The sequence below is a fragment of the Schistocerca nitens genome, chromosome 10 (assembly GCF_023898315.1).
Source record: "Schistocerca nitens isolate TAMUIC-IGC-003100 chromosome 10, iqSchNite1.1, whole genome shotgun sequence".
Taxonomy (NCBI): Eukaryota; Metazoa; Arthropoda; class Insecta; order Orthoptera; family Acrididae; genus Schistocerca; species Schistocerca nitens.
The window spans coordinates 109304533-109568430 of record NC_064623.1 but is presented as its reverse complement, the minus strand read 5'-3'; the positions used below and the strand labels follow the sequence as shown (position 1 = coordinate 109568430).

The 263898-nt window shown below is 43.8% G+C and overlaps 1 protein-coding gene and 1 long non-coding RNA gene across 5 annotated transcripts; one reads left to right on the top strand and one right to left on the bottom strand.

The window, feature by feature from the left end:
• Nucleotides 1-21845: 21845 nt before the first annotated feature.
• LOC126210284 (uncharacterized) lies at nucleotides 21846-237574 on the top strand. 3 transcript variants are annotated; one of them, XR_007540638.1, is made up of 4 exons: nucleotides 21846-22016; nucleotides 104916-105116; nucleotides 153226-153283; nucleotides 236808-237574. It is a non-coding gene; the product is annotated as an uncharacterized LOC126210284 (long non-coding RNA). The 3 variants fall into 3 exon arrangements; XR_007540637.1 differs by lacking the exon at nucleotides 153226-153283; XR_007540639.1 differs by lacking the exons at nucleotides 153226-153283; nucleotides 236808-237574 and adding an exon at nucleotides 121448-121581.
• LOC126210283 (uncharacterized) lies at nucleotides 27149-38198 on the bottom strand. Of its 2 annotated transcripts, XM_049939479.1 has the most exons (7): nucleotides 38070-38198; nucleotides 35565-35658; nucleotides 33244-33395; nucleotides 32994-33140; nucleotides 30141-32873; nucleotides 29969-30035; nucleotides 27149-29872 (listed from the first exon to the last, which is right to left on the bottom strand). In XM_049939479.1, the coding sequence occupies exons 1-5, from the start codon at nucleotides 38166-38168 to the stop codon at nucleotides 32244-32246; spliced, it is 1122 nt and encodes a 373-aa protein (XP_049795436.1). In that variant the 5' UTR covers nucleotides 38169-38198; the 3' UTR covers nucleotides 27149-29872; nucleotides 29969-30035; nucleotides 30141-32243. The 2 variants fall into 2 exon arrangements, with proteins under 2 accessions (XP_049795436.1, XP_049795437.1); XM_049939480.1 differs by lacking the exon at nucleotides 35565-35658.
• Nucleotides 237575-263898: the final 26324 nt, after the last annotated feature.

The following is a 263898-nucleotide window of genomic DNA, read 5'->3' as shown; positions in this document are numbered from 1 at the left end:
AACCTAAGATCGGCTGCATGTCATTTGTATTTCCAAGGTGGATTCTTCAAATCACATTGTCTTGGGAACAGTGAAGTGACATGAAAGTTTTCCAGTTTTTTTGGAACTTTACCAGGAAGAAATGCATTTATGGATATATTTGCCTAAGCTTTCATACTGTACTTAAAAACTAATTTCGAAGTACCTGGAGTGCTATACTCCACCAACTTCTTCCACAAATGCACTGACTGCGATCCATGATCATACATGTTTACTTCATCTCTCTATGAATTCAACTGAAAATTGGCTGAAATGTGTATTTGTATTTATTTGTATTTGTATTTATTTATTTATCCTGTGGATCACATATTGTACAAAGTACACATGATATAGAACAAGTCATTTTTCTTAGCAAATATGTAGTTTGGAGAAAAAAAAGGCAATGGACTGCCATTTAAAAAAATGTACACAAAATTGTTCATTGATGAATATAGTAACTTCACATACAGAGAATACAAACAATTTACATGGGGAACTAAGAAACATGTAGGCAATGTAGTGCTACTTTAAATTTACACAAATAATCACTGAGATTACAGAATAGTGAAAATGTCAACTGGAAACACAACAGAAGGACAATGTCATTTAAAAACTACATTAAACATGAAATTAACATTGAGATTTCACAGACAATTAAGTTTTAATACTAATAGAATGTGTACTTGTACATTCAAAAGCGAGTTAAAAAATTTTGGTAAGTGAAACTGAAACATAGTTGTGTATAGTAGAAATTAGGTTATTATTTTGCCTACAGAATGTTTTACTCTAATCACAGTATTTTACAAAGGAACTTTATAATTTTTCATTTCCAGGAATTCTTGTACTGAATAGAAACAGTGCTTTGTCAGAAATGCCTTTAGTTTATTTTTAAATATTGGATCTGGAGCAGTTTTTATTTGTTCTGGAATTTTATTGTGTAATACGACACCCAGGTGAGTTATATATTTTTGGTATGATGATGTCCTTGAAAAAATTTGATGGATATTAGATTGCCCTCTGGTATAATGAGCATGTATATCATTGTTTTGAATTAATTTGCCTGTTCTTGAGAGGTATTCCCTGGTGAATAGGATTGTTTCTTGAATGAATAGGGATGGGATGCTTAGAACATTAAGTTTTATAAATTGACATTTACAGGATTCCAGCTTTTTGAGGCCACAGATTATCCTCAGTGCTCTTTTTTGTAGTTTAAATATATTTGTGCTGTGAGTTGAATTTCCCCAAAAGATGATTCCATAGCGGAGCAATGAGTGGAACTGCGCATGGTATGCTTGCATTAGTGTGGATTTACTTGTAGTAAATTTTAGTATTCTTAGTCCATAGCACAATGATGAGAGTTTCTTTGATAAGTTGTTTATATGTGTGTCCCATTTTAAATTTTGTTGGACCCATAGACCCAAAAATTTTGTTTCATTTACATTTTCAATTTTATCATTATTTAACTTTACTTGGATAGTATTTTGATTGGATGTGGGAATTAGATGGAAGTTGATACATACAGTTTTCCCACTATTAACAATTAGGCCATTTTTGTTAAACTACTCAAAGTTTTTTCATAGAGTTATCAGATATTGTCTGAAGGGATTCAGGGCTAGATCCAGTCAACACTATGCTTGTATCATCAGCAAACAGGATAGTCTTTTGTGGGCTCATACGTTCAACAAGATCATCTATGTAAATGAGGAAAAGTAATGGCCCTAGAACAGAACCCTGGGGAACACCATATCTTATTGTTCTTTCCTCCGAGAGGAAAACTGTGTTATTTATTTTATTCTGTACATTAATATCGTATTGAAGTGAGACCGTCTGTCTGCGGTTTTGTAGGTAAGAGCATAGCCAGTTGTGAGCCACACCTCTTATTCCTCTTCTTTCCAATTTAGCAAGCAGTATTTTATGATCTAGTTCGTCAAAGGCTTTAGAGAGATCTAAGAAGATACCTGCAGCTATATTATGTTGGTCGATTGATTTCAGTATGTGGTCCAACAGTTCAAAAATTGCTGTCTGGGTGGATAAAGATTTACTAAAACCATGTTGTTGAATGCTGATTTGGTGCGTGGTTTTTTATCAAATTTATAAGCCTGTCATAAAAAAAATTTTCCAGGATTTGTGAAAATATGCTTAATATGGATAATGGTCTATAATTGGATACTAAATCAGGGGAGCCTTTCTTTAGTAATGGTGAGACTTTAGCTATTTTGAGAGCATCTGGAAAAATGCTGGTTTTTAATGATTGGTTGTAGATGGTTGATAATGGCTTTACTATATGGGGAGCACACACCTTTAATATGAGGTCAGGTACTTCATCATAGCCACTAGAGATTTTATTGGGTAACAATTTTATTATGTTCCTAATTTCATCAGGGTTTGTTTCATAAACAAACATTGTAGCATTAGTGCTGTTTGACGCATTGGTGGAATTGAAGAACGATACCTTGCAGTTTGCCTGAATGAGATCTGCTAGTGAGGTGAAATATTCATTGAACTTGTTTACAACTGTGTATGGATCTGTGACCTTAGAGTCATTAAGTGTTAGAGAAATGTTTTCCTTTTTAGGTGTTGAACTACAAGTTTCTTTTTTAATAACTTTCCACATAGCTTTCATTTTGTTTGAAGAGTTTCTTATGAAATTGTCATTCCATAAAAGTTTTGCCTGTCTAAGCACTCTAAGATAAGTTTTTTTGTAGGCTTTACAATAGTCAGAAAATTCTTCAGTGACTATGTATTTATTGGAGAAATCTGTTTCTCTCACTAGAAATTTTGATTCCTTTTGTTACCCATGACTTTCTATTTTGATTGCTTGAAGTTTTTGTTTCAAAAGGAAATGCTGTATTAAAGTAATAAAGGAAGGTGTTACGGAAGCTTAAGAACATATTATCAACAGTTGTTTGCATGTAAACACTGTCCCAATTTTCCTTAGCTAATAGGAAGTTAAAAATCTTAATATTGTCATCTGAAAAGTTTCTTCTTTGAAATATTTTTTTGGGGCTGATTTTACTATTTTCCATGTCAACGTTCAGTAGCTGAGCATCATGGTCACTGTATCCCATCCTCAGTACTTCGCCAGTGAATTTGTAACCAGTATCAGTTATGAAGATTTGATCAATTATTGAATCAGTATGCTCTGTTGATCTTGTTGGAGAGTGTATTGTGGGGATCATATTAAAGGATTTGGTCATGTTTAACAAATCAAGTTTAGCATTACTGTTTTTTGATAAATCAATGTTAAAATCGCCACAAAGTATTATTCTCATATTTAATGAGCTGACACTATTCAGCAGAACTTCTAATTTGGTCATAAAATTTGGAATATTACTACTTGGTGCTCTGTATACATTTATAATTATATAGTTTAGTTCAGGCAGCTTAACCATAGAAAGCTCAAATTCCTTATCTTCAGATAATGCAATCTGTTCATTTAGGCCTACCTCACTGAATTTTATCTGGTCCTTTACAAATATAGCAGTACCGCCATGTGTGGAGAAATTCCTACAATAAAAGCTTGTTAATGAGTACCTTGGAATAGAGGTTGACTGAATTTCTTCTTTAGACAGCCAGTGTTCGGTAATACATATTACATCCGGATTTATTTGAGACTGAAGTAACACTTCCAGCATTTGAATCTTATTTCTGAATGACTGGACATTATGGTGTAATACAAGAAATGATGGACTTTGTGACTTTTCAGTTAAGGGTTTAATTAATTTCTTTTCTAAAGGTATTTCTGACACAGCACTTACCCTAAAAAATTGGCTGAGATTTTATTTTTGTGTGTGGTTTCTTGCACGCAATTTTCAGTAGCAGAGATGGTTTTGAGTGGTTGACACAGTTCTGCTTCCATCAAAGCTTCTGTTTTTGGCCTAAACCATTTTGTAATTTGTGGTTGTTTGGAGATCTTGGTACTTGGGGCTGATTTCTTCAGGATATGATTTCGGAGTTTTTTTTACTATTTGGTCTTTTCCTAACATATTTAAATGTAGTCCATGAGCTGTATGAAATCTTCTTCCTAAATTGTATGTATCAATTATCTCTACGTTATGAAATATAGAACATATTTCTGATATCAGTTTGTTTGCAATGTAAATTTCTTGGTTGACACAGGACCAGGAAGGCAAATCATAACGATGAGGAATGTTAACAATGAGTACATTTGTATGTAATAGGTTGTTTAAGCATTCCTTCATTTCTTTTGCAAACCCTTTTGTTTCATTCCTATATATATCGTTTGAACCACCTAGAAGCACAACAAAATCACAATTACTTAAGTGAGATACATCAGTAGAGTTTGTTAGTTTATTTACCTCACAAAACTGCGCTCCTGGCTTCACAAAATCTGTTACCATTAAATTACATTTATCTTTCAATAGTGCTGAAATTCCATGTCCATGACTGTCACCAAGCACACAAATTTTTTTGTTTATCACAGTTTTGGGGCTAGAAGGTTTTGAAACGTGTTTTTGCTGTGTAGATATATTCTGTTTTTGCACATTCGGTAACCTTTTTTGATAACTATGAACCTGTGTTAACTTTGCGGTCTTGGGAGCAAATTTATTGTATGCAGCAGAAGTTTGTTTTTCACAATGACCACCGTTTTGTAGTAGGATATCGAATTTGTTTTTTTGAGCTATTACTGAAGAAGAAAATGGTTCAAATGGCTCTGAGCACTATGGGACTCAACTGCTGAGGTCATTAGTCCCCTAGAACTTAGAACTACACTCCTGGAAATGGAAAAAAGAACACATTGACACCGGTGTGTCAGACCCACCATACTTGCTCCGGACACTGCGAGAGGGCTGTACAAGCAATGATCACACGCACGGCACAGCGGACACACCAGGAACCGCGGTGTTGGCCGTCGAATGGCGCTAGCTGCGCAGCATTTGTGCACCGCCTCCGTCAGTGTCAGCCAGTTTGCCGTGGCATACGGAGCTCCATCGCAGTCTTTAACACTGGTAGCATGCCGCGACAGCGTGGACGTGAACCGTATGTGCAGTTGACGGACTTTGAGCGAGGGCGTACAGTGGGCATGCGGGAGGCCGGGTGGACGTACCGCCGAATTGCTCAACACGTGGGGCGTGAGGTCTCCACAGTACATCGAAGTTGTCGCCAGTGGTCGGCGGAAGGTGCACGTGCCCGTCGACCTGGGACCGGACCGCAGCGACGCACGGATGCACGCCAAGACCGTAGGATCCTACGCAGTGCCGTAGGGGACCGCACCGCCACTTCCCAGCAAATTAGGGACACTGTTGCTCCTGGGGTATCGGCGAGGACCATTCGCAACCGTCTCCATGAAGCTGGGCTACGGTCCCGCACACCGTTAGGCCGTCTTCCGCTCACGCCCCAACATCGTGCAGCCCGCCTCCAGTGGTGTCGCGACAGGCGTGAATGGAGGGACGAATGGAGACGTGTCGTCTTCAGCGATGAGAGTCGCTTCTGCCTTGGTGCCAATGATGGTCGTATGCGTGTTTGGCGCCGTGCAGGTGAGCGCCACAATCAGGACTGCATACGACCGAGGCACACAGGGCCAACACCCGGCATCATGATGTGGGGAGCGATCTCCTACACTGGCCGTACACCACTGGTGATCGTCGAGGGGACACTGAATAGTGCACGGTACATCCAAACCGTCATCGAACCCATCGTTCTACCATTCCTAGACCGGCAAGGGAACTTGCTGTTCCAACAGGACAATGCACGTCCGCATGTATCCCGTGCCACCCAACGTGCTCTAGAAGGTGTAAGTCAACTACCCTGGCCAGCAAGATCTCCGGATCTGTCCCCCATTGAGCATGTTTGGGACTGGATGAAGCGTCGTCTCACGCGGTCTGCACGTCCAGCACGAACGCTGGTCCAACTGAGGCGCCAGGTGGAAATGGCATGGCAAGCCGTTCCACAGGACTACATCCAGCATCTCTACGATCGTCTCCATGGGAGAATAGCAGCCTGCATTGCTGCGAAAGGTGGATATACACTGTACTAGTGCCGACATTGTGCATGCTCTGTTGCCTGTGTCTATGTGCCTGTGGTTCTGTCAGTGTGATCATGTGATGTATCTGACCCCAGGAATGTGTCAATAAAGTTTCCCCTTCCTGGGACAATGAATTCACGGTGTTCTTATTTCAATTTCCAGGAGTGTAGTTAAACCTAACTAACCTAAGGACATCACAAACATCCATGCCCGAGGCAGGATTCGAACCTGCGACCGTAGCGGTCCTGCGGCTCCAGACTGCAGCGCCTTGAACCGCACGGCCACTTCGGCCGGCACTGAAGAAGAAACACTATTTACGATATCTGCACACTTTATTTTACACGGACTCTGTTGTGTAGGTTCCACATTTTGCTTAATAACAGGCTTTTCTTTCAGATGGTGCACGATTTGATCTTTTGTAGATAGGCCTACAGTTTTTTGGAGCACGGCAGGAGAATTTATTACTAAAGACGACAAAATGATTGCGCTATGGTTTGCGTTACCGGTACACCCAGAATGTGTTGGAAAACTTGAAATGGCGACGGAATCATCGGTTACTGTGTACACTTTATTTCTGTCGAATTCACTTACGCCCTGCTCGGCGGTTTTTAGTTTTCCATGATCATTTTCAAGACATTTGAGTCTATCAGCTAACACTCTGTTTTCTGCCAAGGATCTGCGCACAATTTCTTGCAACGAATTAATAGTTTCAACTAGTTTTGCTTTGTCAGGATGGACTTCACATGTGTAGGTGTTATACCATAAATATTGACCAATGTTGACATCAATATGTGGATGAAGGGTAATGGAGACTTCAATTGCAACACGGTTTGTAGTTGTTACAAGTGTAGTGTTAAATAATGATTTTATTAAGGTTAATATGTGCCAGTGATTAAATTTTATTTTCACATTTGGATTGGTTAAATAATGGTTTTCTTCAGATTGATATGTGCCAGTGACTAAATTTTATTTTCACAATTAGAATTTTACAAGAAAAGTAAGGTAAAAATATCATTTTGAGTATAACATTACTATATGTTTACAAGGTGTTTTCACAGCCAACTTTAGCAAATATGTGTTTTCAACATCAGACCTGAAGCCAACATAAAAATGCATTACGCATCTCAAAATTGATGAACCATGGTATTGTATAATCTCATTCAATCTGATCTTATTTATTTTACATACTTTTTTTATTTATTTTACATACTTTTTTCCCAACCTTTAGTTCATTATCCCCCAGTGTATTCTCCGCTTGTAATTAAAAATTTATGTTTTTGAGAAACTTTGTTTAAATCATTTGTATTAAAAGATCATTATTGTTCTGCCTTAATGAAAGGGTGGTAGATAGGGTTCAAGGTCATGAGGAGTTGTGAAGCCATGTACACACTGAGCTTAAAACATGTTTTCAAAATATATTTCCAGTTGCTACTTGTGGACACCATTTCGAAACATGTTTTGATTTACAGAACCAAGTATCTAGCAGTGTCTGTACAGATTGTTTCATACTTTCTTTCCATTTGTAGTATTGAGTGGAGCAGACAATGCAGCAGGCTGTCGAGTTGTTATCACTGCGTCAGGTTGAAGTTCCGTATGGATCAAGCAGTACAAGAACAGCACAAAGAAAAGATGCTCTGCAGAGAATTGCTGCTATGTTTGGTACTAGTAGCAACTGCATTGAAAATAAATAAATAAAGTTGCATGTCATCTAGTATCGATGGGAAAAGAGGAAGGTGATGAACAGTGGTGCAGACACTGTTCGACAACATAGTATGGTACAGCTATGCATTCACGCAGTTTCGTGATGATATTCATGAACCAAAGAAAACTAAATGCTGTGGCTAAACAGGTGTTCATTCCCCGTCACATTCATAAGCAACTCGGAAACTAACAACATTGTTGAGGCGATAATTTTTGATGATTTGTGCGGAATCATAACAACTGAATAAAAATTTGGTAATATGTGTATCTAATGACGTTTTTGATTAATTACGCAAGCCTTCAGGACTTCCACCAGTGCTCCACAAACTTCAGGTACAACTTGAGATTTGCTTTGAAATGTGAAAATAGTGTGGTATGCAAGGCTCTGAATTAGCAAAAAATAATGCTACCACATTTCCAGGTATTCAAAATTGGTGGATGACATCCAAGTAAAATTATGAAAACCAGAACTATATTTAGCTGCTGTACCAAGTTATTACTGCCATTTCTTCTCTAGTATGTTTTCATCCACCAGTCATGGCAAGGCCTTTCACTTTGATTGCAGGAACCTGCTTTGAGTACTAATAGTGCAGTAGCATGTGTCATTACTGTTCCCTCATCACTGGAGGTAACGTAGCAGATGATACAGAAACTATATGACAAACAGGCTTACAGATGATGTGAATACACTACGAGAAATGTTTGCCACCAGTGTGGACAGAACAACAATAATTGGGGGGGGGGGGGAGGGGGGGTTGTAAAGTGGTGTAAATATTTTGTTGTTCTTTTAAAGATCAGTAGTGCTATGTCTAATTTAAAGAAATTTTATTAAGATATTCTGAAGAGTCACCCAAATTTAAAGGACTGGCTTGAACCTGTGCCTGGTGAACCTTCTGTAGCCTTTTGCAGTTACTTCTGTAGCCAAATATCTTTAAGTAGTATGAGATGTCCGGTGCTTTTTAGCCACATGAAGGGGAAAAAGCATTCTCAACACACTAAGTAAGAGCACGTAATTTCAACTCGAAGTGTTTTTTCAGCCAGAGAGGTCAGCTGCTACCGTGTCATCTACTACTTCTGAGCCACTTACTTCTTTGTATCATCATCTTCAGAATCTAAAGTATCTGCATTACCTTCAACAACAAATTGTCCACGTGGAGAATTTATGTTAAAAGAGGCTGTAACAATAGCAGAAATGCTCTGGTGTGTTAAAACAATTACGACACACAAGCTATTTCAGGTATCAAAAATGATGTTGCTGTAATCTTGAGAATGTGTAACAATAGTTTTGTAGCTAACAAGATGCAACTTAAGATAGATAAGGTAGGATATATTCTTATGTTTGATATAGCACCTAACTTTAATCAACTGTTATGTGGGTTGCTGATGAAAGCCAGTTATATTGTTTTCAGTTTTCATGTATCACTGAATAAAGCTGTGTGGGGCACCCAAATAGATGTAAATACAAGATTTTGGGGTGAAGATGAAAAACGAGATAACAACAAGATACATTACTTCCTCTTTTCTTGGTTGCTCCAGAGTTTCTGACCTTGTATCTTCTTTCACTTATGTGACAAAAGAGATACCAAAGGGAAAGATTCTCCAGATTTCGATGGACAGGCCAAATGTGAGTTAGCCATTTCTGAAAAAAATATAAAACACGTTTAGCAAGAGTCGAAACTGCTTGATATTGGTAGCTATGGGCTTCATTACATGCATAATACCTCCATAGAGGCAATCAATGCAACACATTGGGGCATTCATTACTGTTGAGAACCTTGCATAATTTGTTCACAAATGTCCCTGCCAGGAAAGCATTATATATTCAGTGTTCAGGCTCCACCATTTCCAAGAAAAATTTGTTGTGTCAGATGATTAGAGAATTCCTCAGTTGCTCAAAGAGCAATTAATATAACGCCAAACATGAAGAAATTTCTCTAGCCTGTGAAGAAAGATAAGAATGAAAGTTGGTGAGTAAGTTTATTAATGATCCATTGCTGTGTCCCAAACATGCTTTTTTTCAAGTTGATAGCCTGAAATATTGAACTTTTCCGAACACAGTTCAGGATAGACATTCCGTTAACTCCATGTCTCCACACAGCTTTGGTATCTATAGTACAGACAGCACTAAAACATTTTATGAAGCCAGAAATGTTAGAGAAAAGCATGTCAATCAAGTTAGACCGAGCAGGGTAGTGCATTGGTTTAGCACACTGGACTCCCCATTTTGGAGGACTACTGTTCAAATCTGCATCCAATCAGCTTGATTTAGGTTTTCCGTGATTTCCCGAAATCACTTAAGGCAAAGGCTAGGGTGGTTCCTTTGAAAGAGCGTGGCCGCTATTCTTCTCCATCCTTCCCTAATCTGAGCTTGTGATCAGTCTCTAATGATCTCGTTGTTGACAGGACGTTAAGCACTAATCTCTTCCTCTCTCCTCAATCAAGTTAGCTGATGTCATGGAAGAAAAGACCTGTTACCTCCAAAAAATGTAGTTGTAGGTTTTGATACCCGCAAAGAATTAAAGAATACCAATTTGGACGCAAGAACAGTCAATATGTTCGTTCGAGTTTCGACAAGAATGTAGGGCAAGTCCTCATACATTTGTCATCAAACTTAATAACAGGTCACCCTCAAACTACCCACTGACAATAATCATAGCATTTCTTGATCTAGGGTTGATTGTGTCGAACATCAGTTTGGCGAAATCGCACCTCAATAAGCTGCTTTATATTTTCCCAGAAAGTAATAATGTAAGTTGAACTGCAGCAGATAATGTAATATTTGAATTGAAGGACCTGACTTTCTACCACATGTTATTAATTATTTTAAAGAATACAGTCATTCTGAAGAAAAGAGTTGATGATTTCTGGTGGGATATCCTTAGTGATGAAACACGAAAATTTGATGGTTTTCATGAAATTAATTAGCAGTCTTTCCCATGGATATGCTAACATTGAAAGGGACATTTCTGTTAAAGGTGAACGCCTCTTTGAAAATATGAGGGAGTAATCAGTTGTTACACACAGGCAAATATATGATCCTGTCTGTGATATAAGAGACACTGACAACTTTGGATATTCCAAAATCCATTATTCACAGTACAAGGAATGCACACTCACATTACGCAGAGTATCGTAATCAATTCAGAGAACAATAACATACAGAAGAACAGAGCATTTTAGAAAAACGGTAAAAATACGTGGAAGTGAAAGAGTTGGAAACAAATTGTTTGAAAATTTTAGAAAGTGCTAAAAAAGAAACACTGGCAATTGAAGAACAAATAAAGGCTTTAAAAAATTAGATAACAGCACTGTGACAGTGCATTTCTTTCATAAATAGTGAAATTATCTCAAAATTTCACTCCTCTACCAAATTTCTAAATAGCAATATAACAGAGATCCATACTGGATTTTCCATTGTTTGAAATTTCTAAATAGACATTTTGTGTGTTTAGAGTTGGTTCTTGAATGTTTCAAGAAATTGTCGTAGTATTTTTCGGAAGAAAACTGTGTTATCTCGTCTAAGCCTGCTTACTTTTAAACAGATTTCTATCAATTTAATAATTTTGTTTTTGTTCGAGTGGCCTTTTATCAGCTATTTTTACGGCTTTGTTATAAACGTCCTATAATAGTAGGTCTACCGTTTTTCCCTAAGCTGTAGGTAAAACTATAGACATATGTAATACTTTATACTTTTTTCTATGCACTAAAGCTCCATTCTCTTGCAGGCAAGGACCATTATTTATTAATGAATACAGTCACCTGGAGATTTGTAATACTTACCTGGAATTCTCAGGCAAAATATATTTTCTCTCTCTCCCAAGTTTGAGTATCCACCTCGATTTATCGCTTTGGATGTCTGAAGAAGTTCATCAGCAGTGGAGCTAAACAACACATTGTCCTCATTTACAAGAATATTTCCTAAGTTACTCGGAAGCCATCATGTTTATACTGGACATTAATACAGTCAGTGTCCTGCACCACAGCAGACTCTTCACAGAATTTCTTAAGTCTGCAATCAGTAAGTGACTAGAATAGTATTACTTCCTTCCTCATGGAGGGGAAAGGGATACATCAGGGAAGGTTAAAAAGAAAGGGCAGTTATCTCCATACCCAGGATTAAAGGGTCCCACACATTATTGACTCATTTTCCTCCTAATTCATAATTGCACTATTCATTTCATTTCTCCTTCTTTTAATCCATTGTTACTTTTCACCCTGTCCTGATCATCTGAATTTAGACCTCCTCCATCTTTCTATCCCCAAGTCCTCACAGCAGGTGGGTAAATTGTGTGCTTTAGGCCGGAGTGACCTGCCCTTCATTTTTATCCTTGCCTAAATGACTCAATCTTCTCTCTCTCTCTCTCTCTCTCTCTCTCTCTCCCTCCCCCCCCCCCCCACTCTCCCCTCTTCCGTATCCACCCTTTCCTCTTTCCTCCAGGACTCCAGGAAGGAACTATTAGTTCCAAAAGCTGGTAGTCTACTTGTACTCTCTTATGTGCATATCAGCAGTGCAAAACCTTTCACCTCCTGAACATAAGTCCTGTCTCATAATTTAATAAAACATAAAATAAATGTGTGGTAAGTATAAAATAACAGCTTTTGAATAGTGTGCTATGTGAGAAATTCTTGTGGAAAAATAAACAAAAATAAAAAATTCATGAATAAGAAACACACTGTGCAGCAACTTATGCCCGTGAAGTCATCTCGGCAATAATTTACATGTATAAAAGTTTTTTTTCAAACAGTGGTTAATGCCCAGAATGAATCTCGGGTATGTTTACCCCATTACCACAACCATGCACCAGTACACATTGCTAGTTGTGTAAAGACATTGCACTCATATGTAATGAAAGTGATATTTTCTAAATTGTCTGACAATAATAACAATGGTTTGTTGGTGCAAAAGGAAGTTATTGGGAAGCAGAAAGGAGGTATGTGGATTGCACCCTTTGAATGCAGGAAATCCACATTGTAGACAGACACTTTCACCTGTCCTAACAAAAGCTCAGAAATTATTCAGAGCACTTTTTGAGACAGATACAAATGTTTTAACAAATTTTCTAGTTGATTTTAAAAGAAGTAGGTAAACACATTAAGCTTCTCCTAACACACTTTCAGTTTTTATGGAAGAGCAGTTCTTAGGCCTACTAATTATGTGGTAGTATTTAGTCAGTTGGGGTGCTCCCAGCTGTATTTGACAGATGCTCACAAGGGAACATCCCCATCGCACCCCCCTCAGATTTAGTTATAAGTTGGCACAGTGGATAGGCCTTGAAAAACTGAACACAGATCAATCGAGAAAACAGGAAGAAGTTGTGTGGCACTATGAAAAAATAAGCAAAATATACAAACTGGGTCATCCATGCGTAAGTTAGGCAATATCAAGGGCAATCTGAGGTGAGGAGTGCCGTGGTCCCATGGTTAGCGTGAACAGCTGCGGAACGAGAGATCTTTAGCTCAAATCTGCCCTCGACTGAAAATTTTGCTTTCTTTATTTTCGCAAAATTATGATCTGTCCGTTCGTTCATTGACGTCTCTGTTCACTGTAATAAGTTTAGTGTCTGTGTTTTGCGACCGCACCGCAAAACCATGCGATTAGTTGACGAAAGGACGTGCCTCTCCAATGGGAACCGAAAACATTTGATCGCAAGGTCATAGGTCAACCGATTCCTCCACAGGAAAACACGTCTGATATATTCTATACGACACTGGTGACAGCATGTGCGTCACATGACAGGAATATGTTGTTGACCCACCTAACTAGTACACCTGACGACTGGGTAAAAAGATTCTTCTACCTTGCCCGATTTAGGTTTTCTTGTGGATGTAATAATCACTCCAAAAAAAGTGATGAAAACATAAGAGTTTGACACATAAACTGAAAATAAAAGTTAAAATTTTCGGTCGAATGAAGATTTGAACCAAAGACCTCTCGTTCCGCAGCTGTTCACGCTAACCACGGGACCACGACGCTCCTCATCTCACACTGCCCTTATTATTGCTTATATTACATATGGACGACCCAGTTTGTATATTTTGCTTATTTTTTCATAGTTCCACACAACTTCTTCCTGTTTTCTCGATCGATCTGTGTTCAGTTTTTCAAGGCCTATCCACTGTGCCAACTTATAACTAAATCTGAGGGGGGTGCGATGGGGAGGTTCCCTTGTCAGAGGGGGATTTTGTGTAGTAATTCTAATGTCAATGTGTTCTGATCTGAAATTATGGACTTGTTTATCTGAAGTATATCTCTCCTCTCAATATATTCTTTCTTCCTTTTGTGGACTTCGTCTCCTGTGCAGTTTGGCGGTGCTGGAAATGAAATTGTGCTTATCTATTTCAAATAAGCTGCTAAATAACTGAAGTTGCTCTTTGAAGACTTACATATATTCTTACATCTTGTACAATCTCAGAACCTTTTGTACAGTAACTGTCTGCCATTTTGATATGATAATCATACCAAGTAATATAAACTGATACACCATTCAGAGCCAACACACTATCAGACTTCAGACCAGACTGATCCTCTTCTCCTTCTTTCATTACATTGTGCATTCTCGTGGTCTGCACTATTTCATGGACGCAACATGTTTCTGAGGCAGGGGCACAATTGCATGGAGTAATTGCCAAAATGTCATGTGTCACAAAGTGTGACTGAACTGTAAGTAGAAAGTGCTGCTTCCATCCACACTTGGTTACTTTCACAGATAATGCAAAATTTCCACCTAACATGTGTGTCCAGACTTACTAAATCAACTAATAAAAATTAATTGCACTTTTGGAGATCATTATTTGTTGGTACTATAAACACTGTGCAACATATCACTTTGTTGAAATGGTATGTTGCACCTCATAGTTTTAATCCTTATCTGTCACATGTATGAGGGTGGTTTGAAACGTTCTCAGAACGGAATAGAACAAAAGTACTTACATCACTGAAACTTTTTTTATTTTTCAATGTAGTCACCTAGTAGATTAATGAACTTGGTCCAACGATGTTCAAGTGCCTTGATCGCATCTTGAAAATGAGTTTTTCCAGGTCAGCAAAATAGTTGTCAACCCCGGCTATCAATTCTTTATCTGAAGTGAATCTTCGTCCACCAAGAAAAATTTTCAGTTTTGTGAAGAGATGGAAGTCTGACAGAGCCATATCAGGTGAATAAGGTGGGTGTAGCAACAGTTCATACCTTAGTTCGTGTAATTTTGCCATGGCGACAGCACACGTGCGCGGGTGTGCGTCAAGAGTCGCGGCTCACATCTTGCAGATAATTTTTTTCATTTCTAATTCTTGAGTTAAAATGTGATATACCCTTTCAGATGACATCTGGCAAGCGTGAGCAATTTCACGCACTTTCAATCTGCGATCCACCATGACCGTTTTGTGCACTTTTGCAATGATTTCTGGAGTAGTGATACATCTTGGCCGACCACTGCGCAGATCATCATCTAAGCTCTCCCAACCAAATTTAAATTCATTTGTCCACTTGGCAACAGTTGAATATGAAGGAGCAGAGTCCCCCAGTGTATTCTGGAACTCTACTTTTTCCATCTTCGCAAATCACTATGTGGGAACAACAGCAGAGTCACATCACCGCCACAGCTCTATTCCAATAGCAGTGACGTGGCACATGTTTACAGGTAACAGTCCAATGAATATCACGTGAACAACTTGAGGTGATTCCGAGAACTCTTCAAAGCACCCTAATATATCGCTCGTACATGTCAATAGGAATACATCTTACTTCTGTGCATATGTGGCACAAAAATAATATACCATTGTACATGGTTACATCTGTTCAGTTGGCATAACCATGTGCAATAGTGCAATATATTGTTTTTGTGCCACATATGCACAGAAGTAAGACGTATTTCTGTCGACTTGTACTAGTGATATATTATAATGTAAAATTGTCAATACTGTGTGTTTTCTATGTCATTTTGCAAAGTTTGTTCTTTTCTGTGCCAAAAGGAATACTGGCATATAAATATTGACACAGAACATCATCCTAAATTTCAAGAAATCAGGACTGCAGCAATAAGAACTTAAACATAATCCCCAGAGTAAATTTTCATTTTCCTGTCAGATGAAAACTGTCTGCCAGACTGGGACTCAGTCCCTGAGCTTTTGCCTTTTGTGGCCGTGTGCTCTACCGACTGAGTTACTCAGGCCTAAATTGTGACCCGGAAGGCATACAGAAGAACGTGTGCAAAGTTTGGAAGGTAAGAAACAGACACTGGCACAAGTAAAACTGTGAAGATATGCATGAATAGCTCAGTCAGTGTAGCAGTTGACTATGAAAGGCAAAGGTTCTGGTTTTGAATCCTTGTATGGCACACAGTTTTAATCTGCCAAGAGGTTTCAAATCTGCATATAACCCACTACAGAGTGAAAATTCATTCCAGGAGCAATCACCTAAGTTGTAGCTAAGCCATTTTTCTGTAATATTCTGTCAGCCATGAGTACTAGTCCTGCAAGGTATGCAGGAGAACTTCTGTGAGGTTTGGAAGGTAGGAGATGAGACACTAGTGGAAATGAAGCTGTGAGGATGGGTCACGAGTCATGTTCAGATAGCAATCAGTACAGCATTTACACATAAAAGGGCATTTACCAGGGAATTAAAAAACAAAAAAAAAATCAGAACACTTGTGAGGAGGTATGTAAAAAGTAATACATACTTCATCAAAAGATGACATTGCATTCAAAATTAGGTAAAAAGTCAAATACTTTTTTGACACCATTGGTGTCTGCATATTTTTTACAGTACCATAGCAAAAAGCAGTAAGTCCTCTGCAGAATTTATTTCAAAACTGTCTCGAGCAAATACAGCTCTTGCCTCAGCAGTTAAGTCACATGATTGGTGGCTTAACTGCACTGTAGCCATTCATTTCAGATGGGCAGCAAACCTGCATCTTTCCACTCTGCAGTGAAGAGTATAACAATATGGAACTCCCAGGCTGGTCAGAAATGCGTACCACATTGTGGAGTTTGGAACATAGGAGAGGTGCAATTGAGCCTGGTGCAATTCAGCCTGCAGGACAAGTCACAATTGAGCCTGCAGGACAAGTCATGCTTGTGCCCGGATAGTGCAGTCAGTAAAGACTGTTGCCTGAGAATGGTGAAGATTGGCATTGGAGTCCCAGATCAACACACAGTCCTCACCTACCTAGAAGTTTCAGTTATAATATGAGATAATTATCTTGCTGTAGTTGGCACCTCCTATTGCCACTCTTTCTTTCTCTCCCTGTTTACAAATTAAATTACAAATACATCAAGTAAGTTTTCCCCAGCAGATGCGCCAGAAAACCTCACATCAAATTATCAGAATTAGTGCCACACTGAACAAAATCAAAGTGGTGAACAAGTCAGTGGCAACAGTAACGCCACAACTCTCAATGAGTACAAGTTAAGTTTCTCCCCGGTCCCATTTTTGTGAGTGATACTTGTTGAGAGTTTAAGTCTGAAAGCTATGAAAAGGATTGAATGTAATTATAACCAACAAAGATGTGCAATGTGACAGATAATGTCTAAATAAAGGTACAGACCATATAACACCATTTGAGCATGGATCTGGGGCACAATTATTTCTCCTTCCAATATTTTGGCTGATAACAATGAAAGCACCTTCAAGGTACGTTGGTGACTGAATTAAAACCCACTCGACACAAATTTAATGCAAAGTAAATGCACCAGTGTTTATGAATAAAGTGGTTCATTATTAAAATGGAGGGTGTTTGTGTTGGGACCACAGACAGTGAAGACTCAGAACGTTAATTCCGCTGAGAGCACAGACATGAAATGAGTGGTTTCCAGTTTAGTAATTAATCACACTTATTTATAAGCACAATGGGTTAGCTGACTCAGCCCATGTAATGTTTTATTTTTAGAGATAGGCATAAAGTGTTTTCTACGAGTGAAGCTCATGTGCCAACTGTCTTATGTCAGGCAAATGCGCATTTACTCCACAGTATATTTGCATCAAGAGACAACACGCACCATGAATGTAAATATTTTGGAGAAGTTCAAAGTAAGGACTGGAGTGCAGCAGGGAGACTGCCTCTCCCACTTCTGTTAATCTGGCACTATAATGAGCATTGAGAGAAGTAACAAGCCCAGAGACAGCAGCTCAGATGGGTAGAATATCGGTACCCTACCCTATACCCTTTAACACAGGATGGGCAAGATCTGGCTCAGACGGTAAGTGTTTTAATGGAAGAGTCAATGAGAGTAGGTCTTAAGATGACTATGGGTAAGACCAAATACCTCATACTGAACAGGCAGAACGATGACAGGCCTTTAGATGTGGATGCTGAAATCTTTGAAAGGATAAAAAGAGTTCAGATATCTAGAAGCAGTACTCAGTGAAAGGAGATAGACCAGACAGTAATGGCAAGGAGTCAAGAAGGGAACATGTCAAGATTTGCACTCGTAAAGCTGCTTGAGTCCCAGCTACTACTGAGATTCGTGAGGATCTACGGAACTGTAATATGACCCGTGATCCTGTACAGAGCTAGTTTAATCCCTTTAAACTTGTTATCATAAACCAATAAGGAGCAGAAACCTGCACTCTGTGCAAAAAGAAACAAGGAAAACTATTGACATTAAAAATGCTGTTTCAATACAGATTTTTGTACCAATGAAGGGTAAGGGCAACTGGAGAAATAGGAAAAACTTCCAACTACTGGAATTGTACAAATCACCAGACATTGTAGCAGTGATTAAAGAGAGTAGACTGAAGTGGTACAGGCATGTGACATGTCAAGAAGGCCAGATCATTAGGCGGGTGGTGGAAGATGGTGATAGAGGTAACACATTGATGGGAAGAATATGGCTGTGATGGAATGAAGGGATCATAGAGAATACGAGTGTAATGGGACTAGTGGAGAAGGATACACAGATTGAAGAACACTGAGGAAACTGAATATTTTGTGTGGACAACCTAGCAAGAAAGTGAGCATATTTCTGTTGAGTGATTAACTGAGTCACTAACTCCATTGAAGAACACTGAGGAAACTGACTAGTTTGTATGGGCAGCCTAGTAAGCAAGCGAGCACATTTGTGTTGAAGGATTAATTCAGTCACCAACTCATCCTGAAGATATCTGTACAGTTATCATCTGAAATATAGGAAAAAGAAATAATTTTGTCCCAAATGCATACCAGAAAGTTGGAATATTGTATCTGCTGGAAAGACTTCAAGAAACACATACATCACTACTACTCTCAGAAAAAGTTTTAAAAAATACGAACACTTTAAACAAATACTTCCAACTAAATTGCAAATGATGTGCTGTCAAGCCTTAAGAAGGTATGAAAACAAACCAACCTGTACAAATTAACTTTCACAATTAATCTAGTTTCAGGTGAGCTACCAAAACAAAATACAAAATTCACATATTTTATTTATTAGCCTTGAAGTTGAGAAACAACTATAAACTTCATAAAATATTTTTACAAAAATATATTGAGACTCAGAGACAATGACACATAGGTGCTGAAACATGGAAAAAAGAAATATATTGTGTTTTGCAGAAGGCAGGGTTTAAAAAACCCTAATTTATTAGAATGAGGGTTGTCTAAGGAATACATCTCTAAAATGAAACTGTCCGCATCTCGTGGTCGTGCGGTAGCGTTCTCGCTTCCCACGCCCGGGTTCCCGGGTTCGATTCCCGGCGGGGTCAGGGATTTTCTCTGCCTCGTGATGACTGGGTGTTGTGTGCTGTCCTTAGGTTAGTTAGGTTTAAGTAGTTCTAAGTTCTAGGGGACTGATGACCATAGATGTTAAGTCCCATAGTGCTCAGAGCCATCTAAAATGAAACTATTGGTTGTCTCGTTATATTTATTGGGATAGATATAGTACTTGTTGAGCTACTGTTCACCAGAAGGGAGACATAAGTTATTCCTATGTCATAAAAGTCTGCTTCTCTGTGACTGAAACCACTTTCAAAGTGGTCTCCATCTCTACAACACTATCAAAGTGACGACCATACAGAATTTCTTAGGTGTGTAAGAAAATGATAAGACTAGCCAATAGTTCTTTTTTTTTCAGAAAGTTTCAACAGTTTTAGGGTAATTTATGGTTGCTAGTGTCGAGCAGATCATCCATTTTGTCAGACTGGCTGTAGATTTTGAGCTATAGTAGGGTCTCTATAATCCAAAAGTGCATGGTCCAATCCAGCAGCAGTGCATTTTTTTCCAAACTAGGAACAATTTCTTGGTCCAAGAATGTTAAGCATTGTAACAACTACTGCATGGTAGAGCTTCATGTGTAAAATTTTCTTTTATGTGGCTCATCACGTTGTAGGCCCTTACTGCAGTCTGCCATACGTCTGTCCTGCTTACCTTGGTACCTTTCCTCCATAGATTTCCACCCTGGTGAGACCTCTCATGCTCAAAAGAGTACTTTAATGCTCACATTACAACCCAAATTTTTAAAGTGTAATAACATGTTTTGGACCAATTCGTCATAACTGCTTCTTTAACCAATTACCCAAGAAGTTTCTAACAACTGCAACAAAAGCACACCAGGCAGAAACTTCGACATCTGTCATAGATTGTGTGAAATTTGAATTTGATGAGTTTCTGAATTCTAGGACCATCAGAGATACTAGTCTTTAGTTTTGCCTGGACCAGGGAATGATTAACAAATGTATCTATAGCAACTGCCATCTTTAGTCCAAGGTTTAACAAATCACTTCGTCAGTCCTAGCTTGACATATATCTTCTGTCAACCAATGGCTCATTGATTATATTCCCTGCACTCAGTTATGTTTTCCTTTGGGAACCATGTCACCTTTTCCTAGTAATCTCAACTCACCTTGGTATCACACACTGATTATATTCCCTGCACGCACTGTTATGTTTTCCTTTGGGAACCATGTCACCTTTTCCTAGTAATCTCTACTCACCTTGGTATCACACATGCAGATGAAACAAAGCTATCTTCCGAGTCCACCTTACTGGCCAAGCAAGAGGTGAGATCAACGCACACAAACGGCTGGTACTCTTCATAACAGAGCTTTTCGAACACCTGTTTGATGTTCTCACATTTTCTGTTAATTTGCGATGAGTGTGCATTTGGCATAGGTGCGTAATGGCTACCGTTGTTCAGTAAAATGAATTTTAAGTTTTTGGTGGATCCAAATGTGAAAAGATGCCTCTGTTATGGTTGATATTCCTCTAATACCGATTAGTGGACAAGTCCCAAAATGTTATTGCAGTATCAATTTCATCCTTGTTGAAGTGTTGCAGAAGTTGCTCTTCTCTTGTCCGATAAGCTGTTCTTTTAACATTTGGTCTTAGACGGTTCTTCTCTTTTCGTCTCAAAGCTAGAACTTTGGTAGCTTGCTTTGACAGACTGAGGTCTCGCACCAGACTGTTCAGTTCCTGCTGGCAGAACTTCTGAAGTGCATTTGTGATATTCACTTGCACTGCCCCCACTAGTATATTACAATTTGTCACTGTCTGATGAGGGTTCATCAGGCAGTGCAGTTAACTTCAGTGTGAGGACATGTTCACTGTGTGGCACAGGTAGTGCTGTTTGTGGGTTCTCTCCATACCGTAGGCATAGTAAAATGTAAACTTACTTTTGCTTCATATTTCAAGTGTTGCAAAGACTCCGCATACATTTTGCATACCTTATGGAGAGCCCACAGGTTAACTCGGTCTCTGAGCTGTACAACAAGCACGCATGGTTGTAAGTGATCTTACTGCATTCCATTCGTTTTTCAGCAAATCATCAATACGAACTGTATTGCAAATTAAGAAAGGATTTAAACTGTCACATGCAAGAAATACTCGCTGGAACTTTCGTTCCAGGTTAGTTTGAACAATATCTAGTCATTTATCAGAGCTGTATAGTGTTTTTAATTATATAATTGATGATACAAACTCTCAGAGGGACCCAGAATCTTTGAGCTGTGCTGTGGGAATGAAACGACGGATGATCCTACCACTGTCTACTTGCTTTGCTTCTACCGAGCGTGCTTTGTTTATGTTGATCATCTCTTTAATGTTCTTCAGTCAAAAGCTGTCCGTATAACTGCTTGCCATTATGAAATAAGTACTGTTTTGAGAAACATACGACAATCAAGAAGGGTAACATTTGTTGATGAATGCATTAAATGCAGATTGTGTCTGAAGGGAAGCCTAACAGACACATCATTGTGGTCCAAAACCACTCGGAAGTGACGTCAAAATGACGTATAAGCAAACGCGCTGCACACTTGTCGAGTATCGAGATCCGTGGTCGAGTCGAGTTACGTGAAAGTTTTCGGACCACACTGGAGTGTATGTTAAAACGTCGCAACCTTGGGTACGTGTCTGGCTGTGATTGATTTGCTTATTCTGTCGAGGACCAAATAGGTAGCATAAAATGTTATACACCTAAATAATAAATGCAGTATTTCCGTTACACATTCCATAAACCATCATGTATAACCGTTGAGAGAAGCTAAACATTGCCATTGCTTACGAGAAATAGCATTTGTTGTCGAGTACGCAGCTCATACTGGGGGAAAAAACAAACAAGAATAGTGTCGTGATAAGGCTATAAATTTTCGTTTCCTGGGATACGTAAGATTCCAGTGCAGTTATAATGAAATATTGGTTTACCAACAGCTGTTACTTGTGTTAAAAAAATATATATATGTTTTCTAAATTATGCCTCACAGGAAGTTAATGCCTTTTGCCGTCTTCTCAGTTAATTGTGAAAACAACTTTTCAGAAGAAGCAGGCTTTGTTATACATTTAAGGGGTAGTTGTTTGGCTATACATAGGACAGCCAATCTTTTATATTAATAATAGTTTCTATGATCATACAAATGAATTTTGATCATGCAAAAGCGGCCTCAAAGGATCATGAAAGAAACCTCCAAGGGCAACATAAAATTCTTTAAAAAACTACTTCCTGTGTTCATTATACCACAGTTAAATTAGTAAGAATACTTGTGTGTTGTGCCATGCAGTGTCACACAAAAACTATATATGATTTAAGGAGAATGGGTAAATAACTTGACTGCATAAGAAACAAGGCAGTTTGCTATGGGGTGCATAGCTCACTCAGCAAGAAAGAAGAGTGAATGACAGGCTGTGTTACAAAGAGTGTTGTCTTAAACCTTTCACATTATTTCCACTTTCCTGGCAATTTAACTATGCACAATTCATAGCTGAATGAAATATTTCATTTTGTATATGAATCCAGGTCATGTGGACTTTCTTCTCATGTGGCTGTGACTTCAGTTTTGGAAAATTTTACTAAAAATTTACAAACAACAGAACGCTATGAAGCTTTCCATAAAGCATTCTTGTAACCATTCTTACTGTGAGAGCATATAAAAATTAGTTCTGCACCCCTCCAGTATCACAGTAACAGTGCAATTGAACATCTGAGACCACTCCCTACAAATAACTTCAGTAAAATGGAAATGACACTCACTTCTCCCTAAGTAGCAGCATCCATCATAAAATCCTTAAAGTATTCTAGTGAAGTTTTTCAAAGTGTATTCATGTGAGTTGAGTTGTACCTCAAATTATTTGTGTAATCAATCTCTTATCAGTGGAACATTTCCAGGCTGGCTAAAATATGCCTAAGTTAAGCCTCTGTACAAGAAGAGCGTTAAAGAGATACTATCAAATTATTGATCATTTTCACTTTTGCTGCCGTCTTCAAAAATATTTGAAAAGGTTGTGTCTAAGCATCTTCTTAAGCATCCGACTGCAAACAATATATCATCCAAGTCACAGTTTGGGTTCCTTATGCTTACTGGTATAGAGAAGGGTATTTGCACATACAGTGGGAATAATTCATAAGAAAACAAGTCAGAGGCTACTGGCATTCTCTGTGACCTGTCAAAAGCCCTTGACTATGAATCACAGCTTTCTCTCAAGAGAATTAGAATATTGTGATGTCACTGGCAGTGCTGCAAAATGGTTAGAGTCTGACCTAACTAAAAGGAAACAAGGGTGTCACTGCAAATACATGCAGAGTAAGCAAATAGTCTTAGTCTGATTGGGAAGTAATTACATGTGGTGCTCCTCAAGGTTCCATCTTGAATCTGTTGTTTATTCCTGTCTACAGTAATGACCTCATCTGTTAAATTGCCAGATGCTAAGTTTGTTTTGTTGGCACATGACACAAACATTGTAACAAATAGCAAGTCAAGTACAGATTTAGAAATTGCTACTTATCAAATTTTCACTTACAATAAATGGTTTAGAAGTAATTTACTGTCATTAAACTTTTGGAAAGACCCACTATATGCAGATAAGAACCTGTAAGAAATTTGTTTCCAGGATGTGTATAATGTACGAAGACATGCAGATAGAAGCAGTTGACAGTGTTAAATTTCTCGGGTTACAACTCAGTAATAAATTCAGTTGGGAAGGGTGTGTACCACAAAATTGCTGAAGCACCTAAACAAGTTTGTATTTGCAATGGGAATGATGTCAGATGTAGGAGATAGAAAAAAAAACTTGCTTACTTCATTTGCTTTCATATTTTGAGGTACCTCGTCAAACCGAGCAAAAGTTTTTAGACTGCAGAAGCATGTAATAAGACTCAATTGTGTTGTAAATTCCATATAATCATGTACAAATCTGAGCAAGGAAGTGGGTATTCTAACCAATGCTTCAGTATATTTATCCCTTAAAGAAATTGGTTGCAAATAACGTTTATTTCCAGACAATAGCTCAGCACATAGTAAAATACTAGGAACAATAAGACCTAAAATTGCTTACCTTGGTCCAAAGAGGAGTCCAATTTACGGGAACACACATTTTCAATAAATTGCCAGCTACCATTAAAAAGTTTGTTTCAGAAACAGCACAGTTTAAACAGAGTTTGAAAGATTTTTAGGCAGGCAGCTCCTCTATAAATGAATATCTTAACAGGGACTGTTAGACCAGCTTAAGTAAAAATGTCTTGGATTTGGTTTTACAACAGTTAAGATTAGGTGTTGTGTGTATGATAAATTTGTTAAAAGTTCATAACTGTTTCATTCTGAGTGTATTAATTCTGTAAACGTTGGCAGTCCCAGTTTATCTGTTATGTATTCACATATCTTTAAAGTATCCTGACATGTGATCAGGGAAGTGTTATATTCAGATGGTCTTTGTTTTTTATGTTGTACTTTGACATATTCCATAGCCAAGAAACCCATCTCATTTTTGGGTCTATAGAATGAGAACTGAATGTAATGTAGTAAAATACATCTGAGGATGTTAAGACATGGCTTCAGTTATCAGCATAGATGTGTAGCCGTTTCAGTTGCTAAGATGAGTACTTAAAGATACCAGTGATATTTATTATGGGTTTATTATGTTGATCATACCTGTGTACACCCAATTCAATTGATAATCAACTCTTATGGCTATAATTTATATGTAAAATATTGTCAGGATAGAACAATTGTCATATCCAATCGCTCAATGAACACTACTTTTATGTCAGGTCTTTCGTTCCACTGTTGAATCTTCGAATTGTGTGTAATGAACTGGCAAGAGCTACAGACAGTGCCATGATATACAGCCAAGCATTTTAAATGCATGTTGAATCAGAGCTTGAAGATGATACTCATTAGTTAAAAACCTTTGCTGAATTTGTATACCGTTACTTTAATATTTCCATTCCCCTCAAAACATTGGTAATACAAATCACAGTAAGGATTGTACACTAAATTAATTCCTCTGCAACAGGAACAACACCCCTTTAAACATACATCTGCAAGTCGTGGTTTCACCTTCTACAATACTTCACTCCCGGTCTCACTCCCTTCCCAAGGACTGCACACTTTTCATGTCTTTACACATACTGTTACATCAGTGTCCAAATTTTAGTCTTTGTATTTTATCCTTGCTACCTTCAGAATTTCCTAGCGTATAGTCCAGCTAACAGTGTCAAAAGCTTTCTCTATATCCTCTTGTAAGATTTTTCGTAGGACCAATACTGCCTCATGTGTTGCTACTTTTTCCCAGATACCAAAGTAATGTTTCCTGAGGTCAGTTGGCACCTACCAGTTTGTCCACTATTCTTTACTTAATTTGTGTCAAACTACAACCATGACTTGCCACACTGATAGTTCTGTAATATTTCCAACTTTCAGTGCCTGGTTTTCTTGGAATAGGAATGATTACTTCCTTCTGAAACGTGAAGGTTTTTCACTTGTCTCTTATCTTGCATACCACATGAAATAGTTCGACTTGGCTGTCTGTCTGAAGGATCTCCACAAATGTGAGGGAATGTCTACTCCAGGTGCCTTGTTTGGGTGTAGGTCTTTCCATCACCATGTGAAATTATTCTCTTAGTCTATCTCCCACCTAGTCTTCATCTGTCTCTTATAATATTGTACTCTAATTTCTCTTGTTATAGTAAACAGTTTAAGTAAGAGCCCGTATTTACTCTTTTGATGAATTTTATACACAATCTAATGTACCTTAGGTTAAAGGTAAGTTAAACAATCCCCATTCTTCCTGCTACAATAAAAATACTCAGAAAGAATATGTACAATCTGAATGCCTTGACACAGTGTATTTTTTGGAAAGTGGTCCATACATGAAGGTAGTTACCAGTCCTTTGTGTATTTAATAAAGTTTTTTCTGCTCTGTTCATATAACACTAAGGTTCTTGGTTAGTCTATCTCTACAATAGGATGCAGCTGGCTGAAATATCCAGAAAGGATATGGAAATAACTTAATCCAACAAAAGTGACTGCTTATGGCAACCTTTATACTTTTGGGGAACCCTGCCTCCTTTTCACGAGTTTATAAATGACTTTTTTCTTAATCTTCCTTAATGTGGCACAAATCAACTCTTCCATCATAACAGTTACCAGCAACAACAGAGTGAAACTGAAATAAGGTTGTGATACATAAGGAATATGTCACACGTTACCTATGTGGATTGCTAGTGTTTGTAACAGAAGCCTCTTTAAGAAATTTAATAAATCTAAAAGGAAAACAGCAGCAGAGTGCAAAATCACATGACATTCAAGGCAAAGGTTTCTTAGTTGCCTGTGAAACATACCTTGAAGAATATACTTTGCTCCTGCTGATCTAAACCACTTAAAGGGTTCAAAGTTGTACTGAAGTATCACCATTATGTAGTACTACTACTGAATGCAGCCTGTTTTGTCGGCTTTGGTGAATAATAGTCAGTAAAAACCTTACTAATTTATATGAAGCTGGTATCTGTACAGATACCATTGGTGATCTTGCAGCTCTCTAAGAATGAAATTATAATGAAATCCAGACCTTTAGCTGCTTACAGGTGTTGATAATTAGGTATATTCTGCACACAATTTCTGATCTGTTATTGCCACATTTCCCATGAAATGATAATATCTTACACACACACACACACACACACACACACACAACTCAGGTCACCAAGCTACAGAATTATTATACAGAAACAAAAAATATAAATAGCAATCTATTTTATTGGGAATTTACATATTATTACACCTTACTACAATCAATGTTAAAAATATTACATGAACATAAATCCATCTGCCACCCAGCAAAAAATAAGCTTAAATGGATAATTCAAAATTTAACTTCACACAGAATAGCCTTAAAAATTGAAATTGTATCAAGTGTCATCAGTGAAGAACTAAACATTTTTAAGTGTTGACACATGAACTGCAATCCACCATAATGGCTTACAAATACTCAGTTTAAGAATATAAAACATTTCTCCAACCACAGTTTTACTTCACTTGGCTCATACTGGAAGGAAATCCTAGGTTTACCACCTGACAGTGGATCAATACTGTGGCTATGGCAATCTCTTCCACAATCACCAACTGAGGAACTGTTTATAGTTTGTACAGAAAATTTGAAAACTGTTTTTCATATCAATCAGGACACTCATTTCTAAAGCACCTCCTTTAACTGTCTCAAAGATAGCTGACACACTATCTCTCTGCTTCTCCAACAAATCAGCGCACACACACATGCTAACAATAGCTTGTAAAGGAAATACAAATTCAGGTGCACGATGGAATGACATCATACAGCCAATAATTTGGCTCTAGATACATTTATTGATAATTTCACTGGGACACACATACCAGGTCTAATGAATACTACATTTTACCCCACTGAAAAAAATTATATTCACACATATTGGACCTTGTAATGTACAAATAAAGCATTGTTTGACGAGACTACATTGCAGAATCATGCTGACGAGTGGCACAAGGAATAAAGCAATCACATGATTTATTACAAACTTGGTATGGGTGCCAATGGAGGAGTGAAACCATCACTTTTTTCTATCAGAGCTGTTAGCAAAGAGATCTTTTGAAGAAGTACAGGAATAGTTGTTATATGCAACATACAAAACAACAACACATGATATGCCTTTATTTTTTTATAGCTGTAAAGAGTAATGTGGGTTATTTGGTTTTCTTTTTCATTCAAGTTGAAAATGCGAGATCCATTCATGAAGCACTAGCCATTTTCAAGGATTGGAATCCCACCTACTGGGTTACTGATTTCTTATAGTCTGAGACAAACGCAACTGATCAAGCATATCCTCAGACAAAAGTTTACTTGTGCCTTTTCAGTCAAACAGGTTTGAGGAAGATGGCTGAATAAATACCAAATGACATGAAGAGATTTCTGGGCATGTGGCAAGAAATTTCAGAATCACCAACAGAGAATTTACAGATCATACAGAAGAGATAGTGAGGCTTCTCAGAGAAACGAATATGCATCACTGTACGTTTAACAGCAGTGGCTATTGATACATGAAAAGTGAGTGGAAGCTTATGAGGACAAGGGCAATTTTGATACCATTGACATTACAAGTGGAGTTGACGCCATGAACAAGATTGTAAACATTTTTTTTCCTAAAATCGAACACAGATGGGACCTTCAATGGGGCTACTAGGGATATAAGAAATCAATTTCTTCCAAGCCTAATTAGAAAGTACTGTCTGCAGAATTCTGCCATCAAATCATAACAGGCATGTTCCACTGTTTTTTCATTTTTTTTTTTTTTTTTTTTTTTTTTTAAAAAGCAAGTTTGTGAAACATGTCATGCAGTGATACGCACCAGGGAAAGTTGAATTAACTGCAAGATTAGTGAATGTGAAGTTGGACAATGTTTTATATGGAGAGTACAATGTTCAAAGACTAATTATGTTGTAAGCTTTGCTCTACCAAACTGCGCATGTGAAGATTTTGAGATATATAAATACCCATGCAAGCATTTCTGTGCAATCTTTATTTTCTATCCAGAGTGGGGTTTTGATAAAATACCAGAAAGATGCAGGAATAGCCCATTAATCTGTCTTCACAAGATGTACAGGTTTGGTTTCAGAAGTGTGTCTGCAGTAATTTCACATGAAGACAGTAGCAATGAGGACACAGTTGAGGAAACACATATAGAGCATCACACTGATACCTTAACCATTTCTTTGCAGCAATTTGAAGTGAAGGTGGTGTTCAAACAGGTTTATCATCTCACATACAACTGTATCAACAGTGAAACATTATGAAAAGTACTTGAATCTCTCAGCAACTGTGTGCCAGATTTGCAGTTAGCAAACCCTGAAATTTGTGGTCTCCCCACAGCTGTGCCATCAAATTCCCAACAATAATATTAAGTAAGATGCCATTACTTTTACAGGGCCTGGCATAAAGACCCCTCTCATTGTAATGTTCATATATTTGTGCCTTAATGGATAATTAACTACTAAGGAATAGATCACATGGAGGTCATAGCATTCCATTTGAAGGATCAAACAATAAGAGCTACCTAAAAAATACAAATAAGGGAGATCTTTATGCCAAGTTCTGTAAGCAAACTTTGTCACACATTTGAATTTTTAAGTAGCAGTAGTGAAAAATATTTCTCTGTGGAAAGTTAATAAGGTAGTTATATTGACCGTGATTTGTATTTCCTTTACCCAAGCAACAATGTCTACTTCTCATTACAAGAAATTCTTGGATTGTTGAGAAACTGTTCGAAAATTACAATCAAATTGCAAACATTTATGTGCCACAACAAATGGCAGTTTGATACACACGTGAAATACTATATGGATTGTTTTCCTTCAGGAATGCTATCAATCTTCCAAGATATCCTTGGAATATAACAGTCTTGATGCAATCTGGTGTGAATTTTCCCATGGACTGAAGGCCAGAAATCCATCATAACTGAACCTAACAAATAAATGAACAACAAGTAATTGAGTTATGCAACATGAAGACAACTGATACACATGTTTTCAAGGCACAATTCCAAAATTTAGTACTCACTTCTTTTGGTAAACATTACTGGTATTCCAGTAACAGTAATTGCTTCTGTGTGGTATCTGCAGTAACTCTGCAAAGTTATTAAGAACATTAGAACCAGGGTGGTAGATATCCAATATGTAGGTAACTGATACACATTAAGCTTCCAAAGCAAATAAAAAAAGTCAATACTTACTTCATTTGGTCCCAATGACATTGCTGACCAGATACCATATCAAGGAAACACCATACTCTTCTGTCAGAGTGATACTGGGCAATCTCATGTTCATTAACAGGGCAGTCTATCTTTTTCTCTGTTTCACGTGAATCACTAGACATGTTTAGAAGCAAGTGAGAGCAAGTGCATTCTTACTTGGAAAAAGAAATGCAAAATCTTTCCTCCATCAGTCATACGACATCTCAATGCCACTAAGATATATCTTATTTATTTTTTCCACCTTTTCAATTCTCAACATTGTCCCATATTTGAATTAACCTAATTTAAAGTTAAAATCTTTTACTTCATATTTTAAAAAGTTTGCAAGTTCTACACTACCATCTAGTTTAATTCCTCAGAAAAATCTTTTCTCTGATGAACAACGAAAAATCCAGGATGGAATGTAACAATATTATGAAAAGGATAGTTGTTGCTGCTCACCAAATGGTGAAGATGCTGAGTCACAGAAAGGCACAACAAAAAGACTGTCGGACTTATCTTTCGGGCAACAAGGGCCTTTTCAAAAGCGCGCGCGCACACTCGCCCACTCACAAACACACACACAAATGTAGCAACTATCCTTTTTATAATATTTTATCTATTGTTACTTCGAAATTCAAATGTGCAACAAAGTTTAAAAGCAGAGACCAACATAAAGACCTCATAGCATTCCATCTCGAGGATCAGAAATGACAGAGCTTATTTGTATTTTACATAGACAAAGAGCTATCTAAAATTCAAATAAACAGTCATTTCTTACCCTTCAAATGGGAAGTTATAATGTATTTAAGACAGATCTTGTAAGGCCTTTGGCATCGTTCTTCGCTATTGTTTGGAAGTTGATGGCACTGCTAATGGGAGACCACCAACTTCAAGATTTGCTAATTGCAAATCTTGCACACAGTTGCTCAGTGATTCAAGTACTTTTTGTAATGTTTCACTCTTGCTGCAGTTGTATGTGAGATTATAAATCTGTTTACACAGCTCCCTTGCTTCAAACTGCTGCAAAGGAATATTCTGGGTTTGAACAACACCATCTGTATTTGCTGCCTCGACAGCCTCCTCAACCTCGACAGCCTCCTCAGCTGCTTCAACTGCCTCCTCAACAGCTTCGTCACTACTACTGCCTTCATATGAAATTACTGAAGAGCCACTTCTAAAGCCCACCCCATACATTTCATCAAGACAGATTAATGGACTAGTCTTATAACTTTCTGGCATTTTATCAAAACCCCACTCTGGGTAAAAAAATAAAGATTGCACAGAAATGCTTGCATGGGTATTTATATCTCCGAAAATCTTCACATGTGCAATCTGGTATATCAAAGTTTACAACATAATTACAGTTTTTGGACTTTGCACTCTCCACACAAAATGAACCATCCAATCTCCTACTCACTGATCTTGCAGTTAACTCAACTTTTGCTGATGCATATCGCTGCATGACATGTTTCACAAACTTGTTTGTTTTTTTATGCAAAAACAGTGGAACATCTTTGTTATAAGCTTTGATGGCAGAATTCTGCAGACAGTACTTTCTAATTAGGCTTGGAAGAAACTGGTTTATTATAACCTTAGTAACCCCAGTTAAAGTCCTGTCTGAATTGTGTTTAAGGAAAAAAATGTTTTACAACCTTGTTCATTGCTTCAACTCCATTTGTAGTGTCAATAGTTGCAAATCTGCCCTTGTCCTCATACGCTTTCACCCATCTTTCACATACCGTTAGCCATTGCTGTTGAAAGTATGGCCATGCACGCTCTTTTCTCCGAGAAACCTCATGCGTTCGCAACTCTTCTACGCGATCTCTAAATTCTCTCTCTGTTGGTGATTCTGAAATTTCTTGCCACATATCCAGAAATGTCTTCATGTCATTTGGTACACGTAGATTATCCTTTTTTTTCAACCATCTTCCCCATGCCTGTTTTCGATGGAAAAGGCACAAGTAAACTTTCGTCTGAGGGAATGCTTGCTCAATTGCATTTATCTCTGACTCCGAGAAATCAGTAACCCAATAGAGGGGATTCCAATCCTTGTTCCAGTCCTTGAAAATGTCTAGTGCTTCATGAATGGATCTTGCATTTTCAATCTGAATGGGGGGGAAAAAAAAACACCCCAACAACCAAATAGTCCACATTACTCTTCACAGCTATAAAAAATAAAGAAATATCATATGATGATGTTTTGTATGCTGCATCTAACAAACAACTGCCCCCATACTTCTTCAAAAGATCTCTCTGCCAACTGCTCTGATAGCAAAAAAGTAATGGTTTCACTTCTCCATTGGCTCCCGTACAATGTCTATAATAAATCATGTGATTGCTCAAGTCTTTGTGCCACTCATCAACCTGATTCTGCAGTCTAGTCTCGTCAAACAATACTTTATTTGTACCATAAAGGGTCCGATAAATGTGACTGTAAATAGTTTTCTCTGTGGGGTAAAAGGTAGTATTCATTTGACCTGGTATGTGTGTCCCAGTGAAATTGATTTCAACAAATCTGTCTAGAGCCAACTTAATGACTTTGAGAGATGTCATGCCACTGACTACCAAGTTTTTGATTTCCTTTACAAGTGAAGGATGTATGTACCCACTTGCTTCAACACTTTCAGTAGCATGTGTGTGTGCACTTGCTGGGGAAGCAGTCAAATAATAACGTAGATAGCTCTTAGGCGGGCATGGCAATGCCAAATCTTTCTGTAGACTTGCAAGAACCTGTAAGACAAAAATGTATCAATTATTTAATTAAGAGCATTAAAAACAACAGATTTTAAAGTATACTGTCAACTGATCATGTAAAATTTTCTCCAAGCAGAACCCAAACTAGATACTTACTTTTGCCTTGGTATCCCTGTGTTCATTTGCTGAGTGCATACTGTAATCAGGATACACCCTTATACACTTCATATTTAAAGTTGCTGGGCAGTTGGATTTTCTAGTATCCATGACCCTCAATCTCTTACGAGGAGTCACATGGTCTTCCTAAAGAGGGTAAAGAACTACTATAAAATTTATTTAATAAACTTTCCCTGTAACGAACTTGTTTTATGGAAAGTAAGTATATCTTAACACAGCATGATATTACCAAGTGCTCAGGTACACTAGACTCTTTACTTTTATAGTATTTTGGCCCCAAAACACAGTGCCTCGACCACACACTCTCCACTGCAAATGCACAACCAAAAAAGGGGATAGGGACATGTCCCTGCATTTGCTTGAAGAAATGCTTTGTTTTACCTGGAACAGTTAATATATTTCTCACAGACAAAAAAACATTGTTATTGTTAAATAATTCACAAATGTTATTGTTAATTAACTAAATACAATGTGAGAAAACATTTCATTCATTTGACAGGTATTGTCAAAGTTCTGAACTGATGGAAGCAGATTGTCTATCTACTTTACATAGTAATGGAGCAAAATTTTACAGGATGTCACACCTATTGTATCTAGCAAAGAAATGGAACTGTCTGCCATGTGCAATGAGGATACCATACTGATTTCGGGCAACTGAAGTGTTTTATTGTGGTTCCAATAAATGTGGAATTAATATTCTTTGTAAACAAAGGAGATGTGAAGAACACTTCTGTAGAAAAATGTAATTACTATAAATGTGGAATTACAAAAAATAAACTTAACTAGGAAGACAATAAAGCTAAACATGCCTGTCAATAGGTTCAATGAGCTGACTACTGCTTTACATATCAACACCACAATTATCGAAAACCATAGAAACCATTCACCATGAACACAGCAGTATAGATTCATTAAAATTATTTGTTAGTTGGCATCTGTCACTTGTTGACAAAGTGTTAGCACACCGGCTGCTGCTGTATTATAGGCAACAAACAGAGCAGGTCACTCAGCAAGTGCTGTTCAATTTAATTTTCATGTTAAAAAAAGTAGGTTTAGCTCAGTAGAGGCAGAGCACAGGTTGGGATTACGAAAGGATGGGAGACGTATACATGTAACTCTGTGCAGTGTTGGAAGTGGCCATTATGAAATAACATGAATATGACATGCTCTGCTGACAACTGGTTTTGGAGTGACCAATGGCATAGCTGTGGCAGATACGACATTTTATAGCCCAGAATTTAAACTCATTTGATAACCTAACCATAACATGATGTGCAATATATCCTAGAAAATGGCTGTCAGCATTCTACAGAAGAACTGTTAATCATACTTTGTTCACAACAATTAATACACTGACTACGGGCAGTCGCAGCAGAGCCTCACACCTAATGCTGTTGCCTGGCCTGGCTTGATGGTGAAATATCGAACACTAAGCATGTGGCAGGAAACTAGCTGAAGCTATTCTCTATAGGCAAACTCAAGACAAAAAAAAAATTGTATTTCAATGCTAAAAGCAAACTAATTTCTTCCTTTCATTAATTATGGCACCTGAAACTGTCCTCACACAAGCTGCATGGACTGCCAAATTACCAACTAATGAGCAGTCCTGGTTTGTATTCAGTTACAGGTTATAGGTGACAAGCTGATTTCAAATGAAATAATGATATGAAGAAGAAATATAAGGAATTAAAAAGTAAATACAATGTCGAAAATGACACAGCAGAGTGTTAGAAATAAAACTGCATCCAAACCTATTAACTAAATAAAAATAATGAAGTAATTTTGGTATAAAAAATATGAAAGAATCTGTCAAGACTCAAATCCACAAGTTTATATGGATCAGGAATGTTTCTTATCCATTGCACTATGCCACCACTCTACATTACACTAATGTAAGATTATTTGGTCCCAACGATCATGTGCTACCTTCAACCAGATCAGCCTTTCACATTATGTTACGATGTGAAAGCTAGCTCTAGCACCATAAAGATATTGTAAGGATACATAGTTATGCCTACTGTCTGAAAATGTTGTTTAAGGCCAATCTTGGTGAAGGCAGCAAATGATTGCATGGTGTTCAAACACATCAAGAAAGGAAGTCAGACAAGAAAATGGAAGTGGATTGATCAGCTGTTGTGGCAGTCAGGAAATGGCGAACAGAGATAGTTTGGACCTGACGCATTCAGCACTCTGGAGGAAACCAGCTCCGACAGGAATTGTCAACCAACTAATAATTTTAATCAGCCTATTATCAAATGCAAGTGTGTAAAAATTACTGAGTGTATGGCTGTGAAAATGGATAAATGACAAACAAGTCAACACAGAGGAAAATAATTAATACAATTCTGCCTTGCATATCACAACAACTATTAACAATAACAAAAACAGTCAATTCCATCAATTGTTAGTGCAGCTTAGAAAGAAATGTCCATTTAAAGTAGCCTATATATACTATCCCTAATTCCAGCAAACTAAGTTCTTCCTTCAAGTATACATATATGAACTAAAATGGTAAACCACAGAAAGTAATTAATGCAGCAGTTCAATTACTTTTCATAACATCTGAAGAAGGCTCTTTAAAACGACTACTTCTCACGCAGTATGAAAACCCCACAGTTTTCAGCTGATTGAGAAGTGTTTCCACCTGAGAATAAAGTGACCAGTAGCATAAACTGAGGGTAACTACACTTAAGGTTAACTGGGAAACATGAATGAAGAGGGAAATTTTAGGCTTTACAAAATTCAGTTATTTAATGTACACAGCCTTTCATCACATCTGATGTTTTTGACAGCTAAAGTAAGTAAGTGTTATGTTATTAATCATGGATGAGTTAACAAAATTGGGAGTTCGTTTGTTTGCTCTTTTGCTTTTATTCCATTGTTATTCACTGACCACAAATTATGTTACTGTTGACTTCAGTTAAAATTGTGATCATAAAATGTTCTTTCAGTTGTGATTATGATGATGAAAAATATTTTCCAAGTGCACATGAAGTTTAATGACCTAGTTTTGGGGTTAACTGATCAGTGCTTCAGTTAACCTCATTTCAAGCACGCCTTGCCTTATGTCAACAAAAGCTTTATTAAGCATACTATGAATTCCAGGTTGTATATACTAAGAATAAGAATCACCAATCAAAACTATCCAGTACAAAAGTTGAAACTGGTTAATACATCCATGAAAAAGTTTTTGTAAAAATTACAAAATGATTTCTCTCCTACAATTGAAAAATATCAGTTTTCGGCTGTCAAACTCTTAACAAAAGTGAAAGAAAGACCTCTGACTACATTACTTCAATACAACATCCATTAAGCTTAATCACAAAATCTGCAAGCATCTTCGCACATTAATTTGCAAAGGGATTGAAATCTGTGACAAAGACCTGGGAAAGAGAGCAAGATACGACGAACTGCTCACAGAATTCATGAAACTTCCATTACGTACATGAGACACTCCCCTCAAGGACCACAACTTATGATTCTGCATAATCATCATATGAAAAAAACAGCATAATTTTGCATACTCTGCCACATCATACAAGCCATAAGCTATGACTTCTTGTCTTGAAGTCTTACTTAAGTTATTGTATGATACAAGAAATTATCTAATGACAAATAGAGCAAAATCAATCACGATCTGGGCTGGTTAGCCAGAATTCCTCCTTATCACCAACAGAAATAATACAGCACTTTTAAGGCTTATTTGACTGATACACTCCAAATTTAAAAATAATTTGCCATCTATTTCTACTATTGGTATTCCTGACAAGGTTATAGATGCAGACCTCAACATTTCTCCTCCTCGAGAAGTCAACACTATCCAGTAGAAGAACTGAGATAATGTATCCAGAAGACATTTTGCCTCATCCCAAGTCCTATGTTGTGAGACGAAAAACTAAGAAAAATAAATAAATGACTTAATAACTCACTCCCATCATCATTATCTCCCGTAAAAACCAGATCAATAGAAGAAATTAAAATAAAATCTAGCAGGGCAATAAGAAGAGTGTAGATGTAAAAGAACACCTGTAAGAGAAGTTTAACTTTGAGGGCTTCAAAGTGTCATAATGTTCTATACCCTATGAGGACCCATAATCACCAAGTATTTCTAAAGACTAAAACAGCTTACATTATCATCAAAATTTCAGTGTGGTGCTGAGAAAATTTTAGATCCTGACAGACTCTATCTACCAATATAATCCAGGAATCCCAATAGAGTTCCAACATTATCCACACATACATACTTAAGCAGCCACCTAAGCAGTGGTAATAATTGAAACATCGTAACATGTATTAATTAAGCGGACAGTTATTACTGAGCAATGGTATCCTGAACAAAAAGCTCTCACTCAGCATCCATCAACAATACACCTTTGCTCAGAATTCAGTAGGGAGGCCAAATGTGGTCATGTTGCAACATTTGCATAAAGTGGCATTCATTACAGTGCTATTGATGAAAAAAGTTGTTTCATAGTTGATGTCACTGACCTTGCTGAAACTTTGGTGAGAAACTAAGGATCTTACAGTCATTTGAATTACAGAGCTCCATATCCCTGCATAGACAGTTTTCTAGCTAATCTCTGAATTCAGTACCTCAATGAAATTCAGCTCAGTGCCAGCACAAAGAAAACAGCAGCATGCACTGGAGCTGATAGTGCAATTATGTGTCTTCTAAATTATGCCATTTACTCGAGACGACGTTTGCGCTTGAGCTGCTGCAATGTTCAGTTTCTCTTACTGTAATACATAGATGACGAACTCACAAACGGCGAATTTTGAAACAAAGTTGCCATTAACTTCCTAAACACCGATCATTAATTACAATATTCCACGTGTATATGTTACAGTAAAGGTAATGTAACAATGCAGCACCTCACAACGAAAACAAAGAAAAAACTGCATAATACATAAAAAAACTCACTTAAAAATTGGAATCAGATCGCGGAAAGCGACATATAAAATTTATTAAAATGAAATCTTATCTGGCAGCAGAAAAAAGTTATTTTCTAAGGCGCATATTTTTGCCAGCCAATTCTAACATAAAATTATTATTACCTCCTCCAACGAATTACAATAGCCTGAAATCAGGCAATCCTCCGAAATTCTGAAATCTTTCACAGCGTCACGAAAGATGTTTTCATACACCTGAGACATTTTGCTCGATAGCGAAAACACAACCACTCAAGATACACCGTCAGATATAGCAACCTTGCACCGTCAGTATGACAATGCAGAACAAAGCAGACGCTTTTCCCGCTAACTCGATTCGACCACAGATCTCGATCAGTCGACAAGTGTGCAGCGTGTTTGCGTATACGTCATTTTGACGTCACTTCCGAGTGGTTTTGGACCACAATGATGTGTCTGTTAGGCTTCCCGTGTCTGAATGGCAACTTATCGTTCTGTGACAGTCAAAAGACATCTCTGAGGGCACTAAGTTACAAGATACTGTATTTGCAAATTGTTCAGATGGAAAGAAGATTTAAAGACTTTCCCCAATTTCAGTTTGCTGAACTTTTGAACGAATAGTGTTTTTCCGAACTATCAAAAAGAATTCCCAAAGTTGAAACTGCTTCAGTTAATAGAACAGTATCCTTTTTTCAAACAAGAACAACTTGAAAAGAACGCTGATGAGAAAAAACACAAATCTCCAAGGATCCTCATTGTCAACAATGATTTAGACACTGTTTATGAAGAAACAACGAAGTTCCTGCATGTTGGTTTTGACCCTCCTAGCAACTACAGCAAGCATAAGTACTCTTAAACGAGTGAAGAAATATTTAAGGAATTCAATGACCAACACCCGACTGTCGTGTTTGAGCATGTTAACAATAGAAAAGACACTACTTGGAGAGCTATCCAGTGATCAGATCTTTGTAGACCGAGTTATAAACTTATTTCGTGGAAAGAAAAGACAGGCGCATTGCACTTGTGTACAAGAAAATATAAAATATAAGGGCTTCTTCTCTCGCTGCTGGAGTTCTCCAAATTGGTCATCGTTTCTTGAGCAAGTTAGTTAGTTAGTTATTATTATTATTATTATTATTACTATTATACTAATTTGGCCGTTAAAGACCGTGAAAACAGTTATTTCTTGCGCTTCTGGGAAGTTTTCTTTCTCTCAGTCCACACTTCTTTCATTCTTGCGCTGAAGGCGGCTTTTCTCTCTTCAGACCATTTAGTTCCACAAGTCTTCTTAATTTTCGCACCGAAACCCGTGAATGAATTCAGTTTTTTAGATTTGCGATGTACGAAAATATTTGTTTTGTAAGCCTATTCGGGTTCATCCTCATGATGTGAGCATAAAAGGAGCATCTTCTTTTTCTAATTGCGTCTGTAATTTTGCTGCACTTCGTATACACTTCTTTGTTGCTTTTTAGTCTGTATACAGGCTTGCCTTGATCATCTGTTATTTTCCTGTGTCCAAGAATTGTCCTCACAATTCTTCTTTCACGATTTTCTATCTGTTCTGCGTATGTAAAATTTGCCAGTGTTTCTGATGCATATAGTATCTGCGGTCTAATGACAGTCTGGTAGTGTCTGAGTTTAATGTTTTTGGATATACATTTTTTTGAATACATTTGTCTGCAGTAGTGAGTTGCTGTCTCTAGTTTTTGTATTCTAGCCCTGCAGGCTGGATGACCTTTTGCCACAGGCTGAATTAGTTCACCAAGATATTTAAAATGTTTAGATACCTGTATTTTCCCGTATTTCGTAGTTATTTTCTTTGGTGGATTTTTGATATTTGTAATGATTTCTGTCTTTTCAAATGAAATTTGCAAGCCTGCTTTTTCAGCAGTTTCTTTAAGTAATTCTATTTGTTTTATTGTGTCTTTTTGTGTGTAAGCTAAACAGGCGAGATCGCCAGCGAAGGCAAAACAGTTGGTTTCAATGGCTTTGTAGCACTTCCCTCCAATTTGGACTTTCTCAACTCCATGTTTTTGCGTGAGTTTTCTCCATTCTGCTATGACTTTATCCAGAACACAGTTGAAGAGTACCGGGGACAGCGCATCTCCTTGTCTGACGCAGGTTTTGACCTCGAAATGCCGTGAAATTTCTCCTTGGAATTTTACTTTTGATGTTGTATTTGTTAATGTTTCTTTGATTATGGTGATTGTTGTTTCATCAATTTCATATTCTCGAAGTGTTTTGATGAGTGTGTACCTATCGATTGAGTCATAAGATTTTTTGAAATCAATGAATGTTATGAAATATTTCTTGCTCCTTGTAGATAAATAGTTCATTGTTGTTTTGAGGTTAAAGGACTTGGAAGAGCAGTTGAACGGAATGGACAGTGTCTTGAAAGGAAGGTATAAGATGAACATCAACAAAAGCAAAACGAGGATAATGGAATGTAGTCGAATTAAGTCGGGTGATGCTGTGGGAATTAGATTAGGAAATGAGACACTTAATGTAGTAAAGGAGTTTTGCTATTTGGGGAGCAAAATAACTGATGATGGTCGAAGTAGAGAGGATATAAAATGTAGACTGGCAATGGCAAGGAAAGCGTTTCTGAAGAAGAAAAATTTGTACCATCGAGTATAGATTTAAATGTCAGGAAGTCGTTTCTGAAAGTATTTGTATGGGGTGTACGGAAGTGAAACGTGGACGATAAATAGTTTAGACAAGAAGAGAATAGAAGCTTTCGAAATGTGGTGCTACAGAAGAATGCTGAAGATTAGATGGGTAGATCACATAACTAATGAGGAGGTATTGACTAGAATTGGGGAGAAGAGGAGTTTATGGCACAACTTGACTAGAAGAAGGGATCGATTGGTAGGACATGTTCTGAGGCATCGAGGGATCACTAATTTAGTATTGGAGGGCAGCGCGGAGGGTAAAAATCGTAGACCAAGAGATGAATACACTAAGCGGATTCAGAAGGATGTAGGCTGCAGTAAGTACTGGGAGATGAAGAAGCTTGCACAGGATAGAGTAGCATGGAGAGCTGCATCAAACCAGTCTCAGGACTGAAGACAACAACAACATGTGCTAAGCTGACTTGTTACAATCCGACCTTGCAGCGCGTCTCTGAATTTGTCCTATCTGCTGTCCCGCCTACTTGATAAAGCCTCCAGACACTGTGAAAGTTTCTAATATATTTTATCTCGGGTTCGTAAGTGCCAAGTTAGTATCTGAGAAATGTGTAAAACTTATGTTTGATGTCGAACTATGTAAATCTGAGTACTGGGCAACAGAACTATGCGAAACATTATTTTTGAACGGAAATACGTGGAGCTCAAGCTACACGGTGTGAAATCCAGCCTAGCCGATACATCAAACAATTAATCTGCGAGAAAGCAATCAGTTTTCAATGAAATTTGGCCGAGCGGTTCTGGCGCTACAGTCTGGAACCGCGCGACCGCTACGGTCGCAGGTTCGAATCCTGCCTCGGGCATGGATGTGTGTGTTGTCCTTAGGTTAGTTAGGTTTAAGTAGTTCTAAGTTCTAGGGGACTTATGACCTCAGCAGTTGAGTCCCATAGTGCTCAGAGCCATTTTTTTAATGAAATTTATCGGACTACAAAACAAAATGACACAGTTTAAAATGTTGACCCTGAATATTGCTCAACTTTATCTTTAATCCCAAGGCGCTGCAGTCATGGACTGTGCGGCTGGTCCCGGCGGAGGTTCGAATCCTCCCTTGGGCATGGATGTGTGTGTTTGTCCTTAGGATAATTTAGGTCAAGTAGTGTGTAAGCTTAGGTACTGATGACCTTAGCAGATAAGTCCCATAATATTTCACACACATTTGAACATTTTTTTTATCTTCAATCGTGCAAACAATTACTGTATCAGAACTGCTACTGTAATTACACAGCAAATGAACATAAAAATTGAAGCGTCTGACTTTCTGATAAAACTGCTTGAAAATTCACAAGATAGCATTTTACTGAAATCTTCCACTGGTATGAAGCCTCTGAACTGCTATGATATTCACCAGCTGCGCCATAGTCGCGAATATGAGCAGTGATCCAATACTGTCAAATGTTTTTTATTTCAGTATTTGATCACAATATCAATTACTTTGACGACCATCTTCAGATCTGTTCTAAACCATGTCCTAACGTGATCAAATACTGGAATAAAAAACATTTGATATGATATTATTTTCATAAAATGCTTCTCAGTACAAGACTTGTGATGTGCAGTGCGAGTGTGCAGACTCATCAAAGTAAATGAAAATGGGAAACTAATCTTAACGACTGCTAAATGAGAAAAAAGGCGTCAAGTTTAACTGTGCTTCATTAAACCATAACAACAATACACCTTTTCATGAGTTCTCACAACTAGACAATTTACCAACATATTTCTTAATAGCTCTCCTATGTACAACTGCCTCCCTTTAACACTTGTTTCAACTATAAGACAAGACCATAGCCGGAGGGCCAGGCAGTATGTAGCGCAGTTTGTTAGTGCGGGTTGGCTACATCAGGGGTTAGTATGTACTAAGGGGCAAACCTATTGTTGTCCTTTGATTGACAGGTACTTAACCTATTGTTCTGCTAAAAGGATCCTTCCTTTTGATTGACAGGCGCTTAACCTATTGTTCCCCAACCTCCTCCCCCCCCCCCCCCATCCCCCTTGCTGCTACAGGTACACTTTTAGGTCTAAGTTAATGGACTATCTCCTCTCAATCTTATCAATTTGATTGACTACTTAATTGAAGTGATCAGTTAATTATCCTAATTAACCTCTCAATTACTGGTAAATCCCCTCACTTCCCCCAGAAAATGGTGGAAAGTTCATCAAAACTATGCAACATATCATGACTGTCTCCACTAACCTAAGAAAATGGCGGGAAAAAGGGGCACTTGGACCACCTCCACCAACCTAAGTCACCTGATCGCCACCTCTTCCTAGGAATTGGCTGGAAAAGGACTCACTGTGTGCTGGATAGTCTTTACTTTCAGTCTTGCTCCTTGTAGATAAATAGTTCATTGTTGTTTTGAGGTTAAAAATTTGTTCGGCGCAGGATCTTCCTGGTCTGAAGCCAGCTTGATATTCTCCAAGTCATCCCTCTATAATTGGTGATACACGATTGAGCAGGGCTTTTGATAGAATTTTGTATGGGACTGGGAGAAGCGATATTCCACGATAGTCGTTAACATCCCTTTTGTCACCTTTTTTAAACAAAGGGTGAATTAGGGCAGTTTTCCAGTGACTTGGGATTTTCTTGGTTTTCCATACTTGTTCAAGTTCTTTGTGTAGTGCTTCTACTGATGTTTCTCCCCCAAGCTTGAGCATTTCTGCTGTAATTGTGTCTTCTCTACATGCTTTCCCGTTTTTGAGATTTTTGATTATGTTTGTGATTTCCTCTCGTGTCGGAGGTGTTGAATGTGTTGGTAATGTTTCTGGTTGCGTAAAACTGAGAGTCTGGATGGGTGTTTGGCAGTTTAGGAGTGTCTCAAAATATTCAGCCAGGATTTCACAGTTTTCAGTATTGTTGGTGGCGAGAGTCTTATTATTTCTCATAAGGTTTAGGCAAGGGGACTGGTATCCTCGGAGTTTCTGGTTGAATGTTTTGTACCAAGCTGCCGTGTTGCATTTCTTGAAATTCTCTTCGATTGAGTCCAGTTGTTGTTTTTCATATTGTCTCTTGGTGTTGCGAATAGTTTTCGAGGCATTCTTTCTGGCTTGCTTAAATTCATCAAAGTTGTTTTCAGTTTTATGCGAGTTCCACTTTTTCCAGGCTTTAAGTCTTTCATGCAGAACTTCATTACAGTTGCTGTCCCACCATGGGTGTCTCGGTTTGCTCTTTTTTGGAAAGGTTGTTCCTGTTGCCTCAATCAAGTTGTTCTGAAATTCTTGGAGGTTTTGTGAAGGGGAGAATGTCTTTAGTTTTTTCTGAAAATCCTTGAGGTTAGAGTTGGACTTAAGGTTGTAATTTCTCAGGGTTGTAAGATCAAAATTTATTTTATTTCTGTTTTTATATTCACCGTTTCTGCTTTTCTGTTTGTTTTGTGGGATCAGTTTAGTTTTTATTTTCGTGAGATGGTGATCAGAATCGAGGTTTAGAGATTTTCGGACACGTGTGTTCAATATTTCTTTTTCACATTTGGAGGAGATGGCAACGTGATCTATTTGAAATTCTCCGATACTCTTTATCGGAGATACCCAGGTTTTTTGTTTTCTGGGAAGATGTTTAAAACGTGTTGACATTAGCTTGAGTTTAAACTGCTTACAGAGCATAATTAACCTTTCTCCATTTTTGTTGGTTCGTTTGTGTGCGGGAAAGTTGCCGACAATATCGTGGAATTTCTTTTCTTTTCCAATCTGAGCGTTAAAATCTCCTAGAAGTATTATTATTATTATTATTATTATTATTATTGTTAGTGGTGGTGGTGGTTTTGGTAGTGGTAGTAGCAGTAGTAGTAGTTGTTGTTGTTTTGTTTGATGCATTTTGTTTCGTTTGTTTAAATTATTGCTTATTGTATTTTTTTGTCTCCCTATAAAACTGTGGAGTCTCCCCAACCTTCACAACCATGCTCCGCCACTGTTCCAAGACATTTCCAGTGTTTCCACAGTTCCCCACAGTCATTTAATGAACAAAGTAAGAGCATATGGACTATCAGACCAATTGTGTGATTGGATTGAAGATTTCCTAGATAACAGAATGCAGCATGTCATTCTCAATGGAGAGAAGTCTGCCGAAGTAAGAGTGATTTCAGGTGTGCCGCAGGGGTGTGTCGTAGGACTATTGCTATTCACAATATACACAAATGACCTTCTGGATAACATCGGAAGTTCACTGAGGCTTTTTGCGGATGATGCTGTAGTATATCGAGAGGTTGTAACAATGGAAAATTGTACTGAAATGCAGGAGGATCTGCAACGAATTGACGCATGGTGCAGGGAATGGCAATTGAATCTGAATGTAGACAAGTGTAATGTGCTGTGAATACATAGAAAGAAAGATCCTTTATCATTTAGCTACAATATAGCAGGTCAGCAACTGGAAGCAGTTAATTCCATAAATTGTCTGGGAGTAGGCATTAGGAGTGATTTAAAATGGAATGACCATATAAAATCAATGGTCGGTAAAGCAGATGCCAGACTGAGATTCATTGGAAGAATCCAAAGGAAATGCAGTCCGAAAACAAAGGAAGTAGGTTGCAGTACACTTGTTCGCCCACTGCTTGAATAGTGCTCACCGGTGTGGGATCTGTATCAGATGGAGTTGATATAAGATATAGAGAAGATCCAGCAGAGAGCAGCATGCATCGTTACAGGATCATTTAGTAATTGTGAAAACATTATGGAGATGATAGATAAACTCCAGTGGAAGACTCTGCAAGAGAGATGCTCACTAGCTCGGTACAGGCTTTTGTTGAAGTTTCGAGAACATACCTTCAGCGTGGAGTCAAGCAGTATATTGCTCCCTCCTATCTCGCGAAGAGACCATGAGGATAAGATCAGAGAGATTAGAGCCCACACAGAGGCATACAGACAATCTTTATTTTCACAAACAATACGAGACTGGAATAGAAGGGAGAACCGATAGAGGTACTCAAGGTACCCTCCACCACACACCGTCAGGTGGCCTGCGGAGTATGGATTTAAATGTAGATGTAGACTACTTAATTAAATTGATCAATCAATAAACCTCTCACGCACTGGTAAATCCCCTCCCCTCCCCCTTCCCCAGAAAATGGTGGGAAGTTCAGGTACTAGCAGGACAATGCAACATACCATGGCTACCTCCACTACCTTGAGTCATCTGACCACCACCCATTCCTAGGAATTGGCTGGAAAAGGACTCATTGTGTGCTGGATAGGATGGCCATAAGTCTTTATTTTCAGTCTTTATTTAAACAATTAGAGGCAGTACAGCCATCAAGCATTCACCCTGAGGTTCAGAGCCCAACTGACCTAGTACACAGTATAGCCGCCAGAGGGCGCTGTCGTACCTTCTATGACGTAATCCAAAATGGCGGTCTGGTGGTGGAGAGGAAGGATCTCATAACAGGAAATTCAAGTGTATATTGTTTATTGAAAAAAAAAATTCAATTTGTGGGGGTTGGATTTCTCTTGCTCATCATTCTCTGCTGTTTGGAAACATGTGGGTCTTGTAAGAAGTAATTACATGGGGCAAACACGTTGCATCACCTAATGTTCGGCACTGTACTCTGGGTGTCTTAACCTAATGTTCGGCCCTTTGTCGGCACTTAACCTTTAGTTCTATTAAGTGATTTTCCATGTCACCCCCATTTCCTTAAACTATTGTATCGCCTTTGATACCAATTAGTTATGTCCTCCCATCATTTTCTGGTACATTTTTCGAATTTCACATGCTTTTGAACATCATTTCCTCCGCATTCGTCTTTTTCACCCACCCCCTTAAACTGTTGTCGACGGAAACGAAGCATGCTCCTGCAACATGATGTAGTACAAAAGACAGTACGGGAACTGAGGGAGGACATGGATTTTGCTACTGCATTGTGGTGCTTCTCCAAACTACAAGCAGGTACTATAGATCCAAATCCCTGTGGGCCCATTCATGTCTATCATCCCAATATTTTATCATTGTTATTCCGTTCCATCCACCATAGAAAAATTACGAACTATAAAAGTTCCACTAAGTTCATCCGATAGAGAACTTGATAAGATTTCTTCCACATCTCTCCCCCCCCCCCCCCCCCCCCATATACCGGAAACATATACCGCATGTGTGCCGGCATTGAGCACATGTAATGATACTATTAAATACACTCCTGGAAATGGAAAAAAGAACACATTGACACCGGTGTGTCAGAGCCACCATACTTGCTCCGGACACTGCGAGAGGGCTGTACAAGCAATGATCACACGAACGGCACAGCGGACACACCAGGAACCGCGGTGTTAGCCGTCGAATGGCGCTAGCTGCGCAGCATTTGTGCACTGCCGCCGTCAGTGTCAGCCAGTTTGCCGTGGCATACGGAGCTCCATTGCAGTCTTTAACACTGGTAGCATGCCGCGACAGCGTGGACGTGAACCGTATGTGCAGTTGACGGACTTTGAGCGAGGGCGTATAGTGGGCATGCGGGAGGCCGGGTGGACGTACCGCCGAATTGCTCAACACGTGGGGCGTGAGGTCTCCACAGTACATCGATGTTGTCGCCAGTGGTCGGCGGAAGGTGCACGTGCCCGTCGACCTGGGACCGGACCGCAGCGACGCACGGATGCACGCCAAGACCGTAGGATCCTACGCAGTGCCGTAGGGGACCGCACCGCCACTTCCCAGCAAATTAGGGACACTGTTGCTCCTGGGGTATCGGCGAGGACCATTCGCAACCGTCTCCATGAAGCTGGGCTACGGTCCCGCACACCGTTAGGCCGTCTTCCGCTCACGCCCCAACATCGTGCAGCCCGCCTCCAGTGGCGTGGCGACAGGCGTGAATGGAGGGACTAATGGAGACGTGTCGTCTTCAGCGATGAGAGTCGCTTCTGCCTTGGTGCCAATGATGGTCGTATGCGTGTTTGGCGCCGTGCAGGTGAGCGCCACAATCAGGACTGCATACGACCGAGGCACACAGGGCCAACACCCGGCATCATGGTGTGGGGAGCGATCTCCTACACTGGCCGTACACCACTGGTGATCGTCGAGGGGACACTGAATAGTGCACGGTACATCCAAACCGTCATCGAACCCATCGTTCTACCATTCCTAGACCGGCAAGGGAACTTGCTGTTCCAACAGGACAATGCACGTCCGCATGTATCCCGTGCCATCCAACGTGCTCTAGAAGGTGTAAGGGAGAGAAGGAAACATAGTAGGTGAATATGGATTGGGGGGAAGAAATGAAAGAGGAAGCCGCCTTGTAGAATTTTGCACAGAGCATAACTTTTAACACTTGGTTCAAGAATCATAAAAGAAGGTTGTATACCTGGAAGAAAAATGGCTAAGCAGGGATGGCTAGAGGAAAAATGTAAGGATGTAGAGGCTTATCTCACTAGGGGTAAGATAGATACTGCCTACAGGAAAATTAAAGAGACCTTTGGAGAAAAGAGAACCACTTGTATGGACACCAAGAGCTCAGATGGAAACCCAGTTCTAAGCAAAGAAGGGAAAGCAAAAAGGTGGAAGGAGTATATAGAGGGTCTTTACAAGGGCGATGTACTTGAGGACAATATTATGGAAATGGAAGAGGATGAAGATGAAGATGAAATGGGAGATAAGATAATGCGTGAAGAGTTTGACAGAGCACTGAAAGATCTGAGTCGAAACAAGGTCCCGGACTAGACAACATTCCATTGGAACTACTGACGGCCTTGGGAGAGCCAGTCCTGACAAAACTCTACCATCTGGTGAGAAAGATGTATGAAACAGGCGAAATACCCTCAGACTTCAAGAAGAATATAATAATTCCAATCCCAAAGAAAGCAGGTGTTGACAGATGTGAAAATTACCGAACAATCAGTTTAATAAGCCACCGCTGCAAAATACTAACACGAATTCTTTACAGACGAATGGAAAAACTAGTAGAAGCCGACCTCGGGGAAGATCAGTTTGGATTCCGTAGAAATACTGGAACACGTGAGGCAATACTGACCTTACGACTTATCTTAGAAGAAAGATTAAGGAAAGGCAAACCTACGTGTCTAGCATTTGTAGACTTAGAGAAAGCTTTTGACAATGTTGACTGGAATACTCCCTTTCAAATTCTAAAGGTGGCAGGGGTAAAATACAGGGAGCGAAAGGCTATTTATAACTTGTACAGAAACCAGATGGCAGCTATAAGAGTCGAGGGACATGAAAGGGAAGCAGTGGTTGGGAAGGGAGTAAGACAGGGTTGTAGCCTCTCCCCGATGTTGTTCAATCTGTATATTGAGCAAGCAGTAAAGGAAACAAAAGAAAAATTCGGAGTAGGTATTAAAATTCATGGAGAAGAAAGAAAAACTTTGAGGTTTGCCGATGACATTGTAATTCTATCTGAGAGAGCAAAGGACCTGGAAGAGCAGTTGAACCTAATGGACAGTGTCTTGAAAGGAGCATATAAGATGAACACCAACAAAAGCAAAATGCCGATAATGAAATGTAGTTGAATTAAATCGGGTGATGCTGAGGGAATTAGATTAGGGAAATGAGACGCTTAAAGTAGTAAATGTGTTTTGCTATTTGGTGAGCAAAATAACAAATGATGGTCAAAGTAGAGAGGATATAAAATGTAGACTGGCAATGGCAAGGAAAGCGTTTCTGAAGAAGAGAAATTTGTTAACATCGAGTATAGATTTAAGTGTCAGGAAGTCATTTCTGAAAGTATTTGTATGGAGTGTAGCCATGTATGGAAGTGAAACATGGACGATAAATAGTTTGGACAAGAAGAGAATAGAAGCTTTCGAAAGGTGGTGCTACAGAAGAATGCTGAAGATTAGATGGGTAGATCACATAACTAATGAGGAAGTACTGAATAGGATTGGGGAGAAGAGAAGTTTGTGGCACAACTTGACCAGAAGACGGGATCGGTTGGTAGGACATGTTCTGAGGCATCAAGGGATCACCAATTTAGTATTGGAGGGCAGCTTGGAGGGTAAAAATCGTAGAGGGAGACCAAGAGATGAATACACTAAGCAGATTCAGAAGGATGTAGGTTGCAGTAGGTACTGGGAGATGAAAAAGCTAGCACAGGATAGAGTAGCATGGAGAGCTGCATCAAACCAGTCTCAGGACTGAAGACCACAACAACAACAAACCCTGTAGGCACGTGACTAGAAGTCTTGTTCCTCCTGCCACCGAACTTCACTAATTCCAACTATATCTAACTTTAACCTATCCATTTCCCTTTTTAAATTTTCTAACCTACCTGCCCGATTAAGTGATCTGACATTCCACGCTCCGATCCATAGAACGCCAGTTTTCTTTCTCCTGATAGCGACATCCTCTTGGTTAGTCCCCGCCCGGAGATCCGAATTGGGGATTATTTTACCTCCGGAATATTTTACCCAAGAGGACGCCATCATCATTTAATCATACAGTAAAGCTGCATGCCCTCGGGAAAAATTACGGCCGTAGTTTCCCCTTGCTTTCAGCCGTTCGCAGTACCCGCACAGCAAGGCCATTTTGGTTATTGTTACAAGGCCTGATCAATCAATCATCCAGACTGTTGCCCTTGCAACTACTGAAAAGGCTGCTGCCCCTCTTCAGGAACCACACGTTTGTCTGGCCTCTCAACAGATACCCCTCCGTTGTGGTTGCATCTACGGTACAGCCATGTGTTTCGCTGAGGCACGCATGCCTCCTCACCAACGGCAAGGTCCATGGTTCATGGGGGGAGGATAATGGTATGTAGTGGAATTAAGTCAAGTGATGCTGAGGGAATTAGATTAGGAAATGAGACACTTAAAGTAGTAAAGGAGTTTTGCTATTTGGGTAGCAAAATAACTGATGATGGTCGAAGTAGAGAGGATATAAAATGTAGACTGGCAATGGCAAGGAAAGCGTTTCTGAAGAAGAGAATTTTTTAACATCGAGTATAGATTTAAGTGTCAGGAAGTCGTTTCTGAAGGTATTTGTATGGGGTGTAGCCATGTATGGAAGTGAAACATGGACGATAAATGGTTTGGTCAAGAAGAGAATAGAAGCTTTCGAAATGTGGTGCTACAAAAGAATGGTGAAGATTATATGGGTAGATCAGATAACTAATGAGGAGGTATTGAATAGAATTTGGGAGAAGAGTAGTTTGTGGCACAACTTGACAAGAAGAAGGGACCGGTTGGTAGGACATGTTCTGAGGCATCGGGGGATCACCAATTTAGCGCTGGAGGGCAGCGTGGAGAGTAAAAATCGTAGAGGGAGACCAAGAGGTGATTACACTAAGCAGATTGAGAAGGATGTAGGTTGCAGTAAGTACTGGGAGATGAAGAAACTTGCACAGGATAGAGTAGCATGGAGAGCTGCATCAAACCAGTCTCAGGACTGAAGACCACAACAACAACAAACATTACATACGACTGGTAGGTCTGAAACTCAAGCTATCTAACATTATAGCCCGTTTTAAGTGCGGAACGTTGTAGCCTTAGGAGTGCGTGTGTTTATGTTCTCTCTTACCAATACCTTCCAGGTACTGATCCTAGACTCTGGAATAATACTTTGAAATTGATAGCTTGGTTGAATTGCGTAAAAATGCTTCGAACTCAATCTATCTGGAGCTCCATCGCGCATAAAAATCACCCGTTTCTTGTCCTTCTTAACCATCTCCTATTACATCACAACACTTTCAAATATGTTACTATACATCGATAAGGAGTGCTAACCTCCTTGACATGAACACATCTCAAGAAATCTTGTGCAGTTGGATGGGCAAGGACTCGGCAAGCTCCATTCATTCACGAGACGTGGAATGTAGCGGTCTACTTCTGGTCGGTTGCAGATTGAATCGGTACCGGTGTTGCAGGGTGGGTTGGTCAATGACAGTGTGAGGGAGGGCGGGGGCGGGGTCTTTTAGTCTCCAATTTTACCCCAAGACTGCGAGAATGCTCTGAGACTCCTGTCAGCATGGAGAGAGATCGTAAATTAAGCACTATGCTCGAGGTGTTAGAAATATGTAGAGCACTGATATACTTTGATGATGTATGTGTCAATGAAGGGACATACTGCACAGTCATCCATCCACATTCGCAATGATACCCGCAAAGTAGAGAAGGGGTGGTTTAGGTATGATACTGAAATTCGGAAACATGCTGTTACATCATTGGTCGACGTTGAAATTACTGTGAAACTGCTAAAATTGTTTACACTACAAACTGTGATGCTTTCGGCCATGTCTTTTCTATCCCATCCGTCCACTGGCACACTGTTGCTTACCACATAATGATTGACTGACAGCGCTTGTTTGAGTTGAAGAAAGAGTTTTGTGGAGGGGCGACACCTTCTAGGGAAGGCTAGCACCGAAACAGTGATCGCTCACACGACTGCAATATGGAGGATAAGTCGAAGCAGACTGCAGAGCCATCAGCTATTCTGTCACTGTGACAGATGAGTTTAAATGTAGAGCTCGTGAATCACCTTGGTACTATGGTTTGTGAACTCCCCACAACGCTGCAAAACTCTTCCGATCTCCTTATGTTGTAACTGACTTTTATTTAAAAGCATCCATTGTGTGTGGTCTGTTATGATAGCAGCAGTAGCAACATGATTTACACCGTGCGACGTCTAGTTTTCTGCGAGAGGCCGTGGATCAGAGTGTGTAAATGTCAGTTTATAACCTGACACAGACCTCGAAGTCGTGGCGGAAAAACAAAATGTTTGGCAGTGTACAAAGTGTGTTACAGCAGAAAAAAAACAACGTTTCAAACAACGGTACAGGATCACAGGGAGCGTCTCTTGCGACTTACAGTATAGTTCGCACGATACGATCATGCTCCTACAGTACAGGTGATGAAACATTAAACTGTTCTGTGTAGTCGATCAATACCTATATATTTAATAGTATCATCACATGTGCTCAATGCCGGCACATATGCGGTATATGTTTCCGGTATATGGGGGGGAGAGAGATGTGGAAGAAATCTTATCAAGTTCTCTATCGGATGAACTTAGTGGAACTTTTATAGTTCGTAATTTTTCTATGGTGGATGGAACGGAATAACAATGATAAAATATTGGGATGATAGACATGAATGGGCCCACAGGGATTTGGATCTATAGTACCTGCTTGTAGTTTGGAGAAGCACCACAATGCAGTAGCAAAATCCATGTCCTCCCTCAGTTCCCGTACTGTCTTTTGTACTACCTCATGTTGCAGGAGCATGCTTCGTTTCCGTCGACAACAGTTTAAGGGGGTGGGTGAAAAAGACGAATGCAGAGGAAATGGCGTTCAAAAGCATGTGAAATTCGAAAAATGTACCAGAAAATGATGGGAGGACATAATTAATTGGTATCAAAGGCGATACAATAGTTTAAGGAAATGGGGGTGACATGGAAAATCACTTAATAGAACTAAAGGTTAAGTGCCGACAAAGGGCCGAACATTAGGTTAAGACACCCAGAGTACAGTGCCGAACATTAGGTGATGCAACGTGTTTGCCCCATGTAATTACTTCTTACAAGACCCACATGTTTCCAAACAGCAGAGAATGATGAGCAAGAGAAATCCAACCCCCACAAATTGAATTTTTTTAAATAAAAAATATACCCTTGAATTTCCTGTTATGAGATCCTTCCTCTCCACCACCAGACCGCCATTTTGGATTACGTCATAGAAGGTACGACAGCGCCCTCTGGCGGCTATACTGTGTACTAGGTCAGTTGGGCTCTGAACCTCGGGGTGAATGCTTGATGGCTGTACTGCCTCTAATTGTTTAAATAAAGACTGAAAATAAAGGCTTATGGCCATCCTATCCAGCACACAATGAGTCCTTTTCCAGCCAATTCCTAGGAATGGGTGGTGGTCAGATGACTCAAGGTAGTGGAGGTAGCCATGGTATGTTGCATTGTCCTGCTAGTACCTGAACTTCCCACCATTTTCTGGGGAAGGGGGAGGGGAGGGGATTTACCAGTGCGTGAGAGGTTTATTGATTGATCAATTTAATTAAGTAGTCTACATCTACATTTAAATCCATACTCCGTAGGCCACCTGACGGTGTGTGGTGGAGGGTACCTTGAGTACCTCTATCGGTTCTCCCTTCTATTCCAGTCTCGTATTGTTTGTGAAAATAAAGATTGTCTGTATGCCTCTGTGTGGGCTCTAATCTCTCTGATCTTATCCTCATGGTCTCTTCGCGAGATAGGAGGGAGCAATATACTGCTTGACTCCACGCTGAAGGTATGTTCTCGAAACTTCAACAAAAGCCTGTACCGAGCTAGTGAGCATCTCTCTTGCAGAGTCTTCCACTGGAGTTTATCTATCATCTCCATAATGTTTTCACAATTACTAAATGATCCTGTAACGATGCATGCTGCTCTCTGCTGGATCTTCTCTATATCTTATATCAACTCCATCTGATACAGATCCCACACCGGTGAGCACTATTCAAGCAGTGGGCGAACAAGTGTACTGCAACCTACTTCCTTTGTTTTCGGACTGCATTTCCTTTGGATTCTTCCAATGAATCTCAGTCTGGCATCTGCTTTACCGACCATTGATTTTATATGGTCATTCCATTTTAAATCACTCCTAATGCCTACTCCCAGACAATTTATGGAATTAACTGCTTCCAGTTGCTGACCTGCTATATTGTAGCTAAATGATAAAGGATCTTTCTTTCTATGTATTCACAGCACATTACACTTGTCTACATTCAGATTCAATTGCCATTCCCTGCACCATGCGTCAATTCGTTGCAGATCCTCCTGCATTTCAGTACAATTTTCCATTGTTACAACCTCTCGATATACTACAGCATCATCCGCAAAAAGCCTCAGTGAACTTCCGATGTTATCCAGAAGGTCATTTGTGTATATTGTGAATAGCAATAGTCCTACGACACTCCCCTGCGGCACACCTGAAATCACTCTTACTTCGGCAGACTTCTCTCCATTGAGAATGACATGCTGCATTCTGTTATCTAGGAAATCTTCAATCCAATCACACAATTGGTCTGATAGTCCATATGCTCTTACTTTGTTCATTAAATGACTGTGGGGAACTGTGGAAACACTGGAAATGTCTTGGAACAGTGGCGGAGCATGGTTGTGAAGGTTGGGGAGACTCCACAGTTTTATAGGGAGACAAAAAAATACAATAAGCAATAATTTAAACAAACGAAACAAAATGCATCAAACAAAACAACAACAACTACTACTACTGCTACTACCACTACCAAAACTACCACCACCACTAACAATAATAATAATAATAATAATAATAATACTTCTAGGAGATTTTAACGCTCAGATTGGAAAAGAAAAGAAATTCCACGATATTGTCGGCAACTTTCCCGCACACAAACGAACCAACAAAAATGGAGAAAGGTTAATTATGCTCTGTAAGCAGTTTAAACTCAAGCTAATGTCAACACGTTTTAAACATCTTCCCAGAAAACAAAAAACCTGGGTATCTCCGATAAAGAGTATCGGAGAATTTCAAATAGATCACGTTGCCATCTCCTCCAAATGCGAAAAAGAAATATTGAACACACGTGTCCGAAAATCTCTAAACCTCGATTCCGATCACCATCTCACGAAAATAAAAACTAAACTGATCCCACAAAACAAACAGAAAAGCAGAAACGGTGAATATAAAAACAGAAATAAAATAAATTTTGATCTTACAACCCTGAGAAATTACAACCTTAAGTCCAACTCTAACCTCAAGGATTTTCAGAAAAAACTAAAGACATTCTCCCCTTCACAAAACCACCAAGAATTTCAGAACAACTTGATTGAGGCAACAGAAACAACCTTTCCAAAAAAGAGCAAACCGAGACACCCATGGTGGGACAGCAACTGTAATGAAGTTCTGCATGAAAGACTTAAAGCCTGGAAAAAGTGGAACTCGCATAAAACTGAAAACAACTTTGATGAATTTAAGCAATCCAGAAAGAATGCCTCGAAAACTATTCGCAACACCAAGAGACAATATGAAAAACAACAACTGGACTCAATCGAAGAGAATTTCAAGAAATGCAACACGGCAGCTTGGTACAAAACATTCAACCAGAAACTCCGAGGATACCAGTCCCCTTGCCTAAACCTTATGAGAAATAATAAGACTCTCGCCACCAACAATACTGAAAACTGTGAAATCCTGGCTGAATATTTTGAGACACTCCTAAACTGCCAAACACCCATCCAGACTCTCAGTTTTACGCAACCAGAAACATTACCAACACATTCAACACCTCCGACACGAGAGGAAATCACAAACATAATCAAAAATCTCAAAAACGGGAAAGCATGTAGAGAAGACACAATTACAGCAGAAATGCTCAAGCTTGGGGGAGAAACATCAGTAGAAGCACTACACAAAGAACTTGAACAAGTATGGAAAACCAAGAAAATCCCAAGTCACTGGAAAACTGCCCTAATTCACCCTTTGTTTAAAAAAGGTGACAAAAGGGATGTTAACGACTATCGTGGAATATCGCTTCTCCCAGTCCCATACAAAATTCTATCAAAAGCCCTGCTCAATCGTGTATCACCAATTATAGAGGGATGACTTGGAGAATATCAAGCTGGCTTCAGACCAGGAAGATCCTGCGCCGAACAAATTTTTAACCTCAAAACAACAATGAACTATTTATCTACAAGGAGCAAGACTGAAAGTAAAGACTATCCAGCACACAGTGAGTCCTTTTCCAGCCAATTCCTAGGAAGAGGTGGCGATCAGGTGACTTAGGTTGGTGGAGGTGGTCCAAGTGCCCCTTTTTCCCGCCATTTTCTTAGGTTAGTGGAGACAGTCATGATATGTTGCATAGTTTTGATGAACTTTCCACCATTTTCTGGGGGAAGTGAGGGGATTTACCAGTAATTGAGAGGTTAATTAGGATAATTAACTGATCACTTCAATTAAGTAGTCAATCAAATTGATAAGATTGAGAGGAGATAGTCCATTAACTTAGACCTAAAAGTGTACCTGTAGCAGCAAGGGGGATGGGGGGGGGGGAGGAGGTTGGGGAACAATAGGTTAAGCGCCTGTCAATCAAAAGGAAGGATCCTTTTAGCAGAACAATAGGTTAAGTACCTGTCAATCAAAGGACAACAATAGGTTTGCCCCTTAGTACATACTAACCCCTGATGTAGCCAACCCGCACTAACAAACTGCGCTACATACTGCCTGGCCCTCCGGCTATGGTCTTGTCTTATAGTTGAAACAAGTGTTAAAGGGAGGCAGTTGTACATAGGAGAGCTATTAAGAAATATGTTGGTAAATTGTCTAGTTGTGAGAACTCATGAAAAGGTGTATTGTTGTTATGGTTTAATGAAGCACAGTTAAACTTGACGCCTTTTTTCTCATTTAGCAGTCGTTAAGATTAGTTTCCAATTTTCATTTACTTTGATGAGTCTGCACACTCGCACTGCACATCACAAGTCTTGTACTGAGAAGCATTTTATGAAAATTGGTAAGATATTGCAAGTACCGCAAGTGTGGCAATGAAATTCCATTTCTAACAGTCAAATCATTATTCCTAATAGTGACAAGCTGCAGAGCAGGCAAGTGTTCCGTGCGCACAGGTAGGACAACAAATTTAATTACTGTCAAAGTCCATGTCCACTGTAACGCACTCTTACAGTGATTGTCAGAGCGTATTTGTGAAAATAATATCATATCAAATGTTTTTTATTCCAGTATTTGATCACGTTAGGACATGGTTTAGAACAGATCTGAAGATGGTCGTCAAAGTAATTGATATTGTGATCAAAGACTGGAATAAAAAACATTTGACAGTATTGGATCACTGCTCATATTCGCGACTATGGCGCAGCTGGTGAATATCATAGCAGTTCAGAGGCTTCATACCAGTGGAAGATTTCAGTAAAATGCTATCTTGTGAATTTTCAAGCAGTTTTATCAGAAAGTCAGACGCTTCAATTTTTATGTTCATTTGCTGTGTAATTACAGTAGCAGTTCTGGTACAGTAATTGTTTGCACGATTGAAGATAAAAAAAATGTTCAAATGTGTGTGAAATATTATGGGACTTATCTGCTAAGGTCATCAGTACCTAAGCTTACACACTACTTGACCTAAATTATCCTAAGGACAAACACACACATCCATGCTCAAGGGAGGATTCGAACCTCCGCCGGGACCAGCTGCACAGTCCATGACTGCAGCGCCTTGGGATTAAAGATAAAGTTGAGCAATATTCAGGGTCAACATTTTAAACTGTGTCATTTTGTTTTGTAGTCCGATAAATTTCATTAAAAAAATGGCTCTGAGCACTATGGGACTCAACTGCTGAGGTCATAAGTCCCCTAGAACTTAGAACTACTTAAACCTAACTAACCTAAGGACAACACACACATCCATGCCCGAGGCAGGATTCGAACCTGCGACCGTAGCGGTCGCGCGGTTCCAGACTGTAGCGCCAGAACCGCTCGGCCAAATTTCATTGAACACTGATTGCTTTCTCGCAGATTAATTGTTTGATGTATCGGCTAGGCTGGATTTCACACCGTGTAGCTTGAGCTCCACGTATTTCCGTTCAAAAAGAATTTTTCGCATAGTTCTGTTGCCCAGTACTCAGATTTACATAGTTCGACATCAAACATAAGTTTTACACATTTCTCAGATACTAACTTGGCACTTACGAACCCGACATAAAATATATTAGAAAGTTTCACAGTGTCTGGAGTCTTTATCAAGTGGGCGGGACAGCAGATAGGACAAATTCAGAGACGCGCTGCAAGGTCGGATTGTAACAAGTCGGCTTAGCACATGTTGTTGTTGTTGTTGTTGTTGTTGTTGTTGTTGTCTTCAGTCCTGAGACTGGTTTGATGCAGCTCTCCATGCTACTCTATCCTGTGCAAGCTTCATCATCTCCCAGTACTTACTGCAGCCTACATCCTTCTGAATCCGCTTAGTGTATTCATCTCTTGGTCTACGATTTTTACCCTCCGCGCTGCCCTCCAATACTAAATTAGTGATCCCTCGATGCCTCAGAACATGTCCTACCAATCGATCCCTTCTTCTAGTCAAGTTGTGCCATAAACTCCTCTTCTCCCCAATTCTAGTCAATACCTCCTCATTAGTTATGTGATCTACCCATCTAATCTTCAGCATTCTTCTGTAGCACCACATTTCGAAAGCTTCTATTCTCTTCTTGTCTAAACTATTTATCGTCCACGTTTCACTTCCGTACACCCCATACAAATACTTTCAGAAACGACATCCTGACATTTAAATCTATACTCGATGGTACAAATTTTTCTTCTTCAGAAACGCTTTCCTTGCCATTGCCAGTCTACATTTTATATCCTCTCTACTTCGACCATCATCAGTTATTTTTCTCCCCAAATAGCAAAACTCCTTTACTACATTAAGTGTCTCATTTCCTGATCTAATTCCCACAGCATCACCCGACTTAATTCGACTACATTCCATTATCCTCGTTTTGCTTTTGTTGATGTTCATCTTATACCTTCCTTTCAAGACACTGTCCATTCCGTTCAACTGCTCTTCCAAGTCCTTTGCCGCCTCTGACAGAAATACAATGTCATCGGCGAACCTCAAAGTTTTTATTTCTTCTCCATGGATTTTAACACCTACTCCGAACTTTTCTTTTGTTTCCTTTATTGCTTGCTCAATACACAGATTGAATAACATCGGGGATAGGCTACAACCCTGTCTCACTCCCTTCCCAACCACTGCTTCCTTTTCATACCCCTCTTAGCGCATACCAAATAATAACAAAAATGCTCGGGCAGCTTAAATGACAGTGTCTAGATGAAAGAGGGTGCAGTTCTCGGGAAACCGTGCTGGGAAAATTTAGAGAAACTGTCTTGAAAGAAGACTGTGCTACCGTTACACGGCCATCGTCGTATATCTAACCTAGGAATTATGAGAATGAGATCAGAGAGATAAGGATGCATACAAAGGAATATAGATAGACATATTCCGCCGCTCAGTACGCAAATGAAATAGCAATGAAAATCGACTAATTGTTATGAAGTACTTACGTCTGGGGAGTAGATCTCTAGATGAAGTAATGTCCTAAACAACTTCCCGTGACAGAGTCTGGCAGGGTGACAAATTTTTAAGAAGGCTGCGCTTACACATTTGCTGGTTAATATTTCTTATTATTTTCTTCAGACATCTTCTGACTTGGCCTGAAGAAGTTCAGCGTTTCTTGGTTAAGCAGTAGTGACTTGAAATCGAACTCAGGAGCGGGAACATTTAGACATCGGAGACAATGTAGTTGTAGATGACTCGGAAGTTTCCTTCGCCTTCTCTCGTTAGCGAGTCAACCGACAACGGGGAGAAATTGTGGGAGAAGTGTTTCGTAAATTATGAACCACTATTCGCGAGCGCTTCGTGGGAGCTTCAGAACGCGTTTCCTTCGACACAATGGAAGCATCTGAGGCTGTAAAACTGAAAGTCGCGCAGTTAGCTGCGTTGTCGGCTGTACGCAGACGCTGCGTCTTCTGCAAGTTCTGTCCGCTTGCGCGGAGCTATAGAACTGATATCGAGATCATGAGCGGTGTGTGCCCGTAAGTGGCTCTGAATCTGTGTTTCTGAAGTAATGGTTCAGCAGAGAAGAAAGGAAGATTCCAGATGGAATAAAAAGGCCGGATACAATAAAGAGGTGGCTACTCGTCGAAACATCGGACGGTTCTACCTATCCGCACGCTCTACTGCCGATGCTCGGTCTATCTAGGCATGACTAACGACTTGCCCTCATGACGTCACTTCTGCCGTGTCGTGTATCTGTGCTTGGTGATGGGTGGGGGGGGGGGAGAAAGAGCGGGAAGCGGAGGTAGGTGAGCCAATCAACCTCGTTTCCCTTCGGTAACGTCTCTGCAATTTTCTGCTGTTTCGATCGATAAAGCAGCTCTGTGGCTGTCTGCAGAAACTTAGCTAGAACCGGGCAAGATTCTAGAGTTAACATCTTTTGTTAAAATGTCTGAGTGCAGCGAAAACAATACTGCCTAGAAATTGCACAATGGGTTTTTGTCCGAATTTTCACACCCAAACGGAGAGTTGGAAATGGTCAGATGGCGTGTCAAACTGGCCAATGTGAGGTTCAGTTTTGCAAAGGAAGATTAACTTGAAAGTAATCAGCATAATTAGTAATTTTAGGGAAAATTTTCATCCGAATTTTCATAGCCAAATGATGAGTGGAAATTGGAGAAATCGGGTGTCAAATTGACCAATACGGAGTCTAGTTTTGCAAGAAAAGACTTAATTGCTTCAAAATAATCAGAATAGTTAAGAAAAACTTTTTTAGTGATATGAGCAAAAATTTTTGTACAAATTTTAGTCAAACGAAGAGTAGGAAATGGATAAATGACGTATAAAATTGACCAGCTTGGGGTCAATTTTTGCAAAAAAAAAAAAAAAAAAAAAAAAAATTAAATGCTACAATATAACCAGGTAATTAAAAAAAACACAGTCAGTGATTTTAGTTCGAGTTCTCATAGTTAAATGAATAGTGAAAAATGAGCAAATGGATTAAACCGACTAGCGTGAGGCCTAGTTCTGCAAAAAAGGAGGTAACTGCTTGAAAGTGATCAGGGTAATTGAAATACTTATTTAGTAATTTCAGGGAAAATTATAAAATGAATATGTGTTCGAATTTTCTTATCCATATGAGTGGAAAATTGACAAATGGGGTATCAAATTAACCAGCATGAGGCCTAGTTCTGAAAAATTTGATTGTTTCAAAGTAATCAGAGTGATTTAAAAACTTAATTAGTGATATGAGAGAAAGTGAAAATCCAGTACATGATCAGAACTATCCGGACACCTGTCTGAAAATGACTTTTTGTGGCGCCCTCCGTCGGTAATGCTGGAATCCAATATGGTGTTGGCTCACCTTTAGCCTTGATGACAGCTTCCACTCTGGCAGCTATACGTTCAATCAGTTGCTAGAAGGTTTCTTGGGCAATGACAGCCCAGTTTTCACGGAGTGCTGCACTGTAGATGTCGGTCGGTGACGCCTGGCTACGAGGTCGGCGTTCCAAAACATCCCAGAGATATTCCATAGGATTCAGGTCAGGACTCTGTGCAGGCCAGTCGATTACAGGGATGTTATTATCGTGTAATCACTCCGCCACAGTGCGTGCATTATGAACAAGTGCTCTATCGTGTTGAAAGAAGCAATCGCCATCCCCGAGTTGCTCTTCAAGAGTGGGAAGCAACAAGGTGCTTAAAACATCATTGTAGACCTGTGCTGTGATAGTGCCACGCAAAACAACAAGGGTTGCAAGCCCCCTCTATGAAAAACACGACCACACCATGAAATGACCCTTTTGTTTTATATTCCTGTTTTGAAAGTTCTGTAATTCCAATGGTATTTAATAAGTGATTTCGGTAATACTTTAAATCTCATAAAATTTATTACTCCATTTGGCTACTAGTAGGTCATGCTTGTCCAATATATGTTTGCAATATTTTGCATTTACAAATGAAACCATAATTAAGAAAATTTATGTTAGCAGTATTTTATATAATATGATGTATATCCTATGTTGTTGTTGTTGTGGTCTTCAGTCCTGAGACTGGTTTGATGCAGCTCTCCATGCTACTCTATCCTGTGCAAGCTTCTTCATCTCCCAGTACCTACTGCAACCTACATCCTTCTGAATCTGCTTAGTGTATTCATCTCTTGGTCTCCCTCTACGATTTTTACCCTCCACGCTGCCCTCCAATACTAAATTGGTGACCCCTTGATGCCTCAGAACATGTCCTACCAACCGATCCCTTCTTCTGGTCAAGTTGTGCCACAAACTTCTCTTCTCCCCAATCCTATTCAATACTTCCTCATTAGTTATGTGGTCTACCCATCTAATCTTAAGCATTCTTCTGTAGTACCACATTTCGAAAGCTTCTATTCTCTTCTTGTCCAAACTATTTATCGTCCATGTTTCACTTCCATACATGGCTACACTCCATACAAATACTTTCAGAAATGACTTCCTGACATTTAAATCTATACTCGATGGTACAAATTTCTCTTCTTCAGAAACGCTTTCCTTGCCATTGCCAGTCTACATTTTATATCCTCTCTACTTCGACCATCATCAGTTATTTTGCTCCCCAAATAGCAAAACTCCTTTACTACTTTAAGTGTCTCATTTCCTAATCTAATTCCCTCAGCATCACCCGACTTAATTCGACTACATTCCATTATCCTCGTTTTGCTTTTGTTGATGTTCATCTTATATCCTCCTTTCAAGACACTGTCCATTCCATTCAACTGCTCTTCCAAGTCCTTTGCTGTCCCTGACAGAATCACAATGTCATCGGCGAACCTCAAAGTTTTTATTTCTTCTCCATGGATTGTAATACCTTCTCCGAATTTTTCTTTTGTTTCCTTTACTGTTTGCTCAATATACAGATTGAATAACATCGGGGAGAGGCTACAACCCTGTCCTATGTAAAAGTCTTTTCTATTGTATACGCCAGTTTCAGCATAAAATAAGCAAGGTTTTGTGGATAGTTACTCATAAAAATGTGAAACTTTTAATTGTTAATTTAATTAATTTACACCGTAGTTTTGTTGACTTGATTGTTAACAAACGTATAAATAGGAGGAGCAGAAGACTTAAGAATGGATAGTTGGAGATAGTTTTGAGACGCAACCACTGTGTCACACATCTGTGCAACAATTTAATTGTTGTAATACAGTATTATGACTATGTAGCCTGTTCTGTGGTGTGGGCTCCCACTAAGAAGAAATGATGCGGCTTGTCATAAAAACGACTTGGTGCCTGGATTATTTAATGGAATTCACGTAACTTGATCCAGTTAGCAGATGAAATGGACCGAGGCAACGACTATTTCAGCCGCAGCAGCAGGAAGCAGATCACTCCGAGTTACACCGAACTAAGATACGTATAAGAAATCAACTGAACTATAAGTGTTACTGCAGAACTAATTACTAAAGTGTAATATTTTGGAAACTGTTCTAGCAATAAACATTTGCATTTATCTCAAAGAAATTCTTTGAGTGGTGGAGGCCAATGTGATCAGTAAGAAACACCCCCATGATCACACGTTTTTTGATGTCTATGGAACACAAGAATAACAACAAATTTTTGAGGTTTTTTGTTTAAATCCAATAATCTCTTTTCGATGTTGAAAATTTTCGCCCCAGCAAAATTTCACTGTCTTCCCCACGTAACGTAACAATAGTTGTTTCGTTACAACCATAACACCACCGCCTCCGAATCTTACTGTTGGCAATACACACGTTTGCACATGGCGATCACCGGGCATTCGCCATACCCATACCATGTCATGGGATCGCCACATTTTGTACCATGTTTCGTCACTCCACGCGACGTTTTTCCACTCTTCAGCCATCCAATGTTTATGCTCCTTACACCAAGCGAGGCGTCGTTTGGCCTTTACCGGCGTGATGTGTGGCTTATGAGCAGCCTCTCGACCATGAAATCCAAGTTTTTTCACATCCCGCCTAACTGTCATAGTACTTGCAGTGGATCCTGATGCAGTTTGGAAGGATGTCTGCCTATTACACATTTCGACCCTCTTCAACTATCGGCGGTATCTGTCAGTCAACAGACGAGGCCGGCCTGTACGCTTTTATGCTGTACGTGTCCCTTCACGTTTCAACTTCATTATCACGTCGGAAACAGTGGACCTAGGGATGTTTAGGAGTGTGGAAATCTCGTGTACAGATGTATGACACAAGTGACACCCAATCACCTGACCACGTTCGAAGTCTGTGTGTTTCGCGGAGCGCCCAATTCTGCTGTCTCACGATATCTAATGACTACTGAGGTCACTGATATGGGGGACTTGGCAGTAGGTGGCAGCACAATGCACTTAGTATGAAAAACGCATGTTTTTGGAGGTGTCCGGGTACTTTTGATCACATAGTGTATCTCTGGAACAGCTATGTAAATAAAGTGTCAAAAAGTCCTATCCACATTGCACATAAAAAGTAACATTGGGGCATAAATTATGAAATTCTTTATTTCATATTGAAAAACTAATATAAATGTGAAGTTATAGCTGAAATTGAAAGTTCTCTGCTTTCCCGTGATCTATAAACGCTTAACAATAATGGAATATCGATCAACATTTAAATATATACTATTTCATGCTTTCTGAAAAAATTTGTAACTATAAAAAATTGAAAAAATGACACTGAATTGTTTTGTGAAATGATATGTCTAAAAGAAAAAAAACCCAGATTAGACAAACGTTTGTTGTAGCTCATTTGCTGTACATGATTTCAAGCACCATTCAAATACGCTTCAATGATTATCTAATCCATATCATTTCTTACTTTTAGATAAATAATGTCACAAAACATTTGACCATTCTTGTTTTTCAGATTTTTTTGTATAACTAATGCTGTGAGTTTGAGAAGGTATCGTACCCAGAACTAAATTTGGGACAAAGAGCACAAAACGTGTTGAATGTCAAACGATTGATTAATACTTTCATCTAATTGTTTTCGAAGGAAGATTATTTTGATATCTAACATGTATCGCATACTTTGGCAAGCAAAGTGTATTTTTTTATGTTGTCGATATGAACACGAATGTCACCTCTTCGGTTCAACGATTTGAAACTACATCTACATGTGATTAAGTACAGCGTATTCACTGAATAGGAATTAGGAAATGAAAGTGGAAAAAGGTACGCAAAAGATATTTTTATTCATATACCGATAATATATCCTCAAAATTAACAATCTGAAATAGAAAAAAAGGCAGAACGATTTAGAAAATTATGTTCATTATTATCAAAATTAAGCAGCAAAAATACTCCTGGTTAATACTTCTCCAAGTGAAGAAACAGGAAATGAAGTTTAAAAGGGCGTAGTGAACTGTGGTGCCACCTACAACACGTTGTCTATTTCAAAACTTTGCCTTTGATCATCTTAATGGATTCGTTACGTTTCTCCGTGCCATCTGTGTTTCTAAAATTTAACTGGCATAATTAAAGTTTAATTTAAATGTGTTTGGAAAGCAATTTTCTTTTTGGTTTTTCGGTAAAGGGCAGCCGGGGCCAGCACCGGACGAGGCGAATGCAGGACGCCTCCCAAAACGATCGCTGACTGTCAGGGAGAGGCAGCTGTCAGCAGCCTAGGACTGATACGAGACAGTCCTTATATCCCCGGTTTGGTGCATTTTTGTGCAGCCACGCCGACTGCGCTGCTCAGTGCGTAATCCAATGACTGCATCACGGAGATTGAGAAGGCCGCAGTTCGTGGAGAGTACACTTTCTCGACTTTGATATTTCGCATATTTTTTTCCGTTCTATCACATACAATAGTTTTTTCTCATTTTAAGAACATTTGCATCAATACTCTTAAATCACTTGACTGTGTGTGACGGAGATTACTTCTGACACCACTAACAGACCCCCGCCCCCTTCTCTGCTCAATTCGCGAATGGCGCGCGGGAAGAAAAACTGTCGGCAAGCCTATATATCAGCTCTAATTTCTCGAATTTTTCTCGTTGTGGTCATTTCACGAAGCGTGTATGGGGGGAAGTACTGCGTTGCCTGAAAACCTCTGTGATGCACAACACCTCTCTTGTAGCGCCTGCCAATGGAGTTTGTTGAGCACCCCCGTAACACCCTCATATCTGCTAGATAATCTCGTCGTGAAATGCAACTCTCCCGCTTGGATATTCTCTATCTTTTGTGTCAGTTCTACCCGGTAACTATCACGTATTGATGAACGATACGCAAGGATCGGTCGAACAAGTATATGTTAAGCCACTTCTGCAGTGGATGAATTACTTTTCCTTAAATTCTCCCTATGAATCTCAGTCTCGTATTTACTTTTCCTACTACTTGTTTTACGTGGTCATTACAATTAAGACCGCTCCGTGTACACACTTCTAGATGTTTTACGGTGATCGCTTTTTTCTAGCTATTTGCCATCAATAGTGTAGTGGTACGGAAGTGGATTTCTTTTAGCATGTATGCGCACTATATTACGTTTATCTACGTTCTGACAATAACTGCGACATTCAACAATCCTCCGTAGGTCCATCTGCAAATCGTTATTGTCTTGTGGCATTGCTACCTTCTTACAAACATTTTTATATATTTCTTTATTTTTCACAATTACAGCATGTTGTCAAAAAAACTAAAATAGGTAATACATATATATATATATATATACACTCCTGGAAATTGAAATAAGAACACCGTGAATTCATTGTCCCAGGAAGGGGAAACTTTATTGACACATTCCTGGGGTCAGATACATCACATGATCACACTGACAGAACCACAGGCACATAGACACAGGCAACAGAGCATGCACAATGTCGGCACTAGTACAGTGTATATCCACCTTTCGCAGCAATGCAGGCTGCTATTCTCCCATGGAGACGATCGTACAGATGCTGGATGTAGTCCTGTGGAACGGCTTGCCATGCCATTTCCACCTGGCGCCTCAGTTGGACCAGCGTTCGTGCTGGACGTGCAGACCGCGTGAGACGACGCTTCATCCAGTCCCAAACATGCTCAATGGGGGACAGATCCGGAGATCTTGCTGGCCAGGGTAGTTGACTTACACCTTCTAGAGCACGTTGGGTGGCACGGGATACATGCGGACGTGCATTGTCCTGTTGGAACAGCAAGTTCCCTTGCCGGTCTAGGAATGGTAGAACGATGGGTTCGATGACGGTTTGGATGTACCGTGCACTATTCAGTGTCCCCTCGACGATCACCAGTGGTGTACGGCCAGTGTAGGAGATCGCTCCCCACACCATGATGCCGGGTGTTGGCCCTGTGTGCCTCGGTCGTATGCAGTCCTGATTGTGGCGCTCACCTGCACGGCGCCAAACACGCATACGACCATCATTGGCACCAAGGCAGAAGCGACTCTCATCGCTGAAGACGACACGTCTCCATTCGTCCCTCCATTCACGCCTGTCGCGACACCACTGGAGGCGGGCTGCACGATGTTGGGGCGTGAGCGGAAGACGGCCTAACGGTGTGCGGGACCGTAGCCCAGCTTCATGGAGACGGTTGCGAATGGTCCTCGCCGATACCCCAGGAGCAACAGTGTCCCTAATTTGCTGGGAAGTGGCGGTGCGGTCCCCTACGGCACTGCGTAGGATCCTACGGTCTTGGCGTGCATCCGTGCGTCGCTGCGGTCCGGTCCCAGGTCGACGGGCACGTGCTCCTTCCGCCGACCACTGGCGACAACATCGATGTACTGTGGAGACCTCACGCCCCACGTGTTGAGCAATTCGGCGGTACGTCCACCCGGCCTCCCGCATGCCCACTATACGCCCTCGCTCAAAGTCCGTCAACTGCACATACGGTTCACGTCCACGCTGTCGCGGCATGCTACCAGTGTTAAAGACTGCGATGGAGCTCCGTATGCCATGGCAAACTGGCTGACACTGACGGCGGCGGTGCACAAATGCTGCACAGCTAGCGCCATTCGACGGCCAACACCGCGGTTCATGGTGTGTCCGCTGTGCCGTGCGTGTGATCATTGCTTGTACAGCCCTCTCGCAGTGTCCGGAGCAAGTATGGTGGGTCTGACACACCGGTGTCAAAGTGTTCTTTTTTCCATTTCCAGGAGTGTATGTATATATATATATATATATAGGGTGAGTCACCTAACGTTACCGCTGGATATATTTCGTAAACCACATCAAATACTGACGAACCGATTCCACAGACCGAACGTGAGGAGAGGGGCTAGTGTAATTGTTTAATACAAACCATACAAAAATGCACGGAAGTATGTTTTTTAACACAAACCTACGTTTTTTTAAATGGAACCACGTTAGTTTTGTTAGCACATCTGAACATATAAACAAATACGTAATCAGTGCCGTTTGTTGCATTGTAAAATTTTAATTACATCCGGAGATATTGTAACCTAAAGTTGACGCTTGAGTACCACTCCTCCGCTGTTCGATCGTGTGTATCGGAGAGCACCGAATTACATAGGGATCCAAACGGAACGGTGATGGACCTTAGGTACAAAAGAGACTGGAACAGCACATTACGTCCACATGCTAACACCTTTTTATTGGGTGGGGCCGGCCGTGGTGGTCTAGCGGTTCTAGGCGCTCAGTCCGGAGCCGCGCGACTGCTACGGTCGCAGGTTCGAATCCTGCCTCGGGCATGGATGTGTGTGATGTCCTTAGGTTAGTTAGGTTTAAGTAGTTCTAAGTTCTAGGGGACTGATGACCATAGATGTTAAGTCCCATAATGCTCAGAGCCATTTTATAAAGGGTGGTCCATTGATAGTGACCGGGCCAAATATCTCACGAAATAAGCATGAAACGAAAAAACTACAAAGAAAGAAACTCGTCTAGCTACTCGTCTAGCTTGAAGGGGGAAACGAGATGGCGCTATGGTTGGCCCGCTAGAGGGCGAAAACAGTGGTCCAACAAAACATTCATATTTCTTTACGTACTACACGAATATGTAATAAAAATTGGGGTTCCTATAAAAAAAAAAAACGCAGTTGATACCCGTTTGGCCTATGGCAGCGCCATCTAGCGGGCCAACCATAGCGCCATCTGGTTTCCCACTTCAAGCTAGACAAGTTTCGTTCTTTGTAGTTTATTCGTTTGACGCTTATTTTGTGAGATATTTGGCCCGGTGACGATCAATGGACCACCCTATATACAGGGTGTTACAAAAAGGTACGGCCAAACTTTCAGGAAACATTCCTCACACACAAATAAAGAAAAGATGTTATGTGGACATGTGTCCGGAAACGCTTAATTTCCATGTTAGAGCTTATTTTAGTTTCTTCCACCTACGCTCAATGGAGCACGTTATCATGATTTCATACGGGATACTCTACCTGTGCTGCTAGAACATGTGCCTTTACAAGTACGACACAACATGTGGTTCATGCACGATGGAGCTCCTGCACATTTCAGTCGAAGTGTTCGTACGCTTCTCAACAAGAGATTCGGTGACCGATGGATTGCTAGAGGCGGACCAATTCCGTGGCCTCCACGCTCTCCTGACCTCAACCCTCTCGACTTTCATTTATGGGGGCATTTGAAAGCTCTTGTCTACGCAACCCCGGTACCAAATGTAGAGACTCTTCCTGCTCGTATTGTGGACGGCTGTGATACAATACGCCATTCTCCAGGGCTGCATCAGCGCATCAGGGATTCCATGCGATGGAAGGTGGATGCACGTATCCTCGCTAACGGAGGACATTTTGAACATTTACTGTAACAAAGTGTTTGAAGTCACGCTGGTACGTTCTGTTGCTGTGTGTTTCCATTCCATGATTAATGTGATTTGAAGAGAAGTAATAAGATGAGCTCTAACATGGAAAGTAAGCGTTTCCGGACACATGTCCACATAGCATATTTTCTTTCTTTGTGTGTGAGGAATGTTCCCCGAAAGTTTGGCCGTACCTTTTTGTAACACCACACCCTATATATATATATATATATATATATATATATATATATATATATATATATATATATATATATACTCCTGGAAATGGAAAAAAGAACACATTGACACCGGTGTGTCAGACCCACCATACTTGCTCCGGACACTGCGACAGGCCTGTACAAGCAATGTCCACACGCACGGCACAGCGGACACACCAGGAACCGCGGTGTTGGCCGTCGAATGGCGCTAGCTGCGCAGCATTTGTGCACCGCCGCCGTCAGTGTCAGCCAGTTTGCCGTGGCATACGGAGCTCCATCGCAGTCTTTAACACCGTTAGCATGCCGCGACAGCGTGGACGTGAACCGTATGTGCAGTTGACGGACTTTGAGCGAGGGCGTATAGTGGGCATGCGGGAGGCCGGGTGGACGTACCGCCGAATTGCTCAACACGTGGGGCGTGAGGTCTCCACAGTACATCGATGTTGTCGCCAGTGGTCGGCGGAAGGTGCACGTGCCCGTCGACCTGGGACCGGACCGCAGCGACGCACGGATGCACGACAAGACCGTAGGATCCTACGCAGTGCCATAGGGGACCGCACCGCCACTTCCCAGCAAATTAGGGACACTGTTGCTCCTGGGGTATCGGCGAGGACCATTCGCAACCGTCTCCATGAAGCTGGGCTACGGTCCCGCACACCGTTAGGCCGTCTTCCGCTCACGCCCCAACATCGTGCAGCCCTCCTCCAGTGGTGTGGCGACAGGCGTGAATGGAGGGACGAATGGAGACGTGTCGTCTTCAGCGATGAGAGTCGCTTCTGCCTTGGTGCCAATGATGGTCGTATGCGTGTTTGGCGCCGTGCAGGTGAGCGCCACAATCAGGACTGCATACGACCGAGGCACACAGGGCCAACACCCGGCATCATGGTGTGGGGAGCGATCTCCTACACTGGCCGTACACCACTGGTGATCGTCGAGGGGACACTGAATAGTGCACGGTACATCCAAACCGTCATCGAACCCATCGTTCTACCATTCCTAGACCGGCAAGGGAACTTGCTGTTCCAACAGGACAATGCACGTCCGCATGTATCCCGTGCCATCCAACGTGCTCTAGAAGGTGTAAGTCAACTACCCTGGCCAGCAAGATCTCCGGATCTGTCCCCCATTGAGCATGTTTAGGACTGGATGAAGCGTCGTCTCACGCGGTCTGCACGTCCAGCACGAACGCTGGTCCAACGGAGGCGCCAGGTGGAAATGGCATGGCAAGCCGTTCCACAGGACTACATCCAGCATCTCTACGATCGTCTCCATGGGAGAATAGCAGCCTGCATTGCTGCGAAAGGTGGATATACACTGTACTAGTGCCGGCATTGTGCATGCTCTGTTGCCTGTGTCTGTGTGCCTGTGGTTCTGTCAGTGTGATCATGTGATGTATCTGACCCCAGGAATGTGTCAATAAAGTTTCCCCTTCCTGGGACAAAGAATTCACGGTGTTCTTATTTCAGTTTCCAGGAGTATATATATATATATATATATATATATATATATATATATACTCCTGGAAATGGAAAAAAGAACACATTGACACCGGTGCGTCAGACCCACCATACTTGCTCCGGACACTGCGAGAGGGCTGTACAAGCAATGATCACACGCACGGCACAGCGGACACACCAGGAACCGCGGTGTTGGCCGTCGAATGGCGCTAGCTGCGCAGCATTTGTGCACCGCCGCCGTCAGTGTCAGCCAGTTTGCCGTGGCATACGGAGCTCCATCGCAGTCTTTAACACTGGTAGCATGCCGCGACAGCGTGGACGTGAACCGTATGTGCAGTTGACGGACTTTGAGCGAGGGCGTATAGTGGGCATGCGGGAGGCCGGGTGGACGTACCGCCGAATTGCTCAACACGTGGGGCGTGAGGTCTCCACAATACATCGATGTTGTCGCCAGTGGTCGGCGGAAGGTGCACGTGCCCGTCGACCTGGGACCGGACCGCGGCGACGCACGGATGCACGCCAAGACCGTAGGATCCTACGCAGTGCCGTAGGGGACCGCACCGCCACTTCCCAGAAAATTAGGGACACTGTTGCTCATGGGGTATCGGCGAGGACCATTCGCAACCGTCTCCACGAAGCTGGGCTACGGTCCCGCACACCGTTAGGCCGTCTTCCGCTCACGCCCCAACATCGTGCAGCCCGCCTCCAGTGGTGTCGCGACAGGCGTGAATGGAGGGACGAATGGAGACGTGTCGTCTTCAGCGATGAGAGTCGCTTCTGCCTTGGTGCCAATGATGGTCGTATGCGTGTTTGGCGCCGTGCAGGTGAGCGCCACAATCAGGACTGCATACGACCGAGGCACACAGGGCCAACACCCGGCATCATGGTGTGGGGAGCGATCTCCTACACTGGCCGTACACCACTGGTGATCGTCGAGGGGACACTGAATAGTTCACGGTACATCCAAACCGTCATCGAACCCATCGTTCTACCATTCCTAGACCGGCAAGGGAACTTGCTGTTCCAACAGGACAATGCACGTCCGCATGTATCCCGTGCCACCCAACGTGCTCTAGAAGGTGTAAGTCAACTACCCTGGCCAGCAAGATCTCCGGATCTGTCCCCCATCGAGCATGTTTGGGACTGGATGAAGCGTCGTCTCACGCGGTCTGCACGTCCAGCACGAACGCTGGTCCAACTGAGGCGCCAGGTGGAAATGGCATGGCAAGCCGTTCCACAGGACTACATCCAGCATCTCTACGATCGTCTCCATGGGAGAATAGCAGCCTGCATTGCTGCGAAAGGTGGATATACACTGTACTAGTGCCGGCATTGTGCATGCTCTGTTGCCTGTGTCTATGTGCCTGTGGTTCTGTCAGTGTGATCATGTGATGTATCTGACCCCAGGAATGTGTCAATAAAGTTTCCCCTTCCTGGGACAATGAATTCACGGTGTTCTTATTTCAATTTCCAGGAGTATATATATATATATATATATATATATATATATATATATATATATATATATATATATATATATGGTATTTCTGATACTTAATATTTTTCATACCACAACTACTTCTACTAATACAAAACTGCTATAATCCTTTAACCAATTACCCAATTACTAATTCTACTTTTGGCACGGCAGACTCTATTCTCGATTTTTCTTTATTCATTTTTGTGCACTTAACCCTCAGATGGTTGATTCTGTGGTGTCACCGCCAGACACCACACTTGCTAGGTGGTCCGGTAGTATACGTCGGACCCGCGTGTCGCCACTATCAGTGATTGCAGACCGAGCGCCGCCACACGGCAAGACTAGAGAGACGTCCTAGCACTCGCCTCAGTTGTACAGCCGACTTTGCTAGCGATGGTTCACTGACAAATTACGCTCTCAATTGCCGAGACGATAGTTAGCATAGCCGTCAGCTACGTCATTTGCTACGACCTAGCAAGGCGCCATTATCAATTGCTATTTATCTTGTGATGCATGTACCGTCAGACCGATGTTCACCAATTATGGATTAAAGTTAAGTATTCCAGCAGCTATGTACCTTTTTTGCTAGTCTCAATTCCTTGTCATTTTCCAGACCTCACGCCATCCTGCGTGAGCTTAAACGCGTGCCCTTCGGCCTCCCGTCCTCGTGGATTGGCTGTCTTGCCAGTCCACAAAAGATTCCACTACTGGATACGCCCTAATTCTCGCCCTGTCAACAGCCGTTGTCTGCGGGATTCGTTGAGTTTCGGGCAGCACGTCAGCAGCGCTTCCACTGTAACAAGCTGTTCCACCAATCACTGTTACGTCTTAAAGTCCACACTTCCATCATCACTTCCACCAACGCAATGTAGATTTTTGAGAAATCATTTCATTCTGTGGCGACGGCTTTGCCGCAATGGACACACTAGTTCCCGCCAGATCATCGAAGTTAAGCGCTGTCCGGCATGGCTGGCACTTGGATGGGTGACCATCCGGACCGCCATGCGCTGTTGCCATTTTTCGGGGTGCACTCAGCCTCGTGATGCCAATTGAGGAGCTACTATACCGAATAGTAGCGGCTTCGGTCACAGAAAACCATCATCACGACCAGAAGAGCGGTGTGCTGACCACGCGCCCCTCCTATCTGCATTCTCAGCTGAGGATGACACGGCGTTCGGATGGTCCCGATGGGCCACTTGTGGCCTGAAGACGGAGTGCTTTTCATTCTGTGGTTGCCGACATCAGTTACCTTCTCTCTATCTGCAGAATATGTTGTCTAAATGGGAGGCAGCGTGCTGACTTCCGTTTGAATGCCTTGTGAAGTCTTCCTTGGCCTTCCTGGATACTGCGGCTGCAGTACTGGCCAAGATACGTCAGATCGACTCGCTCCTTAGTGCTGCTTTGGGATCCAGCATCCTTAATACCTGACGGCCATTACCTGCCGCATCTTCATCGATATGGGCTTTCGGAGCCGAAGGCCCATTTGTGTACCCTTGATGACTGCACGACACAGAGCTTTACACCTCGCCTGAGCCCGTCAACACCGACGTTGGACTATTGATGACTGGAGAGTCTCGTTTCAATCTGCATTGAGCAAATGGACGTGTACACGTATGGAGGCAACCTCATGAATCCACGGACCCTGAATGTCGCCAGGGATCTGTTCAAGCTGGTGGAGACTCTGTAATGGTGTGGGGCGTGTGCAGCTGGAGTGATAAGGGCCCCCTGGAAAATGAAATGATCGTTTTGCATTGTTGGCTGGGATGTCCGAGTCGGGTTCGGCTGCCAAGTGCAAGTCATAGTTTAGTCGACGCCACATTGGGCGACTTGCGGCCAGGGATGATGATGAAATGATGAGGACAGCACAACACCCAGTCCCCGAGCGGAGAAAATCTCCAACCCGGCAGGGAAGCCGGCCGCTGTGACCGATCGTTTCTAGGCGCTTCAGTTCGGAACCACGCTGCTGCTACGGTCGCAGGTTCGAATCCTGCCTCAGGCATGGATGTGTGTGATGTCCTTAGGTTAGTTAGGTTTAAGTAGTTCTAAGTCTAGGGGACTGATGACCTCAGATATTAAGTCCCATAGTGCTTAGAGCCATTTGAACCGGCCGGGAATCGAATCGGGGCCCAGTGCGTTGGAGGCAAGCATGTTACCACCCAACTAAGCAAGCGGACAGGAAACCCCTGATACGTCTAGATATGACACTGACAGGTGTCGTGTATGTAAGCATCCAGTCTGCATCCATTCATGTCCATTGTGCATTCAGATGGACTTGGGCAATTCCAGCAAGGCAATGCGGCACGCCACAAGTCCAGAATTGCTATAGAGTGGCTCCAGGAGCAGAGTTTCCGCTGGCCACCAGATTCCTCAGACATTATTGAGCATATCTGGGATGCCTTGCAACGTGCTGTTCATAAGAAATCTTAACCCCCTCGTACTGTTACGGATTTATAGATAGCCCGGCAGGACTCATGGTGTCAATTCCCCCCCCCCCCCCCCCCCCAGCACTACTTCAGATACTAGTCGAGTCCGTGTCACGTCGTGTTGCAGCACTTCTGCGTGTTCGGGTGGGGGGGGGGGGCTACATGATATTAGGCAGGTGAACTAGTTTCGTTAGTTCTTCAGTGTACTTTTTCTGCTTGCTTCCTGTATATGATGTTCAAAGTTTCGTTCGTTCGGAAATATTGCTAGATATCTCGTTACTGCGGTTTTTCTAAACGTATCTTCATTTAATTCTATTTTGGGGTTTCTTGCTACGTTCCCCTCCAACACGAGGTTCGTTGATTTGTGAGGTGCTAGTGACAATTTAACACTTCTACAACAGCGCTCAAGTTCGTGGAGCTACTGGACCGCCTACGTTGCCGCTGTCCTGTAACTTCTGTAGTATGGGCTTCAGTGTTACATCCAAAAACTCTGGACAACACACGGATCGTTGCGGACAGCCTTTTATTAATTCGTTATTTTATTTCCTGGGCATAGTAAAGAAACATGTTTCTCGTGGCAATAACCTCTCAGTGAGTGGTACAGCCGTTCTGGACCTTCCAACTCTCTTAGGCGATCAAAGAAAGACGGCCACCATAGATTATCGAAAGCGCCAGCAATACAGATCATCATCGCTAGAGCGGGCGTAGAATATCTGTAGCTAGCGAGATGGCCCTATTAATTGCGACTTCGGTTTAGTTGCCTCTTCTAAACCCTTACTGCTGAAGGCTTATCCCCAGCATCAGTCTATGACCTTGTAATCTCGTGCATAATACGTTTTCAGATACCTTGCCGAGAACATTCGAAAGACAAACTGATCTTAGGAGCTGGGTATCATCGGAGTGTTCAGAATGAGATTTTCACTCTGCAGCGGAGTGTGCGCTGATATGAAACTTACTGGCAGATTAAAACTGTGTGCCCGACCGAGATTCGAACTCGGGACCTTTGCCTTTCGCGGGCAAGTGCTCTACCATCTGAGCTACCGAAGCACGACTCACGCCCGGTACTCACAGCTTCGCAGGAGAGCTTCTGTAAAGTTTGGAAGGTAGGAGACGAGATACTGGCAGAAGTAAAGCTGTGAGTACCGGGCGTGAGTCGTGCTTCGGTAGCTCAGATGGTAGAGCACTTGCCCGCGAAAGGTAAAGGTCCCGAGTTCGAGTCTCGGTCGGGCACACAGTTTTAATCTGCCAGGAAGTTTCATCGGAGTGTTGTCTTGCCCTTTACTAATTATCACCACTTTAGCATTCAACCGACGCTGATCTTCTATCTTGTCTTCTTCTCCGTCGTCGGGAAGCAGTGTTTCATATTAACAGAATCTTCCGTCGGTTCTTGGTAGAACAACATTATAATAATAAATGAAAAGCACCAGTTTGCTACAGTAGAACAAAAGCAAACTGGTGCTTTTCATTTATTATTAAGCAGTGTTTCCATTAAAAGGGCAGCTGCCTGTTCCCAGCTTTTTGTTGCCGTCCCATCATTTCTTCCGAGCGTTGGTGATCGTATTTTCTCGCAGACTATTTCGTATGGTGTACCCCGGAAACAGGTTTCTAAGTTAGCCTCCACAAATTACTTCCATCGTTCCATTTTTGCTTTCCATAAGTTTTCCTTAAACGTTGTTTAACGCATTTGTATCTATGCAATGTTCGGACTCTTTCTTCTTGGGTCGCGCTGCTCTGGTATAGCTTAATGGCTCTTCTTGTTTCGCATCTTAATTTCTGCAGCGCCTCGGTCCAGAAGCAAGGTACACCTCTAGAATGACCTATGTTGACAGATATCGATGCCTCCATTGCTTTATGTATAGCCACTGTTAGTTCTTGCACTTTAACATCTACATTATTGCGCAGCGATTGACTTCTCAGACACTGAAGCAAGCTTCTTAGTTCTTCCCAGTCACCCTCCTTGACGTGCTCGGAACTTATGCGCACATACGTTTTCCAATTCTATTTCAAGTTATGCAACTGTCCACTGCTTTCCTTGAAATCACTGTAATCTATGGTTCAAAATGGTTCAAATGGCTCTGAGCACTATGGGACTTAACATCTGTGGTTATCAGTCCCCTAGAACTTAGAACTACTTAAACCTAACTAACCTAAGGACATCACACACATCCATGCCCGAGGCAGGATTCGAACCTGTGACCGTAGTAGTCGCGCGGTTCCGGACTGCGCGCCTAGAACCGCTAGACCACCGCGGCCGGCTGTAATCTATGTCGCGCGCAGTTTGATGTGCATAACGTAATAGGTCACTATCATGCATATCCTGTAATTGTATCGAGCATCCTTGAAACGCGCAAACAACAGTTTTTGTGACAAGTGCGCCTCGTCCTCCCTTGAATATCTGTAGCTTTTCTAATGCACTACACGGTCATATTGCTGCGGACTTACTCCAAATCTGATCATAATCGTTTTCTTCATTATGCTGCACATGGGCTTCTATGTACGTAATTATGTTTACTACTCGCTCCTTGGACAACAATTGTTCTTTACTACGTTTCAGTGGAGCCGGGATTTGTGGCTCGCTGTCGGACAAGACTGATGAACTAAATGGCTCGACACCTACTTCAATATCACATTCACTTGTGAAGCACGTATCGGCATCACTGTACTCATTTACGTTGTCCGCGCAGTCGACCGTATACACCACACGTTCCAATGCCCCATCTTGCAGAAATAATGATACGGGATATTTCATCTGCCACTGCTTTCTCACTCTGCGAAATTCCTCGGTTTCTTTTCTTTGCTTTGTTACCGTTTCCATTGCTCTCCTTTGTACCAGCAGCACAGGCATTATAGCACATTTCTACTCGTCGACTAAGCAGTTCAACTACACTCCGTAGCCCCATGCTGTGGTCACCGTTGGATACCTCCAGTTCCACTACCTGTTGTCATTTTCAGCCAATATTGTGGTTGCATGGCAGATAATATTTGGAGCGTCAAATCCCGTAAACAACATTGATCCTTTGAAACCTCACACGCAAAGGTTTCCTTGTCAGATACCCTGCAGTTTGTATCCTGACACTCTTGCTAAGCAAAAATTTTTCTTCTTTTCTCGACATTCCTTACAATACCCATAATCATAGATGCTATCACAGCCTTATGACCACTAACTGGTTCTCTTACTATCTGCTCGAAGTAATTTTCTGACAAGAGATTCACAATAATGTCTCTGGCACCAGTTTTGATAGCATGACTCTCTCAATCTTTATCTGGAAAGCAGAAGTCACTTGTAACAGCATAATCATAAAACTAATTAATTCTGCAAGTCGTGTGTGAAGCGCTCTACTACTACAGCAGGTGGTCTATAAAAGCATCTGATTACTATTTTTTACTCACTTTTGATGCTTACGTCCGTCCAGATTAGTTGGCATTACGAAGCTGTGATAAACTCTCCAGTAGCGTAGCACTGTGTGTTCAAAGATTGATAACCACCTTATCACATCCAGTGTCAAGTTGCACATCTGCTGTCAAGTTATACAAGTAGGCTCCTTGGTGCCCCCAGCCTCTCTCTCCCAGGAAACCACCAGGAATTGATCAAGGTCATCCAGGGGAATCACCTGGCCAATTCTGCTAGTTATGTTCTAGGTCATGACGTAACTGTACAGCCATCACGTGACGAAAAATTGGTGGAAACCCCCTTCCAGCCATTAGGGTTAAGCACCCCCTCCTTATCCCATTCCTCTCAAGCCCCACATACCCACGCCTTCCTCGTGGACCAATGAGAATCACGGACATCCCTCTTCCCCCTTTCCCTTCCCATATTCATCTTAACTGGGACACTTGAGTTGGAGGGGTCATTATGAAGCTGAGTGGAGTAGGGAACGGTTGTAAGATGTGTCTATATGTTTACAACAAATTACATTAAGTCACATCTCTTGAGGTCTATTTGTTAAAAACAATATAACCTCATTTGAGACACAGCGGAAACCACACCCTGGCAAATATGTAAGTACACTCATTTTTACGTATCATATTATATTTTTTGTAGTCTCCAAAATTTTACACATTTACTTATTTTTTCTATTTTAGAACTGGAGACACTCTGGGGTGTAGGGAGAGGTTGTAGGCTGGGTCTTTGCGTTTCTAACAAGTAAAATCACTGGCGTTCTGTTTGTAAAAAACATTTTAGTATTACGTGGCGTCGGATGCTGTGGACGTGCGGTTCTAGGCGCTTCAGTCCGGAACCGCGCTGCTGCTATTGTCGCAGGTTCGAATCCTCACTCGGGCTTGGATGTGTGTGATGTCCTTAGGTTAGTTAGGTTTAGTATTTCTAAGTCTAGGGGACTGATGACCTCAAATGTTGAATCCTATAGAGCTTAGAGCCATTTATTACGTGGCACCAGCGGGGGCCACACTGAGGCAGATATGTAAGGACTCTCAGTATTCCTTATTTCCCATATTTTACGCCTTTTTCGCCAGTTTCGTATTTTCCACAATTTTACATATTTTGTCCAGTAAAGTAAGTTCCACCCCACTGTTACCGCCGTCGCGTCTACGTCATGATGCTCTTACGCTGTCACAATGCAGAATGTGGCTGAATTAGATGTCACCTCCCTGAGACCATCTTTTGTAACTGGGACACCTGAGTCGGCACAATAGGGATAGGCTGTAGACTATGTCCATCTATTTGTTAATATCGGATTACTGTTTCGTGTCACTAGCAGACGCCACACCCAGACATGTAATTACTCTCACTTTTCCACACTTTTGCGCTTTTTTTCCCTACTGCTCGAGTTACGCGGATATCACCATCGCATTGTGGCGCGTAACGACGTCTTATCGCATCGCGTCGTGTTACGTAGCGTCACGACTTCGCGTCACGACGTCCCATCACGTCGAGTTGACGTCACGATGCTCAAAGATATTACCCTGGTTTTGTATCATTGCTAATCCACCACTCCATTACTAGTGTGTGTACGAGGTGCGACAATAAAGTAATGAGACTGATGTGAAAAAAAATGTTGCTTACCGTTTTAGTCAAATTTAGTGTTGTCTCCTTCACAGTAACTCCCTTCTGATCGCACACACTTTTTCCAGCGCTTCTGCCATTGATGGTAACATTTCTGGAACTCATCTTCTGTAATATCGTCCAAGACCCTCGTCACAGCTTTTTGGACAGCTTGTGTTTGAAAATGGTGTCCCTTGAGCGCCGTTTTGACTCTTGGAAATAGAAAAAAGTCGCACGGAGCGATATCTAGTGAATAAGGTGGCTGTGGTTTGCTCTAACAGACGACTACCACATTTTTCCGTGTTTCTCGCTGTTGTGGTGTGAGATTTTTGGGGACCATTTTTGCACAAATCTTTCTCATACCAAGATCTTCAGTTATTATCAGACGAACTGTTTCTTGATTGATGTTCAGTTCTTCTGCAATCATTTTCACGGATAATCTTCGATCAGATGGTACGAGCTCACACTCCCTGGCCAGGTTGACATCCGTCTGTGAGGTTGATGGTCGTCCTCTGCGGTCTTCAACATTCGTTCTGCCTTCACTAAACATTCTATGCCAACGAAAAACTTGAGCTCTTGACATAACCTCCTCTCCAAAAGCCTTCTGAAGCTTACCGTAAGTTGTCGTCGCCTTTTCACCCAATTTAACGCAAAAAGGAATGGCATACCGTTGCGCAATATTATGCGGTCCCATTTCCGTGACGAGAGACACAAACACGTGCCAACTTATTACAGCACAACTCACGAGAGAGCAGTTGCATCGATGTGCCGCTTGGACTAGAAGCAGCTTACAGACCAAGGTCAAAGGTATTGTGCCTACGCAAGCCTGCAGGGTTGCCACATCTTGCAAAGAAAATCAGTCTCATTACTTTATTGTCGCACATCGTATGTGTGCGTACATGCATGCTCGTGTGTGTGTGTGTGTGTGTGTGTTTGTTCGTGTGTCGTCATAGTTTTGTTTTAGAAACGAACACATTGGTAGGAACAGAGACGTCATGTTGATAGTCTCATAGAGAATTCTGTAAGCATTACCGTGTCATTGTATATAGCAGTTGTTCTATTTCATTGCGCTTGTCTAATTTTTAAACTCATTTATCTCACATTTAACCTTATTTGTTGATTGTTCTCCGGTGGTATCATTTGTGGGAAATTTATTGCTTTCCATGCATATATAATAAAGCGTTTCGGAGGAGAATTAACGCTCGACAGTTGGAAAGAGAGATGGCGACTCCTGACATGTTGCGAGTCTCGATCGCGTGCCTACTCCTCCCGAAGACGTGAGGTACGTCATTACGGTCACGCAGCTGAATCGTCAGGGTCAAGTACATAGCTGTATCTGCCTGCCTGCCTGCGCGTTTCTGCAGCCATCCGATGTAATGCTTTTTACCATCATATGGTATTATAACCGAAAAATACACAGAAGCGCGAAAGAAACTGGTATAGGCATGTGTGTTCAAATACATATGCAAACAGGTAGTATATGGCGTTGCGAACGGCAACGCCTGTATAAGACAAGTGTTTGGCGCATTTGTTAGATCGGTTACTGCTGCTGCAATCACAGTTTATCTAAATTTAAGTGAGTTTGAAAGTGGTGTTATAGTCAGTGCATGAGCGATGGGACACAGCATCTCTGAGGTAGTGATGAAGTGGGGATTTTTCCCTTACAACTATTTCATTACTTTACTGTGAATATCAGGAATCCGGTAAAAGATTAATTCTCCGACATCGCTGCGGCCGGAAGAAGATCCTGCAAGAGAGGGTCCAACGACGACTGAAGGGAATTATTCAACGTGAAGTGCAACCTTTCTGCAAATTGCTGCAGATTTCAGTATTGAGGCATCAACAACTGTCATCGGGCGAATCGTTCAACGAAACATCATCGCTATGGGCTTTCGTAGCCGAAGGGCCACTCGTGTACCCTTGATTACTGCACGATACAAAGCTTTACGACTCGCCTGGGTCCATCAACACCGACATTAGACTGTTGATGATTGGAAATATGTTGCCTGGTTGGAGAGTCTCGTTTCAATTTGTATCGAGCGGATGGACGTGTAAATGCATGGAGACAACCTCATGAATCCATGCGACTTGCATGTCACCAGGGTACTGTTCAAGTGGGTGGGGGCTCTGTAATGGTGTGGGACGTGTGCAGCTGGAGTGATGTGAGATCCCTGATACGTCTAGATACGACTCTGACAGGTGACACGTCAGTAAGCATCCTGTCTGATCACATGTATCCATTCATGTCCATTGTGCATTGCGACAGAGTTGGGCAATTTCAGCAGGACAATGCGACACCTCACACGGCCAGAATTGCTGCAGAGTGGCTCCAGGAACGTTCTTCTGAGTTTAAGCATTCCGCTGACCACCAAACTCTCCAGACATGAACTCTATTGAGCATATCTGGGATGTATTGCAACGTGCTGTTCATAGGAGATGTCCACCCCCTCGTACTCTTACGGATTTACGGACAGCCATGCAGAATTAATGGTGTCAGTTCCCTTCAGCACTGCTTCAGACTTTAGTCCAGTCCATGCCACGTCGTGTTGCGGCACTTCTACACGTTCGCGGGGGCCCTACACGATATTAGGCAGGCGTTCCAGCTCCTTTGGCTCGTCAGTGTATTTTTGCGGCCCCTCTCCTCTTCCCTCTGTGCCTAGGTAGCATTATCACCTTCTTTCATATCGTTGTATCTCATCTTTTTATAAATACAGCAGGGCTAATACATTATTACATACATACCGTTAAGTACGCGTTTTCTGTGTGCTGAGTAGCGCTATGTATGTTGCTAAATGTTGCTCGACCGCACGTCTTCGTCTTATGACTCTGGGGTATCCATGTCACGGCGCACACAATATGGTGTGAGTTCAATCACATTTAGAATATCATGTGACTTGGAGTGCAACCATCATCCAATACCCGATGGCTTTTGCTACTAGAGTGAATAACCACTGTTAGAAAAATAAATTGCTGTTAGTGCTCATTTTGCCTTGGTAGGTCGCATTCCAGTGTTTGTTCTACACTGTTTTACGATTGCTAATGTAGATAGGCAATACTGACCCTACGACTTATCTTAGAAGAAAGATTAAGGAAAGGCAAACCTACGTTTCTAGCATTTGTAGACTTAGAGAAAGCTTTTGATAATGTTAAGTGGAATATCCTCTTTCAAATTCTGAAGGTGGCAGGGGTAAAGTACAGGGAGTGAAAGGCTATTTACAATTTGTACAGAAACCAGATGGCAGCTATAAGAGTCGAGAGGCATGAAAGGGAAGCAGTGGTTGCGAAGGGAGTGAGGCAGGGTTGTAGCCTCTCCCCGATGCTATTCAATCTGTATATTGAGCAAGCAGTAAAGGAAACAAAAGAAAAGTTCGGAGTAGGTATTAAAATCCATGGAGAAGAAATAAAAACTTTGAGGTTTGCCGATGACTTTGTAATTCTGTCAGAGAGAGCAAACGACTTGGAAGAGCAGTTGAACGGAATGGACAGTGCCGTGAAAGGAGGGTATAGGATGAACATCAACAAAAGCAAAACGAGGATAATGGAATGTAGTTGAATTAAATCTGGTGATGCTGAGGGAATTAGATTAGGAAATGAGACACTTAAAGTAGTAAAGGAGTTTCGTTATTTGGGGAGCAAAATAACTGATGATGGTCGAAGTACAGAGGATATAAAACGTAGACTGGCAATGGCAAGGAAAGCGTTTCTGAAGAAGACAAATTTGTTAACATCGAGTATTGATTTAAGTGTCAGGAAGTCGTTTCTGAAAGTATTTGTATGGAGTGTAGCCATGTATGGAAGTGAAACATGGACGATAAATAGTTTGGACAAGAAGAGAATAGAAGCTTTCGAAATGTGGTGCTACAGAAGAATGCTGAAGATTAAATGGTAGATCACATAACTAATGAGGAGGTATTGAATAGAATTGGGGAAAAGAGGAGTTTGTGGCACAACTTGACTAGAAGAAGGGATCGGTTGGTAGGACATATTCTGAGGCATCAAGGGATCACCAATTTGGTACTGGAGGGCAGCGTGGAGAGTAAAAATCGTAGAGGGAGACCAAGAGATGAATACACTAAGCAGATTCAGAAGGATGTAGGCTGCAGTACGTACTGGAAGATGAAGCAGCTTGCACAGGATAGAGTAGCATGGAGAGCTGCATCAAACCAGTCTCTGGACTGAAGACCACAACAACAACAATGCAGATAGACGTGAGGTCTAAATCGACGTCTTCCGGAGAGTTAAATACAGTTGACTTGTCTGGCTGTGAGTATATTCCATATAATCAGAGTCGATAACTGTTATAATGTTACGCTCTGTTTATCTATAGTTCTAATTAGTTAACTTGGAAATCGATTACATGAGATACCAAACAGCGATGCTGACAGTGCTGCCGTGAACTATATGTGTATTGGATTCGTTGTAAGCAAACCAGTACGGGCTACATTACCTTCTCAGTGTCAAGAATATGCAGGACACTAGTGACCTCAGATATGCGAATGCTCTGAACGACTACACATTTCTAGAGGGTCTGACTGTCAGAAATATAGAACAAATTATACCTATCTGATACGAAAAGAAGGCAATATACGTTGAACATACTTGTTACAGTTTTCGCATATTAGTAACCATAAGATGGTTCTGCAATTTGTCTACTGGGGGGAAGTAATACTAGCTCGGATGGCGTTGATCGTGACGTCTCTTCTGATTATGACTCTTAAAATTCGATTACATAAGTGTTAGACTATTTTAGATTTGTGTGTTTATGTTCTGGAAGACTGTAGTTTTAATAAACAATTCGGTGATGGTAGGATGTGGTACACTGAAATGCTACTTAAAATAAGGAAAAAAATGTTGCCACGATCTATAATGATTTGCTAATGGTTGAAGGATGCAGACGTCTAGTCATCTAATCGTTTCATCAGCCAGTGTGATGATGTAGGAGACATGTTGTTATTTTCGGATACTACGGCTACCAAACGCACACCCATCCCAGGAGACTTTCGTTAGTGTGTTAAGAATATGGATGAAAATATTGTGACAATAATTCTGATAATACCAGGGTGAATCCTAGGTATGTTGCTGGTAACGATACACAGAGCAAGTTATGCCTTCCTGATACGAAAAGGAGGAACTGTTTGTCATGAAGACCTAGACCATTACCACTACTTACAGCTTACGTGTATGTATCCCTAAGAACGTTCTGCAACTATTCTACTGGGAAAGTAATACGAGATTAGATGGTCGTGATCATGACGTCTTTTTACTGTTATGACAGTCACGGCATAAAATGGTTTATAAAACAAAGTGCTGTATGCCCGTAGTTTTAACGTGTAAATCGAATACAGAAAACTATACTAATGGTGGAATTCGAAGTTACTCTACCAGTTGATTGAAAATCGTTTAGTCTGCTCCGTTACTTCCTACAGACTCAAGAATGAGAAACATGTTTCATTATGCCGTCGCAGCTGAGGATGCTACAACGAAGATCTCTCCAGATATGTTGGAATCGTGTTTTTTTAGTGGTCCTCAGAACTCAAGGCCACGTATAAGAGCATCGTGCGCTAATAACGTATTCTCCTAATTTTTTCCTTATAAAACACACACACACACACACACACACACACACACATACACGGAAGAGCCAAAAAAAAAAAATGGCACACCGGCCCAATATCGTGTAAGGCCCCAGCGAGCACGTAGAAGTGCTGCAACACGACGTGGCATGGACTCGACTAACGTCTGAAGCAGCGCTGGGTGGAATTGGCACCATGAACCCTGCAGGGCTGTCCATCAATCCGTAGGAGTACGGGGTGGTCACCACGTTGCAAGGCATCCAAGACATGCTCAATAATGTGTATGTCTGGTCAGTCTGGTGGCCATCGGTAGTGTTGAAACTCAGAAGAGTGTTCCTGGAGCCAATCTGAAGCAATTCTGGACATATGGTGTGTCGCATTGTCCTGCTGGAATTGCCCAAGTCCGTCGGAATGCGCAATGGACATGAATGGATGCAGGTGATCAGACAGGATGCTGACGTACGTGTCACCTGTCAGAGTCGTATCTAGAAGTATCAGGGGTCCCATATCACTCAAACTACATACGCCCCACACCATTGCAGAGCCTCCACTAGCTTGACCAGTCCCCTGCTGACATGCAGGGTCCGTGGATTCATGAAGTTCTCTACATACCCGTAAACATCCATCAGCTCGATACAAGTTGAAACGAGACTCGTCCGACCAGGCATCATGTTTCCAGTCATCAACAGTCCAATGCTGGTGTTGACGGACCCACGCAAGGCGTAAAAATTTCTGTCATGCAGTCATTAAGGATACAAGAGTGGGCCTTAGGCTTGGAAAGTCAATATCGATGATGGTCCGTTGGATGGCTCACACGCTGACACTTGTTGATGGCCCAGCATTGAAACCTGAAAAAAAATTTGCGGAAGGGTTGCAGTTCTGTCACGTTGAACGATTCTTTTCAGTCGTCGTTGATCCTGTTCTTGCAGGATCTTTTACCGACTGCAGCGATGTCGGAGATTTGATGTTTTACCGGATTCCTGATATTCACGGTACATTTGTGAAATGGTTGTACGGGAAAATTCCCACTTCATCGCTAGCTCGGAGATGCTGCGTCCCATGGCTCGTGCGCCGGTCTGTAATATCACGTTCAAACTGACTTAAATCTTGATAAATGCCTTTGTAGTAGCAGTAACCGATCTAACAATTGCGCCAGACACTTGGTGTCTTATGAAGGCGTTGCCAACCGCAGTGCTGTATTCTGCCTGTTTACATATCTCTGTATTTGAATCCATGTGCCTATACGTTTCTTTGGCGCTTCAGTGTGTGTTCCTCATGGTACCATGTGCCACTCAGAAAAATGGTGCCAGAGAGATGAATGAGGATATTTGTACAAATTCTAATTTCTCTTATCTTATGCCAAATGTACGCTGGCTACAAATGTCACACTTCAACAGCGTTTTCGTGAAAAGATCTTAGTCCGATTTGAGTTCATATATGGCTAGCCTGTTGATGGAAGCTGTTGGCGACAAGTGCAGCATTACGTCACTGTCTTTTGGGGGGAAAAGGTCTTCTATTACGTTGTGTGTTACAGCGACATAAGATACCTTGTTACGAAGTGTGGCCACCAACCCTAAAAAGCAAGTGGGATGATTATACTCGGTTTTACTTCTTCATAGCTAAAGTGTGTGAATGTGTCTTGTGGCAGATCGATAGTAATTTAGCACCACATACGTTGTCAGAACACATTTTTAATGAGACCCATCACAACGACAAACGGGACACAGGTTACTGCATTTTTGTCTCAGAACCTTTTTTCCCTGGTACAGTCGACTTAATAAAATCTCTCGGTGCAGGTAGACTGGTAGTGTTCCTCGCAGAAGCATTATTTTCCGATATTACCTGATTTATGATTCACCATTGACGACAATGTCGTAGACGGGAAGTCGTCGGAGGTCTGACAGTATGCGAGAGGTGGATTCGAGGTAAAACATCAACGCCAACGCCTGATGATATTATTGTATCGGGTACAAGAAGCGCGTATTTTTTGCTTCTAAATAAAGTACACGCGTTATTCGTAAAGTAAGGGACGATCGGTTGCGAAATGGAAAATACAGTGAAAATCTGATGAAGGTTTCCACAAATGCGCTGTGCACTGTGTGTAGTACGCCCGTCGATCGCATCATGTCGTTCTTTTCAGTTCTGAGCTCACAGTGAGAACGTAAAGATGGCTAGAAATTAGCGTCACTCGCCAATTATGAGGACCTGGCGAAAGATTTCGCCGGAAACTATGCAATCCACATAACATAACTGTTATGCGGTTCGTTCTACACGACTATTCTCGGCCGCACTCTGCAGGGGCAATGAAGATGCTCCTGCAGCGTTTACGATGGGAAGTGTTTGATCACCCACAATACAGCCCGTAATTGGTTGCCCCTGAGGTTCATCTCTGCTCAAATGAACCGCTGGCTATGTAGACAATATTTTGACACAGACAACGAGCTGCAGACCAGAGCTCGAAAAGCACCGGCGGTTGTCTTCTATAACGAGGGTATTGGGAAGTTAGAACAACGCTACATCAGATGTCTAAGTCTGAGCGGTGACTGTGTAGAGAAGTAGCTGGAAGCTGTAGCAAACCCTTGCAAATAAAACAGTTTTGATTTTCGCCGTGGATTCCATTTCGCGATCTATCGTTCCTTACTTTCCGAGTAGCTCTCATATTTTTGTTAATAATAAGACATCACGGGTAAATGTCGTAGCTCACAGAGGTGTAATAAAAATAACTTTACGGCGTTTAGTTCATTCGTACCTTTTCCGCCAGATGACACCACATGGTGAACGTTATCAATCGCCGGCTTCCTTACCTTATAGCGTGTGGGAGATGTGACTTCTGTGAGTGAATTTGTATGTAGGAAGAGTTTATTATTGCTCAGTTTCGTTTGTGTGTGGCGAGGTCGGATGCACTTTGGATAATGTCCTCATCTATTTACGTGTTTTATATTGGTGCCTTATACCAATATTACGACAGCTACATGTCTGAGAACAACTGGCAAATGTATCCCAATGACGATATGATTATCGGATTGTATTTAGTCACTAAATTTTTTCCGATGTACCTGGTACGGTTCACTTGTAGTTTGTTGCATCAGTCCTGCTCACGTCTGAAGGATACTCATTGTTAATGCACAGATAGATTTTCGCAGCAAACACTGCAGTGTTCTAGCCGTCCTGCGCTTGGTTCTGACATTATATTACATTTCCAGTGATGACCATACTTGGATTTCCCATGGTTAATACACGAGACTTATATACATGTCGCTTATACGAGAGTAAGTCAATTATTATCCGCAATTTAGTTATACTTTTGTTTACTTTGGCAGTACTATCGTTTTACGTTGATGACTCATGCTTTGTTTATTTGTTGTTATATCTTTGCAATTTTCAAGCTGCTAGGTTAGTTTTGTTATCGCTGCCGTGCTGTTAATCATGGCTGCTCCGCTGTCTATTTGCACCAAAGAAGAGCAACGTTCAGTGATCCGTTTTTTGTGATCGGAAGGCGTATCAGGGGCCGAAATTCATCGAAGACTTTAGGTACAGTACGGGAACAATGTTTTGTCTACGAATGAATTTAAAAATTCCTAAATGGTTGCACAAGTGTTTCGCACGATGAAGGAGCCGGACGACCGTTTACCGCCACAAATGAAGAAACCATTGAGCGTTCACGTGAAATGATTATCTTAGATAGACGATTAACTATTGACGAAGTGGCACATCGTCTGCAAATTAGTCACCGTTCTGCCTACGATACCATCCACAACAGACGTGGGTTTCGTAGTGCAAGATGGGTTGAAAGGTCTCTGTTGGATTCCTTTCATGTTAATTTCTTAAATATGTTTTCATTTACGGCATAAATTCCTCTTCTAAATTTACTGTGGTGTTTTTGACTATCTGGGAGGAGACTGAGCAGTAAAACGTGTTACTTTTACTCATAAACAAGAACGATCTGTCACACTACTACACTTTAAAACACAGTTTATATGTAATTCATGTCACACAGTCTCATACGGAACCTACATCCGCTTTCTTTTATATACTGTATATGACAAGATACTGTCATCCCCCTTCCCTTCTGTGTGAGAGGATGAATGAGCAAATGTATTTCTAGTTGCATGCTTGATGGTAGCAGACAAGCCTGTCTGCTAGAGAACAGTAGGACCAACGTCGGAACAGGTATCTAAGCTTTCTAAAAGCAAAGAGGTTTCTATTCTTGGTATGGTCCTGTCCGTCCCTTGTCATGTTGGTATAGGAAGCTGCCTCTCTGGTCACTTCCGGTTGTATCTGTTAGCACGCTCAGGTAGGAGCCCAGCAGGTCAGTCTGTCCGCGGCGAGCGTCTGAAGTGGTAAGATCTCCGGCTAAGCGCGTGTCTGCTAAGTCCGTAGGACAATGGATTTCTTAAGTTCAGCCTAACTGAAAATTTAATCACCTTTATTTCAGGTTTAGCTATAAAACATCTAATGTTATCTTAAATTGCAACGCAGTGTGATTCGAGTGTACAGTTCAGAATATTCCAGTAGTTGCTTTGTCACTACTTTGTGAGTAAAGTGGAACCACTTGTTGATCAGTAACTCTAACTAAGATCATCAATCTTAAATGCGAATGTGCGTGAGATTATAACGTCTCGTCTTGACAATATTTTTCAATATAGCAACTTTTCTTTATGTTCAACCCACGTGGGGTGTACTTTGTGAGACTAGTACCACGTGCTTGTACAATGGTTTGACCCATCAGGTTAATAGTAAGACGATAGTAACCAGTTCGAGGTTTTTCTTTTGTAAATTGCTTTTCGATCTAATTTATTTTAATTATCAAAATTATTGTGGAGTTACACTCTTTGTGTAAACCAAGTTGACCACGTGAAGCATGTGGTGTAATCATCAAAGTAGCCCTCAGCTATTCTTTTTGGGAAGATTTCACAGAGAGTTAGTATGAATTTAGTATACCAGTGTGTGGTAATTACATGACGGACAGGATCGCGCTACGAACGTAACTTCTTTGGGTGAAAATTGAATCGGTTGGTTGTGGTTAATTTCCTCTTGCATATGTTTCAACGTTCTTCGTGTGTTATTTTATGAATGCAGTGTTGTATGTAGTCTCCCAATCTTGGCTCCCTATTTGATGTGTTCCGTAAGATTACAAACTCACATTTACACAATCCTAAATAAGGCACCAGCTTAGTTATGACTCAAGTTTAATTTGCTGAAATTTCAATGCTCAATGTTAAAATAAATTTCCAAATATAAACTGATTTATTTCTTTTTATTTAAATTGTCTTTTATATATATATATATATCACCGGTTGTCGTATGACTATTAAAAGATTATAATTAATGTTAGTCTGGTTGGGAATTTGGTAAGCTAGACTGGATACCTGGTGAAACAGTTGCTCAGTAATGCAAGGTTAACTTCCCCAGACAGCTCACAGCTTTTAACCCACTTTTATGGTCTTGAATATCAGCACCGCTTTCATAACAAATTAATGCAACAACATTACAGGATCTCAAAACAACTCACACAGTTGCATAGACAAACGCGCTTGAACATCTGCAAAAAAACATTTGGATCGCTATGTTGACGAAGGGGACAACTTTTTAGACAGGATCATTACTGGATCCATCATTACGAGCCGGAGAGTAAACGGCAGAGTATGGAATGGAAACATACAAATTCGCCGTGCAAGAAAAAGTTAAAGACCCAACCGTCCTCAGGAAAACTGATCCTTACGGTTTTTTGGGACGCACAAAGTCCAGTACTGGAACATTATGGGGAAATGGGCAGAACAACAGTGCACGGTACAGTGAGACGCTTACCGCCTGGCTAAAGCCTGCAATTCGAAGCAAACGCCGAGAATTGCTGTCAAAAGGTGTTGTGTTTTTGCACGACAATGCCTGTCCGCATACTGCTGCCCACACTGCTGAAACGCTCCAGAAACTAAAATTTGAAGTACTGGATGATCCTCCATATAGTCCCGATCTTGCCGCTTCTATCACTTGTTTGGTCCACTCAAATAGGCATTAAGGGGCCGTCGACTTGCCTTGGACGAAGAAGTGAAAGAAGCGGTGCATCCCTGGCTCGCAGCTCAACCGAGAACCTTCTATTATGAGGTCACCAGGAAGCTTGTACAACGATGGACCAAGTGCGTTGAAGTACGAGACTATGTCGAAAAATGATGTTCTTGTAAGTCTCCTATTGCTTACAATAAAATTTTATAACTACTTTGCGGGTAATTATTGACTCACCCTCGCACTTGCAAGGTTTATTTCGTTACGTTTTATTCCACCTGGGAGTGCCTCCAGGTTGAAGAAAGGATCACCCACGCTAGTTCGAAAAGCATATTTGTTACTGTGAGGGCCACGCGGGATTAGCCGAGCGGTCAAGGGCGCTGCAGTCATGGACTGTGCAGCTGGTCCCGGCGGAGGTTCGAGTCCTCCTCCGGGCATGGTTATGTGTGTTTGTCCTGAGAATAATTTAGGTTAAGTAGTGTGTAAGCTTAGGGACTGATGACCTTAGCAGTTAAGTCCCATAAGATTTCACACACATTTGAACTTTTTTTTACTGCAAGGAGGAGAGTATGTTTCTGGTGTGTCCAGAATGAAAGGGTGGTGTGGACGGATATGCTTGGCGCTTACACTGGCAGCAATGGTTGTCTGCAAAGGCGTCTGCAGAGTTGCTCCGATGAGCGTGTAGGTGACTGTGGGTGACGACTGGTTTACCTAGATGGTCCAGAAAGGAAGGAAAGATGAGCGGGGACGGAGAGTGGGGAGTGGTTGGTGCTTAAACTGTTAGCATCGTTTATTTGCTAAGGCGTCAGAGAGCTACGACAGGTTTTGCTGTGGCGGGACGCCCTCTCCCTGAATGATTGAGCGCCTTTTGTGGCGGGTGCTAGGTCGGAGGTGATTACAGATACGTATTGTTTAAATTTCTCTACTTCCTCGCGAGTAGTGTTAGGCAGACGTGTGGATCTCTGCCGTTCGCGACCTGGTGGCTGCGATCGCACCAATCGTTCCATACTGCACCGTACAGGAGGGAGAGCGGTGTACATTTGCACCAGTCTTTGATATTTCCACCAATGTTTTGGGTTCTGTTTCCCTCAGCCAGAACTGATACAGCAGCAATGTCTGACCCTGCAGGCCAGAGAGCAGGGTATTCGAACTTTATCGACCTTTTCTGGGTAGGGGGTCCACTGGATTCCTCCAAGCATTGGCATTCTCGGCTACCCTTCTTCACGTCATAGTATGAGCGGAGAGCTATCCTGCAGGCGATATGATTTACACTGGGGTTACTGCAGATACTGGAAGACTCTCTAGAAGCGTATTTCGTAGCGCTGTGCTACAAATACAGTACTTTTGGTTTTATTACTTTTGGTTTTATTACGACATCATACAGTGTAGTAACGTAGTGTGATATATCTCATACAATATCTTTAGATACAAACCAGTAGTGCTTACAGAAGTCTCTACGACGTCATCAAGATGATGTCTCTATTTGAACCAAAGTGTTTGTTTCTAATACAAACTACGACGTCACACTCACTCACACACACACACACACACACACACACACACACACACACACACATACACACACACACCAGTAATGTAGTAGTGGCTTAGAAATGATACATATATTGGGGCCATGCTGACAGCATCACGACGTCGACGCGACGTCGGGAACAGTGAGGTGGATCTTACTTTATTGGAAAAAATACGTAAAATTGTGAAAAATACGAAAATGGACGAAAAGTACGTAAAATGTGGGAAAATCTGGAATAATGAGATTTCTTACAAATCTACCTCGGTGTGGCCTCTGCTGGTGCCATATAATATTAAAATGTTGTTTACAAAATTGGGGGGCCCATCGTGCACACCTTGTGAATGACTTCCTTCACGATAATGACATCGGTCGACCAGAGTAGCCAGCACGTTCTCCAGACATGAACCCTATCGAACATGCCTGGGATAGATTGAAAAGGGCTGCTTATGGACGACGTGACACACCAACCACTTTGAGCTATCTACGCCGAATTGCCTTTGAGGAGTGGGACAATCTGCGCCAACAGTGCCTTGATGAACTTGTAGATAGTATACCGCGACGAATACAGGCATTCATCAATGCAAGAGGACGTGCTACTGGGTATTAGAGGTACCGGTGTGTACAGCAATCTGGACCATCATCTCTGAAGATCTCGCTGTATGGTGGTACATGCATTGTGTGGTTTTCATGAGCAATAAAAAGGGCGGAAATGATGTTTATGTTGATCTCTATTCCAATTTTCTGTACTGTTTCCGGAACTCTCGGAACCGCGGTGATGCAAAACTTTTTTTGATGTTTGTATTTTAGACGATTATTATCATACTGTTTATGGAAAGTTTCATTAACAAATTACGTTATCGTCAAGTTGGTATTTCATTTTGAGAGGCACCCACATGCCTTACTCATACTGTGGCATCAAGCAGTCAGGCCTGCAAGATGAGTCGTTTGCCAAGAGAGTGGATTTATTTTTATTTATCGAGTAACAGCAATGACTGATTATGAGCTGTAGTACTCATAATTACGCTATAAATTATTCTCCTGTTTGAATATTTACGCAACGAAAACGGATAACGCACATCTGACTATTAAAAATTTACACAACTCTGATTGTTCACTACGCACTGGCATTATCACATTTTCTTTCTCACCCAACGGCTTTGATCAACACGTGGCCATCGCACTGAATATGAATGGCGCACACGTTATAAATTATGGATATCATGACTACACACTATTCGAAGAACAAGGCCACCAATCCTTTTCTTTTCACTATCTCTTTCATTCAGATAAATTCTATTATGGTTCACAGATAACCTAAACACAACATTACATTTTATACTACAATTACACATGAGAAACTCCGCCCAATGGGCATGGCTTTACATTGGTGATTCTTTATCTTATGGTCTCGTAATTATCTAACGCTACAGTGCACTTTCTGGATAGGATGGTGGATCTTTTGCTATATCTCACACTTCGTCTCTCACACCCATCATCACGAAAATTTCCTCCAGACCAAGCGGTACAAAAAGGAACATGTATAACCCACTGCCTCTGAACCTGTCTTGCTACTCTCCCATGCAAACCACACATACTTAAATTACATGAAATACATCGCACTGGCAACATAGAATACAACACAAACAATAGTCACAACGTTAGAATCACATCACTTTTAGCTTTCCCACTTCAATTAGTATTCATCCCAGTTTCACACGACACTGCACCACTTCGGAACTTTTCTTTCCTACTACTAACTCTGGAGGATATATGCACGTCTTGCTGTGCAATGCAAGCCAAGTGGCGTTGCTGGATAGACGGCTGACTCACCTTGCTTCTCTCTCAGAGTATTAGAGTTTGATTCTAGCGTCACACAGAAATGTAACACGCAAAGTAATATTAAGAACATATTCGTCACACACGCGAGTCCTCAACTGATACCATGGACTTCTCTTCAACCTTTGTCTCATACACAGATTCACACAGTACTCACCACATGGAAGTACTCGTCTCTAATTTCAAGTCCTGCACACGTCATTTCTTAAATATTTCCAACTTATAATACACACGTCAGTAATTCAGCTTAACTTGAGCACTCGGAAGTATTTCAACTTAGTGCTACACGTGGTTTCATTGTGACCGTTGGTCACTTCCGAAGATTACTACGATCCCCTTAATATTACCTGCTTGACATTTAATTCTTCCCACAAAAGTTCCTGAAATAGAGAAATAATTATTCCAAACTACTCTTAAGTGTTCCACATGCATACCATTCTCTCCAATCTTCTGTCTTTACGGACCACACCTAAGACAGGTCTTACCAACACAAGATCCAGCGCCAGAGTACTGAAACATGGTCATTCTTCAGGTCAGCTCGCACCTCCGTCGAGGTGGGGGAGCACCATGTTATCGTATTGGTCAGCCACATTTCAGACGCTCAAAGCTCTGGTAAATTTCATCTCTTTGGTTCCACCAAAGGTGACCAAATGCTCGTCTCAAACATGATCATATGTTGCCCATTCGCTATATGCGGTTAGCTGACGACCATACATTCATTCATTTCGCAGATCTCACCAAATTGGATGTAGGGATTTATTTTGTGGGAGTGCACATGTGTTCAATTAAATAAATAAATTGTCATTCTTTCCTACACTGGTATCTGGCTTCGGTGTATTAAGTGAAATTGAGTTATTATTACAAAAAATATGTTGTTCTGACAAGAATAACGAAGAATGTTGTACGTATTTTCAATGTCGGGCGCCTTTCAATTTGTTTGGAAGATGCAGTTCTATGAGAGCTATTCCGCACAGCATTTTGGTTTGCAAGTAAGAATAATAGTTGTGAACAGATTAATGTATCATGTATGTACTAACATTTTTGAATAATATTACGAAGTTATTAGGTAAACTGTGTATGTGTTGAAGCGCATTATACGCGTAATTTATCATGGGACTTAAAAAAGCATTCAGTACAGGGTTAGCGTTTCTCTTTTACAGAAGTAGTACGAGCGCGTTACTTTTGAAGTTGGTGCGGCTGGCGCTCAAGTACAGCATTCTAGGATTGCAGCTAAGGCGCCTTGTGAAGCTCTGTTTACTGTGATTGACATTGGTTCACTCGCGTGAGAGAAACGGAATGACGTGAGAAATCCAAGATGCAACACGAACTGCCTGTAGTGGTGCGTGCCGAAGTTCTGCATCTGGCGTAGACTATTTGTTGATTAGACCATGCATCATTGATGTGAATGTCCTTTCTCAAAACACTGTTCGTGATCCAATTAGTGAACGTTGTTTCGTATTAGCTTCTGTAGAAGCATTGTTTGAGAAATACGCATGTCCACCATAATATAATGCGCATAACATGTTAGTGTATAGTGTTTATGGTTACGTATTAAAGTACTGATACTGCGACAGATGAAACAAAGAGTAATGTAACTCTATTTTATTGTACCTCCAGAGGCCGAAAGGGATACAGTGGTATGTAAATACATTTAGTGGACGACAGAGTACGGTGTTGCTCACACGGTTAGCGATTCATTTGCTTATCCTTGAGTAGCACGGTGCACACCACAGCCGACATTGCGGGTAGCGGATGTACGAGGGGCTTTTGACAAGTCCGTGCAAAAATAAAAACTACTTACGTGTTTGGAGTAGACCTTTTTTATTTTTCAACACAGTCTCCTTTTAGACATACACTTCATCCAACGCTGTTCTAATTTGTTAATCCCTTCTGAATAATAGGAATTGCTCAAGTCTGCAAAATAGCTACTAGTTGCTGCAATCACCACCTCGTTTGAAGAAAATCTTTGTCCCGACAGCCTTTTCTTCAAATTAGGGAACAAATAGTAATCCGAGGGAGCCAAGTCTGGAGAAGAGGGGAGATGTGAAACGAGTTGGAATCCTATTTCCATTAATTTTGCGACCACAACTGCTGAGGTGTGTACTGGTGCATTGTGGTGATGGAAAAGGACTTTTTGGGGTCTAATGGCCGGCGTTTTTCGTGCAGCTCGGTTTTCAAACGGTCCAATAACGATGAATAATAGTCAGCTGTAATTATTTTTCCCTTTTACAGATAGTCGAAGAGGATTATCCCTTACTAATCCCAAAAGACAGTCGCCATAACCTTTCCGGCCGAAGGAATTGTCTTCACATTTTTTGGTGCAGATTCTCCCTTGGTAACCCATTGTTTAAATTTTGCAAATGGCTCTGAGCACTGTGGGACTTAACATCTGAGGTCATCAGTCCCCTAGAACTTAGAACTACTTAAACCTAACTAACCTAAGGACAGCACACACATCCATGCCCGAGGCAGGATTCGAACCTTCGACCGTAGCGGTCGCGTGGTTCCAGACTGAAGCGCCTAGAACTTCTCGGCCACTCTGGCCGGCTTTAGATTTGTGCTTGGTCTCAGGAGTATAGTAATGTATCCATGTTTCATCCACAGTGACGAAACGATGTTTAAAGTCCTGTGGATTCTTCCTGAACAGCTGTAAACCATCCTTGCAACACTTCACACGATTCCGTTTTTGGTCAAGCTTGAGCAATCGCGGAACCCATCTTGCGGATAGCTTCCTCATGTCCAAATGTTTGTGCAAAATATTACGTACCCGTTCATTCGAGATGCTCACAGCATTAGCAATATCACGCACCTTAACTCTTCTGTCATTCATCACCATATCATGGTAACCTCCACAAGGCGTCCTTAACGTTCAGCATCACTTGTGCCAATATGGCCACTCCGAAAATTTTGAAACCACTTATAAACTGTTCTAATCGAAGGTGCAGAGTCACCGTAATGTTTATCAAGCTTCTCTTTAGTCTCCAGAGGCGTTTTGTCTTTCATAAAGTAATGTTTAATCACCACACGAAATTATTTTTTGGTCCAATTTTTGACAATCACTCGACTTCCTTGATTCACACAAATGCCAAACACAAATAAATAGACAAATAATGCTGAAACTTGGTGTGCCTTCTTTCCAAAGATGCTACTAACTATTTTTTTCCTTTTTATTGGCTTCTGCTACTAACTAAACATGACCTCGATACGCGCCGTTGGTGCCATCTCTCGGACTTTGCACGAACTTTTCAAACGCCCCTCGTATCCCATCTCCAAGGACCACTGCTGCACCACAGCAACACACTAAAAGTGAAATGTACATGTAGCTGGCAGTCTGTATTGTGGTGTATAACTTTTACTGTACAGCAGTGCAGCATGAAAGAGACCAAAAGCCGAACAGCAGGTACAAACACCTCTGGGCAGATCACAAACTCAGCCGAATGGCCGAATGGCTGAATGGACATGGGACATCAGAGATCGGTACATAATATTCTAATTAGAGGCGCCGAAAATAGGGGATTTGAAACATTTGTTGTGGTATTTTGCGTGTAACGGGAAAACGGTGCGTTTATGGCTATGAGTTCCTATCTAAACTATCTTTGTCCTCAAGAAAGACGACCGAACTGACACTTTCGTCTACTTTCACGTAATTGATATTTGCGGCGTATTCCTTTTTTTATTTATTTTTTATTTTTACTGCGAATAGACCATCTGAGGACCACGTTCCAATTTCAGTTCTTCATTCTTTGCCGGCCGGAGTGACCGAGCGGTTCTAGGCGCTTCAGTCTGGAACCGCGCGACCACTACGGTCGCAGGTTCGTATCCTGCTTCGGTCATGGATGTGTGTGATGTCCTTAGGTTAGTTAAGTTTAAGTAGTTCCAGGGGACTGATGGCCTCAGAAGTTAAGTCCCGTAGTGCTCAGAGCCATTTTCTTCATTCTTTGTTCTTTTCTTCCAGTGTGCTTTCACCTGTTCTTCTTTCTGTCTTCAGACCATTTTGAACCAGTCTTCTTAGTTACCCTTACCTGGAATCTTTCCATTTTCAGTACTTCCTCCCGAAAGGCTGCTCTGTTGTTTATATCTTCTGTTTTTATATGATTTCTTTCTAAATTCTTTTTACTTCGTTGACTCAGCTTGTTGTGGACGTCTTAGCCAACAAATATCTGAAAATGTCATTAGTTAATCTACTGTCTTGCATTCGAAATAACTATCCAAAAAATATGAGTTTCCTTTTTCTCATTATTGCATTCGAAATACGAAGGATATTCGGAAAGTAAGTTCCAAACGGTCAAGAAATGGAAACCAATGTGAAAATCTAATAAAGCCTTGCACATATGTTTTCGACAGTGTCTAGTATCCCTGTAGGTTCATCCCTTCGCTCTTTCCGGTTCTGAGGGCATGGTGAGCACATAAAGATGCGTAGAAAATAGTGTCTCCCGCCAAGTATGAGGTTCTGGTGAGAGATTTCGCCTGATGTTATGCAGCCCACATTACAGAACTGTCATACGGTTCCTACTTCGTGACAATTCTCAGTCGCAACCTCCAGGGGCAATGAAAATGACCCTGCAGCGTTTTCGATGGGACGTGTTTGATCACCCGCACTACAACCGGTAATTGGCTCCCTATGTGTTTCATCTCTGCTCACTACTGGCTATGAAGACAACATTTCCGCACCGACGACAAGCTGTAGATGAGCGTAGAGAATTGGCGTGAAGCACAGGAGGCTGCCTTCTGTGACAAGGGAATTGGAAAGTGGGTATAATGGTGCGACAGATGTCCTGGCTGGAGTGGTGACTATGTAGAGAAGTAGCTGGAAGGTGGAGCCAACTGTCGCAAATAAAACATTTCTGATTTTCGATGTAATTTCCATTTCGCGACTAATCGGAACTTACTTTCTGGACAAGCCTTGTAAATGTGCAAGAAACATGAGTCTTGTTTTTCTCATTACGTTTGAAATATTTTATATATTTTGGTTTATTTCAGCAATACTTCGTAATTTTCAAGAGTCTGCTGTGTTTTGTGGTCCTAATATTTTCCTTATAGTTCGAATTTCTAGTATTTCTAATTTATCTAAATCATAGTTTAATGCCAGACATTCGCTTGCAAATAGGCACTCTGGTTTCACTACTGTGTTGTACTGCTTTATTTTTGCATTTTTGGATAGGCACTTTTATTGTAGAGGTCTTTGGTGATACAATATGTTCTTTCCATTTTATGCAACCTTTCCTTTATTGCAGACTTTGCCAAAGCATTTTCTTGAATTATCTTGCCTAGTTTTTCTTGGATTATTTTCCATAGCTTTTTTTAACCTTTCTATTTAGCCAATGGTTTTCAAGAATTTTGGGAAGTCCTTAAGGTTTGCTAAAAACTGTCTTTCTGCAGAAATTCTTAAGCCAGTTGTGCTGGCTATTTCTTCCAGGAGATTTATTTGTGTTATTGCAAATGCCACATTTTCGGAAAGTATAGCAAAATCATTTGTAAATGCAAGACAGATGATTTCGATCTTTTTGTTTCTTCTTCATAACGTTATCGGCGAAATGTTGAGTTCAATAAGCTTTTCGTTCCAAATTCTCACTGTTTTCTCTAACACACTACTACAAAGAATTGGGGATAGGCTGTCACCTTGTCGTACACCTGTTTTTATTTTGAAAGTCAGTGAAATTTCTCCCATAAATTTTACTTTACAGACTGTATCTGTAGGTGTTTCACGAATTGGGTGTGCCAGTTTAGAGTTTACGCCACATTCTCGAATTATTTTGTTCTCTGTTTCTCTGTCAACAGAATCAAAAGCCTTTTTGAAATCCACGAACATAACTACAAAGTAATTTGAATTAGGTTATCTACAGCGAATTAGTGACTTAGGATTAAATATTTGTTCTGAACATGACCTTCACTTTCTGAAACCACCTTGATATTCGCCTAAATGACTGTCTAATGTTGTTCTTATTCTGATTAACATAATCTGGGAAAATACTTTGTACACTACTGGCACAAAATAAATTCCTCCCAAGTTGTTTAGATCCTATTTATCGCCTTTTTTGTGGAGTGGATGAATCAAGACAAAATTGGATGAATCAAGACAACTTTCCATTCCTCTGGGATTTTTTCTGTTTTCCAAATTTCTGCCACGAATAAATTTACACTACTGGCCATTAAAATTGCTACACCTCAAAGATAACGTGCTACAGACGCGAAATTTAACCGACAGGAAGAAGATGCCGTGATATGCAAATGATTAGCTTTTGAGAGCATTCACACAAGATTGGCGCCGGTGGCGACACCTACAACGTGCTGACATGAGGAAAGTTTCCAACCGATTTCTCATACACAAACAGCAGTTGACCGGCGTTGCCTGGTGAAACGTTGTTGTGATGTATCGTGTAAGGAGGAGAAATGCGTACCATCACGTTTCCGACTTTGATAAAGGTCGGATTGTAGCCTCTCGCGATTGCGGTTTATCGTATCGCGACATTGCTGCTCGCGTTGGTCGAGATCCAATGACTGTTAGCAGAATATGGAATCGGTGGCTTCAGGAGGGGAATATGGAACGCCGTGCTGCATCCCAACGGCTTCCTATCACTAGCAGTCGAGATGACATGCATCTTATCGGCATGGCTGTAACGGACCGTGCAGCCACGTCTTGATCCCTGAGTCAACAGGTGGGGACGTTTGCAAGATAACAACCATCTGCACGAACAGTTAGACGACGTTTGCAGCAGCATGGACTATCAGCTCGGAGACCATGGCTGCGGTTACCCTTGACGCTTCATCACAGGACAGGAGCGCCTGCGATGGTGTACTCAACGACGAACCTGTGTACACGAATGGCAAAACGTTATTTCTTCGGATGAATCCAGGTTCTGTTTACAGCATCATCATGGTCGCATCAGTGTTTGGCGACATCGCGGTAAACGCACATTGGAAGCGTGTATTCGTAATCGCCATACTGGCGTGTCACCCGGCGTGATGGTATGGGGTGCCATTGGCTACACATCTCGGTCACCTCTTGTTCGCATTGACGGCACTTTGAACAGCGGACATTACATTTCAGATGTGCTACGACCCGTGGCTCTACCCTTCATTCGATCACTGCGAAACCCTACATTTCAACAGGATAATGCACGACCCCATGTGGCAGGTCCTGTACGGGCCTTTCTGGATACAGAATATGTTCGACTGCTGCCCTGGCCAGTGCATTCTCCAGATCTCTCACCATTTGAAAACGTCTGGTCAATGGTGGCCGAGCAAGTGGCTCGTCAGAATTCGGCAGTCACTACTCTTGATGAACTGTGGTATCGTGTTGAAGCTGCATGTGCAGCTGTACTTGTCACGCCATCCAAGCTCTGTTTGACTCAATTCCCAGGCTTATCAATGGCGTTATTACGGTCAGAGGTGGTTGTTCTGGGTACTGATTTCTCAGGATCTATGCACCCATATTGCGTGAAAATGTAATCACATGTCAGTTCTAGTATAATATATTTGTCCAATGAATACCCGTTTATCATCTGCATTTCTTCTTGGTGTAGCAGTTTTAATGCCCAGTAGTGTAGCTAATTTGCTTTATTTTATTTTTACTAAAGATTATTCGATAGCCATTGCACGAAGTACTTGTACGCGTTTTATTTCTTGAGAGTTATGTTCGTCTGTGCTGGCAGTTTCGCAGTCTCACAGACAGACAGCAGATCAAAGCGGGCCGAAGAGTGCCATTAACTTAACGGAGGTTGTAAAAGGTGACGTCAAAGCCATGTATGACAGCGTTCGGCGAAGGCTGTTGAGTGCAGTGGACAGGGCAAGCGGACGCCCGTCACGACCCGACCCGACCCAATGCAGACAGCAGGTAACGCCGTCGTTGGAGTTCTGCACGAGATGACCCCCGCCCCCACGTTCCTACAGTGGTTTTCTGCAGTGTGGGCGTTGTAAAAGCACAGTAAAGGCCCCGAAAGGCGGGCAACATTGAGCCGTGGGCGGAGACTGCAGAGAAGACGGCGCCAGTCTGCCGACAGGAGAGAAATATACCGATGGACACGCAGGCTCTGCGTAAGCTGCAGCTATTTATGGCTCTGTGCCCTTGGCACAACCAGACAGCCAAGGGGTGTGGGTTCTATAAGTGTGAGATTACGATTGTCTAGTCCCAAAAATACACTACTGGCCATTAAAATTGCTACACCAAGAAGAAATGCAGATGATATATTATACTAGAACTGACATGTGATTACATTTTCACGCAATATGGGTGCATAGATCCTGAGAAATCAGGACCCAGAACAACAACCTCTGGCCGTAATAACGGCCTTGATACGCCTGGGCATTGAGTCAAACAGAGCCTGGATGAAGTGTACAGGTACAGCTGCCCATGCAGCTTCAACACGATACCACAGTTCATCAAGAGTAGTGACTGGCGTATTGTGACGAGCCAGTTGCTCGGCCACCATTGACCAGACGTTTTCAATTGGTGATAGATCTGGAGAATGTGCTGGCCAGGGCAGCAGTCGAACATTTTCTGTAACCAGAAAAGCCCGTACAGGACCTGCAACATGCGGTCGTGAATTATCCTGCTGAAATGTAGGGTTTTGCAGGGATCGAATGGAGGGTAGAGCCACGGGTCGTAAAACATCTGAAATGTAACTTCCACTGTTCAAAGTGCCGTCAATGCGAACAAGAGGTGACCGAGACGGGTTTCCAATGGCACCCAATACCATCACGCCGGGTGATACGGCAGTATGGCGATGACGAATACAAGCTTCCAATGTGCGTTCACGGCGATGTCGCCAAACACTGATGCGACCTGGATTCATCCGAAAAAATGACGTTTTGCCATTTGTGCACCCAGTTTCGTCGTTGAGTACACCATCGCAGGCGCTCCTGTCTGTGATGCAGTGTCAAGGGTAACCGCAACCGTGGTCTCCGAGCTGATAATGCTGCTGCAAACGTCGTAGACGTGTTCGTGCAAATGGTTGTTGTCTTGCAAACGTTCATCTGTTGACTCAGGGATCGAGACGTGGCTGCAGAATCCGTTACGGCCATGCGGATGAGATGCCTGTCATCTAGACTGCTAGTAATACGAGGCCGTTGTGATCCAGCACGGCCTTCCGTATTACCCTCCTGAACCCAGCGATTCCATATTCTGCTAACAGTCATTGGGTCACGATCAACGCGAGCGACAATGTCGCGATACGATAAACCGCAGTCGCGATAGGCTACAATCCGACCTTTATCAAAGTCGGAAACGTGATGGTACGCATTTCTCCTCCTTACACGAGGCATCACAACAACGTTTCACCAGGCACCGCCGGTCAACTGCTGTCTGTGTGTGAGAAATCGGTTGGAAACTTTCCTCATGTCAGCACGTGGTATGTGTCGCCACAGGCGCCAACCTTGTGTGAATGCTCTGAAAAGCTAATCATTTGCGTATCACAGCATCTTCTTCCTGTCGGTTAAATTTCGCGTATGTAGCACGTCATCTTCGTGGTGCAGCAATTTTAATGGCCAGTAGTGTACCTGTAAGTGCGCCCTTATGTACAATGGGCGTTCAAAAAGTTTTGCACAGTTTCTAATTTTTTTTATTTTTTGCAGGAGGAGAATGAATTTTTTCGAACACACTTGGAACATTTAGCTATAAGTTGGTATGTAAAAGTATTTTCTTTGATTTACAGGTGAGCCATAATGGACTGTGAAGTAGATGTCAGTTTGCGACAACGGTCGGTGATGGAGTTCAAGACCGGCGATGACTCTGCCACATCGATTCACAGGAAGTTGCTCCCTGTTTATGGGGATGAGACAGTGAGTCGCAGCAGTATCCAGTGGTGGTTGCAGAGGTTTAAAGACGGTGTGTTTCACGAACAGCAGGCCGAAAGGTGATGGCATCCTTCTTGTGGGATCAGTGTGGTGTCATTTTCACTGGCTTTTTGAACCTGGCTCCACAATTAACGGGGACCAGAACTGATTGTCATTGGACAAGCTGCGACGTGCCATCAAGACCCGCAGACCACAGCTTCAGGGTCAGCTCATCAGACTAGACCATGACAATGCCAAACCCCATACAGCCCTTATGACGCAGGAGAAAATCAGGAAAATGGGTTGGAAAATTGTTCCTCATCCTCCCTACAGCCCGGACTTGGCTCCGTCTGATTTTTACCTCTTTGGTCGTCTGAAGGCCCACCTGCGCGGTAAAACGTTTGATAGCGAGAAATACCCTATTTCCTGCGTCAAGCGATGGTGTAAAAGTCAGTCCCCAGAATTTTGCCAAATGGATTTACACCATGGAAAGAACGTTGGACCAGATGCGTCACAGCTGATGGAGACTACATTAAGTAGGCTCAAAGTATAGCTAAATGTTCCAAGTATGTTCACAAAAAATTTCTTTTTCCTCCAGCAAAAAATAAAAAAAAGAGACGACTGTGCAAAACTTTTTGAACGCGTTTTGTATACAAAGCAGATAGGAATCTTTGGAAGTTCATAGGAAACAACAATTTAACCCGCTCCTTTGAGGCCTCGACAGAGGCAAAACACATTCATTATTTTAGCTGCAGGCCTCTGGGCGCGAAAATGTGGAAATTTCATTGGTCATCTTGCTCTGACGTAATAGTTTTGGAAAATTGTTGAGGAGTGGAAGACCGCTCTATGAGAATTGCATCTTGTGATCAGATGACTGCTCTTCGGAGGCTAGGATTGGCTCTCGACGAGAGGATGAATGTTACAAGGGAAGACAGGAGGAACTAATGACACTTCGCCCGCTGCTAGTGAGAATCACATCGAATTCTGCTCGCAGAATTTAGTGTGAGAAGTAGTCATTTCACTTTGCATTTCACTGGAGCATGATGTAAAATTTGCATTAGGTAGCGTTTCGGGATTCATAGGCATCGTTTCTGACAAAGTGGCCGCCGACAGCAGCACTGGCGGACAACATAACGACGCTGTTAAAAAAAAAATAATAATAATAAAAATGGTTAAGATCTGCAATCGGCTTCGGCGCGAACAGGTCGCAATGTACTCAGTGAATATTAGTGTTAATGTGTAGGAGGAAGACGCCCTTCTTACATGCATGTATATATGTATTGAACTGGGGACCTAGAAACAACGGAGAGGATTCGTCCCCGCCGTAATCCTCAGTGGTACACAACGCCCGATTAGGCTACAGCAGTCCACCCACACCACCGGCGCCCCACACCAAACCCAGGGCTATTGTGCGGTTCGGCCCCTAGTGGAACTCCCGGGAACGTCTCGTTCCATACGACAATAACCCCAATTTTTGCGTGGTAGAGTAATTACGGTGTACGCGTAAGGTGGAGATAGCTTTTGTGCAGTAATCGCCAACATAGTGTAACTGAGTGGAATAAGGGGAACCAGGCTGTATTCGCCGAAGCAGATGGAAAACCGCATTAAAAACCATCCACAGGCTGGTCGGCACACCGGACCTCGACACTAAACCGCCAGGCGTATTGGTGCCGGGGACCGGCACGCCTTCCCGCTCGGGAAGCAGCGCTATAGACCGCGCGGCTAGCCGGGCGGTCTGGCATGCATACTTTTACGAACTCAAATTTTGGCAATCGTCAGATCGCCGAAAAAGATCAGTGTGCTAATAATACAGTAACCTACCTATCGGGTCCTTGTCTTGAATGTGTGCCAACCTTAGTCAATTGTAACTGTTTCATGTTCTTGTCGTAATCTGTCACTGCATAGGATGTTATTAAACATGTTCACGCTATACTTCAGTGCAGCTACTGCACTCGTTTTGTGTGAGGATTTATAATGACTTATGGTAACTCTAACATTCATTTCATACACTATGTGATCAAAAGTATCCGGACACCCACCTTCTGCCAGGTACTCCGTATCAGCGACCTCAGTAGTCATTAGACATCGTGAGAGAGCAGAATGGGGCGCTCCGCGGAACTCACGGACTTCGAACGTGGTCAGGTGATTGGGTGTCAGTTCTGTCATACGTCTGTATGCGAGATTTTCACACTCCTAAACATATCTAGGTCCACTGTTTCCGTTGTGGTAGTGAAGTGGAAACGTGAAGGGACACATACAGCACAAAAGCGTACAGGCCGACCTCGTCCGTTGACTGACAGAGACCAACAACAGTTGAAGAGTAATGAGTAATAGGCAGACGTCTATCCAGACCATCACACAGGAATTCCAAACTGCAGCAGGATCCACTACAAGAACTATGACAGTTACGCGGGAGGTGACAAAACTTGGATTTGATGGTCGAGCGGCTGCTCATAAGCCACTAATCACACCGGTAAATACCAAACGACGCCTCGCTCGGTGTAAGGAGTGTAAACACTGGGAGATTGAACAGTGGAAAAACGTTGTGTCGAGTGACGATTCACGGTACACAATGTGACGATCCGACGGCAGGGTGTGGGTGTGGCGAATGCCCGGTGAACGTCATCTGCCAGCGTGTGTAGTGCCAACAGTAAAATTCGGAGCCCGCATCTCGTGGTCGTGCGGTAGCGTTCTCGCTAACCCACGCCCGCCGGCCGAAGTGGCCGTGCGGTTAAAGGCGCTGCAGTCTGGAACCGCAAGACCGCTACGGTCGCAGGTTCGAATCCTGCCTCGGGCATGGATGTTTGTGATGTCCTTAGGTTAGTTAGGTTTAACTAGTTCTAAGTTCTAGGGGACTAATGACCTCAGCAGTTGAGTCCCATAGTGCTCAGAGCCATTTTTTTTCCCACGCCCGGGTTCCCGGGTTCGATTCCCGGCGGGGTCAGGGATTTTCTCTGCCTCGTGATGGCTGGGTGTTGTGTGCTGTCCTTAGGTTAGTTAGGTTTAAGTAGTTCTAAGTTCTAGGGGACTGATGACCACAGATGTTAAGTCCCATAGTGCTCAGAGCCATTTGAACCATTTTTCTAAGTTCTAGGGGACTGATGACCATAGATGTTAAGTCCCATAGTGCTCAGAGCCATTTGAACCATTTGAAAATTCGGAGGCGCTGATGTTACGGTGTGGTGTTTTCCATGGAGGGGCTTGCACCCCTTGTTGTTTTGCGTGGCACTATCACAACGAAGGCCTACGTTGATGTTTTAAGCACCTTATTGCTTACCATTGTTGACGAGCAATTTGGGGATGGCGACAGCATCTTTCAGCGCGATCGAGCACCTGTTCATAATGCACGGCCTGTGGCGGAGTGGTTACACGACAATAACATCCCTGTAATTGACTGGCCTGCACAGAGTCCTGATCTGAATCCGGTAGTACACCTTTGGGATGTATCTCACCTGGTCACAAAATAAAACTACAGTGTCATTATTCTGTAGGACCGTAATTTGGCGTTAATAATAAATTCCTGCGTAACAAATGACAGCTTGCAGACATCACCGGGCATCTACATGGTGATACGGGTTAGTTACGAGTAGCCGTAGGCGGCGGTATTATGTGGCCACTGTGAGTTACCTTTTTAGGGTATTTACTTACGTCCCGAACACCAATTTCTGTTAACATGGAAAATCTACCTTGTCCAGACAGTGGTTGCCCTCTGGGCTGCCTATATAACTTCATATCATAACGTCTCTTCACCACGCGATCTCCGAATAGGGAAATTAAAGACAACCGATTTGAGCGGTCCTCACACAGTTTGGGGTATACTCCCAACGGCAGTGGATCTGGACGTAAATACACTCCTGGAAATGGAAAAAAGAACACATTGACACCGGTGTGTCAGACCCACCATACTTCCTCCGGACACTGCGAGAGGGCTGTACAAGCAATGATCACACGCACGGCACAGCGGACACACCAGGAACCGCGGTGTTGGCCGTCGAATGGCGCTAGCTGCGCAGCATTGTGCACCGCCGCCGTCAGTGTCAGCCAGTTTGCCGTGGCATACGGAGCTCCATCGCAGTCTTTAACACTGGTAGCATGCCGCGACAGCGTGGACGTGAACCGTATGTGCAGTTGACGGACTTTGAGCGAGGGCGTATAGTGGGCATGCGGGAGGCCGGGTGGACGTACCGCCGAATTGCTCAACACGTGGGGCGTGAGGTCTCCACAGTAAATCGATGTTGTCGCCAGTGGTCGGCGGAAGGTGCACGTGCCCGTCGACCTGGGACCGGACCGCAGCGACGCACGGATGCACGCCAAGACCGTAGGATCCTACGCAGTGCCGTAGGGGACCGCACCGCCACTTCCCAGCAAATTAGGGACACTGTTTCTCCTGGGGTATCGGCGAGGACCATTCGCAACCGTCTCGATGAAGCTGGGCTACGGTCCCGCACACCGTTAGGCCGTCTTCCGCTCACGCCCCAACATCGTGCAGCCCGCCTCCAGTGGTGTCGCGACAGGCGTGAATGGAGGGACGAATGGAGACGTGTCGTCTTCAGCGATGAGAGTCGCTTCTGCCTTGGTGCCAATGATGGTCGTATGCGTGTTTGGCGCCGTGCAGGTGAGCGCCACAATCAGGACTGCATACGACCGAGGCACACAGGGCCAACACCCGGCATCATGGTGTGGGGAGCGATCTCCTACACTGGCCGTACACCACTGGTGATCGTCGAGGGGACACTGAATAGTGCACGGTACATCCAAACCGTCATCGAACCCATTGTTCCACCATTCCTAGACCGGCAAGGGAACTTGCTGTTCCAACAGGACAATGCACGTCCGCATGTATCCCGTGCCACCCAACGTGCTCTAGAAGGTGTAAGTCAACTACCCTGGCCAGCAAGATCTCCGGATCTGTCCCCCATTGAGCATGTTTGGGACTGGATGAAGCGTCGTCTCACGCGGTCTGCACGTCCGGCACGAACGCTGGTCCAACTGAGGCGCCAGGTGGAAATGGCATGGCAAGCCGTTCCACAGGACTACATCCAGCATCTCTACGATCGTCTCCATGGGAGAATAGCAGCCTGCATTGCTGCGAAAGGTGGATATACACTGTACTAGTGCCGACATTGTGCATGCTCTGTTGCCTGTGTCTATGTGTCTGTGGTTCTGTCAGTGTGATCATGTGATGTATCTGACCCCAGGAATGTGTCAATAAAGTTTCCCCTTCCTGGGACAATGAATTCACGGTGTTCTTATTTCAATTTCCAGGAGTGTATTTCACATTTTCAAACATTGATAGAGGTAAACTGTGAGATGAAAGTCCTCAGAAGAGACAATTACAATTGGGGTAATAACCGAGAATGAATTATTTTGTATTAGTGTCGAATCCATAGTTCCCGGGATTTCCAGGATAATTATTAACAGTGTCGAAGGCGTTTCATCTCTAGAGGTATGGCGGCAGGGAGGGACGGGGACGAGGGGGGGGGGGGGAGAGGGGGTTGGAATGGTAGCTCACGTAAATAGAAAACGGCGAATGTTGGTACTGGATAATAATATTTTCTTGCCTGCTGTTGTTGTTGTGGTCTTAAGTCCAGGGACTAGTATGATGCAGCTCTCCATCCTACTCCTTCCAGTGCAAGCTTCTTCATCTCCGAGTAACTATTGCAACCTACAACCTTCTGAATATACTTAGTGTATTCGTCGCTTGGTCTCCCTCTACGATTTTTACCCTCCACGCTTCCCTCCATGTTTCACGTCCATACATGGCTACACTACATACAAATACTTTCAGAAGAGACTGCCTGACACTTAAATCTATACTCGATGTTAACAAATTTTTCTTCTTCAGAAAAGTTTTCCTTGCCATTGCCAGTCTACATTTTATATCCTCTCTACTTCAACCATCATCAGTTATTTTGCTCCCCAAATAGGAAAACTCCTTTACTACTTTAAGCATCTCATTTCCTAATCTAATTCCCTCGGCATCACCCGACTTAATTCGACTACATTCCATTGTCCTCGTTTTGCTTTTGTTGATGTTCATCTTATATCCTCCTTTCAAGACACCGTTCATTCCGTTCAACTGCTCTTCCAAGTTCTTTGCTGTCTCTGACAGAATTACAATGTCATCGGCGAACCTCAGAGTTTTTATTTCTTCTCCATGGATTTTAATACCAACTCCGAATTTTTCTTTTGTTTCCTTTACTGCTTGGTCAATATACAGATGAATAACATCGGGGATACACGACAACCCTGTCTCACTCCCTTCCCAATCACTTCTTCCCTTTCATGCCCCTCGACTCTTAAAACTGCAATCTGGTTTTTGAACAAATTGTAAATAGCCTTTCGCTCCCTTCAGAACTTGAAAGACAGTATTCTAGTCAACATTGTCAAAAGTTTTCTTTAATTCTACAAATGCTAGAAACTAGGTTTGCCTTTCCTTAATCTATTTTGTAAGATGAGTCGTAGGGTCAGCATTGCCTAGCGTGTTCCAACATTTCTACGGAATCGAAACTGATCTTCCCCAAGGTCGGCTTCTACCAGTTTGTCCATTCGTCCGTAAAGAAAACGTGTCAATATTTTGCAGCCATGACTTATTAAACTGATGGTTCGGTAATTTTCACACCTGTCAACGCTTGCGTTTTTTTGGGATTGGAATTATTGTATTCTTCTTGAAATCTGAGGGTATTTCATCTGTCTCGTACATCTTGATCACCAGGTGGTGGCTCTCCCAGGGCTATCGGTAGTTCTAATGGAATGTTATCTACTCCCGCGGCCTTGTTTTTACTTAGGTCTTTCAGTGCTGTTTAATTCTTCACGCAGTACCATATTTTCCATCTCATCCTCATCTACATCCTCTTCTGGCTGTGAACATTCCCTCATTCCCAACTAAAGGGGAGACACAGATGGCGCTCTGATAGCTGTGCCACCACACTATCTGTTGGCGTACGATGTTGAAACCATTATCTGTACATCTACTATCTCCCAGATGGCACACGCTGTCACCGAATCAAAATCGACATCTTCCCATGTGTTATAATTCTTTTTCCGGCCGAATATAATGTTGAGAAGGACTCAGCTGCGCCATCAGAGGACCGTGCGATGAAGACAGACCGACGTGTCGTCCTCTGCCATAATTATAGCGTCATTCGGAAGTGTTGTGGGTGGGAGTCTGGTCAGCACGCCGCTCTCCTGACCGTTGTGGATTTTCCAGATCTTGGAGCCACTACTTCTCATCCAAGAGGCTTCTCATTTAGCATCACGAGGCTGAGTGCATCCTGTTCCAGTCCTCCTACCACGGAGAAACCCCTGGTAGTACCAGAAACTGAAGCTGCGTCACCCGCATGGCAGTCAGATACGGGGACGCCTCAACAACGGAGGCGGACATACACTGAAGCGCCAAAGAAACTGGTATGGGCATGCCTGTTCAAATACAGAGATATGTAAGCTGGTAGAATATGACGCTGCCGTCGGCAACGCCTATATAAGACGACAAGCGTCTGGCGCAATCGTTAGATCGGTTACTGCTGATACAGTGGCAGGTTATCAAGATTTAAGTGAGTTTGAACGTGGTATTATAGTCGGTGCACGAGCGATGGGACATACCATCTCCGAGGTAGCGATGAAGTGGGGATTTTCCCGTACGACTATTTCATGAGCACACCACAAATATCAGGAATTCCGTAAAACATCAAATCTCCGACATCACTGCGGCCGGAAAAAGATCTTGCAAGAATGGGACCAACGACGACTGACGACAATAGTTCATCGTGACAGAAGTGCAACCCTTCCGCAAATTGCCGCTGATTTCGGTACTGGGCCATCAACAAGTGTCAGCGTACGAACCATTTAACGAAACAATGACTGCATGGCACAAAGATTTATGCGTCGCCTGGGCCCGTCAACACCAACATTGGACTGTTGATGACTAGAAGCATGTCTCGTTTCGAATTACGAGGGCAGTTCAATAAGTAATGCAACACATTTTTTTTCTGAAACAGGGGTTGTTTTATTCAGCATTGAAATACACCAGGTTATTCCCCAATCTCTTAGCTACACAACACTATTTTTCAACGTAATATCCATTCAATGCTATGGCCTTACGCCACCTTGAAATGAAGGCCTGTATGCCTGCACGGTACCATTCCACTGGTCGATGTCGGAGCCAACGTAGTACTGCATCAATAACTTCTTCATCATCCGCGTAGTGCGTCCCACGGATTGCGTCCTTCATTGGGCCAAACATGTGGAAATCCGACGGTGCGAGATCGGGGCTGTAGGGTGCATGAGGAAGAACAGTCCACTGAAGTTTTGTGAGCTCCTCTCGGGTGCGAAGACTTGTGTGAGGTCTTGCGTTGTCATGAAGAAGGAGAAGTTCGTTCTGATTTTTGTGCCTACGAACACGCTGAAGTCGTTTCTTCAATTTCTGAAGAGTAGCACAATACACTTCAGAGTTGATCGTTTGACCATGGGGAAGGACATTGAACAGAATAACCCCTTCAGCGTCCCAGAAGACTGTAACCATGACTTTACCGGCTGAGGGTATGGCTTTAAACTTTTTCTTGGTAGGGGAGTGGGTGTGGCGCCATTCCATTGATTGCCGTTTTGTTTCAGGTTCGAAGTGATGAACCCATGTTTCATCGCCTGTAACAATCTTTGACAAGAAATTGTCACCATCAGCCACATGACGAGCAAGCAATTCCGCACAGATGGTTCTCCTTTGCTCTTTATGGTGTTCGGTTAGACAACGAGGGACCCAGCGGGAACAAACCTTTGAATATCCCAACTGGTGAACAAGTGTGACAGCACTACCAACAGAGATGTCAAGTTGAACACTGAGTTGTTTGATCGTGATCCGTCGATCATCTCGAACGAGTGTGTTCGCACGCTCCGCCATTGCAGGAGTCACAGCTGTGCACGGCCGGCCCGCACGCGGGAGATCAGACAGTCTTGCTTGACCTTGCGGCGATGATGACACACGCTTTGCCCAACGACTCACCGTGCTTTTGTCCACTGCCAGATCACCGTAGACATTCTGCAAGCGCCTATGAATATCTGAGATGCCCTGGTTTTCCGCCAAAAGAAACTCGATCACTGCCCGTTGTTTGCAACGCACATCCGTTACAGACGCCATTTTAACAGCTCCGTACAGCGCTGCCACCTGTCGGAAGTCAATGAAACTATACGAGACGAAGCGGGAATGTTTGAAAATATTCCACAAGAAATTTCCGGTTTCTTCAACCAAAATTGGCCGAGAAAAAAAATGTGTTGCATTACTTATTGAACTGCCCTCGTATATCGAGAGGATGGACGTGTATTGGTATGGAGAGAACTTCATGAACCCATGGACCCTTCATGTCAGCAGGGGACTGTTCAAGCTGGTGAAGGCTGTAGTGATGTCGGTCATGTGCAGCTGGAGTGATGTGAAACCCCTGATACGTCTAGATACGACTCTGACAAGTGACACGTACGTAGGCATCCTGTCTGATCAGTTGCATCCATTTATGTCCATTGTACATTCCGAAGGACTTGGGCAATCCCAGCAGGACAATACTGATCACCACACGTCCAGAATTGCTACTGAGTGGCTCCAGGAACACTCTTCTGAGTTTAAACACTTCCGCTGGCCACCAAACCCTCCACACATAAACATTATTCGTATCTGGGAAGCCCTGCAACGTGCTGTTCAGAAGAGATCTCCACCTTCTCGTTCTCTTATAGATTTATCGATAAACCTTGCAGGATTCACGGTGTCATTTGCCTCCAACACTACTTCAGACGTTAGTCGATTCCATATTACGTCGTGCTGCGGCACTCCTGCATGCTCGCGAGGGCCCTACACGATATTAGGCAGGTGTACCAGTTTCTTTGGCTCTTCAATGTAAATATAGTGCTGTTTACTAAAACTGTAACACCACGAAGAAGGCGTGCAATCAGCATCAAACTAGCATGAAGTCCAATACATGCTTGGATGTGCAAGTGATTATTATTTTCCGTATGACCTTACACAGCAGGTGCGAATAACGATATATGTACATAAGAAAGGAGGATTTCTCACTGAAATCGCATTTGAATATAGTTTGTTTGTGAGAACGTCCTCTACGCGTTTTATAAGAAAGTGAAACATCTAGCAGCCGTGTCCGAATGCTGCAGCGGCAGGATCGTGGCCTTTCGAGACTCCTGTTTATCACTCTGTGATTCTGCTGCTTGCGTAAGTAGGCATCCCGCGACTGTCACGAGAATACGAATCAGCTGGACCCTGCTCAGCGCTATGCAGTGTCTCAGCGATCCTGCACGACTAGCGCCTGTCTGTAGCACCAGAAACTGTCAGGGCGGCCACTGTTGAAGTGTCACTCGACGCAGCAGCAGAGGGAGCTGCACAGACAGTCGTCCGCCCAACGACAACGCGTGAATTTACCTACACGTTCTGGCCACGTACCCTGATCTGGGAGCGAGGCTTTCGTGGTATAATCTTTCAACAAGATAACACAATGTCGCAAGTTAACCTCGCTGTCCTGGCTTACCTCGACACGAAGAGTGTGAAGCAGCATGAAATTATGTACCCATATCTTTTATCCGAGCTCAGTTGGATTCGATATCCAGCAAAGTTAGATCCGTTGTTTCTGGGTGTGTAATTTAGACTTTTTTCCCACAAGAATTGTACAGTATGGCGTAATTCAACTTCGCGAGTACGTTTCCAGTTGCCGCGCCATTTCACTCGCACAGCGTGACGCACCTGTTATCCGTACTACATCAGAACTGTGTCAACAGGAAACCTGGAACATGTTCTCCCTTCTGACAATGCGCCACTCTTGTTGCACTATGGTCTTAATGTAGGACGACATGTGTAACTTACTTTCTCAAACCTCATGTAATTTCGATCCTAACAATAGCTGCTCCTTACCTGTAGTAGCAAGAAAAAATACAGGAGCAACAGCAAGCATCTGATCTTTATGCCACTGGGCACTGTTGCAATGGCTAGCCAGTGCCTGTTTCCTAGCAAGGGCAGAAAAGCTTAAAGTGTTAGCTCATGTGAATCCTTGGCTGAACTTCCCTTAATGTACGAAGGGCTGCAAAGATTGCATACATCTGTCATATATACATAAAGCAGAGTGTATGTGTATGCATATGTCCAGGACCTCCTCCCAAACCCTCCTGAACGATTTCAGGCAAATTTGGCACAGAAACAGCAAGTTTCAAAGTATTAACACTGTGGGGTTTTAACCTCCTAGTTTCAATAGAACTTGAGACAGGGCAAAAATATTTCTAACCTCTGGCTTATATGCTGTCCTGCATGAAAGGTGTAGGAAGAGTATTGACTACCTGACTGACCTGCTTTGCAGGGTGGCCTACATGCCGGGGGTAAGAAATGGTTTTCCAGAACCCAACATGTAGGCTGCCTTGCATGGCAGGCATACTGTGTTGGTGCAGTATCCGTCTGCCTTATCGACCTGCTTTGAATGGCAGTCTATACACCAGGGGAAAGAAATGGCTTTCCACCACCTGACATGTTGGCTGCTCTGCATGACAGCTGTGTTGTGTTGGAGTGGTATCAGTGTGGATGGAACAGATAGCGAGAAAGGGAGAGAGGAGGGGGAGGTGGACACTACAGAGAGGGGGCAGAGGAGATTGCCAGAGAAAGGGGAGAGAGGGGGGAGGAGGTATACAGAGAGGGGGGAGGAGACAGTCACAAAGAGGATGATATGGAGAGAGGGGTGAAGAGGGATGACTAGAAGGACAGGAGGAAGGGATGATCAGATAGGGGGAGGAGGAGATAGACAGGGAGAAGGAGGTGAAGAGAGAAGAAGAGGTGAAGGGTGGATGGAGTGACAGAGGAAGAGGTGGAGACAGAGGGGGCTTGTGGAATACTGCATTGAACACATATGTGGGCAAAGTCACAGAGAAAAGCCTAGTTGCCGACAATACATCCTGACAACATCGTGCCCACACAATTGCAGGCATATGTATGGCAACATTGGCAGCAGTTGTTGCCCAGAAGCGTTTGCAGCAGTACATTCCCAAAACAGAACCACACAAGCGACGTTATGGGCGAAAGAGACCTAATAAAGTGAGTGCAGCTGTCTTGCCCTTGAACTGCACAAGTAAAAAAGTTAGTGAGAAAAGAGACGTCAGGTTTCATGGAATCTTTGATTCTGAATCTTTGTGATGTGATACTCGGTGCTATACACACACAACTTTTTCTAGAACCCTCAAACTGGATTTTGAATTTGTCGTTTAAAAGCAATTTGTCAGACAAACGATACTAGTCCCAAATACCACTACAAACAGACTGGTGATCACCCTCCAGATTTTGGCTAGTGGTGATGTATACTGAATATTGTCTTTCACGTCGAGTTATCACAGACATGCCTCTTGGTACAAGGCGTTTGCAACACTTTGGTGGAAGGGCTCAAGGACTTTATTAAAGCATCTAGAAATAACAGATTTTTGTGTTTTTTTGTTGAGGTTCACCAGTACAGTCAGAGAGTTATTAGTTTCATAAATGTGATACACCTGTGATAAGACTTATGGGACGTGAATACAAAGACCTTGAAAAAAGCTCCTGTTGGCAGATTGCTACTCATGAAATACAAGAGGAAGCTTTGGAAAGTTTAGAGATTTTAAGATGCTTTGAAGATAAAATTATTCTTCGTTGCTGCAGGTCTTTTACTAAGACTTTAGCAGCAAGAATGTCCTTTTTCAGATTTAGGGCTTCGTATATAGCCTGATGTGCAAAACGGAAGGACCAAAGTAACTTTCGCATGGTATTTGGTGCCAAGTAACATAGGTCGATGAAACTTGGAACATACATAGAAAGAACTGCTACACTACACTGTGGAAGGTAACTGAAAGAGATACAAAATGAGATGAACAGAAATGACAATTTTGTTCAAGGACAATAGTTACACTGAAGTCGCCGCGATTCCTGATGTTCCCTTGGACATTATAGAAGGTGGGACACGCATTCTCAGTGGGTGGCACCATTGTAGAATTTGAAAAAAAGTTTGTAATTGACTTGAAAGATGCTTTGAGCCTTCTAATATATGAGGCAAAAAGCCTAGTACCTGAAAAAAAGTTGTTCTTTGGAATTCCGAGCTCTTCCTCTAGTGCCTCGGATGAACCTAAACGACCTACCTGCGCCAACTCGATAACTCCTGTAGTGTCTGAGTATAGCTGGAAGCAAAAAAATGGTTCAAATGGCTCTGAGCCTAAGGACATCACACACATCCATGCCCGAGGCATGATTCGAACCTGCGACCGTAGCGGTCACGCGGTTCCAAACTGAAGCGCTTGGAACCGCACGGCCACACCGGCCGGCGGGAAGCATTTCAAAACAATAATACGTTAGCTTAGCGTCAGCAAGCGTCCGTACATATACGAGAAAGACGATTCTTTCGCTTCGAATCTTGATTTTTGTGTGCAGTATTCACTTTTGATAGTTTGTTTGTGATCTTATGGTACAGTTTTGTCTTTCAAGTGAGAGCGAGTGATAAGAAAGTATACCCCTGCAGATAAGGTACATGAACATCATATCCAACTACGTATGTCACCAAAGCGTCCAAAGAATAGATATAAGACAGAGAGCAGTTCCGAAAGAGTTAGTGTCTCTGCTAAAAAATTCGAAGACCGTGACCAGGATATCGATGTGAATTACGGATTGAGCTATAGGATTATAAATTTTCTTGATGTTTTCTCTTTTAACACGTCAAATGTAAAACGTGCAATGCAGACATTACGTTGCAAGAACAAAATCCTCGAGGCTTAGACTTCACAGTAATTATTGCAATATCAAGATGGTATCTGTTCTTTCGGACATGTCCGAAAGAACAGATACTATCTTCATATACACTCCTGGAAATTGAAATAAGAACACCGTGAATTCATTGTCCCAGGAAGGGGAAACTTTATTGACACATTCCTGGGGTCAGATACATCACATGATCACACTGACAGAACCACAGGCACATAGACACAGGCAACAGAGCATGCACAATGTCGGCACTAGTACAGTGTATATCCACCTTTCGCAGCAATGCAGGCTGCTATTCTCCCATGGAGACGATCGTAGAGATGCTGGATGTAGTCCTGTGGAACGGCTTGCCATGCCATTTCCACCTGGTGCCTCAGTTGGACCAGCGTTCGTGCTGGACGTGCAGACCGCGTGAGACGACGCTTCATCCAGTCCCAAACATGCTCAATGGGGGACAGATCCGGAGATCTTGCTGGCCAGGGTAGTTGACTTACACCTTCTAGAGCACATTGGGTGGCACGGGATACATGCGGACGTGCATTGTCCTGTTGGAACAGCAAGTTCCCTTGCCGGTCTAGGAATGGTAGAACGATGGGTTCGATGACGGTTTGGATGTACCGTGCACTATTCAGTGTCCCCTCGACGATCACCAGTGGTGTACGGCCAGTGTAGGAGATCGCTCCCCACACCATGATGCCGGGTGTTGGCCCTGTGTGCCTCGGTCGTATGCAGTCCTGATTGTGGCGCTCACCTGCACGGCGCCAAACACGCATACGACCATCATTGGCACCAAGGCAGAAGCGACTCTCATCGCTGAAGACGACACGTCTCCATTCGTCCCTCCATTCACGCCTGTCGCGACACCACTGGAGGCGGGCTGCACGATGTTGGGGCGTGAGCGGAAGACGGCCTAACGGTGTGCGGGACCGTAGCCCAGCTTCATGGAGACGGTTGCGAATGGTCCTCGCCGATACCCCAGGAGCAACAGTGTCCCTAATTTGCTGGGAAGTGGCGGTGCGGTCCCCTACGGCACTGCGTAGGATCCTACGGTCTTGGCGTGCATCCGTGCGTCGCTGCGGTCCGGTCCCAGGTCGACGGGCACGTGCGCCTTCCGCCGACCACTGGCGACAACATCGATGTACTGTGGAGACCTCACGCCCCACGTGTTGAGCAATTCGGCGGTACGTCCACCCGGCCTCCCGCATGCCCACTATACGCCCTCGCTCAAAGTCCGTCAACTGCACATACGGTTCACGTCCACGCTGTCGCGGCATGCTACCAGTGTTAAAGACTGCGATGGAGCTCCGTATGCCACGGCAAACTGGCTGACACTGACGGCGGCGGTGCACAAATGCTGCGCAGCTAGCGCCATTCGACGGCCAACACCGCGGTTCCTGGTGTGTCCGCTGTGCCGTGCGTGTGATCATTGCTTGTACAGCCCTCTCGCAGTGTCCGGAGCAAGTATGGTGGGTCTGACACACCGGTGTCAATGTGTTCTTTTTTCCATTTCCAGGAGTGTAGATACGGCTGACCGACCAATGATCTTCTTCAGTGAGGATGCACTCTCATTGCCCGAACTCTGACGGGAATCTGTAAATTGACCGCCGCGAGTAGCGAGTATAGTGGGCAGGAGCACTACAAATGTTGTGTGTGGACAGTAAGTTGGGACTGTGGGTCTCACGGGGGAGTGTGACAGAGGTAAGTCCCTACAGTCGCACTGACCTCTGTGTCATCGGTGGCTCAGATGGATAGAGCGTCATCCTGAGTTCGAGGCCCGGTCGGGGCACACATTTTCAACTGTTCCCGTTGAAATTTATTAACGCCTGTAAGCAGCTTAAGGTCTGGACTCAATTGTAATTTCATAATTATTGCTTGTCCAAACTACCCAGAAGTTGTTGTATGAAGTAGTAAGTTTATACGGAACACACATGAAATAAACCGTCGAATCGCCTTAGCAGTGCGCCTGCTCGGAGTAGGACTAACCGGAATTGTAAAGTTTTGTGTGTTGGTGGAATTGCCACGACCGATTTTGACTGCAATTGCTGCAGCACGAAGGCCAGTCCTGAGATACCAGATTAAGGTAAGAATTTTTTAAAAGTATAATTTCTCCATTTGTTCATGGCTATAACACGTTTGAAAACTTCCTACGCGTTTTTCTCGGAATATGATTTTTCAAAACGGCAGGCAGTATAACTTCAACAATTTTCAATCTCAAAGTTTTAAACATGGCTGATTGGTTCAGTGACCATTTCTAAATTAAAATTGAAACAAATGAGCACTCGGTCACCATTATTTTTAGTCTTATTGACCAGGTTTCAACACTTCTAAGAGTGCCTTCATCAGAATTAAAACAAGTATGTTATAGGCCATTTTGTTTTAATTCTGATGAAGGCACTCTTAGAAGGGTTCAAACCTGGTCAATAAGACTAAAAATAATAGTGACAGAGGGCACATTTGTTTCAATTTTAATTTTCAATCTTTTTATTTGAAAATTTGACTACAGCTTTGAAATAACATTTCAAACTGAACCACGTAGGGAACTTTTCGATTTGTTAATTTAAACAATATTTATTAACAAATAACTGTAATTTTTTGAAAACTAAACGGCTTTATTCAAATACTCTCCAGTTACACAAAAATCATATATTCTTTTATTTTTTCCAGATGCAAATTTGCACCAGTTATAGTGCGTGCCGAAGATCGCCTCAAATTCAGTATGCTTCAGGAAAACTGCTGCAGTGCCGCCGTTTTGTAATATTTTCCGACAAATATCTTTGTGATATACTTAAATATACGCCAATAACTACCCAACTATTATTTCTCTATTACCTTTAGTGCGCAGCACGTGGTCTCGCGGTCGCTTTCTCGCTTTCCGAGCACGGGGTTCCGATTTCGATTGGCAGTGGTGTCAGGGATTTTCACCTGCCTCGAGATGACTGGGTGTTTGTGCTGTTCTCACCACTTCCTCATCATTCATGAAAGTAGCGAGATTGGGCTCAGCGAAGGTTGAGAATTTGTACGGGCGCTGATAACCGCGCAGTTGAGTGCCTTTTCTAGGTCGTTACAGTGGTGCTACCCCTTAATGGATGACTGTCCAAATCTTTGTACGCGGCACACTGACCGGTCAGCTTAACTGTGACACTACTCCTTCCCAATGTGCGTCTTTTCAGCGGTGTCTTCGGCCCTGACAATACGCGACCGCATCGAACAACGAAGGTAGAGCAGCTCTTGGAACAACCACGTCTACATCTACATATACATGGATACTCTGCAAATCACATTAAAGTGCCTGGCAAAGGGTTAATCGAACCTTCTTCATTATTCTCTATTACACCAATCTCGAATAGTGCGCGGAAAGAACGAACACCTATATCTTTCAGAACGAGCTCTTATTTTCCTTATTTTATGTGGTGATCGTTCCTCCCTATGTAGGTCGGAGTCAACAAAATATTTTCACATTCGGAGGAGAAAGCCGGTGATTGGAATTCCGTCGCAACGAAAAACGCCTTTCTTTTAATGATGTACAGCCCAAATCCAGTATCATTTCTGTGACACTCTCTCCCATATTTCGCGATAATACAAAACATGCTGCCTTTCTTTGAACTTTTTCGATGTCAGTCCTGTCTGGTAAGGATCCCACACCGCGCAGCAGTATTCTAAAAGAGGACGGACAAGCGTAGTGTAGGCAGTCTCCTTAGTAGATCTGTTACATTTTCTATGTGTTCCTTCCAATTTAAGTTGTTCGTAATTGTAATTCCTAGGTATTTAGTTGAATTTGCGGCTTTTAGATTAGACTGATCTATCGTGTAACCGAAGTTTAACGAATTCCTTTTAGCACTCACGTGGTTGACCTCCCACTTTTCGTTATTTAGGGTCAACTGCCAAATTTCACACCATTTAGATATCTTTTCTAAATCGTTCAGCAATTTGTTTTGATCTTCTGATGACTTTATTAGTCCATAAAAGACAGCGTCATCTGCAAACAACCGAAGACGGCTACTCAGATTGTCTCCCAAATCGTTTATATAGATAAGGAACAGCAAAGGGCCTATAACACTACCTTGGGGAACGTCAGAAATCACTTCTGTTTTACTCCATGACTTTCCGTCAATTACTACGAACTGTGACCTCTATGACAGGAAATCACAAATCCAGTCACATAACTGAGACGATATTCCATAAGCACGCAATTTCACCACGAGCCGCTTGTGTGGTACAGTGTCAAAAGCCTTCTGGAAATCCAGAAATACGGAATCGGTCTGAAATCCCTTGCAAATAGCGCTCAACACTTCATGTGAATAAAGAGCTAGTTGTGTTTCACAGGAACGATGTTTTCTAAACCCATGTTGACTGTGTGTCAATAGACCGTTTTGTTCGAGGTAATTCATAATTGGCCGGCCGGTGTGACTGAGTGGTTCTAGGCGCTTCAGCCTGGAACCGCGCGACCGCTACGGTCGCAGGTTGGAATCCTGCCTCGGGCATGGATGTGAGTGATGTCCTTAGGTTAGTTAGATTGAAGTAGTTCTAAGTTCTAGGGGACTGATGACCCCAGATGTTAAGTCCCATAGTGCTCAGAGCCATTTGAACCATTTTTTGAATTCATAATGTTTGAACGCAATATATGTTCCAAAATCCTACTGCTTATCGACGTTAACGATATGAGCCTGTAATTTAGTGGGTTACACCTACTTCCTTTTTTGAATATTGGTGTGACCTGTGCAACTTTCCAGTCTTTGGACACGGATCTTTCGTCGAGCGAACGGTTGTATATGATTGTTAAGTATGGAACTAATGAATCAGCATACTCCGAAAGGAACCTAATTGGTATACAATCTGGAGCAGAAGACTTGCTTTCATTAAGTGATTTATGTTGCTTCACTACTCCGAGGATATTTACTTCTACGTTACTCATGTTGGCAGTTGTTCTCGGTCCGAATTCTGGAATATGTACTTCGTCTTCTTTTGTGAAGGCATTTCGGAAGGCTGTGTTTAGTAATTCTGCTTTGGCAGCACTGTCTTCGACAGTATCTCCATTGCTATCGCGCAGAGAAGGCATTGATTGTTTCTTGCCCTAATATACTTCACATACGACCAGAATCTCTTTGGATTTTCTGTCAGGTTTCGATACAAAGTTTCGTTGTGGAAACTGTTACAAGCATCTTGCATTGAAGTCCGAGCTAATTTTTATTTTTTTGGTACCGCTTGACGTTCTTCACATGGCATTACTAGAGAGGAAGGAAAGCTTATCGTCTGTGTTCATAATATACACCAATAGTGGGAATCGAACCCAAAACTTGCAATTTAGAACCTAGGACCAATCCACGAGACCACTTTTCCTTCGTGAACCACTTTTCTTCTTTAAGGAGAGAATATTCAGATATTCGGCGAATGGACTGGCCTGGCCGTTTCCCCGAGTTCAATCCCACCGAGAATACGTGGAATGCGTTGCACCACTTCCACATTCAGTATCGACGATCCAGTAGGTGTCAAATGTGCTGGTGGAAGGCAGGAACGACTCACCACAAGAACTTCTCACCAACATTGCAGAGCGTGCTTTGACGTCCGCAGTGATCGCACACCCTGTTACAAACCCTGTCCCGCCTTCTGTAATGTCCAGGGGCCTATCATGAATCGCGGTGAAATCAGTGAATTATTGTCTTTGAATAAAAGTGTAATCTCTATTCGTCTCATTGCGTATTTCTTTCAGTTACCTTCTGTACTATTCTGCAGCAGTTGTCTGTATCTACGGCCAAGTCTCATCGAACTATGGCACTTGTTAATGACAAATCGTGCGAAAGTTATTTTCGGCCTTACGTTTTGGACACCAGTGTACAATTGCTAGCCATTGCCAGATTACCGAAAGCGCAGCCAACACAGCAGCTTTTAGCCGAAGCGTTCCCTCTCTCGAGCGCGCCTCCCTTCTAACCGGGCATCGGCCAGTGGTCGAATACGAAATGAAGCGGAGGCGGCTGCGGACGTGAACGTGAACTTGAACTTTCTCCGGCTGGGAGCGGTTCACTTTCGTTTCGTTTCGGCCGGTCTGCGTCCGCCGTCCTCGGGAGCGGCCAGCTTCCGCGAGCAGCCGACTGGGGGCGCCGGCACCGCCTTTCACGCCTTTCTCCGCCGCTTTTAGAGCAACTGGACCGTGCTCCGCCGGCCGCTCGAGGTCGCCGAACTCAAGGCCAAGGGCTGCCGGCTTCCGTCCGGCGCAAGCTGGAACGGCACCAAATCTCTCGGGGGGCCAAGCTCTTTGGAACTCGTACGTTGGTCGCGCATTCTTCCTAAATCCATCTTCAGAGAGACCGGGGGGGGGGACTCCATCTATTAATATATGTTTTTGGAATATTCGTGAATCCATCAGCAAGCAGGGTGTTTGGAAATTCCCATCACTAACTTCTATGACTTGTAGAGGGAAGTGAGTACATAATATTAACGTAACCTAGAGGATGCTCAACTGAACAATTTGAGGTAGGGAAACTGGGGTCGGATGAGCCAGCTTAAGAAGATAATAGGATTCTGTGTTCTTTCTTATTCACATTAGTTAATTGCAGATACGATCATTCACACAATGAATGTACCATTTGAACTGTATCATACAAAAGGTGCTGAAACTGACGGCCGTCAACTTCAATGCAAGCATGATGTCGGCGAACAAGATTCTGACGCACCCTGAGAAATATCCTTGGCGTGTTTCGAATCACATCACAGGCAGCTACAATTCTGGCAGCCAGTTTCATCTCATTATCCACTGGGGTCTCATACACAACTGATTTTAGATGTTCCCGAACCTCCGCTCCCAATCACAATCCAGCGACCAGGAAATACTGTACTGGTATTTACATGTACACTCTTTATTTCTGTTTATTTACATGTACATTCTTTATTTCCTGCAAGAAGTACGAGCCTGATTACTAGGAAGTCATTATGCAGGTTTTGTTTACTTGTCCATAAGGTGGCACTGTTGTATCGTATTTAGATTGTCTCATGACATAAAGTGCTATGAATGAACTACAGACCCATTCATTACTCATTACTATTCAGATACGTACAATGGAATACGACGTTACAATGAAATGAATACCCTTAGCTGCATACAGGCGTTGATATAAGTCAACGGGACAGTTGAAAATGTGTGCCCCGACCGGGACTCGAACCCAGGATCTCCTGCTTACATGGCAGACGCTATATCCATTTGAGCCAACGAGGACACGGAGGATAGTGCGACTGCAGGGACTTATCTCTGACACGCCTCCCGTGAGACCCACATTCGCACCCTATTGTCCCGCTCTGTATTCATAGTGCCCCTGTCCATCATACTCATTACTCGCGGCTTTACAGCCGATTCCTGCGAGAGTTCGGGGCACTGTTTTGTGCATCCTCACAGAAGAAGATGGTCAAATGGCCGATGAGGCTTAACTATATATATTTCCCTCTGCAAGCCCTGAGAGTTTGTAACGGGACGTTCCGAACACCCTGCACTTGAAGGACGTATAGTACACCGAAGAGCCAAAGAAAGTGGTACATCTGCCTAATATCGTGTAGGGCCCCCGTGAGCATAAGTATCGTAAAACGACGTGGCATGGACTCGACTAACGTCTGAAGTAGTGCTGGAGGGAACTGACACTATGAATCGTGCAGGGTCTGTCCATAAAACCGTAGGGGGTGGAGATCTATTCTGAAAAACACGTTTCAAGGCATCCCAGGTGTGCTCAACAATGTTCGTCTTTGGGGAGTCTGGTGCCCAGAAGAGTGATCCTGGACCCACTCCGTACCAATTCTGGAGTGTGGGGCGTCGCATTGTCCTGCTGGAATTGCCCAAGTCCGTCGAAATGCACAATGGACATGAATGAATGCTGGCTATCAGACAGGGTGCTCAAGTACGTGTCACCTATCGCAGTCGTATCTAGACGCGTCAGGGGTCCCATATCACTCCAACTGCACACGCCCCATACCATTACAGAGCCTCCACCAGCTTGAACAGTGCCCTGCTGACATACAGGGTCCATGGATTCATGAGGTTGTCTCCATACCCATACACATCCATCCACTATACAATTTGAAACGAGACTCCTCTGACCAAGTAACATGTTTCCAGTCATCAACAGCCCAATGTCGGTGCTGACGTGCCCAGGCGAGCCGTAAAGCTTTGAGTCGTGGAGCTCCGAAAGCCCATATCGATGAATGGTTCGCAAGCTGACACTTGTTGATGGCCCAGCACTGAAATCTGCAGCAATTTGCAAAAGAGTTGCACTTCCATCACGTTGAACGATTCTCTTCACTCGTCGTTGGTCCCATTCTTGCAGGATCTTTTTCCAGCTGCAGCGATGTCGGAGATTTAATGTTTTACCTGATTCCTAATGTTCACGGCACACTCGTGAAGTGGTCGTACGGGAAAATGCCATTTCATCGCTATCTCGGAGGTGCTGTCTCCCGTCCCTCGTGCGCCGGCTATAACACCAGACTCACTTAAATCTCGATAACCTGCCATTGTAGCAGCAGTAACCCTGTAACAATTGCACCAGACACTTGTTGTCATATAGAGGCGTTGCCGACCGCAGCGCCGTATTCTGCCTGTTCAGATATCTCTGTATTTGAATATGCGTGCATATACCAGTTTCTTAGGCGCTTCAGTGCATTTCCTATTTAATTTCGGAACTACAGTGCCCCATCTCCAGGCATCTTAATTATAAACTGGGCAGTCATGCTGATAACTTTTTTGTTTGTGAGATACCAGGTGGTCAGTCTTCTGATTGGTTTGATGCGACCCGCCATGGATTCCTCCCCCATTGCAAAACCTTCAATTCAGAATAGCGCACGCACCCTGCGTGCTCAGTTATTTCTACATAAATACTCCACAAGCCATCGTGCGGGGTGGGTACAGCGGATACAACTACTGGTCGTTTCCTCTCCCGCTTGACTCGCAAACAGACCGAGGTAAAAGCGACTGTCAATAAGCCTCCGTAGAAGACCTCATTTCTCTCATTTTATATAACGGAAAATGTACCTCGCAAAACGTTTTCTTCCTTCCAGGGAATCCCATTTGAGTTCACGAACCTACAGGCAACAAATTTAGCAGCGCGGCTCTGAATTGCTTCAATGTCATCCTTTAATGCGGCCGGCAGGGACCCCAAACTCTCGAGCAGTACTCAAGAATGGGCAATCAAGAAAACGAAGTTGGCCATTCGCCATTCCTACTACCAACCTGACATTCTCGTTCCATTTCATACAATTTGTGACGTTGCACTCAGATATTTAATCGATGTAACGCTACTAATGCTGTATTCGAATGCTACAGGATTGTTTTCCGTACTCATCCACATTAACTTACATTTTTTTCTACATTTACAGCAAGCTGCCATTTATGAGACCAAGTAGAAATTCTGCCTGTAATCTTGCATTCTCTTACAGTCACTCAACAACGAGACCTTCCTCTGCACCACAGCATCATCAGCAAACAGCCGTAAATTGTTGCTCACCCTGTCTGCCACATTATTTTTGTTGGCTCCATTTCAATTTCCATCTTCCACTACACTTTTTACCCTGTATAGCTCCCAAAGTAATTCCTCAATGTCTTAACACATGTCTTGATATCCTGTCTCTTCTTCTTGTAAATTTTTTCCATATTTTCCTTTCTTCCTTGATTCCGTCGAGAACCTCCTCATTTCTTATTTTATGAGTCCATTCAATTTTCCGACGTCTGTATCTAACACCACGTCTGAAATGCTTCGATTATCTTCTTTTCCAGTTTCACCAAAGTCCATGTATCACTCACATACAACGCTATGCTTCACACGAGCATTCTCAGAAAGTTTTTGTTGTTAAGCCTTATGCTTACCCGCCCCGACTGCCGTGCGTGTTAAAGCGCCGCTTCCAGGACGGGGTGCGCTAGCCAGCCTGAATGTGGTGTTTCGGCGGTTTCCCACATCCCACTAGGAGAATACCGGGCTGGCGCCCAATTCCCGCCCCAATTACACGACTCACAAACATTTAGAAAACTTTTTATCACTTCCACACTCAGCGCAGGCAGTTGGGGCACACAATTTCGTCCTGGTGACTAAGGCTGCGGTCACAGTGGCCCCGATATCGGTGGATCCCATCGACGACCGACGTCGGCAGAAGACGGCCGATCTTTTCAAATTACTACCCCACCACGTGCGTAGTCTCACTGTAGCCCATATCGTCGCCCGAACCTACAGACTATGGACGACAATTGGTGAAATTAAAATCAGTTTACTTTTGAATACATTGTGGGTGTGAACAGCGATCAAAGTTGTTGCAAATATTTACTACTCCTGGTGAGTAAGGCTGGTGATTTACCACTAGAAGGAGGTTCTTACTCATTGGTCTGAAGATGACCACAGTTGTGGTCGAAAGCGGTCACCAGAATAAATAATTTGTGATGAATACTGTTTTTAACAGTAAAAATCAAATCAGTTTGTTTCCTTCAGTCGAATTGACGAAGGTTCTCAGACATAAGCTATTTACCTGATGATGAAAAATATCACAACTGCGGTATTGTTCGGCATCTGTGGACTGAAATCGCAGATTTATTGGAAACAATAATCAGATAAAATCTTTATCGGGAATTTTAGGCGCCGGCCGGGGTGGCCGAGCGGTTCTAGGCGCTATCGTCTGGAACCGCGCGACCGCTACGGTCGCAGGTTCGAATCCTGCCTCGGGCATGGATGTGTGTAATGTCCTTAGGTTAGTTAGGTTTAAGTAGTTCTAAGTTCTAGGGGACTGATGACCTTAGAAGTTAAGTCCCATAGTGCTCAGAGCCATTTTTGAATTTTAGGCGTATGTAATGACCTCAAAAACAATTTGTTGTGGTGGATACTTTTTGGTTGTGGTGAGTGGGTGTTAGCAGTCTACAGATTATTACAGAGTGAGTCAAAAATGACTTTACAACTTTCGAGGTAACTTACAGAAGTGGTAGAAGTGTCATATTGTAGTCAACAACCTCAAGTTTAATTCAGTTAGCACATCGGTACCCCGTTCTGCCACCAGGAGCACACCACTGTGTTGCACAGTTAAAATGGCTGCTTTCACCGGTGCGGAGCGTGCTCGCTGTATTTTTTGGTTTCATGAAACGAACTCTGCAACATATATTCGGCGTAAATTTCGCAACGGCAGCGAAAACACACATGCAACCCTGGAACACGTTCGTGACAGCCCAAAAGTTAATGTGTTTGTACCCTTAGTAAACTGGAAGTTTACGGCCCTTTCTTCTTTATGGAGCAAGCCTTCACTGGCATTGTGCATCTGGATATGCTTGAGAACTTTTTAATTCCAAAGATCGATGAAGATGACCGAGATGGGATGGTTTATTACCAGTAAGACGGTGCACCACCTCCTCACGGAAGTTCGAGGTTTCCTCAATAGTCACTTCCCAGGTCGGTGGATTGCCGTAAGGGTCAATCGCATGGCCATCTCATTACACAGATTTGACCCACTGGATTTCTTTCTCTGCGGTTTCATTAAAGTCCGTATGTATGTTCTTCCCCTACCAAACAATTTAGCCGACCTGAAAAACCGAGCTACGCTGCCGTTGTACAAGGTACGTCCGATTTGCTGCAATGAGTATGGGAAGAAATTGAATACCAATGAAATGTTTGCCACATCACAAATGATAGTCACATCGAACCAAAATGACAGATACATGTGAAACCTGAGGTTGTTTCGTACAAAATGACACATCTACCGATTCTGTAAGTTATCTCAATAAATTTCTACATTATTCGAACTTTGTAAAGTCCTTTCTGAACCACCCTGTATTACTGCTTACTCGTGTTTTTATGCTAGTAGGGTGGCGATTCTGTTACATGAAGCGGTTTGCAAATGTGATGTGTATGTTTCTAATTTGCAGTGCTTAGGTGTTCAGAATATCTTACTCTAAATCTAAACGTCGTTTATCTTTCGTGCGTCTTTCGAACGTATACTGAACGTCAGCCATTAATCTTAGGATAGAAACCGACCAGGCTCACGCCGGTCTTAATTGACGTATGTCCACACAACTTTAAATAAACACAGCAAAGCAGAGTGCTTATAATCTTGCTTTTCAAGGTCACCTCGAGTAATTTTGAGTATTCAACAGAACATATCTCTCTTCATCTCACATGTTCGTAAAGCTCGTCTGGTTATTCCGATAACTGAGGACAGTGTGCAGTACTCGCCACCTTGTTTTCGATGATGATGATGATGTCTGGTTTGTGGGGCGCTCAACTGCGCGGTTATCAGCGCCCGTAAAAATACCCAACCTTTGCTCAGGCCAATCTCGCCCCTTTCATGAATGATGAGGACAACACAAACACACAGTCATCTCGAGGCAGGTGGAAATCCCTGACCCCGCCGGGAATCGAACCCGGGACCCTGTGCTCGGGAAGCGAGAACGCGACCGTGAGACCACGAGACAGATATAGCGCATTTACATGGTATGTAGCGTTTTCTTATTAGCAAAATCCGCAATGCAGCATCTAAACGCAGACGCGTCGTGGTATTCATCCGACTCTAAGATTAAGTGCCATCCTACTTCATAGATAAAACTGAGTCCAAGCTAACCTGACTTGACCTAACCTAACACACCCTCTTCAACGCGCAAAAAACTGGTGACAGGGATCTGACGCACAGTGACAAAGCTGTCGGCTGATGTTATCGAGCGACCCATGGCGACGGGTTCTGGAGTGTTTTCGCTGGCACAGTGAACGCAGCCTGACGGGGTGGTGAAAGGAAGACCATTGGACCACTCCTTAAGCTAACCACAACAAATCCCTCAATAGCCTCGCCGTGCCTGCGCCGAAGTGGGATTTGGAAGGCTCTCTGCTTGGATGTTTCCCGTCCGGCGCAGAGTAAGCATGCAGCGCCCGCTAGCAAAGAGCAGGACACGTACGCCGTTCCGGCGGCGGCACGGAGGCGGAAGATTTGGCGAGAGTGGTTCAAATAGTTCAAATGGGTCTGAGCACTATGGGTCTTAACATCTGAGGTTATCAGTCCCGTAGAACTACTTAAACCTAACTAACCTAAGGACATCACACACATCCATGCCCGAGGCAGGATTCGAACCTGTGACCGTAGCGGTCGCGCGGTTCCAGACTGAAGCGCCTAGAACCGCTCGGCCACAACGGCCGGCTGGCGACGGTGCTTCGGTGGACTCTGCAGTGGACCACCTCGAGGTGGTTGTGCTGGCTATTCTGTTCCTTCTGTTCTTTGATGGATGTGTTGAGAGGCTTTGGACTTGTGTTCAAATTTTAATGCGGTTTTAAGTATTGCAACCATCGGCTGGGCAGTTACTGAATTCGTTTGGGTTGTTATAGTTGCGATTAAACTTTCATGCGGTTTTAAGTGCTGCGTAGATCAGCTGGGCAGCCATTGTGTTCGTTAGCTTTGTATCAGTTTGTTGTTTACATATACCAGTGGTTTCAGGTGCTGCTGAGGTGAGCAGCTGTTAAATTCCTGTGAGTTGCTACGGTTGTTGATTGGATTTTCGTAGGTTTTAAGTGCTGCACAGATTATCAGGCAGCTGTTGGCATGGTCGGTGTTGCTGCAGGTTTCGCTCGTTATATATGAGCGTGGATTTAATTGCTGCGCAACTCAGGGTAGGAGTTTTTGAGTTGATTAGCGAGGCTGCTGGTTGACGGTCCTCATGACAGCTATTGCCGCTGTTTACCATTTCTGATAAGACCACTCTACAGAGATAACACTTTATTACGATATTGTCCGTTATTAGCGGATTGCAATCCGATTGTGTCCGTAGGCGTATATGATAACAGGTTTAGAACGCTATGACACAAGTATATGCTTCAGCGTTGCATATCTACAGTTAGTGTGTACCTAGGAGTCCAAGTAGTTTGTCGGTTCTGACCGCTCGTTTGGTTGTTGATATCCTACAGTATTGTAGTGAAGTACGATGGACGTTCAATAAGTGAAGCAACACTTTTTTTATAGGGCAGTTTCGGCTGAAAAGAGAAACAGAATTTGTTGTGAGACACCGTGGAATATTCCGGCTTCAGGCCCTATAGTTTCATGAAGTGGCGATATGTAACCTTCAAAATGGTGTCTGTAACGGAGGTGTGTTCCAAGCGGAGAGTTCTCGTTCCTTCGGCGAAAAACCAGAGCATTTTTCCCGGAATGTCTGCTGAGACGTGACAGTGAACAAAAGCACGACGCGTCCTTGGGCGAATCGTTTGTCATCATTGCAACAAGGTCGCGCAAACGCGCTCGATCTTCCACGTGCCAGTCGGCCGTACTCAACTGTCAGTCCTGCAATGTTGGAACGTGCGGACAGTCTTATCTGAGGTGATCGTCGAATCACAATCGTACACCTCGCTGCACCACTGGGTGTCTTGTTGGTAGCGCGGACATAGGTTGTTAAGTTACTGCAGTTGGGATAATTCCCCAGCCCTTTACTCAATAATTGCTCGTGGGATCGAGCTCGGGTTACATGTGGTACGCCACAAAGCATGGTTACTGTGTTACAGAGTTATGCCTCTTCGCTACAGCCAAAATATGTAGGGTTACTGGCGTAACTGATATGATTGCGTCTTTTTGAAGCTATTTAAACCCACAAGTTGGCTGATGCGAGACCCTGGTTACCTCCGTAAGGAGCAACTGATGTACTGCATTACAATTAGAGGGCTAACCACTAGGGTACTGTCTTGGAGATGTTGGAGCAGGTGAAGGAGGTCGGGTCGAAACCTCTGACAGCGCTGCCAGCGGAGGATCAAGAGATCGAATCCGCACTTCCGGTCATCTAGATGGCGTTGGAAGAGCTTGATATTTGTCTTTGTCTGTTCCTTAATAGTGTTCCATGCGCAGGTCAAGTTCGGAAGCTGGGTGCGAAGCTTGAACATTATAGGAACAGAAGAATTAAGGACAATCACTTGTAATAGGTCACGGTCAGTGGAGCTGCAAGAAAACTGTTTCACATCGTATCTGTGACGGACTAGTTTTAGATCAGGGCCGAGAGAAGAGGAGGGTTCGGTAGATAAAACAGTAGGGAATACTGGGTTTAATAACTTTCGTAAGCGGTTGAATCCACTTCAAGGCTTTTTTTAAGAGGTGGGTGAGTTTTCAGTAAGTTCCGTTCCACAGGCAGTTTTTATATATTTTTATATAAACTGGAAGAGAAGGGTGGAGGCTTAGATAGGAGGAATTGTTACGAATAGTAGCCACGAAGGTTGATGGGGATTTGTTGGAAAAGGTGCAAAATGCCATTATCCAGGGTGAAACCTTGCACGAATTTCATGAGAGGTTATGTAGGAAATCCATACCGCCTAGGGCGGATGCAGGAGGCCATCATTTCCATTACGGATACGAGCAAGGTCTTCAGGAGCAGTTCACCTACAATGTAGATAGAGTTAAATGGAGTGCTAGAGTTTTGTGCTAGGATTTATTCTGCCGGAAGCTGTACGGTATATTCTTGAGGTTATGCGGGCGGAGTAACGACAGATGGGTTGTTTTGTGAAAAGCCCTACAATTATACTACTTTGAGTGATATGGTTGCCAAGTGCAAGGGGTTTGCTTATGTCGATGAGCGAAGGAAAGAGAAAGTAACTGCAGAAGCCAAACCACCTGTAAGCCAAGGCAACTGAAGTTGTTTTGCTTGTGGCGGTCTCGACCACCTAGCCCGTCACTGTTGGTTTGTTGGTTTGGGGAAGGAGACCAGACAGCGAGGTCATCGGTCTCATCGGATTAGGGAAGGACGGGGAAGGAAGTCGGCCGTGCCCTTTGAAAGGAACCATCCCGGCATTTGCCTGGAGCGATTTAGGGAAATCACGGAAAACCTAAATCAGGATGGCCGGACGCGGGATTGAACCGTCGTCCTCCCGAATGCGAGTCCAATGTCTAACCACTGCGCTAGCCCGTCACTGTCTCGTAGGCCGAGGCAGGGGAATGGAACAAGGACAACTGGACCACTCATCCTCCTCGGCGACTATGGCAGAAACGCAGGTTGGGGTAGTTACAACCATGAAGTCTAGACAATCCAAACAGCTGCCGTACGTATGTTGTTATCTGATTTGATCCATTATAAATGGTTCTGAAACCCTGTGACAGTGAAAACAGTGGGTTTGTTTATAAAAAAATTCTTCTGCTACCACTCACTATTTTCTTTATTTTACTTTTCACACGTCGTTTCGGGACATGATTCCTATTTTCAAGTGCGTTTTTTTGTGTTTGTTACGCTATTTCTATGTGATGTTGTCGATGTGTGAGGGTCTGCTACATTTCGTTGACTTTACTGCGGTATAGAAGAAACACGCGATTTTTAGTTGGTTGTCGATTTTTTTTATGAAGTTAGTGGCGAAATTTAGAAGAATTTGTACTACAGTTTCCTTATGGTCCATTTGTGCAGAGTCTCACACACACTAACCATCACACACAACTTGCTGTAGACTTTAAACATCGATAATATCTTACAAAACAGTTACAAAGATGTTCCTACAAGTAGTCAACAGAGATAACATTATATGTCGTCCACAGAGTATGATATGCTTTTGTACAGTGGTTATTTATCTTAACAATTTGGATCACAATTTACTTATATCGATTTTACAATTATACTTATTTCTATGTGTTATTCACTGATTCACTTTCAAGTTTTTCGTTTAATATTTTATCTTCATATTTTCTGTAATGAGAAAATATATCTCCAGTTCTTCTAGCAAACCCAATTTTTGCCCTTTATTTAGTCGATGAAATACTTTGACATTTTGTTCTACTTTTCCAATTTGGTGTCCTGTATTATGTAGGCGTGTTGCCATGGCTGATTTAGTGTATCTGTTGTGTGTGTAGGCTTTAATGTGCTCTGTGTACCTGGTGTTGAATTTTCGGCCTATTTGTCCTAAGTAGAACATGGAACATTCCTGGCATGTTACCTTGTATATTCCAAGAGTCTGAATATGGATCACGATTCTACTTTATATTATGTATTAGTTCTTGTTGTAGTTTATTAGATGTAGAAAACCCAATTTTTCTTTGTGCTTTTTGAAAATATTTGCAATCTTCTGTGATACATTGCCAATGTATGTGATACTAAGTATACATTTGTTTTTCTCTTTTTCTTCTGTGTGCAGTTTGCACCTGGGTTTTTCTTCACTTTGTCTAGGATTATGTCAACAATGGACGCATTGTAATCATTGGCAACTGCCATGTTTTGCATGTTTTCTTGGTTCAATGGTATTTTAGTTGCCTTATGTAGCACTCATCTGTACAATGGCTGTTTATGGATATTTGGGTGGCATGAGGTTGCAGGGATTGTGGTGTTGGTCACTGTGTTTTTCCTATGAATTTTGAATGTGCGTGTGTTGTTATGTCATGTAATATTTATGTCCAGAAAGTTGAAGCTTTTATTTTGCTCATGTTCTACTGTAAATTAGATTTTCTCATGCAGATTATTGAAGTAATTTAGAATGTCTGTGATATGTTTGGTATCCACTTTCATTAACATGAATGTGTCATCTACACATCTCCTATAAAATTCAGATTTCTTCAGGCAAGGTTCTTGGCTGTTAAATAATTTTAGTTGCCTTATGTAGCACTGACCTGTATGCAACCTGTTTATGGATTTTTGGGTGACAAGACGTTGCAGGGATTGTGGTGGCGGTCATTGCGTATTTCCTATGAATTTTGAATGTGCATGTGTTGTTGTGTCTTGTAATATTTAGGTCCAGAAAGCTGAAGCTTGCCTTAATCATTCATTTATGTTTAGGTTGTAATTAATATGTTAAATACCATGAAGAGATCCTAAGATCTGCTTCAGGGGGTAGTCAGACTGGGCCAAATCTTCATGTTAGCGTTTATTATTTTCCGTTGCGCACATTCATTTTACACCCGCCTGGAGTAGCATCTTGGACTGTAACAGAGGTGCGTTCAAGCAGTGACTGGGTTTCGTTTGGCGGAAAATCAGATAACGCAGATATTCATATGCACTCCTTGAATGTCTACAGTGACCTGGCAGTGAACAACAGCGCGGAGGTAGCTGGGCGAGGTACCTGTCAACATTGCAACAAGGTCGCGCTAACCTGTCCAATCTCCTGCGTGCCAGCTGGCCGCATACAGCTGTGACTCCTGGAATGTTGGAACGTGCGGACAGTCTCGTTCCAGGTGATCAACGAATCACAATGAAACATCTGCTCAACCGGACGTCTCTGTTGGTGGTGCTGGCACACTCGTTCACCCGGTGGGTTCCTCACCGCCAGACACCACACTTGCTAAGTGGTAGCCTTTAAATCGGCTGCGGTCTGTTAGTATACGTTGGACCCGCGTGTCGCCACCATCAGTGATTGCAGACCGAGCGCCGCCACACGGCAGGTCTAGTCTAGAGAGACTCCCTTGTCCCATTTTACAGCCGACTTTGCTAGCGATGGTTCACTGTCTACTGAAAGGTGGCTACACTGAGCCACAGCGCCAGAGATCGCGCTAGAGAGTATTGTCCCGCCGCCTCCACTGGCAGTGATTATTGAGATGTCGTAGTGGGCAGTGATTATTGAGAACTCGTAGTGGGCAGTGCTTTGGGAGAACTCGTGGTAGTCAGTGCTTGTTAAGAACTCGTAGCAGAGAGTGTTTGTTGAGATGTGCTAGTAGAGAGTGCTTGCTGAGATGTGATACTGAAAAGTTCTTGTTGAGATGTGGTAATAGCGAGTCGGTGTGGAGATATATTGTGATGATTAGAGTGATTTTGGTGAATATATGAAGGTAACGAAACTTGATTTATTTTTCATTATTTCCATGTTTTAAATAATGCGTCATTACAGGTTCAGTCAACAAAGCATCTGGCTTGTGTTCTTGTATTAGAGTGTAATTCTGGTTTTCTTGAGTAATTATGGTATTTTTATTTTCTTTAATTAATTCAGTATAATGATATTTAAAATTTCTTGTGTTATTGAAGAAGAACCGCGCTAGATGCGTACGTTGAGTCATACTTCCACACACAGAACAGTTACACTTGTGCTTTGGTTTCGTAGGTTTTATAGTTGCTGGGGACTTAATTAATTAACTGTGTTAATGAAAATTTCCATTTCATTCTTTGTTGTTGTTCTATGCAGTCAGATTGCGTAATAATACTAGTCAGGGCCAACCGTTTACGAGACTTTGTAAACGAACATTCAAATACAAAAAATTTAAAATATTATTTGCATTTTATTTTAATTAAGCCCCCATGCACTACATACGCTCTCATTTGCAGATACGACAGTTTAGCATAGCCTTCAGCTACGTCATTTGCTACGACCTAGCAAGGCGCCATATTCAGTTACTATATGTCTTCTGAACAGATGATGTTGTGAATCATGTTCCGTCAAGAGAGACGTCCATCATTAATGGATTAAAGTTAAGTATGAAACTAATTACGTCCGCTTTCTGAATTCTAATTCCTTGTCATGTTCCAGACCTCACGTCAGTATAGTTCTTCCCTCCTCACGCCAGCCTGCGTGAGCTAAACGCGTGCATTTCGGCCTCCTCCAGTAACACGGTGTTGGCTCTTCTGCCAACACAACACTCACCCCCTAACAGAAGGCCATAAAGAGCAACGGAGGACCATGTGTGCGGAATTGCTTTCCAGCATTGGTAGCATTATGAGGCTACTTGTGACAATTTTTTGTCCGACATCGTTACAGGCGAGGAAATAAGGGGTTCATCACTTCGAACCGGAAACAAATGGCAATCCATGGAGTTGTGCCACATCACTTCTCCTCCGAAGAGGAAAGCCGCGCCCTCAGCCAGTAAAAAATGGTTCAAATGGCTCTAAGCACTATGGGACGACATCTGAGGTCATCAGACTTAGAACTACTTAAACCTAGCTAACCTAAGGACATCACACACATCCATGCCCGAGGCAGGATTCGACCCTGCGCGGTTCCGGACTCAAGCGCCTAGAACCGACGGCCACAGCGACTGGCAGCCGGTAAAGTCATGGCGATTGTCTTCTGGGACTCTGACGTGTTTGTCCTGTTTGATGTCCTCCCTGACGGTGCAACGATCTACTCATAAGATGTAACCTTCAGGAAATTAAACAAACAAATTCAGCGTGTTCGTCGCCACAAAAAAGCAGACGAATTTCTCTTTCTCCATGACAACGCAGGGCCTCAAACAAGTCTACGCACCCGAGAGGAGCTCACAAAACTGCACTGGACTTTTCCGCCTTATCCACCCTAGAGCCTGGGCCTCGCAGCTTCCTACTTCCTTCTGTCTGGTCCAATTAAGGATGCTCTACGTGGGCAGCAGTACGTGGATGATGTGGAATTGATGCAGCGAGACATTGACTCCGACGTCTATCAATAGTGTGGAACCATGCAGACTTACAGGCCCTCTCAGTAAGGTGGTATATGGCCGTCGCATTGAACCAGGGTTATGCTGGAAAGAAAAGGTTTCTTCTGCTGAGAATTTTCCCAGCTTGTATGGCCGTGCTCCTGGTTGTGCTGAGTCTTGCCGACATTCAGCACAACCAGGAGCACCTCCAAAGATGTCCAACGTAGCCTTGGACGAAACGTCAGGGATTTAAGATGTTGTGTACATAGTTCCGCATAGTCATCGCGTACACAACTTTCCCACTAGAGCGCGCCCCGCTAAGCACAACAGCGCAGGCGCAGCGCTCGTCCGTCTCCGCACTACGAGATGGCGCTGCCTTAGAGGCGGACCAAATTCTGCTTCCGCCGATCCGCGTATTAATATGTAACGCAGCCAATGAGATTGCTGCTAACATAGAACCTTTTCTCCTCGCGGATCACACTCGCGCAGTGATACCTGAACGCGCGAGGTGTTATAACGAGTGTACAGACCTCCGATTAGTCAGTCTGCATTAGTCTGCATTTGTCTGCAACACTTTGTACCAGTCTACATTAGTCTGTACCAGTCTATAGTCAAGTTTCAGTCTGCGCCTAATAACATTATCATATTCCTGTACATAGCCATGAAGATAAATGAATAGACACTTTGTCAAGTATCAGAGATACACTCCTGGAAATGGAAAAAAGAACACATTGACACCGGTGTGTCAGACCCACCATACTTGCTCCGGACACTGCGAGAGGGCTGTACAAGCAATGATCACACGCACGGCACAGCGGACACACCAGGAACCGCGGTGTTGGCCGTCGAATGGCGCTAGCTGCGCAGCATTTGTGCACCGCCGCCGTCAGTGTCAGCCAGTTTGCCGTGGCATACGGAGCTCCATCGCAGTCTTTAACACTGGTAGCATGCCGCGACAGCGTGGACGTGAACCGTATGTGCAGTTGACGGACTTTGAGCGAGGGCGTATAGTGGGCATGCGGGAGGCTGGGTGGACGTACCGCCGAATTGCTCAACACGTGGGGCGTGAGGTCTCCACAGTACATCGATGTTGTCGCCAGTGGTCGGCGGAAGGTGCACGTGCCCGTCGACCTGGGACCGGACCGCAGCGACGCACGGATGCACGCCAAGACCGTAGGATCCTACGCAGTGCCGTAGGGGACCGCACCGCCACTTCCCAGCAAATTAGGGACACTGTTGCTCCTGGGGTATCGGCGAGGACCATTCGCAACCGTGTCCATGAAGCTGGGGTACGGTCCCGCACACCGTTAGGCCGTCTTCCGCTCACGCCCCAACATCGTGCAGCCCGCCTCCAGTGGTGTCGCGACAGGCGTGAATGGAGGGACGAATGGAGACGTGTCGTCTTCAGCAATGAGAGTCGCTTCTGCCTTGGTGCCAATGATGGTCGTATGCGTGTTTGGCGCCGTGCAGGTGAGCGCCACAATCAGGACTGCATACGACCGAGGCACACAGGGCCAACACCCGGCATCATGGTGTGGGGAGCGATCTCCTACACTGGCCGTACACCACTGGTGATCGTCGAGGGGACACTGAATAGTGCACGGTACATCCAAACCGTCATCGAACCCATCGTTCTACCATTCCTAGACCGGCAAGGGAACTTGCTGTTCCAACAGGACAATGCACGTCCGCATGTATCCCGTGCCACCCAACGTGCTCTAGAAGGTGTAAGTCAACTACCCTGGCCAGCAAGATCTCCGGATCTGTCCCCCATTGAGCATGTTTGGGACTGGATGAAGCGTCGTCTCACGCGGTCTGCACGTCCAGCACGAACGCTGGTCCAACTGAGGCGCCAGGTGGAAATGGCATGGTAAGCCGTTCCACAGTACTACATCCAGCATCTCTACGATCGTCTCCATGGGAGAATAGCAGCCGGCATTGCTGCGAAAGGTGGATATACACTGTACTAGTGCCGACATTGTGCATGCTCTGTTGCCTGTGTCTATGTGCCTGTGGTTCTGTCAGTGTGATCATGTGATGTATCTGACCCCAGGAATGTGTCAATAAAGTTTCCCCTTCCTGGGACAATGAATTCACGGTGTTCTTATTTCAATTTCCAGGAGTGTATGTGAGAATAAGATTAACATACCAAGACCAAAGAAACTTCAGATTGTCAATTGTAAATAGCATCCAGAACCAAGTTAAGTTATTTTTATGCTTGTTATTATTGCAATAAATGTGTGTGAAAATTAATCAAGTTCTGTTTAAAGTTCGTCACCGTCAATCTGCTACTCTAAGCATGCAAGTGGCATTTCTATCGTCTGATCTAACGGCAGAAGATAAACACGCCACAATAAGACCACGAGACATATTGCTGACACTCGCCTATTCATTAGAGCGACAACTCAAATAATCTGATGGTGTGTGTACCGAAGGTCTTACAGTACACACACCGCAGAAGAATTTCATGGACCACAGCCATACAATCCGGAAAAGTTCTCAGCAGCTGAAACATCCAGTCATGAAAGCCTTCATTGTATGAAGGGGTTCAAATGGTTCAAATGGCTCTGAGCACTATGGGACTTAACTTCTCAGGTCATCAGTCTCCTAGAACTCAGAACTACTTAAACCTAACTAACCTACGGACATGACACATATTCATGCCCTAGGCAGGATTCGAACCTGCGACCGTAAAGGTCGCGCGGTTCCAGACTGAAGCGCCTAGAACCGCTCGACCACACCGGCCGGCGTATGAAGGGGTTTCTTGCCAAAAGAATGGGGAATAATAGTGTGTATTGGAAGCTTGAGTAAATCCATCCTGTCAGAAAGGAAATGTGTTGTTCATCGAACGTGCATCGTAGATGCTCACGACAGAAGCCTCGCAGTTTTCGAGATGGTTGCTCCAAACGCAGCGGCATAACGATCAGCCCTTTGTCAGAGCCGCTAATGTCAGAGTATTTCCACATTTTCGTCCCGTACTTTCATGGCCCACGGCCATACAATCTGGAAAAATTCTCAGCAGCTGAAACATCCGGTCGTGAAAGCCTTCATTGTATGAAGGGGTTCAAATGGTTCAAATGGCTCTGAGCACTATGGGACTTAACTTCTCAGGTCATCAGTCTCCTAGAACTCAGAACTACTTAAACCTAACTAACCTACGGACATGACACATATTCATGCCCTAGGCAGGATTCGAACCTGCGACCGTAAAGGTCGCGCGGTTCCAGACTGAAGCGCCTAGAACCGCTCGACCACACCGGCCGGCGTATGAAAGGGTTTCTTGCCAAAAGAATGGGGAATAATAGTGTGTATTGGAAGCTTGAGTAAATCCATCCTGATGTCAGAAAGGAAATGTGTTGTTTATCGAACGTGCATCGTAGATGCTCACGACAGAAGTCTCGCAGTTTTCGAGATGGTTGCTCCAAACGCAGCGGCATAACGATCAGCCCTTTGTCAGAGCCGCTAATGTCAGAGTATTTCCACATTTTCGTCCCGTACTTTCATGGCCCACGGCCATACAATCTGGAAAAATTCTCAGCAGCTGAAACATCCGGTCGTGAAAGCCTTCATTGTATGAAGGGGTTCAAATGGTTCAAATGGCTCTGAGCACTATGGGACTTAACTTCTCAGGTCATCAGTCTCCTAGAACTCAGAACTACTTAAACCTAACTAACCTACGGACATGACACATATTCATGCCCTAGGCAGGATTCGAACCTGCGACCGTAAAGGTCGCGCGGTTCCAGACTGAAGCGCCTAGAACCGCTCGACCACACCGGCCGGCGTATGAAAGGGTTTCTTGCCAAAAGAATGGGGAATAATAGTGTGTATTGGAAGCTTGAGTAAATCCATCCTGATGTCAGAAAGGAAATGTGTTGTTTATCGAACGTGCATCGTAGATGCTCACGACAGAAGTCTCGCAGTTTTCGAGATGGTTGCTCCAAACGCAGCGGCATAACGATCAGCCCTTTGTCAGAGCCGCTAATGTCAGAGTATTTCCACATTTTCGTCCCGTACTTTCATGGCCCACGGCCATACAATCTGGAAAAATTCTCAGCAGCTGAAACATCCGGTCGTGAAAGCCTTCATTGTATGAAGGGGTTCAAATGGTTCAAATGGCTCTGAGCACTATGGGACTTAACTTCTCAGGTCATCAGTCTCCTAGAACTCAGAACTACTTAAACCTAACTAACCTACGGACATGACACATATTCATGCCCTAGGCAGGATTCGAACCTGCGACCGTAAAGGTCGCGCGGTTCCAGACTGAAGCGCCTAGAACCGCTCGACCACACCGGCCGGCGTATGAAAGGGTTTCTTGCCAAAAGAATGGGGAATAATAGTGTGTATTGGAAGCTTGAGTAAATCCATCCTGATGTCAGAAAGGAAATGTGTTGTTTATCGAACGTGCATCGTAGATGCTCACGACAGAAGTCTCGCAGTTTTCGAGATGGTTGCTCCAAACGCAGCGGCATAACGATCAGCCCTTTGTCAGAGCCGCTAATGTCAGAGTATTTCCACATTTTCGTCCCGTACTTTCATGGCCCACGGCCATACAATCCGGAAAAATTCTCAGCAGCTGAAACATCCGGTCGTGAAAGCCTTCATTGTATGAAGGGGTTCAAATGGTTCAAATGGCTCTGAGCACTATGGGACTTAACTTCTCAGGTCATCAGTCTCCTAGAACTCAGAACTACTTAAACCTAACTAACCTACGGACATGACACATATTCATGCCCTAGGCAGGATTCGAACCTGCGACCGTAAAGGTCGCGCGGTTCCAGACTGAAGCGCCTAGAACCGCTCGACCACACCGGCCGGCGTATGAAAGGGTTTCTTGCCAAAAGAATGGGGAATAATAGTGTGTATTGGAAGCTTGAGTAAATCCATCCTGATGTCAGAAAGGAAATGTGTTGTTTATCGAACGTGCATCGTAGATGCTCACGACAGAAGTCTCGCAGTTTTCGAGATGGTTGCTCCAAACGCAGCGGCATAACGATCAGCCCTTTGTCAGAGCCGCTAATGTCAGAGTATTTCCACATTTTCGTCCCGTACTTTCATGGCCCACGGCCATACAATCTGGAAAAATTCTCAGCAGCTGAAACATCCGGTCGTGAAAGCCTTCATTGTATGAAGGGGTTCAAATGGTTCAAATGGCTCTGAGCACTATGGGACTTAACTTCTCAGGTCATCAGTCTCCTAGAACTCAGAACTACTTAAACCTAACTAACCTACGGACATGACACATATTCATGCCCTAGGCAGGATTCGAACCTGCGACCGTAAAGGTCGCGCGGTTCCAGACTGAAGCGCCTAGAACCGCTCGACCACACCGGCCGGCGTATGAAAGGGTTTCTTGCCAAAAGAATGGGGAATAATAGTGTGTATTGGAAGCTTGAGTAAATCCATCCTGATGTCAGAAAGGAAATGTGTTATTTATCGAACAGGCATTGTAGATGCTCACGACAGTAGCCTAGCAGTTTTCGAGATGGCTGCTCCAAACGCAGCGGCATAACGATCAGCCCTTTGTCAGAGCCGCTAATGTCAGAGTATTTCCACATTTTCGTCCCGTACTTTCATGGCCCACGGCCATACAATCCGGAAAAATTCTCAGCAGCTGAAACATCCGGTCGTGGAAGCCTTCATTGTATGAAGGGGTTCACACACATCCATGCTCTAGGCAGGATTTGAACCTGCGACCGTAGCGGTCGCGCGGTTCCAGACTGAAGGAGTTCACGACAGTAGCCTCGCAGTTTTGGAGATTGTTGCTCCAAACGCAGCGGCATAACGATCAGCCATTTGTCAGAGACGCTAATGTCAGAGTATTTCCACATTTTCGTCCCGTACTTTCATGGCCCACGGCCATACAATCCGGAAAAATTCTCAGCAGCTGAAACATCCGGTCGTGGAAGCCTTCATTGTATGAAGGGGTTCACACACATCCATGCTCTAGGCAGGATTTGAACCTGCGACCGTAGCGGTCGCGCGGTTCCAGACTGAAGGAGTTCACGACAGTAGCCTCGCAGTTTTGGAGATTGTTGCTCCAAACGCAGCGGCATAACGATCAGCCATTTGTCAGAGACGCTAATGTCAGAGTATTTCCACATTTTCGTCCCGTACTTTCATGGCCCACGGCCATACAATCCGGAAAAATTCTCAGCAGCTGAAACATCCGGTCGTGGAAGCCTTCATTGTATGAAGGGGTTCACACACATCCATGCTCTAGGCAGGATTTGAACCTGCGACCGTAGCGGTCGCGCGGTTCCAGACTGAAGGAGTTCACGACAGTAGCCTCGCAGTTTTGGAGATTGTTGCTCCAAACGCAGCGGCATAACGATCAGCCATTTGTCAGAGACGCTAATGTCAGAGTATTTCCACATTTTCGTCCCGTACTTTCATGGCCCACGGCCATACAATCCGGAAAAATTCTCAGCAGCTGAAACATCCGGTCGTGGAAGCCTTCATTGTATGAAGGGGTTCACACACATCCATGCTCTAGGCAGGATTTGAACCTGCGACCGTAGCGGTCGCGCGGTTCCAGACTGAAGGAGTTCACGACAGTAGCCTCGCAGTTTTGGAGATTGTTGCTCCAAACGCAGCGGCATAACGATCAGCCATTTGTCAGAGACGCTAATGTCAGAGTATTTCCACATTTTCGTCCCGTACTTTCATGGCCCACGGCCATACAATCCGGAAAAATTCTCAGCAGCTGAAACATCCGGTCGTGGAAGCCTTCATTGTATGAAGGGGTTCACACACATCCATGCTCTAGGCAGGATTTGAACCTGCGACCGTAGCGGTCGCGCGGTTCCAGACTGAAGGAGTTCACGACAGTAGCCTCGCAGTTTTGGAGATTGTTGCTCCAAACGCAGCGGCATAACGATCAGCCATTTGTCAGAGACGCTAATGTCAGAGTATTTCCACATTTTCGTCCCGCATCGTCGCTAGAACCAGTCCCCAGCCATCACTGCTGTAACTTTCTTTACCGCGTCACGTACCTCGCCGACGCCAACAGGGAGGACCGAGTCTCGCGGTGGGCAGTCACCGTACATAATGTTTCGGCTCGACAGTGTATTACGAGCAGCCCCGGCCCCTGTGCCGTACTAAGTAACCGACAGATCTGCGACCCGAGCCACTTTCTCGTTAGCTGGGCGTAAGTAATGGCGCCCGGCGTTCGCTGCTGAACCGGAAGACCGCGTCGAGCGCTTTCACGGGCCGCCAGGCGTGGGCCAGGCGGGCGCCGCTATCTCCGGCAGATGTCGGCCTGCTGGTTGCGCGCAGAATCTCGTCAGCTGGGATTCCAGACTGGTGGGCTGGCTGCCTGGGTGCGGGCGTGTGGCCCCCCAGCTCTCGCGGCCTTGGAAAATCACTGAGCCGAGGAAGGGGGGCTGGCCAACACCGACTCAGAGGAAGGCCTCGGCGCTTGTTGGTGACGTCACGTCAGCTAGGCACGGCGAACGCCAGGTCTGTTGCAGGCTGAAACGCCTGGGCGTGCTTATCACTATAAATCTCTTATTTTTGGACAAAATGTTTGGTATTGTTTTGGATTCTGCAGTTTTATTTAGATGAAAGATTTTCTTACTATCGTAAAGCTACAAATGAAGATCATTGTTCTGTATTACTGAATCCTGTCGAAACAAACGTAGATGAATATGAGAAGATGCTTTGCTCCATTGCAAGCTTCGGAAATTTTACATTCGAGTAACTGTATTTACTTGATCCATTTTGTTATCGAAACTTACCCCAATCCCCTTACAATGAACTCGTGTCTTTTATTTATTTATTTATTTTCGTTTGACATCGTCACTGGAAATGTGAACTAATTTACATGTGTAAATGTCCAACTGTTGCCAGTCATTAGATTACTGTCATTTTCAACGAAAGGAATTCTAAACAGGAAACAAAATAGCTTCATACTTCGAAAATACTGCTGAGCTTAAACTTTTTTAAACATGCACATTAGAAAAGATAAATATTTCCCTCTTGCAACTGAAAGCAGAAACTTTATAACATAAAAAAATTTTATTTGATAAATCAAGTATCTCTCTTTTGCCTCTTCTTCTGTCCCCCACCCTGTCCCCAAACGTGTACAATCGCAAGATATTTCATTAACATTCAGTGCTCCTCACCCCATAGTCAACCAAGATACCTAAAGAAGAGCTCTAATATGTTCACAGTTTCTTGTAAAAGCAACGCAGTACAAACGTAACTTCCTCAGATTTACAAATAAGTTAAAGAAGCACGAATTCGGTGCTGCTGGACCATGAAGTTGTTTTTGTATGTCAATCCTTAGAACAGGTGGAAATTTAAGTTCAGGAGTACACTGTTTGTTAAGAAGCGTAATGAATTGCACAATTAATTGATTGCAGATATCTCTCGGAACAATGTGTGTTGGTCAACAACCGCCAATAGTTTCACATTTTCCTGTGTCAGAGAGGGAGACACCACCATTATGAGTATGCCTGCAACAGACCAGGCGTTCGCCGTGCCTAGCTGACGTGGCGTCACGAACAAGCGCCGAAGCCTTCCTTTGTGTCGGTGTTGGGCTGGCGCGGCTTAGAGCAAGCATGGGAGAAACCGACCGGTTACAACCGACACCGTTATTTTAGTTCTCAGTAACCGTTATTTTTCGGTACGTTTGGTCTCGATTATAATTTTGCATTTTTCTTTTTTACCGATAACCGGATAAAAGAACCGAAATATAGGCCATATAGTCTGTCGGTAAACTGAAGAGCGAGCGAGCGAGTCCCCACTCAGCCAACTGCGTCACGAGGCGCTTCTACAGGCTGTTTCACAACGTAGTACAGGCCTTGCCGTGGCGCGCGCTTTAAATCTGTGGTGACGCCGTGTACAGATACGTCTCGGCTGCGTTCATTTGTAGACAAATGCGTTAAGACCGTAAGGAATACAAAAAAGACAGCGTTTTCCGAATACATAGAAAGAAGGATCCTTTATTGATAGCGGAACAAACACTGGTAGCAGTTACTTCTGTAAAATATCTGGGAGTATGCATGCGTAACGATTTGAAGTGGAATGATAATATAAAATTAATTGTTGGTGAGGCGGGTACCAGGTTGAGATTCATTGGGAGAGTCCTTAGAAAATGTAGCACATCAACAAAGGAGGTGGCTTACAAATCACTCGTTCGACCTATACTTGAGTATTGCACATTAGTGTTGGATCCGTACCAGATCGGGTTGTCGGAGGAGATAGAGAAGATCCAAAGAAGAGCGGCGCGTTTCGTCACAGGGTTATCTGGTAAGCGTGATAGCGTTACGGAGATGTTTAGCAAACTCAAGTGGCAGACTCTGCAAGAGAGGCGCTCTGCATCGCGGTGTAGCTTGCTGGCCAGGATTCGAGAGGGTGCGTTTCTCGATGAGGTATCCCCCTACTTATACCTCCCGAGGAGATCACGAATGTAAAATTAGAGAGATTCGAGCGCGCATGGAGGCTTTCCGGCAGTCTTTCTTCCCGCGAACCATACGCGACTGGAACAGGAAAGGGAGGTAGTGACAGTGGCACGTAAAGTGCCCTCCGCCACACACCGTTGGGTGGCTTGCGGAGTATAAATGTAAATGTAAACCCAACACTATAGAGTAAATATTGTTAACACAAGAACGGAAGTCAGAACTCTACTGCAAACATAGAACCGAATGCCTGTTCATGCGAATGTATGTTCCTCTATTGCTATTCGTAAAACGAACCCCACATAATGCAGTCAGTCTGTAGAATGTAAGGCTTGTTCGTATTTTGTTTCCCCTAAAAGGTAGAGGTTTTCTTTGAAGGACTGCATTGAAACTTAACAATTATTGCTACACGAAGAGTGTTTAAAAAGTAAACAGAAATTTATAATTTTCTGTGTTGCATTAGTCCGATTTGCACTACTTTTTTGTCACTGTCTTTGTAAACATGCCTCAAAAGTATGTGTACAATGTTATGCATGTTAGGTATTTACTATGTAGTCAGCTGCCAGAAAGGTTACATGTGTTTTGGTAGCATCAACGATTATTTGTTTTGTATTAAAATAAATTAGAGGATCTGTATTATATTTTGTTATAAGAATGGAATAAAGTGTATGAAATTTTTAGAAATGGTAAATATTGCTTTTGGTGATCCTGTTATGAGTAAACCAAGGGCAGACATGTGGTATAAACATTTCAAAGCAGGCCAGGCTTTAAAGAACAGCCGTTTTACAAGCACGGATGAGATTAAAAGTGCTCAGTTAAGAGACGAATAATCTGTCCCGAAGAAACAGCTACTAAAGTGTTTCGGGAATTGGAAAAAGCACTGGCATAAGTGTATAGTATGTATTGGGGAATATTTTGAAGAGGATAACATTGCTGTAGATTAAGAAATAAAGTTGTTACCAAAAAATAACAATGAGTATGTGAACGCACCTCGAATGTCAATCTTTTTGCTTAAAAGTCCAGAATCGCTGTAAATGTTTCGAAGGAAATTTCAGCAGTGTTTAGAATAGTTATTGCGGATATGTTTTAAGCAATATGTCTTAGAATCAGGTGAATTGTACCGAGATACAGATTTAGTGTTCCATAAGCATCAAAGGTTTTATGTGATTTTGAAACTGTCTATAACGATGGGATTCCTCCCAAAATTATTAGTTTTCCTTCGTGGCGATTCCAGCAAACCATGCGGCTTATTTTTCCGTTCCTTACTTATGTGTCCTATTGGGTGTGGCTGACGTTTGCATAGATTGCAGACCTTTAATTGGGACTGGTAATATTAGCCAACAATTCTTTTTGGGTCGTCTCTTTAATACACGCTGTAATAACATTGGAGACGATCGAATGCTCGTTATTCCGCAAATACCTCCAGTTCGTCGTATTCTGCACATTTTCTTGCAATGCTAGACGATTATCCATCACTTCCGAAGTACATCAATAAGTATACAAAGTTAACTCACTGACACTGGAAACTAAGATCCCACGAACAGTAACGACCTATATCACTGCACGCCGATCTACACCGCTAGACCGATAACGGGCAACAGATTTTGGGTGTCCCTGCAGGCCGGTGGCAGCGTTCTTCCGGGAAAGGCCACTTCCCCCACCAAAAGCGCTACTCGCTCTTGAGTTTACAGACATTATATAGCAGCACTGCTAAAATTTGTCGTTTTTAATAAACTTTTTTTTAAGGAACGAGTAGGTTTTACTAGCATAATTTTCATTGGCATAAAAAATTGTCATACAATGAAGGCTTTCACGACCGGATGTTTCAGCTGCTGAGAATTCTTCCAGGTTGTATGTCAGTGGTCCATGGAACTCTTATATCCCTAACGTTTCGTCCAAGGCTACGTTGGACATCTTCAGAGGTGCTGAGTCTTGCCGACTGACAAGTTGGACGTCGAAGAGCGGCCTGAATACCATGGAAAGTGAGCGTGTCAAAGATAAAATATAACTATCGATCATAGTAGGTCAAAGATTAAAAACTTCTCATCGATTCTAGAGCACCACTGTCCATATATCGCTGAGTTTCGTGGCTTCTTCTTTTCTGTTAAAATTATCCCCATGTTTATATATTTCGATGGCTTCTCTATATAGCCGCGGATAATAGCTCGTCATAGTACATAAAACTTCAGTTTCCGAACATTTTACTACGTGATCACCTGACTGAAGAGCATGTTCCGCCATGGCTGACTTGTCTATTTTCCCTAGTTGGCAAAGATATTTATGTTCCTTCAACCGTGTATTCACACTTCTCTTTGCAGTTCAAATGTAGAACTTACCACACGTACACAGAGTCTTGTATACACCACTTGCAGACAGAGGGGGACATTTATCCTTAACAGAACGAAGTGCTTGACCTATTTTCTTATTTGGTCTGCAAATCGGTCGAACGTTATGTGTCCTTAAAATCTTGCCGATTTGATCCGTTACTTTTTTGATGAAGGGTAGAGGAACCGTGTTCTTCCATCGTTGTGTCCTATCGTTGTCCTTAGGTCTCCTGTTATTCGGTCGCAAAACTCTTTCCTTACTGGAGTACCCATTCTTCTCAAAAGCCTGCCTTAGATGTTTTAACTCGGCGTCCAGGTATTCCGACGTACAAATCCTTTTAGCCCTGTCCACTAGACTTTTAATTACACCTCTTTTCTGTTGTGGATGATGATTGGAATCCTTATGCAAGTATCTGTCGGTATGTGTAATCTTCCGAAAAGACTTTATCTTTCAAGCTGCCATCAGTCTGTCTCATAACGAAGACATCCAAGAAGGATATTGCATTGTTTTTCTCCATTTCCATGGTAAACTGGATTTTAGGATTTATACTATTTAAACAACAAAAGATGTCCTCTAAAGCTTATTTGCCATGTGACCAAACAAGTGTGTCATCCACGTATCAATACAGAAAAGAGATGCCAGAATTTTGAGAAGTGAGTATAAGCGAACGATCTGGACGTGTGTCCGCCAGAAAAAGGAAATTTGTAAAGATGGATGTCATGAATGAACCTATTAAGGTAAATACATTCTTTGTTCTCTATCAAAATCTTTCACTTTGTAACTATGCCTATCAGTAGTTAGTGCCTTCAGTAGTTACAATCTTTTATTTAGTTGGCAGTACTGGCGCTCGCTGTACTGCAGTAGTTCGAGTAACGAAGATTTTTCTGAAGTAAGTGATTCGAGAAAGGTATAGGTTATTGTTAGTCAGGGCCATTCTTTTGTAGGCATTATTGAAAGTCAGATTGCGTTGCGCTAAAAATAATGTGTATTACACTACTGGCCATTAAAATTGCTACACCACGAACATGACGTGCTACAGACGCGAAATATAACCGAGAGGAAGAAGATGCTGTGATATGCAAATGATTAGCTTTTCAGAGCATTCACACAAGGTTGGCACCGGTGGCAACACCTACAACGTGCTGACATGAGGAACGTTTCCAACCGATTTCTCATACACAAACAGCGGTTGACCGGCGTTGCCTGGTGAAACGTTGCTGTGATGCCTCGTGTAAAGAGGAGAAATGCGTACCATCACGTTTCCGACTTTGATAAAGGTCGGATGGTAGCTGTGGTGTCACCGCTAGACACCACACTTGCTAGGTGGTAGCTTTAAATCGGCCGCGGTCCATTAGTACATGTCGGACCCGTGTGTCGCCACTGTGTGATCGCAGACCGAGCGCCACCACACGGCAGGTCTAGAGAGACGTACGAGCACTCGCCCCAGTTGTACGGACGACATTGCTAGCGACTACACGTACGAAGCCTTTCTCTCATTTGCCGAGAGACAGATAGAATAGCCTTCAGCTAAATCTATGGCTACGACCTAGCAAGGCGCCATTAACCATATCTGGAGAGAGTCTCACTTGTATTATCAAGAGAAATGTACCACTATTAATTAAAGTTAAGTATACGAGAAGCTCCGTTCTTTTCTTTATAGCTTTCATCACGTATCCTGTTTCAGACTTAACGTCAGTCGGCGTGTGTGTACGCGTGGCTTTCGGTTACCGGTCACTGTGGACTGGCTGCCTTGTCAGTCCACTACAGTAGCCTCTCGCGATTGCAGTTTATCGTATCGCGACATTGCTCCTCGCGTCGGTCGAGATCCAATGACTGTTAGCAGAATATGGAATCGGTGGGTTCAGGAGGGTAATACGGAACGCCCTGCTCGATCCCAACAGCCTCGTATCACTAGCAGTCGAGATGACAGGCGTCTTATCCGCATGGCTGTAACGGATCGTGCAGCCACGTCTCGAACCCTGAGTCAACAGATGGGGACGTTTGCAAGACAACAACCATCTGCACGAACAGTTCTGGTCAATGGTGGCCGAGCAACTGGCTCGTCACAATACGCCAATCACTACTCTTGATGACCTGTGGTATCGTGTTGGAGCTGCATGGGCAGCTGTACCATCACACCATCCAAGCTCTGTTTGAATCAATGCCCAGGCGTATCAAGGCCGTTATTACGGGTAGAACCTGATTTCTCAGGATCTATGCCCCCTAAATTGTGTGAAAGTGTAATCACATGTCAGTTCTAGTATAATATATTTTTCCAATGAATACCCGTTTATCATCTGCATTTCTTCTTGGTGTAGCAATTTTAATGGCCACTAGTGTATATATACATATATGATGACTTTTGAACACTTAAGGTAAATAGATTGTTTGTTCTCTATCAAAATCTTTCACTTTGTAACTATGCCTATCAGCAGTTAGTGCCTTCAGTAATTAGAATCTTTTATTTAGTTGGCAGTACTGGCGCTCGCTGTATTGCAGTAGTTCGAGTAACGAAGATTTTTCTGAGGTAAGTGATTCATGAAAAGTATAGGTTATTGTTAGTCAGGGCCATTCTTTCGTAGGGATTATTTAAGGTCAGATTGCGTTGCGCTAAGAATAATGTGTATTAGTTTAGTGGTGATCAGAATAAGTAAAGAGAAAACTGTTTGAGTACGTTGAGTTTCGCTCAGCTGTTTGAAAATCAAATAACGTAGAAGTTTACCAGCATAGTCATACTTAATTTTTCTAAGGCGGACGTTCCAACAGCAAATGGGAAAAGCGACCAGTTTTGTCGTGTTGTCCTAATTGTATAAGAATTGGTACAGACTTTTTGAGACAATAACGTACCTGTTACCACGTAGCGTGACCTATTAGGTGGTACGCGTTGCACATGCAGTGTGCAAGGCTTGCCCCACCTGGTCTATGCGGTAGTTTCCTAGTGTCGTCGTCGAACAGAGCAGACCATCCCCAGTCTGGAAGTATTTTACCAAGTGCAGTATCAGTGAAGTTCAGTGCAGAAACCGTAGGAGCCATAACAGGCTAGCGACAGAGTGTAAGGAGAATACTTGATGGAAAATTTCCACTGGCGGCAGATTACACAAAAAGGCGGACGTTATTTATGATTACCTATGTTCCGCCACGCATGTTGAGCCAAAAGGGTTTTATTACAATTTATCTCACAGCATGCTCAGTTTCCACAAGTATTGAGCTACGATCATGGATAAAACCAAAAGAGCGTGAGGGCCATTAGCTGAACGGTCAGCACTTCTGCCATGCAGTGCGGCCAGGTTCGATTCCCGACCTGGTCGATGATTTTCTCCGCTGGTCCTGGGTGTCGTGTTGTGCTAATCATTTCATCGTCATCGACATCTCGGCAGCCGAATTTCCCCAGGCGCACTCTTCCTGCCATTAGAGCCACACGACCGTTTCATTTCACAATAAGAGCATTGCCGATTACCAAAGTTATAATTAAACTTTGAAAACGCTGTAGAAATAGCACCACTGGTCAGAATGACGTCAAATTTCAAAGGAATATCATGGGAGAAGGGGGAAACGTAAGGCAGAAGAAAAAAAATTGTGTGGAAATTGATCAATGTATATGTCAGAATACGTAAATGAAAACACCTGTCATGCGCACGATCCATTGAATTTGGTATAAACACACCGGCTACACGGCTTTTCCACTTTTCGCGTCTACGACGTTAGCGATGACTGTCTCAATGCAGGGTCGCTCTCTGCTTGTAAAGCTGTAAGAATGATGACTGTGCACCCGTCGCTCTTCAGACGTTCCGGACACTGAAAGGTTTGAAAAAAGGCGTTAGTTCGGTGACTGACATGGGTCTGGAGAAAACGATTCGGAAATTCGAAAAGATGGGTTCTTTTAGTATAAAAACTGGTAGAGGGAGGAAATTAATTGATTCGACGCTATTGGAAGCAGTGGCCACAGCAATGCAGGAGGAGACGAGTGATGGTGTGCAAACGTGTAGTGGGCATACCCGTGAGCACGGTGCCTAAAATCCTACGAAACCTCCTTATTTGCTACCCATTCAGAATCACCCATGTGCACGAGGTGCTTCCTGTTGACCTGCCAGCATGAAAGAACTTTTCTTAGGAATTTCTTGCTCACATGGAAGTGGACAATGATTGGTGGTGGAACATACTATGGACAGACGAAGCCCACTTCCATCTGACAGGATATGTCAATACACAGAATTGTGGAATATGGGCAGCCAACCAGTATCACTTCATACTGAAAAGATCACTGTCTGGTGCGGGTCTACGGTAACATTTGTTATACGGCCATGACAGGTGCTTCCGGTCATTTTACCTGTACCGTCGCTGGTAAGCGCTATGAGTATTTTTTGCACAACCACGTCATTCCAGCGTGGTTGTGTGGATGGGATCATTTTCATCCAACATAGTGCATGTCCGAACATTGCAAATCCGGTTAAGTACCTGCTGAAGCGCCATTTCGGAAATGCTAGAATTATTAGCCCCCATTTCCCTACAGCCTGGCCGTCCCGATCATCTGACCCGTGTGACTTCTGGCTGTGGAGCTATCTGAAAAATTTTGTGTTCAGTGTTCCGATTGCAAACGTAGCTGCATTGAAGGCACGCATTGCGCATCACATTCTGAACCTGACCCCGGAAATACTTCGATCAGTTGTGGAACATGCTGTTTCACTAGTTCAACTTGTTGCAGTAAACGGTGGACAGCGTATTGAACATGTTTTCCGCGGGTCACACGGAAATTAATAATCCGATTTAATTTTTATTGTTGCTTTGTTGCTGTTTTTTGGCTTCAGGGTAATTAAAAACGGATGTGATTGATGCTTTTTATGCAGTTTTTGGTCTCAGGACAATTAAAAACCGATGTGATTAATGCTTTTTATGAGGTTTTCCGCCTCAGGGCAATTAAAATTCTATGTGAGCGATGCTTTTTAAGCGATTTTTGTCCTCAGGACAATTAAAAACCGATGTGATTAATGCTTTTTATGAGGTTTTTGGCGTCAGGGCAGTTAAAAACTGATGTGAGTGATGATTTTTATGCGATTTTTGGCCTCAGGACAATTAAAAACCGATTTTTCACATTGGATGTGATATGATCTAGCCATGGTGGTTGGGCTTACGTACCTAGCAGTATCACACCTGTACACCCATGCACACTAAGTAACAAAGTTTGTTTAACGTCAGACGTACACCTTAGGCATTGTTGTACGGTTCATTTGTCATTTGTAGTCGACCACAATTAAACTGTGATGCTTACAACGCCATCTATATCTACATTTTGTAACTATTTATTTTTCTGCTCCCATTCGTTTTCCCCCTTCTCCGATAATATTCCGTTGCAATTTGACGTCATTCTGACTAGTGGTGTTATTTCTACAGCGGTTTGAAAGTTTAAAGTTTTTGATCACACAGTTTAGGTAGAAGATGTTTACACACACAGGAAAATGTTTTCTTTTGTCCTTTTCAGTAAACTTTTGTTTTACCGTTTCTTTTCGCGTTCCAGTATTCCATGTCATTAAATCTATTGACGCAGTCTGTTTTATCACGTATCTGTGATCATATGCCCAAGGAAAACAACTGGCAAGAGATGACAGAGTGTAACGGACAATTCTACTTAGCAGGATGGATGTCACGATTCAACCGTGATGCCATTTACGTAGTTGTCTAATCTTTCACAAAGGGAGGGATCACGAAACAATTGTACGACAGAATCAGTTACCCTTTTGTCCAATTCAGGACGGTTGTGCCGAAATAAAAGTTTTGAAATACAAACGATACGAGACTTCCACTTTTTTAAAACAATATGAAAATAAATACGTACACATATTAATATACATTTTAATAAATCCTAAGTAAGAAGTTCTATGAGATTCTAAGAGATCGGTTCGATTTCATTCAGGGACGTAAGTTTCTTATAATTTCGCAGCACAACAATGCCTGGGTAATGTAACATGTCACGACGATTTACATGAGCCACAGTACTTGCTGCATTGAGTTTATATTTTAAGTTCCTTTTATTTACAACATTTGCATTCTCACAACGACGGGATGTAGGCAAGTGTGTCTTGACTATCAAGTCTGTATTGCATAACTGGGATCGTTGTGAAATCCGCACCGCGTGGGTGCGACAAGAAGTCCACCGCTGCTGGTAAAAAGTGAATAACGAGTTCGCGTGACTGCGCTCAGGCAGAATGTCTTTCACGATCTTCCAAGGACATCCCTCCTCCACACATTAAACCACAGGCAGCCAGATAATTGCAGAATCAAGTCCAGACAAGGAAAGTGTACATTTGACAAGGAAAGTGTACATTTCCTTTTTGTGCATCCGCGAATGCGAAATAATAACGCTTGTGAAACACAGGATTTTACTCACATAATGTCTTTCTTAGATTTCCCATCTCAGTCACATAAACTTAATGGTGTTTAAACAGATTAAAACTTCACTGTAACTTAATCCGAGAACTTCTAATCCAGAGTTTTATTATTTGCATTACACCATTCGACCTGTCTCTGCAGATCTTGTTATTAGTCAATAAATCAAATGTCTTTTATTATGTTTAGGTAAAGGAAGTGGTACGTCACATCGATTCTTATACTATTTCTTGTCCTCTACATGAATATTAACATTGGACTTTGAAATTGTTCAGGTCATGTTAAGCCGATTTTGCTTCAACATTTCTCGACATTGCTAGCTCAACGCTATCAGAACAGAGGCACGTCTACGTGTGAAAATATGTGTACAGCAAACCGAAACTAAAGAATAGCTCAAACTAAGGAGCGCTGTATCTTAGAAAAGTAGTCACCAGCATTGTGTATAACCCGTTGTTGGTAGTAGGTTGTGTTCGAAAAATGACCAGCTTAGAGACAGAAGTGATGATACTTTCTGCAGGACCTGACCATTTTACAGGACAATGCTCAAGAACGTACAGTGCAAGCTGTTACTGATTTGTTTGACTGTGCTATACCACCTACTGCACTCCCCTGACTTAGGTCCTCGTCAGTTCAACTCGATTTCTAAATTGAAGGAAACACATCACGGCATTCGCTTCAGAACTGCTACAAATTCGTCGGGCAATAAACTGCGCCGCTCGAGCTGTCGACACAACTGGTTCAAATGGCTCTGAGCACTATGGGACTCAACTGCTGAGGTCATAAGTCCCCTAGAACTACTTAAACGTAACTAACCTAAGGACAACACACACACCCATGCCCGAGGCAGGATTCGAGCCTGCGACCGTAGCGGTCGCGCGGTTCCAGACTGTAGCGCCAGAACCGCTCGGCCACGACACAACTGGCACTGCTGAGAGTATCCTAAGACTTCCACATCGCTGGCAGCGGGTTATTCATAGTGCTAGTGACTCCTTCGAAAGGTCAGTAACACTTTGAACTCGAATCTATTTTTGTGCGAGCTGTAATTAAATGGTCCTCGTATATAATAATCATTACTACATTACAAAGCTCAAAAACTTACCTTAACGTTACTTATTATTGAGAAACTTACCTTAATGTAACTGCGAGTTTTTCTGCTGGTGTAATCAGTTTTGCCACTCTGTTACAGGAATTACTTCTCAGTTTGTCTTCAATTAACAAAAGAAGATAATGAAACTGGTTGGGCGTGAAACTGAAAAATGCCTTAACCTTCTCCCCATTGTCGCGAAATGTTTTGTAACTAAAATTTTATAGGCTCCTTCTTCTTCACGATGCAAGAACATTTGCCTCACTGCTTTGCGCTTCCTGAGTACTCTTTCCAATAACGTACAGTCCTCCTCCTCTACCCTAAATTAACAGTTTTTTTAGCTCGAACACTGCGCTGCATGTTTGGCCTTCACTGTCTCCGCTGCTACTGTCGCAATGTACTGCTCCGGGCCTAGCAGGAATCTCCTTGCAGTTCGCAGGAAATAACGTCGCACCAACGAACCGCACGAAACTTCTCTCGTCTAGGAGAAACTATAGCACCCACTGACTTCCAAGAAACTGTAAAAATTATTTCAAACCTTTCCGAAACTTTTTCTCGCTTTCACCCCCCCCCCCCCCCCCCCACACACACACACAAAAAATGTAACGGGAAAAAGTTTATCGCTTACTACATTTTGGACGTTGGTTTGGTGATAATTCCGCGTCAGACGTTACATTTTAATTTATTACTTCACTACTACCGACCGTGTTGGCCAGAACAAGGAGTACATAGAAGTTCTATACAGGGAAGGTGAACTTGAAGGCAGTATTATAAAAAGGGAGCAGGACATATATGAAGATGAGATGGGACATACGATATTACGAGAAGAATTGGTTACAGCATTGAAAGACCCAAGTCGAAGTAAGGCCCCTGGAGTAAGCGACATTTGGGCACAACTACTGATAGCATTCGGAGAGCGAGCCATGACAAGACTATTCCACCTGGTATGCAGGATGTATGAGACTTGTGAAATACCCTCAGGCTACAAGAAGAGCGTAATAGTTCAAATTCCAAAGAAAGCAAATACTGAAATATGTGAATATTACCGAACTATCAGTTTAACAGGTCATGGTAGCAAAATAATTATACGAATTCTTTAGAGAAGAACGGAAACACAGGTAGAAGCCGACCTAAGGGAAGGTAAAATTGGGTTCCGGAGAAATATAGGAACATACGAGGCAGTACTGACCCTACGACTTCCTTAGAAGACAGATTTGTAGACTTAGGGAAAGCGCTTGACAACGATGACTTGTATATTGTGTTTGAAAGTCTGAAGATATCAGGGAGCGAAGAGCCGTTTACAACTTGTACAGAAACTTTATCGCCAGGACGTTATCGACATACACTACTGAAGGCAACTGTAAAGTTATGTTTTGTACGACTCTTAGTTTAGGAAATATGGCGTGATAAATATCGAGTACCGCGAAAAATCAACTTTTCTTAAAATCTTAAATATTTATCTATTTCAATAGCACAAAATTTTCACTGAGTTAAAAAGAAAGTATCAGGAGGTAGTTCTCGTATCACTCCATCAGGTCCAGTTGCCAAATTTTAAAAGAAAAATTAATTTTTTAGGTTCTGACGCGCACCGCTCCGCGCCTAGGAAAACGTTTCACGCGCCGGCCGGTGTGGCCAAGCGGTTCTAGGCGCTTCAGTCTGGAACCGCGCGACCGCTACGGTCGCAGGTTCGAATCCTGCCTCGGGCATGGACGTATGTGTTGTCCTTAGGTTAGCTAGGTCTAAGTAGTTCTGTTCTATGGGACTGATGACCTCAGATGTTAAGTCCCATAGTGCTCAGAGCCATTTGAACCATTTTGAACGTTTCACGCAGCGCCCTGCAACTCGCATTGCACAGCGGAAGACGCAAGAGTACGCTGCGACAAATTCCCGCGGCAAGGAAAACGTAGCTTTACTTTCTGACTGACTCCCGTACTGGTCGCCACGACGACAGGCGACAAATAATTTAAATTAGACTAGCGCTGTGTGTGATTGTGTGATTGCTATCAGCAGACTGTCGGTCTTTGTCCAGCAGAGATCGCCAGGCACTAGTACTGAGTGCTGAAGCTACAGGAGATCTGAGAGCAGAGCCAACTGGTGGCGGATGCTTTATAGACCAGCACCGCGCTTTCGCCGTGTTCTGCACTTCACGGCGGTGCGCGCCAGAGGCTGCTCCCCTGCTCCTGTAGCAGCAGTAGCGCAACTACACTCTAGTTTCGCTCCGCTGAAGCACGAGACTTAAGGGGCTCCGGAACGCCCTATACTTGCAATGTTAAAATAACGCTTATAAATTACATCTTTCCTCACAAAGTATTTGAGGTAGGAAGTTGAACTTTTTACAGATTATTTATTGGAATATGGGCTACAACTTAACACAGGGATTTTACAAAATTTTAGTTCAGTTATTAAAGATTTTTTTAATTGTAATGAAAATTCACAACATTTTTTTGCAATTTTTTATTTATATATTCAAAAATATACAGTTTTTTGGAAAAAGGCTGTGTTAAATTATGCAGAAGGTACTGTGTAACATTTACTGGAAGTTTGAAACAAATATGTTTGGAAGATCCTTAGAAAACATGTAATTAGTATGAGAAAATAAAAGTTTTGGGAATCGAGCGACAAAGATTGGATTAACTTTTTAGTGCATTCCAGGTCCATAGGATGGATTATCTTCATCCTCTGCAAACTCCTCCTCCAGCTTCCTCTTGTTCCTCCTCCTGTTTACTCTTGCTTGTATTTCTAGACTATTTACAGCCCTGTCTGCAGCCCGAAGGCGTTCCTTGTCTAAAGCAAGCATCGCTCGTACCATGTTAGAACCTATCTTCATTCCCATATTTCTAAATACCTTGCACCTTACAATGTTGCCATCATTGAAAGTCGCAACAGCATCATACACACCAAAGTGAAGTGTTTCTACTCCAACAAATACAGTCTTGGGGATTCTCGACCATACAACACTATTTACACTTTCATTGGGGTTTTGAGTTTTTCCGTGAATAGACTTTTTCAACAGTTCAGGTGCTGCTAAGTCTCTGAAAATAGGTTTTATCACCTCCATTATTGCATGGGGCAGACTATGCTTATGAGTGTACACTTCACCAGTTAGCAATCCTTTGTTATATTTACACCAACTGTCTTCTTCTTTGGGACACAAGCTATGTTGGGGATTTTCATCGTCTTTATTGTTTACAGTAATAACACATACCTTTGGCTTTCCAACATTTCTCCTTTTCTTAAAAGCCTTCAGAGGATTTCTAATAACTTTACTTTTACTCATTATTATACTTCAACAAAACAGAGACTCAAGAAACAGAATTAATTACGAATATTTTCGAGATAACGACAGAGTAAATAAACATGAAACAATCGACAGTGACACCAGCGATATATATTGAACCATCACAGGTTAGCCACAACACATACTTTATCTCACATCACTAAAATGTACCTGATGAACACGGACGTTAATAATAACACCATTTGACAGCAGTTTAACAGCGCCACAGTGGGTCACGTCCATGTAGAACACATTTCAAAAAAAATTTAAAAATAGTTGTAGTCTTCGGTATTGAATAAATTATATATCTATTAAAAGGTAATAGTCTGCAGATTCAGAAAACGCAAAAAAGTAAAAATTGAACTTTTCACGATTTTGAGCCTTTCCGGAGCCCCTTAACTAAACACACATGCGCCGGGAGCAGTCCTAATCATAAGGTGCGACATAAAGCGGCGCACGATGTCCTCTTGACTGGACGTATGTCAGTGCAGTATTTAGAAGTGGGTAACATTTTCCACTTTTTCTGTTATAATTTTTTTACTTCACAACTTGCTTTTAACTGTCTAGGCCGTCCTCAAGTGATTTTGTGGTTCTGTTCAGAATATATCGTTATATTACCTCTACGTATACAGGATGAAAAGTATTTAAATCGACAAACTTTGGGAGGTTGTAGGGAACAACAAAACTAATATTTTTGCCTAATGTCATTTTTTCCTATGAGGATTATTTAAACTGGTGGAGGCCGTATTACGCTCTTCAGTTGTAAGAGGTCGTATTACAATCTTCAGTTGTTAGAGGGCGTATTACGCTCTTCAGTTGTTGAGTTAGAGGGCGTATTACGCTGTTCAGTTGTTGAGTGTAGGAAACTGCTGTCCACTAGTGTAGAAGTGCATTGTCTCTGTTTACTAATGGAGCGATACACTTGGAGTTTGTGCACTGATATGGTTGGTGCGTACTACGTAGCGCACCACAACGAACGATCTGCACAGCGGGTTTATCGACAACAATACCCTAATCACCGTATCCCGCATCATGTGACCTTTGCTGCAGTGTACCAATGTCTGCGTGAGACTGGATCATTTAGAAGATTACCTGGACAGGGACGCCGTCGGACGGTAAGAACGCTGCAATTTGAGGAAGCTGTCTTGTAGCATGTGGAGCGGGATCCTTCAATCAGCACTCGTGCAATTGCACGTAAAATGGGGACGAATCAGACGAGTGTAAGAACAGTCCTTCGAGAGCAACTGTTATTGCTGTGTTGGCAGAAGAGCCAACACCGTGTTGCTAGAGGAGGCCGAAATGCACGCGTTTAAATACACGCAGACCGGCGTGAGGTCTGGAACAGGACAATGTCTTGAGAATTGCAATAAAGTACGAAAATCTTGTAATACTTAACTTTAATTCATAATTGGAGTACATCGCTCTTGACGGTACATGCTTCACATAATAAATATCAATTGAATACGGCGCCTTGCTAGGTCGTAGCAAATGACGTAGCTGAAGGCTATGCTAACTATCGTCTCGGCAAATGAGAGCGTAATTTGTCAGTGAACCATTGCTAGCAACGTCGGCTGTACAACTGGGGCGAGTGCTAGGACGTCTCTCTAGACCTGCCGTGTGGTGGCGCTCGGTCTGCAATCACTGACAGTGGCGACACGCGCGTCCGACGTATACTAGCGGACCGCGGCCGATTTAAAGGCTACCACCTAGCAAGTGTGGTGTCTGGCGGTGACACCACAGTTATGTCCATTTCACTAACAGCGTGTCCACAACCTGGAACCGGTTGATTACCCATCCAGAGTACAGTTTTCGCAGTGTTACCTGGAACAGTGTGAAATACATCCTACATTTCCATCCTCTGTGTTGTTTACCCATGAAGCAACGTTCGGGCGTGATGGAATCTTCAACATGCACAGTTCGCATGTTTGGAGTGAGGATAACCCACATACCACAGTTACTAGCGCTCATCAAGTGCGATTCTTCGTTAATGTGTGGGTCGGTGTTGTTGGGGACTGTTTAATTGGGCCGTATCTGCTACATAGGCCATTAAATGGCAGGCACTATTACAATTTTCTCGCTAGAGCATTGCCAGAATTGTTGGAAGACGTCCCGCTCCCTACAGGACAACGCATGTGGTTCCAACATGACGGGGCGCCGGCACATTTCAGTTGTCGTGTGCGTCGATTCCTGGTCCGACGTTTCCCAGACACGTGGATTGGTAAAGGTGGTCCTGTACCATGGCCTGCTCGATCCCCACTTTTTTGTGTGGGGAACAATTCAGGACATTCCTGATGTTTTTGCCCGTGTCAGACAGAGCATGATCCGGCAGTGTTTGTTTTCGTGTCAATGGAGACATTTTTGAAACTCTACTGTAATTGAAATTGGGTTGTGTTAATGTGTTGTCTCTTGGACATAAAAAAATGGAAAAGTGTTTGTTGGTTTAATTAATTTGCCGCCAGAGGAATCTTGCTCTACCGGTTTAAATACTCCTCATAGGAAAAAATGACATTAGGGAAAAATATTTGTTTTGATGTCCCCTACAATCTCCCACAGTTTGATTTAAATACTTTTCACCCTGTAGAAATGTGAGAACACGAGTGTAAACTTATTTGAAAACTACATCTTACGTGTTGAAATGTCAGCGTCTGTAAATTTGTGTTTTCTATTCGTGTTGCTTCATAAATGCTGTCTTGCTGGCTTGACTAATCGACAGTTACAAGATATTATATTAATCAAAGAGTAATGCTAAGCGTGGAATAAATGGAATACTAATTTCAAATACTGTGATTGTATATTTATGTGTGTATTAAAAAAAAAAGAAATGAAATAGATTGGAAAAATACAATAAAAATAAATATGAAAATATATTGTGAGATAAGATTAAATTTTAAATTTCATTTTATTGTACAGATGATTTCTGGTTGGTCACTAACCGCATGTCACTGAAGTTATCGAGGATTTTTTCGTTCTGAATATCTCTTTGCTCATTACGAAGTGTATCTGGTAGATTTTTTACAAGACGGAAAAATTTTGATTTCTTCTAAGATATTCATTTGTTTCTCTTTCTTAGCATAATGCAAAATTTGGAGCTTTGCGTTAATGGTTTTGGATGCAAATTTGTTGTTAGGAGATATGGCTCAAAGACACCTATAATGTTATCGTCAGATTTTATGTACTCTTGTCACAATCGTTACGTCCAATTTTGTATTTCCGCGACTCATTAAATCGGTCTGCTGTACCGGTAATACTGTTTTCAGGACGGAACTCAATATGATATTCGCATTTTTAACAGTTTTGTGTATTTTATTAGAAATGATTCCATAACAGGACAGAATCTGGATTTCTCTATTTCTAAAGTAATTTCATTAGTCTGATTTTTTCTGAGCTTTCAGTTTCTGTCCGTACATATCTTTAATTATTTGCGCTCTGACTTTATTTACTTCGGCTGAATTTTCTAGTAATGCTAATTCTTTGTTGATCTCAAATTGAAGATTAAGTAATATCAAAAACACCTTTGATGATATTGTAAAATACCGGGTGATCAAAAAGTCAGTATAAATTTGAAAACTTAATAAACCACGGAATAATTTAGATAGAGAGGTAAAAATTGACACACATGCTTGGAATGACATGGGGTTTTATTAGAACCGAAAAAAAACAAAGTATTGCTAGACGCGTGAAAGATCTCTTGCGCGCGTCGTTTGGTGATGATCGTGTGCTCACCCGCCACTTTCGTCATGCTTGGCCTCCCAGGTCCCCAGACCTCAGTCCGTGCAATTATTGGCTTTGGGGTTACCTGAAGTCGCTTGTATCGTGATCGACCGACATCTCTAGGGATGCTGAAAGACAACATCCGACGCCAATGCCTCACCACAACTCCGGACATGCTTTACAGTGCTGTTCACAACACATCGACTACAGCTATTGTTGAGGAATGATGGTGGACATATTGAGCATTTCCTGGAATGAACATCATCTTAGCTTTGTCTTACTCTGTTATGCTAATTATTGCTATTCTGTTCAGGTGAAGCGCCATCTGTCGGACATTTTGTGAACTTTTGTATTTTGTTGGTTCTAATAAAACCCCATGTCATTTCAAGCACGTGTGTCAATTTGTACCTCTCTATCTACATTACTCCGTGATTTATTCAGTTTTCAAATTTATACTGACTTTTTGCTCACCTGGTACATACTGCAACGTAAGGATCATGTGGGTCCTGAGTCGGACGATCGTATTTCTACATCTGGTAGTAAATCGATACAAGATTGCACATAAGGACTGAATGCCATAAATACAGAATTTAATACTTTTTTTTTTTTTTGAGTCTTAAGTCTTCTGACCGATTTGATGCGGCCCGCCACGAATTTCTCTCCTGCATCAACCTCTTCATCTCAGAGTATCACTTGCAACCTGAGTCCGCAATTATCTGCTGGATGTATTCAAATCTCTGTCTTCCTCTACAGTTTTTGCATTTTACAGGTCCCTCTAGTACCGTGGAAGCCAGTCCATGATGTCTTAACAAATGTTCTATTGTCCTGTCCCTTGTCAATGTTTTCCACATATTCCTTTCATCTCCGATTCTGCGCAAAACGTCCTCATTCCTTACCTTATCAGTCCACCTAATTTTCAACATTCGTCGATAGCACCACATCTGAAATGCTTCGATTCTCTTCTGTCCTGGTTTTCCTACAGTCCATGTTTCACTACCATACAGTGCTATGCTCCAAAAATATTCTCAGAAATTTATTCCTCAAATTAAGGCCTATGTCTGATGCTAGTAGACTTCTATTGGCCAGGAATGCCCTCTTTGCCATAGCTAGTCTGCTTTTGATGTCCTTCTTGCTCCGTCCGTCATTGATTACTTTGCTGCCTAGGTAGCAGAATTCCTTAACTTCATGTACTTCGTGTCCATCAACGCTGGCGTTAAGTTTCTCTCTGTCCTCATTTCTGACACCTCATTAATTTCGTCTTTCTTCGATTTACTCTCAATCCGTATTCTGTACTCATTGGAGTGTTCATTCCATTCAGCAGATCATCTAATTCTTCTACAGTTTCACTCAGGATAGCAATGTCATCTGCGAATCATATCATTGATATCCTTTCACCCTGAATTTTAATTCTACTACTGAAACTTTCTTTTATTTCCATCATTGCTTCTTCGATGTAAGCATTGAACAGTAGTGGCGAAAGACTACATTCCTGTCTTACTCCCTATTTAATCCGTGCATTTAGTTCTTGGTCGTCCACTCATAATTCCCTCTTCGTTCTTGTGCATATTCTGTGTTACCCGCCCCTCCCTATAGCTTACCCCCATTTTTCTCAGAATTTTGAACATCTTGCACCATTTTACATTGTCGAATGCTCTTTTCAGGTCGACAAATCCTATGAACGTGTCTTGATTTTTCTTTAGTCCTGCTTCCGTTATCAACGGCAACGTCAGAATTGCCTCTCTCGTGTATTTACATTTCCTAAAGCTAAACTGATCATCATCTAACATATACTCAATTTTCTTTTCCATTCTTGTGTATATTATTCTTGTCAGAAACTTGGAGGCATTGGGCGTTAAGCTGATTGTGCGGTAATTCCCGCACCTGTCAACTCCTGCAGTCTTCGGAACTGTGTGGATGATGTTTTTCCGCAAGTTAGACGGTATATTGCCAGACTCACACATTCTACACACCAATGTTAATAGTCGTTTTGTTGTAGCTTCCCCAAACGATTTTATAATTTCTGATGCAATGTTATCGATTCTACCTTATTTGATTTTTGGTCCGCCAAAGCTCTATTAAATTCTGATTCTAATACTGGATCCCCTAGGTCTTCTAAATCAACTCCTGTTTCTTCTTCTATCACATCAGACAAATCTGCTCCCTCACAGAGTCATTCAGTGTACTTTTTCCACCTATCCGCTCTCTCCTCCACATTTAGCAGTGGAAATCCCGTTACGCTCTTCAAGTTGCCACCCTTGCTTTTAATTTCACCGTAGGTTGTTTTGACTTTCCTATGTGCTGAGTCAGTCCTTGCGACAATCGTTTCTTTCTCAATTTCTTCACATTTTTCATGCAGCCAATTCGTCTTAACTTCCCTGCACTTTCTATTTATTTCATTCCTCAGCGACTTGTGTTGCTGTATTCCTGAATTTACCTGAACATCGATCAGCTGATGTATTTCTTCTGTAACCCATAGTTTCTTTATACCTATGTTTTTCTTCCCAGCTTCTGTGATTGCCGATTTTAGAGATGTCCATTCTTCTTCAACTGTACTGCCTACTGGACTATTCTATATAGCTGTATTTACAGTCTTAGAAAACTTCAAGCGTATCTCGTCATTCCCTCTTTGCGTAGTGATTCTTATTGACTAATCTCCAAACTTCAGTCTACACTTCGTCACTAATACTTTATGATCTGAGTCTATATCTGGTCCTGGGTACGCCTTGTTGTTGTTGTTGTTGTCTTCAGTCCTGAGATTGGTTTGATGCAGCTCTCCATGATACTCTATCCTGTGCAAGCTTCTTCATCTCCCAGTACTTACTGCAACCTACATCCTTCTGAATCTGCTTAGTTTTATTCACCTCTTGGTCTCCCTCTACGATTTTTACCCTCCACACTGCCCTCCGGTACTAAATTGGTGATCCCTTGATGCATCAGAACATGTCCTACCAACCGATCCCTTCTTCTAGTCAAGTTGTGCCACAAACTTCTCTTTTCCCAAATCTTACGTGATCTATCCATCTAATCTTCAGCGTTCTTCTGTATCACCATATTTCAAAAGCTTCTATTCTCTTCTTGTCCAAACTATTTATCGTCTATGTTTCACTTCCATATGTGGCTACACTCCATACAAATACTTTCAGAAACGACTTCCTGACACTTAAATCTATACTCGATGTTAACAAATTTCTCTTCTTCAGAAACGCTTTCCTTGCCATTGCCAGTCTACATTTTATATCCTCTCTACTTCGACCATCGTCAGTTATTTTGCTCCCCAAATAGCAAAACTCCTTTACTACTTTAAGTGCCTTATTTCCTAATCTAATTCTCTCAGCATCACCTGAGTTAATTCGACTACATTCCATTATCCTCGTATTGCTTTTGTTGATGTTCATCTTATATCCTCCTTTCAAGACACTATCCATTCCGTTCAACTGCTCTTCCAAGTCATTTGCTGTCTCTGACAGAATTACATCGGCGAACCTCAAAGTTTTTATTTCTTCTCCATGGATTTTAATACCTACTCCGAATTTTTCTTTTGTTTCCTTCACTGCTTGTTCAATATGCAGATTGAATAACATTGGGGAGAGGCTAAAACCCTGTCTCACTCCCTTCCCAACCACTGCTTCCCTTTCATGCCCCTCGACTCTTATAACTGCCATCTGATTTCTGTACAAATTGTAAATAGCTTTTCGCTCCCTGTGTTTACCCATGCCACTTTCAGAATTTGAAAGAGAGTATTCCAATCAACATTTTCAAAAGCTTTCTCTAAGTCTACAAATGCTAGAAACGTAGGTTTGCCTTTCCTTAATCTAGCTTCTAAGATAAGTCGTAGGGTCAGTATTGCCTCACGTGTTCCCATATTTCTACGGAATCGAAACTGATCTTCCCCGAGGTCGGCTTCTACTAGTTTTTCCATTCGTCTGTAAAGAATTCGCGTTAGTATTTTGCAGCCGTGACTTATTAAACTGATAGTTTGGTAATTTTCACATCTGTCAACACCTGATTTCTTTGGGATTGGAATTATTATATTCTTCTTGAAGTCTGAGGATATTTCACTTGTCTCATACATCTTGCTCACCAGATGGTAGAGTTTCGTGAGGACTGGCTCTCCCAAGGCTGTCAGTAGTTCTAATGGAATGTTGTCTACTCCCGGGGCCTTGTTTCGACTTAGGTCTTTCAGTGCTCTGTCAAACTCTTCACGCAATATCATATCTCCCATTTCATCTTCATCTACATCCTCTTCCATTTCCATAATATTGTCCTCAAGTGCATCGCCCGAATCTGATTTCGGAATCTCTGTCTGACCATGATGTATTGTATTGTATTGTATGGAACTGGGGACCTAGAAACGACGGAGAGGCTTCGTCCCCGCCGTAGCCCTCAGTGGTTCACAACCCCACAACAGGCCACAGCAGTCTACTCCACGTTCCCTCCGCCGCCCCTCACCGAACCCTGGGTTATTGTGCGGTTCGGCACCGCCCCCCCTCTCCCTCCCCAGGAACGTCTCACACCAGACGAGTGTAACCCAAGTGTTCGCGTGGTAGAGTAATCATTGTGTACGCGTACGTGGAGATAGTGTTTGCGCAGCAATCGCCGACATAGTGTAACTGAGACGGAATGAGGGGAACCAGCCCGCATTCGCCGAGGCAGGTGGAAAACCGCCTAAAAACCATCCACAGACTGGCCGGCACACCGGACCTCGACACTAATCCGCTGGGCGGATTTGTACCGGGGGCCGGCACGCCTTCCCGCTCGGGAAGAGATGCGTTAGACCGCACGGCTAGCCGGGCGGGCTGACCGTGATGTAATCGACTGAAATCTTCCCGTATCACCCGGTCTTTTCCAAGGATACCTCCTCCTATTGTGATTCCTGAACAGAGTATTCGCTATTGCTAGCTGAAATTTCTAACAGAACGCAATTACTCTTTCTCCTATCTCATTCCTTGTCCCAAGCCCATATTTTCCTGTAACTTTTTCTTCTATGCCTTCCCCTTCACTGGGTGTTGTGTTATGTCCTTAGGTTAGTCAGGTTTAAGTAGTTCTAAGTTCTAGGGGACTGATGACCATAGATGTTACGTCCCATAGTGCTCAGAGTCATTTGAACCTGCCCCTACAACTCCATTCCAGTCCCCCATAACTATTAGAGTTTCATCTCCCTTTGCTTATTGTATTACCCTTTCAGTATCCTCGTATACTTAATCTATCTCTTCATCTTCAGCTTGCGACGTCGGCATGTATACCTGAACTATCGTTGTCGGTGTTGGTTTGCTGTCGGTTCTGATAAGAACAACCGTATCACTGAACTGTTCACAGTAACACACTCTATGCCCTACCTTCCTATTCATGTCGAGTCCTGCTCCCGTTACACCATTTTCTGCTGCTGTTGATATTACCCTATAATCATCTGACCAGAAATCCTTGTCTCCTTTCCATTTCATTATATCCAGACTGAGCCTTTGCATTTCCCTTTTCAGATTTTCTAGCTTCCCTACCACATTCAAACTGATGACATTCCACACCCAGACTCGTAGAACATTATCCTTTAGTTGAATATTAAATCTTTTTCTCATGGTCACCTCCCCCTTGGCAGTCCCCACCCGAAGATCCGAATGGATGACTTTTCTGGAGTCTTTTGTCAGTGGAGAGATCATCATGATAGTTTTTCAATTGCAGGACACATGTCCTATGGGTACACGTTATGCCTTCTGCATCCTCATGCCGTTGATCATTGCTGATTCTTCCGCCTTTAGAGGCAGTTTTTCACCCCACGGGCAAGAGAGTGCCCTGGACCTCTGTCCGCTCCCCCGCCTTCTCTGACAAGGCCGTTGGCAGAATGAGGCTGACTTCTGATGCTGAAGTCTTCAGCTGCAATTGCTGTTTATTAATCAAAATTTAAGTGGTGGCAGGTTTCGTATCCGGGATCGAGGACGTTTTGATTATGAATCAAAGACGCTACCACTAGCCCACTTGTAAAAAACCATTTCTTGGGAAATACTGCCACATAGCAAATAGATTTAATGTTGACAAAAGAGGACGAGTGACGATGTTTTAAAAATTTCGATATGTAAATGTGACATATGTATATATCAATATTGGAATACTTGTGCATTTTATGTGTGTTTAATCCAGTCATGCATATAACTGTATTTCCATGAGAAATAGGTATGATTTAACAGGATTCAGTTGCTAATTTTTCCATAAGAGACATACTACACTCCTGGAAATGGAAAAAAGAACACATTGACACCGGTGTGTCAGACCCACCATACTTGCTCCGGACACTGCGAGAGGGCTGTACAAGCAATGATCACACGCACGGCACAGCGGACACACCAGGAACCGCGGTGTTGGCCGTCGAATGGCGCTAGCTGCACAGCATTTGTGCACCGCCGCCGTCAAGGTCAGCCAGTTTGCCGTGGCATACGGAGCTCCATCGCAGTCTTTAACACTGGTAGCATGCCGCGACAGCGTGGACGTGAACCGTATGTGCAGGTGACGGACTTTGAGCGAGGGCGTATAGTGGGCATGCGGGAGGCCGGGTGGACGTACCGCCGAATTGCTCAACACGTGGGGCGTGAGGTCTCCACAGTACATCGATGTTGTCGCCAGTGGTCGGCGGAAGGTGCACGTGCCCGTCGACCTGGGACCGGACCGCAGCGACGCACGGATGCACGCCAAGACCGTAGGATCCTACGCAGTGCCGTAGGGGACCGCACCGCCACTTCCCAGCAAATTAGGGACACTGTTGCTCCTGGGGTATCGGCGAGGACCATTCGCAACCGTCTCCATGAAGCTGGGCTACGGTCCCGCACACCGTTAGGCCGTCTTCCGCTCACGCCCCAACATCGTGCAGCCCGCCTCCAGTGGTGTCGCGACAGGCGTGAATGGAGGGACGAATGGAGACGTGTCGTCTTCAGCGATGAGAGTCGCTTCTGCCTTGGTGCCAATGATGGTCGTATGCGTGTTTGGCGCCGTGCAGGTGAGCGCCACAATCAGGACTGCATACGACCGAGGCACACAGGGCCAACACCCGGCATCATGGTGTGGGGAGCGATCTCCTACACTGGCCGTACACCACTGGTGATCGTCGAGGGGACACTGAATAGTGCACGGTACATCCAAACCGTCATCGAACCCATCGTTCTACCATTCCTAGACCGGCAAGGGAACTTGCTGTTCCAACAGGACAATGCACGTCCGCATGTATCCCGTGCCACCCAACGTGCTCTAGAAGGTGTAAGTCAACTACCCTGGCCAGCAAGATCTCCGGATCTGTCCCCCATTGAGCATGTTTGGGACTGGATGAAGCGTCGTCTCACGCGGTCTGCACGTCCAGCACGAACGCTGGTCCAACTGAGGCGCCAGGTGGAAATGGCATGGCAAGCCGTTCCACAGGACTACATCCAGCATCTCTACGATCGTCTCCATGGGAGAATAGCAGCCTGCATTGCTGCGAAAGGTGGATATACACTGTACTAGTGCCGACATTGTGCATGCTCTGTTGCCTGTGTCTATGTGCCTGTGGTTCTGTCAGTGTGATCATGTGATGTATCTGACCCCAGGAATGTGTCAATAAAGTTTCCCCTTCCTGGGACAATGAATTCACGGTGTTCTTATTTCAATTTCCAGGAGTGTAGTTGTTCGGATACTTTTGAATGTAGTCAAAAAGTGTGTGTGTGTGTGTGTGTGTGTGTGTGTGTGTGTGTGTGTGTGTGTGTGTGTGTGTGCGCGCGCGCGAGCGCTCGCTTTCCCGACGTTTTCATTTCGCAATTCTTGCTTTTTTGATAAATACTTTCGAACATGGTGCACAAAATGCATATCATTCAAACACTTCTGAGCACAGTCAATATCGGTTGTTCCGTTTTCATGCACTATAAAGTACTTCTAGATGTGGAAGTACTGCAAGTTACATCCCTTACATAATTTTTCTTTGTGTCTATACTTCTTAACGTGGCACAAAAAACATATTCACATATTTAAGATGCTTTTAAGCACAGCCAAGATGGCTAAATATACTGCAGTATGATTAAATGTGTCATTTCAATTGACGCTAAAAACTTTTGAAATTTCTCACCAGCATCATCTCTGCTTCATTTTAATGTCAAGTAAAAAGATCTCCCATGTGACTCGCTGCCCCATTTTTATTGATGCTAAAAGAGCAGCCTCGATGATTGATTGATCCGGCCTCAACCAAAACGGCTTTGCTGTGCTGGTGCTGCGAACGTCTGAACACAATGGGAAACTACAGCTGTAATTTTTCCCAAGGTCATGCAGCTCTACTGTATGGTAAATAATGAAGGCATCTTCTTGGGTAAAATTTTCCGGAGGTAAAATAGTCCCTCCTTCGAATCTCCAGGCAGGGACTGTTCAGGAGGATGTCGTTATCAGGAGAAACAAAGCCGGCGATCTACGCGTTAAATTCCTTAATCGGGCGGGTGGGTTAGAAAATTTAAAAAGCGCAATGAGTTGGTTGAAATTAGATATAGGGGGAATTAGTCAAGTTCGATGACAGAGGGAACAGGAATTCTGGTCAGTTGAATACAGGAATCAAATAGGGGTAATGCAGGAGTAGGTTTAATAATGAATAAGAAAATAGGAATGCAGGTAAGCTACTGTAAACAGCATAATGAACACACTATCGTAGGCAAGACAGATCTAAGACCACACGCATCACAGCAGTACAGATTTATATGCCAAGTAGCTTCGCAGATAATGGATAGACTGAAGAAATGCATGAAGAGACAAAAGAAATTATTTAGTCAGTTAAGCGAGACGAAAATTTAATTTTGATGTCGGACTGGAATTCGATAGTAGGAAAATGAAGAGAAGGAAAAATTGTAGGTGAATATGGACTGGGGGAAAGAATGAAAGAGGAAACCCCATGGTAGAATTTTGTACAGAGCATCGTTAACACGTGGTTTAAGAATCATGAGGGAAGGTTGCTTGCATGGAAGAGACCTGGAGACACCATGTTTCAGATTGATTATATAATGGTATAACAGAACCAGATTTTGAGTCGTAAGACATTTCCGGGGCAGATGTGGGCTCTCACCATAATTTGTTGGTTATGAATTGTAGAATAAATCTGAAGAAATTGCAAAAAAGTACTAAATTAAGGAGAAGGGATCTGGATAAGCTGAAAGAACGGGGGGTTGTTGAGAATTTCAAAGGGAGCATTAGGCAACGATTCACTAGAACAGAGGAAAGGAATACAGTGGAGGACGAATGGGCAGCTTTGGGGGATGCAATAGTGAAGCCAGCATAGGAACCAAATAGGGAAAAAGACAAGGTATAGTGGAAATCATTGGGTATCACAGGAAATATTGAATTTGGTTGATAAAAGGAGAAAAGGTAAAAATGCAGCATATGAAGCACGCGAAACGGGGTACAAACATCTAAAAAAAGTGAAGCAGATTTATGAATATCAAGAGCTGAGATGGAAAACCAGTACTAAGCAAAGAAAGAAAAACTGAAAAGTGGAAGGAGTACACAGAGGTTCTAAACAGGGAAGGTGAACTTGAAGGCAGCATTATAAAAACGGAACAGGACATAGATGAAAATGAGATGGGACATACGATATTGCGAGAAGAAATTGTTACAGCATTGAAAGACCTAAGTCGAAGTAAGACCCCTGGAGTAGGCGACACTTGGGCACAACTACTGATAGCATTCGGAGAACGAGCCATGACAAAACTATTCTACCTGGCATGCAGGATGTATGAGACTTGTGAAATACCCTCAGACTTCAAGAGCGTAATAGTTCAAATTCCAAAGAAAGAAAATATTGAAATATGTGAATATTACCGAACTATCAGTTTAACAGATGGTAGCAAAATAATTATACGAATTCCTTAGAGAAGAACGGAAAAACAGGTAGAAGCCGACCTAAGGGAAGATAAGCTTGGGTTCCGGAGAAATATAGGAACATACGAGGCAGTACTGAGCCTACGAGTACCGTTAGAAGACAGGTTTGTAGACTTAGGGAAAGCAGTTATAAGAGTCTAGACTCATGAAACAGGAGCATTGGCTGCAAAGGGAGAGAGACATATTTGTAGCCCATCCCTGATGTTGTTCAATCTGGAGTAGGAAAAAGTTCAAGGAGAAGAAAGAACTGTGCGGTTTGCCGAGAGAATTGTAATTCTGTCAGAGACAGCAAAGGACTTGGGAGAACAGTCGAACAGAGAGGATATTGAAAGGAGGATGTAAGATGAGCATCGACAAAAGCTGAATTAAATGAGGCGAGGCTGAAGAAATTGGGTTAGCAAACGAGGCAAAATAGCATGAGTTTTGGTATGTGGGCAGCAAAATAAGTTGTGATGGCCGAAGTAGAGAGAATATAAAATGTCGACTGGCGGCCGGCCGAAGTGGCCGTGCGGTTAAAGGGGCTGCAGTCTGGAACCGCAAGAGCGCTACGGGCGCAGGTTCGAATCCTGCCTCGAGCATGGATGTTTGTGATGTCCTTAGGTTAGTTAGGTTTAACTAGTTCTAAGTTCTAGGGGACTAATCTCAGCAGTTGAGTCCCATAGTGCTCAGAGCCATTTGAACCATTTTGTAGACTGGCAATGGCAAGAAAAGCATTTCTGAAGAAGAGAAATTTATTAACATCGAATGTAGATTTGTTAGGAAGCCTTTTCTGAAAGTATTTTTTTATCGTGTAGGCATGTAATGAAGTGAAACATGGACGATAAACAGTTTAGACAACTAGAAGATAGAATGTTTTGAAATGTGACGGTATAGAAGAACGCTGATGATTAGATGGATAGATCACGTACGTGATGAGGAGGTACTGAACAGAACTTGGGGGAAAAGAAATTTGTGCACGACCTGACTAGAGGGAGGGAGACGTCAAGGGATCGTCTATTTAGTATTGGAGAAGTGTGGGATGGGGGAAGAGCAAAAGATGAATATTGTAAGCAGGTTCAAAAAGACAGTAGTTTGCAGTGGCTATTCGGAAATGAAGAGGCCTGCACAGGATAGAGTACCATGAAGAGCTGCATCAAACCAGTCTTTAGATTGAAGACCATAACAACAATAGCAACAACATAGAGCCGTAAATATGATTGATAAGGAATTCAGGATTGATTTTTCTCATTCGAAAATGACTTTCGCACCAATTTTCTTCCTCGGCAAACAGCTGCGTTATTGGATGCTCCAAACAATTTCTGGGCCTAATACACTCCTGGAAATTGAAATAAGAACACCGTGAATTCATTGTCCCAGGAAGGGGAAACTTTATTGACACATTCCTGGGGTCAGATACATCACATGATCACACTGACAGAACCACAGGCACATAGACACAGGCAACAGAGCATGCACAATGTCGGCACTAGTACAGTGTATATCCACCTTTCGCAGCAATGCAGGCTGCTATTCTCCCATGGAGACGATCGTAGAGATGCTGGATGTAGTCCTGTGGAACGGCTTGCCATACCATTTCCACCTGGCGCCTCAGTTGGACCAGCGTTCGTGCTGGACGTGCAGACCGCGTGAGACGACGCTTCATCCAGTCCCAAACATGCTCAATGCGGGACAGATCCGGAGATCTTGCTGGCCAGGGTAGTTGACTTACACCTTCTAGAGCACGTTGGGTGGCACGGGATACATGCGGACGTGCATTGTCCTGTTGGAACAGCAAGTTCCCTTGCCGGTCTAGGAATGGTAGAACGATGGGTTCGATGACGGTTTGGATGTACCGTGCACTATTCAGTGTCCCCTCGACGATCACCAGTGGTGTACGGCCAGTGTAGGAGATCGCTCCCCACACCATGATGCCGGGTGTTGGCCCTGTGTGCCTCGGTCGTATGCAGTCCTGATTGTGGCGCTCACCTGCACGGCGCCAAACACGCATACGACCATCGTTGGCACCAAGGCAGAAGCGACTCTCATCGCTGAAGACGACATGTCTCCATTCGTCCCTCCATTCACGCCTGTCGCGACACCACTGGAGGCGGGCTGCACGATGTTGGGGCGTGAGCGGAAGACGGCCTAACGGTGTGCGGGACCGTAGCCCAGCTTCATGGAGACGGTTGCGAATGGTCCTCGCCGATACCCCAGGAGCAACAGTGTCCCTAATTTGCTGGGAAGTGGCGGTGCGGTCCCCTACGGCACTGCGTAGGATCCTACGGTCTTGGCGTGCATCCGTGCGTCGCTGCGGTCCGGTCCCAGGTCGACGGGCACGTGCACCTTCCGCCGACCACTGGCGACAACATCGATGTACTGTGGAGACCTCACGCCCCACGTGTTGAGCAATTCGGCGGTACGTCCACCCGGCCTCCCGCATGCCCACTATACGCCCTCGCTCAAAGTCCGTCAACTGCACATACGGTTCACGTCCACGCTGTCGCGGCATGCTACCAGTGTTAAAGACTGCGATGGAGCTCCGTATGCCACGGCAAACTGGCTGACACTGACGGCGGCGGTGCACAAATGCTGCGCAGCTAGCGCCATTCGACGGCCAACACCGCGGTTCCTGGTGTGTTCGCTGTGCCGTGCGTGTGATCATTGCTTGTACAGCCCTCTCGCAGTGTCCGGAGCAAGTATGGTGGGTCTGACACACCGGTGTCAATGTGTTCTTTTTTCCATTTCCAGGAGTGTATTTGGAGTCCGTTTGTTGATCGTCAACATCACTGTAAGCTTTACGGCTACAAGCTGGGAAACCGTATTAAGTCCCGCTCGTAATTCTGCACTTGTTGCGACCTTGAAATTTGTGTTCCCGCTTTCGGCTTGTATAAACGCAAACATGTATGTAAGGGTTGCGGGGGGGGGGGGGGGGGGGAGCGAAGGAAGTACGTGTAAGTAAGAGGGCAGGCTGACAAGTAATGCCTCTGAATTGTTTCTTCTGTTCTCAATATCGGTTGAGGTGTTAAGATGTCATGCGAATTACTCGGTCGACTTCCCCCCTTCGCTGATTCAGGTTACAACCCCCTGGCGCTACAGAGCTCTGAACGGTAGCGTGTAATTTGACGGTTTGTAACGTAGCTATGAGGGGCGTTTGGAAAGTCCGTGCAAAGTCCGAGAGATGCCGGTGCGTATCGAGGTCATGTTTAGTTAGTAGCATCTTTGGAAAGAGCGCACGCCAAGTTTCAGCAATATAGGTCTATTTCTTTGTGTTTAGCATTCGTGTGAATAAAGGAAGTCGAGTGATTGTCAAAAAATGAACGAAAAAGAATTTCGTGTGGTGATTAAACATTACTTTATGAAAGGCAAAACGCCTCAGGAGACTAAAGAGAAGCTTGATAAACATTACGGTGACTCTGCACCTTCGAGTAGAACAGTTTATAAGTGGTTTCAAAACATATGGGCACAAATGATGCTGAACGTTCTGGACGCCCTGTGGAGGTTACGACTCCAGGAATCATTGATAAAATTCATGATATGGTAATGGATGACAGAAGAGTTAAGGTGCGTGAGATTGCTAGTGCTGTGGGCATCTCGAATGAACGGGTACATAATATTTTGAATGAACATTTGGACGTGAGAAAGCTATCCGCAAGATGGGTTCCGCAGTTGCTCACGGTTGACCAAAAACGGAATCGTGCGAAGTGCAGCTATTCAGGAAGAATCCGCAGGACTTTAAGCGTCGTTTCGTCACTGTGGATGAAACATGGTTACATTACTATACTCCTGAGACCAAAGAACAATCTAAACAATGGGTTACCAAGGGAGAATCTGCACCCAAAAAGGCGAATACCATTCCTTCGGCTGGAAAGGTTTTGGCGACTGTCTTTTGCGATTCGCAAGGGCTAATCCTCATCGACTATCTGGAAAAGGGTAAAACTATTACAGGTGCATATTGTTTATCGTTATTGGACACTTTGAAAACCGATCTGCAAGAAAAACGCCGGCGATTGGGCCGCTAAAAAGTCGTTTTCTATCACAACAATGAACCATCAGACACCTCAGCAGTTGTCGCAAAACTAATGGAAATAGGATTCCAACTCGTTTCACATCCCCCCTATTCTCCAGACTTGGCTCCCTCGGACTGCTATTTGTTCCCCAATTTGAAGAAATGGCTGGTGGGACAAAGATTTTATTCAAACGAGGAGGTGATTGCAGCAACTAATAGCTATTTGGCATACTTGGACAATTCCTATTATTCGTAAGGGATCAAAAAATTAGAACAGCGTTGGACGAAGTGTACAAGTCTAAAAGGAGACTATGTCGAAAAATAAAAAAGGTTTACCCCAAACACGTAAGTGGTTTTTATTTCTTTCAAACGACTCTCGTATGTTGGTGAGTAAGAAACAGTGTGCTGTAATCGAGTTTCTGGGTCCAGAAAAGTTCGTCCACACATGGAACACGCTATTCTTCAGCATGACAATGCCAGAGGACACACGAGCGTTGCGACGTTTTCAACAATTGAACACCGTGGGTCTACTGTCTTCGATCATACTCCATACACGCCACACTTGACCCCATCCGATTTCCATCTGTTTGCGAAACTTAAGAACACCTCCGAGGACTTAACCTCGGTAGTGATGAAACGGTGCAAGCAAAAGCGACGTATTGGCACCGTCAACGAAGCCAAACATTCTACTGTGACGGTCTCAACGAACTGGTCTATCGTTAAGAGGAAAGGGTTCGTCGCCAGGGCGACTGTGTTGAGAAATAAATATGTCCGCTCGACGAAATGTTCACTCCAAAATTCAAGCCTATATAATTCAGACCTAAATAATTAATGTCGATGTAGAGCAGGATTTTGAAACATACATTGTGTTCGAACATTATGAATTACCTCGAAGAGAACGGTCTATTGACACACAGCGAACACGGATTTAGGAAACATTGTTCTTGTGAAACACAATTAGCTCTCTACTCACACGAAGGGTTGAGTGCTATCGACAAAAAAATTCAAATCGATTCCGTATTCTAGATTTCCAGAAGCTTTTGACACAGCACCCCACAAGCGGCTTATAATAAGACTGCGTACTTATGGAATACCGTCTCAGTTATGCGACTGGATTCGTGATTTCCTTTTAGAGAGGTCACAGTTGGTAGTAACTGATGGAAAGTCATCGAGTAAAACAGAAGTGATTTCTGGCGGTCCCCAAGATAGTGTTTATGTGCTCTGCTGTTCCTTATCTATATATACGATTTCGGAGCAGCCATCTTAGGTTGTTTGCAAATGGTGCTGCCTTTTATCGTCAAGTAAAGTCATCAGAAGATGTGGTCAGCGAGACGGAATGTCATACCTAACAGCCCGGGTTCGATTCCCGTCTGGGTCGGAGATTTTATCCGCTCAGGGACCGGGTGTTGTGTTGTCCTTATCACCATCATTTCACCAACATCGACACGCAAGTCGCCGAAGTGGCGTCAACTCGAAAGACTTGCAACAGGCGAACGGTCTACCCGACGGGAAGCCCTAGCCACACGGCATTTCCGTATCAGAAGATCAAAACGAATTGAGAAGGGATTAAGACAGGATATCTGTAAGATGCGAAAATTGCCAGTTGACCCGAATAATGAAAAGTGCCGGGTCATCCACATGGCTGCTAAGAGAAATCCCTTAAATTTCTCTTACACCATAAATCAGTCAAATCTTAAGGCCGAGAATTCAGTTATGAAGAATTTAAATTGGAAGGAACACGTAGAGACTGTCGTGGGGAAGGCGAAGCAAAAACTGCGTTTTAATGGCAGGACAGTTAGAAGATGCAACAGATCTACTAAGGAGACTGCCTACACTATGCTTGTGCGTCCTCTTTTGGAGTACTGCTGTATCTGGGATCATTACCAGATAGTATTAACGGACTACATGGAGAAAGTTCAAAGAAGAGCAGCATGTTTTGTGTTATCGCGAAATAGGGGAGGGACTGGCATTGACATGATATAGGATTTTGGGTGGACATCATTAAAACATAGGAGTTTTTCGTTGCGGTGGAATCTTCTCACCGAATTTCTACCACCAACTTTCTCCTCCGAGTGCGAAAATATTTTGTTGAACCGTCCTACACTGGGAAAACGATCAGCACAGTAAAATAAGGGAAATAAAAGCTCGCACGGAAAGATATAGGCGTTCGTTTTTTACGCGCGCTGTTCGACCGTGGAATAACAGAGTAGTATTATGAAGGTGGTTCGATGACCCCTCTGCCAAGCACTAAGTGGGATTTCCAGAATAGTCAAGTAGATGTAGATGTAAACATGAAGAATAACGATGTAGAATGTTAATAAAATTTATTTTATTTAAAAAGGTTTAAGAGTATATACAGGGTGAGTCACCTAACGTTACCGCTGGATATATTTCGTAAACCACATCAAATACTGACGAACCGATTCCACAGACCGAACGTGCGGAGAGGGGCTAGTGTAACTGTTTAATACAAACCATACAAAAATGCACGGAAGTATGTTTTTAACACAAACCTACGTGTTTTTTAAATGGAACCACGTTAGTTTTGTTAGCACATCTGAACACATAAACAAATACGTAATCAGTGCCGTTTGTTGCATTGTAAAATGTTAATTACATCCGGAGATATTGTAACCTAAAGTTGACGCTTGAAACCTCCGACGTTCAGTTGCGTGTTGTAACAAACACGGGCCACGGTCGGCGAGCAGCATCTGCAGGGACATGTTTACGATGACGACCGTGTTTACGAGTGTGGCTGTAGTGCAGCATCTGCAGGGACATGTTTACGATGACGACCGTGTTTACGAGTGTGGCTGTAGTGCGCTGTTGTGGTTTGGTCTAGCTGTCGCAGTGTCCGCATGTAGCGCTTGCTGCTATTGTTATTCTGCATTCGTCTCCGCACGCAGACCAACTGTAGTACGCCGTGTTACCAGACGTCTGTGATAGTGTAGTGTTGTAGGAACTGTGACCATGGTGATTTCGAACTCTGAAAAGGCGGAGATGATACTCATCTATGGCGAGTGTCGACGAAATGCAGCTGAAGCCTGCAGGGTGTATGCGGAACGGTACCCGGACAGAGAGCATCCAACGTGCCGCACATTGCAAAACATCTACCGCCAACGGTATGCAACAGGTATGGTCGTAGCATGCAAACGGGTCCGTAACAGGCCCGTCACAGGAGAAGCGGGTGCAGTTGGTGTGTTAGCTGCTGTTGCCATGAACCCACACATGAGTACACGGGACATTGCGAGAGCCGGTGGACTGAGTCAAAGTAGTGTCATGCGCATACTGCATCGTCGTCGCTACATCAGCAATTACATGGTGATGACTTTAATCATCGAGTGCAATTCTGTCAATGGGCATTAACAGAGAATGCGTTGCAGTTCTACCTGTTTACCGATGAAGTGGGTTTCACAAACCACGGGGCAGTGAATCTACGGAACATGCATTACTGGTCCGGGGACAATCCTCGCTGGCTCAGATAGGTAGAGCGACAGCGACCGTGGACTGTAAATGTATGGTGCGGAATCATTGGCGACCACCTCATTGGTCCTCACTTCATTGCAGGGGCCCAAACAGCTGCAACATACATCGCGTTTCTACAGAATGATCTGCCGACGTTGCTCGAAAATGTCCCACTGGAAACGCGTCGACGTATGTGGTATCAGCATGATGGTGCACCTGCACATTCCGCAATTAACACTAGGCTGACCCTTGACAGGATGTTCGACGGGCGTTTCATAGGACGTGGGGGACGCATAAATTGGCCAGTCCGTTCTCCTGATCGTACACCTCTGGACTTCTTTCTGTGGGGTACGTTAAAGGAGAATGTGTACCGTGATGTGCCTACATCCCCAGAGGATATGAAACAACGTATTGTGGCAGCCTGCGGCGACATTACACCAGATGTACTGCGGCGTGTACGACATTCATTACGCCAGAGATTGCAATTGTGTGCAGCAAATGATGGCCACCACATTGAACATCTATTGGCCTGACATGTTGGGACACACTCTATTCCACTCCGTAATTGAAAACGGAAACCACGTGTGTACGTGTACCTCACCCCTCATGGTAATGTACATGTGCGTCAGTGAAAAAGACCAATAAAAAGGTGTTAGCATGTGGACGTAATGTGCTGTTCCAGTCTCTTCTGTACAGAAGGTCCATCACCGTTCCCTTTGGATCCCTACGTAATTAGGTGCTCTCCGATACACACGATCGAACAGCGGAGGAGTGGTACTCAAGCGTAAACTTTAGGTTACAATATCTCCGGATGTAATTAACATTTTACAACGCAACAAACCGCACTGATTATGTATTTGTTTATATGTTCAGATGTGCTAACAAAACTAACGGGGTTCCATTTAAAAAACGTAGGTTTGTGTTAAAAAAATACTTCCGTGCATTTTTGTATGGTTTGTATTAACCAATTACACTGGCCCCTCTCCTCACGTTCGGTCTGTGGAAACGACTCGTCAGTATTTGATGTGGTTTACGAAATATGTCCAGCGGTAATGTTAGGTGACTCACCCTGTATATGAAGATGGTATCTGTTCTTTCCGACATTTCCGAAAGAAGATATACCATATGTACACTCCTGGAAATGGAAAAAAGAACACATTGACACCGGTGTGTCAGACCCACCATACTTGCTCCGGACACTGCGAGAGGGCTGTACAAGCAATGATCACACGCACGGCACAGCGGACACACCAGGAACCGCGGTGTTGGCCGTCGAATGGCGCTAGCTGCGCAGCATTTGTGCACCGCCGCCGTCAGTGTCAGCCAGTTTGCCGTGGCATACGGAGCTCCATCGCAGTCTTTAACACTGGTAGCATGCCGCGACAGCGTGGACGTGAACCGTATGTGCAGGTGACGGACTTTGAGCGAGGGCGTATAGTGGGCATGCGGGAGGCAGGGTGGACGTACCGCCGAATTGCTCAACACGTGGGGCGTGAGGTCTCCACAGTACATCGATGTTGTCGCCAGTGGTCGGCGGAAGGTGCACGTGCCCGTCGACCTGGGACCGGACCGCAGCGACGCACGGATGCACGCCAAGACCGTAGGATCCTACGCAGTGCCGTAGGGGACCGCACCGCCACTTCCCAGCAAATTAGGGACACTGTTGCTCCTGGGGTATCGGCGAGGACCATTCGCAACCGTCTCCATGAAGCTGGGCTACGGTCCCGCACACCGTTAGGCCGTCTTCCGCTCACGCCCCAACATCGTGCAGCCCGCCTCCAGTGGTGTCGCGACAGGCGTGAATGGAGGGACGAATGGAGACGTGTCGTCTTCAGCGATGAGAGTCGCTTCTGCCTTGGTGCCAATGATGGTCGTATGCGTGTTTGGCGCCGTGCAGGTGAGCGCCACAATCAGGACTGCATACGACCGAGGCACACAGGGCCAACACCCGGCATCATGGTGTGGGGAGCGATCTCCTACACTGGCCGTACACCACTGGTGATCGTCGAGGGGACACTGAATAGTGCACGGTACATCCAAACCGTCATCGAACCCATCGTTCTACCATTCCTAGACCGGCAAGGGAACTTGCTGTTCCAACAGGACAATGCACGTCCGCATGTATCCCGTGCCACCCAACGTGCTCTAGAAGGTGTAAGTCAACTACCCTGGCCAGCAAGATCTCCGGATCTGTCCCCCATTGAGCATGTTTGGGACTGGATGAAGCGTCGTCTCACGCGGCCTGCACGTCCAGCACGAACGCTGGTCCAACTGAGGCGCCAGGTGGAAATGGCATGGCAAGCCGTTCCACAGGACTACATCCAGCATCTCTACGATCGTCTCCATGGGAGAATAGCAGCCTGCGTTGCTGCGAAAGGTGGATATACACTGTACTAGTGCCGACATTGTGCATGCTCTGTTGCCTGTGTCTATGTGCCTGTGGTTCTGTCAGTGTGATCATGTGATGTATCTGACCCCAGGAATGTGTCAATAAAGTTTTCCCTTCCTGGGACAATGAATTCACGGTGTTCTTATTTCAATTTCCAGGAGTGTATATATAGTTAAGGCTCACCGGCCATTTGACCATCTTCTTCTGTGCGGATGCACAAACAGTACCCCAACTCTTACGGGAATTGGCGGTAAAGCCACAAGTAATGAGTGTGATGAGCAGGGGCACTATGAATATAGTGCGGGACAATTAGTTACGAGTGTGGGTCACACGGGAGGCGTGCCAGAGATAAGTCCCTGCGGTTGCACTATCCTCGGTGTCCTCGGTGGCTCAGATGGATATTCGCTGAAAGGCATGTTTTTTGTGTTCGGTCAGAGGGCTACTTGCTCTTTGTAATAAAAAAAACTGAGTGAAGGAATCAACAATCACCTTGAATGGATGTCTTGTGGCATTCGCCCAGACGAAACTCAACGAACTATATCGAACAAAATGAAAAAAAAGTCGATAGAGCGTCTGCCATGTAAGCAGTAGATCCCGGGTTCGAGTCCTGGTTGGGGCACAGATTTTCAACTATTGAAACCTTCCCGTCTCCTCTATATCTCTTTTGTTACGCAACCTTCCCTTCTATAATAATCTACGAAACCTTCCCTTAGGATTTCTATCTCTTGCTTAATAATAACAAATGAAATCTTCCCTTTGAAATTAATTCTCTTTCACAATAATAATGTGCAATCTTCGCATACAAATTTAAATGCTGCTTATTAAAAGTGATTTGCTGATTATTTCGACGAAACGTAGAACGTGTCGTCGTCGTGGCCCTCAGCCGTTACCTGCAATAACCCAAAACTGTTCCTTACCTTTTTTACTGTTACTGAATCACCATCTGACTGCTACATCGAATTGCGACATGTGTATAGTTACTCTGTTTTACTATACTCTATTAGCTGCTGGTGGGCTGTCATAATAAATGGCTGTATTTATTACCAAATCTGACGTTATTATTTAATAGCAAATCTGATGTTATTCTTTAATTAATTTGACTGAAGTTACGTAATTCATAGTTAAACTTTTTGATGACAACAATAAAATTTAGCAAAGTTTTACGTTGATGGTTTTGGGATGGATTATAACCAGTAATGCAATATTGCTGGCAAAAATTAATTATCTCCTGGAAACGATTCTTCAAATATTTACTGTTGCTAATGAAATGATTTTACAAACTTTCAAATGGGACTTACTTTTTACAATAATCTTACAACTAGCATTGCGCAAACATACCTTCAGTAATGTTGAGTTTCTAAAAAAAATTAAATAATATTAGTTCCTCTAATGATAATAGTTAGCTGATGTCTCTGTACATCCGTTTATAATCTGCTGTAAATCACAGCTGGTGGCTGGCAGGCACACCGCTTCTCTCAACCTCTCGCTTCAGACCTGTTACCGACTCGCTTCACTTCTCGCTTACTACTGACTTCCTAAGGACGCTTAAGTGCGGTCTCTCCCGCCAACAATGCTTTCTGGTGCAGACAATCCCTGCTACAATTTCAAAATGTGTCAATGCGCGGTCTTTCCCGCTCTTTTCTTAAAATGAATCCATACGCGGTCTCTCCCGCCATTTTTAAAATTATGTCAATGTGCGGTCTCTCCCGCCAACAATACTTTGGTGCAGAGATTCCCTGCTACCACAATTATTTCCAAAATGACAAATATTAATAATTCCTACTTAATCCTACTAATAAAATATAAACATCTTTCGTGAATTGTAGTTTGACAATAGACAATAGAAATACAGGGTGAAAAGTATTTAAATGGACAAACTTTGCGAGGTTTTAGGGGACATCAAAACAAATATTTTTGCCAAATGTCATTTTTTCCTATGAGGATTATTTAAACCGGTGGAGGCCGTATTACTCTCTTCAGTTGTTAGAGGCCGCATTACGATCTTCAGTTGTTAGAGGCCGCATTACGATCTTCAGTTGTTAGAGGGCGTATTACGCTCTTCAGTTGTGGCCAACTGCTGTCCGCCAGTGTAGTAGCGCATTGTCTCTGTTTACTAATGGAGCGATGCACCTGGAGTGAGTACACTGATATGGTTGGTGCGTACTACGTAGCGCACCACAACGGACGAGCTGCACAGCGGGTTTATCGAAAACAATACCCACGTCTGCGTGAGTCGGGGCATTTAGCAGATTAACTGGACAGGGACGCCGTCACACGGTAAGAACGCTGCAATTTGGGGGAGCTGTCTTGTAGCATGTGGAGCGGGATCCTTCAATCAGCACTCGTGTAAACCCACGTAACATGGGGACGAATCAGGTGAATGTAAGAACAGTCCTTCGAGAGCAATTGTTACGTCCATTTAACTTACAGCGTGTTCTCAACATGGAACCAGTTGATTATCCACCCATAGCACAGTTTTCGCGGTGGTACCTGGGACACTGTGAAATGCATCCTACATTTCCATCCTTTGTGTTGTTTACCGATGAAGCAACGTTCGGGCGTGATGGAGTCTTCAACATGCACAATTCGCATGTTTGGAGTGAGGATAACCCACGTGCCACAGTTACTAGCGCTCATCAAGTGCGATTCTTCGTTAGTGTGTGGGTCGGTGTTGTTGGGGACTGTTTAATTGGGCCGTATCTGCTACCTAGGCCATTAAATGGCAGGAACTAATACAATTTTCTCGCCAGAGCATTGCTCTATAAGACAACGCATGTGGTTCCAGCATGATGGAGCGTCGGCACATTTCAGTCGTCGTGTGCGTCGGTTCCTGGACCGACGGTTCCCAGAAACGTGGATTGGCAGAGGTGGTCCTGTACCATGGCCTCCTCGATCCACAGATATGTCCCCTCTGGACTTTTTTGTTGGTTTAATTAATTTGTCGCCAGAGAAATCTTCATCTACCGGTTTAAATACTCCTCATAGGAAAAAATGACATTAGGGAAAAATATTTGTTTTGATATCCCCCAACAACCTCCCAGAGTTTGTCGGTTTAAATACTTTTCACCCTGTATACACGTCTTACACTGTCCCCGTTGACTTATATTAACGCCTATACGCACCTAAGGGTATTCATTTCATTGTAATTTAAGGTTTAAGAGTTTTCACATAAAATTCGGACGCATTACTTTTTAGCACATCCTCGTATTTCATGTCTTGTATTGTATTTTATTGTATGTTAACTGCGGACCTAGAAACGACGGAGAGGCTCCATCCCCCACCGCAGCCGCTGTGGTCCACAACCCCACGACGACTACTGCAGCCAGTCCACCCCTCCGCCGCCCCACACCGAACCCAGGGTTATTAAGCGGTTCGGCCCCCGATTGATTTCCCCCCCCCCCCCCCCCCCCCCAGGGAACGTCTCACACCAGACGAGTGTAACCACTATGTTTGCGTGGTAGAGTAATGGTGGTGTACGCGTATGTGGAGAGCTTGTTTGAGCAGCAATCGCCGACATAGTGTAACTGAGGCGGAATAAGGGGAACCAGCCCGCATTAGCCGAAGCACGTGGAAAACCGCCTAAAAACTATCGACAGACTGGCCGGTTCACCGGATCTCGACACAAATCCGTCGGGCGGATTCGTGCCGGGGACCAGGCGCTCCTTCCCACGCGGAAAGCCATGCGTTAGACCGCATGGCCAACTTCTTTTTTCTTTTTGTTATTGTTTCTTTTTTATTTATTTTTTATTATATATAAGTACTGAAGCCACTGCAATGTCCGTGCAACGAGCGTGGCAGGCAGGTGGCGGCAAGGAGGTCAGGGGTCAATTAGTCCGAGCCCTGGCCACGGTGACGCCCCCATACCCGTCACCACTCACATTGATTGTAGAGGAACATTGATTTTTTGAGCCAGACTATTCGCTTGGTACATAAACGGGGGAGGTTTGAGAGCTCGAACAGCTATCCAATCCCTGTTCTATTGAATGCATTATGGAGCATATTACCGTACTTGTGATGGTGATCCGCGTAGTTTTTAATTTTAAGATATTCCGTTTCCATGTGTAACAGAAACTCGCTGTAATCGTCGCCCGTCAGCCGATTGAATACATGACTTGTATAGTGACCCAACAGCCACATGTCGGCATTATTTTTAGCTGGCGGAAAATATTTGACGTCCGGTCTGTGCAGTAAGTTCGTGTCTATGTTATTTTCAAAAGTCCTAGTTATAAGGACGACTTGTTGACGAACCCATTGCCAATTGCGCATGCGGTGACTGCAAGTGTATCTGTGGAGAACAGTATCCACTTGGTGACAATCTGGACAATGGGCTGCGTCGCTTAGCCCAATCGCATGCAGGCGCTCATTTGTGCTGATAATGTTGTTAACTGTTTTCTACCATGTCGACCTGACCAAGGACGGAAGTACACTGCTGCTGATGTTCGCCCACAGGACATCCCAATTGACTCCAGTGTGCTTTTTGTTCGATTTTGTTCTTGCCCTCATATTGTTTCCTGTGCTCCAGAATGTCATTGGCAGTTAAGGGTCGATATTGGAGAAGGACCTCGCTCAAGTAGCTCTTTTCCAGATAACATGTGCGGATGTGGGAGAGCTGGTAGTCGATCGTCTGCACATTGATCGGCGGTTCTATGCTTTTCGGCGCGACTGCCTCAAACAGCCGTAAGGGTGTCAGAGTAGCTTTGGATTAAGGATGTCATCCGTTTAATGTACAAAGCCGTTGCTTTGGCGTTCAGATCGGTTAGACCCATACCGCCATGCAGAGGGTCAAGGGTCACATTCACGTCAACTCGAAATATATCCCTCCCGCCACAGAAAATTAGTCAAATTGCTCATTATCTAGAATGAGATTTTCACTCTCCAGTGGAGTGTGCGCTGATATGAAACTTCCTGGCAGATTAAAACTGTGAGCCGGACCGAGACTCGAACTCGGGACCTTTGCCTTTTGCGGGCAAGTGTTCTACCACTGAGCTACACAAGCACGACTCATGGCGTGTCCTCCCAACTTTAGTTCTGCCAGTACCTCGTCTCCTACCTTCCAAACTTTACAGAAGCTCTCCTGCAAAACCTAGCAGAACTAGCACTCCTGAAAGAAAGGATATTGCGGAGACATGGCTTAGCCACAGCCTGGGGGATGTTTCCAGAATGAGATTTTCACTCTGCAGCGGAGTGTGCGCTGATATGAAACTTCCTGGCAGATTGAAACTGTGTGCCGGACAGAGACTCGAACTCGGGACCTTTTGGAAGGTAGAAGACGAGGTACTGGCAGAACTAAAGTTGTGAGGACGGGCCATGAGTCGTACTTGGGTAGCTCAGTGGTAGAGCACTTGCCCGCGAAAGGCAAAGGTTCCGAGTTGGAGTCTCGGTCCGGCACACAGTTTTAATCAACCAGGAAGTTTCTGCTCATAATCTGTTTGGCTATGACGGTGAGGAGTGGAAAGATCTGTGCCACATAATATGCTCTCGACAGGATACCCCAACCGGGTGGGCCTTTCATGTCTTTAGTAACGTGGCTTTAAGACCCGCATTGACATTCCAGTAATTCCTCTGCGAAACTGTCTCGGGCTGATACTGTGGGATGGACCGCAGAGCCGGGCTACGGCGAGTGGCTGGCAGCTACAGGTTGGCGCCACGTGGGCCGGTGGTACGACTGCGGTGTGAGACCGCGACCTCCCGGGAGGCCGCTGTCTGGAGGCGTCTGCGGGCGCGGCGCGAGAGAAAGCGAGCCACGCCCCCGCTGAGGCTCTCGCCGTGATTCACGGTTACGCCCACTCTGAGGCTACTCCTACACTGGATCCGTATTGCTTCCTATGCTATGTGGAGCGATGACGTCACCCTATGTCGCCCGAGGTCGTCCACGGTGAATGCAGCATGCACTTGCGTCGGTTAACACCAGATCGGGAATTAGCTGCAGTTCTGTTGTGGGGTACCACCAGTGATTCTGGGTGACTTGTACTGGAAAAAAACGTTCTCCTAAGTAAGAGACTGTTGTTGTTCTGGTCTTCAGTCCTGAGACTGGTTTGATGCAGCTCTCCACGCTATCTTGTGCAAGGTTCTTCACCTCCCAGTACCTACTGCAGCCTACATCCTTCTGAATCTGCTTAGTGTATTCATCTCTTGGTCTCCCTCTACGATTTTTACCCTCCACACTGCCCTCCAGTACTAAATTGGTGATCCCTTGATGCCTCAGAACATGTCCTACCAATCGATCCCTTCTTCTACTCAAGTTGTGCCACAAACTTCTCTTCTCCCCAATTCTATTCAATACCTCCTCATTAGTTATGTGATCTACCCATCTAATCTTCAGTATTCTTCTGTAGCACCACATTTCTAAAGCTTCTATTCTCTTCTCGTCCAAACTATTTATCGTCCATGTTTACACTCCATACAAATACTTTCAGAAACGACTTCCTGACACTTAAATCAATACTCGATGTTAGCAAATTTCTCTTCTTCAGAAACGCTTTCCTTGCCATTGCCAGTCTACATTTTATATTCTCTCTACTTCGACCATCATCTGTTATTTTGCTCCACAAATAGCTAAACTCCTTTACTACTTTAAGTGTCTCATTTCCTAATCTAATTCCCGCAGCACCACCCTATTTAATTCGACTACATTCCTTTATCCTCGTTTTGCTTTTGTTGATATTCATCTTATACCCTCCTTTCAAGACACTGTCCATTCCGTTCAACTGCTCTTCCAGGTCCTTTGCTGTCTCTGACAGAACTACAATGTCATCGGCAAACCTCAAAGTTTTTATTTATTCTCCATGGATTTTAATACCTACTCCGAACTTTTCTTTTGTTTCCTTTACTGCTTGCTCAATATACAGATTGAATAGGATCGGGGATAGGCTACAACCCTGTCTCACTCCCTTTCCAATCACTGCTTCCCTTTCATGTCCCTCGACTCTTATAACTGCCATCTGGTTTCTGTACAAATTGTAAATAGTCTTTCGCTTCCTGTATTTTACCCCTGCCACCTTCAGAATTTGAAAGAGAGTATTCCAGTCAACATTGCCAAAAGCTTTCTTTAAGTCTACAAATGCTAGAAACATAGGTTTGCCTTTCCTTAATCTTTCTTCTAAGATAAGTCATAGGGTCAGTATTGCCTCATGTGTTTCAACATTTCTACGGAATCCAAACTGATCTTCCCCGAGGACGGCTTCTACCAGTTTTTCCATTCGTCTGTAAAGAATTCGCGTTAGTATTTTGCAGCTGTGACTTATTAAACTGATAGTTCGGTAATTTTCACATCTGTCAACACCTGCTTTCTTTGGGATTGAAGTCTGAGGGAAGTATAACCGAGTATGGTCATTACAAGGCTAGTATTGAGAACTCAGAAGATATGAATATTTTCCTAATTGCATGCGGTGAAAAGTTGCTATTCCTTCACACGCGGACTTCCCACTCAGTGTCTCTCGTAACCCGGGTGGTCTGGTGACAGGCGGGTTCTGTTGATCTTGAAAGGGTTATGCCGACAGGTGTGAGGGAGCCGAAAGGATGCTGCCCAGACGCCGATATTGTCATAAGAGCGGGAGCGACACGCCCACAGGGGTCTGAAGGAGCGGCTGGGGTTAGAGATTCCGTTACTTCGCAGAAACATAGTGAAAACACTTTCTGACGGGCTTACAGCGAGGCGTGGGAATGACTTGTGTTCCCAGGCAGTCTTGGCGGGCCAATTCCCGCGTTTTCTGCAAAATCATAACTGTGATTGGCTTGCCCAAGAGATAGCTCCGTGACGTCGCAAAATCGGTGCAGAAATTGGCGCCAAGTATCTCCATTGGTGGAACAGTAGTGCTTCGGCAATAGAGTGACATTTTCCACCGGTTTCCGAGTTGCTGATTGGCACTTTTAACCACGGCCACTGTGGTGGGGGCGGTAATGTTCTGTATTCGGCTTGTACGGATGCTGTTGGTAGAGTCGGCTCTCGCCTTTCGGTCGGAGTAGGTTACAAGACTGAGCTCTCGCTGCTCTGAACAGCCTGCCTTCCGTTGGCTGTCTAATATAATTTCATTAAATTGTAACTGACGAAGTTGCTGAAGTTTCGACTTCATCGTAACTTTCTGAGTACAGTCGGCAACTGAGCGTTCTGCGTACAAGCGGCCTATGTTGTCCGTCTTGAGCAGTTTTGGCTAAAGTTGACTGTATCGGAGTTACTGTGTGACTTCGCTTGTTGAAATCAATCAGTGTACCATCAGTGATTGTGTGGCGAGACTTCTACGTCTCCCTTAGAGGCGCATTTGTATTACTAGGAAGTCTTTAGTCTGGAACAACCATACGAGGATAATTTGTTTCGGGCTACACCCTTGACATTATCATCATCACGACGGGACATCGAAGCAACCAGCCGTCGCTTCCGGTACGCCAGATCGCGTCCTTGCAGTTAAGAAGACAGCTTGGTAATGCATGTCCGCAGCACCGACAGATTAGGGAATTTTGCTATGCGATAATCAGAGCTCAGCAGAGCGCTCCTGTTCCCGTCTTTTCTAACGTGGTTCTGTCTTGGGTGTTCATTGTCTGATTTCTCACTACTGTAGCAGCAATTAATGTTGGGTTGGCTGGGTGTTTCTCTTAAGATTTGAGTTGCAAGGAATTGGCTCCACATACCACTTGGACATAAATGTCACAAGCTAGTTTATGGACAACTTCACCTTCACAACATTTATTTGAGTATCCAATTTGAAGTATTGTAAATGTTTCATGTGTTTTGTTTATTATTTTGAGTTTAGTCATAATAAATCAAATTGTTATGTTGGACAGAACTTTCACTCCATTGATCAGTAGAGCAACCCTTTCATTTCTCACCACGTTAATGAAACTTTTTTTTTATCAAATTAATTTCTATCTAATTAAATTATTGCATTTGCCAAACTCTTTCCGACTCCACTTGCAGGGTTGATTACAGTCAGTTCACGTTTCTTCTCAATCCACGTGCAACAGCAAAAGTCGGAGTTAGAAAAGGGGTGGGGGCCCAGACCATCATTTCCATATGAAGATTCTAGATGAATTTAGTGTTAAATACACTGCTAGCCCCGGCACATCGCAATATGGGTGCACCACTTGAACGAAGATGGATTTGCTGGGCAATTTTTTTAAAGCTTCCAACGTTTACAAAATTGATGAAATTCTCTTGAGCTTCCGGCCGCGTCAAGTGTTTTAAAATCCAAGAGTTTGTGGCCGAGCACTCTTCAGCCATTTTCAGGTGGTGACTGTCTTTCGGTTACTGCTGCTGTCGTTCTACAGGGTGAATCGCATAAAACTTGCACCGCAAATATTCCAGAAATGGAAAGTGCTGTTGATGTGTGGTTTTCACGGAGTGGTTTGGTAGTAGGAGCTCGGATTGTTAGCCAGCCAACAGATTGTAATAATGTAAGTCTGCACGCTTTCGTAGCCGTTGTCACTGTAGATAAAATCTACTGGGTTATTAGGCCACGTAATATTTCTTCTAAAATGATCGACGTTTCGACCCCTCTGCTGGGATCTTCTTCAGGATCTTCTGGTGACCATACAGTTCTAGCAGTAGTGGACACTAGAAGATCCTGAGGAAGATCCCAGCAGAGGGGTCGAAACGTCGATCATTTTAGAAGAAATATGACGCAGAAGATTTTAACTTCAGATTGTAATAATGCTTAGAAAGTGCACTTTTTGGCAAGCATATACTTTTTTTAAATGGAATAATGCCTTTTCACATCAAAAAACTAAAAGTAGAGTAAATTAGAAAGTCAGTGGTGTTTGTTGCAGGATTCTACTGCAAGTCGTTTACGAGGTATCTTATTTTTAAAGTTTCCACATCGACACTTGTGCAATATCTGTGGCACACACCGAAGACCAACACAAGTGCATACAATAGTTACGTGGATTCCGACCAGTAACGAGACAATTGACCGTCACAGGTTGTGTTCAAAATGACCCCAGCAGCGCCAATAAACGCTTCCAGTCTGGCATGGAACGAATGCTGCCAACATGTTAGCATTTGATCGGCGACAAATCTGGGGAACGTGCCGGCCAAGACGCACGTCCTCTGCATCCAATCCAACGATTTGTAAATAATTCGTGAAGACAAGCTGTGGTACTTCGAACTGGCGTGACAGTATCATCTGCTCGCAGATGCATCTCACTAAATGATCGTGACACTAACCTCACAAAAACTGGAAGATTACATACGTGTATACACTCTAAGACGAAACGACGACGCACTCACGAAGGAATTATCCGAATGAGACGAGAATCGATAGATGTGATTTACATGTACAGACAAACAAATCGTTTCAATTTCAGAAAAAAACTGGATGATTTATCCAAGATAAAGAGCTTCACAAATTGAGAAACTCAGTAACGCGTTGGCCCACCTCTGGCCGTTATGGAAGCAGTTACACGGTTTGTCGTTGATGAAGTTGTTGGATGTCCTCCTAAAGGACATCCTACCAATTTCTGTTCAAATGGTGCGTTAGATATTCGAAATCCCGAGCAGGTTGGAGGGGCATTAACCAAAATTCGCCAAATGTTCTCAGTTGGGGAGAGAACCGGCGATCTTGCTGGCCAAGATACGGTTTGGCAGGCACTAAAGCCAGCAGAGTGCGGTCGGACACTTTTTTTTTTTAGTTATCAGCCTTCTTACTTGTTTGGTGCGGCCCGCCACAGATTCCTCTCCTGGGTCAACCTCTTTATCTCAGAGTAGCGTTTGCAACCTACGTCCTCAATTATCTGCTGGATGTATTCCAACCTCTGTAGTTTTTGCATTCTACACCTCCCTCCAGTACCATGGAAATCATTCCCTGATATCTTAACAGATATCCTATCATCCTGTCGCTTCTCCTTGTCAGTGCTTTCCACGTATTCCTTTCATCTACGATTCTGCGCAGAACCTCCTCATTCCTTACCTTATCAGTCCACCTAATTTTCAGTATTCGTCTGAGGAACCAAATTTCAAGTGCCTCGATTCTCTTCTGTTCCGGTTTTCCCACAGTCCACCTTTCACTACCATACAATGCTGTACTCCAGACGTACGTTCTCATAATTTTCTTCCTCAAATTGAAGCCCATGTTTGACACTAGTAGACTTCTCTTGGACAGAAATACTCATTGAGCCAGTGACAGTTTGCTTTTGATGTCCTCCTTGATCCAATTGTCGTTTTGCTGCCTAGGTAGTAGAATTCCTTAACTTCATCTACTTCATGGCCATCAATCCTGATTTTAAGTTTCTCGCTGTTCTCATTTCTGCTACTCATTACTTTCATCTTTTAGTCTCGGTCCATATACGGTACTCATTAGATTGTCCATTTCATTCAGCAGATGATTTAATTGTTTTTCACTTTGAGTCAGCATAGCAATGTCATCAGGGAGTCGTATCATTGATACCCTTTCACTTTGAATTTTAATTCCACTCCTGAACCTTTATTTTATTTCCATCATTGCTTCTTCGACGTACAGACTGAACAGTACGGGAGAAAGACTACATCCCTGTCTTAAAACTTTTTAATCCAAGCACTTCGTTCTTGGTCGTACACTCTTATTATTCCTTCTTGACTCTTGTGCATATTGTATATGACTCGTCTCTCTCTATAGCTTACCCCTATGTTTCTCTGAATTTCGAACATTTTACAGCATTTTACATTGTGCGTCTTTTTGAGGTTTGACAAATCGTATGAACGTGTCTTGATTATTCTTTCGTCTTGCTTCCACTATTAACGGCAACGTTAGAATTGCCTCTCTGGTGCATTTACCCTTCCTAAAGCCAATCTGATCGTCGTCTAACACATCCTCAATTTCCGTTTCAATTCTTCTGTGTATTATTCTTGTCAGAAACTTAGGTATATAAGCTGTTAAGCTGACTGTGTGATAATTCTCACACTTGTCAGCTCTTGCAGCCTTCGGAGTTCTGCGGATCATATTTTTCCGAAAGTGAGCTGGTATGTCGCCAGACTCACTCATACATTCTACACACCAACGTGAATATTCGTTTTTTTGTCACTTACCTCAATGATTTTAGAAATTCTGATGGAATTTTATCTATCACTTCTGCCTTATTTGATCTTAAGTACTCCAAAGCTCTCTTAAATACTGATTCTAATACTGAATCCCCTATCTCTTGTAAATCGTCTCCTGTTTCCCCTTCTATCACATCAGACAAATCTTCCAGCTGATACAAACCAATGTACTCTTTCCACCTGCTTGATCTCTCCTCCGCATTTAGCAGTGGAAATCCCATTACGCTCTTAATCGCTGACAGAAAATCCTAGGAAGTTCTGGTCTTACGTTAAATCAGTTAGTGGCTCGAAACATCCAGACACTCCGGGATGATGATGGCATTGAAACAGAGGATGACACGCGTAAAGCTGAAATATTAAACACCTTTTTCCAAAGCTGTTTCATAGAGGAAGATCGCACTGCAGTTCCTTCTCTAAATCCTCGCACAAACGAAAAAGTGGCTGACATCGAAAAAAGTGTCCGAGGAATAGAAAAGCAACTGAAATCACTCAACAGAGGAAAGTCGACCTGACGGGATACCAATTCGATTCTACACAGAGTACGCGAAAGAACTTGCCCCCCTTCTAACAGCCGTGTACCGCAAGTCTCTAGAGGAACGGGTTCCAAATGATTGGAAAAGAGCACAGGTAGTCCCAATCTTCAAGAAGGGTCGTCGAGCAAATGCGCAAAACTGTAGTATACAGAGATGTTGCAGCATTAGAAAATTGTAGCGAAATGCAGAAAGATCTTCAGCGGATAGGCACTTGGTGCAGGGAGTGGCAACTGACCCTTAACATAGACAAATGTAATGTATTGCGAATACATAGAAAGAAGGATCCTTTGTTGTATGATTATATGATAACGGAACAAACGCTGGTAGCAGTTACTTCTGTAAAATATCTGAGAGTATGCATGCGGAACGATTTGAAGTGGAATGACCATATAAAATTAATTGTTGGTAAGGCGGGTACCAGGTTGAGATTAATTGGGAGAGTCCTTAGAAAATGTAGTCCATCAACAAAGGAGGTGGCTTACAAAACACTCGTTCGACCTATACTTGAGTATTGCTCATCAGTGTGGGATCCGTACCAGAACGGGTTGACAGAGGAGATAGAGAAGATCCAAAGAAGAGCGGAGCGTTTCGTCACAGGGTTATTTGGTAAGCGTGATAGCGTTACGGAGATGTTTAGCAAACTCAAGTGGCAGACTCTGCAAGAGAGGCGCTCTGCATCGCGGTGTAGCTTGCTGTCCAGGTTTCGAGAGGGTGCGTTTCTGGATGAGGTATCGAATATATTGATTCCCCCTACTTATACCTCCAGAGGAGATTACGAATGTAAAATTAGAGAGATTCGAGCGCGCACGGAGTCTTTCCGGAAGTCGTTCTTCCCGCGAACCATACGCGACTGGAACAGGAAAGGGAGGTAATGACAGTGGCACCCACACACCGTTGGGTGGCTTGCGGAGTATAAATGTAGATATAGATGTAGAATGTTACCACCCTTGCTTTTAATTTCTACAAAGCTTGTTTTGAATTTCCTATACGCTGAGTCTGTCCTTTCGATTTCGATTTCTTCACATTTTCCATGTAGCCATTTCGTGTTGACTACTATGCACTTCCTATTATTTCATTCCTCAGCGACTTTTATTTCTGTATTGCTGAATTTCCCTGAACATTATCTTGCTGAATTTTATGCCCCGAATGGCTTGCCATGAAGAGGAACAAACCAGGCCTAAGTGACCAAAGAAGTAGTCATATTTATTTATTTATTTAGCGTATGGCTCGTAACATCACAGTAAAAATTACAGAAACAACACGATTAAAAAAATCACATATGTATAAACAGAGCAATAAATAACAGTTTGTATATAAGGACACCATCAATTGTAAATTTACTCTCACAGAAGAGCAATCACAAACCAACGTCCAGCTTAGATAATAAATAGTCGATTGCCTCTTGGGTCGCCATTAGGAAATCCTGTGGGTCACCCTCATATGGCCTTAGTGGGCATAGCTGCGCGATGTGTCTGACAGTCTGTCTGTCAGCGCCACAGTCGCAAGCGGCCGAAGGAAGTTTACCCCATCTGTGTAAGGAGTGGCCGCATCTCCCACAGTTGGTTCTGATGCGATTAAGAGTTGACCAAACTTTGCGAGGGCAATCAAATCCTTTTGGTTTACTAAAGATGCATGGCATACTGTGGCAGTTTACTGCTGTTCTGCTCTCCCATTCCTCTTTCCATCGGTCATTTATTTTAAAGTTGGTTTGGTGCAGAGCCTGTGCGGTCTTTAGTGGAGGATGCCTAGACCGGAGTCGGCTTCCTTGGATGTCGTGAGTATCTTCATAGATTTGTAATTGAGGGTTGGTCATGATTTTTTCAAACTCTCTAACCAGAGCGTGTTCTCGGCGCAGGTTAGGAGGGGCTATGTTACTGAGAACGGGCAGCCACACTGTAGGATCTGGCCTGATTGTGCCTGATACAATACGCATTGTTGCCTTAAGTTGGCTATCTACCACGTGTGTGTGTTTGCTGTTGAGCCACACTGGGGCACAGTATTCTGCCACTGGATACACCAAGCCAAGTGCGGATGTTCTTAAGGTAGATGCTGTGGAGCCCCAAGTGGTGCCACAGAGCTTCTGCAATATGTTGTTGCGTGTTTTAAGTTTCGCTGCAGTTTTCGTCAGGTGTTCTTTGAATGTCAGTGTCCTATCCAGGGTAACCCCAAGGTACTTTGGATGTTTGTTGTGATATAGTATTTTCCCGTCTAGATATACATGTAGTTCTCTGTTGGCCATTTTGTTGTTCAAATGGAAGGCAGATACTTCCGTCTTTGTAGCACTAGGTTGTAGCCTCCATTTTCTAAAGTACTCGCTGAGAATCCCTAGGTCCTTCGTAAGGATATCTTCGGCAGTCATAGATCCACTGTCATGGACCGAGCGAGCTGGCGCAGTGGTTAGACACTGGACTCGCATTCGGGAGGACGACGGTTCAATCCCGCGTCCGGCCATCCTGATTTAGGTTTTCCGTGATTTCCCTAAATCGCTCCAGGCAAATGCCGGGATGGTTCCTTTCAAAGGGCACGGCCGACTTCCTTCCCCGTCCTTCCCTAATCCGATGAGACCGATGACCTCGCTGTCTGGTCTCCTTCCCCAAACAACCAACCAACCAACTGTCATGGATCAGGACGAATTCAGAGTGCTTCAACAAGTAACGAGAGCAATGCCACCACGGGAAATTTTAAGATATCGACTAACGTTTGCGACCACATGTGTCCTACATCGAAGGGTACAGGGTGATCCCATGATGATGTTACAAACTATCAGGGGTAATGGAGAAGGGTAAATGCCTAAATTCGAGGTAAGGGTTCCTACACCGGAAACGACCGAGTCGAAAGGTAAGAATGAGAAAATCTACTCGATTTCCGCCTTAGCGTCGCGCAGCGCTCAGGTTAAGGCCCACAATTTCTGAACCCTGATCATGACATACTGAAATCCCGCTGCATGCTGTCCAGTACCCTCAGATAATTTCTCCTGTTGATGAACTAGTAACGGCACACGTAATTAAATGTCCGGGAGACCGCAAATCCTACCTCTACGGTACAGTAATGACGGAATTCGTTTACGTGCATTAGTTTCAAAAAGTGCTACTTTTACAACAATTTTCAAATTGGCGTCCCCAGGTTCAACGCATGCTTTGCATCGTCTCGCCAACTTCTTTTGTTCCCGTTATAATATCAATGGAACCCGGGGCAAGTAAGGCTAGCAACCTGCTTCCCTGGTACCTTAAATATGATGTTGACAACAATCAGAGCAAAATGACTCGGACCTTTGGAGGTGACGGAGTCCCACCTCTAATTGAAAAACCAGGGACTCCTAAGATACGACTCGGCAAAGGAATGGTAACGAGATGGGGAGCTATTAATATCAATGGGGGCTACTCTGGGAAGAAGGTAGAGCTGGCAGAGGCTGCAAGATGGGGTTGGACGTTTTATCTGTTAGTGACATTCGGGTAAGGGGTGAGAAAGAAAAGGAAGTGGGAGAATACAAGGTCTACCTGTCTGGAGTCAAAGCAGGAATAGCACAGTGGAATCCAGCGTAGTTGCAATAAGGTATGTAAACGAACGACTGATGTGGATGGATTTGACAGTGTCTAGCAAAAAAATTAGGACTGTGTCAGCATATTCGCATTGTGCAGATCAAGATAAGATGGATAGTTTTTATGACGCACTCAGTGATGTAGTTGTTAGAGTAAAGGACAAGGACAGTGTTCTGCTCATGGGTGATTTTAATGCCAGGTTATGGGTAAATTTGGAGAGGATATGGAGGGCAACAGGAACGGGAAACAACTTTTGGATTTCTGTGCCAGTATGGGCTTAGTAATCACAAACTGCTTTTTTAAACATAAGAACATTCACCGGTATACTTGGGAAGGCAGGGGAACCAGATCTGTCATTGACTATGTAATAACAGATCAGGAATTCGGGAAGGCTGTGAGGGACACACGTGTATTCAGGGGATTCTTTGATGACACTGATCACTATTTAATCTGCAGTGAAATTGGTATTGTGAGGCCGAAAGTGCAGGAGGTCAGGTCCATATGGAGGAGGATAAGAGTGGAGAAACTTCAGGATAAGTACATAAGTACATAACAGTGATCTCAGAAAGGTACCAGTTAGTTGAATGTAGTTAATTACAGTCATTGGAAAAGGAATGGACAAGGTACAGGGACAGTACTAGAAGTGGAGACTTTGGGTCAAGCTGCTGGAAAACCATTCTGGAGTGTAATTAGCAGTCTTCGAAAGGGAGGTAAGAAGAAAATGACAAGTATTTTGGACAGGTCAGGAAAACTGCTGGTGAATTCTGTTGATGCCTTGGGCAGATGGAGGGAATGTTTTGAAGAGTTGCTCAATGGAGGTGAAAATACAATCAGTAATGTTTCAGATTTCGATGTACAATGGGATAGGAATGATGATGGAAATAGGATCACGTTTGAGGAAGTGGAGAAAATGGTCAATAGATTGCAGTGCAATAAAGCCGCTGGGGTGGAAGAATTTAAGTCGGAACTCATCAAATACAGTGGAATGTCAGGTCTTAAATGGCTACACAGGATAATTGAAATGGCGTGGGAGTCGGGACAGGTTCCATCAGACTGGACGAAAGCAGTAATCACACCAATCTTTAAACATGGAAACAGAAAAGATTGTAACAACTACAGAGGTATCTCTTTAATCAGCGTTGTGGATAAAATCTTCTCAGGTATTGTTGAAAGGAAAGTGCAAGTATTAGTTGAGGACAAATTGGATGAAAATCAGTGTGGGTTTAGACCTCTTAGAGGATGCCAGGAGCAGATCTTTAGCTTACGGCAAATAATGGAGAAGTGTTACGAGTGGAACAGGGAACTGTATCTATGCTTTATAGATCTAGAAACCGGGTTCCTAGGAGGAAATTATGGAATAGGAGGCAAACTTTTGCAAGCAATTAAAGGTCTTTACATAGATATCAGGCAGCAGTTAGAGTTGACGGTAAATTTTCATGGTTCAGAGTAGTTTCAGGGGTAAGACAAGGCTGCAACCTGTCTCCACCGTTGTTCATATTATTTATGGATCATATGTGAAAACAATAGACTGGCTGGGTGAGATTAAGATATGTGAACACAAAATAAGCAGTCTCGCATATGCGGATGACTTAGTTGTGATGGCAGATTCGATTGAAAGTTTGCAAAGTAATATTTCAGAGGTAGATCAGAAATGTAAGGACTATGGTAAAAAGATTAGCATCTCCAAAACGAAAGTAATGTCAGTGGGAAAGAGATATAAACGGACTGAGGGCCAAATAGGAGGAACAAAGTTAGAACAGGTGGACGGTTTCAAGTACTTAGGATGCATATTCTCACAGGATGGCAACATAGTGAAAAAACTGGAAGCCAGGTGTAGCAAAGCTAATGCAGTGAGCGCTCAGCTACGATCTACTCTCTTCTGCAAGAAGGAAGTCAGTACCAAGACTAAGTTATCTGTGCACCGTTCAATCTTTCGACCAACTTTGTTGTATGGGAGCGAAAGCTGGGTGGATTCAGGTTACCTTATCAACAAGGTTGAGGTTACGGATATGAAAGTAGCTAGGATGATTGCAGGTACTAGTAGATTGGAACAATGGCAGGAGGGTGTCCACAATGAGGAAATCAAAGAAAAACTGGGAATGAACTCTATAGATGTAGCAGTCAGGGCGAATAGGCTTAGATGGTGGGGTCATGTTATACGCATGGGAGAAGCTAGGTTACCCAAGAGACTCATGGGTTCATCAGTAGAGGGTAGGAGGAGTCGGGGTAGACCAAGGAGAGAGGTAGCTGGATTCGGTTAAGAATGATTTTGAAGTAATAGGCTTAACATCAGAAGAGGCACCAATGTTAGCACTGAATACGGGATCATGGAGGAATTTTATAAGGGGGACTATGCTCCAGACTGAACGCTGAAAGGCATAATCAGTCTTAAATGATGATGATGATATAATATCATCGCTGTCGTCTGAACAGTGTCGCAGGCAGCTATAATTCTTGCCAGGAGTTCCTCTTCACTCTGGACAGGCGTCTCGTACACAAAACTTTGCTCTTGGCCCCACAATAAGAAATCAAGTGAGGTGAGATCAGGTGAACGTACTGGCCACGACGCAGGACCTCTTCTGCCTATCCGTCTTTCAGGGAATGTCTGATCCCGGTGCTCACAGCCCTCAGCGCAGAGTGCAGCGGGAATCGATCATGTTGAAGCCACTCTCCTTAACGAGTATGCGGGTATGTCTCAGGGATCTGGGTAATAAATCTCGGATAAACTTCGTGTACACTGGCGCATTTGGCACATTTAAGCGCCCAGGGAGAAGAAACGGGCATAGTACGTAATCACTGACTATGGCTGATAATAATCTGTATTGATGGTCTTCACAATTGCAGCGTGGGGACATTCATCGGCGCAAACGTAACTATTGGGACAATTTAGCATCTCATCTCTGGTGAAAGAGTTTTCGTTTGTGAAAAGTATATATGCAGGAAATCGAGGATTGACTGTAATACGCTCAGAGGTCCATTGGCTGAACACGACACGAGGTCCTAAGTCGGCAGGGCAGAGTCAAGGCTTGCATTTCCTGTGGATGGTAAGGGTATAGCTGCATTTCCTTTAATACTCGCCACACAGTACGTTACAAATGGTTCAAATGGCTCTAAGCACTATCGGACTTAACATCTGAGATCGTCCCCTAGACTTAGAACTACTTAAACCTAACTAACCTAAGGACATCACACATATCCATGCCCGAGGCAGGATTCGAACCTCCGACCGTAGCAGATGCGTGGTTCCGGACTGAAGCGCCTAGAACCGCTCGGCCGGCCAGCACGCTACCAAACATTCATTTCACGTGCAACTAATATAGTGCTGGATGCAGGTGGTTCATCCACTCTAGCAAACTTTGTTGTCCCGTAGTCTGTGAATGAGGCAGGACCCGCCGTACCGGCTATAGATAAGACGAGTAGACTGAAAAATGGCTCTGAGCACTATGGGACTCAACTGCTGAGGTCATTAGTCCCCTAGAACTTAGAACTAGTTAAACCTCACTAACCTAAGGACATCACAAACATCCATGCCCGAGGCAGGATTCGAACCTGCGACAGTAGCGGTCTTGCGGTTCCAGACTGCAGCGCCTTTAACCGCACGGCCACTTCGGCCGGCCGAGTAGACAGACCTCGATTTATGTTTACGAACTAAAGACAGGAGCGAATTACACTGACGTTACAAAAGTCATGGGATATACAGATGGCGGTATTATTGCGTACGTATCGTAAAAGGGAAGAGCATTAGCGGAGCTAAACTATGTGATCCAAAGTATCCGGACACCTGGCTAAAAATGACTTACAAGTTCGTGGCGCCTTCCATCAGTAATGCTGGAATTCGATATGGGGTTGGTCCACGCTTAGCCTTGATGACAGCTTCCACTCTCGCAGGCATACGTTCAATCAGGTGCTGGAAGATTTCTTCGGGAATGGCAGCCCATTCTTCACGGAGTGCTGCACTGACAAGGGAACCTCCCCATCGCACCCCCCTCAGATTTAGTTATAAGTTGGCACAGTGGATAGACATTGAAAAACTGAAAACAGATCAATTGAGAAAACAGGAAGAAGTTGTGTGGAACTGTGAAAAAATAAGCAAAATATACAAACTGAGTAGTTCATGGGAAGATATGCTATGTCAAGGAGACTGAGAACGCACGAGCGCCGTGGTCTCGTGGTAACGTGAGCAGCTGTGGAGCGAAAGGTCCTAGGTTCAAGTCTACTGTCGAGTGAAAACTTTAATTTTTTATTTTCAGTTTATATGACAAACTCTTATGTTTTCATCACTTTTTTGGGAGTGATTATCGCATCCACAAGAAAACCTAAATCGGGCAAGGTAGAAGAATCTTTTTACCCATTCGCCAAGTGTACAAGTTAGGTGGGTCGACAACATATTCATGTCATGTGACGCACATGGCGTCACCAGTGTCGTATAGAATATATCAGATGTGTTTTCCTGTGGAGGAATCGGTTGACCTATGACCTTGCGATCAAATGTTTTCGGTTCCCATTGGAGAGGCACGTCCTTTCGTCTACTAATCGCACGGTTTTGCGATGCGGTCGCAAAACACAGACACTAAACTTATTACAGTGAACAAAGACGTCAATGAACGAACGGACAGATAATAACTATGCAAAAATAAAGAAAATAAAATTTTCACTCGAGGGAAGACTTGAACCAAGGACCTCTCGTTCAGCAGCTGCTCGCGCTACCACGGGACCACGACGCTCCTGAGCTCATTTTGTCCATGATGTTGCCTATGCGACCCGTGGACTACTCAGTTTGTATATTTTGCTTATTTTTTCACAGTTCCACACAACTTCTTCCTGTTTTCTCAATTGATCTGTGTTCAGTTTATCAAGGCCTATCCACTGTGCCAACTTATAACTAAATCTGTGGGGGGTGCGATGGGGAAGTTCCCTTGTGAGAAGAGGTATCGACGTCGGTCGGTGAGACCTGGCACGAAGTCAGCGTTCGAAAACATTCCAAAGGTGTTCTATGGACTCCAGGAAGTAGGCATAATACGCTGAATTACAAACCCATATCGCTAACGCCGATTTGCAGTAGGATTTTGGAACATATACTGTGTTCGAACATTGTATATTCTCTCGCAGAAAACGATTTATTGACAAACAGCCGACATGGATTCAGAAAATATAGTTCTTGTGAAACACGACTACCACTTTCTTCTCACGAAGTAATGAGTGCTTTTGACGGGGAATGTCAAATTGATTCCATTTTTTCAAATTTCCAGAACGCTTTTGACACCTTTCCCCACAAGCGATTTCTAATCAGACTGCGTGGCTGTGGTGTATCTCCTCAATCGTGCAACTTGATTCGTGATTTTCTGTCAGAAAGGTCACAGTTCGTAGAAATTGACGGAAAGTCATTGAGTTGGCGTTCCCCAAGGAAGTACTATAGGCGCCCTTCTTTCACTGATCTGCACAAACGATTTAGGAGACAATTTAAGTAGCCCTCTTAGACTGTTTGCAGATGATGCTGTCATTTACCGTCTTATAAAGGCAGAAAATTTAGAGGAGATATCTGTATGGTGCGAAAAGTGGCAATTGACTCTACACAATGAAAAGTACGAAGTCATCCACATGATTACTAAAAGGAATCCCCTAAATTTCTGTTACACGATAAATCACAAAATCTAAAGGCTGTAAATTGAACTAAATACTTAGGGATGATAATTACGAATAACTTCAGTTGGGACGCTCATGCAGATTACGTCGGCCGAAGTGGCCGTGCGGTTAAAGGCGCTGCAGCCTGGAACCGCAAGACCGCTACGGTCGCAGGTTCGAATCCTGCCTCGGGCATGGATGTGTGTGATGTCCTTAGGTTAGTTAGGTTTAACTAGTTCTAAGTTCTAGGGGACTAATGACCTCAGCAGTTGAGTCCCATAGTGCTCAGAGCCATTTGAGCTCATGCAGATAATGCTGTGGGTAAAGCAAACCAAAGACTGCAATTTATTGGCAGAACACTTAAAAAGTCTAACAGGTCTACTAAAGAGACTGCTCGTAATCCGCTTGTCCGCCCTCGTCTGGAGTACAGCAGATAGGATCGACGGAAGACGTCGAAAAAGTTCAAAGAAGGGCAGCTTGTTTTCTATTATCGCGAAATAGGGGAGAGGATGTCACGGATATGATACACAGATTGGATTGGCAATAATTAAAACAAAGGCGTTTTTCGTTGCTGCAGGATCTTCCCAAGTATCAGCCTCCAACTTTATCCTCAGAGTATGAAAATAATCTGTTGGCGCAGACCTAGCATAGGGAGAAATGAATGTCATAAAATAAAAGAATTCAGAATTCGCACGAAGAGATTTAAAAGTTCGTTCTTCCCGCGCGCTGTTGTCGGCCGAAGGTGGTTCGATGAACCCTCTGCCAGGCGCTTACTTGTGAACTCCAGGGTAATAATAGAAGCACAGCATCTTCTGAGGCGGGAATCAGTGTAATCCGTCGTCCTCCATGATCGTCCTAATGTGGTACCAGTTGCTCTGCTTCACTGAACAACCTTTCCTCGTCTCTGCTGCTGTTTTTTGTTTCCCTACACACGAAGATCATGTCTGCAAGTTCCGTCAACGGGTACAGCTCCATTTGATTAGTGTTGATCGACATTAGCACTTCAACTTTCAAACACGGACTGCAGTCTACTGCAGTACAGACACTGTACACCAGGATTTCTCATGACAGTACTTAACTTCGCTCCCCATTAAACTGAAGTCAGATTATTATGACTGGATAATACACTCCTGGAAATTGAAATAAGAACACCGTGAATTCATTGTCCCAGGAAGGGGAAACTTTATTGACACATTCCTGGGGTCAGATACATCACATGATCACACTGACAGAACCACAGGCACATAGACACAGGCAACAGAGCATGCACAATGTCGGCACTAGTACAGTGTATATCCACCTTTCGCAGCAATGCAGGCTGCTATTCTCCCATGGAGACGATCGTAGAGATGCTGGATGTAGTCCTGTGGAACGGCTTGCCATGCCATTTCCACCTGGCGCCTCAGTTGGACCAGCGTTCGTGCCGGACGTGCAGACCGCGTGAGACGACGCTTCATCCAGTCCCAAACATGCTCAATGGGGGACAGATCCGGAGATCTTGCTGGCCAGGGTAGTTGACTTACACCTTCTAGAGCACGTTGGGTGGCACGGGATACATGCGGACGTGCATTGTCCTGTTGGAACAGCAAGTTCCCTTGCCGGTCTAGGAATGGTAGAACGATGGGTTCGATGACGGTTTGGATGTACCGTGCACTATTCAGTGTCCCCTCGACGATCACCAGTGGTGTACGGCCAGTGTAGGAGATCGCTCCCCACACCATGATGCCGGGTGTTGGCCCTGTGTGCCTCGGTCGTATGCAGTCCTGATTGTGGCGCTCACCTGCACGGCGCCAAACACGCATACGACCATCATTGGCACCAAGGCAGAAGCGACTCTCATCGCTGAAGACGACACGTCTCCATTCGTCCCTCCATTCACGCCTGTCGCGACACCACTGGAGGCGGGCTGCACGATGTTGGGGCGTGAGCGGAAGACGGCCTAACGGTGTGCGGGACCGTAGCCCAGCTTCATGGAGACGGTTGCGAATGGTCCTCGCCGATACCCCAGGAGCAACAGTGTCCCTAATTTGCTGGGAAGTGGCGGTGCGGTCCCCTACGGCACTGTGTAGGATCCTACGGTCTTGGCGTGCATCCGTGCGTCGCTGCGGTCCGGTCCCAGGTCGACGGGCACGTGCACCTTCCGCCGACCACTGGCGACAACATCGATGTACTGTGGAGACCTCACGCCCCACGTGTTGAGCAATTCGGCGGTACGTCCACCCGGCCTCCCGCATGCCCACTATACGCCCTCGCTCAAAGTCCGTCAACTGCACATACGGTTCACGTCCACGCTGTCGCGGCATGCTACCAGTGTTAAAGACTGCGATGGAGCTCCGTATGCCACGGCAAACTGGCTGACACTGACGGCGGCGGTGCACAAATGCTGCGCAGCTAGCGCCATTCGACGGCCAACACCGCGGTTCCTGGTGTGTCCGCTGTGCCGTGCGTGTGATCATTGCTTGTACAGCCCTCTCGCAGTGTCCGGAGCAAGTATGGTGGGTCTGACACACCGGTGTCAATGTGTTCTTTTTTCCATTTCCAGGAGTGTAGTTTTTTGATTCGAAACTTTTGGGCCAGAGAGCTTGCTTCTCCAATATTTTAACACAAATATCTCCCACACTCCCAGGAATTAACTTAATTCCTGTTTGAATTCTCAAGTCTATAAAGCAAAATGGTTATTGGTATGCAAACAGCAGTTACACTTCGTAATCATACTCTGTCTGCCTCTCGATGTTGAAGTCAGCGCCTGTAATAACATTTCTGTGTGCTTGTGCAGAATTTCGGCGATCGTAGCCTCTGCAAATTCTTGAAACAGTCGGTGGCGCAATCGTACGCCGTGGGGAAGCCGTCTTGGGTGCTATGACGTACTCACTCTGCAGCATGGGAATCACTGTCCAAGTTATGTACTAATTTCGATAAAATCTCTCAAAATAGAGCATAAACGCCAGTAAGGGAAGTGAGCGTACGGCATTGTTGGCCGAGAGTCCCGCATTCGGGGAAGTTCGGCCGCCGAGGGCAAGTACTTATTGCATTCGACGCCACATTGGGCGACTTGCGCGTCGGGGCTGTGGGTGAAATGTGATGAGGACAACACAACACCCAGTCCCTGTTGTTGTTGTTGTTGTTGTTGTTGTGGTCTTCAGTCCTGAGACTGGTTTGATGCAGCTCTCCATGCTACTCTATCCTGTGCAAGCTTCTTCATCTCCCAGTACCTACTGCAACCTACATCCTTCTGAATCTGCTTAGTGTATAGATCTCTTGGTCTCCCTCTACGATTTTTACCCTCCACGCTGCCCTCCAATGCTAAATTTGTGATCCCTTGATGCCTCAAAACATGTCCTACCAACCGATCCCTTCTTCTAGTCAAGTTGTGCCACCTCTTCTCCCCAATCCTATCCACGTTATCTTCAGCATTCTTCTGTAGCACCACATTTCGAAAGCTTCTATTCTCTTCTTGTTGTTCCTCCTGCCACCGAACTTCACTAATTCCCACTATATCTAACTTTAACCTATCCATTTCCCTTTTTAAATTTTCTAACCTACCTGCCCGATTAAGGGATCTGACATTCCACGCTCCGATCCGTAGAATGCCAGTTTTCTTTCTCCTGATAACGACGTCCTCTTGAGTAGTCCCCGCCCGGAGATCCGAATGGGGGACTATTTTACCTCCGGAATATTTTACCAAAGAGGACGCCATCATCATTTAATCATACAGTAAAGCTGCATGTCCTCGGGAAAAATTACGGCTGTAGTTTCCCCTTGCTTTCAGCCGTTCGCAGTACCAGCACAGCAAGGCCGTTTTGGTTAATGTTACAAGGCCAGATCAGTCAATCATCCAGACTGTTGCCCCTGCAACTACTGAAAAGGCTGCTGCCCCTCTTCAGGAACCACATGTTTGTCTGGCCTCTCAACAGATACCCCTCCGTTGTGGTTGCACCTCCGGTACGGCCATCTGTATCGCTGAGGCACGCAAGCCTCCCCACCAACGGCAAGGTCCATGGTTCATGGGGGAAGACCCAGTCCCTGAGAGGAGAAAATCTCCTACCCCAGCCGGTAACCGAACCCCGATCCCTTGGCGTGGCATTCCGACGCGCTGACCACTCTTTTTCGTTGTTGATCGTTGGGTGTGGTCGTTGCGGACGTCACACGATGACATCCGTTATAGTTCGTTTGTTGATCCTTCCTCTCAGTTTTTTATTACAGAGGCCAACCGGCTCTCTGACCGAACACGCTGAGCTATCGTGCCGGCACCGCTCACCTAACGGGGCGGACATAAACGACAGTGATACCGGCTTTACTGTTTTCCCACGTGATAAAGTTCCCTACGAGTTACGACACACTAAATAATGATCCGAGCCACAGACATGGGAGAAGTTAAAATAACCAAAGCTGCTGACAGACCGCTGTGTGTGGCCTTCTATGAAAAGAGACGCGCGCCTTTGGGTACGTTCCTGCATTCCTTGTTAACAGAGTAAAGTAGGACGACATGTGCGTGCTGATATTGGAGATTTTCAAGGTACCTCTGCTAGATTCGCACACGTTCACGTGGACTTGGTTGGACCTCTCCCACAGATCAGAAGGTTGCGTTTTAAGATCACGTCGGGGTCACCAATTATGTAGGCGACTTGCCTACAACAAATAATTGCATAGCCGTCCGGTATCATGAGTTAACGAAAACATATTTATTCGTGAAAACTCGCAATGAGAAGAAACTAGAAAAAACAACAGAGAAGTAACAAAAACTAGGAGATCTTATAGTCTTACGGCAAAGATAAAAAACAAAACATGACAAAAAAAAAAACTCTCGCGCACTTTTGATATCACTTTGCGCTAGACATGAAAAATATCACTGCCACACATACCTTTTCCACTCATGAAATTATATTTTTCCATAAATGAGATTCATAGCTACATTTCAGGGTACATCGTCATCTTGTATGAGATGAAATATTATCATAATTAATCAAATTACGTTTCGTATTAAAAACGGCATCATTCAACAATGCCGCTAATTACAGTTCAGTTGCGATAATACCATCTTATTCCTCTCCGCGTAAATCAGAAATAAGTAAGCTCATAGTAGACATAATGTTCCACATGATATTCACAGAGTTTTTGTATCACTAGTCAGTCGTAATGAGTCTTCGATCCGCATAGGCCACTTGCGCAATTATGGATAAACATTTGCTCCAAAGGAGAAAATGTCACAGGAAACGGATGATTCTTCACGTACATTGTACACCAGCTGCATTCGATTACTTGTTATCCTGGTCTCTAAACCTAAGTGCCTGTCGGGATTGCCTGCTCTACAGCAGAGATGGCGCTTATTATAGAAACAACTGGCTTTCCGTTACACCGTTTCTTTTCGTCTCCAGTTTAACCTGACTGTTACAACCGTGCATGTTGACCGGTTTGTGAAATAACCGATTTTCTGTTTTGTTTTCAATTCGAGTAATAAACACAGATTTCGAACAAAGATTGAAAACTTCTAACGAAAGTGACGAAGTAGTAAATCACGTACGGTTGAGGCTGCGGCAGAAATCGGCCTCATTGTTTCAAGCAAAAGTGGTGAAGGTGGAGGAAACTGGCGGAGAGAAAGCGAGAGCAAAATTTCACAGGTTGGTGACTTTACTGCACCTTCACTTTCGGACAGTATCAATTTTTCACCATGAAGCGACCACAAAATTAACGGTCCAGTCATTAACACGAGTTTGTAGCACGTCAGTACAGGTATAAGTATATCCGTTAAATTTACTTTCTCTTCTAAGGAACAGTGTGGATGTTTTCTGCTTGTATGATGTAAGTTTGTTGCGCCTCCTCCCGTTTTTAATCTTTCAAAGCAAATGGAGCATTGCACTTCATTGCTACCGCACTTCGTGGAATACTTCCAAACTGAGGACGGTACCATTCTGCAGTACGACTGAGAACAGCTAGAAGCTATCCAACAGATCAGGTGCGGATAAGTCTTGCACACTGCACTTACACGCGTAGCGTTAAGTAGGCCACGCCACACGACAACGCGTGCATTATAGTCTCTGCAGTGCTGTACCAATTCTTATGTCATGTGCTTGTTGCTGTAATCCGTTCATCAGAAGAATAAACCTGATGTAAATACTTCAAACGAGATGATTGGTCAGAAGCCGTAGCACACGTACTTTGGTGTTGTTACGCTCTTGGAAGTAGGTCCTAGTTATATAAGAGGTATCTTATTACTAAGTTACGTTAAATGAAACTTTAAGATATTCAAATGTATTAACAGCCATCAAACGTTTTCTTAATCACGCTTTACCTACGTAGTTTTTATTTCAAAAATCGTGTACAGTCACCGCCTCTGCAGCGTTGTGATCTGATTGTCGCGCTGTTGATGCGCAGTATGAAAATGGCTGGGGCCGCTTTCTGTTCCGTAGTGAGACACACGCGTGGAACATGGTTAAAATGTGCCGAGAAATATGCGTTCTTAAAGTATGACAAATAGTTTCACATTGAACGTGTAGCGCAGTCGGTAGCATCATGGAATGTGAACCAAATGTGATAATTCGTGCGTTGGTCCAAATCTCCTTGGTGTCACATTTATTCCTCGTTCAATTTGAACTACCTACATCGTGTAATTTTAAAACTCATCATAATTTTTTCTGAATAATGCACGTCTTCTTGTTTCTAATTACATATTGGACGCGAAATTCCTGTTTTAATTTCAAATGCAAATTCTTAATTATCGATGTTTTATGTAAGACTGTTCATAAAAATTGTTTAAATTAAGAAAACATTGCAATTTAACTCTGTAAGGCAAAAATGAGAAACCAAATCATCTTTATTTGGACTATGTCCACAGTTTTATACCATAAAGATAGATAAGTGTCGTAGAAACACGAAAAACATTTTCACAGCATCGAGCACGTCATACAAATCCTGCATTTTTACATTTGCTACTGTACCATTACAATATGAACCCCGAACTGATCTGGAGCCAAGCTGTGAGGGATCTGGCCCGAGAAATAACAAGACTAACGCACGCATATTTTCCACACGTCACTGCAAAACGATGGAGGGATATAGAACTACTCGTCATAAAAGAAATATAGAAAATGCTACGCCTGGTTGGATTCGTGGCTTCTGTTGTTGACATGCTCATTATCAACGTAGCAGGTACCACTTCCAGAATTGAAACGTATTTCCCGGATTCGGATAAGAAAGCAGCTAACAGATTAACAGACGACTGACTGTAAGAAATACTTTCAGTGGCTTCAATATGTAACTATACGGTGAAATCCTTCAATACTCTCTTACGTTACACACAGCTTATGCAGAAAAGTTACTCTGTGGTTAAGTCAGGAATTTTCATCATTTTTGTTTTTAATTACAATAGTGCGTTAGATAATAACGATAAAGTGTTGCGGTTTTCGTCTAGTCGTCTAAGGTGCGTATTGTGGGAGATTTAAAGTGTGTTATTTCATTCTGCTTAAAAACTAAATGACATTCGAAGCTGTATTGCTCCTCTGCTCGTCTCTTTTTACGTGTGAACTGCAACTGCCCACGCCACTGCAGGCTAGCTGCACCAGCTGACCGGCCAGTGTTGTCCAAGTTGAATGTGCCGGTAAAGCTGCTATCCCGTATTATCGCTAAGTCTATGTGCGCGTAACGCACAGCACAAAACGTGTCCTTATTATCGTACTTGACAGTACTCGAGACAGCTCGCCTGCAGTCCCAAATGAAACGGAAATCCAATGAGGTTCAAGCAAACGCGGAAGAATACATACTGCAATGTTTACATCAGGTTTATTATTATGATGAATAGACTCTAGTTTCTGTGACTATTGTTATGAAAACAGTGGTGATCGCTCTTCCTTGTTTCTATAATAATCAAATATTTCAAAGCAATGGGTATTTTATGAATAAACACAAGTCGCTTTTAAAAAAAGGTTTTATTAAACATCAAAAATTTTAGCACTGCTGCTATTTGCGAATTGATATGCCGGTTTTCACCCAGTTACTAGTAAAAAATGAAAAACAACCTGTTATAAGCGAGACCAAACATTGACCGAAACATAGCAATTATTGAGAACTAAAGTTGAGGTATCGGTTAAAACCGGTAGGTTTTTCCTATCCGTACCATACAATCTTAGCAACAATGCTACCTGTACATTTATCCCACTGTTAGATGATCAGAACGATTTTCGGTTTTAACTTCCGACTCTTATCAAATGGTTCTGAGCGCTATGGGACTCAACTGCTGTGGTCATCAGTCCCCTAGAACTTAGAACTACTTAAACCTAACTAACCTAAGGACATCACACACATCCATGCCCGAGGCAGGATTCGAACCTGCGACCGTAGCGGTCGCGCGGTTCCAGGCTGTAGCGCCTAGAACCGCTTGGCCACTCCGACCGGCCGACTCTTACCGTTTCCAGACCAAGGTCTCTTACCTTCAATTGATACATCTACTCTTCTCCATCCATGAAAGTTTGTAACGCGATCACGGTGTCACCCTCTATATTCATGTCGCAACAAAACGGGCGGATGCATTATGAATGTTATGCGAACTAGGAGAGAAACTCATACGGGCTGTGGCAACGTCCGCTGGAGAGTTCTAGGCACGGCTGTCACTCGTTTTAGAGCAGTGGAGAAACCAGGGATTCCAGCAGAACTTCCGGTATGCACCAGGCGGCGCTATGCACCGGGAAACACGCCAAGAGCTTCAGGCGTCACAACACGCAGGGACGGAGCTGGAGGGCAGAAACTGAGCAGGCTGCACATGGGGACACGTCCTTGCTTCGAGCGCGCTGTCAACATGACGCTGGGCATGGACCACATGGTCAAGTTTCCTTATTATTGTTATTATTATTATTGACAATCATACAGATATCTGCTCATTATAACTTGTACAGAGTGTATCATAACTGAATCGTATCTACATCTACATCGATTCTCTGCAAATCACACTTAAGTGCCTGTCAGATGGTTCATCGAAACACCTTCGCTATAATACTATATTATTCCCCTCTCGAACTTCCGTAAGAGCTGTGATCTCCCTTATTTAATTATGATAATCGTTTCTCCCTATGTAAGTCGGCGTTAACAGCATACACTACTGGCCATTAAAATTGCTACACCACGAAGATGACGTGCTACAGACGCGAAATTTAATTAACAGGAAGATGATGCTGTGATATGCAAATGATTAGCTTCTCAGAGCATTCACACAACGTTGGCGCCTGTGGAGACACCTACAACGTGCTGACATCAGGAAAGTTTCCAACCGATTTCTCATACACAAACAGCAGTTGACCAGCGTAGCCTGGTGAAACGTTGTTGTGATGCCTAGTGTAAGGAGGAGAAATGCGTACCATCACGTATCCGACTTTGATAAAGGTCGGATTGTAGCCTATCGCGATTACGGTTTATCGTATCGCGACATTGCTGCTCGCGTTGGTCGAGATCCAATGACTGTTAGAATATGGAATCGATGGGTTCAGGAGAGTAATACGGAACGTCGTGCTGGATTCCAACGGCCTCGTATCACTAGCAGTCGAGATGAGTCAACAGATGGGGACCTTTGCAAGACAACAACCATCTGCAAGAACAGTTCGACGACGTTTGCAACAGCATGGACTATCAGCTCAGAGACCATGGCTGCGGTTACCCTTGACGCTGCATCACAGACAGGAGCTCGTGCGATGGTGTACTCAATGACGAACCTGGGTGCACGAATGGCAAAACGTCATTTTTCGGGTGAATCCAGTTTCTGTTAAAGCATCATGATGGTCGCATCCGTGTTTGGCGACATCGCGGTGAACGCACATTGGAAACGTGTATTCGTCATCGCCATACTGGCGTATCATCCGGCGTGATGGTATGGGGTGCCATTGGTTACACGTCTCGGTCACCTCTTGTTCGCATTGACGGCACTTTGAACAGTGGACGTTACATTTCAGATGTGTTACTACCCGGGGCTAAAAATGGTTCAAATGGCTCTGAGCACGATGGGACTTAACAGCTATGGTCATCAGTCCCCTAGAACTTAGAACTACTTAAACCTAACTATCCTAAGGACATCACACAACACCCAGCCATCACGAGGCAGAGAAAATCCCTGACCCCGCCGGGAATCGAACCCGGGAACCCGGGCGTGGGAAGCGAGAACGCTACCGCACGACCACGAGATGCGGGCCTACCCGGGGCTCTACCCTTCATTCGATCCCTGCGAAAGCCTACATTTCAGCAGGATAATGCACGACCGCACGTTGCAGGTCCTGTACGGGCCTTTCTGGATGCAGAAAATTTTCGACTACTGCCCTGGCCAGCGCGTTCTCCAGATCTCTCACCAACTGAAAACGTCTGGTCAATGGTGGCCGAGCAACTGGCTCGTCCCAATACGCCAGTCACTACTCTTGATGAACTGTGGTATCGTGTTGAAGCTGCATGGGCAGCTGTACCTGTCGTGCCATCCAAGCTCTGCTTGACTCAATGCCCAGGCGTATCAAGGTCGTTATTACGGCCAGAGGTGGTTGTTCTGGGTACTGATTTCTCAGGATCTATGCACCCAAATTGCGTGAAAATGTAATCACATGTCAGTTTTAGTATAATATATTTGTCCAATGAATACCCGTTTATCATTTCTTCTTGGTGTAGCAATTTTAATGGCCAGCAGTGTATTTTCGCATTCGAAGGAGAAAGTTGGCGATAGAAATTTCAAGAATTTATTTCATTAACAGTAATGTTTACAATCTAACAAAATGCTTCAGTTGTTTTGACTGTTGTACATTGTTGCCTATCTTATCCATACAGTTAAACATCCAATCCGTTATTGGTTGTCTTACTGTTTACTGATTATTCGTAGTACAATTCGCGCTTCTAAGAGTGATTTCAATATAACTCGAAGACACGAAAACCATCTAAAGAATCGGAATGCTATTAAATCTAAGTTGCAAACGTATGAGGCGGAGGCTATGTAAATCATTGAGAGAAAATTATTCCATCACAAAATGAACTCTTTATATAATAATATGAATTTAGATTCGATTAAAAGTTTTAATAGGTCAGACAGGCGGACAAGAATTGATTTGCTGTTTCCATTCGCCTTAAATGATACATAGACGTGTTAATAGCTCAGATATCCGCAAAATTACTAGATACATATTTATGTAATTTGTAGCAGTGTTACTGAAGTACCTATCCCACATAGCACACAGTAGAAAAGCAAATACCTCGACAAATTCGAAGAAGCTAATAGAGGGTTACAACTTGCTTTTCAGTCATAATCAAGAATGAATAGTATTAAAAAAGCATTTTGGTATTAGAAAATTTCCATTGTAGGTAGTGCAGCGTGGAGCAGATAAGAGTACGTCGTGTAAGTATAAAAGAAATGCAGTGAAATTACAGAAACGAAGGGCTGAAATGGACTTATAATTTACTCTGATCGGTCAGAATATTATGAAAACTGACCTACTATCGATATAAACTCATCCAGGCGATAGCAGCGTCACCTGGCGAGGAATGACTTCTAGTCAGACACACGTACGGTGCATGTAGTATCAGTGTAGAATCGGGAAGGGGCACGATCTGTCTGCCTTTGACCGAAGGGAGATTGTGATGGCTTGGTTCAAATGGCTCTGAGCACTATGGGACTTAACTTCTGTAGACATCAGTCCCCTAGAACGCAGAACTACTTAAACCTAACTAACCTAAGAACATCACACACATCCATGCCCGAGGCAGGATTCGAACCTGCGACCGTAGCGGTCGTGCGGTTCCAGACTGTGGCGCTTAGAACCGCTCGGCCACCTCGGCCGGCGGATTGTGATGGTACGGAGGCTCGGGACGAGCATTTCGCAAACTGCACGACTTGTCGGGTATTACAGGAGTGCTGTAGTGAATATCTTCAACACGTGTGGTAACCGAGGTGAAACCACGTCCAGACGTCGTAGGGTTGGCGGCCACCGCTCAATGACCATGTTGGACGTCGTAAGCTGGGCAGGATGGTAAAACAGGGCAGGCAGCGAGCTGTGGCGGAACCAACATCAGACTTTAATGCTGGGCAGAGTACAAATGTGTCTGAACACACAGTGCACCGAACATTCGTAACGGCGGGCCTCCACAGCCGACGATTCATGCATGCGCCAATGGCAATACCACGACATCGGCAGCTACGTCTAACATTCTGCGTGGTGTCTGTTTGTTCTAAGTCGTGTCTCCCTACCACTTTCGCGCAACGACGCTCTGAGCGTGTTTCTTAGGGAATTGACTAGTTTGAACCTGGGACCTGTTGCTGGCAAGGAGACGCCAGACAAACATGACATGTAGAGTTCAGAAGAGTTCAGTGAGACTAGCGACGATATAATCAAATACTTAATGATTTCAGCGTCGGCTCCACTGCACTCCCTGTAAAAGAATCTTAATACTAACTAAATTTAGTGGAAGGGGTTCAAGGCTTTCCTATTTTTAGTTAGCTGGTAAAATAACGTCGAAAAAGCAGTTAAGTTCACCATTGGAAATTTTATTCTACTCACAAAACATTGTTTATAAAAATGGTTCAAATGGCTCTGAGCACTATGGGACTCAACTACTGAGGTCATCAGTCCCCTAGAACTTAGAACTACTTAAACCTAACTAACCTAAGGACATCACACACATCCATGCCCGAGGCAGGATTCGAACCTGCGACCGTAGCGGTCGCGCGGCTCCAGACTGTAGCGCCTAGAACCGCTCGGCCACTCCGGCCGGCACTGTTTATAAATTGCACTATTGATAAAAGGAAATACTTTAATACAGGATGATAAAAAGCAACTGCGTTCAACAAAAATGTGAGCGAATATTCCCTGAATGGGTTTCCAAGTTTCACAATGGATCGAAGGATGACCTATGCCATATCACATCTATAATCTAGGTTTAAGTTTCATGAAAGAGAAAACTATCCAAATGATCTATAGTGACCCACAATTATCTTTAATTACTTATTACTTGTCGTAAGTTACAGTGGCTGATGTGGCTTCTCAATAATTATATAACAGAAAAATCATCGCGTTTCATATTTTAACTTCAAGTAGCAAATGTGAATACCATGAGCTTTAATTGACGATCGACACTAGTATTACGTAAAAAGGGGATGTAACAGATGTGACTTCTGCAGTTCTGACAAGGGAACCTTCCCATCGCACCCCCCTCAGATTTAGATATAAATTGACACAGTGGATAGGCCTTGAAAAACTGAACACAGATCAATCGAGAAAACAGGAAGAAGTTGTGTGGAACTATGAAAAAATAAGCAAAATATACAAACTGAGTAGTCCATATGCAAGATAGGCAACATAAAGGAGAATATTAGCTGATGAGCGCCATGGTCTCGTGGTTAGAGTGAGCAACTGCGGAACGAAAGGTCCTTGCTTGGTTCGAGTCCTCCCTCGAGTGAAGATTTTACTTTCTTTATTTTCGCAAAGTTACGATCTGTCCGTTCATTCATTGACGTCTCTGTTCACTGTAATAAGTTTAGTGTCTGTGTTTTGCGACCGCACCGCAAAACCGTGCGATTAGTAGACGAAAGGACGTGCCTCTCCAATGGGAACCGAAAATATTTGATCGCAAGGCCATAGGTCAACCGATTCCTCCACAGGAAAACACGTCTGATATATTCTATACGACACTGGTGACGGCATGTGCGCCACATGACAGGAATATGTTGTCGACCCACCTAACCTGTACACTTGGCGAATAGGTAAAAAGATTCTTCTACCTTGCCCGATTTAGGTTTTCTTGTGGATGTGATAATCACTCCAAAAAAGTGATGAAAACATAAGAGTTTGTCACATAAACTGCATCAAATGAATGCAACAGTTTCAGAGTCGCACAGTTTTCCCTGTGCTCTGTCAAAACATATGTTTTTTACGTTTTCAAATGTTTCCGTGCGTAGACCGTCAAATTCTGTATATGTCCAAGTAAATCTGAACATGTCCTGGAATTTTGGAGAGCGAAGTTGATTATGTGTGAGTGCCTGAACTTTGATAATTATCTGAAAATAAAAAATTAAAATTTTCACCCGAGAGAAGATTTGAACCAAGGACCTGTCGTTCCACAGCTGCTCACGCTAACCACGGGACCACGGCGCTCGTAAACCAACGCTGTCCTTGATGTTGCATACCTTGCGCATGGACTACTCAGTTTGTATATTTTGCTTATTTTTTTCATAGTTCCACACAACTTCTTCCTGTTTTCTCGATTGATCTGTGTTCAGTTTTTCAAGGCCTATCCCTGTGCCAACTTATAACTAAATCTGAGGGGGGTGCGATGGGGAGGTTCCCTTGTGAGTGAAGCGTTCATTACCTTGACGGTGTTTAGGCAGCGTCAGGGGGCAGCGGGCGGCACAGCTCCATGCACCTCGCCGTCTCGGAAGCAACTCTCTCCTAAATTCTCCTTACTACAATTTACCGAAGTTGGTTTAACAAAAGCTATCTGGCTGTGTTTTCAACTGACCAATCAGGGTCTCAATGTTAACCTTAAGCTCTGCCTACAAAAATTCTGTCTACCCAATGGGAAATGTTATACTTTTCGTGGTGGGGCAATGCTTTTAATGTTTGCAACGTAACAGAGATGCGTATAGTCTCACGCTAAAAGTTGCAGCTGGTGTGGCCCTTTTAATGTTATCGTAATATCTATACTGTTCTTCTGGAGGGCTCTATCTTTTAACATAGGCTGGGGGGTGGTCCTGGCGGTCAGCCGCGGATGTGGGTGTCCGTCCCTTATCGTAGGGCCTTCTAGCTTAACACGGTTCTGCTCTCGGCTTCTGTTCTCGTTTCTCCCCTCGGAACTGCGTCTGTTTCACGGTGGGAAGGTATGACATGCATTTAGGCGTTCTTGTGTTAGTCTGTGGTATTCCATTTGCTCACTCGTTGGTCGTATTACTTTGGTTAATTCAATGTCAGGATTTATTCGGAACAATGTGACATACTGTCGGATTTGCTATCATGTCAGGGTGTTCATACGATTGAAATGGGCACGTGACCATCGCCACTGGATGTCGGCGCAGTGGCAGAGCGTTGTATGGTGTGGATATTCTGATACCTTCTTCATCACGCCGATGGCCGATGGGAGGGCGCGAGTCCGTAGTCTTTCAGGGCAGCAGCTCCTTAATACCCGTACTGAGGGATGGAGACAAGCTGGCGGCTGCTCCATTATGCTCTGGGGAACATTCACGTGAGCATCCATGGGTCCAGTAGAGCTCGTGCAAGGCACCTTAACGGGCAAGGAGTATCGTACACTGGTTTCAGATCACCTGCATCCCTTCATGACGATCACGTTTCCCGACTGCAGTGGCATTTTTCAACAAGATAATCCGCCATGTCACAAGGCCAGGAGTGTGCTGGAGTGGTTCGAGGAACACAGTGGCGAAATGCGATTGATATGCTGGTCCCTCCATCTCGCCAAATCTGAACCTTATCGAACACATCTGGTATGTGATTGAACGTGGCGTCAGATTTCATCGCCCCCCTCCCAGGAATTTACGGGAATTGTGTGTGCAGATGTGGTGCCAACTCCCTCCAGCGACCTATCAAGCAAGGCCTCATTGCTTCCGGACCACGACGCGTCGCCACTGTTATCCATGCCAAAGGAGGACATACCGGCTATTATACAGGGTGTTACAAAAAGGTACGGCCAAACGTTCAGGAAACATTCCTCACACAAAAATAAAGAAAAGATGTTATGTGAACATGTGTCCGGAAACGCTTAATTTCCATGTTAGAGCTCATTTTAGTTTCGTCAGTATGGCTTCATTCGACGAGGACACCTGCAATGGACGAGGCAGTTCTTTGTGTGGTTGACGATAACCCTAATGTCAGCGTCAGAGAAGTTGCTGCTGTACAATGTAGCGTTGACCACGTCACTGTATGGAGAGTGCTACGGGAGAACCAGTTGTTTCCGTACCGTGTACAGCGTGTGCAGGCACTATCAGCAGCTGATTGGCCTCCACGGGTACACCTCTGCGAATGGTTCATCCAACAATGTGTCAATCCTCATTTCAGTGCAAATGTTCTCTTTACGGATGAGGCTTCATTCCAATATGATCAAATTGTAAATTTTCACAATCAACATCTGTGGGCTGACGAGAATCCGCACGCAATTGTGCAATCACGTCATCAACACAGATTTTCTGTGAACGTTTGGGCAGGCATTGTTGGTGATGTCTTGATTGGGTCCCATGTTCTTCCACCTACGCTCAATGGAGCACGTTATCATGATTTCATACGGGATACTCTACCTGTGCTGCTAGAACATGTGCCTTTACAAGTACGACACAACATGTGGTTCATGCACGATGGAGCTCCTGCGCATTTCAGCCGAAGTGTTCGTACGCTTCTCAACAACAGATTCGGTGACCGATGGATTGGTAGAGGCGGACCAATTCCATGGGCTCCACGCTCTCCTGACCTCAACCCTCTTGATTTTCATTTATGGGGGCATTTGAAAGCTCTTGTCTACGCAACCCCGGTACCAAATGTAGAGACAATATGAGCACGAATATTGTGGACGGCTGTGATACAATACGCCATTCTCCACGGCTGCATCAGCGCATCAGGGATTCCGTGCGACGGAGGGTGGATGCATGTATCCTCGCTAACGGAGGACATTTTGAACATTTCCTGTAACAAAGTGTTTGAAGTCACGCTGGTTACGTTCTGTTGCTGTGTGTTTCCATTCCATGATTATTGTGATTTGAAGAGAAGTAATAAAATGAGCTCTAACATGGAAAGTAAGCGTTTCCGGACACATGTCCACATAACATATTTTCTTTCTTTGTGTGTGAGGAATGTTTCCTGAAAGTTTGGCCGTACCTTTTTGTAACACCCTGTATAGGTGGTTCAAAAAATGGCTCTGAGCACTATGGGACTTAACAGCTGAGGTCATTAGTCCCCTAGAACTTAAAACTACCTAAACCTAACTAACCTAAGGACATCACACACATCCATGCCCGCGGCAGGATTTGAACCTGCGACCCCAGCGGTCGCGCGGTTCCAGACTGAAGCGCCTAGAACCGCTCGGCCACCGCGGCCGGCTTGTATAGGTGGTCATAATGTTCTGGTTGATCAGTGTATTTACAATGAAAATTACATTGAAGAACCCATTTATAGAAGATGTTGAAAGCAATCCCCTGCAGCATCAGTATCCAATTGTGCCCGTCCAGGCTTAATCAGATACACCCGGAGTAAAGTTCGAATATTGATGGCGGCAACAAAAAAATCAAATGTTCAAATGTGTGTGAAATCTTATGGGACTTAACTGATAAGGTCATCACTCCCTAAGCCTACACACTACTTAACCTAAATTATCCTAAGGACAAACACACACACCCATGCCCGAGGGAGGACTCGAACCTCCGCCTGGATCAGCCGCACAGTCCACGACTGCAGTGCCCGAGACCGCACGGCTAATCCCGCGCGATGGCGGCAACTTCACGGTCAGTGTTGTCTTCCAGTTCCTGTATTGTGTGTGGAATTGCTTCGTAGACCTTGCTCTCTAGTACCCCCACAGGAAAAAAATCACATGTTGGTAGTTCCGGCTAACGCGGTGACCATAATTGTTTCCTGACAGTTCGTTCCTCACTGAAGACATCGTGGACTCGTTCCAGGGATACCTTAGACGTGCAGTATGTTGCCCCATCTTGCTGGAAGAACCTGTATTGTCTTTCATATTCAGTGAGTTGAGCACAAAATGTATAAAAAATTTTCATTTATGCAATCGTGTTGGAGAGTAGTGTCAGAAAATATCAGTTCAATGATGCGCATTCCTGTTACACTGCACCAAACGCCGACTTTTTCATCATGGAGTGGCAGCTGACAAAATGTTAGGGCTCTCCGTTGCCCACTACCTCGTGTTCTGTGAATTCACACGTCCAGAAAGATAAAACCGTGCTTCATCACTCACGATGTAATGAAAGGGTGTAACAAACCATCGGTGATGTTAGTCAAAACCTAGGTGCAGTAATCTACACGTTTCTGACTGTCAATCTTCCGTAATTGCTGAACAACCGTCACACAATATGGCTTCATATTAAGATTTCTCAAAATCCGCTGGGAATTCCTCCAACTTACATGCACATGTTGGGCCAATCTACGTATAGAATTCTTTGGTCTCTGAATAATTCTTCGGCGAATGCCTGCAATAACTTCTGGCGTGCCAAACTGAAGGAATTCTTTGTCTTTTACATTTTGCACAGATCCAATTTTTATACAGACTCTGTGTTGCTCTCTTTGCTGGCAGTCCTCTGCCCTCGTACTTGACCCCAAAAATTTCGCGAGTTTCCTTAATCGAACCTGTTTTCACATATGCTTCCACAATTTCAATTCTTTGTTGTATCGAGAAATTTATTTTGCAGACTGCAATGAGAAACGTCTATGTTCACTGATGAAACAAACTGAAATGCTGAGAGAAGAATGCTAATAATCGATTATTGGCTAAAACTGTCCATTGTTGTAGCTGTTTGTTTCAGAAGTCGAAATGTTTCATTCGCATTCAAAGGGTAGGCGGGCTACTTTTAACTGCGCTGCCCGTTATAAGCCCAAACATTTCGGGGGAGGTGGGACAAGGGACCCCTTCCCGCCCCCGCCTGCGTACGGATCTGTGTGCACGTCGTAACAAAAGTGACCCTTGCAAGTCTGGAATCAGGCAGAGACGTTACTGCTACGAACATTGATGTCATGCGTACTACAGCGAGACCAGAATAATTGTAGACGAAACTCCAGGTATTGGAAGACAGGAAAAGGTGACATTTCCTGTCAGTAATTCTTCAAATTATTTCACGCTGAAGAACAATTCCCTAGCGTGAAACACAAAACAAGTTGTGCGGTGCGATATTTCAGCACATACTACACTCCTGGAAATGGAAAAAAGAACACATTGACACCGGTGTGTCAGACCCACCATACTTGCTCCGGACACTGCGAGAGGGCTGTACAAGCAATGATCACACGCACGGCACAGCGGACACACCAGGAACCGCGGTGTTGGCCGTCGAATGGCGCTAGCTGCGCAGCATTTGTGCACCGCCGCCGTCAGTGTCAGCCAGTTTGCCGTGGCATACGGAGCTCCATCGCAGTCTTTAACACTGGTAGCATACCGCGACAGCGTGGACGTGAACCGTATGTGCAGTTGACGGACTTTGAGCGAGGGCGTATAGTGGGCATGCGGGAGGCCGGGTGGACGTACCGCCGAATTGCTCAACACGTGGGGCGTGAGGTCTCCACAGTACATCGATGTTGTCGCCAGTGGTCGGCGGAAGGTGCACGTGCCCGTCGACCTGGGACCGGACCGCAGCGACACACGGATGCACGCCAAGACCGTAGGATCCTACGCAGTGCCGTAGGGGACCGCACCGCCACTTCCCAGCAAATTAGGGACACTGTTGCTCCTGCGGTATCGGCGAGGACCATTCGCAACCGTCTCCATGAAGCTGGGCTACGGTCCCGCACACCGTTAGGCCGTCTTCCGCTCACGCCCCAACATCGTGCAGCCCGCCTCCAGTGGTGTCGCGACAGGCGTAAATGGAGGGACGAATGGAGACGTGTCGTCTTCAGCGATGAGAGTCGCTTCTGCCTTGGTGCCAATGATGGTCGTATGCGTGTTTGGCGCCGTGCAGGTGAGCGCCACAATCAGGACTGCATACGACCGAGGCACACAGGGCCAACACCCGGCATCATGGTGTGGGGAGCGATCTCCTACACTGGCTGTACACCACTGGTGATCGTCGAGGGGACACTGAATAGTGCACGGTACATCCAAACCGTCATCGAACCCATCGTTCTACCATTCCTAGACCGGCAAGGGAACGTGCTGTTCCAACAGGACAATGCACGTCCGCATGTATCCCGTGCCACCCAACGTGCTCTAGAAGGTGTAAGTCAACTACCCTGGCCAGCAAGATCTCCGGATCTGTCCCCCATTGAGCATGTTTGGGACTGGATGAAGCGTCGTCTCACGCGGTCTGCACGTCCAGCACGAACGCTGGTCCAACTGAGGCGCCAGGTGGAAATGGCATGGCAAGCCGTTCCACAGGACTACATCCAGCATCTCTACGATCGTCTCCATGGGAGAATAGCAGCCTGCATTGCTGCGAAAGGTGGATATACACTGTACTAGTGCCGACATTGTGCATGCTCTGTTGCCTGTGTCTATGTGCCTGTGGTTCTGTCAGTGTGATCATGTGATGTATCTGACCCCAGGAATGTGTCAATAAAGTTTCCCCTTCCTGGGACAATGAATTCACGGTGTTCTTATTTCAATTTCCAGGAGTGTAGCAAACGTTGGACCAATAAGAGCCAAGAACACTCTCTGCGTCAGAAGCAGAACTTGCGATAGCCATACTGTATTTGTCGTTTTCAGCTGAAGTCCATATTTGATGGGTTGTATATTATTCTTACACGCTATGAATATGTGCTGTTTCCGAGCACCAGTACAGTCAGGATGTGTCGGAAACGCGTCATGGTACACTTTGTTGTAATGAAATGACAGGATACGTCATACCGGTCGTTAAAGAATTTTCGTACTTCGTTTTTTTCGCGATACAACCCGCATGTTACGTAGGTAGACCACTTTGAAGGCAACGGCGCATTGATTAATCAAAAACATGTTCTTGGTTTGATTTGCCAATTAATAAAATACCGGCAATTAAGCCCTTCAGAAGTTCGTTTGTTGTAGAAGTTCGGCCTAGAGTATTTGGTAGAGGCGCCGAATTCCGAAATGAAGTGTAACAGGTTTGCGTCTTGCTATACCCTCATTTTTTTCCAGCATCCCATCTTCTGAAAGACCGTGCGGCCTTTTTATTATATTAATAGAAATATTTTCTGTGTTATTCGATGTTATGTAAGTATAAGTGCCCTCTCTCTCTCTCTGGCGATCGGGGTGAGCAGCAATCTGCGGCTGTGTGCTGGCGACGGTGCGTTGATCGGGAAGGCGTCGTCCGTTAGCATACAAGATGACTTGGTTAGAGTTTCTAGTTGATGGCGGCTCGCTCTAAATGTAGAAAAATGTAAGTTGACGCAGACGAGGAGGAAAAATAATCCTGTAACGTTCGAATGCAGCATTAGTAGCGTGCTGCTTGATACAGTCACACCGATTAACTACACTCATGCTCATAAATTAAGGATAATGCTGATACATGGTGAAACAACGCTCTGATGGACGGTTTGCGGGTTTCAATCACCTCGGGGTATGACCATGCGGTGCATCTGACCTGCGGTCGTCGCACGGTGGCGCTGGCAGCAGTCCACAAACGCAGTACAGACACACAGTCTACAGACGTCGGAACAGACATGGTTTATTCGCCCGGAGACCTGCAAGGTGCATTCCACTGACCCCTGGTCACAGGAGAGCCCATAAAGCCTGGTGTCGAGAACACAGTACATGGTAACTGGGACAGTGGTCACGGGTTATGTTCATGGACGAGACCAGGTATAGTCTGAACAGTGATTCTCGCCGGGTTTTCATCGGGCGTGAACCAGGTACCAAATAGCGACCCTTAATGTCCTTGAAAGGGCCCTGTATAGAGGTCGTAGTTTGATGGTGTGTGGTGGGATTATGATTGGTGCACGTACACCCCTGCATCTCTTTGACAGAGGAACTGTAACAGGTCAGGTGTATCGGGACGTCATTTTGCACCAGTATGTCCGCCTTTTCAGAGGTGCAGTGGGTCCCACCTTCCTCCTGATGGATGATAACACACGGCCCCACCGACCTGCCATCTTGAAGGAGTACTTTGAAACAGAAGATGTCAGGCGAATGGAGTGGCCTGCCTGTTCTCAGACCTAAGCCCCATCGAACACGTCTGGGATGCTCTCGGTCGACGTATCGCTGCACGTCTTCAAACCCCTAGGACACTTCAGGAGCTCCGACAGTTACTGGTGCAAGAATGGGAGGCTAAACATCAGCTGCTCGACCATCTGATCCAGAGTATGCCAACCCGTTGTGCGGCCTGTGTACGTGTGCATGGTGATCATATCCCATATTGATGTCGGGATACATGCGAGCGAAACAGTGGCGTTTTGTAGCACATCTGTTTCTGGACGGATTTCTCAACTTATCACCAATACCGTGGACTTACAGATCTGTGTCGAGTGTGTTCCCCATGTGCCTATTCTATTAGCACCAATTTTGTGTAGTGCCACGTTGTGTGGCACCACATTCTGCAATTATTCTTCATTTATGATCATGAGTGTATTTAGGCATAACAGTGCAAAGACGTATGAAAAGGAACGGGCACCTAAGGACGGTAGTAGGAAAGGCGAACGGTCGACTTCGATTTATTGGAAGAACTTTAAGAAAGTGTAGCTCGTCTATGAAGAAGACTGCGGGTGCAACAACACTAGTCTCAAGTCATTCTCGAGTGCTGCTCGAGTGCGTGGGGTAGTCCATGCTACGTCAGATTAAAGGAAGAAATCGAAGCAATTTGTAAGTAGGCTGTTTAGGTTTTTTTATTACTAACGCCACCTCTGTATGAAAATCACTGGCTGTGCTGTGTGCAGTCTGTGGCTGCTTTGCATTGTTGTAATACTCGCCATTGTAGTGTTAGGCAGCTGGCTGTGAACAGCGCGTAGCGTTGGGCAGTTGGAGGTGAGCCGCCAGCAGTGGTGGATGTGGGGAGAGAGATGGCGGAGCTTTGTAATTTGTCATGAACTGCTATATTTATAAATGATGATATCAAGGTAAATACATTCTTTGTTCTCTATTAATATCTTTCATTTGCTATCCCTATCAGTAGTTAGTGCCTTCCATAGTTTGAATCTTTTATTTAGCTGGCAGTAGTGGCGCTCGCTGTATTGCAGTAGCTTGAGCAGCGAAGATTTTTGTGAGGTAAGTGATTTGTGAAAGGTATAGTTTAATGTTAGTCAGGGCCATTCTTTTGTAGGGAATTTTGAGAGTCAGATTGCGTTGCGCTAAAAATATTGTGCGTCAGGTTAAGCACAGTCGTGTAAAATTGTTAAAAGGGGACGTTTCATATGGCGACCCTGCCAGGATGTGCTTTCTGAGAGATACCAGGTGACACAGTGGTTAGTTTATTTGACAGCTACACGACTATATCACGACGCTACTAATGTGTGACACAATTCACCTTGTTGCTTTTGCGGTGTATCTGTTTTATATCTGCACAGTTTTTCTGAATTCTTCTGGAAAGTAAAACATGTTTTAGTAGTAACTTTTGTGGTATAGCAATAATGAGGCAGCCTTTTCCGTAGCACAACAATACGTTACAGCACAGTACTTTCTTCATCACAACAATAAGTGTAATAACTAAGATATCTATTCGCAAAGCATTTCATTTTTGTGTATCGTGAGGTAAGTACATTGACTTCTGCAGAACTTAGCTTTCGGAGGACGATAACTACGAGACTTTCACAGAGGTTATCTTACAACAAGACGCACAGTTTAGCGCTACAGTACACGCATTTGAGTGATTAATCTTATACTTGAAACACTTATTTTTAAAGATTTTTTTATTACAAAGAAAGTTTTTCGTGATACATTTCATTCCATTGCTGTAATTTGTAACACCTGAGGGTATAATTACATTTATCCTCAGGGGGGTACACGCCTACTTTGTGTACTATGTGTGTGGCTAGCACAAGGAGCCCTAGCTAATATGGTATTTGCTTATACAACTTTACACATCGGTACCATATTTCTCTAACACAGAATTACACAGCTATCTGATCATTTAACAGAGAAACAAACATTTTTTTATTACATCAGTGACACATGTTTACGCAATTTCACAGTTGGGTAATTTCACACTTATGAAATTGTATTTTGTCTGTACTTTGTAAACTGTTCATATTTTTTCAGAACCATTGTGATACTATGAGAGCTTTGAATGATATATTTGGTATGGGATCATAATTTTTAAAGTACGTTTGAGGTAGATGACACTATTGAAATGAGCAGAGAATTTTTTTAGGTTTTGAAATTATTGGAGGAAGCTTCGACGATTTTGAGAATTGACTGAGATGTTATGATATTTTTACGACGACGATGTGTATTATGCTGCTGAGGTATGTTTATGGTCAAGAAGCTGATGCTATATGAGGAATTTGATTATGCTACGTATTTCATATGATGAATTATTAAAGAAGCATCGACGAATATATATATGTGTAATAAGGTAAGGAGTAATGAGTAGCGGTTAGGAACTCTGCCTTGTGAAGACGTATGTTGGAAACCGAGAATCGTACTTTTAGAATTATGAAATGTGTGTAAATGCGTGAATGTATCACAATGCTGACGAATATTTTTTTTGGACACTTATATTTATAGGATTTTGTTTCTACAGATTTGCAACGCTAATTCTTGACCTGTGAAATATTTTTATATGAGACTGTCGCTGTAGCGAAAACTGCTGTCGTAAATATTTCGTTAAGAAAGGTAAGTGACCTTGATGTAATGCGTTGTGGCGCGCAGCTGGGCCAGCCGCCCGGAGAAAAAGCCATTAGGTGGAGAAAAAAAGAGGCCATTAACCTCGCTTCTGACATTCCTTTGTAGAAAGCATCGTAAAAACGACACGGTCGAACTTGAAAACATATGATTACACTGGATGCCTAATGAAATGACGAGAAATCTTTTTATGTCTATACACCTGATTATGACTACTGTCTCTCTAGTTGATAGATTTTTCTACTAACTTATGAAATGTCACATGACTATTGACTGATATTTTTATGCTTTGCCTTTCATAGTTGCTTATTTCATTTGATATCTAGTTTCCAGCTGTGTTGCAGCATGGGTTTTATATAAAAAAATAAAACAATAAAAATAAAAAAATTCATTTGCTAATGTGGACACTTTCTGTCAACAGATCTATTAAATAATTATTTTATGACCCACATTCTTCGAAAAAGGAGCTCTTGGAATGGAAAGAACAATAAGAAGGGACTAATAACAGGAACTGCATACATAATTTTCTTTTCAACTACTTGGTGAATTTTTTTTGTAGAGTAAGTTTTTGTGATGCATCACTCTAGTGTTAAGATGTGACATAGGTATTAGACATGGCCATTTTTACTGTAATATTTTTTCTGCTTGAGCTATGTCATGTTTAGGTATAAGTTGCTGCTGTTTGCCAGGCATAGTGTTATTGAATTTGACTTTGTGTTATTCTGTTAAGCCAGTTTTACTAATGATTTATTTTTATTGTTTGCTGCACATTGCCTTAGATTAGTTGTAATATTACAATTGCTTTGCTAATTTCTTAATGCTGCTTGCTTCGCAAATCTGCGTTTTTTTTATTGCTGTTTATATTAATTGTTTTATGTGATGCTGCATTGCCTTGTCCCTTAGTTTAGCATCTGAGCTCAGTAGATTTAAGTTAGCTTAAGAGGGGGTAGACTATATAAGAAACTAACTATGATGGATTGGAAGAAATGCATTGAGAAGCTTAAAGAAAATGCTTTGGCCAAAAAAAAGGGTATTTTGAAAGAGGATATGAACCAAAAAAGTAGGGTTTAGGGACAACAGATATAGGTAGGATTTTCTTGGAAATAAATAATGAGTTAAGAAATATGTGAAATAAATACAGAAAGCATGCTTGGATAGGATTTTTTTGGTGGAAGCAAAGGTTGAAATAAGACGAAAGATCTACAGAATGAAGTTTTGCGTTGGACTGCGGTACCAAATGATACACTGAAAACAAACCCTGTCCTTTCCTTTTGTGTTATCCCACTATGTGTTTGTGTACCCTTGTGTATTTGTTTTCTTCCTGTCTTTGTGTAGTTTCATAGAATTTTTTCTGTTCTAGTACTAAGCTACATTCACTATGATGAGGAATACTGTTATCCTCAAATATAATTTGCATTTATAATATGTTATTTTCTTTGTAAAGATGTTAGACATTATTTATCTGTTCTGTTTTGTTGCTCATGTGTGAAGTTGATGTTTCGAGGGTTATTCTGATCTTTTATGTATGTGCTTATGTCATTATTTATGTAACACTGATGTATACATTTTTATTCTTTTGTAAAGCCTGTACTACAAATGTTATCTGTATTGTTATGTTCTTTAATGATGTATTTTGTATCTTTGTAATTGTATTCTTATGTTATAAAATTGTAATTGACACCAGGTCATCAAATTAAGTAACTTGTAAGTTACATTTCACTGCACACGTTTCTGTTGGTCATAGTATATGGACAATATGTGAGAAGTAGGGACTGTTAGTGTTTGTATGTGTGTTAATAATTCAGCAAGGGACTGGATAACAGCATTGCTGGTTCTAAGGACGATTAAAAAAAAAAAAACTTTGTGAGTGCACAAGTGGTGGTTATGGACTTGCTATATTGTCCGCAAGACTCTTCGATGGTGATTGTGCACCTGCACATTTGCAACAGATGGCTGCTGGCCATCTCTACAAGGACTACAGTGGGTCTGCGTCTTTGCTGACTCACCAGTACCATTATTTCTACAAGGACTGCAGTGGGTCTGCGCCTCTGGTGGCCCACCAATACCGTAATCTCTACCAGGACTACAGTGGGTCTGCTCTGTGATGACCTACCAAACGATACTCTTCAAAACGTCGAATGACTCGGCTGTGGGTTTGCTCTGTTGTCGCCCATTACCTGTCAGCATGTCAAGAGTCAGCACTGTCTTTCCGTTGGAAGGGCAACACTACTTCTTCAAGACTGCATGGAAATCCACTACGTCTATGAGCATTGTCTTTTACTGCTCAGACTTTGAGAAAAACACTGATATTTTACTGTGATGAACGATTAGGACTGTCTTTATGGACTGTGAGAAAATTTTAGCTTTTGACCAACATTGTATCAATAAGTGTGTGCATTTGATTTCTTTGCTATTGTAATTGTGAAAAAAAATTTTAACAAATATGTATTGGCCAGTGCCCAACAAAATTTGTAAAATTTTTTGTGGGGAGCATGGGGGCTATGTAAGTAGGCTGTTTAGGTTTTTTTATTAGTAACGCCACCTCTGTATGAAAATCACTGGCTGTGCTGTGTGCAGTCTGTGGCTGCTTTGCATTGTTGTAATACTCGCCATTGTAGTGTTAGGCAGCTGGCTGTGAACAGCGCGTAGCGTTGGGCAGTTGGAGGTGAGCCGCCAGCAGTGGTGGATGTGGGGAGAGAGATGGCGGAGCTTTGTAATTTGTCATGAACTGCTATATTTATAAATGATGATATCAAGGTAAATACATTCTTTGTTCTCTATTAATATCTTTCATTTGCTATCCCTATCAGTAGTTAGTGCCTTCCATAGTTTGAATCTTTTATTTAGCTGGCAGTAGTGGCGCTCGCTGTATTGCAGTAGCTTGAGCAGCGAAGATTTTTGTGAGGTAAGTGATTTGTGAAAGGTATAGTTTAATGTTAGTCAGGGCCATTCTTTTGTAGGGAATTTTGAGAGTCAGATTGCGTTGCGCTAAAAATATTGTGCGTCAGGTTAAGCACAGTCGTGTAAAATTGTTAAAAGGGGACGTTTCAAATTCAGTGGCGGGTTGCTAGATTTCTTACCTATAGGTTCGATCAGCCTGCAGGTATTACAGAGATGGCCCGCATCTCGTGGTCGTGCGGTAGCGTTCTCGCTTCCCACGCCCGGGTTCCCGGGTTCGATTCCCGGCAGGGTCAGGGATTTTCTCTGCCTCGTGATGGCTGGGTGTTGTGTGCTGTCCTTAGGTTAGTTAGGTTTTAGTTCTAAGTTCTAGGGGACTGATGACCATAGATGTTAAGTCCCATAGTGCTCAGAGCCATTTGAACCATTTTTTATTACAGAGATGCTTCGGGAACTCAAATGGGAATCCCTGGAGGGGAGAAGGCGTTTCTTTCGCGAGGCACTATTGAGAAAATTTACAGAACCGGGATTTGAGGCTGACTGCAGAGCGAATGTACGTAGCCAACGTACATGTCGCACAAGGGCAAGGAAGATTGGGAAAGGGAAATTAGGGACGGTATTTAGGCCTATAGACAATCGTTTTCACTCTCTCGATTTGCTAATGAAACAGGAGAGGGAATCTTTAGTAGTGGTACAAGGTACCGTTCGCCACGCTCCATGCGCTGGCTAGCGTGGTACGGGTTGGGTTGAAACTTCCTGAGAGATTAAAACTGTGTGCTGGACCCAGACTCGAACTCGGGACCTTTGCCTTTCGCGGGCAGTTGCTCTACCATCTGAGCTACCCAAGCTCGATTCACGACCCGTCTTCACAGCTTCAATTCTGCCAGTGCCTCGTCTCCTACCTTCCAAACTTTACAGAAGCTCTTCTACTTTGGTAGCTCAGATGGTAGAGCACCTGCCTGCTAAAGACAAACGTCCCGAGTTCGAGTCTCGGTACGGCATACAGTTTTAATCTGTCAGTAAGTTTCATATCAGCGCACACTCCGCTGCAGAGTGAAAATCTCATTCTGGTGGTGGTGGTGGTTAGTGTTTAACGTCCCGTCGACAACGAGGTCATTAGAGACGGAGCGCAAGCTCGGGTTAGGGAAGGATTGGGAAGGAAATCGGCCGTGCCCTTTCAAAGGAACCATCCCGGCATTTGCCTGAAACGATTTAGGGAAATCACGGAAAACCTAAATCAGGATGGCCAGAGACGGGATTGAACCGTCGTCCTCCCGAATGCGAGTCCAGTGTGCTAACCACTGCGCCACCTCGCTCGGTCATCTCATTCTGGAAACGGGTTGGGTCGATTTGGGGGAGGAGACCAAACTGCAAGGTCATCGGCCTCATCAGATTAGGGAAGGATGGCGAAGGAAGTCGGCTGTGCCCTTGCAAAGGAACCATCCCAGCATTTGCCTGAAGCGATTTAGAGAAATCACGGACGACCTAAATCAGGATGGCCGGACGTGGGATTGAACCGTCGTCCTCCCGAATGCGAGTCCAGCGTGCTAACCACTGCGCCACGTCGCTCGGTTTTGCGTGGTACGTGTTTAGATGTAGACGTAGATGAGTTTCTCTGATTTCATGAAGTTTTATAAGATGTTCATGTGCATTGAAGTTTTTGTTAACGTACACTATAGATAGAACAACATGACTAGCAAATGGGCAAGGTACGAAATGTGCGTTTTAATGGAGGTAACGTAGGAAGTCTATGGGCGTCAATTTTCAGAAACAAACTGTGTGGTTTAGGAACCACAGAGAGCCGACAGCTGCCGCTGTAGAGTGGTGACAGTGAAAAGTCATGTTAACCGCTACGTGCCGTATGATGCGGGCACCATGTCTGATTGGATTTGCCGTCCGAGTCTACGTCAACACTAGCTGCCTTGTCCCATGTGACAATGGCTTAATGAGGCAGTTCAAAAAAATGGTTCAAATGGCTCTGAGCACTATGGGACTCAACTGCTGAGGTCATTAGTCCCCTAGAACTTAGAACTAGTGAAACCTAACTAACCTAAGGACATCACAAACATCCATGCCCGAGGCAGGATTCGAACCTGCGACCGGAGCGGTCTTGCGGTTCCAGACTGCAGCGTGAGGCAGTTCGCAAATAAAAAAAAATAGAATATTCTCTCAGTTTTTTGCTTTATTGCAGTGTTTATCGCGAGTTCGCCAGAAATTTCGTTATAAAGTTAGAAGGCGATTTCTGAGAAAAGTATCTCCGAAAAGCATTCACAGCGGGAATAAAATAGTCGTTAATTCAACGACGGCCTAACAGGCGTTATGGAAATTATGAACTTGTTCGAAGTTGAGATTGGACAAGCCTGTTACAACTTCTGCACAAGACTGGACGAAAAGCGGATCGAGCGAGTAGAGCAATGGATGACAGGAGCTGTCAAAGATGGTCGCAGGACCGCCAAGGCCTCGGAGAAAATGTGGGAGAACCTCCTGTAGGATTTGGAAGCAATGCTGTATGGTCCAGGAACCGCTGACTAGAGGTACGTTCAACATAACTAAAAAAAAAAAAAAAAAAAAATGTAAACCAAAAGTTAAAACGCGTTTTTATGCAAACCGTATTTTTCACATTGGCGGGAAACATAACTTGAAAAGTGTACATACGATTTTGATCCGAATAGATGCCGACATTTTACACTGAATTCTCTGTCAGCCTGCTTAGCCGTTTTGCGATATCTTCAAAAGCCTCTTTTTGGTGCACGTTTTTGTCTCGATTTTTTAGGCAAAGAAAGTGACATTTGTTTCTAGATACCACAATTTTGCTAGAACTTAATATTTTTCAATTGTCTGCTGATAGCCAATGTATTGAAAATGACTTATGCAGAATTTTTTTGTTACAGGTCCAATAGGAGGGCTTCCGAAATTCACGCCGCGAACAATGTTCCGGCTACAAGGCGTGATTCTAGCTGGTGCACACTTCAATGTAGATCCAAACATTGTTTCTTTAAGACAAAAGTGTAAGGAATAAAAGTATGTTATCAGGTGTAGGATTACTTATTTTATTTGAAAAAAATCACGAAAGTCACCTATTTTTCATGCGTTCACAGAGGGCTGCCCCCATAAGTCACGGGAATGGGCTGGCCAAACCTGAATATTCTCTCGTTCAAAGATCGCCTCCTCGTTCAAATCTCGATGCGGCTGCGCATTGTCATCCACACCTGAAAAGACGCACATGGGGATGTAGCACAGCATCACAATAAAGTTGAGTGGTGAGCGCACCGGGGTCAAACATTTGGAGGTCAGTACGCCCATGTCACATTAAACCTCTCGACCCCATAACACCTGGACCTGTGCTGCACAGTCTTCCTGGGTGCATTACATCTCTCGCCGTATGGGGGTACGTCCAACATTATCGAACATGATCATTTTGGTGGTCCAGGTACTATGGCGCGGGAAAGCATAAGGTTGGACTGTCATACTGATCTCCATATCTTTCATCAAAGTACACTCACCGGTAAAATTTATTCTGCTACTGCACCCGTTCCCCGTGTGCATCTTTTCTGGGTCCATTCAGCCCTGGCCCATTTTTATGGGTGACAGTGCGCTTCCGCATGGGATTGTGCGAGTGTAGGACCTCTTGGAACAGGAGTATATTGGGCGAATGGATTGGCCTGTCCAGTTCCTTGAATTAAATCCCGTCGAGCACTTGTGGATTGCATTGGGGAGACGTGTTGTAGGACGACCACAAGCACCAACGATCATAAATCTGGGTGACGTGAGTACCTAGTGTCAGATTGCTGCTCGCTTAGAATTGTAGTGTTCCCGAGCGATCTGCCATCACAGTGGTTCCGTTTGTAAAATGTCTCCAGGACACAAAGCATTTTTACAATTTATGGAATTTATCAGTGAGCCGTGGTAAAAAAAAATTGCTGTTTTGAAGAGCGCACCGCAGCGCGTTGTGTGAAACAGTCGCCCTCAGTTTCTGGCGGTGGCACCACTGTGGCAATCGCAGCTTTGGTGTCTCCCTCTGGTGGGAAAGGTGAAAGGTTGCCTGTTGACGTGCATTTAAGGGGCGCTATGAGGAGGTCAGTCGGAGTGAGGCTAGGTCAGTCTCGCGTCAGCAGTTGCTGGTCTGTCTCTCGTTTGCATTTGTGCGGCAGCTAGTGTCTGTCTGTCGTCAGAGTGCTAGTTTGTCTATCGTTTGGATCAAACTTTAAAGCCAGAAAATGACAGTCTTGCTGTGGTGTCACCGCCAGACACCACACTTGCTAGGTGGTAGCTTAAATCGGCCGCGGTCCATTAATACATGTCGGATCCGCGTGTCGCCAATGTGTGATCGCAGACCGAGCGCCACCACACGGCAGGTCTCGAGAGACTTACTAGCACTCGCCCCAGTTGTACGACGACGTTGCTAGCCACTACACTGACGAAGCCTTTCTCTCATTTGCCGAGAGACAGTTAGAATAGCCTTCAGCTAAGTCCATGTCTACGACCTAGCAAGGCGCCATTAGCCTTAGATAGCCTGTATCTAAAGAGTCTCACTTGTATCGCCACAATCTCCAGATGTCTCATCAAGAACGATGTATACCAGGATGTATTAAAAGTTAAGTATTCAAGGAGCTACGTACTTTTCTTTATAACATTCATTACGTATCCTGTTTCAGACCTCACTCCATCCTTCGTGAGTTAGCGCGTGCATCTTGGCCGCCTCTTTCAATTAGTGTGCGTAGTGTTGGCAAGTCTGCCGACACTACACTTGCCACTCCGCCAGTAACAGAACTCAGCTAGTGGTCGCCCGGTCGGGGCTGAATTACTGCATCTGGGTCTGCGCGTTAGGCCGCCAGTCTGCTCGAGTTACTCGGGCAACGGTCATTGGCGGTTGGATCGGTCGGTTGGTCGGTCGCGCACCGAGACACGAGATGACTTGTCCGCCTTGAGCGTCGGCGCATGTGAGGTCCCCACGTGAATCCAGTGGGTAGCGCCGTATAGAAAGGGGTAGTGGCTTCGCGGTTCACACGAGAGCAACAGGAGCGAAACCACGACATCGGGCTGGCCGGGGCGAGCTGCGACGCCGTGAGTCGGGAGATCGGCGCGCCTTCCTGCGTCAGTTGAAGCGGTTGGCAGCGGACGGTTTGGGATAGCGTTTTGGGCGGGCTGCGCCAGGTCTTCGCCAGACATCGCCGTTTGTTAGAAGTTAAGTGGTTGCTGATATGTTGTTTCGTTTACTTCTTAAATTCTACTTGTTTTCTTGGCCAGTCTCTCGTCCCCAGCTTGCTCGTTTGTCTGTCGTCCACATTTGTTAGGCAGTTATTGTGTTTCTGTCTGTCTGTCGGTCTGATGTATCTTAATAGCTGCCTCTGTCATGTTTGTCGGATTCGGTGTTAACGAATTCATTGCTTAAATTCTTGAAATATGTTTTTATCTTGCCTATCATCTTGCGAGGTGGTATATGTGTAATGTAGAGCATGTTGTACATTTTATGTAAGTCTGCATTTTATGGGTTTTATTTAAATAGTCATTTTAGGTTATAAGGTCGCCACCCTTCCACCGTAAGAGTCCTTAAAAAAACGAAAAAAGAAACAAATTGCACTTTCAGTGGCAAATAATTTGAGTGTTGTACCATTTCCATCCCTCTTACGGGGTGCATAGTTTAAGTGTTTGTGTGAGTTGTTAAAAATTTTTTAGTTTAAGGTAATCTGGTGTGTTGCAGATTTGCACCAGTGTACTCTTTCAGAGGGTGTTATGAGCGGTCGTGACTACGGCCGTGTTGAAAGGGAGCAGGCAAGCTTCTCAGCCCGAAGGCTCATACTGTTAATATTGTTCTGTCTGCCTCTAAATAAAATTGTAACTTGATATTTCGAGGGTGCTTTTCTGCTTATGATTTTAAATCTGTTTCGAAAAAGCTTTTAGGAATAAAATTCACATTTGTTAAAAGTAATTTTATTTTCCATCAGTTACTTCCTGGCAACTACTTCCACGTTCACCTAGTGTGATTAAATGTGTTAATGTTCTTGATGAGTAGCTAGTAAATAAAGTAAATTCTTTAAGAAAGGATTTTGAAAGTAAATTTACGGTTCAATCGGCTTATGAATTAGCAAGAACCCACATGATATGAGCTGAGCAGTGAGTAGAAGTTGCGTTGCTTTCTCTAGTACTGTAGTTTGATTGCTGTGCTGCAGCACCTCGTGCCTCGAATGGCACGTTTCCAGTTTCACTTTTACGACGACCGGAAACCGAAGCCTGCGTAAACGGCGGAAGTGCCGCGATCCGCCCCACTGCCTCCAAACAGCTCGAAAGTCAGTTTCCGATAAGGCGGCGTCCTCTCGTTTCCCTGCAGGCGACAGACTGGGCAGTGGAAAAGGCATCAGACACGCCTCTGAGGCTGAGCATTGCCAGTGTTCTAGGGGACAGAGCTCCCTCTGCAGGAGGTACCTGAACGCAGCCACACAATCCGAAAGGTTACTGGGAATGTGTGTGTGGAAGAAAACTGAGATCATCGGACGAAACGTTAGTCAACTCGTTAAAAGCACTGGCAGGTCGCTTTGGGTTTCTGTAGATGTTGTAGAACTGGAACCACGATGTCGTGTGATCCTCCAGCGCTGATGCCAGTCACGACAGCGAAGGTCTATCTAGTAGCCAGTCAGTTCTGTGGAATGAGTGCACTCAGATGAGTCGATATGCAAAACAAACAGAATGCCAGGAAGCAATCGTGTTTGAACGTACCTAAGACCACATAGTGGAGAAATCGTCCATTTGTTGGTGCAGTGAGTAAGTATGCAGACGTTTTCATACGTGCTAATGGTGACTGTGTGTTGACAATAGCTCAAAGAACACATATTGATGACGTTATCAGGGGTAGAATACTAGGGCGACTGGAAGTTTGTCAAACACAGCAGGTCGTAGCACGGGCCCTCCGTGTGTCACGAAGTGTGATCTCAAGATTATGGAAACGATTTCAGCAGACAGGAAACGTGTCCAGGCGCTACATTACAAGACGTCCACAGTGTACAACACCACAAGAAGGCCGATATCTCACCATCATTGCCCGCAGACGGCCACGGAGTACTGCAGGTAGTCTTGCTCGGGACCTTACCGCAGTCACTGGAACAGTTGTCTCCAGACACACAGTCTACAGACGACTGAACAGACATGGTTTATTCGCCCGGAGACCTGCAAGGTACATTCCACTGACCCCTGGTTGCAGGAGAGCCCATAAAGCCTGGTGTAAAGAACACAGTACACGATCACTGGAACAGGGGTCCCACGTTATTTTCATGGATGAGACCAGGTATAGTCTGAACAGTGATTCTCGCCGGGTTTTCATCTAGCGTGAACCAGGAACCAGATATCAACCCCTTAATATCCTTCAAAAGGACCTGTATGGAGGTCGTGGTTTGATGGTGTGGTGTGGGATTATGATTGGTCCACGTACACCCCTGCATGTCTTTGATAGAGGAACTGTATCAGATCAGGTTTATCGAGACATGTTGCACCAGTATGTCCGCCTTTTCAGGGGTGCAGTGGGTCCCACCTTCCTCCTGATGGTTGACAACACACGGCCCCACCGAGCTGTAATAGTGGAGGAGTCCCTTGAAACAGAAGATGTCAGGCGAATGGAGTGGCCTGCCAGTTCTCGAGACCTAAACTCCATCGAGCACGTCTGGGATGCTCTCGGTCGACTTATCGCTGCACATCTTCAAACTCCTACGACACTTCAGGACCTCCGACAGGCACTGGTGCAAGAATGGGAGGCTGTACCATAGCAGCTGCTCGACCACCTGATCCAGAGTATGACAACTCGTTGTGCGGCCTGTGTACGTGTGCATGCAGATCATATCCCATATTAATGTCGTGGTACATGCGCAGGAAACAGTGGCGTTTTGTAGCACATGTTTTTCGGCACGGTTTTCTCAACTTATCACCAATACCGTGGACTTACAGATCTGTGTCGTGTGTGTTCCCTATGTACCTATGCTATTAGCGCCAGTTTTGTGTACTGCTATGTTGTGTGGCACAACAGTCTGCAATTATCCTTAATTTATGAGCATGAGTGTATTTATCTCAACATTCTGCCGGTTTCCATATCCGAGGCCTTTGCCTGCTACAGCGACTACCCGCATTAGACTCATGGTCAACAAACTGCTTGTGCCCTGGTTCTGCATGGCACACTCCCTCAGCAGACCTAAACTGATAAGCCAAAATATTACGACCGCTGCCCAATGCGACGGTGGATGCCACCTGGTGACGGTGCGGGCACGCGACATGGTAACAAAAGTATTTAAGTGGAGCAGACACGGACGGGGATCACCCTAGCGAAGATATCGGCTGCAAATGGGGAAATCCGTTGAGATAAGCGATTTTGACAAAGGGGAGATTATTATTACGCATAGCCTGTGGGCGAGTATCTCGAAAACGGCGAAGCTGATCGAATGTTCACTTGCTACTGTTGTGAGCGTCTACGGAAGGAGGTAGAAGGACAGCGAGATTACCACCAGGCACTAAATGGTTGGGCGTCCGCGACTCGTGGAGATCGGAGATTTATCTGTTCTGTAAAGTAGGATAGATGGTGATCTCTGCCGAAAGAGCATGATGCTGGTGCACGCAAAAGTGTCTCAGAGCCCACCATCGTAGATTGTTGAACATGGAACTCCGAAGCTAACACCGCCTATGTGTCCACATATTGACACAACGACATTGTCAGATACCATTGCAGTGGGCACGGGACCACCGGGATTCGACCTTAGGTCAATGGAAACGTGTCAGCTCTTCTGCTGAATCTCATTTTTGCTGCACTAGGTCGATGTTGTTTGCCTCAAACGGCGTAGTCGAGCTGAACGGCGGCTCGAAATGCGCAGCGCGTCACGAACGCAGGCTGACAGGAGCAATTTTATGTTATGGGAGACATTCTCCTGGGCTTGCATGAGAGCTGTGGTAGTAATCGAAATCACGCTGACAGGTGTGAACCACCCGCACCCCTTCATGCTTGATGTTTTCCCCGACGGGGATGTCATCTTTCAGCAGTATAATTGTCCGTGTCTCGGAGCCAGAACCCTGCTACCGTGGTTTGACGAGCATTATAGTGAACTCACGTTGATGCCTCGGCGACCAAATTCGCTTAAAATAAATGCTATGCAACCCACCTGGGTCGCTATCGAGCGCCATCACCGCGTACGCAAATCAGCGCTCCGTTATTTGGGGTGTGATTTGAAAGGCTTGAGGCGACTATGAGTTTACGCCCTGACAGCCATCACATTAAATAGTAAGACTTCCACTTGACTGCCTGGCCCATGCGTCTGCTAAACTGATTTTGCCCTTTGACTGTGGTTGTTGTTCTTAGCCGGCATTAGAGTTTATCATCTTTATCCGCATCTAAATAAACTTGAATGCTGAAATAATTTAATGTGATGGTGGCTGTGTAATTGTTGTTGTCAACTGTTGATGGGTGATTAATATATCAACATGGGATTGATCGTTTATAAAAATTACGGCACAAATTTATTGATCATAAAATAGGTCAAACAATACCAGTTAAGCGTGATGAAAAAACAGGAACTACACTCCTGGAAATTGAAATAAGAACACCGTGAATTCATTGTCCCAGGAAGGGGAAACTTTATTGACACATTCCTGGGGTCAGATACATCACATGATCACACTGACAGAACCACAGGCACATAGACACAGGCAACAGAGCATGCACAATTTCGGCACTAGTACAGTGTATATCCACCTTTCGCAGCAATGCAGGCTGCTATTCTCCCATGGAGACGATCGTAGAGATGCTGGATGTAGTCCTGTGGAACGGCTTGCCATGCCATTTCCACCTGGCGCCTTAGTTGGACCAGCGTTCGTGCTGGACGTGCAGACCGCGTGAGACGACGCTTCATCCAGTCCCAAACATGCTCAATGGGGGACAGATCCGGAGATCTTGCTGGCCAGGGTAGTTGACTTACACCTTCTAGAGCACGTTGGGTGGCACGGGATACATGCGGACGTGCATTGTCCTGTTGGAACAGCAAGTTCCCTTGCCGGTCTAGGAATGGTAGAACGATGGGTTCGATGACGGTTTGGATGTACCGTGCACTATTCAGTGTCCCCTCGACGATCACCAGTGGTGTATGGCCAGTGTAGGAGATCGCTCCCCACACCATGATGCCGGGTGTTGGCCCTGTGTGCCTCGGTCGTATGCAGTCCTGATTGTGGCGCTCACCTACACGGCGCCAAACACGCATACGACCATCATTGGCACCAAGGCAGAAGCGACTCTCATCGCTGAAGACGACACGTCTCCATTCGTCCCTCCATTCACGCCTGTCGCGACACCACTGGAGGCGGGCTGCACGATGTTGGGGCGTGAGCGGAAGACGGCCTAACGGTGTGCGGGACCGTAGCCCAGCTTCATGCAGACGGTTGCGAATGGTCCTCGCCGATACCCCAGGAGCAACAGTGTCCCTAATTTGCTGGGAAGTGGCAGTGCGGTCCCCGACGGCACTGCGTAGGATCCTACGGTCTTGGCGTGCATCCGTGCGTCGCTGCGGTCCGGTCCCAGGTCGACGGGCACGTGCACCTTCCGCCGACCACTGGCGACAACATCGATGTACTGTGGAGACCTCACGCCCCACGTGTTGAGCAATTCGGCGGTACGTCCACCCGGCCTCCCGCATGCCCACTATACGCCCTCGCTCAAAGTCCGTCAACTGCACATACGGTTCACGTCCACGCTGTCGCGGCATGCTACCAGTGTTTGCGATGGAGCTCCGTATGCCACGGCAAACTGGCTGACACTGACGGCGGCGGTGCACAAATGCTGCGCAGCTAGCGCCATTCGACGGCCAACACCGCGGTTCCTAGTGTGTCCGCTGTGCCGTGCGTGTGATCATTGCTTGTACAGCCCTCTCGCAGTGTCCGGAGCAAGTATGGTGGGTCTGACACACCGGTGTCAATGTGTTCTTTTTTCCATTTCCAGGAGTGTATTAGCAACACAATAGATACAACAAATACACACATCAAAAAATTTTTTGCATCACCCTGGCTCCCGGAACTCCTGAAGATAGGCGTTGACTGTGGATATTGTATCACAGAAACTTTCACTTTGACTGTTCAGAGATGTAACTAAAACCGAACAAAGATGTAAACAACGATACATTAGCAGCGCTTATTAGTCGGAGGGGGTCCGACAGCCGATCAGTTCCAGTCATTTCACCGGGCAGGAGATACACGGCTCATATTGTCTGTAGTTCAAGCATGCATAGACGCTCAATACCGCTGTTCGATCGCGTCTGCGTTGTTACTTTGTGCCAGGAAGGGCTGTCAACAAGATAAGTGTCCATGCGTCTCGGAGTGAATCAAAGCGATGTTGTTCGGACATGGAGGAGATACAGAGAAACGGGAACTGTAGATGACATGCCTCGCTCAGGCCGCCCAAGGGCCACTACTGCAGTGGATGGAGGACCGCTACCTACGAACCCTGACAGCAACGCCACCGTACTGAGCCGTAGGACGTCAGACGTCATGTAACGACTCAGACTATGCGCAATATTCTGCATGATGCGCAACTTCACTCCCGACGTCCATGGCGATGTCCTTCTTTGCAACCACGACACCACAGATCGACCCAACAACATGCCGAATGGATCGCTCAGGATTGGCATCAGTTCTCTTCATCAATGAGTGTCGCCTTCAACCAGACAATCGTCGGAGACGTTTTGAAGGCAACCCGGTCAGGCTGAACGCCTTAGACACACTGTCCAGCGAGTGCAGAAAGGTGGAGATTCGGGGAGGCATTATGTGGGGCCGACATACGCCGCTGGTGCTCACGGAAGGCGCTGTAACAGCTGTACGATACGTGAATACCATCGTCCGACCGATATGCAACCGTATTGGCAGCATATTGGCGAGGCATTCGTCTTCATGAATTCGCGCCCCCATCGTGCACATGTTGTGAATGACCTCCTTCAGGATAACGACATCGCTCTACTAGAATGGCCAGCATGTTCTCCAGACGTGAACGCTATCGAACATGCCTGGTATAGGTCTGTTTATGGACGACGTGACACAACAACCACTCTGAGGGATCTACGCCGAATCGCCGTTGAGGAGTGGGACAATCTGGACCAACAGTACCTCGATGGACCTGTGGATAGTATTCCACGATGAATACAGGCATGCATCAATGCCAGAGAACGTGCTACTGGGTATTATAGGTACCGGTGTGTACAGCAATCTGGACCTATGAAGGTCTCGCTCTATGGTGGTACAAGATGTAATGTGTGGTTTTCATGAGCAATAAAAAGGTTGGAAGTGATGTTTATGTTGGTCTCTATTCCAATTTTCTGTACAGGTTCCGGAACTCTCGGAACTGAGGTGATGCAAAACTTTTTTTGATGTGTGTAGTTAACACTCCACTTGGCGGCGATTGCTTGGCGAAGACTAATGTTTTCTGAATAAACTATTTACTGTAGCTCAAGTTATGGATAACACAATCTGGAATTATGTAATGCCGAATGGATTTAGCCTACACAGAAGTTTTACTGCGTTAGTGCAGCTGAGAAGAAGTGGTGGGACTGTGATTCTGTTTCCCCTAGCAAGCCGGAGCAGCAATACTATATCCCTGTCTCTAAGTGTATGGCTGTCTCAGGTGACGGTCGTGGTTCAGGCGCCTGCAGAATAGTGATGTGCGACGCCTGTAATTCGTTATCGCGGGCACGAAATATGCAATGTCGCCGCTGGTGATCTGTTAGACAGATTGCAATTACTCCCTACTGGAGACCTTAAATCTCGGCACATTCCAGCGGGTCACACTCCCATTTGCCGGTAATACCATGGAACAATTTGACACACTTATAGGGTATTGTTCACAACGAGATAAGATTGCCCTCGGCACAGCGACTTCAAGATGTCGGCACAGCTAAGTCCTCACCACAGGTTCCCCAATCAAGACCAGTGCTAATATGAAGTCACGCACAGGACAAGTTTACCAAGTGTAACCAACTCATAACGAGAGTGAATATCAGAATCCTCTCGAGATCTACATCTACATCTACATCTACATTTATACTCCGCAAGCCACCCAACGGTGTGTGGCGGAGGGCACTTTACGTGCCACTGTCATTACCTCCCTTTCCTGTTCCAGTCGCGTATGGTTCGCGGGAAGAACGACTGTCTGAAAGCCTCCGTGCGCGCTCTAATGTCTCTAATTTTACATTCGTGATCTCCTCGGGAGGTATAAGTAGGGGGAAGCAATATATTCGATACCTCATCCAGAAACGCACCCTCTCGAAACCTGGCGAGCAAGCTACACCGCGATGCAGAGCGCCTCTCTTGCAGAGTCTGCCACTTGAGTTTGCTAAACATCTCCGTAACGCTATCACGCTTACCAAATAACCCTGTGACGAAACGCGCCGCCCTTCTTTCGATCTTCTCTATCTCTTCCGTCAACCCGATCTGCTACGGATCCCACACTGATGAGCAATACCTAAGTATAGGTCGAACGAGTGTTTTGTAAGCCACCTCCTTTGTTGATGGACTACATTTTCTAAGGACTCTCCCAATGAATCTCAACCTGGCACCCGCCTTACCAACAAATAATTTTATATGATCATTCCACTTCAAATCGTTCCGCACGCATACTCCCAGATACCAGTGTTTGTTCCGCTATCATATAATCATACAATAAAGGTTCAAATGGCTCTGAGCACTATGGGACTCAACAGCTTAGGACATAAGTCCCCTAGAACTTAGAACTACTTAAACCTAACTAACCTAAGGACATCACACACACCCATGCCCGAGGCAGGATTCGAACCTGCGACCGTAGCAGTCCCGCGGTTCCGGACTGCAGCGCCAGAACCGCTAGACCACCGCGGCCAGCATAAACAATAAAGGATCCTTCTTTCTATGTATTCGCAATACATTACATTTGTCTATGTCTATGTGAGATCAAGTTTGATTCAGAAGACCAAGTTTCTCCTCCCCTCACTTCCCATCAAAACCTCGGTAAACACTACAAAAGCACAGACTCAACCACCCCCAAAAGGATTTCGTGCCAATCACAGGACTTCACGAGCTCCATCTGTGCTCTAAATCATATGCTCTATCCATTAGCCAACCCAAATCACAGTTAACAATATTCTTCTCCTTTTTGAAGAAGCGGCCAATTCCTGACTCATAAATTGCCACACAGAGAGGAAAAGACGTTGTGTTCCCAACTTGTTTTTTCCCACGGCCACTTTAGGCAGCGTGTTTTGAGTTTCCGTATAGCTCTAAAAAAGTGAACAACACATTTATCACGGAGATGATTATCCTGAGAGGCCAAATGTTACAGCACGTCCCACCAGGAGCCTCGGCTGAACTAAGAGAAGTGCTTTTGCGTCCCAACATAGACCATTTCAGAGCTGCCGTAAATGTTTCATTCCCGTTTAAAATTGTTTCAAGGACTGAGGCTTCCTAAAAACTCGGCAGACAGAGGTACACCACCACCTGACGACTCTCTCGATAGCGTCTGGGCGACGGTGAACATGGAAAGTCGCAAATTTTTATGGCCGCCATCGCTGTTCACGAAGGGCGTTTACGACACTGTCGAAACGGCTTGGTGAGGCGACCTAAGTTTCTCTGCCGTGGCTAGAGGCACCTAACAGGTAGGACCGGGTGGCCAGTTTTTCCTTCTCTTCGGCCGAAAGCATTGTCTGCACGTCAGTGTGAGAAATTCTTGGGACCAGCGTTCTGTCCGTAGTGAGTGCTTCGAGTTGTTAGTGGCTTCCAAGTCCCAAACATCCAATGTAAGATTTACTGTTAAATGGCCAAACTGCCTGCTTGTTCGCAACTCCAAATAATACTATTCGTAGGAGAGCCGCCATAAATATCCCGCATGCGTTAACAATGTCCATGTTTCTGTCACTGCCCACTGGTGTTGATAACTTCGAGTCATTTCCTAGAAATAGTCTCGGGTGGAAAATCAGCATTAAAGAGTAGCCTTGATTATGAGAACAGTGAGAGAGTGACTCGTCCTCTCTCACTGTCCCCCACCAGAGTTGATTTCCGCACGTGTAGTGTCTCACTTTATAATGTCATAGTGTGACATGGAACAGAGCAAATCATCAAATAGTACTGAGATCTCGCAATGGTGACATGAGTGTTGGGGGCGACTTTGGCAAAGGAGACCGCACACAGAAAAAACCACCCTAACTTGACCCCATTCACCTCAGGAGTCACCCAGTCACACAAATCTGCATGCCTGCAAGAAGTACAGATGCACATTGCTCAGTGTAGTGTGGTTCGTGTGGACCCTGGGATCTTTGCTAGTCCGCAGACTTCAGATAAACAATTACTAAGCGGTTAAAAAGGTCTTGCAGCAGTATTTTTACTCACTCGTATAATTTCTGAGGTCAGAGACGACTAATGTCCCTAACTGCATTACAATTCTGCGGATTTTGAACCATTCTCAGCCTCAGTGATTTACTCCTGCTCAGTCATACGGTAGATTTGAGTCATCTATAATACATAAACAGACAATAATTAAAAGTTAAGAAACACACTCACTCTCAAAATCTAAACTAGCAAGTAGCATGTTTCATCTGTTGTGCTTACTTCCTAGGGCAATGTAATATTGTTTGTTCTACATACAAGATATTTGAAAATCATGTTTTTCAAGTAGAATTAACATAAATACTTGATGAGTTATCTTCATTAGATTGGTTGCATCAAAATTTAAATCAGAAGAAAATATACAGAATTACATGAAATCAGAGCGATTAAATAGCCTATAGCTCCTTCCACAAGGGTCCCTCAGGAGACAATTTACGTTTACAAAGTTACACAGATAGAACACAGCACCAAACATACACACAAATGGCCGCTGGACTAGCTGAAGCATCAAGGCGTAGTGGTGTTGCACCAGCATGAGGGTCGCCCTTCACTCTGCACTTGATGTAGGAGCAGCAGTGGATGGCTCTGGTCCCCCATGTAGCCCATGTCAGAATCAGTAAGGCAGCTGGGCTGTTAGCATCACGACCTGACAGCAACTGACAGTCTGACGTGGTGTCAGGTGTAGGAGATGTGACATCCTGGTGAGAGGGAATGAGATACCAGTGTGGTTGCTGGGCGCCCAACATCTCCAACTCAGGAGTGATGTCTATGCTCCAGTCCTGTCTCTCGATCCGGTAACTGAAAGAGTGCAGTCTTCCGTTGGATTAGGTGATGGGATAGCGTTGCATTTGGTGTGCAGCCCATCTAGTGATGATTTCCTCTCTCTCACTGTGTCAGTGGATAGCTTGTGATGTCTGCACCATCAGCAGTGCCCATCTGCGTCATAGTGCACGACTGTAGGAGTAACTCGTCCCCATCGTAGCCACCTGATTCTTCGCGCCATCTGTAGAGAGGTGTGTCTATGTGGGGTATCCCTATCCCTCTGAGCCTTGTTGTGGTACCGGCTCGTCTGCGGGTCCTTCGAGGACTTGACGTGACATCAGGGACGAGTTTCCAGTCTGGTGGTCCCACTCACAGCCCCTCGGTGGATGGTTGCTGCCGGCTGTCGTTTACTCGGTGCCAGGCTGTCTGCCAGACTGTGAAGGAAGTCACGTGACACCAGTGGCAGGCCACCCTCGTCTGGCGTCCCACCTCCATCCATAGCCACCGCTGTAATTCTTGTTGGGCTACTAAGGCGGCTGGCTGACCCCCAGCTGTCCCGGCTCTCATTCAGTGCTGACGACAGGCCCTCCATATGGCAGGTCTGTGGGCCGTCTACGGCAGGCGTTCTCCTTGCCAGATGATCATTGTCGCCGCAGGGTGTTGCCTCACGGTGTCGCACAGGATCCATCTGCACAGTCCCCAATACTACGTTTCAGCACCAAGGTTTTACGACGCTCTTAATAAACAGTTTCTGATGAATAAAACAACAACCCAATAATACACTCCTGGAAATTGAAATAAGAACACCGTGAATTCATTGTCCCAGGAAGGGGAAACTTTATTGACACATTCCTGGGGTCATATACATCACATGATCACACTGACAGAACCACAGGCACATAGACACAGGCAACAGAGCATGCACAATGTCGGCACTAGTACAGTGTATATCCACCTTTCGCAGCAATGCACGCTGCTGTTCTCCCACGGAGACGTTCGTAGAGATGCTGGATGTAGTCCTGTGGAACGGCTTGCCATGCCATTTCCACCTGGCGCCTCAGTTGGACCAGCGTTCGTGCTGGACGTGCAGACCGCGTGAGACGACGCTTCATCCAGTCCCAAACATGCTCAATGGGGGACAGATCCGGAGATCTTGCTGGCCAGGGTAGTTGACTTACACCTTCTAGAGCACGTTTGGTGGCACGGGATACATGCGGACGTGCATTGTCCTGTTGGAACAGCAAGTTCCCTTGCCGGTCTAGGAATGGTAGAACGATGGGTTCGATGACGGTTCGGATGTACCGTGCACTATTCAGTGTCCCCTCGACGATCACCAGTGGTGTACGGCCAGTGTAGGAGATCGCTCCCCACACCATGATGCCGGGTGTTGGCCCTGTGTGCCTCGGTCGTATGCAGTCCTGATTGTGGCGCTCACCTGCACGGCGCCAAACACGCATACGACCATCATTGGCACCAAGGCAGAAGCGACTCTCATCGCTGAAGACGACACGTCTCCATTCGTCCCTCCATTCACGCCTGTCGCGACACCACTGGAGGCGGGCTGCACGATGTTGGGGCGTGAGCGGAAGACGGCCTAACGGTGTGCGGGACCGTAGCCCAGCTTCATGGAGACGGTTGCGAATGGTCCTCGCCGATACCCCAGGAGCAACAGTGTCCCTAATTTGCTGGGAAGTGGCGGTGCGGTCCCCTACGGCACTGCGTAGGATCCTACGGTCTTGGCGTGCATCCGTGCGTCGCTGCGTTCCGGTCCCAGGTCGACGGGCACGTGCACCTTCCGCCGACCACTGGCGACAACATCGATGTACTGTGGAGATCTCACGCCCCACGTGTTGAGCAATTCGGCGGTACGTCCACCCGGCCTCCCGCATGCCCACTATACGCCCTCGCTCAAAGTCCGTCAACTGCACATACGGTTCACGTCCACGCTGTCGCGGCATGCTACCAGTGTTAAAGACTGCGATGGAGCTCCGTATGCCACGGCAAACTGGCTGACACTGACGGCGGCGGTGCACAAATGCTGCGCAGCTAGCGCCATTCGACGGCCAACACCGCGGTTCCTGGTGTGTCCGCTGTGCCGTGCGTGTGATCATTGCTTGTACAGCCCTCTCGCAGTGTCCGGAGCAAGTATGGTGGGTCTGACACACCGGTGTCAATGTGTTCTTTTTTCCATTTCCAGGAGTGTAAGCTTTTTGAATGAAAACAGTATGAATGCATATATAATCCCTTGAGTTACATGTTACATGTTATCATATTGACTGCGCATGACATCTTTAACAATTACAATTGTTTTAAAAATTTGGTGTTAGTATCTCTGGTTTGTGAGTGATGGGCTAGTACCATTTTCTGTCATGTATACTCCTATGACAGGCAAACATGCTCATTCCACACAACACATAAAAACTAAGCTTCTCCTGAAAAGGCCATGAAGTCCCAACGGTACCGACCGGCCGCCGTGTCATCCTCAACCCGTAGGCGTCCCGGGATGCAGATATGGAGTGGCATGTGGTCAAGACACCGCTCTCCCGGGCGTATGTCAGTTTCTGAGACTGGAGTGGCTACTTCTCAATCAAGTAGCTCCTCAGTTTGCCTCACAAGGGCTGAGTGCACCCTGCTTCCCAACAGCGCTTGGCACACCAGATGGTCACCCATCCAAGTGCTAGCCCAGCCCAACAGCGCTTAACTTCGGTAATCTATCGGCAAGGCCATTGGCATACAACACATAGTATTAACTTATTTTCTTTACACAACACCTGTGAACTTTGCCTCTAAGCCTTCTACTCTTACATTATGACTGCACTACATATACTCCTCCTGTTCTTACTACCTATGTTGGCGTTGTCACCCAATGCCGAAGCGCTCCCATTCATCTACATAGACCCTCTGTCTTCATGCATGCATGAAACTTACAAATGTCATTCATTTCCACTTACTTGTTGCTTTACAAATTATTGATTACAGGGACGTTATCTTGCAATGCGTTTCTCAGAAAAGTTCACAGTGAATGGAACAGGCTATAAATGCGTGTATTTGTTATATCTGTGATGTTGGACTCAATGATCACGTTTCACCATCATATGCACAGCTATCCTGGCTGCTTGCGGACAAATGCCGAGATTCCCGTACGCTCTGCCTTTGTACTGTCTTATAAATGATCACAGTCCCTCATATCTCACCTCGACCTTAACGCTCTTGTCTGAACATCACGGCAGCGACACCCATTCCCATCACAGCAAAATCGTTTCTGTCCCGCTCAGTCGCTCACCCACCTTCTCACAGTCCTTCTCAGTAGTAGAAACTCGACTGTGAGCAACCATCCACATTATAAAGAGAAATAAATAACGTCTCCAGCTTAAAAAGCAACAATAAATTCTTTATTGTCCCTGTACTCTTAGCTGATGTAATCTCCTTAAGTTTCCTTTTCCCAGAACTCGCTAGATCAGAAACCATCTATTTTGTACACCCATAAATTCATCTTATATCTGTCAGTATCTTACTACTACTACTATTAATATCATTATTGTTATCACTATTAGTGGCTGCAGGTGCCTTAGAGAAGTGATGCCTGTGTTAACTTTGTTAGTTCATAGTTGGCATAATTTACTCACACCGCCATTTCAGACTCTCAAATGATTTTAATACTAGTTGTTGTATTGAAATTCTTATTTTGTTAGGTAACTAAGATGTAACAGATGCTGTATGTGTAAAACCCTTGTCAAACGGAAGACTGCGGCTGGTGCCCCGAATCAAATTAGGTAAAAAAAAAAAAAATTAGTACAGCGATTGAATTTTCTCATTATGAGTCTATTAAAGAGCGATCTAGTTTAATTATAAAAGCCATTCAAAATCCAAGACCACACAAAATATTCAAGACAACCGGTTCTTTCAGTCTTAGCTATAAAGAAATACAGTATAAAGAATATTTCTCATTTGATATACAAGTTTTAGTTTGGCATTACAAAAAACCGGAAGTGGACCTCCACATTTAAATACCGTAAAATTTTTTTGTAGTAGAATATGTTCATTTTACGCTAACCTCATGTGCAAGATGTCAAGTGAATAAAACACGGCACTAATTATAAACGTTTGCCGTCGCTAAAATATTCAAAAATTTAAAAACACGCAGCAAAAGGTCATATCCATGTGTATATTGCTCACAGATGCTTGTTACATGATAAAAATACCGTACATAATGGCAGATCTGTTTACATATGCTGGACACATACTGAACAGTGCAAATACTCTGTATGTGTCGTACGAAGAACAACTGACAGGTATTACTCCAAAGATAACATTTGCAGGGTATGTTGCAGCCACTAGATAGCTCTTACATCTTAACTATGTAACAGATCGTAAATACTTCTCTTTCCATCTTTAAAATTAATTACTTTAGTCAGAGGCCTTTTAGAATATTAGTGATTACAAAACTGTACTTTACTAAGTCTTGAAACAGCCACCTAATTCTTATTACTGCATGCTTAACAGGAAAATTTAGGCATTTACTCAGCAATGGTTTAGTACGTTGTTGTTGCCCTCCAAGAGCCCAGGCGATCATCATAGGCCTCACCACCCGCTCTTTCCGTCTCCATGATTTCTACCTCACCATTTATGGCCGTCCTATCCACCTGACTCCCAACTACCTTGGCCGCACCCTTGACCGCCACCTCACCTAGACTTCCCATCTCCTTACCATCCAACACAAAGCTCACAACAGACTCTGCCTCTTGAAACTCCTGTCCAGCTGGACATGTGGTCTGCATCCTTCCACCATCTTTCACACCTACAAATCCTTGATCCGCTCCATCCTTTGTTATGCCAGCCTTGCTTGGATTTCCACCCCTCCCAGTGTCTATAAATCCCTCCAAATCCTTGAACATCATGAACTCTGCCTCACCTTCCACATCTGCCTTCCATCCCCCACGCACATTCTCAACGACCTCATCCCCTTCACCCACCTTCTCCTTTTCCTTGAAAAAATCTGCACCCTATATATTGTTCACCGCCTTGATCCCCCTCACCCCCTTGTGTCTTCCTTCCTCTCCACCCGCAGCCCATTGCCGCGCCTTTACCGTTGTGTCCCGCCCTCTCTCCATCTCCACACCCTCCGCCTCCTTTCCCAACGCAGCTTCCGACATCTACCCCTATCAGATGATGAGCTTCACCCTGACGTCTACCCTTCCTACCAATTCTAACCCCATCTTCATCCTGTCTCCTCCTCAGGGCTCCCTTTCCTCCCCCTCCCTTCTCCCTCGGCAGGTCCCACCTGGCAGTTTTATTCTTCATTGTGTGTGCTCCAAGAGGGTTTAAAGTGTGTTGTTCTGGAGTGTTTTTAATACTGTGGCCAACTTTTAACCTATGTGTGTGACTTCAGTGTCTTTTTTGTGTTCTACGAATCGCCAACTGTGTTTTTTAACTTTATGTCGACTTTTTTTAGTTGTTCCCCATGAACATCTCCATGTCAGTGTATTTTTACCTCCATTATCTCTCCTAACTCTATGTCGCCCTTTTTTCTCGCCTTATATGTAACATTTTCTTCTTGTATTAGCTGTCATGTCACTCAGCTGAAGAGCGGTGGATTGTGCCGCTGACAGCCCTCCCCTATGGGGCAGGGGAATGAAATCACAATAAAGAAAAAAAAGTACATTGTTGTTGTCACAAACGTGACAGGCGCCCAAGCACACCACCGCAGGCAAGAGGTAGGACCGAGGAACATGGCCCCCAGACAATACAGAAGCAAAACTCACAGTGTCCAGGCTCAGCGGACACACACAGGCTCCGCGTGACACATACAGAACAATTCTTGGTTGGACAGAGCCTTACCTAAAAAGCCTGCTATAGATAGATGCAAGTTATACTCTGCTATGTTGGGCTGTGCGTGCATAAGTGCTGCATTACAACAAAGAAAAATACAAAGCAATGTAAGACACATTAAATATGATATAAATAAGAGTATGTGACCAACCACAACAAAAATGTGTTCTACATTTATTTATGTTATGCAGACAGCAACATGGTTGCTGCTTTTTTAAGGTTAGAATATACAAGGTCATGCACATTTCTGCGAATATAGATCTCAGTACAGTGACAGCTTGCAGTATAGCTTATTTCTAGCATGGGAGTGCAACTAAAGGTCTTACATAGAAGTACCATCATTTTCGTGCAAAAAGTCACAGGCCTTAAAAACAGAAGAGTACAATCATTTAGGATAAAAATTTATAGTAGATCTTTACACTGAGGGAAGCGCTGGATAATCATAATATCGCTTTACATTTAATAATATTATGGATATTGCATTGTGGATATAACATTATGGTGCATATTCTAACACATTAAAATAGCTAACACGCTAAAATAGCATATATGCCTGTATACAAACTTCCTGTTTCCTTATTATTATTATTATTATTATTATTATTGTTATTGTTGTTGTTATTTATCATGGCACTTGAAAGTAAAGAATATATAGTAATATGGCAACAATATTATAACCATATTTTACACTGGAATCTGTGTTAATTATTTGTTATATCGATATAATGTTAGAGACTGATTTCATGTCAAAATGAGATCCACCCAGGTAGGCTGTGATGAAGTGAGGCATAACAAGCACAACAATAAGCCATGTGGTACCAGGTACCGTAGAATTCCCTGTGCCAAGTAGACTGGAAAGGCTCAGAAGAACAGTTCTTTCCTCTCTGGGAGAGAATGAAAGATGAACAAAAAATCAAAATTTATCAAAGTGAACAATGATCATCGGGCTCTCGCCAGAACAGCGGCTGGCTGCATGCCACCGAGGGCCCTGCATGCCACCGAGGGCCCTGGTCAGTACAACCCTGGCGTATATATGAGAAAAAGACTGTTACCTACCCCGACAAACAGCTGTACACAGTTACAGCAGCTGTGACCAGGTTATAGCTGGTTATTTCAGTGACACCTCGGAAACGATACAAATGACCATGATCGTTTTCGACATTCTGAAGCAATCGTCAGATCTCTATTCGTTGGTTTCAGTGTAATGCATTCGTTTTCTTTTGCTTAGTTTAGTTATGTCATGTTCTGTAGATCATTTTCACGAATATTTTATCGATATGATGTGGAACAAGTCAGATTACAAGACATATCCACACACATGAATAATCCTAATATTAATATTACTGAAATTTTTAGTTCTACACATGCAACTACATTTAGAGGTATAATTTTTTTTTACCAGTTCTGAAGCAGAAACTCGTCCATGGAATAAAAGCAGTTGTCCAAAGGAAATGATTTTAAGTTAGATTTAAAATTTGATCTGCTACCTGCAAGACACTTTATGTTGTTGAGTAAATGATCAAAGATTTTTATTGCTGAATAATGTACTCCTTTTTGAGCAACTTACAGCTTCAATAACGGATAGGGAAGGTCATTTTTCCCTCCAGTTTTGTACGTATGAAAATTCTTCTCGAATTGAAATGGATTATTTATAACGAATTTCACTAGCGAATATATGTACTCTGATAGTGCAGTTAAAATACCTAACTCCTTGAATAGGTGCCTACATGACGTCCATGGGTGAACACCACTAATTATTCTCACTGCTGTCTTTTGTGCAATCAATACTTTATATCTGAGTGGTGAGTTACCCCGGAAAACTATTCCATAAGACATTATTGAGTAGAAATATGCAAAGTACGTTAGGAGGCTGATTTGTTTATTATCGAGACTAGCGATTATATGAAGAGCGAAAGAAGTTGAACTTAATTGTTTGAGAAGTTCAGTAATACGCTTCATCCAGTTCAAGTTAACATCAATGTGAACATCCAAAAATATGGAGAAATATATCCTGTTAACTGAGCCCTGTTCATATGCTAAATCTATTGTCGGTATGACTCTCTTCAGTGTACAGAACTGGATATAGTGAGTTTTTTCAAAATTAAGGGAGAGTCCACTATCTGAGAACCACTTAATAATTCTTGAAAGACATCCTTAACAATATCTTCAGATGCTTTCTCTGAAATGGGATTTATTATAACACTCGTGTCATCTGCAAAAAGTACTAGTTCTGATTGCTGAACATTAAGTGAGAGATCATTCACATAAATAAGGAACAGCAGAGGACCCAAAATTGAACCCTGTCGGACACCCTTTGTGATAACTCCCCATTCACTAGAATTTACCACCCTCCCAACGTTATTTGTATTATTCAACACAACTTTTTGCTTTCTGTTCATTAAGTATGATTCAAACCAGCTGTGTGTATAGCCTTAAATTCCATAAAACCTGAGTTTTTCTAAAAGTGTGACATGATCCACACAGTTAAATGACTTGGAAAGATCACAAAAAATACAAACTGGCGATAATTTGTTATTTAGGGCTTGTACAATTTGATGGGTAAATGTGTAGATGGCATTCTCACTCGAGAAACCCTTCCCGAATCCGAAATGTGATATGCTGAGTAAATTTTTTGGACTTAAATGTTAGACTACTCTTCAATACATAACTTTTTCGAATATTTTAGAAAATGAAGTCAGCAATGAGATTGGTCTATAATTATTTAAGTCACTCTTTCTTATGAAAAGGTTTGACAATTGAGTGTTTCAATCTGTCTGGAAATATTCCCTGTGCCAGCGAAGCATTACATTTATCACTAAGGACTCCACTTATTAAATTAGAACAACACTTCAAAATTCTGTTAGAGATTCCATCAACACCACATGAGCTCTTGGTTTTCAGTATACTTATAATTCCCTTAATTTCAGTGGGGGATGTTGGAGCTATTTCTAAAGGCCTAAAGTCCTGAGGTATGACATTTTTAACATATATTTTTGCTTCTTCAACTGAACCCTTTAACCCTATGTTAGAATTACATGTCATTCACACCATCATTTAGCTTTATTGCTATGGTATGCTGTACACTGTCAGGCTTTCCCATCTTCCGTTTGACAATATTCCATATAGTTTTAATCTTACTATCCGCATTCTTAATTTCAGTCAGAACACATAAGCTTCTCGACTTCTTAACGACTTTCCTTGAAGTATTACAGTATCTGTTGTAGTAGGCAAGTAACGTCGGATCCTGACCAATTCTGGCCTGTCCATATACACTCCTGGAAATTGAAATAAGAACACCGTGAATTCATTGTCCCAGGAAGGGGAAACTTTATTGACACATTCCTGGGGTCAGATACATCACATGATCACACTGACAGAACCACAGGCACATAGACACAGGCAACAGAGCATGCACAATGTCGGCACTAGTACAGTGTATATCCACCTTTCGCAGCAATGCAGGCTGCTATTCTCCCATGGAGACGATCGTAGAGATGCTGGATGTAGTCCTGTGGAACGGCTTGCCATGCCATTTCCACCTGGCGCCTCAGTTGGACCAGCGTTCGTGCTGGACGTGCAGACCGCGTGAGACGACGCTTCATCCAGTCCCAAACATGCTCAGTGGGGGACAGATCCGGAGATCTTGCTGGCCAGGGTAGTTGACTTACACCTTCTAGAGCACGTTGGGTGGCACGGGATACATGCGGACGTGCATTGTCCTGTTGGAACAGCAAGTTCCCTTGCCGGTCTAGGAATGGTAGAACGATGGGTTCGATGACGGTTTGGATGTACCGTGCACTATTCAGTGTCCCCTCGACGATCACCAGTGGTGTACGGCCAGTGTAGGAGATCGCTCCCCACACCATGATGCCGGGTGTTGGCCCTGTGTGCCTCGGTCGTATGCAGTCCTGATTGTGGCGCTCACCTGCACGGCGCCAAACACGCATACGACCATCATTGGCACCAAGGCAGAAGCGACTCTCATCGCTGAAGACGACACGTCTCCATTCGTCCCTCCATTCACGCCTGTCGCGACACCACTGGAGGCGGGCTGCACGATGTTGGGGCGTGAGCGGAAGACGGCCTAACGGTGTGCGGGACCGTAGCCCAGCTTCATGGAGACGGTTGCGAATTGTCCTCGCCGATACCCCAGGAGCAACAGTGTCCCTAATTTGCTGGGAAGTGGCGGTGCGGTCCCCTACGGCACTGCGTAGGATCCTACGGTCTTGGCGTGCATCCGTGCGTCGCTGCGGTCCGGTCCCAGGTCGACGGGCACGTGCACCTTCCGCCGACCACTGGCGACAACATCGATGTACTGTGGAGACCTCACGCCCCACGTGTTGAGCAATTCGGCGATACGTCCACCCGGCCTCCCGCATGCCCACTATACGCCCTCGCTCAAAGTCCGTCAACTGCACATACGGTTCACATCCACGCTGTCGCGGCATGCTACCAGTGTTAAAGACTGCGATGGAGCTCCGTATGCCACGGCAAACTGGCTGACACTGACGGCGGCGGTGCACAAATGCTGCGCAGCTAGCGCCATTCGACGGCCAACACCGCGGTTCCTGGTGTGTCCGCTGTGCCGTGCGTGTGATCATTGCTTGTACAGCCCTCTCGCAGTGTCCGGAGCAAGTATGGTGGGTCTGACACACCGGTGTCAATGTGTTCGTTTTTCCATTTCCAGGAGTGTATTTCCCTCTTCCTCTTACACGATATCTTAATCCCCTTAGTAATCCATGGCTTACTTGACTTTGTAATGGTTTTTTTGGATAACGTTTCTGGAAAGCAACTCTCAAATATTGAGACAAATTTACGGCGGAATAAATTGAATTTGGCATCAGAATCGTTTTCTGTGTACACTTCATTCTACCCCTTCTTCTTTTTTTTTTTTCGGTCATCAGTCTACTCACTGGTTTTATGCGGCCCGCCACGAATTCCTTTCCTGTGCTAACCTCTTCATCTCAGAGTAGCACTTGCAACCTACGTCCTCAATTATTTGCTTGACGTATTCCAATCTCTGTCTTCCTCTGCAGTTTTTGCCCTCTACAGCTCTCTCTAGTACCATGGAAGTCATTCCCTCATGTCTTAGCAGATGACCTATCATCCTGTCCCTTCTCGTTGTGTTTTTCACATATTCCTTTCCTCTCCGATTCTGCGTAGAACCTCCTCATTCCTTAACCTTATCAGTCCACCTAATTTTCAACATTCGTCTATAGCACCACATCTCAAATGCTTCGATTCTGTTCCGGTTTTCCCACAATCCATGTTTCACTACCATACAATGCCGTACTCCAGACGTACATCCTCAGAAATTTCTTCCTCAGATTAAGGCCGGTTTTTGATATTAGTAGACTTCTCTTGGGCAGAAATGCCTTTTTTGCCATAGCGAGTCTGCTTTTGATGTCCTCCTTGCTCCGACCGTCATTCGTTATTTTATTGCCTAGGTAGCAGAATTCCTTAACTTCATTGACTTCGTGACCATCAATCCTGATGTTAAGTTTCTCGCTGTTCTCATTTCTACTACTTCTCATTACCTTCGTCTTTCTCCGATTTACTCTCAAACCATACTGTGTACTCATTAGACTGTTCATTCCGTTCAGCAGATCATTTAATTCTTCTTCACTTTCACTCAGGATAACAATGTCATCAGCGAATCGTATCATTGATATCCTTTCACCTTGTATTTTAATTCCACTCTTGAACCTTTCTTTTATTTCCATCATTGCTTCCTCGATGTACAGATTGAAGAGTAGGGGCGAAAGGCTACAGCCTTGTCTTACACCCTTCTTAATACGAGCACTTCGTTCTTGATCGTCCACTCTTATTATTCCCTCTTGGTTGTTGTACATATTGTATATGACCCGTCTCTCCCTATAGCTTACCCCTACTTTTTTTCAGAATCTCGAACAGCTTGCACTATTTTATATTGTCGAACGCTTTTTCCAGGTCGACAAATCCTATGAAAGTGTCTTGATTTTTCTTTAGCCTTGCTTCCACTATTAGCCGTAACGTCAGAATTGCCTCTCTCGTCCCTTTACTTTTCCTAAAGCCAAACTGATCGTCACCTAGCGCATTCTCAATTCTCAATTTTCTTTTCCACTCTTCTGTATATTATTCTTGTAAGCAGCTTCGATGACTTCCTGTCCTTCCGACAATCATATCTTTTTCGATAACACACCCTCTGCCCTACCTTCCTATTCATAACGAATCCTACACCTGTTACACCATTTTCTGCTGCTGTTGATATTACCCGATACTCATCTGACCAGAAATCCTTGTCTTCCTTCCACTTCACTTCACTGACCCCTACTATATCTAGATTGAGCCTTTGCATTTCCCTTTTCAGATTTTCTAGTTTCCCTACCACGTTCAAGCTTCTGACATTTCTACCTCTTCTAGGCTGCTCTTAAAATTCTGTACCCTGTTCGCATCAATAAGCCTCCCTGCCTTGTATGAACCTGCCTGAAGGTTGTAAAGGCGTTACATGTGTTATTGCCATTAACTGTGCATCATGATGGAAATAACACATATAGCGCCTTGTTGTGTCGACCAGAGTTACTAATGAGAGCTGAAGAAGGCTGCTGAAAACAAAAACCACTCACGACCGTCTGCTAGCTTCCGCAGACACTTGAGCCGCAACTTTAATTGTCTGTGAGGGCAGCGCAGTCCCTCAGGGTGTAAACGTTCGCTCAAAGCCTCTGAAGGATCGGCACTGGCTCTTGTCGGCTCCGGCAGAAACGTGCCGTGCACTCGTCGACATTCAGCTGTCTTACAGGTTCGCGAACCCGCTTACTTCGTAGAGAAAGTTCGCAGGCTGCGAGGGAAGGCACCCACCGTTCACCTGCCCCGAGGCGAGTGGACTAGGTTCGGGGCGCCGATTTGAGAAAGTAACTATCGTTCTCGAAATCCACGAGAACGCGGTAGTGTTGGACACCGAAGCAAACATTTCCTGTGACGGCTGCAGACGAAAATACACTCCTGGAAATTGAAATAAGAACACCGTGAATTCATTGTCCCAGGAAGGGGAAACTTTATTGACACATTCCTGGGGTCAGATACATCACATGATCACACTGACAGAACCACAGGCACATAGACACAGGCAACAGAGCGTGCACAATGTCGGCACTAGTACAGTGTATATCCACCTTTCGCAGCAATGCAGGCTGCTATTCTCCCATGGAGACGATCGTAGAGATGCTGGATGTAGTCCTGTGGAACGGCTTGCCATGCCATTTCCACCTGGCGCCTCAGTTGGACCAGCGTTCGTGCTAGACGTGCAGACCGCGTGAGACGACGCTCCATCCAGTCCCAAACATGCTCAATGGGCGACAGATCCGGAGATCTTGCTGGCCAGGGTAGTTGACTTACACCTTCTAGAGCACGTTGGGTGGCACGGGATACATGCGGACGTGCATTGTCCTGTTGGAACAGCAAGTTCCCTTGCCGGTCTAGGAATGGTAGAACGATGGGTTCGATGACGGTTTGGATGTACCGTGCACTATTCAGTGTCCCCTCGACGATCACCAGTGGTGTACGGCCAGTGTAGGAGATCGCTCCCCACACCATGATGCCGGGTGTTGGCCCTGTGTGCCTGGGTCGTATGCAGTCCTGATTGTGGCGCTCACCTGCACGGCGCCAAACACGCATACGACCATCATTGGCACCAAGGCAGAAGCGACTCTCATCGCTGAAGACGACACGTCTCCATTCGTCCCTCCATTCACGCCTGTCGCGACACCACTGGAGGCGGGCTGCACGATGTTGGGGCGTGAGCGGAAGACGGCCTAACGGTGTGCGGGACCGTAGCCCAGCTTCATGGAGACGGTTGCGAATGGTCCTCGCCGATACCCCAGGAGCAACAGTGTCCCTAATTTGCTGGGAAGTGGCGGTGCGGTCCCCTACGGCACTGCGTAGGATCCTACGGTCTTGGCGTGCATCCGTGCGTCGCTGCGGTCCGGTCCCAGGTCGACGGGCACGTGCACCTTCCGCCGACCACTGGCGACAACATCGATGTACTGTGGAGACCTCACG

What these genes read in the sequence shown, in the direction of transcription:
- LOC126210283 (XM_049939479.1), bottom strand. Translation starts at nt 38,168, where the DNA reads ATGTCTCAGGTGTATGAAAACATCTTTCGTGACGCTGTGAAAGATTTC. An exon ending in TTCTTCAGATGTTATGAAAA is followed by an intron (nt 33,396 to 35,564) that starts GTAATTGAACTG and finishes TAACTGTTCCAG; the next exon opens with GTAAAACAAAGCATTTCTTC. An exon ending in CTAGTGTACCTGAGCACTTG is followed by an intron (nt 33,141 to 33,243) that starts GTAATATCATGC and finishes TACCCTCTTTAG; the next exon opens with GAAGACCATGTGACTCCTCG.